Genomic DNA, 253,548 nt, shown 5'->3' on the forward strand with positions numbered 1-253,548 from the left:
CGTCACGTATTTTTGAGCTATATTGATTAGAAAGAATAATTTTCTAAATGGCAGCTGTTTTCTTTCTTATTATTTTTCAGTTTTTTGTGAACTAATTATAAAATATGTCTATCTCATTACATAGATTCCCTTAGCTTATTGCGAACTTGCATAGATGAAAGGTTTAGTAACAATTTGAAAATTTAAGCATAGACTATTAACGTTAAAACAGAGTGCATGAAACGCGAATACGTCGTGTTTCTACACTCACTCACTTACCACCAGCTGATTTGCTGTATCGCCCGTTATATGACTATCAGCATTTCTACTCAATTGGTGGAGCATTCTATTGTCGCTAGGCCTAGTCAAAAGTCCCTATAGAATATTAAAATTTGTAGCGGAATTTATAAAGTTATTTCGGAAGATGAGTGTTTGTGATCTGGGGTTATTAAAGAGACCCTGTCAAGACTTTGACTGTCCGAATGATTTTTTTTTTAAACTTAGATCGCTTTTAGATGTTCGCAGTTCATAACCAGGTAGTCTATCAGAGTTTTAAGCTTATTTCGTGGTAACTTATTCTTTTGGAGTTGTTTCAGCCATACTTGGGCATTTTCAGCTGTACACTGCCGCAAATGTAGGTCTTTGGTGATTTCAGAACATGTAGACATGTTTTGGAACATGATCAGAACATGTAGTGATCGATGGTACCTGTCGAACCGCATAATGCATGTAGTGCAATCCGAAGCGACGCTGATAGGGTCAAAAATTTACAATTCCTTTTTGTCGTGATACTCATGAAACTCTACTTCAAAAGCTAGATTAGCTGTAATCTAAATATTTGCTTGGAGCCACCTTCTCTCTAATTCTGTGAAGCCTTCATTGTTCCATTTTGGTACATTCCTTCGTGTCTTCTATTCTTGCGACGTGTGGGCGTTTCTAGAGCCAGTTGAGCAAGACTAAAGTTTTAGGAAATGTGATGTTACAGGACTGTTTTGAACAAGGGAATCTACATTGTCAGGGTTGATGCTGAATTCCTGCATGAAAGATTGGAGATTCTGAAAAAGTTACGGTATCGATAACTGACTCAGTTGCTGAAACCAACAACCAATTTATATTCAACAAGGCTGTCATGAACCACTACTGTTTTTGTTGTTGTTGTGTTTAGTTTAAAGTTATAGACATTTCCTTTCTACATTCATGAAACCACCACCTAGAACACAGGGGTACCCAGAACTTATTAGCTGGAGTGTTATCAAAGTTAAACACCCCAACACCTAGAGGCGATCCAAGGAGAATTAACCCCCGTCAACCCAGGGGGACAATTTTTGTTTCACACAGTCTGGGTTAAAAGCATGCAAATCTAAGGTAGATGGTAACGCATCCACCATAAAGAGAACATAGTAAGAAATCGACCGTCTCCCTGTGTTAGATAAGAGGAGCCCATCCTCCAAGGACATCTGACCATGGAACGTCCCCATAAACAAGGGGCAGAAATACAGTTCTACATGCTGCCTGACGGTCCTGAATCTACCATCGAATGACTGTTAATGTTTCTGCAGAAGTTGAGTCTGTCTAAATATTGACCTAGCCAGAACACCGGGATAGCTCCCAAGCGGCCTCCGGTGGAAAAGAACAAAAACAGGTGACAGGTGACTGGTGTTTAACATAGGTAAACAGGCGTGTGTCCCACGCCCTCCCCTATTTAGGAATAACAACTCCCTGGTGCCCCGTGAGGCTGCCTCGGGAGTTTATAATACAGATCTAAAGATCAATACATGGCCAAACAGGGGCTGAGGATTATTGTTTGACAATGGTTGCGTTACAATAACTTTGTGGGTGTGCATGGCTGTTGGAATAACACAAATACATAAAAATATACAAAACAAATACAAGAATAGATACATATACAGGCAAAAACAAACAAATACTAACAGATACGAACATAAGGATGCATTGATATTAAGATAAATATGAAAAGAGACACATATGTAAGATACAAGAGTAAAATCAAGAGTAATAAATACTTATAGAGTCATATGTGTATTGCTGGTATCCTTGGGGTTGCAAATGTGCTGTGAGCACTTAAACACAGAGATGAAGCTATTAGTACCGGATGTCGAGTTATGGCGCCAGGAGTTAGTGTTAGAGTTCGCTGAAAGTACAGTCTGCACTATAGTTCAAATTTGCAAGAGTTCAGGCTACACTAAAGTTTAGTGTACACTGTGGTACTAGTAGCACTAAATTTGGAGTTTGGCACAGTCACTAAGTTTTAATGCAATTGCTATAGGTTCGTACAGTCACTACAGCGCAGACACTATGTTAGGCACAGTAATTTCAGTACACAGTCACAATGGTTGCACAGTTACTATGACTGTGAACAAGTACGGTGTAGGTACTGATCTTCACTGATGTGTGCACTAGTGCTTAGGCATAGTCGGAGTTGGTGCATGATGTATACGTGCGGTGTACCATTCATTGCAATAGGTTGGAAGGTGATGTAGGCATTCGAAGGCACTTTGAGTTGACACAGTTGGTACTCTGCTAGCACACCGGTAAGGTAAGTTCTAAAGAAGATTGACGTGTGCACATAAAGTTGAAGGCTTGGTGGTGGGGAGCTTTTGTTTAACAACTTGTGGGGGTGGCCCCTGAGTGAAAAGCTTTTGAAAAGGTTGGATAGTCGGTAGGGGGGACGAAAAGATGATCGTGTTTCTGTTGATGAGATGTTGTGCCTTTGGAAGTAGCTGGGGAATGGGCCGTGTCCCGTGATATATCGTGTCAGGGGAGCGATTGCGATGTGTCGATCCGTGCTGACTTTGGGGAAGAAATCGTAGGTGCGGCGGCCAGTTGTGCTATGGTTCCATTCCTCCTGAACAAAATCAGATAATCGACAAGAATGACGGTGTTTGAAATTACGTTCGAAAAGTACACTCAACGTAGGATCTGCAGGGATGGTCTGGTACACTAGCCAATAAGATCTTCAGATCGCACTTGCATTGACTACTTCCTCCGGGCTACGTTAAGACACTGGTGTACGGAAACCCCCTTGAGAAGTCCTGAGGAAGTTACACCCTTCAAGGCCTGCTGGAGAAGTCAGAGACCAGAACATTAGATCTTCCATGTGTCGGAGATGTGAGACCTTTTCCAAGGTTCGGGATCGTAATTTTGAGCACTTGCTTTGACTATCGTTGTCTATTTTTGTACTTATTTCTTGATTTCTGCACTACCAATCATAATAAACAAGTTTCATCCGCTATTCATGTTCTTTCTTTCTTGCGTTTCGTGTTGTTGCTACCGCACCAGGAAAGACTTTTCGACCAGGCATTTCTCTTTGATTTTTCATCTTCTGTGTACACCCTATCTCTGCTGAGAGTTTGAAACCGATTTGCTGAAACACCCTGTATATCATAACGTGTTTTCGTGCTGGCGATAATGTTGTTAATCACAGTCTGGGGAATCAAGTTTACATCTCCAGGGATGCGGTCTTCGATGCATTTCTCGATATGGACGAACATTACTGTCCATAAATAAGAATTCGGATCCAATGCACCTCTGAAGCGTCTTACATAAAGTTTCAAGACCTCAAAAATATATGTCAGTCCCGATCATAGATCCGCCATTGAAAACGTGTCGATGCGTATATCTTCTGATCATTACTCCTTCCCAAATCATCACAGGTACATTGCGTTATATAATGTTCTAAAGATTTCACATTCCTTACTCCCTACAAATGCAAATACACTTAGAATCTAATTTTTTGCCCTTCCGCCGTTCTGTTGTTTTCTGAATTTTCTTGCTGAAAAGTGCAGTATAGTTTATAAGTATGGTGCATTGGAGTTAATTTGTGATTGCACGTGAGGAAGAGAACTTTATTTAACATTTTACTTCAACGGTGTAAGTTTTAGAATGAAGAAGGTAGAGTATCTAAAAAAAAAAAAAGAAAAAGAAAAAGAAAAGAAAAGAAAAAATTTGATAGGTTTCAGATTTTAAATTACGTCCAAAGGGGCATTTTTTACATTTTGTGTGTTACCTCAATTTATTAAATATCGTGTTCTTCGCACTTAAACCATAAAATACGGTTCAAGAGCAATATCGCAAAATAATTTTAAATTGAGCATATCTTTAGAATTTCCGATACACAATCTCACGCGCTGGAGATAAAAAAAAAAAAAGTTCTGTACGACGTTGCCATGGCTCGCTTTAAATCTTGGAGTTTATTAATCAAAATTTCGTTAACGTTTTACAAAATATGAAATTGATTATAAAACAAATTCCAAATTTGGGCTTCCAGATGCCCATATTCGCAGTAGGATTACGTCATTCAAAATTGGATGGATCTAGGTACCACCGTTTTATCACAATGCGAGAAATATACGTACTACATTTATGCAGATGCTTCATTATTTAATTTCTTCAAATATAATCCAGGGCAATAATATTCGGTGGCAACTGTTTGAAAAGTAAAACGGACACTCAGTGATCCGACGCAAAATCGCTAAACGAAAACGGTAGTCCCTCTGTGAAAACAATAGCCCCTCTGTAAAACTGTAAAAGCAAAAGAACATTTTCCAGAGAAATTATTTTTGGTCAAATAATTGTCAATCACTCCTGCTATTTCCAGTAGTACTTTCTGAACGGCAGACCATTTTGCTTTAACCGTATAGCGGAGCTCAGGTGTTTTATAAACAAACTCGTCTCGAAAGAACATGAGGGAAGAAAGATCTTGGCCTTCCTCCCCGACTTTAGCAAGAAAGATTGATTTTGAGGCATTTCAGATAGGGGAGACTATAAGCTGCTGCAAAATTTTTGTTCGAAAGGAGATTCGATAAGAATATATTTCGGAGAAGTCTGGTGCACACTGTATAAGACTGCGCTGATTTGTTTCGAGATCAAAAGTCCATTTTGTATGCATTTTAAACATAGGAATACCAATATACTCCATATATTATCCCTGTCAATATCTGAATTATACACCAATAGCTACGCATACAAGACGTACTCTTATTTTTTCCCAATAGAGCCATTGATTTGAAAAATATTTCCTAACAAGCAGATCCACTGGATGTGTCTCAAACTAAAGAATTTAATTCTCAATCAAATAGTTAAATAAAATGTACCCTAAAGCATCGTTAATACATAAATATGCTATTTTTGAAAGTAGAAAATTCTACGGCACAATTTAGTTCTATTTTGATACAATATAATGGCTTACTGCTGATTTAAGGCAGAAAAATGAGGAGTTATTAGCGAAAATAATTACTGAGGATAAATAATGAGGAGTTATTAGTGAAATTAATTATTTTATTATAATAACTTACTGATCATTTAAGGCAAAACAAGGCAAATTAAACAGTAATTTAAGACAAAGTAAACAGTGATTACAAAAATGTTCATATTGTTACGGATTTGGTATTTAAATAGCTAATGTGAGTTGAATTATAAATTAAATTGTTTTATTCCCCGTGCAGTGCAGCGCGTGACGAATATCAACACGTTGAGCGCGGCGCTGAATTTGTTGTCCTTTCCGTTCAGCCGGCAGCGAGCTAAGCCGTATATTTGTTTAGAATGTTTCAATACATTTCATTAAAACTAAATTTGATCACATTTCATTGAGACTATATTTATTTTTTAACTTTAATACTGTCGGTCCCGCGGACCGACACCAGCCAAACGAAACTTCCAGTGCCGGTCTCCAGGGACCGACGCCGGCCACACGGAAAGTTCACTGCCGCGCTAAATGTGTTAAATGAAAGCTAAGCCGGAAAGTTAAAAATACAAGAGCACGTGCATTTAACATTTAATAAAGAAATATCTCTTTTTAATTTCGAGAAAGTTCCAGAAAATTCTCGCTCGCGATTTAAAATCTTTTAAAAAGGAAGAAAACCTCTCAATTTAGTTAGTTTGTTTGTTGTTGTTTTTAAGAGTTTGCTTAGAAAACTGCTCTTGTTGACTGTAGCGAATTCGCGGATTAGCTTTCTCTAGCTGTTTTGAATTAAGTTCTCTTGAACGTTTGAGTAGTTAAAAGATAACTACTGTGAGATATTGTAATACTGCCCGAATATTTGAGGACATTTAAACATATTTGATGTGATAATAATAAATTTTATTCATTTTTCATCGGACTTGTGCATTCCTTTCGTAACGAACCCGTACGCACGCAACAATATTATACTCGGAAAAAAACAACTGTGCAGCCAACTCTCCACAACCGTAACACACTCCCAGCTCATCTGAATCAGACTACCACTGTTCAGCAGTTTTAAACAAAAGGTTGCTGGTGGGCTCTGATCTCATGTTTGAACGGTAATTACTATATGCAGCTGCAAGCATTCCGCTGTTAAATGGGGGCACAACCACTTAATGTATGATTTGATCGAGGTATTTAGTTTAGAGTGTCATTTTTTTTGTCGTAAGAGAAGCAAGCATTTTCTATTTGCTTCCTTGTACGAAGTAAAGCAATTATTGAAATTGCAAAAAATTTCGAGTATCGTACTTCTACATCCATTTCGACCGCGCTCGAATCCATTTAAACGATGTTTCTGCGTGACATCTATACGTATGGACAGAATATAGAATTCTTTTGTTTCCAAAACGCATTGAAAAAGGGATTTAAAATGGATTCAGAAGAGGTATTTCTCCCAACTTCTTGGCGTGCCTTCGTGGTGTAGTGGTTCTGCCCGCTGGGCCGATATTCCAGAGGTCCATGGTTCGATTCCCGGAGAAGACGTTTCTAATTATTCATCTCACCAGCTTCCAAAAAATTACCTAATGTCTCTACAGTGGCGCCCGAACTAAAAAAGGTTGTGGATGATGACTCTCCACACTCGGGATTTGGCAATTGGGTCCCCTAAAAACCCCAGTCGCCCTTTAGAAGGGGGGAGTATATAAGGTATTTCTCCCACCTTCTTGACGTGCCTTCGTAGTGTAGTGGTTCTGCACGCTGGGCTGGTATTCCAGAGGTCCGTGGTTCGATTCCCGGCGAAGGCGTTGCTAATTTTTCATCTCTCCGACTTCCAAAAATTACCGAATGTCTCTACAGTACATACGTATTGTTGCGTACGTACAGGTCTGCAATAGATTGAATGCGCAAGTCCGATTACAGGTTAATAAACGTATATGAGGACGCTTGGATTTTCCTCAAAGATATTCGTCCAAATATTCACAATATAACGGAGTATAACCAGTATTTATACTTCAGACCACTAAAAATACAACAATAGAACGCAATGCAAATCGTTATTTAGAGAAAGCTAATTCAGATATCTTGGTTCACGCGGAACTAAATAAATCGCAATTACACTAACTAGGCAACTAACGAAACAACTGACATGAGATGCTCTCTCTCTGTCTTTTTATAAATTTCAAACGATCGCGAGATATTTCTAGTAATTTCCGCTTCTCGAGATTTCTAGAAAACAATAAGAGTATGTAATTACCGTTACAGCTAACACAGTAGTCAATTACATTTATTCCATTTCAATACAAATTACCCAGATATCTTTTATTAAATGTACGTGCTCCCGTATTCTTACTTTCCGGTATAACTTTTTCTTAAAATTTGTCTCGCGCTGCATTGCACGGGGAAATACAAAAATTTTAATTAAAATTCGACTGAAATTAGCTGTCTGAACACAAAATTTGTAACACAATATTTCTCGCAAAATTCAAAAGCGAGTTCTCTCAGAACGTTGAAATTTAGTATATTGGACTGCTTAACATGTAATCGTGCACCTCGACATTTTGATTGCAACTGGCTATATCCTCCTCAGTGAAGTCAGTTTTGTTATTCTTAAATGCTGATTTTTTTTTTTTTTTTTTTTGCTTTAAAAGTAATTAAATTATGTTCCGATTAAGGTTTTCGTGCCTTTAGTTAATCTGCATGCAATAGCTGCAGAATTATCAACAGTTTAAATGCCACTAAGCCTAACGAAACCCGCACTTGTTTACATTTTAAACATTTAGTAGAGTAGTGAATTAAGTTCGTTTATGCAACTTCAGTGTCTTTTTGACGAGATGGGCCAAAAGTAAACTTCAGTTTCGTGCACCAAAACAACTGTGTTTATGCCCGCAGCCGGATTGCTGTTCTTGCGTATAAACTCTAATTTTAATTACAACAAAAAAACTTTTTTGTGTTTTTAACTGTATTTGGTGTTTTGGGGATATGGCCATGGATTGCCACTCGGCCACGGATAGTGCTGAAAGCTTATAATTAGATTTGGATTCCAATCCAGATTATCAGGTTGTTTATACAAGAGTACCTTAGAAAATATATACTTTTTCTTCGAAAATTCCACCACAAAGGAATCCCTGTTCTTATGTAAATAGGAGTAATGTATTTTGTAATTTTTAATTATCTAATAATATCTTCTAAGAATAGGCCGTAATTGGAGCTCTAATTTTAGTTTCATCAGACAGTTTAGTGCACCCAGCCCAGTATGCTAGATAGGTAATATTAAATGATTAAATATGAGAGCCGTTATGTTGAAATGTTATGCATAACGAATTATAAGAGCCACTGACAATGGCGGAAAGTCCTATTAAATCCGCAAGCAAACGTAAAATGCCGTAACACATACTAAGCAAAGCAGGTGTTTGAGTCCCCCATAATCTGTCCAAAGAGAACAAAGCTAACCGATCCATCACAAGCAAGGTATTGCTTCAACGGCACCATACAGAACCGTTTTTTGATCATTTGATTACTGGAGACCAAAAGTGTGTCCTATATGATAATTCAAAACGCAAAACACAGTTTTAATAGGGATTACAATGGGTTTACATCCCAAAAAGGCGCTTCTGTGTGTTTGGTGGAATATTCTCGGAATTGTTCATTTTGAATTGCTGAAACCTGGACAAACTGTTGATGCAGATCTTAACTGTAAACAATTGGATCGAGTGAATCGAAAAATATCCGGCGATTGTCAATAGAAAAGGCACCATTCTGTAACACGAATTTTAATTTGTAACTGATTACAAAATCGCTATTGTTCTTTCAAACCTTACCAGCGTTCCTCAAAAAATAAATGCATTTCTTTTTAGTGAATTGATTCCCGTTATTTTATCAATAACCAAAAAATAAAACTGCATACAGAGTTAAGAAATATATGCATCGGCGAGGAGGATCGTCTGTTTCCGGCAGGTCATTTATATCGCCGCATTATTTGCGGACATCGAACAATCAATACAATCCTTTCAAGAATGTATCCTTATCCAAGTACTGGAAGGTGTGTTAGGATGATATTCAAATCAAAGACCTTTTATTCTGAAAGTTAAAAGAACTTATTCTTCGCCATTTTAGAAGAATTAAAACTCGAATTAAATATATTTTCGGAAGAGAATATATTTATTTTGAGCTTAGCTGCATCAGTATCATAGAAAAGATTTAAAAAAAAGGAAAAAAATCTGAAAGGTTTCATATTTTAAATTACGTCCAAAGTGACGTTTTTGAGTCCAAAGGGGCTTTGTCCCTTTGTTTTGATATTTTGCTTTGGTTCATTATAAATTTTCGTTTGACTTTTCGAACTGTTGCCACTAAATGTTTATAAATAAATAAATGAGTCCTGCATTATATTTGAAGAAATGAAATACAGAAAAATCTGCATAAATGTATGTATATTTCTCGCATTGTCATAAAACAACGGTACATAGAGCCATCGAATTTTGAATCACGTAATCCTACTGCGAATATGTTCATGTGGATATATTCATGTTCATGTTTCATGTTCATGTTTTATGATCGATTTCATATTTTGTAAAACTTTAACGAATTTTTGATTAACAAACTCAATGACTTCAAAGCGAGCCATGGCAATGTTGTACAGAAAAAACATTTTTATTTCCAGCGCGCGAGACCGTGTATCGGAAATTCTAAGGAGAGGCTCATTTTAAAATTATTTTGCCATATTGCTCTTGAATTTTATGGTTTAAGTGCGAAGAACGTGATATTTAATAAATAAAGGTAACAGACAAAAAAACGCCTCTTTGGACGTAATTTAAATTTCAGATTTCTCTTTTTTACTTTAAATTGGTACACATTTCCAAACGGTAACTGCAGATTTTCTGATAAACCGTAGTAGAAATCCTAAATATTTAAATAAATTTTTAAGATTTAAAATAAAAAAAAATCTTAAATCAGAGAATTCAGAAATCGTCTGCTTGTGCAAATTGGGGTTCAACCATTACGCTTCTGCTATTTTTACTTTCCTCCGTACTCTGAAAGGAAGTAAAAATAAAATAAATCATTATTGTTCGTGAATCTTTTCTTGTGTCTTTGGCACCCGCAAAGCAGACTTGTCAAGATTCGTAGACGGAAGAACCTATTTGTTCTGATCCATCAAGATCAAAAGCGGGGCTCGCTGCCATAGCAGTCGGTACAACATGTTAAATATGTGACGGCATGATCCCGTTGACAGACAAGTTGCGGTTTCATCTTCTAAATGTGTCTTCTGGGAAGAATGGAACTTAATTAAAGGCCAACTTTTGTGTCACATTTGTCAAATTGAGAAAGCAAATTTACCACCGACGCATATTTCGTTCACTTCGTTTCGTCTTTCCCTTCTCACCCACTCTTCCTACTCTTGCTAATTTTGGAAATGAGTATCAGTATGAGTTTCATTCAAAAGAAGATAAGGCTGAACTTTACCTTCAATTCAGTTGTTTTGCGCTTGATTCCAGTTTCTTAACACTTACACGTCAGTTAAAATTTTCAGAACTCAAAGACACAGGAATTAAACTGGAGCATGTACGTAAACAGTTATTTAATTATTAGACAGTTATTTTTAATTTATTAATGTAACAGGAATTAAATTGGAGCATAAACGTTGACAGTTATTTATTTATTATACAAATGCCAAACATTAGCACTTAAGCCATTAGTTCACGAACTCTCCAGTACTTTTTAACAATGTCCTCATGCCGAGAAAGTGCAATACAATTATTTGAATGTTCAAAAATCACATTCTGATTAAAGTCACAGAAAATGCAGTTTTGGGAATCCACCACTCCAATTCTGTAGAGATGGCCTCGCAAAGAGTCATGTCTATACAGGCGCCTAAATAGAGCTAGAAAATTGGGGAATGGTTCTCTCTTCCTCCAGAACCCTCCATCTGTTATCCATACAGCATGTTGAATCATATCATGTTTCAACATTGAAATCCTGTATGTTGAATCATATCCTGTTTAAGAATTTTCTTAAGAGTCTTAATAGCTTTAGAATCTCCTTCTGTTATCTATACAGCACATTGAATCATATCTTATTTCAGCGTTGAATCCTGCATGTTAAATCATATCCTGTTTAGAATTTTCTTAAGAGTAAGGTTCCGGTAGGCCATAATTAAACTGACAGTGCTCACAGTGTTCTGTAGCGCGATCTATTTGCGAGAATGACGCTACATTTTGTAGGAAGATTAAACAAGACAGGGGACGAAGAATTCCTCGAAAAAACAAATTAGTTCCAAAAGTCACCGCTAGGGGGATATTTGGCGCTGTGTAATAGAAAATAGAGTGTTAACAAATGCAAATCAATACGGAAATTACCTTTTATTTTGCATTAAAATGAGGTTCAATGTGGCAGCCGTTGTTGTGGACCACATATTGCAATCTGTGCACAGTATGCGTTGAACTGGCTAAGGTAAAAGAATTTGACCAGTAACGCTCGCTCGACTAAAAAAGGAGACATTGCACATAAACTTTCAATCCGATTGATTCTAAACGTAACACATTGTCTTTTAAAACCCAAGCAACTGGCACTTTGCGAATGGATGTAACTTGAAATTTGAATAAAGAACTTCTTCTTCTGCTCAGCGTACGTGATATTGCAGATCACGAGACTTTATCGGTGTTTATGTAAATTTTACGCTTTTTTAAAAGTGTTGCCATATTGCACTTGAACTAAATCAGAAAATGTGCATAATAAAAGGTAATTTTATTCCGTATTAATTTGCATTTGTTAACACACTATTTTCTATTACACAGCGCCAAATATTCCCCTAGCGGTGACTTTTGGAACTAATTTGTTTGGAACACTGTGAGCACTATCAGTTTAATTATGTCTATCTGTTACTTTTAGAATCCAACATCTGTTAGCCATACAGCCCGTTGAATCATATCATGTTTCAACGTTGAAATCCTGCACATTGAATCATATCCTGTTTAAGAATTATATTAAAAGTCAGGTTAACAAATAGTTTTAGTCGTTTGAAAAAAGAAAGCGGTCGATCAATGCTTTGCTTTATCCAAGTTCCTTTCTTAGCCAATTAGCCAATATATCAGCTCTTACGTTGCCCATAATCCCACAGAAGGCTGGAATCCATTAGAAAGAAATTCAGTGCGCCAGTGCCTAAACCCTTTCGCGACGAGAAGAACCCAAACGCTTGCTTATCGCTGAAGGCCTGCAGTATCTTTTGCCGAGTGTCTGTACAGGGCCGGAGGGATTTCGCTATTAAGCTTAAAGCCATGAAATTACCAAAATCTCAGCGCTTTGTTTAATAATGTTCAGTAGAGTATTTAAACGGCATATATTTTATATTATATTTTTATAGATACTTTGTTTACTTATTTCTTGTTTGAATATATATTTTACACATTTTATTTTCATTAATTACTTATCACTTTTTTCCGTATGAAAAATTTGAAAACAGGGATCTACATACAGTCCTTGCACTCGTAATAACTCATTTGCCGTTCTGGAAATGTTTTTCGTTTTTTATCAGACGAATGACAAATAATCCAATTAGTGATATGAATGAGAGTGATGATTCATTTCCTAAAGCGTTAGAAAGTGGTATTTCTTGTGATTCTCATATGGGCATTTTGCCAAACACTGAGCTCACTGCCTGTCTATCTTCCAGTTCACGTGTAAGATTTTACTTTTTGTTAACAGACTTTCTTGTATTTTTTTATTGATTTAAAGGTTTATAAATGTATTTTATCAATTAAAACTTTGGAATAATTTAATTTCATATAAAGTAAAGGGAAAAGATATTTAATCGCTAATTTTATCATGTATGATATGATATCTTACAGAGCAGTCATAAAGCATTCCATTCAGAAATATTCCTTTCCCCTTATGTTTATGTAATCAAAAACCCCGTGTATGTGAGTCATGCTACTCTTATTTCGAGCAGAACGTCAAATCTACCATGTATCTGAAACCATATGGACATACAATGCCGTCTTGTGCCAAATGTTATAGTGTTTAAAACGTTCCAGGACAGTGGCACAAACGTGTGACGGCCGGGGGTGAACGAGAAAACGCTCTGGCGCGCCAGCGTGTCGGCCGGGAAATGAATGCATTTCTTCCTGGCACGTACGCATGACCGTCGGCACGAAAGGGTTAAGCGAAGGCCCACAGTGTAAGATTCTTTGGGAACTATTTTGATTATTCGGAAGGGCTTGAAACGCCCTTTTGGAAGAGAATATGACTGCCTTTACAAAGGATTCGCCACGGAATCGACAGTTGTTGAGTAGCCAAAGCAATGGCTTCAATTTCACCCATCAAAGGCAGTAGTTAAAAAGGAGACAGTAACAATTAAGAAAATAAGCTGTGATTTTCGAAACGCCCTTCGGACGTTAGCAGTTTTTGATATTGACTAATCAGAAACTGCTAACGTCCGAATGGCGGTATTTTCATATTAAAATTTCTGAAAATATGAAAATTGGTATTTTCATATTTCTCTCTCGTATTTTGCACACTTTTCTCGAACTCTTTCATGCTGTTGGAAGAAGTTGATTGCAGTGGCGTTTTATGATTACGCATATATGTGTCATAAATACTAGCCGATTTCTTCTGAAACATCCTGAAGAATGGCATTACTTTCTTTAAGAAATAAGTGGACGAGCATATTGTTGTAATATGTTAATGAAATAACTATAAAGCAGAACTATACGCATTGGCAGAGGCTTCGATTGGATTAATAAAAGATTAACAGTTCGATGTTTTATAAATATTTATACTGATGCCTTATCTGGCTTCAGGCACTCGCCCAACCAGATCATAAAAATCGACTCATTAATGAAATAAGACTTGTTTAAAAAGGCTAAAAGAAAACATATTGTTAAATTACACTGTGTAAAAGTATACAGTGGAATCGTTGGAAATGAAAGAGCGGACACCCCTGCTAAAATGGCGGCACTTGGGGATGGGACCGATAATTTTGATATCCAAGATTCAAGAAAAAAGACCATTGCTGAAATGGAAAACTGGATTTATACAGAATGGAATTTTTGCTGGGAGTCGTTTAATAAGAAAAAAGAGTTAATGAAAAATATGAAGTTAAACATGAAGATGAATATTATAAATACACATTTACATTCTGGCAGGAAAGCGGGAGTTGAAAGCAAGAGCGATGGGAAAGAGTGTTTCAAAATAAAATTAACTGTTAAGAAAATTTTAAAAAATCCACACAGTTGAAGTGAAATTGAAAGCTAACAGGAGGTGTTATGCAAATCGGACATGGATCAGCTATCTTTTTATGTAATTGCGAAAAGTCCAGCTGCGATGAGATAGCTTCCCCGCAAGTCTGTGTTAAGGTTGCCATATTTGGCATGAAATTCCCCACTTAGCTACAAAATTTGCGTTATGCCATTGACGGAGCGAGAACATTCTAGAATGCATTCTTAGTGGTTTTCTCCGGAATATTCTCGAAGGTAGGTTAAAGCTATATACATCCTGCCTGTACGTGGTGTTGTGTGTCTTGAGTTCAGAGATTAGCTTGAGAGCAATAGACCGATCGGGAGCTGTACTTTAGTGCTTTGCCGTGAAGCCGTCTTCACCGTGATAGCCTGACATGGATATCCATGATTAAACACCACTATGCACTGCATTGAAAATAATATGGCGTAAAATTACGAATCTGTGAAACCGTACACATTCTTTTCAGCTAAGGCAGAATTTTAAGATATTAATTATTGATTAAAGCACTGTTTTTTTTATGTTAGGCATGATCTCAAATGTTTTTTTGTTTTACTAAACTCGTTTATAACAGTTAAAAAGGAGAATTTTTCTCATCACTGTTAAAATTTAAATATGTTCAAGAATTTTATAATTCCTAATAGATGTTGAAAGGAATTGGGAGAAGAAACTTAAATTAAATCAGACGGTTGAATATATAAACCATGGTAGATGTAACTGTTAATGGAAGCTACGATATAATTTATCTCAAGAGAAGAGCTAAACGAAACGAAAAATGAATAAAACTAAAAACTAAAACAACGGAAATCATTCTAAAATTAATGAACAGCCAAATCCTTCTATCTGATGCTATATTTTTAAGACGTCAGACTAAAATTCTAGGAGAAAAATCATTCAATGTAAAATGTAAAAGAATATAAATCGTAAAGCACATAAATTACAAAATATGAATATGAAAATTGGAAAATTAAATTGCAGTTTATTATTTCGAGCGTTCGTCACTAATCTTCTTTGACGCAAAACGGCTCAAGTCATATTTCATTCCGAGACTCATTTATAATTTATGGCCTAGTCATTTTGGAAACTAGTCCGACATTAGATTGAAATGTAATTGTTAAACTGAGAGTTACAAACCAGATAAAGGAACCTACAGTATTGCGGAACGCCGATTGTGGGATATTGTTACGGATTTTGTATTTCGTTTGCTATTTTTAGTAGAATTGTTATTAAATTGTTTTTTTGTATTTCATTTGCTATTTTTAGTAGAATTGTTATTAAATTGTTTTATATTCCCGTGCAATGCAGCACGAGACTTATTTGAAGTGAAAGCTACTCATGAAAAGTTAAAATACAGGAGCACGCGCATTTAACGTTTAATAAATAGATATCTCGTAATTGTAGTCTTTTGCTTTCCAGAAACCTCGAGGAAATTAAAATTACCAGAATGTTCTCTTGCATGATTAAAAAGATTTCAAAAGCTGGATTAAAACATCCCAGTTCAGTTGTTTGTTGTTGACTGTAGTGAATTCGCGATGAGATAGGATTAGCTTTCTGTCCTTTAAATTGTGTTCTATTTAACGTTTTAGTAGTTTAAAATATAACTACTCTGATATATTGTGATACTGTAAGAATATCTCTGAGGAAATTTCAGCATTTTGTTTTATTTCTTGGGATATGATTAACGTTTATTAACTTTTTATCGATTTGTGAATTCAATCCATTATGAAACCCGTACGCACGCAACAATATTAAACTGGCAGTTGTAGATGACAGTGTTGCCAGATCGTGGGATTTTGCAACGTTTGACAAACTTGTGGTATTAAAATTGTAGAATTTGCGATTTTGCGAAATTTTTGTGACATCCATCCTTTAATTTGCTATTTTTTTAATATATCGTAAAATACTTTTATTTTAAAATAATTTATCAATTAAATATAATTTATATTAAAAAATAGTTAATTTAGTCTTAAATGGGAGTTGACATCTGACAATCTTATTTAGATGTGGGCTTTCCTTTTCAAGGCCGAAGGCTGAACAGCCTGACGCCGGTATAACGAGAAAAGGGTAGGGGAAGTGAAAAAAAATGCAATGCTTAGGGACCTATCATCACCCTCCCTCGTCTCCCGCGCATTTTGTTTTTCAGTCAGTCCCCTCCCCACAGTTCTATGGTGATAGTGAATCGAACCAAAGAACTTGCAGCTTGCGCGCCATATATTGGGTACCCAAACAGAGAAATTAATTAAATTCACACTCTTCATTATAATATTGCTAAGAACTAAGCAACGGAAATGACATGAAAATCAAAGCAACGGCATTTTTCTAAATAACAACAAAAATAAATTTAACAGTGAAAGAACGAGGCTTTTTTTAAGTAATCAGAATCTGAAACAGATCCACCACATAGAACGAAAAACGCACTGAAAAGCCTTCCTCAGTTCAAAAAACGATGAATTTAAAAAATGAACTGCAAACTCAAAAAATAATAATAATAATAATAATAATAATAATAATACAAAAGAGCTAAACGGTCTAAATGTGAGGAATCTATTAAGAATAGATATCCGCAAATTAATTTAAAAATTGAAACCTAAATTCAATGAGAATTAATTAAAAAAGAAATGGATATTGAAACAATTGAAAATGAGCAATGTAGTTTTAAAATTTTTCGTGAAAGCTAAGATATGTAATTAAAAAGACTTTAAGAATCGAGTACAGTCTGTAACTTACAGAACCAATAGGCGGTAAATTTGTGATGACGTCAGAGGTCATGTGAGCCTGCGTAACTATGACGTCACAAAAATCACGTGTTCTCACGTCATTTGCGACTTTTTTAATCTGCTTTTGCTACTTTAGTTCAAACTTTTCTGGCAACACTGGTAGATGAGCATAAGAACCTGTAATAATAGGCAGAACAATAATGGTTTCTAGATTATGTCTGCGAATTGTAAGAGCCTTTGATTTCATGATGTAACTTCATTTTTGTATTTAGATAAATTTTATAACGCTGTATGTACTCCAGTATAAGATAATGTTTTTTTTCCTTTTTAAATTATACTTTACAAATGCTACTACCTGTCTTAGAAGGGCATTCAGCCCCTTAAAAATTTGTATTGCTATATATTCTTTATTTAAATTTTACATTTAAAGAAAACTTACTTAATAACTAGTATTTAGATTAAATATTAAGCTCATACGCGAGATGCCGTTTTTATATGAAGTCCTTTCATTTTTTGTAAAGAAAAATTTAGTTTTAAATTAACCAGGTTTTTTTTTTTTTTTTTTTTTTTGTTTGTTTGTTACTTATCTTTTCTACAGGGTTAGGCAGGGAAACTTCCTTATTTGAAACGTGCGCCATCTAGCCACGTTTATTCCCAGAAGGGTGGGGTGGCGCTAATTGAAAAGAGCGGTGTCTTAAGTTTTTTCTCATGTAGGTTTACTACCGATCATGCTGCAGACGAGACAAGAGCGCTCTTCGACGTGGAGTCGTACTTTTCAACGTACTGCATTTTCATCCATATAAATTGGCAGTGATGCAAAAACTTAATCCACGTGATTTTCTTTCACCAAAAAAATGCATGCAAAGCCGTTCTTGACAATACGCCTCGTGATGCCCTTGTGTTCTTTAGCGATGAGGCTCATTTTCATCTTTCCGGTAGAGCAAAACATGCGATAATGGAGTGGCTCGAATCCCCGAGAATTTCATGAGCAGCCCCTCCATACAGAACGTGTGACTGTTTGGTTTGCATTGTCCAGAATAGGCATCATTGGACCCCTGTCCAATGATGCCTATTCTGGACATTGATGCCTATTCTTGACATTGATGCCTATTCTTGTCCTATTCTATTATTGCCTATTCTTGTATTCTGGACATTGATGACTATTCTTGTCCAATGATGCCTATTCTTGGGGTTTGTCCAATGATGCCTATTCTTGGGGTTTTCCTCATTTGCATTTCCTGCCTGAATGATATTTCAGTTTCGCGTGATATGCAAAGTAGGATAAAAAGACACTATTTAAGCTGGTCTGTGAGTTGCTTCAGATAGAGCGTGTTCTACCGTTGGGCCAAGCTGTTTCGCTGATTAGCAGTGTGTTTCATACAGTACAGGATGGTTACAGTTAGCTGGAAAATTACAAACTGGTCGAGAAAAAGTAATCTACTCCTAGCGGAACAATCGGCAATACGAAAGCAAATAATTGTGCTTTATAATGCATAAATGTAATGCATTCTTGCTAGATCTTACCAAAGAATCGAACATGAGAAAGATTTCTGCAAAGCCTTATATGCGCAATCACAATTCTTCTGAAGGTAACAAAACAGGGCACAACCCCTTCCACCTGGTCTATCGAACCTTATGGTCTAAAGGGCAAAACCAGTCCAACAACAAACGACGGCAGCCACCGGCCTAGCCGGGTCCCAAAATAAAAAACACAGATTCTTCTGAAGGTATTTCCTCCCTCCTTTCTAACCTGCCTTCGTGGTGCAACGGTAGCACACTCGGTGCGTACTCGAGAGCTGCAGGTTCGAATCCCGGCGAGGGCATTGCACATTTTTCAGATCTACTATGAAGTATTTCTCCCCCCTTTTTAGCATGCAATCGTGGTATAGTGGTCAGCAAAGTCGACGCGTATTCGAGAGGTCTGAATTTCGAGTTCCAGCGAGGGCATTGCACATTTTTCATGTCTTAAGCATAAAAAGAAAACCTAATGACTCTATAGCAGCGCCCATACGAAAAGGTGGTGGATGATGATTCTTCACCACCAGGATTTGGCGACTGGGTTCCCTAATCCCCAGTCGCCAGAGGGGTTGTATAAAGTATTTTCTCCCTCCTGTCTGCATGTGTTCGTGGTGTAACGGTAGCACGCTAGGCGCGTATTCGAGGGGTCCAGGTTCGAGTCTCGGCGAGGGCGATAATTTATTCCTCATTTTTCATGTACTCATATTTCAAAAAATCTAGCGACTTTACAACGTTATGGACGAAAATCGATTATCCAATTAGATCTTCTGTTTCTTCAGATGACTTAACTCCCTATTATATTTAATTCAATCTAAAATTAAAAATTACGCAAAAGAAATTAAATTTTTCAATATCAAATAGAATATCATATAGGTACCCAACAGTATTTTGGAAGATAGATTCGAAGTCTATTAAAAAAAAAAAAAAAAAAAAAAAAAAAAAAATCCATTCGTATCAGTGCATATAAATACAAGGTGAGTATTTTTAAAGCACAAATGTGCAGTTCTATCTTTTTATACACCCATGTGTTTTAAAATCGTCGTTCACGAATTCAATTCCATCTCTTATAATAAAAGCCATATATTGATTTGTTCCTTACTATTTTTATTCTTCTCTTACAATTAAATTTATAAGTAAAACAATTGGAGAAATAACTCTGAATTTTCCAGTGATTTTACGCTATTTTATACGGCATTTCTCCCACTGCCTTAGCATGCCTTCGTGGTGCAATGGTCAGCACGCTCGGTGCGTATTCGAGAGGTCCGTGGTTAGAGTTCCGGCGAGAGCGTTCTTCATTTTTCATGTGTCCTGCTTCGACAAAAAGAACCTTATATCTCTACAGTTTCACTTAAATTTTTATTCATTAACAATGATTTTAATAAACTTGACTGAAAGTGTTAGGTAACGAAGAAAACTATTAGGGTCACCATGGAGGTGAAAAAGGAGGTTGTTGAAAAGTCTAAAGATAACATGCGTTTCCAGAACTTCGTTATTGCATAGCGCATAATTAGCACGATTGTGTCGACTATTGTAAAAATTTGAATTGCTACTAAATGGGCTAACTTTGCGCAGGGGGTGAAATCAAAAGTGAGAAAGGTAAGACCTTGTTGAAAAATTGTTTTCGTAGTCGATAGCAGAATATCATTTACATAAAGATCATGTGCAGTACTTCATATAAGTACAGTATACATTTTAACCACTGTATTTGTATTTTATTATTAAACAGTGTTATAATAATAGCAATAATACTGATTATTTTCCCTTCATTTTTTATTAGGAATTTTTTGTTTGTTTTTGGAATTGGTGTGTTAGGAATATACCAACGAACCACTGTATTTATTTAAAAAGGTGTTTTTTCCTGTCAAAGATATAATGGTCTACTATGCTGATACACAGCTTTATTTCAATCACGTTCATAGAATTTCAGATGCAAAATGTTTGAAAACATCTCTGTGTTCCGCCTATCTAGCTTATCTAGATTTACGTGTTCCGCCTACCTATTTTAAAGCACTACACGTCCTGCTCCACCACTAAAATCCTCAGTATTAGGCGAGAGACAGGCAGAAATAGCCGCCAACGGGACAATATAGTATCTCGCTGTCCCACACTTACGGGCAACAGTTTCAAACTTTTGACTATCCCACACAATCCGATAGCGCTGCGGGGTCACCACTCTCGGTATCATGGAAGGGTGCAGCTCTACTTTTCGCCTGACGATCTGACTGGTCGAATAAATGCTACCTGTCAGTACTGCGCAGGATGTCCGAAGCCCACTCTGGGTCTAACACGGAACTTATTCCACCTCACCCTGTGGGCCACCCAGAAGAATCCTGAGGTAGTTTCTTGAGCTCCCCCACCAGTCACGGGGAACCGCCAAACTCGATTATTTTATACCCCCGTTTCCGAGACCACCTAGGTACAGATCCTAGTCAGTAGCTTCACAGAATTCTCTACGTCGCCCCCCGGGGGATATTTAACGTAAAAAAATATATACGTCTCATTTTATTTTCCTCATTTTAATTTGGGTACGTTCCCTCTCTATTCTAAAAATAACAATTGCTTATAACTTTTACATATTGGATAACTACTTACTTTGCTTACTTAACTACTTACCTCTTTTGGCGCTGGAACGCTGCTATCTTCTTAAGATAGAGGTTAATAAAAATGCAGTTGTTTTGAATCAGGCACGAGTGCGCAGTAAATTGTGACCATTAATGTCAATTGAAAAAAAAAAAAAAATATTTAATCTGCTTCGGCTATTGAGATAGCTCTTCATTATGGATGAACACCTCATTATCTAAGAAATCAGTATTCTTGCACTATTATATCTAAGTTTGTCTCCCTACATATATACTTCAGCCGAGGAAGACTCATTTATCGCAAGTTGCTAGAAAATTCTAATTTTGAGTTTTAAGCGGTCACAGAATTTAAAAAGACATTTTAGAAAATGAATGTGTAAAGACACTTTGTAAAAAATTTTAATGCATTTCGAAGCATCGGTAATCAGTATTGTACTTCAAAATATATTTTCTCGGTTACTTCCCCCAAGTGTATTTTTTCTTTGCATTAAACCTTTCGCGCCAACGGTCACGTATACGTGCCAGCAAGAAATGCACTCCTTTCCCGGCCGACACCCTGGCGTGCCAAAGCGTTTTCTCTTTCACCTGCGGCCGTCACACGTTTGTGCCAGTGTCCTGGAACGCTTGAAAAACTATAACTTTTGGCACACGGTGTATGGCCATATGGTTTCAGATAACTGTAGATTTGACCTTCTAGTCAAAATGACTCACATACACGTGGTAGCATGACTCACATACACGTGGTTTTCGATTAAATAAACATAACGGGAAAGGAATTTTTCGGAATGGCGTTCTTTATGACGGCTCTTTAAGCTATCATATCTGCTAAAATTAGCGTTTAAATATCTTTACTTTACATGAAAATATATTTAAAAAAATTGCTCACTTTAAGAAATAATTTTCGGAAGCACTATTCAAATTATTCCAAAAAAATTGGTAAAATAAACTTTTAAATTAATAAAAGAAAACACAAGGAAGTATGTTTACAAAAGGTAAAATCTTTCGTGTGAACTGGAAGATCCTCAGTGAGCTCAGTCTCTGACAAAATATCCATATGAGAATCGATAGAAATACGGCCTTCTAACTCTTTGGGAAATGAATCATCACTCTCATTCCTATCGCTAATTTTAAGTAACATATTTCTTTTTCTGATGCATAATGTTAAAAGTCATTAAGTGATAAGTAAATAATGAAAATAAAATGTGTAAAATATATATTTAAACAAGAAATAAGTAAATAAAGTATCTATAAAAAATAATGCGAAGCATATGCCGTTTAAATACTCTACAGCAGAGTTTCTTAAACTGGGGGTCGTCAAAAACTTTAGCAGTTTTGAGGTTTCTTTAACTTACTATACTAATTTTACCACTGCCACATATTTTTACACAATGTATCTGAAAATAGATTAAGATAAGACAATACAGACAAAGAAAAAACGAAAACGTTTCGGCGCATTCTTTTTACAATATAAGCGTTCATTTTCCTTGCTTTGCACATGACGCTGTCATTTCGTCTATTACTTATTTAAAATTCTCATATTGTTCTGTGTCTTAAAATTAGAAATTAAAGTTAATGACCTAAAACTGCAGTAGTATATTACAGTACGAGTGAAAAAAATTGACAGTTTCACTCACCCGAGGACTGGATTTGCGCAATGCTTATAGGGTCCCGCAAATTTTTTGTAAATATTATGCGGTCCGGGGGTCGCGAAAAAAATTTCAGTGATAAAAAGGGGTTGCGACTGAGAAAAGTTTAAGAAGCCCTGCTCCACAGAACATTTTTAAATAAAGCGTTGTTATTTCAGTTGTAGAGACGTTATGTTAATTGAAAGCAGGCAAGATGAAAAATTAGCACCGCCTTCGCAGGAAATCGAACCGCGGACCTCTCAATTACGCGCTGAGCGTGCAGACCACTGCACCACGAAAGCTTGTTAAGAAGGCGGGAGAGATATCTTACATACTCTCCCTTTTAAAGGGCGACTCAATCGCCAAATCCTGGATGAGAAAAATCATCATCCAACACCCTTTCAGTTCGGGCGCCACTGTAGAGACATTAGGTAATTTTTTGGAAGCAGAAGAGATGAAAAATTTGCAACGCCTTCGCCGGGAATCGAACCGCGGGCCTCTCAATTACGCGCTGAGCGTGCAGACCGCTACACTACGATAAGTGATAAGTGATAAGTGACGGTGGACGTGGGCACTGTCCCTTTGCCGTAAAGATTAATCAGTACAGCACCACGTCCACCCTTATCTATTTCTACTGTTCATAGGAGCATCTTGCTATGTCACTGCGGTATGCGCAGACTGTACTGTACATATGCTTTTGCATACATATTCTAAGATATTGTCCTTTGACTGTTCAGTACATCCGATGCGACATTTACATTTAAATACACGTATTTAAAGCAGTTAGGTTGTGCAGCCACTTATGGGGATGGGCATTGGGTAGCATTACACTTGCAATTCAGGTCTAGGCAGAGCCTGAAGTCAGCTGGGTACTTTCTTTGTCTGACACGTCATCCATATTAATATTCACTGTTAAATTAGTGGAGATGTTCGCGCATACTTGCTGATGTGCATGAACTATTTTATATAATGGTTTTTAAATTATTTACATTGCTTGAATTTTGATTAGTACTGCTGAGATGTTGCGGTACGCTTCGGATAAACAGTACATGTACACATACGCGGTATACTTAGCCTTGCGTATACGTGGTATATGTGGCCTTGCACTAATTATTCAACTGCGCAAAGGTCAGTTCCGTGTCTGGCAAGTAAATTCATAATTTTAATGATCTGTCGACAAAGGTGCTTTTGCTTAATCATGAATTTACAGAAGGCCTGCGTATTGACAGTTGGAATACGTATGTGCAGTTCGCTGGTAAGTGGGCAGGTTGTGACATAATGCTCCGGAGTACCCAGGTGGCCACAACTGCACTGATCTGTGTCAGTCACGCCATGCCTGGCAAAGTATTCCGGGAAAGGTCCATGGCCCGTGATATAGCGCACCAAGTGCGTATTAGAACATAGCCGGGCAGGGTTTACGTACATTAGATGGTAGTGTGTACGCCTGCCTGTTTGTGCAGTGTCCCATTCTTCCTGCCACTTAACGAGAGCCTGCAGATGGAGATGTCGTTTCAAAGAAGAGTGTGGCCATGGAATTTCCAATTCCTCTGCTTCTATGTTGAGGGCTGCGTCTTTCGCGAGGAGGTCGGCTGTCTCGTTACAGGTGTTTCCTGCGTGGGCTTTCGTCCATGCCAGGCGAACATGCAGATGCTCTGTCTGCCTTAGATGGTATTGAATTTCTTTGATAATTGTGGACGTGTGTGCCGGATTTTGGATGGCTTGTAGGGCTGACATGCTGTCGGAAACTATTGCTGCATTCCTGATGTTATGGTAAGCAATATGTTGTACTGCCTTTTGAATTGCCAGTGCCTCCCCTTGAAAGACGCTGTTGTTTTTGTTCAGATGGCCCTTCCATTGCGCGACCTGTTCTTGGCCTTGAAACATTACGTACGCCCATCCGACGTTGTCATCCATTTTTGACCCATCAGTAAAGATACGGGTATTGTACCTGTTCATATCTTCAGGTCGCCCTTTGAGGTTGATTCGTACTCCTACGCTCTGCTGTGCTGGGTGAAACTCAAGTGGATTGGCTGGAATTTCATAATCTCTGGGCCAGTAAGTTTCTTCGTATAAAGTGGCTGGTTGCCGCAGTTGCTTAACTTGTTGCAGGACTGCCTCCCTTTCGGCGCTGATGTGAAGTGGAACGAGACCTGCTAAAATGTTCAGTGCGCTAGTAGCTGTCGTGCGGTAGGCTCTCGTGATGTTTAACATAAATTGCCTTTGTATACTTGAAAGATGCCGCACTTTACGGCTTTGCATCGGCTGGGCCCATACAGCCGCTGCATACGTTACAATCTTTTCTGCAACTGTCTGATAGATGATCTTATGAATATGCGGATTGAGGCCCCAACTGTGACCCTGCATTAACCGCATGTTCTTAGCAATGGTCGCGGTACGTTTTTTGAGATCAATTACATGTGGGATCCAGTTCAATTTATTATCAAACAGTAGACCCAGATATTTTAATTGCTTAACTATTTTTATCCGCTGGCCATTGATGGTAATGCGAGGCTGTCTGACCAGCGTTCCTCCTTTTTTGGGGAAAAGCAGAATTTGTGACTTGCTTTCCGCTATTATTAATTTTATCTTCTGGCATCTTTCGCTGAACAGGGAGCAGGTCTGATTGCTGTTCGCTTGTAGTTCCTCTCTCGTTCGACCTTTTACTATAAAGGCCGCGTCGTCCGCGTAAGCTAAAACCTTTGTATGCTCCGGCCACTGTGCAGAAAGAATACTGTTGAAAGTTAAGTTCCAGAGTTGGGGGCCCGCGCATGAGCCTTGTGGGCATCCGCGGGATTGCCTCCTCTGGAGTATACCTCCGTTGTGGATGACTATGACGCTTCGGTCTGACAGGTAGTGCTGGATTGTTCTGTACATGTTCGATGGGCATTTGGCTTCTGCCAGCGCATTGAGTATGGCTGGCCACCACAGCGTGTCGAAGGCGCTTTTTAGATCGAGGCTGATAAACGCCGTGTGGTGACCGTTCCCTTGATTTTTATAAATTTCGTTTTTGATTTCTGCCAGTGCATGAACCGTTGATGTACCGGTTCTGAAGCCATACTGATTAGGGCTTAAGTAATTAGTGAGGTGCAAGTGATGCCTCAGCCGATTCATAATGATCTTTTCGTACACCTTCCCCAACGCAGACAAGAGGCAGATGGGTCTGTACGAGTCTGGATTGGAGGGGTCTCTATTTTTCTTTAGAAAGAACACTGCTTGCCCTACTTTGAAACACCGCGGGAATGTACCCGTGTTATAAAGCCTGCTCAGGAGTGAAGTGAAGAATTCAATGTTTGCACTTAAGACGGCCTTGACGATGTTATAATTTACTCCGTCCGGCCCCGGAGCTTTTTTCTTGGGGAGGCAGCGTAGTATTTGTATCAATTCCTGTGCTGTGATATCTTTGTCATCTGGGATGGAAGTATCTGTTGCCGTAGTCCTTTGTTTTTGTTGCTCAGCTGTATCTCCTGTCATATCATCCTGCGGGAACACTGCATCTAGTATCGCATTCAGTGTGCTGACCGTGGGGCTTTCATCTTCTGTCATTGCATGGAGGAGGTGAAACTTAGTAGGAGCATACATCTTCCCGGTCGCCAGCTTGTGATGTATGCCAAAGGGAGCTGTGTTCTCTGTGCAGAAAGCCCTCCAGGAGGTGAGTTTTGCTTGTAGGACCATCCTTTTATAATAGGCTCTTTCTCGCTGGAAAGCTATCAAGAGAGTTGAGTCAGCGGTGTCGTTCCTTTGGCGATCTCGCTTTAGCCGGCGTCGCAGTGCACGGCACTTTTTTTGCTGTACTTTAAGGTCGCTTGTCCACCAGCTCAGACTTTGCGGCTTTTTGGTGGTTCTGACCGGCAGAATTGCTTCGCAGGCTTCTTGTATGACCGTGACGACTTTTTCAGTAAGTTCTTCGAGCTCTGCTTGTGTTGCTGCTAGCTCTATCCTGGGGCGCAACTCGCCTAGATGGTGTTGACAGCGCTGGACGAATCGCTTCAGCTTCTTGGCAGGCAGATTATACCTTCTTATAATAGAAGTAGTTGTCCGGTGCGCAATTTTGAATGTCACATAATTGTGATCGGACAGACTTATTCCCTCTATTACTTCCCAGTCCTGTAACATGGGGGCAATACTAGGGGTGGATATTGTTAAGTCTGGCCAGCCTTTTGCGTGTACTCTATCAAATGTGGGTGGAGCATCTGCGGAATTATGGAGAACCAGGTTATGAGCCGAGAAGAACTCTTCCAGGTGTCTGCCCTTGGGCTCCGTATCCGCATAGCCCCAGCACACATTGTGGGCATTAAAGTCTCCTGTAAAGATGATATTGACCTTGCCATAATCTCTGAGGAGGGATGCCATGAAAGTCGTTGTTGGTTCTATTGGAGCTGTGGGTGCGGAGTAGATTGTAACGAGGACTAAATGCAGTTCTTGCGTCTCTAGAAGCACTGCGATGTGATCTCTCTCTTGGCTGATGACACTGAGTGACCACGCCGGGTTGCAGTTGATGATGGCAGTACGTGGAGGGAATTCCGTATTCTCTTTCTGAAATAAATCCCACTTGAGGGGGAACCCTACCACTTTTCCTTGTTTAGTGTACGGTTCCTGGATAAATATGATGTCTATTTTCTTCTCGATAACGTATGCTGTGGCATGGGCGCTTGCTGCGTGTGCCCGTTGCAAATTTATCTGCATACAACTGATTGGTGTGTACTCTTGTAGTCTGACTTCATTCATTATGCTTTTAGGCATCTGTGGTCTTATGTTGCTGCTTACTGGCTCCTCATGAGGTGCGGTAGTGCCCATCATGCTAATATTGGACTGAATCCCGGTATCTCTCTACTGCCAGTTTAAATTCTGGACAGTCTCTGTGGTAGGCAGGGTGCTTATGATCCCGCCTGGCACCGATGCGATGGATTGCATCACCATAGTTGATACAAGAGGGAAATTCTGCCCGGCATTCTCGAGTACCGTGTTCTTCACCACAGTAGGCGCAGTACTGCCGTTGGCTTTTGCAGCTGGCCTGTGTGTGGCCCAATCTCTGACACCTGTAGCATCTGGTGATGCCGTGATATTCGGTAATGGTGTGGGCGGCCCATCCCAAGTAGAGTCTTCGTGCCTTGATTGCTGCTGCAAATCCTGCTTGTTGGCATTCAAATACCCATTTGACTCTATCGCCTCGTCGTTCCTTGAGGCGATAGAGTGCCTTGAAGTGGTTGGCTGGAGCATTGGTGACGGCACTGATTTCACTAATGATGTCCTCTGGCTGCATGTTGGCGGGGACGTTGTGCACGACGCATCTTGGTAGTCGTTTTTCAGGTCTCTTAACCTCGGCCGGGATGGCGGCTTTTTGTAGTTCTTTTTCCAGTGTGCCGACATCTTCGTCTGTGTCGCAGAATACTTGATATCCACCCTTACGTGTGGATACAATCTTGTTGATGTGCACAGGTAGCTTTGAGATAGGAACCTTATCCTTAAGTTGCTCCTTGAGTGTTGACGAAGTTGTCTCCCCTGCTGGTTAGATTAGGAGACTTGGCTTTGGAGCCCTTCGGGTGGCTTCCGCGTACGTATGATTCTGTGGAATCCTCTGGCTCGTAACTGTAGGTTGTTGCGTGCTGCTATGATAGGCTGGGTGACTTAGACCTTCTGCTTGTTGTTGCTGTGAATGCGCTATTGCGCAGCAGAGAACGGTGGACGTGTTAACCCCGGTGTCAATTTTTGGTGGCTTAGGAACGTATGCTGGCCCTTCCAGGGCTAGTGTCTGCAACGCAGCTAGTGAGTCCAAGAGTCTGACACGTAAATCGGATGGGAGGAGATATTTAGTTCTCCTGGTTGTAGTAGCCGCTTGCTTGATTTCTTTGTAAAGGAGTGAGACCTTTTCAACGTGCGGTAGATCCGAAGTCAGAATAGCTGAGGCATTGATGGTGCTCTGTGTGTTGGAATCGTCGCCGTCAGTTGGCAAAACCGAGGGACGTGTCATGGCTTTGTGGAACTTACTCAGATTTGCTGTAAATTCCGTATGTGCTATAGATGGTGCTTGGCAATCCAAATAGGTTAACCGTGACACTGAGGTCTCTGGTTTTGAGACACTTCACTAAAATCACTTGATATCTCTGCACTATAATTTGCACTGCATTATCACTTAATATTACTGCACTATTACTAAGACACTTCACTGATATCACTTCATATCACTACACTATTATTTGAAATACTTCACTAAAATCACTTGATATTATTGCACTAGCACTTGTTATCACTGCACTTTTGTTGAAACACTTCACCAAAGTCACTTGATATCACTACACTAATATTGAAACACTTCACTAAAATCACTTGAATTCGCTGCGCTAGTATTTGCACAATTAAATTCCGTGTGTGCTATAGATGGTGCTTGGCAAACCAAATAGGTTAACCGTGACACTGAGGTTTCCGGTTTTGAGACACTTCACTAAAATCACTTGATATCTCTGCACTATAATTTGCACTGCACTATCACTTTATATTACCGAAACACTTCACTGAAATCACTTAATATCACTACAGTATTATTTGAAATACTTCACTAAAATTACTTGATATTATTGAACTATCACTTGATATCACTGCACTTTTGTTGAAACACTTCACCAAAATCACCTGATATCACTACACTAATATTGAAACACTTCACTAAAATCACTTGATTTCGCTGCGCTAATATTTGCACAATTAACAGCTAGGTGACAGGCTTACACTATGCACAAACCTACACTGTTATACCTAATACTTGGTAACATAGAACTCTGTGAAGATTGTGATATTGCAAAGATGTTGGCACAAGACCATCTGAACTTCTAACTAAATAGGATAGGAAGAAGTCCCGAACAGGGAAGAAAATGCGGAAGTCATTGAAGAATTATTAATTACTAGATCAATTAAAACAGTAATTGCGCTTCAATTATTATTGTATTTCTAAGACATAGAATCACAGAATAAAATTCTCATAGAGGGAAAAAAAAAAAAAAAAAAAAGCTCTATTGCCGTTAATGAGTGAGGCAATTAATTGGTTAATTAGTTATTGAGAATCCTACCTTGGATACATAGCTTCATCTGTTATTCATCTGTTTATAGCTAGGCAGTCCAGAATTAATCCAAGGTAATCCGTTAAATTGAAGCACAAACTGGATTGCAGTATGACACACACACAAAAATTGAAGGAAATGCTAAGTCCAAAAATTAAAACACAAATTTGTAATTCCGGTTCTAATTGTCTGATTGGCACAAAATTTCAATCCTGCACTCCTGGGATGTTTTAATGAAGAACGACGTTGGAACTAACTAAATCCCTTGGTTAGAAGCCGAGATTGATGAATAGTGTTAATTAGTCCACTACCAAATTTTTCGCCGGAAGTGAATTTCTTGGGGAAGTTGAGTCATTCAACGGTCGAATCGTCGAAGCCTGTTCTGATACACGTTTTGAAACAGTAATTAATTCATAATTAATTATGTTCTTATCGTAGTGACGTCGAACTTGTACTGGTTGAAGTGTAGATTTCAAGCTACAGGTAGATACCAGAATGAGGCTGATCCAACCCGCGACGGCTTCTGTATAAGGCCACAAAGACGGACAGAGCAACGAAAATGGCTCTTTACTGTAGTTACAATTAGTAAAAATTTGTAAATTCCATGAGTAATTTTCTAATCATCATACGAACATAATACTTATATCGACGTATTCCTTATTGCATAAGCTGTTAGTAGCAACTGCTTCTGAGAAGATCCGATGATTTTTTCCGCTGTTATTACACGAAAGCACGGAGCACAAAAAAAACACGTCCGATCGCAACGGCCTCTCCCTGGCTCCCTCGCTACACTACGATAGCAAAAATCCGTCCCGCCTTGGACAGACACTGGGCGCAACACACCGCCGGCCTCAGCAATAAACGCGCGTTTGCGATTCCAATCGCGCAAGGTTCATTATCATTATATGAATCTGTTTAATTATAAATTACATTTCTGTGTTTAGCTAAAATAGTGAAACTTATGAAGAACCTACAATTATTAATGAAAAAATGATTTTAAAGCAATAAAAAGGAATCAACCGTAGCAGTACTTAAATAATGACTGAGCTTGGGGATAATAAAATATATTATGTTTCTTTAAGCTGAGTTTCATATGTCTTCATGTACTTGACATCCTGAGACGCTTATATCTATATATACCATAAATTTCACTAATATTTATTTTTAGACCTGCAACGAAAAAATTCTATTCCCCCGTTTTAGACGCGAATAAAGTTATTTTTAGACGCACTCCAATGCTTAAGTTAAATGCATAAGGACGTGCGCGGAAAGGGTTCACTTCACAGGTTTTTAAGCTTATTCTAAAAGAGACTTCTTAGCTTTCAAGAGTATATTAAGGGTTCCAATGTTAATGACGTTTTTCAAACAAGATATCGCTTTGGTCACCGTCAATTAATGCCAATGAAAATGGGAGGATATTAGGAAAATAATATTCTGCGAGTTGAAATTGTATCTGAAATCATTTGAACATTATTTGTTTTCTGATCAATTGCAATTACTTTTTGCCTAAACGCGTGATAATATAGAAAGTTCATTTTCTACATTATCATTACAAGCCTTGCTCATGATTATCATTAGTTTTGGTCGTGATAATTCTATAACCGGTAACGAAATCTGGATTTCTTCGTCTCTGAAAACAATTCCAAGGCACTGAAACTATGCAAAGATATCATAAAGTCATTTCTCAATTCAATTCTGGTCTTAAAAATTATGCATAATTAAAAAAGTATGAGACAGCATTTCATCCATGGACACACATTTTCGCGACCAGCATAGACACTCTATATATCGAAAGTGTCACATTTATCTTCATGTGACTCTAGCCCATGTGTACATCTCGTAAAAGCTGTTCCACCAAACTGTTTGCTTGTTATGATATGCATTTTGTTCCGTAAATTCATAAAGACAATAAAAAATGCACAATTTAATAGAGCCGCCCAACCGGTATAGTGGTTAGCGTCGCTGACTGCTGTGTCGAAGCGACCGGGCTCGAATCTCAGAAAAGGCATGCATGTTTGTAAACGTATAGTGTCAGTGCGGCATGGGCGAACTCTAAATCTAAGGACAGCCGAAAGTCCTCTCGAGAGGTTGGTGGTGGGGAAGGAGGGGTGGGAGACCGTCGAACCCATCCCCTCGGGGTGCTCTTCATCAAAATTGGGGGCGGAGCTGAGCTAAATCGCACTGTCACCAATAATGTGCTCAAGACAGTTGCCTATGACAGGAGTATCTTGCGCTCCTTGCCCCGAGGAATTTTGTAGCTTGGACTGATTATAGGTCAGACAAGCGAGCAGTAGTCAACAACAACAATTAATAGATGATTAAGTGGTAGGATTATAATTGATCCTTAGTTATTCAAATGACTCTGACTGCTTGATGAGACAGCTTCCGACAAATGGCTTCCGACTGCTTGATGAGACAGCAAACATGAATCGGTTAGTTTTGTTCAGAAATTCTTGTGTAAAGTATCCCTCAGTTTCCGAGGTTTCAGTTCCGCCGAGGGTACTGTTCATTTTTCATCTCTCCTGCTTTCGAAATAACCTAATAGCTCTACAGCGGCTCCCGAAACTAAAAACGGTGGTGGATGATGATTCTCCGCCACCAGAATTTGGCAGTGGGGTCTCCTAATCACCAGTCACCCTATATGAGGTTTTCCTCCCACCTTCTTAGCAGACCTTCGTGGTGTAATAGTCAGCATACTCGGTGCGTATTGGAGAGTTCCGAGGTTCGAGTCCCGGCGAGGACATTGCACATTTTTCACGATTCCTGCTTCCAAATATCCTAATAACTCTACAGTGGCGTCCGAACTAAAAAAGGCGCTGTATGATGATTCTCCACCACCAGGATTTGGCGATTGGGTCCTCTAATGCCCAGTCGCCATTTAAAAGGGATAGTATATAAGGTATTCCCCCTCCTTAGCATGGCTTCGAGGTGTAATGGTCAGCACGTCCGTTAAGTCGCCAGAAACCCTGGAGGCTATCCGAGGGGGCATCACCTCCCCGGTCAACCCAGAGGGATTTAAATGTTTCACATAGCACAATAAAAAAAAGCGGAGAAGGAAAATCTCGGCCAGGTCTGGTACGTCACAGAGGGGGAAATTCTCGCCAACAGGTTCCGTCGCCAAATCCCTTGGCGATTTTTTTCTCTTCTTTCAAGCGGCGTAGAAAGCAAACTGGTTTACATTACGTCTATGGAGTCTTTCCTTCTTTACATAGACGTTCTTTGGTACAAGTACGGTCCCTGCCGAGCCTGGATCTACCACCGAATTTCTCCCTCCTTTTAGCATGCTTTCGTGGTGTAACGGTTAGCACACTCGGCGCGTATTCGAGAAATCCGTGGTTCGAGACTCGGCGAGGGCGTTGCACATTTTTCACATCTCCTGCTTCAAAATAACATAATGTCTCTACAGCTGTTTATAAGCGAGTTCAACTGTATATACTCAGATAGATAAACGATGTCTGAGAAAACTATCCGTAGGAGGTTCATTGAAAGGAAAAGTTTGAAATAAATTAATTTTAATCAATTAAGAGTTCTGGATCAATCAGAATAACATCATTCGCTGAACGAATACCGAACCTAATTAGATTAAACTTTCATGACAGTCAAGTAGCCCGCAAACAAGAGCAATCATAAAATATTTCCTTAACCCATCAGGTAAGTTTCTAGTTTCTTGAATGATGTCGCGATGCTTCAGGTAAATTCTGTTGCGACACATTTCCGCTGCATGTAATTACGAAATAGTGTTGTTAATTGCATCCTAAGCAAAAGTAATTAACTTAATGTCTACACGATGTTTTTGAATATTTTAAGTGCCTCGTTCTCCTCTCAATTACCCACCACTTTCCTTAATGGAGAAACAATGGATCGATTCTTATTCACTTCATCTTACTGGGAAGCAGAAATGGAGATTAATTTTCTGACTCATGCGAGCAGTTCTAATTAATATACTTTATAAAATACCACAGCTGTTGCTATGAAGAGTTGTTCTTATTGTGAATTTTTGATGTTAGACGAAACATTGCTTCCGACTGCTGGATATAAAGAGTGTTTAGAGTTTAAATAATAAATTCATGTAAAAAGAGGAAAGAATATCAGGTATCATATTTCAAAAAAAATATCCATTTTGACCACTCTCGAATCCATTTGAACGATGTTTTTATTTGATATGCGTATGTGCGAACAGAATAAAGAACACTTTTCCCCAAACGGATTATAAAATGGATTCAGAAGAGATTATTTTTGTGACGTCTGTACGTATGTATGTATCTCGCATTACACAAAAACGAGTAGCCTCAGCTGAAATTTCGTATATTTCGTATTCGACTGGTATAACATGCTGTAACATGCTTTCATATATATATATATATATATATATATATTTACATACTTTATATATATATCTATGAAATATAAATGAAATAATTATGAAATAGAAGAATATTAAATATTTTTAAAATTAATATAGAAACACCAAAGATTTAAGAATTCGATAATCGTAATAAAATATTAAAAGTAAAATCTATTAAAATTTGTTTTGATTTATGGTAAATGAATGTTATAATTATCAATGATTAATTATATGTTAAATGTAAAATATGTTGAGGGAGTATTGGTTCAGAAACAGAAGTCTATTTTAACTACATAATTGTTCCTTTCATCCGCCTCATGTAATATAAACTTTGAAGGCTCCCACTTTATTTAATTTTTTATATAGGACTTTTTTTTATATATTATTATTTATATATTTATATTTTCATATAATGGAGTGTGGTTTTTTTTACATATAAATGGAATGTATAATGCAGTTCACAAAGGCCAGTTGCTTTTAAATAAGAAACCGAGGCCTTGCCAAGTAACTGCCGAGTACAACTTAACCACTCTTGAAAATTTAATACCAAAGTTCGTTAAAGTGGTTATAACAATGTTCGTTAAAGTGGTTATAACAATGTTCGTTAAAGTGGTTATAACAGTTCTAACAGTGTGGACGAGGAGAAAGCTGTGGGGTCTTCCAGTTTGTGTAAAATAAGAAAATTGTAAAATGTAATAATAAACGTAAAAACCATAATTTCAATAATGCTATTGCAAATTATAAAGTATTACTTATAAATATGAAAGCTAGTATGGTGTAAAATTTCGAGATTTATGATTTTTCGTAATAATTAATGGGTATATAAAATTTTTATAATTGTGAAATGGTGTGCAAAAATTTTTGGAAATCAAATGGAGTATCAAAATTGTGATGAAGTATCAAAATCGTAATACTGTAAAATTGCGATACCCTGAGATTAAAGGTAAAATTGTGATACTCTGAAATTAAAGGTAAAATTGTGATACTCTGAAATTAAAGGTAAAATTGTGATACTCTGAAATTAAAGGTAAAATTGTGATAACCTGAAGTATCAATATTGTGATGTGAATAATACAGAAACAAGAACTTTTTACAGATTGAGCACCATACAGATAACAGTTCAACTTCGCACTGTCCCCCCCTTTTAAAGCACAAACCCCGGGTGGACGGATCTGGCAGTCTCCCACCTTTCTTCCTCTGCCACCAATCTCTCGAGAGAACTACCGTTTCTCCGCACATTTAAAGTGCCCTCATGCCGCACAGCCATTATACATTTACAAACATCCATATCTTCTCCAGGATTCGAACCCCAGCCCTACGTTATCGCAGTAGCATAACCGCTATTTTATCTGGGTGGCACGTAGTGATAAATATTAACCAACATTTTACATTGAAAGTCTAACATCAGGAGTTTCTCTTTACAGAAGCATTTTATTTATTTATGATTTGTACACTGCGCAAAAAAATGGGACAGTTCTATATCTCCCGTTTTACTGGGTCAATTGACGAAATTCAACTTTCGTTTTTCATGTCTCGAAAGCGCGGGCTTTGTATTAGATTTATATATAGCACCGTTCTAGTATAGGTATTTTGACACAAAATCGGACATTTCCTGAAATAACATACCATTTTTTTTCCATATTTCAATTCTACGACTCAAATTGCGCCAAACTACCAAGTTTTGTAAAAATCGTACGAGTCGTTTTTAAAAAATTAACTCTCAAAATGTTAGCTTCGAAATGTTAATTGAGTTTGTTATATATTTATTAATCCCTCTTTTTTTTAATTAAACTTATTGGATTCTTCCTTTCACATTTCGAAATTTAGTTTCATTCCAAATAAAATTCACCCATTTTTTTATGATTTATGTTTAAAATTTGTATATTTAAATACATTTTATAAATTTTTTAGAAAACTTTTTGAATTATAATCTATAAAAGTTATATATAAAAGTTATATAAAATATAATATATAACTTTACCACCATCTTAAAGTAGACGTATTTCTAAGCTTACCTGCAAACAATTATAGAAAGGAAAATTGGTTGCTACATATTAGGAAGTTCGCCAAGTGAATTATTCTTGGCGAAAACTGAAAAAATTTCTCCGTAAATTTTGCACCGAATTTTACAAAATTTAATATCTAAGTATAATTTGAGTCGTAGAATCGACATATGGAAAACAAAATTGGTATGTTATTTTAGAAAAAGTCCGATTTTGTGTGAAAATACCTATGTTAGAACAGTGCTGCATATAAATCTAATATATATCCTAAGTCGCGTTTTCGAGACACGAAAAACGCAATTTGAATTTTGTCAATCGGCCCAGTAGAATGGGAAGTATAGATTGAGAACTATAGCTCCCATTCTAGATATAGAACTGCCCCCCCTTTTTTTGTGCAGTGTAAGTTTATTATCAGGAACTCCAAGATCAATTTAAAACTAGGCAGTGAATAGTGTTATAAATTTTATACATTAGACTAAAGGCGATAATGTTAAAAGTTAAAAAAACAATATATTTTCTTCATTTTTTAAACTTCATTAATGTATTCGTAAGACGGGATTTCTTCAGATCATTCTACACTTTCAGTTGAAGTATGTAAGTACCAATTTAAAAATGAAACTCCAGGCTATTTTTTGGGGGGGGGCTTATTACGTGCTCCGCCCTTGGGCACCACACAGAAAGGTAGGGATGCCCCGTGAAGGTCTTTTTAAGGGAAACTGACTCGTATCCACGTTACACATGGAGAAAACCACGAAAACGCCCATGCACCCAGTCCGTTTGCCGAGACTCGAACCCCTGACCGAACTACCAGTGTTCAGGCCCACCAGCGGCCGAGCGGTAAAGACGCTAAACACTGGTAGTTCGGTCCGAGGTTAGAATCCCGCGAAAGGGCTGGCTGCATGGGCGTTTTCGTGGTTTTCCCCATGGGTAGCGTGTATACGAGCCAATTTCCCTCAGAAAGTCCTCCACGAAGGCATACCTCCCTTTAGGCAGATAGCCCTCGTGTGCTTTGCCATAATTGAATAATCCCTAATACCTTATCAGCGCCTTTTAACGCTTGGCCACTGGTGGGCCAAAAACTCCAGGTTCTGAGCTTCTGAGTTTAAAAAGTCCTAAAATGTTTACGCATCTAATCCTAAGCAAAAGACCATGAAGTAACTTCGTAGTCTATCATTACTTTGATTTAAACGGAAAGGTTAAATGCTGTAGTCACAGTGAAATAGTATACAAACATTTAAACACATTTGCTGATTTCGTCCAGAAAGGAAAACTGTGCAGAGGGGATCTTTTGTCGATGAAAAGCTTTACAAAGAGGCCATTTAATCACAACTGCAAATCACTTAGACGAATCTCTTAATGAAGGACGAAATGAATGGATTAGTTGCTGCTAACTTGCTTTCAACTCAGTACCCGATTAGTTAGAATGTAGAAGGCAGGAAGACTATGGAAATGCATTTGTAGCCTCGTTCTCTGTCCTCCCACGAGGAACGTCATACAGCAGTATCACCCATTCTAAGTTGTCTTCAGCGGGCCTCTTCGCTTCGCTGGCAAATATTTACCATCCATTCCCTTAAAATACGCATGGGTGGCATAATGAGATGATCCCCAACAGAGGCACTTCCATTTCTATACGCCACTGGTTGCCATGACGACCGCATCCAAGATGCAGGAGAGAGCTGTTGCTCGGGAACTGTAGGTCATTAAAGTATCTAATCAATGCTCCTTCCTCTCAGCTAATCCAGCGGAGTAATATACACTGAACCTTCCATTACTATGAATCATCATTTATTGTCGGTCAGCCTGCTATTTTGCACTCGGGCGTCAGGCTGAAGTCAGCCGGCATCGTGGCTGACTGTCCCGCTTCGAGCAGCGGGGATCCTTGCCAAAGTGCCGCTGTGAACGGAGGTCCATTCCTGCAAGACGCAATTACTTCACGTTTTGAACAGTAGTTTAAGTTTATTTACATTCAGAAATGGTTCTAATTTTTTTAATGGGACTTATATACCTTAAAACCGATAAGCTCTTTGAATACGTGACTGTTGCGAGAATTGGGATATTTTATTTATTTTAAAAGCAATTGCTTCCAGATTTTCACAGCTGACTACGTAATATAGCTGCTTTCTGAAATAGTCATCAGGAATTAAGACACAATAACACGCCGAATAAATACTAATTCAGAAGTCAAACAACAAAAATCACCGTTATACCTACAAAATTTTCACAGGACTAGTTTCGATGGTTTTACCGAACCATCATCTTCAGCTGCAAAACCGCAAATGAACAAGATAGGAAATAATGATTAGATAAGATAAGAAAGCCTGGACAAGAATAAGCAAGTGGCGCCATCTGTTGGCAAAACCAGAACTAAAACATAATTTCTCTAAAAGCCGAAGGCAAATTTGGATTGGAATTAGGATCGTTAACTAGAACAGAAAGATTTTTATGAATGTGAAATGCCTCTAGAAAATCCAGATCTCCAATGGAAGATGTTTTTTGAATAATTTTGGCAGCAGAAAAATTGAAAGAGTGATTTTCGGACCAACAATGTTGAGCAACAGAAGCCTTCTGTGTTTCCTTTTTTCTAACATATGCCTCATGTTCTTTGACGCGAAATTTTAAGGCTCTCTTAGTTTGGCCAATGTAAATTAAACCACACTGGCAAGGAATCCTATAAATACCCCATGCGGTATCCTATAAATACCAAATGCGGTTGTGCAGCTGAAGATGATGGTTCGGTAAAACCATCGAAACTAGTCCTGTGAAAATTTTGTAGGTATAACGCTGATTTTTGTTGTTTGACTTCTGAATTAGTCATCAGGAAGTTTGTGTTGCCACAAATATTTTTATAATTTAATCCGCTTTGAGACAAAAGTTTTCGTCATGTACCTCGCGTGAACATTTTAAAACATTCTGTCGCATAATCTAATTCCGTATTTAATATATAGCTTTCATAACATTTGAAAAAAACTGTGAAACTTCATGTTAAATATTTATTTTATTTGAAGTTGAGTTTATGTAATGTATTTTATTAAAAAAATCTGAAATATTTTATTATTAAAATATTCATCATATTTTTGTTTCATTGAGAAAATAGTGCCTATATAAAAAAAATCCTTCAAATTTCAAGTATGTACTATTAGCCATTTTTAAAATATCATGCGCGCACAAGGTGGAAACATGACGAAAATTTTTATCTCAAAGCGAATTAAATTACAAAATTATTTGTGGCAACTCAAACTTTCTGGTTACTATTTCAGAAAGCAGCTATATTATGTAGTGAGCTGTAAAAAGGTGGAAGTAATTGCTTTTAAAATAAATAAAATATCCCAATTCTTGCAACAGTCACATATTGGATGATCATAAGGGGTTTAAGGTGTATGACCCCCTTAAGCTGATCACTAGTTTAGTTTCTTCGATACTGTGTTTATATTGTGTTTCTCGATGTTTTACTGTCGTTAAAGGTTATTAAGAGTTCCAAATATGTTTGTCTTTTGACTTTGTTTTCATACGGAAAACTAGTAAAATAATGAAAGAAAGTTTTTTATTCTTTCTTTAGGAACTCGCATACATATATATTCCCAGTAAGATTTCCTATGAGATAATTATCCCAGAAGGGCTATTAATTTCGTTTTGGCATTTTGCGTCGAAAATTTTAAATGTCCGTTTCACTTTTAAAATTGTTTACCACCGAATATTATCGCCCTGTATTATATCTAAAGAAATTAAATAATGAAAAATCTGCATAAATGTATGTATGTTTCTCGCATTGTGATAAAACGACGATACCTAGAGCCATCCAGTTTTGAATAACTTAGTCCTCCATCGAATATGGACATCTCAAAGCCCTAACTGGAGACTTTTTATTTTGTAAATATTTTGTAACATATTTTGTAAATATTTGTAATAATTTGTAAATATTTTGTAACATTTTAATGACTTTTTGATTAACAAACTCAAGATTTCAAAGCAAGGAATAGCAACACAGGACAGGAGGAAAAAAAACAAAAAACATTTTTATCCCCAGCGCGAGAGATTGTGTCTCGGAAATTCTAAAGATAGTCTCATTTTAAAATTATTTTGCGATATTGTTGTTGAATTGAATTTTATGGTTTAAGTGCGAAGAAAATTATATTTAATAAATAAAGTTAACACACAAAACGTTAAAAAAACGCCCCTTTGTGCGTAATGTAAAATCTGAAAGGTTTCATATTTTTGTTCCTTTAATTTTATCTATTACGATAATGAATTATATATCTATCACTAATGAATATAGCCAATGAAACTTGCTAATTTGGAACTTAAAAAGCCTAAAACTTGCTCTAAATCTGCTGTAAGTAAATATGAACGTATTTATTAAGTAGGTTTTGGATTATCTCCTACGAAACAAATTGTCGAAATTAATAAAATAGTTATGTAAAATTAAGAAACGTCCATTTTTATTTAATGAATCTTTTCATAAAAATGACGTTTATAAATTTTAAATTATAACATGTATTAATTCTTGCCTTTTATCTTAAGAGAAATTTATAATAAATATATCTGGTTTGGTGTCGTAAATATTTCGGTTTACTGACTAAATAAACTTATGACAGGCGGTAATAGGGAGAATGGAATTTAGTACCGCCCAGCCGAGATAGTACTTAACGACGCTGACTGTCGTTTTGAAAGACCCAAGACCCAGTTTCGAATCTCGGAGAAGGCATGAAGACTTGTAAATGTTTAGTTTCTGTGCAGCGCGGGGCACTCTAAATATGTGTCGAGCCGAACGTCTTCTCGAAAGATTAGTGGTAGGGAAAGAGGCTCTCGAACCGTCTCTCGGGGAATTGCTCTGCATCAAAACTGAGAGCGGAACTGAGCTTGAGTCGTACTGTCACCTGTTGCCAAAGTCAAGAGCAATCTTGCACTCTTAGCCACCAGGAATTTCGTAGGCTTGTTCTGTTGTTTTTGTCTGATAAGTGATATAAGCAACAACAATAACATTTAGTTCAATTTAGAAAAATTGTTCATAATAATTTGAGACAAATTGTTCATAAATCCCGATCCTATGCAAGACACTTTAATGGAAATCAGAGTAGCGTTGGTTCCTCGAGGGAAAACTTTCGCAATGCAACAGCACTGTTTTTTATTGAAAAGATTAAAGGGTAAGGAAAAAGGTCTTCAAAACTGGAGAATCTTTATATTATATAAGCGGCTAAAGTGTGTGTCGCCGATAGCTTATTGTTGTCACTCGGAAAAATGAGCGCGGAAATTAACGTTTCCGCAGTTTTTAATTAATATTTCGGTCGATTAAAGTCGTACGAAGATGAGAACGGTATCGATGGATTCGGAGAATTTTTTTTTTTCGAATCTGAGGATACGCATCTCGAATTTCAATTCGGCGCCATTCCGTAGATATTTGAGAAAAAAAGAATTTGGCACGTAGCCAAATCTCTCTAATAGGAAAAACCCCAAAAAGAAAGTAGAGAATGTAGGGAAAACGTAGGGGGAAAATTACTTTTTAATTAATATCTCGACTAATTAAAGTCCCAAGAAGACGCGAATGGTCAAAATGGCATGCCTCAGACCTGCGGAATCCAACCGTGTACTTCGCTAAGCCCGGGAGTCAGCGATTTCGGAGGAGATGATGTTACTTCACCCCATATATGTATATGCAGCTTAGTGTCTGTTTGTCGCCGATAGTTTATTGGTTGCTTATGTAACTGTACTAGCCAATGGGGTGAAGTTGCCACGGCACAATTTCCTGTAAAACTTGCGTTTGCTATGACCATCCATAATTCTCAGGGCCAAACGCTTAAGCGTGTTGGCATTTTTTTACTTGAGCCTGCATTTGAACACGGTCAACTTTACGTTACCTGTTCAAGAGTTCATGAAAGAACGGACGTAAAATTAAAAATAATGGATGGTGGCGAGCTTAAAAATGATGGAAAGATTCACACAAGAAATGTTGTGTACAAAGAGATCCTTGACATGTGAATTAACATTTCATTATTTAAATCACCTTTACTGATTGAGCTATCGGTGGTTCTTAATGTACCGCCAGTGGTTTCTTTCATTGCACTCTAAGCAATTAAGCAAGTAGAAGGCAAAGGGCAGTAAGCAAAGGGGCGTCCTCACCGCCTGCCCTGGGTAATTCAGTTTCAATTAGCAGAAACCTTTGCACAAATCTTTTTAATTACAGTTTATAATATCTAGAACAGCGGTCATTTCGTATGACCGCCGGGCGTCCTAGTTTATCTATAAAGATTTGAGATTAGTTGTGAATGAAGTACGTATGCATTTCTCTTTCGTTTCGAGAGGCTATGAAATAAAAAGAAGGTTTATCATAATGAATAAAAAGAAAGAAATTAAAATAATAGGAGTTCTAGACGAAGTTATCGACGAATGTAAACGTGTTTTTGGAGCTCTAGTGAGCAATACTGACTAATAAATAGTGTTTTATTCTTCATCAAGTATTGTCGCCGATCTCTCCAAATCCATGAACCCGTACAAAAACGCAGTAATATGCAGCTTTCGAAAACAACATTAATAATATGCAGTAAATGTACACTCAGTCCTACTCAAATCTTCCAAAAATCCCCAAGAAAGCTATATAGCAAAACACTCGATTTATGATTCTCCTTGTAACACATCTGAAGTAAGGATTTTTCTATGTGGACACCTAATAATAAAGATTATTTATCTAAATTTAGAATACTATTTTTTATTCATAAAGTACTGTCTATAATCTACATTTTCCTTGGATATAAAATAAGCATAAGCCAGTTCTTTATAGAAAACTTTATTTGGAGAAAATCTTTTTTTTCTTGCGCAAATAAGTTGGCGCAATCTTTACACGTTTTACCAGCAACACGGCTCCAAATAATCGACACCATTCTTTTCTAAGTAACTGTTTCATTTGAATTTTTCCTATTGAAATATATAAGTAGTTTAGTTTAGTGACGGAGGACGTGGGCACCACCTCTTTATGGTTAATTGGTTTAGCGCCACGTCCACTCTTATCTAGAGCTCACCCGATATTAGGGCCACACGAGAACCACTCATAAGCCACATTGATTAGTGTTACAAGACATAGATATTTAAAATGGTAACATCTGTGTGAACATAGTACTTATGAGTTATGAACATAACTTTAGCAAGAGGCATATAAAGTTTACGATTCAATACCCTAGCAAGTAATTTTAGCAAGTTATAGTATATAAAGTTTACAATTCAATACATAAAGAAGATATACCATACATAATGATTATATTATACTATTGTAACTGATAACTGACGAAATTGTCAACATGAATTTACTAATGCAGAATTCAATATTTAAACTCAGTATTAGTGTTATAAGACAGAGATATTAAAAATGGTTACATCTGTGTGAACATAGTACTTATGAGTTATGAATATAACTTTAGCAAGTGACATATAAAGTTTACGATTCTATACCCTAGCAAGTAATTTTAGAAAATTATACATAAAGTTTACAATTCAATACATAAAGAAGATATACCATACATAATGATTATATTATACTATTGTAACTGATAATTGATGACATTGTCAATATGAATTTACTAATGCAGAATTCAATATTTAAACTCAGTATACAAAAACCGAAGAACACACCATTGCTTATATTTCATACATTGCCAATTTAAATTTATAGTGAAGAAGCATAAATATATACGCCCAGTTATCATGCAGTTCTCTCGTTATGTTGTAGTGTCATTAGGTAATTTTGTTGCTGGAGACGTGAAAAATGAGCAATGCCCTTGACGAGACTCCAACCCTGGATCTCTTGAATACGCGCCGAGTGTGCTAACCGTTACACCACGAAGGCATGCTGAAAGGAGGGAGGAAAGACCTTGTAATATTGTTTCAAAACTGAATAATTTAGAATAATTTGAAAGTGACTTTGTGATAAGAGTTGATTTAAAATACATTCGCTAATCAATATAATGCATTGTAGTTAAAACTCTTAAAATTTATGATATTATAAATGTGCTGATTTGATCGTCCAGTGATTGTAATTTTGAAATTGCGTTTGTGTTCCAGATCTGCTTTTATTTTCTGTTTTAAAAAGTTTTGACTTGCTCATCAATTGGGAATCTTTTCACGTTATCCAATAAAGAGGTTTAGCCCCAAGATATCTTTTGTTAGATTTATTACAGAACTTCGAAAGACCATTCTGTCCTTAGTTAGAATTCCGTGATCGCGTGAGTTAAATAACGTGGGGGAAAAGATTAGAAACGCCATGTTTGTTCATTTCAAAAGATACTAAGATTAAAATAATAAATATTAAATTTATTTGTTTATTATTTTACGAAAGACATCATTTGTTTCAAAATATTTATTTATGAAATCAGAGTTAAATATTGTAGGTCATTAGATTATTTTGATGCGGGAAATATGAATTTGGATGCCAATTTGTATTTATTGTTAAAAATCATATCGACAACATTTTTTATTTTAAAAAATTATATCAAATTCTATGATTTTTTCCACTATTGTATTTCCCTTGTTTCGCTAATTCTGTAATGCTTTTTTCTAAAAGGTTTTCTGTCGCCAGGCCTTTTTCTCTTTGAGGGGGGTGATATGTAAGATAAAAAATATGTAAATCAAAATTATAATTTAAACCAATGGTAAGTCTTTAATTCTCTCTCTCGGTTCTAAAAATCGTAATAACTTCTCTCGATTGCGTCATTTCCAGATCTTTCCTTTTTGCATGGCCTACGAATCTCTGATGATGTAATAATTGGAATCTCAAACTATTTAACTCAAACTAAAACCTTTCTCTTCGTGTGCTTCCATATCGGATAACTACGCACTTCGGCTTCGCTATCTACCCTGCTAGGATGCAATTTCCCCGTCCTTGCTTCCTATCGCTATAATGTAAAAAAATGTAAATATTCTTGAATAGGCACGACTAGAGTGCCAAGTGAAGTGTGGCCACAAACGTCAACTGGAAAATAAAAATGGAACTAAACTGAATTGACTGCCAAGTTTTTTTAGATGTTACGAATTCAAACTATTAGCTTACGACGCAATTAAAATGCTTCCTCTTCGATATGGATGGCCCACCAGCGGCCGAGCGGTAAAGTCGCTGAACACTGGTAGTTCGGTCCGAGGTTCGAATCCCGTGAACGGGCTGGCTGGATGGGCGTTTTCGTGGTTTTCCCCGTGTGTAACGTGTGTACGAGCCAGTTTCCCTTAGAAAGTCCTCCACGAAGGCGTCCCTCCCCTTAGCCAGATAGTCCTAGCGTGCTTTGCCATACTTAAAATAAACCAAATCGATATGGATCTACGTACGCATCAACATTGCTCCGTATTTTCCTTGCTATTATTTTGATGCCCTCGCCGGGATGCGTAATGGCAAACTGCACATTGAGTGGATCAATGTTAACGAATTTCACTTACTGCGCATGCTCAGTAGTGTACCGTTGACGTGGGAGGAAATACTGGCGGCTAAGGGGCATAGGCAACCTTACACAACTCTGTTTGTCATGTAAGTCTTATCGACTGTTTACAATTGCAATACTACCGAAATTCGTTTGTGCTTAATGCATTTGCTTCTATTTCATTTCATTTTGGTTTATTTTGTTCATAAACGTTATATTTAATATCAGTTGTTTATAATAATTTCCTTGCCTTTAATTCAGCAATTTAAACTGGATTTATTCTTTAATTTATTAAGGTATATACGAATGGAACTTATGGTAAATACTTTTATTCTTCACAAGTACAATCAATAAAGATTCATCTAATGTATCTTGTAATGTTTCCTGTTTTGCAATATTTCTTAAACGAAAATTTGCGTAGTTTACAATTGATATTTATACTCTAAGTAATGAAGCAACTTAAGTTTTAAAACCCCGAACTGTTTACTCCCAGATAACGGAATATCAATCATACGCCGTATTTGTCTACTTTTAAGACTGTAGCAAAGCTGTAATTGTGCCAAATTATCTTTTGGGCATGCGCAGTAAGCGAAATTCTTTTAACATTGATCAATTGAATGTGCACTTTGCCATTACGCCGCCGGGGACTCTAACCTGGACCTCTCGAAATACGCGAGGAGTGCTCTACCATTACACCACGAAAGCATGCTGTAAGGAGAGAGAAAATACCTTATAGACTTCTCGTTTTGAAGGCCAACTGTGGATTAGGAGATCCATTCGTCAAATCCTGGTGGTGACGAATTACTGTCCACCAACTTTTAGTTTAGGCACCACTATACGATCATTAGATTGTTTTTCATGCGGGAGACATGAAAAATGAGTAATGCCCCAGCCGCGACTCGGAATATATATTTTTGTAAACTCGGCATCTAGGAGACGAAACACATCTAGGTGACTAAATTATTTAATTTATCTATTAGTGGGGTTACATTAAATGCTATTCACAAATGAAAACGAAGAGATTGATCCAGAGGTTGCATGTTTGCGCGCTCACTCCTGTTACTTCCTATCATCCTGCGACATTGTCAGTCGTGTTGAGCTGTCGCACTCCTGATACTCACTCTCGGGCATCTTGACCCAACAGGCTCTGCTGGCGACGTTGGAGATACAGAAAATCTGAAATAAATCCATATAAAAAAAAGAAAAGAGAAAATAACATTCATAACATTTTTAACATAACAAAATTTTTAAAAAATCTGAAAGCTTTAGATTTTACATTTCTCCCAAAGGGGAATTTTTTTAACCTTTTGTGGGTTACCTTTATTTATTAAATATGATCTTGTTCGCGCTTAAACTATAAAATTCAGTTCAACAGCAATAATTGAGAAAAAAGAATTTGGCACATAGCCAAATCCCTCTGATAGGGAAAACCCATGAAAGAAAGTGGAAAATGTAGGGAAAACGTAGGGGAAAATTAGTTTTTAATTAATATCTTAGCTAATTAAAGTCCCAAGAAGATGCGAATGGTCAAAATGGCGTGCCACGGACCTGCGGAATCCAACGGTGGGCATCGCTAAGTCTTTGAGACAGCCGTTTCGGAGGAGATGATGTTACTTAATCCCATATTTATATGCGACTTAAGTGTCTGTTTGTCGCCGATAGTTTATTGGTTGCTTACGTAACTGTACTAGCCAATAGGGTGAAGTTGCCACGGCACAGGGTAGCCGTTTCAATTGAGACGTAGACAATTTTCTGTAAAACTTGCCTTTGCTATGACCATCAATAAGTCGCAGGGCCAAATGCTTATGTGAATTAACATTTCATATTTAAATCACCTTTATTGATTGAGCTAGCTGTGGGCTCTTAAGAAATCTGCCACCAATAGTTTCCTTAATTGTACTCTACTTTAAGCAATTAAGCAAGTAGAAGAGGGAAATTTATAATATTTAGAACAGTGGTCATTTCGTATGTCCGCCGGGCCTTCTAGTAAATAAATAAATAAATATATGCCCATGTTTATGCTCCAATTTAATTCCTGTTAAATTAATAAATTTAAAATAATTGTCTAATAATTAAATAACTGTTTACGTACATGCTCCAGTTTAATTCCTGTGTCTTTAAGTAATAAAAATGTTAACTGGCGTGTAAGTGTTACGAAACTGGAATCAAGCGCAAGACAACTGAATAAGGTAAAGTTCAGCCGTATCTTCTTTTGAATGAAACTCATACTGATACTCATTTCCAAAATTAGCAAGAGTAGGAAGAGTGGGTGAGAAGGGAAAGACGAAACGAAGTGAACGAAAATATGCGTCGGTGGTAAATTTGCTTTCTGTTTGACAAATGTGACACTAAAGTTGGCCTTTAATTACGTTCCATTCTTCCCAGAAGACACATTTAGAAGATGAAACCGCAGCTGTCAACAGGATCAGACCGTCACATATTTAACATGTTGTACCGACTGCTATGGCAGCGAGCCCCGCTTTTGATCTTGATGGATCAGAACAAATAGGTTCTTCCGTCTACGAATCTTGACAAGTCTGCTTTGCGGGTGCGAAAGACACAAGAAAAGATTCACGAACAATAATGATTTATTTTATTTTTACTTCCTTTCAGAGTACGGAGGAAAGTAAAAATAGCAGAAGCGTAATGGTTGAACCCCAATTTGCACAAGCAGACGATTTCTGAATTCTCTGATTTAAGATTTTTTTAAATTTTAAATCTTAAAAATTTATTTAAATATTTAGGATTTCTAGTACGGTTTATCAGAAAATCTGCAGTTACCGTTTCGAAATGTGTACCAATTTAAAGTAAAAAAGAGAAATCTGAAATGTTTCAGATTTTAAATTACGTCCAAAGAGGTGTTTTTTTGTCTGTTACCTTTATTTATTAAATATCACGCTCTTCGCACTTAAACCATAAAATTCAGTTCAAGAGCAATATCGCAAAATAATTTTAAAGTGAACCTATCTTTAGAATTTCCAATACACAGTCTCGCGAGCTAGAGATAAAAATGGTTTAATTTCGTATGGTGTTGCCATGGCTCGCTTTGAAATCGTTGAGTTTCTTAATCCAAAATTCGTTAAAGTTTACTATTACTGATCATGACTGATGGAGTTAGTTACTAGTTATCATTACTGTTCCTGTCTACCACAGAGTTGAAGACGACATCGTAGGAGCAAATACTTATAAGGTGTTTTCTCTCTCATTTCAGCATGCCTTCGTGGTGTAACGCTTAGCACACTAGGCGCGTATTTTGAAGGTCTAGGGTTCGAGTCCCAGCTAGGGCATTGCACATTTTTCAGATCTTCTATAAAGCATTTCTCCCGCCTTCTCAGCAGGAAATCGTGGTGGAATGGTCAGTACAATCGGCGCGTATTCGAGAAGGCCGAGGTTCAAGTCCCGGCGAGGGCATTGCTCATTTTTCATGTCTTCAGCACCAAAAAACCTAATGACTCTATAGCGTATGTGACTATACTATAAAATATGTGACTTCCTGCATTCCTTTCACATTCTAAAACAAAACGTGTTTGAATTCTAGTTGCAGCCACAGTTTCTTTGATAACTGAAACTTATAAATCAATTTCAAATTATAGCCTTTTCTCGATCCATCCCGCCTACCTATTTTCAAAAACAGAGAAGTGTACAGACCACCAACGGCGATCTCCTTAGCTACAGTAGAAGTCTGGATAGCATGAATTAATTTTTTCTTTTCTCTTTCGATTTCAGCAGATGTTAAAGTGTGAAACAATAATTTCCTTTACGGTTCTCATTACTTCCCGCTGTCAAACTTCTTACAATTTTAAGTTCTTAATATATATCGCGAATAGTTAAAGGAAGCCCACTTTCCGCCTTCGAGACTCTCTGGGCGTAATTATCTCAAAAAGTGTCTGGTTGATTGGCACGTCCTTCACCTCATTATAACTCGAAAAAGCGTAAATGATTTTTGCGAGACATGAAGGCAGAGCGAAACATTAAAATCAAAAATGAAACCATCGTCATTAAATATGAAGTTTTAAAACTGTCGATATATATTTATGTATTTTTCTGGTATTAACATTTTGAGAAAGTTCCGCAAGGTAAAAATTGAAATAATTTAATGGGCACATATCGGAATTGGTAATAATTTTTAGTTTATTGAAAACCTTATAAGGTATTTTCCTTATATAGTTTCCTTCCAACAGGCCTTCGTGGTATAAAGATAGCACACTCGGCGCGTGTTCGAGAGGTCATGGTTCGAATCCCGACGAGAAAATTGCACATTTTTCATGTCTGCTGCTTCATAATACCTTAGTGACTCCGTTATTTTTTTGGAACAGGAGAGATGAGAAATGAGCAACGCCTTCTCCGTCAATCAAACCACGGACCTCTGGAATACGTGCCCAGCGTAGAGACCACCACACCACGAAGGCACGCTAAGAAGGCCGGAGAAATACCTTATATACTTCCCCTTTTAAATGGGTGACTGGAGTTTATAAGGAGACCCGATCGCCAAATCCTGGTTGTGGAGAATCATCATCCAACACCCGTTTAGTTCAGGCGCCACTGTAGAGACATTACGTTATTTTTTAGGAACAGGAGAGATGAAAAATGAGCAAAGCCTTCGCCGGGAATCGAACCACGGACCTCTGGAATACGCGCCCAGTGTGCAGACCACCACACCACACTAAGAAGGCACGCTAAGAAGGCGGGAGAAATACCTTATAACTCTACAACTAAAACCAAGAAATTCCTTTTACATGCTTTTTTGCATGACAAGCTCGTTCAGGAGAGCTGTGCGAATCTTTTACTTCTATTTGATTGATTAAAAAAAAATAGACTGCCTAAAAAGTCTGTTTTTCAGTAACTTCTGGGTTTTCCCCCTCGAATAAGCTAAAATACTGACAAATTATAAAAAAGTAATGTATAGCATGTAGACTGTTCAATAAAAAATGGAAGCATTTGCGTTGAAAAGTATTTTTGGTGTTGTATAATTAAAAGCATGTTTAAGAGAAAGAGAAATTTAGAATGAAAAAAAAAAATCACGAAATACCTTAATTACATCGTATTTCTTCAAAACAGTTATAAGGTATTTCTCCCGCGTTCTTAGCGTTTTCTTTGTGATGTGGTGGTCTGCACGCTTGGCGCGTATTCCAGGTGACAGCAGGGCCGGACACCCGGACGGCTTTCAAAGACGAATCGGTTATAGTCCCGGACCCTCTCCATCTAGAGCATAACATGTTTTCAACATAAAATACCTAGTGTTGCATTACCTACACGACCGGTGGACATTGCAGGGCGACATAACATAGCTCAGCATATATATGACATGGCATTGCAATTCGACGTGACATAGTGTAGAATATAGCCATTGCATAGCTACATATTTACAACATTAAATACACAACGTAATATAACTTACACGACAGGTGGACATAGTATAGCGACATAACATAGTTAAGCATAGATAAGACATAGCGACATAACATATCGTGGTTACATATTTACAACATACAATTCGCAGTGTGGCATAACCTGTGCGACAGGTGGACATTGCATGGTGACATATCATAGTGTAGCGTAAACATAACATGACACAGCATTGCAACATGATATGTCATAGCATAGCATGAGGATTACATATTTACAGCATTAAATACATAACGTAACTCAACTACTTGAAAGGTGGATATAGCGTAGCGACATACCATAGCATCTCATAGACATAACATATTGACGTCACAGATTTACAACATTAAATACACAGCGTCATATAGCCTATACGGCATACAGAACATAGCATAGAGGCATATATATTGTCAAGACATTTTTATAACAACCAAAAATATTAATTCAGAAGTCAAACAACAAAAATCAGCGTTATATTTACAAAATTTGTTGTTTGACTTCTGAATTAGTATTTATTCGGCGTGTTATTGTGTCTTAATTAACCAAAAATATATAAAGAGAGAGGGGGCGCATATTCCAGAGGTCCGTGGTTCGATTCCCGGCGAAGGTGTAGCTCATTTTTCATCTCTCTTGTTCCAAAAAACTAACTAATGTCTCTACAGTGGCACCCGAACTAAAAGGGTGGTGCATGGTGATTCTCAACACCCAGCAATTTAGGTTATCTAGTACAGACTTGTGTTCATGCAATTTCGGGGGAGTGAAAAATGTTGAACATTTGTTGTTCTATTGTTCAAAGCTCAAGGAAGGACGAAACGAATTCATTTCTAGGTTAAAATCTGTGAATATTACATTTCCTCCCCCTCTTCACGTATTTGTCCAACATAAAATGGCTTTCTCTTTCTTCTGTAAATTTATCTCTTACGTGTCATCTGTGAATTTGTAAGTTTATTTTATTTTGTGTTGTTGCATTTGTTTGTTTTTTTTTACTTACCTCTGTAAGTCTTGTGTAGTACTGTGTTGTGCGTAAGGAATTTTAAAATTTTCAATTAAAAAAAAAAAAAAACTTTGTTTTCTGTCTACCGAACTAAAGCGATTATTGGCTTATCAAATCTTAAGGTTCCTCAACATGGCTGTAACTTAAAAGACAGGAATCTTGCAACTTTCTTCACTTAACTTTAGTTTGCGTCCTTTGGAAGAAATACAATAGGGAGTTCAGAAAAGGTAACAAAAATTAACATAATTGGTTATTTAAACTAAGAGAAACCCTACAGGTTGAACAGGGGTTAATCCTACCTTGATTGCCTCAAGGGCTTGGGGCGATTAACCGTGTAAAGCACTTAAATGGAGCCAGGTCTAGGTGCCCCTTCTTTCTAGTGTACTGTCGAACAGCACCGCTGCTTTTCAGACGTAGTGAAGAAGCTTTTTATTGCTACTAATAGCAACAGCTCGCAACAATTTGCTCTGTCTGTGGCACATAGTCAGCAATATTACATGCAAGTCCCTGCGGATCGCATATGCCTAGAATTCTGTTTGTTTGAGAAACATCCAACTGATGATAAATTTGCTGGCTAATTGCGCACGGCATTTTCGACCTTCATTGAAGAATATAATATCTAATACTACCACAAATCTTGCATCTGGAAAAAAAACACCATTCCTATTATTTCTTGCAACTTTATCTCCTGGACATGCAACGTCATCGTCTTCAGATCAGCCTCATTTACGTATGTCGAGGGAGTACACCTGCCGTACGATATGCATGTTTGTAACATGTCTTCTTCAGGATGGATAGTTTCAGGATGTGTATTTTCAGTAAATATAAATACATTTAGTTCCGAGAAAAATACATTTAGTTCCTAAACCGAGAGACGAATGTTAAACTTATTGTGTAACAAATCTATGTTTAAAAAAATCTGATTTTTATACACCAGATAACTTCCTTGTACGGAATATTAAATTATACGCGTTTTTTCTTGCATTTCATTTAAACTTATTGTATTGAATTAAATATACTTCGTCGATAGCGCATAAACTACAATAGAATAAATGTACTCTTTAAAATTCACTATATTTGTTTACCACAGCGACACTCTGGCGGTAGGTTCACTTAACTGCGTTACATTTCGTCCATATTATAACTCAGAATGCATATAAATTTATACCAGTTGAAGAGTTATCTAATCGTTGCCACATGTTCTATTCAAATGCTATAATAAATCTAAAACGACGTATAAAAGAAATTAAGAAAACAAAACACACACACACACACACAAAAAAAAAAAAAAAAAAAAAAAAAAAACATTTTTTCACAGATGATTCAGTATTTCTCATTCAATTACACTCATGTCCATAAATTAAGGATAATGCAAAATCAGGCAAAGAAAGAGTTAGAAGCAAAACAAATTTGACTTATTTGTAAAGCTTATTTATTAAACAAAAGGTAAAGAGCAAAAAATGATGCTATATGTTTGATATTATTAAAAAAATTAGCGATTTTTTCTCCCTGGAGCAAATTACAAAAAAACACCTATTTACAAAAAAAACAATATTACATGGTTGGTATGATTGTTAATACATTGTAATTCTCCCAGACGATGCAATACAGTCCGTACAACGCCTAGGCATGCTGAGTATCAAATTATCGATCTGATCTTGGGGGATATTACACCACTCAAGAAGCAATGCTCTCCGAAGTTCCGGTAGACATGTAGGAGGAGGTTGACGGGCTGCAATTCGTCGGCCAAGCATGTCCCACACGTGCTCTACTGGATTCAAGTCCGGTGAGAATGCTGGCCAGTCCATACGGGTGATATCCTCCGATTGAAGGCATTCGCTTACGATGTTTGCACGGTGAGGACGGGCGTTGTCATCCATAAACACAAATTGTGCGCCCATGGCGCCCCGAAACAAACGTACATGTTGTTCCCGAATGACGTCCCGATAGATCTGGCTTGTCATGGTTCCAATTTGAACATGCAGGTCAGTTCTGGAACTCAGAATAATTCCACCCCAAACGAGCGCTCCTGCACCACCGTAACGGTGTCGTTCAATGGTGTTTTCTTGGTGGTAACGGGTACCTGGAGCTCTTCATATGAAAGTCCAGCGAGAATCAGACTGCAAGCTATACCTGGACTCGTCGGAAAACACCACACAAGCCCACTGTTGCGGTGTTCACAATGCATACTCTCTACTCCAGGCTAACCGCAGGCGACAGTGAGTTGCATTAAGTGGAACGCATCTGACAGGTCTACGAGCATATAGACCAATCTGCCCTAAGGGTCTGTACACAGTCTGCCTTGAAACTGTCGTACCAGTGGCTCAAGAGAACTGACGAGACAGGTCTGAGGCTGTGCTCCGTCTGTTTCTTTTGGCAGTAACTGCCAAATACCGGTCCTCATTCGGCGTTGTAACTCTGGGGCGACCTGTGCTGTAACGTCTACACACATTACCATCATCTTGGAATCGTTGCCAAAACCTGGAGATGACACTCTGGGCAATTCCAAGTTCGTCTGATACTGTATGTGGTACGCCCACATTCCAGACGTCCGATAATTCTACCACGTAAAAAAACATCCAAATGCGTCCTTTGTGTCATAACTATTCGGTTATTGCACTGAAATGCTTATAAAGCGCCTGCGAACAATTTTACTTCTTTGCCTGTATTCCTTATATATCACTCTCTTACACTCTCGTCATTGTGACGTACCATCGATGTCATCTGGTTACTTCCTGAAATTTGCATATGATTCTTGAAGATGTGTGTAGTGATTTTACAGGTGATATATTTATTTTAGAGTTCGATTTCCGCGTGACTCCGAATTATCCTTAATTTATGGACATGAATGTAATTCAGTTCTCCCTTCGCGACAAGGCAGAAATACATTAAAACTCAAGATGTCTGTATTGAAAATTACGAAGTAAATCTTAAACACTTATTTCCTCAAATAAATTCCAGAATGGATTAAGCATGATTTAATTCGCAATAATAAAAGAAGGCGTTATCTTTGTTGTTGCGAAGCTTATTTTCTCTAGATTGGCAACAAATACACTATCCTGCTAAGTTTCAAATATAAACAAACATGGCCGCCATGGCAAAAATAATTAGCCTTAATCACAATTAAATAGCTCTTAAATTACCGATAATTTTACAAGTATTGCACGCAGATTTACTAAAGGCGTAAAAACCTTAACCGGAATATAAGAACAACATAATTCAATTATTTTTAAAGCAAAAAATGCACAATTTACAGACTTATAAGACTAAAGAAACTGAGATCTCTGAGCCGAGTAACAAGTGGATATATACATGTATTTATATACATTTGGTGCGACCGATTGCAACCAAAATACGAAGTGACCATTTACATGTTATACCAGACCTATATACAAAATTTCAACGTTCTGAAGCTACTCGTTTATGAGTTATGCGAGATACGTACGTACGTACAGCCGTCATGAAAAAATCTCACTTTAAATCGGTTTTATAATTTTTTGTGGCCAAAAAAAAAAAAAAAAAAGAGTCCTTTATTCTGTCCTTAAGTACAGATGTCACGCAAAAACCTCATTAAATTTCATTCGATAGCGGTCATAATGGATATTATTATTGAAAATGACACCTGAAATTTTTCGCGATTACAATACTTCCTCTTTACTTTGTACAAGGAAGTAATAATGGCAGTACTTACTTAATAACGATAAGATGAAACAAATATATGCAGCCTGCCATTTATACTTAACAAATAATCAAACTTAACCTCGATTTTAATGCAGCTTCGTTGATATCATATTTATTTAGTTATTTATTTCTCAAATTTAGCAAATATCTTAATTGCAATAAATAGTTCTGCTCATTTTTCTTTAGTAAAACACTACTTTTCATTCTTTATGAAGCGAATTATTAGTCCAAAGGAGCTTTGTCCCTGAAGGACTATTGTTTTCGTTCTGCGATTTTGCGTCGATTTACTACAAACGGCGAGTCGCTTTTCAAACTGTTGCCGCAAAGTATTATCGCCCTGTGTCATATTTAAAGAAAATAAATAATATAAAATCTCCATAAATGTATGTATATTTTTCGCATTGTGATAAAACAACAGTACATAGAGCCATCGAATTTTGAATGACGTAATCCTCTTTCGAGTATGGGCATGTGGAAGACCAAATTTGAAGTTTGTTTTATTATCGATTTCATATTTTGTAAAACTTTAACGAATTTTGGAGTAACAAACTCAAGGATTTCAAAGCGAGCCATGGCAATGTTGTACAGGAAAAGCATTGTGAACTCCACCGCGCGAGTCTCTGTATCGAAAATTCTAAAGATAGGCTCATTTTAAAACTATTTTGCGATATTGCTGTTGAACCGAATTTTTATGGTTTAAGGACGAAGAATATGATATTTAATAAATAAATGTAACACACAAAATATTAAAAAAACGCCCCTTTCGACGTAATTTAAAATCTGAAACATTTCAAAATTTATTATTATTATTATTTATTTCATCTCTATTCTCTTTATTTACAGTACTCTTATGAGGTAAAATTCGAGCATAAAATCTTAACTATCATTTTCACTTAGCTTAAAAAATTATGCATTGTTAAGACTAAAGAATGTAGGAATTTTCCGCCACCATAAAATAGGATGCTTATTCCTAGACCTATAATCAACAGCATTGACTAATTTCAATAGGTGAAGAAAATGAATGATGGGAAATTTACCAGTATCAAGAATAACAAATTGTTCCGGGAGTTAAAACACCCTTTTTTTTCATTTTCTCTCCTGATATGCAAATAACTGAAAACTGCAGCTAGTGCGAAAAAGAGAGAAAGTGTTCTTTCCCATTAATAATTAAGCTATAGCCTTCTTACCTGCAGTGACGTTCCTAAAAAAGAAGGGGTCATCAGCGCTGCAGCATCCATCGTTAACCGCTAATAAGAAAATTAAATGTTCAGCTTGAAAAGGGGGAAGAGCGGATGCCTTCCCTCCCCTCTCGGAACCTCGATTGATTAAATTTTCGTTCGAGGGGAGGGAGCTTTCTCCAAACAAAGCTGTTGCTCAAGGTCTGCTATTTATTAACCTAAGAAAATGATTTTTTAGCCTAATTTGTAAGTATAATTTATCAATTGGAGCATTAGTCCGCAAATGAAGGTAGTTTCTCATGATTTACTCTGTACTCACTTTAGGGGTAATACAAGGATTAAGAGTAGCAACAGTTAAGAACGGGAATTAAGGCAATAAAATAACTGGCTTATTTAACAGTTGATTGATGAGACGCTTACTTACATACAGATCAAGAAGGAACCATAATTCGGATCCCAGGCTGAAGCAATCCTTCGAATAATAAATAGATGAAATGCAACTTTTGGATAAATATGCTGACTGTCAAGATACTCATTAGCAAATACTGTATACACATTATCAGCGTAGGTTTTGCCCTTGTGTAGGCTGTAAGTGTGTAAGGTTTATGTCATTAATCGATTATTTTACCATTTTATCTGCCTTATCACTTCGACTTTCGTCAGCTATTATCAGAATGCAAATTAACTACGTATGTACGAGGGCATTTAGAAAAGTAAAGATACACCGTAAGCCAGAGGAAAAGAAAAGTTTTGCTGAGCAAGTTGGCAACACATGTGTTAACCTTGAACCGTTAGCTTTCTCCTCGCGGTCATTCGGCATTTCAGCGTTCATTCTGGTTGGAGTAGGTCGTGTTTAAAATGGCTGCGCCGATTCAGAATCCCGTCAAATGCGAAGTGCGCTCCGCCATACGTTTTCTTCATGCAAAAGGTCGGCGACCAGCGGATATTCACAAAGAAATTGTTTCTGTTTATGGGAACATTGTGAATCGACAAAATGTAACGAAATGGTGTCGTCCGTCATTTCTCTGAAGGTAGAGCCGATGCTTATGACGAACAAAGAACAGGTTGGCCATTTGTGATCTCTGATACCCTTCTTCAGAGAATAGAGGAAGCAATTCGTGCGAATAGACGTCTCAAATTGAAAGAATGGCATCAGATCATACCGGAAGTGTCAATGAAAACTCTTTATGAAGTGTGATTGTCAGTTAGGGTACAGGAATTTGTGTTACAAGTTAGGGTACAGGAAATCGTGTGCGCGCTGGGTTCCAACAGGCGGCAACCTTCTATGACTGGAATACAAAAGCTTGTGCAACGACTTAACAAATGTTTGGATAACGGGGGTGATAATGTCGAAAAATAATAAATAATCCAGTTAATAAGATGTAACTGACGTTTTCTAAATAATTTTTTTTTTTTAAAGGAATGCGTCCCATTTTATCTTTACTTTTCGAAATGCCCTCATATAAGAATAAAATTCTTGAACATTAGCAATAGAGCTTTGGCAGCAACTCTGACAGTTGTGAGATGTCCTCGTTCAGCTTTACGTTGGAATGGCATTAGCTTTTGCTAGCCGAGTCTGTTTGCGCAATTACACAGAAAAGCCATTACATCGTGAATTACCTTCCATCTATAAAAATGGGCTCGCCTTGGAACAAAACCACTGCGCGTGCGCTTCTGATGTTGGAGTATATAAAGTGGCTATACATTGTCTTTCCAAACATGGCGCGATTAACGAAATAATGGGTAAAGCAGCTGATTTATTAGACTTCGATAAAGGTCAAATCTTTATGGCTCAGCGACAGGGAACATCAGTATCAACGCTGATGAAACGGGACGGCTTCCGCTCTAATGCGGCCTAATAGGCCCCAATCGGAACTAATTGCCGCCCCGCCATTTGATCAATCTACAATGTTGCGACCCCATAGAGCAAGGGCAGACAAGGCAGTACCAGTAAGGTCCCTGCCGAGCCTTACTCTGTCCCGAGAACCCTCAGACCTTCTGTGAAGTCTGTTATTATGCCTCCGTGGTTGAGACTGCCTAGGTACAGATCCTAACCAATACTTCCCAGACGTTCGCCTGAGTCAACCCCCGGAGGGGGGGAGAACATCAGTATCAGAAACGGCGCATTTAGCGGGCTGTTCACGTGCAGTTGTTGTGAGCACATATCGAAAGCGATGAATGGAATGTGAAACTGATGTCGCCGGCAAGCAGTGTGTCGCCGACGGCGCATTGATTCCAGAGAAGAGCAAAGATTGCTACGTATTGTTCGCCGTGACCAAAGATCTGCAACAGCCGAAATCACCACCAGCTACAACAGCTGCGACCAATAGAGTTCTTCTCAACACACTGTCAGCGTACATTGCTGTATACGGGCCTACCCAGTCGGTGGCCGAAGCATGTCCTTGAACTGACGGCATTTCATCGCCAGTTGTGTCTGCAGTGGCCCAAGAAACATCGGAATTGGACATTAGAAGAATGATAGAAAGTTGCATGGTGCGACGAATCACGCTTTCTGGTCCATCACACTGACGGGCATGTGCTAATACGCCGATTTGCAAACGAAACCCTGGCTCCCGGATGCGCAGTTGGACGGAGATAAGCCAGTGGCGAGGGTATAATGGTGTGAGCAATGTTTTCATGGAGCACATTAGGACCCGTAATCTCCACAGAACAATGCTTGATGTCTGTTCACCACGTGAACATTGTTGCAGGCATGGTTCACCCATTTATGACAACAGTATTTCTGTCATGTGATGGTGTTTACCAACAGGATAATTCAGCATGTTATAAGGGTCGAATCGTCAGAAGCGGTTCGAGGAACATTCCAGAGACTTTCAAGTCATGTCTTGGCCTCCAAAGTTACCTAGTATCAACCCACTTGTGGTCTCACCTGGAAAACCAAATTCGTGCTGCCACACTACCCCTTCGTAATGGGCGGGAATTGCAGGACAAGTTGGTGAGCCCTTGGTACCAGATACCTCAGACTACGTATCAGCACCTTGTAGAATCAGTGTAACGCCGGCATTTTTGAGGGCTAAAGATGTTCCTACATGTTATAACAAGGTGGACATAATGTAATGGCTCTTAGGTGTAGATAATTTTGAGCCAGTATTTGAAAGGTTTTGTTAAATTCCAAATTATTTTTAGTTTTCATTCACATTTTATGATAGCTTATACCTCGCAAGTTTCGAAATGTGAATTTGTGACAGAGTGATAGAAATTAAGAAATAATATTCTTCGATAGCATAATGGGCTTAGCTCTCGAAAACAAATCTTCGGCTCCGGAGCATATAAACTTTTTATAAAGAACCTAGTTATTTTTTTCACTGAAAATAATCTAATCATGATCTAAACTTTAAAGAAATGGAAATATTTACTTTAAAACTATTGTCTTGTACTGATATTCAAATAGCTAATCATTTGAACAAGATAAGATCTTTAGCAGTCAGTAACCTATTACGATTTTACAAAGTCCCATTTTGGTAACTTTTACAGTTGCCCTAAAGGTTCGCAGTGCGAAACAGTATGGGAATATATGGTGAGCCTCTCGACCATTTCTAAAAGTAACCAGAATTTTTTAGGATATAAATAAACATCAATATTAACAATTACAATACGATTATTTATGAATACAAATTTCTAACTATATTAAAATAGAAGTAAATATTTATCCGTGACAAATTAAACATCTTAACTTCGATATAAGCATAAAGTATTTCCAAGCAATATACATACTGAGATGCACCTTCAAACAGAAAAATTCTTTTTATGGGGAACATTTTTATGAATTTCTGGAGGTAAATTTTATCCTTAGCTGGAAAAAAAAATTATTTATTTCAATGACTTAATAGGAAAGTATTTTTACTAATTTTCCAGTTTCGTTTGTATGCAACTGACAAAGTATAGCAAATCGATGTTCAACTGGCATGGGATTTCCTTTCGGTTATAAGGTATTTCTCCCGCCTTCTTAGCATGCCTTTGTAGTGTAATGGTTAGCACGCAAGGGGCGTATTCGATAGGTCCAAGGTTCGAGTCCCGGGCAGGGCACTGCACGTTTTTTACATCTTCTGCTTCCAAAAAATCTTTACTTTTCTGAACCGTTACTTTCAAGTTGTACTTGATTTATGTACGCGGTAAATTGTATAAACCTTATGTAAATAATTTCATATTAAATTAACTGTTAACCAAAAGTATTAATTTCATAAATAAATTTAAAGACGTGGTGCCCAAAAAAAGTTGGCGAAAAAGAGATTCGTAGAAAAGAAAAAATCTGAAAGGTTTCAGGTTTCAAATTACGTCCAAAGGAGCATTTTTTTTTTAAATATTTTGTGTTACCTTTATTTATTAAATATCATGTTCTTCGCTCTTAAACCATAAAATTCAGTTCAAGAGCAATATCGCAAAATAATTTTAAATTGAGCCTATCTTTAGAATTTCCGATACACAATCTCCGCGCTGGAAATTAAAAGGTGTTTTTTTTTTTTTTTTTTTTTTTTTTTTTTTTTTTTTTTTTTTTAATACAGCGCTGCGACGATGCGCTTGAAATCCTTGAGTTTGTTAATAAAAAATTCGTTAAAGTTTTACAAAATATGAAATCAATCATTAAAAAAAATTCATATTTGGACTTCCAGATGTCCATATTCACAGAAGGATTATGTCGTTTAAAATTGGATGGCTCTAGGTACCATCGTTTTATCAGAATGTGAGAAACATACATACATTTATGCAGATTCTTCATTCTTTAATTTCTTTAAATATAATACAGGGCGATAATATTTGGTGGCAACATTTTGAAAAGTCAAAAGGACATTTAGAGTGATTCGATGCAAAATCGCAAAACGAAAACAGTAGTCCCTCAGAGATAAAGCCCAATTTCAGTAAGCAGATTTAAACTGTGTGAATAAGAAATAATTTTGAAATTAATAAGCACAATTTTCGACTTCCATTTGAGAAAATTAGTAGTTAGTAAATATAAAATAAATCACTTTCTTAGACTTTCTTTTGCTGTATTACTTTTTTAGATTAATTTGTGAATTTATGCATAGAATACTATTAATAAACTGTTAAAGTCCATTTTGACTTCGGTATTTTTGTTTGATATATTCCAAAAGGGTTTTTTTTAATAGATTCCGATTGGGCAAATTCATCACAACAATTTCTGTAGATGCTGGAACTGAGCATCTTGAACAAGCCGAGTACTTTCCTGGAGCTCTGCATGCAAGAATCAAGTACAGGAAATGTCCGGAAATTTTTCAACAGCAAATTCGGATTCCGATGGCACTCGTGAAGATAAAACGCAACAAAGTAGGTGTATTATAAAATAATAACTTTGAATCCGCGCAGTTGTGTTAAAGAAGCAGCAGTAGTATTCATATATCTCAATAGGCTAACCAGCGAGCGAATGGTAAATGTCGCTGAACACTGGTGGTTCGGTCCGGGGTTCAAATCCTGGCGAATGGGCTAACTGCATGGGCGGTTTCGTGGTTTTTCCCGTTTTTAGCGTGTATACCAGCCAGTTTTCCTTAGTAACGTGTATACGAGCCAGTTTTCCTTAGTGTGTGTAACGTGTAGCCTGTGCGAGCGCACAATGGGCGGCCGAAACTAGGGAAAGCAAAATTTTTAGAATTTAGACTAAGGCGGCACAATTTTTAGGGCAGCAGAATTTAGGACGCACAGATAATGCACCGGGGAAAAAAAATACCTAACATCGGCTGAGGGCATCGGATCTAAATATTCCCTTTTCTTAAATTTCAGAATTGCCTTCTGTCATCAGAATTTTACATTGTTCTAAGGGACATAATATGCGACTTTCATCAACGGTTAAAATATAAAATATATTCCCAAGCCTCTTCCAAAAATTATTTAGTTAACTATTGTTTTATCAATATTTGTATATTCAACACGTTCCAAAATTATTCAAAACGTGTAAAGACATTACTGCGGGAGAACTGAAAAATGAGCGAAGCCCTCGTTGAGACTCGAACCGTGGACCTCTCGAATACGCGCCAAGTGTGCTGACCATTACACTACGAAGACGGTAGAAATACCTTATGTAATCCCCCTTTTAAAGGACGACTGGCGATTAGGGCACCCATTCGCCAAATCCTGGTGGTGGAGAATCATCATCCACCACCTTTTTTAGTTCGGGAGCCACTGTAGAGACATTAGGTTATTTTCCTGCGGGAGAAGTGAAAAATGAGCAATGCATTCGCTGGGACTCGGACCTCTCGAATACGCGCCGAGTGTGCTGACCATTACTCCAGGAAGGCATGCTAAGAAGGCGGGAGCAGTACCTTATTAAAGTATTTAATTTTCGAAACTGAGTGGAAATTTGTTTATGATTAGTTTTCAGAAGTAGCATCGTTGAACTGAATATCACCTGTTAGTTTATGCAGCAAAAGAAATGAACGCAGAGACTTCAAGACAAAGATTAATAAACAGTTTAGAAATTTGTCCTCAGTGCCGTTCCTTTATTTACGAATTCGTGAAGAGAGAAAAAGTAATTGTGATGACACCTTCACTTAAATTATTAAATTTCTTATCTCCAGCGTATAAATCAAACTCTAAATCCCACATTTTTTATGGGAGAATAAACATATACTTTTCCATTTCAGCTTCTGTGACCTCAAACGAAAGAAGAAAAGAAGCGTTGATTAACTCCTTATAAGGGAACTTCCGCATCAGCTTCAAATGTGTTTTTATGTTTGGATGATTTACCTTAAAACAATCATTACTGTACACAATTTCGTTTTCGAGTGTGCTTTCTAATTTCCCGTAGGATTTCATCATGCAAGCCCATGCATGCCGCACTCAGACTGTATTGGCGTATCATAATTACCGACAGATCACTGGAACCTTGACGTCCTTAAAATGTTGCATTAATTCTCGTTTCACACGTGTCTTTCAAAATCAAACAACGCAATAAGGGAGGCTCACACGCCCCTTCAGAACACCTGCTGCTTGACCCCCCTTGCCGTTTGTTCCTGAGCAAGGTTACCATCTGAGGAGATATTAATTCAGCTTTTTGATTTCCATTTCTTCATGATGATTGTGAAATAATACGGCATCTTTGTCGATTGCGATAAGGGATATATGCACGTCTCAACTTTCGTACAAAAAACAAGTAATAAATGAAATTTTTTTAAAGTCGATTCCTACTTAGGTCAACAAAGAATTTTTTTAAATACAACAAAAAAAAATTTAAACATTTTTAAAAATTTAATATGTGAAAAAATGTATTAGCATCAAGTGTCATCCACTACAAGTTAAGTTTAAAAAAATGTATTTGAACTTGTGTGGATGAATAAAAGGTATTTTATTAGCGATTGAAAATTTGAACAGGATATAGGGAAAGTGTGAGCTAATAGCAGGAATATAATAAATAGTTGAAATGTAATTAAGTATAGATATTACATTTAAAAATTAAGTTTTTCTTAACATATATTTTGACCTTCTATGAAAAATAATTAATTACGGGAAAATACAGCAATAATTAAAAAAGTCATAATATAAAACGTTGCAAAACATGAAAGCTGTAATTTAAATTATTTTACTTTCCGAAACCGTGAAAGAATTTGATAGGCAATGATGAGCGAAATGGTAAAATATAATGCAGTAATTTAAAAGAAAAAATTATTTTAAATTAGTGCATTATTATCATTTTAAATTACTTTATTTTTTATCCTTTTTCATTTCGCTTTCTATTGGTTTTTCACATTTCATTCAGTTTTTTTCTGCGATGAATAATGCTAAGTTTCTTTTCATGTCTTATTACATGTTTTACTGAAAATGCTGAATTACAATTGTTTAGGAATCTTTATTATTATGGTGTTGTTTATGCTTATGATTTTAGAATTAATGGAAAGGACAAACTTTGAAAATAATCAAAGAAGGGAAGTAAACATAACCCGTCGAATAAACAATTATTAGAAAGTTCATACTAGAGGAATCAGCGAAAATTATCGTAAATTTGCAATGCCAATTTCGAAGGTTTGACTACAGAATCTTCTCCAGCAGATAAGAGTGAAAGGACGAAAGAGAAGTCTGTGCTCAATCTACAGTAATGAAAATAAAAGACTAAAATATTCGCGAAAGTTCTATCACAATTTCTCATCTTAATAAAAAAACACTCTTCTTTAAGAATTCTGCAGTTGTTCCTTTCTTTCCACCTATTAGCTATAAAACTGCACGCATTTTACAAAAGTTTAGTGTGGTTTTTTCTTTTATCAATAAAATTCGCAGTTTCATATCTAAAGACTCTGAGTAAGAACTTCTGAGATACATGCAGTTCGTCAATATAGTAGTTTAATAATTATTAGTCAAATTAACACAGCCTTGAAGCTTCTCACTAAGAAAAATGAAGCATATATTAGGAAAAAAGCACGTAACATGACATATCTATACTTTTTTCGTGTCGCTTTGTGTTCAAGTAATCGGTTTAAGTCTTTAATTATCTAAAATTTTTATTAACTTTGTAGGATTCTCCAGTGTGTAATTCTAAGTTACCGTTGAAAATGAAGAATCGTAAGAACTGATAAACGAATAATCGCTTGAGTTCGTGTGACAGGAAACAACAAGATAGAAGGGTAAAATAACCCTTTATTATTCAAATAAAATTTAACAGATTTCCGTCATGGAGTTGTACACTAAAGCTTGACTTAAGAAACTTAGAATTAAATTAAACTAATCTTAACTAAGATATAGCCGAGGCTATCAAGGGCCTAAAGTACGGCCGAGCGTAATAATAGCGTACGAGAGAGTAGCATAAAAAGGCGGACGCGTGCTAACCAGAAAATCTGGTATGTCTCTCACTGAGACAGAAGAACTTCGGGGTTGAATACCGCTCTTTCTCATTAGCATTCAGACGTGATTCTAAAACTACGTGCTGGCCGGAAGTAGTAAGTTGAAGTTAAGAATCGATAGGAAAGGAAGTTTAACTCAAAATTTAACTGTTCATAAAATTTACATAATCCTTTAATCTGCCAATAATTAATTAAATTAATTTAATTCAATAAAGGTAAATGACACATTTTGTAATACGAAACGCCAAAGTGCAGTAGTTTTGCTTTAAGATAAGCAAATTTTTAAAATCATTTTTGAAGTATTAAATTTTTCTAGTACTAAAAAAAAAAAAAAAAATTGCTTTGCGTTTTTCGTCAAATAGTTGCATTTTAGAAAAGTTGCCACTTTTACCGTCACCGCGAATAAACCAGCGAAAACAAGAATCGGCTACAAACCTATTATTTATACTTCCTAATGGCTGCAATTAGGCCGGTCTCGCGGCCTTCGTAGAACAACTCGCAGCTGGTGTGACGCGACGGAGGTCTTAATGAGAAACGGCACGTGCCGCGCTTCGTGAACTGACTAGACAAGATATTGGGATTCCTTATTAGGTGAAAGGAATTGATAAGCTGTGTGCACAAACCTGTAGCTGTAAATGGATTCAGCTCCTTATGCAGTGTTATTAAAAAGAGTTTTGATATCTTGAGATGAAATCAAATATATGAAGGAGAAAAACGGGAGCGGGGCGTTCTTTATAATCATCCAGTTCGAATATGGAAAGTTAATAAGGTCTCCCGCCTTATTAGCATACCTTCGTGGTGTAATGTTGAGAAAACTCAGCGCGTAATTGAGAGATCAGAGGTTCGAGTCCCGGTAAAGGTATTTCCCATTTTTCAGGTATCTTCGCATCAAAAATCCTAATGTCTCTACACTGGCGCCCGAACTAAAAGGAGGTGAAAGATGATTCTTCACCATCAGGATTTGGCATTGGGTCCCTTAATCCCCAGTCCCCTTTAAAAGGCCTTTAAAAAGGGGGGGGAGTATGTAAAGTATTCCTCCCGCCTTCTTACCATGCCTTCGTGGTGTAATGCTGAACACAGCGCGTATTTGAGAGATCCGAGGTTCGAGTCCCCGTAAGGGCATTGCTCATTTCTCACGTCTCTTCGCATCAAAAATCCTAATGCCTCTACAAGTATATTTTAACTCCCTTTTAAAGGAAAGGAAGTATAGTAATCACGAAACATTCCGGGTACCATACTTCAACTAAAATATCCATTTTGACCGCTATCGAATGCAGTTTAATGATGATTTTGCATGGCATCTGTACCTAAGGACAGAATAAAGGACTGCTTTTTCCCAAATTGATTTAAAAGGTGTTCAGAAGAAATATTTTTTGTGGCGTCTGTACGTACATACGTATGTATCTCGCATAACTCAAAAACGTATACCCTCAGAAAGTTGAAATTTTGCATATGGGACTGCTAAATTTGTAGTTGTGCGCCTCCCTTTTTGGTTGCAGTGCACTGGCTCTTGTTTAGATGCACCTATGTACCAAATTTCGTAGCCGTGGGTCTATTAGCTTACGCATAGCGCGAACGAAAGACACACACAGACAAACTCTTTCTTTTATTATATGTAGAGATTATCTCCCTCCTACCTTCGTGGTGTAACGATAGCACAGTAGGCGCGTGTTCGAGAGGCCCAGGTTCGAGTCCCGGCAAAGGCATTGCTCATTTTTCTAGTCTCAAGCATAAAAAGAAACCTTGTAGAGACATAAGGTATTTTTTGAAAGAAGGGGAGATGAAAAATCAGTAATGCCTTCGCCGAGACTCGAACTTGGAATCTTTCGAATACGTGCGGAATGTGCTGACCACTATACCACGAAGGCGGGAGAAATACATTGTAACCTAATGATTCTACAACGTTAATAAGGTATTACATAAGATTATTTAGTGGATTTAAATAGGAAAAGAATTTCCGTATTGGGATAATTATTTAGATTTTATTTAAAACGCTACATGTGTAAGATTAATCATAATCTCTAATAAGATAATTGTTTCATGCCGTGAGGAAGAATATTTACCAAAAAAAAAATAAATAAATAAATAAAGAGAGAAAAGATGTGTGACACGCATAAACAAAGCATTTTTCACACTTTTTTTAATTATGTAAATCATACTCCCGTGCTGTTATTCTGATAACTTCGTTCGTTTGAAAAAGAATAGAGGAAACAGTCGTTAAAAGCGTCGAAAAACGCATCTGTGGTATGTGGCATTTACTCTGATCGTTTCCAAATCACTCAAAACAACACTTTTCACAAACTTTTCATCTCCACCTCCATTACGATGGGATTTTTCAGAAATTTCTTCTTCGCATGTGCCTACTTAGAAAGAAAGCGTCATAAAAGAAGCACTTACCTGAAGCTGTTGGAGGAAGCCATTTTCAGGCCCCACGCTGCCAGAAAGTGACTCGACGAATTTAAAAACTAAGTAGAGGGGGAAAAAAGATATGAAAGATGAAGATGAGCATTATTGGTACGGGAGCGTTTGAATATTTGATTTTACCGAACATTAAGCTGGTTGTCCATTTTCGAAATGTTACTCGGGAAACTTAACTGCAGTGTTTCAACGAAATGAAACTTTTATTGGAACTTAATGAGGATTAGCTTTCTCTATTTGGGCAGAAAAGAAGTTTCAGACGTTTGAATATTGCATGAAATTATATCCAGTAAATTGTGAAATACACTCCAGTGCTATTCGAAGCTCGATATTGTACGGGTTGGGGAGAAAATAATGAAGTCTTGAACTTTGCAGTCATTAACAATTTAAAAGATGATTGCACTATGTAAAAAAAAAATAATAATAAAGTGTTATAGTAATGCTATTATTATTTAAAAATATAATGCGTATATAAATGATTTTTGAATTTTTAAAGCGAATTTAGCATTGTTGAGAATGCTTATGTTTCTTATTTTAGATTCGTATCTTGCCTTTGTCGTCATGATTTTCTACCTGAACTTTTTAGTATGAACTCTTTTGTAACGCAACCTAATTTTGAACAATGGATATTTTCAACATATCGATGAAGTTATCATTGCTTTCATTTAGTGACGGAATGGTATCCGTTGCAGATAATGAGTAGAAACGCAGAACACGTTGTTGGCAATCGATGGGGCATAAGATTCTTTTATTTACACTTGTCTGCAAAATTAAGAGAATTTGCAAATTATGTCGAATTTCTGAAAAACAAATGAAGATATTTTAATGAAACTTGGTATGAACATTCATTTATAACAGAGAAAGAAAAGTACTGTTCGGTAGTTATTTTATGTAGGAATGATTATCAGTAAAATTCATAGGTCCACCAGCAGCCGAGCGGTAAAGTCGCTGAACACTGGTAGTTCTGTCCGAGGGTCGAATCCCGCGAACGGGATGGCTGCATGGGCGTTTTCGTGGTTTTCCCCGTGTGTAACGTGTGTACGAGCCAGTTTCCCTTAGAAAGTCCTCCACGAAGGCATCCCTTCCCTTAGGCAGATAGCCCTAGTGTGCTTTGCCATAATTAAATAAACCAACCAAACCAGTAAAATCCATAGTGCTGGTATGCCCAAAATCCACGTTATGATACGGAATACGTGACCTCTAACTGTGAGCTATGTGTGACCGTGAGCTGTATGTGAAAAACGGGAGCTATCGTGAGCTATCTACCTCTAAACGTGAGCTGTATGTGAGAAACGTGAGCTATCTTCATGTGAGGAACGTGAAGCTGTAGCAGTCCTGTATCGTCGCGCTGAAAGTGCCAAACAATGGTACTGATCGTTGTGGATCTTCATCAATCTTGTCCAAGTCTTTTCGATATAGATCCAATGCCTTGACATTGTTTTCACAAACTACTGACGATATTAACCTATGTAATCGTCAGCGCTCGTGACTGGGCTGCCTCCAATCTACAAACAATTCTGTATCTCATCCTATATCCATTCGTTCGTGGCTACTCATTTTATTTGATACTTTAGAAAATCTACCGAACTCTTACGTGAAACATGGCGAAATGTCGTGAAAGAGTAAGAGCATACGAATCGCCGAACACTCCGCGTGCGCTTATATCTCCTGCACAATCACAGCTCCGCTAATACGCACGTGTACGCATTCGTAAGACCCTAAATATTTGCATAATTCTTCGGCGGCCTAGCCTTTGGTTCAATACTTTTCGTTGAAATAGACATACTTTAATGCAAATTCTTTTAATATTGCATACGAGTGTAATTTCGACGACATAAAGTTGGGTCGCTTATCAGCTTAATGAACTGAGTCATTTAGAAATTTATTTTCTCTGCCTTTATAGTAACATTTTGCATGTGTTGTTATTTCATATTATAAATGTGATAATTAAAATGCTTTGTTGCATTATATCGATTGAAAAATTCCTAAATTTACTTTTTCCCGAGACCATCGTCTGAATCCAAAATAAAATCGAAAAGACAAAATCAACAAAGAAACAAATATACATCAAAAGAGAATATACTCTAAAATGGAACACCTAACATTTATAATAACGTTCAAATCACGGATACATAATATTGGAGAATATACCCTCACCGCAGCTGGAAGTGGACAGACTGTTAAGTTATTTTAGTTGCAATTAGATGGCATTCAATAAATTAATTTGGTTACATCCAAGTACACTCAAGTACCACTGAATTAGGGATAGCAAGTCAATAACAAGTTGAACCTCCTCTGGCCTCTCCATAACGACGGCCAGACGACAAGGCATAGATTCAACAAGTTTGCGGAAGCGTTCCACGGGAATTGCTTGCCAAACATATGCTAGAGCTGACCATAATTCAGGAAAGATCACTAGTGTTGTGTGATGTGCTTTCACATCTTTCTCCAAAACATCCAAAAGGTGTTCAATAGGATTTCAGTCTGGGCTTCTAAGTGGCCAGTTCAAGACAAAGTCAGAGGAATGCTCACTTAACCAGGCAGTAACCAGGTAACCGGGACCCGTGACAGGTGCAGATACCTTGCTGGAACAGTCCATTTTCGCTTGAGAAAACGTAAATGGATGGAACGGATCATTCTGCATTGAGTGAGATTGGTAAAAGGGCCAAAGATCGCAAACGCTGCCAAGAAAAAACACTCCAAACTATGCTTTTGCCGCCATGGCCTTGCCCAGTTCTAACCTGCCATGCAGGATCCATGGCTTAATGAGCCTACCTGGCATACAGGATCCATGGCTTAATGAGCATTTACTGACTGTATGACTCGTGTCCTGATTCAGCTGGGAGTTATTTGAGCTAATGTGTGGCTTTGCTGGCTACGTACAGTACGGCTGAGCAATCTCAGACCAGGTTTGTTGAAGGCTAAAACTGTTCTTCGCAGTTTTCTCGATCACTAGTTCCCCACCACCACCATTTGTGTATTCTCGGTATACTTTTTACAGTGTCGCCCTTAAAAATCCTAGCTTTCTGACGATTTCGGAAATTAAATAGCCCATGCGTCAAGGGTCTACTGTTTTGTTCACAATCGAAGACGTCTAACTCAGACGTTTTACCCATACTGACAATTTAAACGACTGATTCAGTGGCACTATAACATCCTCCCCCTCTGACCTCGTAGATGTCTCGGCAAGAAGTCATGAACTGATTTTTGTCTACTTTCTGCAACAGGTGGAGAACAAAATTCACTATCGAGTTTGACGAGTAGTAGATTCAGGAGCATCTTTCGAAATGGATACAGGCTCGATGGGTATTACATGTTTTGGGCCTCCCCTTTTCTTCAACGGAGGCACCGGAGTTACACGACTTGAAACTTATTTCACTCTTGGTAAGGCTAGAGAGCTGAAGCATTCCGAGAATTTTGTTTGGTTCGTTGGGATAGGCAGTACCAAGAGTGGTTGGAGATTTTGTTGTCATTATCATATAGGAACCGTCTCGCTTAGACAGAGAGACAAAATATTTGTAAAATTTTAAATAATATATTTAGGTACTATTCGGTATTGAGGGCCGTAAAAAATCGCCAAACTGTTGTTGATGCGAGTGCTGCCAAAAATAATTGCAGCAACCCTAACGCAAGAGAGGAAGTATAATAGTAAATAACTATCTAAGATTTGTGTTTTACTAAACTACACACAATAAACGAAGCAATTCAATAAAATAACAGTAAATATAAAATAACAAACTGTTAAATATCACTCTGTCTTTTTTAAGGAGTGACCAAAGAATTTTCAACAGAACCACGTTTCTGAATTACATTTAGATGATTACAAATTCTTGAAATAAATTAAAAGAAAGTTCTAAATAAAATTAACTTAATTAAAATTATTAATTAAAGTCCATTGATAGTGCCATAAAGTAAATTTTAAAAATTAATTTAATTTAATTATCAAGATAGTCTGCTCCGACATGAACCTAAATTACTCTTGGAATAAACTGTATAAAAAAGAATTCTCGAAATAAGAAATGCGCTAAATGAATATTTAAATAAATTTTGAACTAAAAAAAAAAAAAAAAACTCCTAACAAAAAAACTTTGTAAATAGAAAACAACTACAGCAAAGCAAAAGTAGACATATTTCAAGTCAATATCTTTTAAAGAAACGAATTTATTTTAGAAGAAATTTCCTAAAATGAAAACAAATGAGAATTTTTTAACAATAATTTACGTTAATAACGTTTCTAAATTGAGATAAAAAGTTAACCCCTTTTTTAAAAAAAGGGAAGGTTTAGCCTAAAATGGAAAAAACTAAACGCTAAAAAGTAGTACGATATATATATACATCAACTTTTAACTTCATTGTATGTTTAATCATAGAATAATTTAATCTGTTTAATGTTAATAGAATCAAATTGCATCCACAAATAACAGTTTCAAAATGTATAGGTACGTAGCGCCATCTGTTGTCTATTGCTTGAAATAGAAGTAACTAACTGTCCAGTAAAATTGTCGAATTGTTTTCTGTCTTATATGTCACATACCTCACGTTCTGTATTTTAACTTTATTAATCACCTACTAAAAAAAAATTATATTTAAGATATTTAAAACTTAAGTTTAACCTTAATTACTTAGGTTAAACTTTAAGTTAAATTTTAAGTTAAACTATAAGATTTTGATTTAAATTTTAAGTTTTAATTTCTTGTTGAAGTGTTATTATTTCATGCAATTTAAACTTATAAAAATAATCGATTTCGTTTTATGGAATACTTATAATTCTATACTTACTCTATTTATATTGTTATCTTCGAAGAGAATAATAAAATTTAGACGTTACTAAAAAGTTAAGAGATGCATAGTGATATAATAAATCTTTGCATTAATTTCCTCCCTATAGTGAAAGTTGTTCTTTGTTTCCAGGGTTAGCAATATCTTATTTTTATTCAAACAAAGGCACAAGATGTAAATATTTGGGCTTCTTGAAATAGTTGAATCGGAGTATCAAAATATGAAGTTAATTTTTCTCTCGTATTTAGTTTCTTCAATCACGAGTCAAAAATATTTACCTATAAAATATTTTCTTACTGCATAAAGAGAAGCAAGTAATATATTTTTTTAAACCACTTCTACGCAGGTCAAGAAAAAAATTTTTAAATACAAAAAAACTTTAAATTAAAAATTTAAAAAATTTTAATATGTAAAAAAACTGTATTAACATCAAGTGTCATCCACTACAAGTTTAAAAAAAATATATTTGAACTTGAGTGGATGAATTAAAAGTATTTTATTAACGATGGAAAATTAATTAAATAATTTTTTAATTCAATACCTACTTGGATAAAGAAAGTAGAAATTTTAAAAATGAAAAAAGAAAAAAAAAAAATTTGAAAAATACAAATGAAGAATTTTAAAATTATTTTTTTTTATTTTTAATTTTAAAATACTGTATTAACATCAAGTGGCATCCACTACAAGTTTAAAAAAATGTATTTGAACTTGAGTGGATGAATAAAAAGTATTTTATTAAGGACTGAAAATTTGAACAAGATATAGGGAAAGTGTGAGCTAATAGTAGGAATTTAAAAAGCGTTTTTGAGCATACAGAAAATATTTACTATTTCAATAAAAATATTAGTGTAATGAATACAGAAATACTAAAATTTTACGAAAATAGAAAATTCCAAGATAACTTTGTGAGGATATGCCCATTTGTATCAAAGTTATTATGTTATTTTATTGTATTTCGTTAGGTTTCTATGTCTAGCAGACAGCCGAAGTGTGTGGGGGGACTGCGCAATAGGAACAGTTATATTTATAGATAAATGTTTTTTAGTCTGATTAGATAAGGCCTATCTCGCAATGAAGAATTACTTAAGCAAGCATGAAATGAATTAATGTGGAAAGGTACAGTCCAGAAAAATTTATTATAAACAATTTAGAACAGAAAAGGGAGATGTCCAAATTAAACTAAAGAATAATTGGGCTATTACTAATCGAAGTTACAATTTGAGTTATACCGAACTTGCTGTGATACTTAATGAAGTTTGCACAATTTACACATTTGCTTAGATCAAGGTCACTCCTTGTCAACAGCAACAAAATAATTAGAAGAAAACGCACTATGATTTGAAAACTTTCCGGATGATCCAATTTTTTTTTTTCAGCAACTGTATTAAGCTAAAGATAATTTGAATCTTTGCGAATTTTAATTTTGACAAAATATTATTTAAAATAAATATACGGCGAAACATCTAACGTAATCACTTCCGAAAATAACAAGAATTTTTCACTTCTGTATTTAACGAACTTTATTTCTCTACGGCGACCACCACATCAGAAGAATAAATCTGAATCCAAAATCATCCAAAACCATAGATGATCTTCTTACGGAGGTTTCATTGCATTTAAATATACGTAGGTAATGTAGATGGGCGGCTGATTTTTCGTTTCCTAAGTTAGTCACGAATTCCTGCATCATCTTTAGCTGTATTTTTGGTAGAAATATTAAATCACGAATCACATGATGAACATGATGATTGAGTGTGAGCTAATGGAATTCAAAAACGGTCGAGATCATGTTCAACATCGAGCATTATTATTATTTGAGAAGTTTTTTGCTTTTCTCCTTGTCAAGAGCGAATGATACCTGATCTTATAGGTAAAAGCATTTTCGAATAAAGTTTCAAAATCTGAAATTAAGCTAGGAAAAATATGTCAGCTAAAAAATAAATCTTTTAACTGGCATCACTAAGCTACATTTATAATTAAAAATTTTAATGCATTATTAATGTTCCGTATGGTAATGTATAAATTAGAAAGTATTACTAACAAAAATAAAATATATTCTTAAACGGAAAATTACTTTAACAATTAATAAATTAACCAGATTTAGTTTCTCAAAAGTATTGATAGTTATTTTTAAGCATAAAAAAGAAATGTTTTTAACTATTAGTAATCACAATTATGAAACTTAAGTAAAAGTACTATCGATTTACAGTCGCAGAGTTAACACAAATTTTACGTGAGCTTGAGATCTGTATATCATTTAAAACTCGACTTTTTTATTAGATCTTTTTCCATATATATTATGTGTATCGTTAAAACTTTTGAGATGATCTGCAGATCTTGAAAGACCCTAATGGAAAAAATATCGTACTGAAGCATCTATTCATTAGAATTATTTTTGAATTATAAATTTATAGTTAAATAGCACTACAAGAAAAATTGTCAGTTATTTTATAGAGAAATGTTTTATCTGATTGTTTTGACTCACTTATCAGTTTATGCTGTTGAGTGCTTCTGCCTTCTCATAACAGCAGAGCTTCTCAAAGTGTGAGTCATGATGCTGTACTAAATTTGATGATGATATTAGAAATTTTAGCAAAACTGAAAAATTTCTGGATGCGCAACATCTGAAAATGAACTCATATCTAGCTTGGCTATGAATAATATATTATGGAAATGGAAAGAGGGTGGGAACCAATTCGCCAGTTGCACTGTATCCCCACCATAGAACATTCCCACGATGGTGTTGTCGTCATTATTTTCATGTTATTGTGGTTGTTGTCTTGTCCATATTACATGGAACAATGACTGCCAGAGCCTACTCCGAAGAGAGGTTGGAATTCTATTTTCCACCCGAATATTGACAGCAGCCTGGAGAGGGATCCGGGGGTCTCCCACCCCTCTTCACCTTCCACCAACCCACAAGAGAAAACTTCCGGCTCACCACATATTATAATGCTAGAGTGACCCCCTGCCGCACAGATACCATACATTTACAAAAATCCATGCCTTCTCCAGGATTCGAACACGTGGCCTTCGGTACGATAGTCACAGTCATTAACCACTATCCCGGTTGGGCGACAACTGTGGTTCTGAAACCAAATAATTTTTTTACATTTAACTGCAAGCACCTTTCATCTGGCTTACCACTTACGATAAGACGACCAAAATCTTGCTATAGCACTTTACAATGGTGTTTCCCTTTTAATGAGAGAAAAAGCAATGCAGTCAGGTGGCGAGTTAGGTTCAGATTTAGTCTACTCACTTCTTGTGCTACCAGAAGAAGCTGCTTTGGTGAAAATATATTTGGGTACCCCTTAGCGAAAATTGGCGATTTTTGGCGGTACATGGATACCGAGTTTTTGAAGTTCTTTTACTTGTTATTTTGGCTTTCTGTAGCCGGCAATTTTAGCGCTAAAAGCCGCCGCTACACAAAGACAAAATAACAAGTCAAAGAATTCCACAAACTCGGAATCCATGTACACATTGACCTATTTTCCCTTAAAAAAAAAATCACCAAATTGAACAAACTAGGCTTTGCGAACTCCCTTGACTTAAACCAAACAATAAAATAACATAAAAAAAAGGAAAAACCTCTTATGCATCTAAGCACTATACAAAGCAAATATCCACTTATCTTATTTAGAAATTTCTTCGTCTTCAGTCTGTGGCACACAAAATTCCTTGACAGCATCCCAAAACTTGCTAAAATTATCTGAACTCGAATCCGTATATCGGCGTCGCCACATAAATTCACAAAAATAGAAGTCAAAAATATCCTCCGTAGTTCCGGACTGTCTAGAACTACTGTCCGGAAAGTGACTACTAAGTAAACCTTCATTTACACACCAGTCAATTAATGCTCTTTTCCCCTCTCGTTCCAAATCTTACAGAAACTTCAAATTAATCTAACTACATTCAGCGATTCTACCGTCTAAACAACAAAACAAGCAATGCACTTCCTAACCAATACACAGCACAAGCCTTTACAAAACATCCCATAATTCAAAATTTACCGGAATTCTGCAACGATTACTTCATAATAGGGTTTCCGTAACATTCAACTACTCAGGTTACCATAAATGAAACAACAACTTGGCGATAAACGAAACAACTTGGCGATAAATGAAGCAACAACTTCTCGATAATACAAGGGGTACCCAGTCTACTGTAACCACTGCTTTTGTTCATCTGTTAAAACATCAACCGACATCAAACATTCCAAATTCGAAACATACATTTTGTAGCAGAATGTTTTCACAGCTTTCTCACTTACACTGATCATAACGAAACTGTGATGTGAGAATTCTTATTAAAATTCTTTTGTTTCCAAATTAGACTTTAAATCTTCAACTTTAAATTTATTATATTAATTTTCCGAGAGTTCTAATGGTAATAGCAGAAATATTTCGTGCATAATTTTCACTCTTATATCTATGAAGTTTGAGGACAATTTCTTCTTTAATTTAATCCTAATTTTTTATTGTAGTGGTTAAAAAAATGAAGAATATTGTTACGAAAAGTCCAGGCGCGGTGAAATAGCTTCCCCGCAGAGCAGGTTTAGGGTTGCTACATTTGACGAGAAATCGTCCGTTTGGCGACAAAACTGGCGATATACCATGGACGGATGGAGAACTTTCTGGAACGAATTCTTACCGGTTTAGCCCAGAATGTTCTCGAACACAAGCTAAAAACTATATAAACCCTGCTGGTACGCGAAGAGTTAGTGCCTCGTCTAGCGAGCTGATAGTCAGTCATTGAGCGAGTGTCTCGAAGTCTAGCGCCGAGTTGGTAGTCGAGTGCATCGAAGAGTCTCTTAGTGTAACGCGGTTACTGCAACGTCAAGAGAGTGGGTTAAGCTCCGGGAACGACTGAACCGAAGAGTCGGGAGCTGTGCTCTGTGTGTCGTCGAGTTCATCGCGACTCGTAGCGTGGAGAGTCTCGAGAGTACGTGGAGTTCCAAGAACGACCGAGCAGATTCGGGAGATGTACTCTGGTGCTCTGCGGTGAAGCTGTCTCCACCGTTATTGCCTGACAGTGTGAAGGTTGTGTCGCTGATTGTTCCAGCGTGTTTATTGTAGATCTTCGACAACTGTAAAAGTGTTTTGGAGCTGTTCTGATTAATATTGGCTCAATAAAGTGTGTTTCGATACTTCATCGTCGTTATTCAGTCCAAATCCACACGAACCCCGTATGAACGTGAAGGAAGAAAATAACGTAACAACTGGTTTCAGAAAAGAAAAACGCAACAATGTATATATGAAAATTTAATATTTTAGCTTCCGCTGGAAGCGCGAGTAAGAGAAACATTTATCTTAAAATTAATGCCTTTTTCATGAATGAGATTTTACAGTGACATACACACCCCATCCAGAACAGTGGTGGTGATGCTGCCAGCCGTATTGAGGGACCGGGGCTCGAATCCTGGTAAAGGCATGGATGCTTTTAAATGTATAGTGTCCATGTGGCATGGGGGCCTCTAAATATGCGGCGAGCCGAAAGTCCTCTGTTGATGATAGGGGAAGAGGGGTAGGAGACCTTAAGACCCATCCCTCCACCGGGGTGCTCTCCATCAAAATTGGGGGCGGAACTGAGAAAAGTCATACTGTCACCTGTATAGTGCTCAAGGCTCTTGCCAACGACAGGTACAATCTTGCACACATTGCCACGATGAATTTCGCGGTCTTGTTTTAATGTTACTGTCTAAAGGAAGTCACAACAATGCAATGAAGTACGGAGGGTGCATCCTTGTGGTATATACATTTTTAGATAAGCTCCGATAAAGAATTAAAAAAAGCAAACGCCTTGGAATAAAAATTTCTGGCAACAGCGTATTTGAAATTAGAAAAATAATCCGATATTGTGGAGACATGAGGTACTTTTGGAAGCAAGAGAGATTGAAAAATTAGCAACACCTTCTCCGGGAATCGAACCGAGGACCTCTCAATTACGCTCTGAGCGTGCAGACCACCACATCACTAAGGCATGCCAAGAAGGCGGGAGAAATACCTTATATACTCCCCCTTTTAAAGGGCGACTGGGGTTTCTAAGGGATCCAATCGCCAAATCCTGGGGAAGGAGAAACATCATCCAACACCCTTTTAGTTCGGGCGCCAATGTAGAGACCTTAGATAGTTTTTGGAAGCAAAAAGGATGAAAAATATGCAACACTTTCGCCAGGAATCGAACCGCGGACCTCTCAATTACGCTCTGAGCGTGCAGACCACCACACCACGAAGGCATGCCAAGAAGACGGGAGAAATACCTTATAATATTTTTTAATTTATTCTTCAAAGTATCGTACAGCTTCTTTAAGCTGTGTATTGGAGGCTAAGTTTCTGCACTTTCCGAAGAGAAACATTCCTATTCCGTAATTCAAATCAATTGTGAAATGCATCGTATTAAAATTTGTAAGTAAGCAACATTATTAATAGGAAAAAGAGAAATCGTGAAACATTATTTCTACATGAAAAGAAGACTCCAAAAGAATACTCGAATAATTTACATTGTGCAAAAAAAAGGGGGGGGTCTGTTCTATATCTCCCATTCTGCTGGGCCGATGGACAAAATTCAACTTACGTTTTTCATGTCTCGAAAGCATAACTTGGGATATGCATTAGATTTATATATAGCGTTGTTCTAATATAGGAATTTTCACACAAAAATCGAACTTTTTCTGAAAAGACATGCTGCTTTTTCCCATATTTCAATTCTACGACTCAAATTATGCCTAAATAATAAAGTTTGTAAAATTTGGTGCGAAATTTAAGGAGAAATTTAAAAATCTACCTTGGCGCATTTTTTTTCAGTTTGCGCCAAGAATAATTCACTTGGCGAACTTCTTAATTTATAGCAATCTATTTTCCTTTCCTTTTTTCATTGTACGCGAGCGGGAAAAAAAGACAGCGTTCATTACATTTAAATAATTATAACAGAGTGCGTAAACAACGTCTGGCGTTATTATCGATTATAACAAATATTCCAAATTTCAAAACGCGCCAATATGTATAACCATGTATATCTTAGAAATTTTTGCATAAAAAGAACCCTAATTTTTTTGCAGGTGTGCTTAAAAATACATCTACTTGATGATGATAAACATTTTATAGGTTATAAATACAAAAATGTTTTCGAAAAATTTATAAAAAATATTTTTAAATAAATCATAAAAAATGTGAGAACTATATTTGCATTAAGCGCAAACACAAATTACAGTTTTAGAGAATTTTAGAGTGAAGATTCCCAAAAGCATAAGAAATTTCATATCCGATACTCAAAGCATGGTAATAAAATGATTTAAAATTAACAATGTATGGTAAAATTATTATTATATTTTGAAAATTTGCCATTTAAACCAATACAGTTTTTTAATAATTAAACCAGTATTTGGAAATATTAGAAAAGCTATTAAAAATTTCTTTGTTACAGGGAAATTACACAACTAGCAAGTTGTTTTCCCTTAAAATATTTGTTCAAATGAAAAATAAATGATCTAATGCATTGCTTTTCCTTTTTTATATATTGATCCATCGATTTCATTTTTGAATAAAATTTATTCTTATCTCGCCATAACGTTCTCTGGAGACTGACATTGTAGTTTCTTTGATATTGAGCAAACCAAAGGAGCGCGCTAAATATGCATAGCAAAGGATATGAAAAATGAAGAGATGCGAAAATCGTTACAAACCCAACACTACTCATCCCAATATTCGTCTGAATGGTAACTATCATTTAGACGAATGGTATTAAAGAGGATTTTTGGGAGCAAAAATAGTTTTCTTTCAGGGATTCTTTAGAAAATAGTCTACTTTTCGGTCATTTTAGGAGTTCAAACGTTAAGGTTTGATATTCATAATGAAGCAGATACAAATGTTTCAGTATTCATTGTTAAAAAAAACTGTTACTTTTTAAAACATTTAATCAACATCAGGACAAAATCGAACATTTCGAACCTTTAATTTCACTAAACTGCACGAGAAAATGTCTTAAATAAAATTCGGCTTGAATTGAGATCCGCGCTATGCGGTGGCTGGGGAAGGTGTTGGAAGTGAGACTGATATTCAGCGAATTTCGGACACTTCTGACACGACGTGTGAATATTGACTTCTGATGACATTATCGTCCATGAAGCATCCGTCGCCATCAGGGTATAAGTGCAATATTACACGGGGCCCTTCATCTACCTGTATATCTAGGTATATCAGGGCTGTTTGTTTGCAGAGACATTAGAATTTTTGGAAGCGGACAAGATGAAAAATTACCAACGCCTTCGCCGGGAATCGAACCACGGATCTCTGAAATACCAGCTCAGTGTGCTGACCACTACACATGAAGGAACGCTAGGAAGGTTGGAGAAATACCTTATGTACTCCCCCTTTGAATGGGCGACTGGGGTTTTTAAGGGACCCAATCGCCAAATCCTGGGTATGGAGAAACATCATCTAACACCCTTTCTTTAGTTCGGGCGCCACTGTAGAGACATTAGGATATTTGAAAGCAAAGAAGATAAAAAATTAGCAACGCCTTCGGGAATCGAACCACAGACCTCTGAAATACCGGCTCAGTGTGCTGACCAGTACACCACGAAGGCACGCTAGGAAGGCGGGAGAAATACCTTATATGTTTAACCTCGAGGAACACCGGGGCACTACTTCCATGCCAGCAGAACATGCCCCATATAATGATACTCTCATCAGACCCTTGCACAATGCGAATAAAGCAAAATGGATTCATGGCTTCGTGGGGGTTCTCGCGCCAAATTCGACGTCTTCCATCAGCGCAAATAAGGTGTAGATTGATTCATCCGACCACATTACCCATTTCCAATCCTCAGATGTCCAGTATCTTCTTTCCCTGCACCACTACAAACGAATTCTTACATGTCGGGCAGAAATGAATGGTTTTCTTATAGGCATTCGACTATGCATGCCTATACTCTGCAATTCTCTGCGCAAGGTTCGAGCTGAAATTTGTTGGGAAGAGTTGTTGGTTGACGATCTGTGTCAGTCGAAGAACTGTAGAGTCCCTATTCTGCAGTACAATTCGTCGCAGACGACGCCGATCACTCTCTTAGAAAAGTGTGCTCGAACCGCAGTTACGTCTTCTAGCCCTCTGGAAGGCCAGGATTTTCGCTAAGAAAACACAAATTTCTCAAAACTACTATGAGAACAAATTACTTTCTTGATTTTAATGCAAAACCTCTCCTGGTATTTCATACCTGGATTTGTTTTCTTTTGATATATTGCCTTAATTTCGTTGACATATTTTAATATGTACTTATATATACGTTCTTACAGATATCACAAAAATATTCTAGACCTTGCCTTGAATATACGGCCTTGCCGCTTAGAGGGCTAGAGAAGAAATTTGGTTTCTGATTCCAACTTTTGAAAAGCTTTGATATGGATACTTTTGAGAACCCAGCCTAGCATGCTGTCTTCGAAATCGAGGCCCCTGCTAAACGGGCGCCAACAATAAGCCCTTTTTCAAATGGTGAAAGATCTGTCGTTTTTCCTATTTTACTCCATTCAGAGTGAAAAATCACTCTTACACCTAACTTATAGTAGCGATGCTATACCAATTGACCATCGTGGTAGAGGGATGGTGCCCACGCCCTCCGTCACTTATCACTTACTTATAGTAGCGTTCTAACCATGTGTAACCCACTTCATAAAAACATTTGTATACTTCCTCCCTAGCACGCATTCAAATGAAAATCTGAAAGGTTTCTAATTCATTGGCTAGTGTGTGTACTATTTACTGTAATGCAAGTGAATGTAAGAAGAAGATTCAGTTTTTTTAATGACTCTCATATTATACAGCTAAAAGATATTTTTTATATTCTCAAAGCAATATACAAAAGCGCTTCACACATCTTTGTCAAAAAAAATTTTAAATAGTAGATTTTTTTCTTTTCCTTTTTACTTAACACGAAAATCAGTTCTTTGTCAATTTAAATAAAGAACAGAAATCAGAAATTAAATTCAGTTTGCTCATGCTAGAATCTTAAATACGTAGTTTTACTCAATTGTTTTTCTGCATTTAATGAAGGAGACAAATAATCTTTTTGTTAATTATTGGCAATCAGTTTTTATGTATTTCAACCAAGAGCAAATTCTGTCATTTTGGCGAATCGATAGTTATAGTCGTGTTAAAAATCAGAGTATCAGAGTATGCGCAGAATAAACTCAAAATATTAATCATAATTGGCATCGGCTCACCAGCGGCCGAGCGGTAAAGTCGCTGAACACTGGTAGTTTGGTCCGAAGTTCGAATCCCGCGAACGAGCTGGCTGCATAGGCGTTTTCTTAGTTTTCCCTATGTGTAACGTGTTATACCGGTCATTTTCCCTTAAAATGGTCTCCACGAAGTCATCCTTTCCCTTAAGCAGATAGCCCTCGAGGTTTTGCCGCAATTACATAAACGAAACCAAACCATAATTGGCATCAAGATTCATTTTCTACGAAATAGCAGTTTGTAGTACAATTCAATCCATAACCATGAAGGCCAAGCCGGGGTTACAAGAAATTAATACCCACTCCGTTACGCAGCTCGATTAGCTCAGTTTTTTTTTTTTTTTTTTTTTTTTTTTTTTTTTTTTTTCCCTAACTTATTTTTATATGTTGGTAAATTATGGACATTTTTTATTTGAAAGCGGTTGAATTATGTTATTTTTCGGTTAAGATTTTTATACCTGTAGTTAATCTGCATTATAACGGAAGAAATTAAATAATGAAAAATCTCCCTAAATGTATGTATGTTTCTCGCATTGGGATAACACAACGGTACATAGAGCCATCGAATTTTGAATAACGTATTCCTTCTGTGAGCATGTAGAAGCCCAAATTTGGTATTTGTTTTATAAACGATTTCCTATTTTGTAAACTTAACGAATTTTTGATTCACAAACTCGAGGATTTCAAAGCGAGTCATGGCAACGTTGCACAGAAAAAAACATTTTTATCTCCAACGCGCGAGACTCTGTATCGGAAATTCTAAAGAAATTGTCAATTTAACATTATTTTGCGATATTGTTCTTGAACTGAATTTGATGGTTTTAATGCGAAGAACGTGATAATTAATAAATAAGGCTAACAGACAAAATGTTAAAAAAACGCCCCTTTGGACGTAATTTTAAATGTGAAACCCTTCAGGTTTGTTTTAATTTAGTTCTAAATTACCATTTTGATACAAATTCTCTATTGCTTGCTTATTCATGTTTGGCTTGTGTATGCTGTATCAATATTGGTTTATCTTCTCATTTATTGATTAATTACTACTTACGATTAAATTGTTTATTGCATTTATTCCCTGGAGGACTATTGTTTTCGTTTTGCGATTTTGCGTCAGAACCCTATAAACAGCGTATCACTTTCCAAATCGTTGCTCCCAAATACTATCGCCCTGTATTATATTTAAAGAAAATAAATAATGAAAAATCTGCATAAATGTATGTATATTCCTCACATTGTGATAAAACAACGGAAGCTAGAGCCATCCAATTTTGAACGACGTAATCCTGCTGAAATATGGACATCTGAAAGCCCAAATTTTAAATTTGTTTTATTATAGATTTCATATTAGTAGATAAAAAATACGGGTTCTGCGACACGGGGTGTGAGGTGTGGGCGTGGTCAATGACGTCACACAGAGGGCGCGGCCAAAGGCAACGTCATCACACTAGGAAGCGTGGTCACGAGTAGAGTTGAGGTGTTGGTAGACTGCTGGTTGAGTTGTAGACCTCCTGCTTTTCATTTAAAGTTAGTTTTTTTATATTGGCAACGGGAAATATTTTGTGCATCTTAATTTTGATGATATAGCGATGCTGCCCTCTATTAATGAAAAAGTGAATTTTATGTTTTAGAAATATATTTTTTAAGTCTGGTGTTAAAATTATTCAATGCGCGACTCTGAAAACAATGTAAAAGAAACAAATATAAAAAAGACTTTCCTTTAATGATAGTTCATCATGTCATGAAAATGAAACTACAAGATAATTTGTTTTTATTACTCAATTTTATTCTGATACTTTTATCCTTTCTAGTTTTAAATGAAACTTTAACTTATTTCTTAAGTTTTCTGTTCATAACATATTCATTTACTCTCATATTGTTTTAATACTTAACGTTTCTAATTTGTAATATTTTATTTAATTTCCACATACTATTTTTTTTCATACCTTTCATAAATTTCAGCATACCCTGATTTTTAACTTATATGTTATATTTCACAAACGTTCCCGCACATGCTGTTTATTTGTTACATTACTTAATTTTAGATGCAATTTCACACTTTTTTAACTTTATAATGTTCAATATATTCTGAATTTTAACTTCATTTACTTTTTTTAAACCACTCTAGTATTCTATACACACTTTAACTTAGTGGTTTGAAATTCTATTTAAAAAGAAACGTTTATTTTTCGTGATCTTAGTTCTTTTACTAAATTTTCTACAAAATTTCTAATTTCTTTCACATGTTCAACAATATCTTCCTTACAATACCGAATATTTTTTTTAAAAAACTTAAGTCTATAACTGTTAATTACTTCTCTTACGTTCATGATTTCCCTTCTGTGTTTATATTTCTTAATTCTAGTTTAACTTGTTTATTATAATGTTTTTATTTCTGTCTCATCACTCGTAATTCCAACATTTTATTCCTTTTTATTTATTTTAACGATATGGATTGTTTTCATTTACTCCATATTCAAACATTTCCTTACAATTTTTAAAATACTTGTTTTATTATCCGATCATAATAGATCATCTACAGGTTTTACTCAGAAATTTCCATTCACAACTTTACAGTTTAAAACCATTTATATCTAACTGTATTTCTTTCTCATATAGTTTTACGATCTTCAAAGTTTCTAACATCATGTTTAGTTTTAAATCCCTATTACCTTTAAGTATGTTGATAATTTTCATTTCTAATTTTACATCCACATTCAGTGTTTCATCCACACATACCAAAATATTTCTTACATCTTCTGATATTTAGTCTATGTCATATTTCAGTACTTCAAATGAATTTACACTGCTCACATTATTATTTTTTCATGTTTTAGAGACACTGACTATACTAATTTTACTATTTTTCCTACACTAATTGCATCTATGTCAGCACTCATGATAAACTAGCAATTGTTTTGCATCACATGCATAAATAAAATTCTTAAAACCAACTTTTTCAATATCGTACTCAAATTACTGTTTTCCAGATGGGAAATACCTGTATTCTTTGGTTTTATTCTGTTACATCTTTTTAAATTTTAACATCTTACTTTTAATTCTAACATACATCTTTTGAACAGTTTTTTCTTTTAATGATAGCCTTACCTTATTTGTTCAAATTAGTTCTTTCATTCACCTTCTTTACTACCTTTCAGTACCTTCATAATTCACTATGCAAACGCAATGTCTTTCACTGACATTCTGTTTAATAATACTACAAGTTTCGTTAATTGACAAAAAGCGAATTATTTCTCAGTTCAAAATAGAACTACTATATTTTTGCACAAACATTACCTTTATCCATTCAAGACACCCCTTAACTTGTAACTGACGTAGCGATAGGAAAGGAGACTCTTATCATATGCTCTTTCGACATTTGAAGTTTCTAGAACTTCTTTGACAAGTATATCAATACCATCAGAAAATATACTTAACATTTTTACCCAGTTTAAAGGCAACATACTGTTATAAGAATAGTTTTAGTTAAATTTATAAGAAAAATAAACACATTTTGTGCTAAATAGGCATAAGCATTTAGATTCAGAATATTTCTTGCAAATCCGATGTAAGACTTGAATTTCATTCATGATACGGATTGTCTCTTGATTTTCTTTTTGTTTACCTTACACTAATAGAAAATTTTTATTTTACAAGTTCAGCTTTTAACGAAATAAAAACTACGATACACCTGCTGTTTTTAAGAAAAGGAACTAAACGAAAATATATTTCTGGAAATGTAAATGCTTTTAGAGTTTTTTTTCAATAACGTTGATTTTCATTACTTTACTAACTTCAATAATTCTCTTATTAGCTCGTATGAATGAAAGGTCAAAAATGTGACACAGTATAATTCTTACGAACATACGTACCTTTACCAGCATACAGATATTACCGATTGAAATGAAGAAAGATACAGATATTTTACTTCAATCTACATTAAATTAAAAAAAATATTTAAACTTTCATACATTCCAAAGAATAAACGAAAACTCAATAGATATTGTCATGTTTGTATATATGAGATAAAAGTTTTATGAATGGTATCTAAAGTAATGCTTAGAACTTCATTAAAGCGAACATTCACTATGTTAATACACATATCATCAGTTATTTACATTAATCAATGTAATATTAATCATTACATGTACTATATGCATATATATTTAAAGTTCAATTGTCTTACAATTGAATAATTAACTATTGAGAGAAAGAGGTTCATATCTTACACTATTTAATTCACATGGAACAAATTTTTCCATCAACCACATTGAACCACGTTTATTAAATTCGCCAAAGCTATTTTATTTCTGCATTTTCACACTCACGACACATTTTAAATGTAACTATTGATTACCATTTCAAACACCCATATCATAACTCAGTGTAAAACTACATCATAACTCATTTTTTCCCTACTAACTACAATTTTATATATTCAAGAAGTACATCTAAGACATGATCATTTTCTATGTTCTAGCAAATCGATTCAATTGCGAACATACTATTAAGACTTACGATTTTAGAAGACTTGCATGTATTAACGATGTCAACGTTTCTTCGTTTTTGTAAGATTCGCATCAAACCATGTCGCATTCGAATGTGGTGTACGAGATCACTTTTTCTTTTAAACACTTGTAAACAATGGATGCAATTTATAAGAAGAGAAGTATCATGCTGTTTCAAAACATCATCATCAGCATATTTCTGTTTCTTTTGACACCAGCAAAATTAAAAAAAAAAAAGGTTCGTGAGATTTTCTTCAAATTCTGTTTTACTTGAAAAAATGTCCGAACATTCAATACGATGTAAAGATTCATATTGTTTTAAATTCTTATGCTCACTAAATATTTTTTATCATGATTTACTCTTAAAAGTAACTTTATAAGTTTTCATATCCTTTTTACAGGAAAAGAACTTGTGATTATTCACTTCAAAATTCTAAGACGAGAAGCTTCGCGACTTTTCAAACTATAAACTTAAATTTCTTAGGACATACACTACATCTGATGTTTCTTTCATGAGATTTCAAATATCTCTTCACATTATTCGTATTTAAGAAACCTTACAAATCTATCACATAAGTTCAGCGAATAATCGCTTCATAAACTCTTAAATTTTCAACACGAGTGAATCACTTGAAGCATATACTGCACTGTAAACATACAATACTTAAAAAAATTGTTATAAAAAATAAAAATACATTCATTTCACCAAGAAGCTTTTCTATTTAAATACATTTATTTATTTCCAAAGAACAAGTTTCTGTATTACACATAAAATATACTTAGAATTTTCTTACATTAATTAACATCAAATTAACAGCAATATCCATTTACTGACATTTGATATACATGTTTGCTTTAAAATTAAAAATAAAATTTCAATATATTTCTATTAAAAAAACATAAGGAAAAAAAATAGTCATAACATCAAACAAACACAGAAATTTAAATAGAATAGCTGTACTTATATTAATGCATTTTTTATAATCTTCATAACATTTCAATTCATAAAACCTATCACAAAATAAATGAAAAATTTTTTTCTGCCTTAAAGAATCTTATATTTTTAAAATTAATACATATAAATATATCTTCACCAATATATTTAATTCTATTATCAACACTTATTATAATGCAATCATGTCTTGTTTGTGAAGGATGATTTATAACTCCTGCAACATGGCAAGAATTTTCCTCAAAAATATATGAATTTAATCTTTTCTATACGAGTGCCAGCATCATTTGCAATAATGAGTTGGTAGTTTTCAACAAAGAAGGTGAGTGTATTTTTCAACAAGTTTTTAAACAAGATTAAAATTCTTTTAAACTAAAACCTACATACCTAAAAGTAAACTGTGATATTTTAAAAAAATTGAAAGAAATTATTCCTGATGATTCTAATACTTTATATAAAAGTTTTTTTGAAATTATTTTACCGTTGCAAATCAAATGTAAAAACAATTGTTCGGATATGGTAAGTGATGATGATGAACTTTTTAAAGAACTCATAAACTCTATCAAAACTGAATTAAATTCTGTGATAAAAAAGCTATATAAATGCGAAGATTGCATTGTAAATCATCCTTCACAAACAAGACATGATTGCATTATAATAAGTGTTGAGGATAGAATTAAATATATTGGTGAAGATATATTTTTATGTATTAATTTAAAAAATATAAGAGATTCTTTAAGGCAGAAAAAAATGTTTCATTTATTTTGTAATAGGTTTTTTGAATCGAAATGTTATGAAGATTATAAAAATGCACTAACATAAGTACAGCTATTCTATTTAAATTTCTGTCTTTGGTTGATGTTATGAGTATTTTTTTCCCTTATGTTTTTTTAATAGAAATATATTGAAATTTTAGTTTTAATTTTAAAGCAAACATGTATATCAAATGTCAGTAAATGGATATTGTTGTTAATTTGATATTAACTAATGAAAAAAATTCTAAGTATATTTTATGTATAATACAGAAACTTGTTCTTTGGAAATAAATAAATGTATTTAAATAGAAAAGCTTCTTGGTGAAATGAATGTATTTTTATTTTTTATAACAATTTTTTTAAGTATTGTATGTTTACAGTGCAGTATATGCTTCAAGTGATTCACTCGTGTTGAAAATTTAAGAGTTTATGAAGCGATTATTCGCTGAACTTATGTGATATATTTGCGAGGTTTCTTGAATACCAGTAATCTGAAGAGATATTTGAAATCTCATGAAAGAAACATCAGATGTAGTGTATGTCCTAAGAAATTTAAGTTTATAGTTTGAAAAGTCGCGAAGCTTCTCGTCTTAGAATTTTGTAGTGAATAATCACAAGTTCTTTTCATGTAAAAAGGATATGAAAACTAATAAAGTTACTTTTAAGAGTAAATCATGATAAAAAATATTTAGTGAGCATAAGAATTTAAAACAATATGAATCTTTACATCGTATTGAATGTTCGGACATTTTTTCAAGTAAAACAGAATTTGAAGAATATCTCAGGAAACTTTTTTTTTTAAATGTTGCCGGTGTCAAAAGAAACAGAAATATGCTGATGATGATGTTTTGAAACAGCATGATACTTCTCTTCTTATAAATTGCATCCATTGTTTACAAGTGTTTAAAAGAAAAAGTGATCTCTTACACCACATTCGAATGCGACATGATTTGATGTGAATCTTATAAAAACGAAGAAACGTTGACATCGTTAATACATGCAAGTCTTCTAAAATCGCAAGTCTTAATAGTATGTTCGCAACTGAATCGATTTGCTAGAACATAGAAAATGATCATGTCTTAGATGTACTTCTTGAATATATAAAATTGTAGTTAGTAGGGAAAAAATGAGTTATGATGTAGTTTTACACTGAGTTATGATATCCGTGTTTGAAATGGTAATCAATAGTTACATTTAAAATGTGTCGTGAGTGTGAAAATGCAGAAATAAAAAAGCTTTGGCGAATTTAATAAACGCGGTTCAATGTGGTTGATGGAAAAATTTGTTCCATGTGAATTAAATAGTGTAAGATATGAACCTCTTTCTTTCAATAGTTAATTATTCAATTGTAAGACAATTAAACTTTAAATATATATGCATATAGTACATGTAATGATTAATATTACATTGAATTATGTAAATAACTGATGATATGTGTATTAACATAGTGAATGTTTGCTTTTATGAAGTTCTAAGCGTTACTTTAAATACCATTCATAAAACTTTTATCTCATATATACAAACATGACAATATGTATTGAGTTTTCGTTTATTCTTTGGAATGTATGAAAGTTTAAATATTTTTTAATTTAATGTAGATTGAAGTAAAATATCTGTATCTTTCTTCATTTCAATCGGTAATATCTGTATGCTGGTAAAGGTACGTATGTTCGTAAGAATTATATTGTGTCACATTTTTGACAATCTTCTTTCATTCATATTGGCTAATAAGAGAATTATTGAAATTAGTAAAGTAATGAAAATCAACATTATTGAAAGAAAAAAACTCTAAAAAGCATTTACATTTCCAGAAATATATCAAAGTTCCTTTTCTTAAAAACACCAGGTGTATCGTAGTTTTTATTTCTATTTCGTTAAAAGCTGAACTTGTAAAATAAAAATTTTCTATTAGTGTAAGGTAAACAAAAAAAATCAAGAGACAATCCGTATCATGAATGAAATTCAAGTCTTACATCGGATTAAAAAGAAATATTCTGAATCTAAATGTTTATGCCTATTTAGCACAAAATGTGTTTATTTGTGTTATAAATTTAACTAAAACCATTCTTATAACAGTATGTTGCCTTTAAACTGAGTAAAAATGTCAAGTATATTTTCTGATGGTACTGATATACTTGCCAAAGAAGTTCTAAAAACCTCAAAAGTCGAAAGAGCATATGATAAGAGTCTCCTTTCCTATCGCTACATCAGTTACAGGTTAAGGGGCGTCTTGAATGGATGAAGGTAATGTTTGTGCAAAAATATAGTAGTTCTATTTTGAAATGAGAAACAATTCACTTTTTGTCAATTAAGGAAACTTGTGGTATTAACAGACAGAATGTCAGTGAAAGACATTGCGTTTGCATAGTGAATTATGAAGGTATTAAAAGATAGTAAAGAAGGTGAATTAAAGAATTAATTTGAACAAATAAGGTAAGGCTATCATTAAAAGAAAAAAACTGTTCGAAAGATGTATATTAGAATTAAAAGTTAGATGTTAAAATTTAAAAAGATGTAACAGAGTAAAACCAAAGACTACTGGTAATTCCCATCTGGAAAACAGTAATTTGACTACGATATTGAAAAAGTTGGTTTTAAAAATTTCTTTATGCATGTGATGCAAAACAATTGCTACTTTATCATGAGTGCTGACATAGATGCAATTAGTGTATGAAAAATAGTAAAATTAGTATAGTCAGTGTCTCTAAAACATGAAAAAATAATAATGTGAGCAGTGTAAATTCATTTGAAGTACTGAAATATGCCATAGACTAAATACCAGAAGATGTAAGAAATATTTTGGTATGTGTGGATGAAACACTGAACGTGGTTGTAAAATTAGAAATGAAAATTATCAACACACATAAAGGTAATAGGGATTTAAAACTAAACATGATGTTAGAAACTTTGAAGATCGTAAAGCTATATGAGAAAGAAATACATTTAGATATAAATGGTATTAAACTGTAAAGTTGTGAATGGAAATTTCTGAGTAAAACCTGTAGATGATCTATTATGATCGGATAATAAAACAAGTATTTTAAAAATTGTAAGGAAATGTTTGAATATGGAGTAAATGAAAACAATCCATATCGTTAAAATAAATAAAAAGGAATAAAATGTTGGAATTACGAGTGATGAGACAGAAATAAAAACATTATAATAAACAAGTTAAACTAGAATTAAGAAATATAAACACAGAAGGGAAATCATGAACGTAAGAGAAGTAATTAACAGTTATAGACTTAAGTTTTTTAAAAAAAATATTCGGTATTGTAAGGAAGATATTGTTGAACATGTGAAAGAAATTAGAAATTTTGTAGAAAATTTAGTAAAAGAACTAAGATCACGAAAAATAAACGTTTCTTTTTAAATAGAATTTCAAACCACTAAGTTAAAGTGTGTATAGAATACTAGAGTGGTTTAAAAAAAGTAAATGAAGTTAAAATTCAGAATATATTGAACATTATAAAGTTAAAAAAGTGTGAAATTGCATCTAAAATTAAGTAATGTAACAAATAAACAGCATGTGCGGGAACGTTTGTGAAATATAACATATAAGTTAAAAATCAGGGTATGCTGAAATTTATGAAAGGTACGAAAAAAAATAGTATGTGGAAATTAAATAAAATATTACAAATTAGAAACGTTAAGTATTAAAACAATATGAGAGTAAATGAATATGTTATGAACAGAAAACTTAAGAAATAAGTTAAAGTTTCATTTAAAACTAGAAAGGATAAAAGTATCAGAATAAAATTGAGTAATAAAAACAAATTATCTTGTAGTTTCATTTTCATGACATGATGAACTATCATTAAAGGAAAGTCTTTTTTATATTTGTTTCTTTTACATTGTTTTCAGAGTCGCGCATTGAATAATTTTAACACCAGACTTAAAAAATATATTTCTAAAACATAAAATTCACTTTTTCATTAATAGAGGGCAGCATCGCTATATCATCAAAATTAAGATGCACAAAATATTTCCCGTTGCCAATATAAAAAAACTAACTTTAAATGAAAAGCAGGAGGTCTACAACTCAACCAGCAGTCTACCAACACCTCAACTCTACTCGTGACCACGCTTCCTAGTGTGATGACGTTGCCTTTGGCCGCGCCCTCTGTGTGACGTAGTTGACCACGCCCACACCTCACACCCCGTGTCGCAGAACCCGTATTTTTTATCTACTCATATTTTGTAAAACTTTAATGAATTTTTGATTAACAAACTCAACGATTTAAAAGCGAGCAATGGCAACACTCTACGGCAGAGTTTCTCAAATTGTGGGCCGCCACAAATTTTAGCAGTTTCGATATTTCTTTAACTTATTATAATAATTTTACAATTACCAAATATTTTTACACAGTGCATCTGAAAATAGATAAAGATAAGACAATACAGACAGAGAAAAAAGCAAAATGTTTCGACGCATTCTTTTTATAATAGAAACGTTTATTTTCCTTGCTTTGCACGTGACGCACTATTACTTATGTAAAATTTTCACATTGTTCTATGTCTTAAAATTAGAAATTGAATTTAATGACCTAAAACTGCAATAGTATATTACACTGCAATAATTCAAGTGAAAAAATTGTTGGCTTCACTCAACGCGTGAGTCAGATTTGCGCAGTACTTATGGGGTCCCACAAAATTTTTGTAAATATTTTAGGGTCCTGGGGGTCGCGAAAAAATCTCAGTGATAAAAAGGGATCGCTACTGAAAAAACCTTAAGAAACCCGGGGAGGGGGACCTTTTTATCTCCAGCGCGCGGAACTGCGTATCGGAAATTCTAAAAGGTATGATCATTTTAAAATTATTTTGCGACATTGCTGTTGAAATGAATTTTTTGGTTTAAGTGCAAAGAACATGATATTTAATAAATAAAGGTAACACACAAAATGTTAAAAAAAACATCCCTTTAGACGTAATTTAAAATCTGAAGCCTTTCAGATTTTCTTTGTATTTTTTTATTTTTCTATTAAGCTACCTTAAATTTTGTTTTAACAAAATTTAACTTAAACAAGATTAACAAATGTAATCACTTTTTTAATTTCTCAAAACTTAACTCACGTTCGCAGCTACTGTCAGCGTACCTCTATTGGCTTTCAGAAAAGTGAATGGGAAAGATAATTGCCCATCGGATAACCGAGCTGTTAATATTATCTTAGCATTAGCAGCGGCTCGAGCTCCGTTCCCATTCAGATAATCAGTATCTCGCTCACAAATAGACAGCCCCCCTTTCGTGGCTGATTAATATTAGGAGCAGCGTGGGTTCGATCTCTGCCGTTTCCGAGCACAGAATATATTACTCGCGACAGACCCTTGCAGCGACCAGATAAGTGCACTGGAGAGGACTTCAAATATTTCTTCATTAAGTGCTCTGCCTCCTTTGCCAAATGAGGCAGTTTGTCGTGTCCCGCCAGCATCCTTTCCCTGCCTCGTTCCAAAGCGGAATGATCCGAAGGAATACGGGGTGAAGCAGCAGTAATGAGCAACAATCGAAAGTCACGACTGCAAGTGAAACTGAGGAAGATACGCCATTGGATGTTGATCTTGGGAGTGGATGGGTGAGGCAGAGATGATCGGCGAACGACAGACACTATTTTTTTACGCTCTCCGTGATCTGATATTATAGAAGCTCCGTGTCGAATTCTAGGTTTTCCATTATAGCCATGCAAGAGTAAATTGACTCGCTTAAGTATAAAGACAAACACATTTCTGTATAAAACGTTGGTATTTCAGTTATTAGTTCGAAAGGTTGATAGTAAACCTGCTATTAATTAAAATTAACTTAAAAATAAAAAAAAAATTTTTTTTAAGCTTTCAGATTTTACATTACGCCCGAACGTGCGTTTTTTGACGCCTTTTGTGTTACCTTTATTTATTAAATATCATGTTCTCCGCAGTTAAACCATAAAATCAGTTTAACGGCAATATCGCAAAGCAATTTTAAAATGAGCATATCTTTACATTTTCGGATACACAGTCTGGACCGCTGGAGGTAAGAATGTTTTTCCATTTACGGTGTTGCCATTGCTAACTTTTGAAACCGTTGAGTTTGTTTATCAAAAATTGTTAAAGTTTTACAAAATACGAAATAGATAATAAACCAAATTTCAAATTTGGGCTTCCAGATGCCCACATTCGGATGCCACATTCGGCCACATTATTCAAAACTGGATGGTTTTAGGTACCGTTGTTTTATCACAATGCGAGAAACATAGATACATTTATGCAGATTCTTCATTATTTAATTTCATTAAATATAATATAGAGCTCCAATATTTGGTGGCAGGAAGTTGAAAAGTGAAGCAACGCAAAATGCCAAAACGAAAATAATAGTTCTTCCTAGCAAATTGGCATTTGGACTAAAAAAATCTGAAAGCTTTCAGATTTTTGTATTACGTTCAAAGAGGCGTTTTTTAACGTTTTCTGTGTTACCTTTTTTATGAAATATCATGTTCTTCGCACTTAAACGATAAAATTCAATTCAACAGCAGTGTTAAAAAATATTTAAAAGGGGGCATATCTTTAGAATTTCCGATACAGTGTCGGGCGCCGGAGATAAAAATAAGTTTTTTTTTTTTTTTTTTTTTTTTTTTTGTCCAAAGGGATTTGAATCCCGAAGGACTATTAGTTTCGTTTTGGCATTTTGCGTCGGACTCATAAATGTCGGTTCACTTAAATGTTAGAGTCCTGCATTATATTTGAAGAAATTAAATAATGAAAAATCTGCATAAATGTATGTATATTTCTCGTATTGTGATAAAACAACGGTACATAGAGTCATCGAATTTTGAATAACGTAATCCTCCAACGAATATGAGCATATGGAAGACCAAATTTGAAATTTGAAATTTGTTTTATGATCGATTTCCTATTTTTTAAAACTTTGACGAATTTTTGATTAACAAACTCAAGGATTTCAAAGCGAGCAATGGCAACGTTGTGCAGAAAAAACATTTTTATCTCCAGCGCGTGAGTCTCTGTATCGGAAATTCTAAAGATATGCTCGTTTTAAAACTATTTTGCGATATTGCTGTTGCACTGGATCTTATGGTTTAAGTGCGAGGAACATGATATTTAATAAAGAAAGGTAACACACAAAATGTTAAAAAACGCCCCTTTGGACGTAATTTAAAATCTGAAACATTTCAGATTTTTTTTTTTTTTTTTTTTTTTTTTTCCTGTACAGTGTTACTATGGCTCGCTTTTAAATCGTTGAGTTTCTTAATCTTAAAATCATCAATGCTTTGCAAAACATGAAATCTCTACATATAATAAAAATAAAAGATTCTGTCTATGTGTCTTTCGTTCATGCTGTGCGTAATCTAATAGACACAATGCTAAGAAATTTGGTACATAACTGCATCTAGACAAAAGCCAATGAACCTCGAAGCTATTTTTCCAAAATTCAAATAGATTTTATTTTTTGCTGAAATCGCATCATTTTGAATAGTTTCATTCATTTAGAAATGTGATTTGGGCAACAGTTTTTCATTCAATAGTATACTGGACTACTGACTGTTGAAAATCAGCACTGTTGCCACTTGGGCGATCATTCTGTGCAGTTTTTAAATTTAAGGTTTTTCTTGGATACTGAGCGTTTGTTGAGAGAAGGCAACGGAAAGTTGTTTAATTTATTAGGATAATTAATATTTGTATTAAGGGATATTGCTTATTTCATTGTAATTTTTTATATATAATGCATTTTAATTGAAAATACACTTAAAATTCTAACTGTATGTTCTTTTCTTTTTTAATGGTGACGGTCTCTTATTTGAAAGTACGTGGAATTAAAATCACAGCCCCGTAGCCAAGTTGTTTTTCCCTCCTTTTCTACACGTACAGTTATAGAATGTTCTGGAGATATTTTAAAGCGAACTGGAATGGCTGACGTCATTTCTTGAAAGCTCCGCCTTTCCAGAGGCTATAAAAGGGCTCACAAAGGAATATCGGGGTCTTTTCTTTAATGTAACGATGCAGTAAACTTCATACAAAAAGTTATTAGTAGTTCTTTTTTATTTACTTCAGAGATCTGATTTTGTAACTGCTATTTCTCTTGAATAATAATAAATGGATCCTGTTTTTTAAACTTATCGTCTGATAATTTGAGCTTCGACTACGTCTATGATTCTTCACCGATCTATTTATTCCGGACAAAAGCTGGTACATCACATATATATAAAGTTGTTCTGCAGAGTGAAATTCTGTGCAGTTATTAAATTTAATGTTTGGTGTTCCCTTTAGGCAATTTCCCGGTATATTTGAAAGGCAGACGAAGGCTGGCTACGTGGCGGCTAGTAGATAGTAAGACAAATTCTAAATTCGCTCTCCCAAATGCCATATTTGGGTGGAGACGTACGTTATTCCAAAACTGGATGGCTCTAGTTACCGCTGTTTTATCACAATGCGAGAAAATACGTACGTTGATACAGATTCTTCATTATTTAATTTCTTTAAACATAATGCAGGGCTCTACTATTTGATGGCAACAATTTAAAAAGTGATTCGCTGTCCGATTCGTGAATCAACGCACAATGCCAAAACGAAATTAATATCCCTTCTGGGAATGGAAATAAAAGTATTACCATTTAAATGAGAAGAACTGATGCTGAAGACAAATTAACCGAAATTCTTCAAACAAGCAATCTTGTAGCCATTTCTTCTTAGAGTTAAACTAAAATTGTTATCTAAAGCATTTCGAAAATAAAATGAAATTTTATTGAAGGAAAAATCTGAAACGATGGCAAACTTAAAATGCTGCATAATAAATGCGTGATAAAAACTGTAGACAAAAATAGTAATATAATTGCAAAGCAATTACGAAAACTATAAAACTGAAGTATGAGATAAATAAATACGAGTTATCTAAACCTCCTCTCTATGATTTTTGTGCAACAAATGCGTAAAAGAGATTAATTAGAGTTGCTTAAAAAACTAATATTTAAACGAAATATTCAGTCTTTTTTTGCACATTCAGTTCGCACTGTTTTTAGACGATTTTCAATGTATTTACAGAAATATTTTACCTAACATTTTTGCATTTTAAACCTTCCATTCATAACTACACGATAATTTCAAAGAGAATAAATCCTTTTTTAGCATCGAAAGAGGCATTTTATTCCATTCCTCTTGAATAGCTTTCCAAAATCTAAGGAGGGTTGTAGATCGACTTTTTGGACACTTTGCTCTTTAAAGACCTCAAAGCGCACAAATCCATGGATGATAAATCAGGAGATCTACTAGGGATTTGAGTGAAGAGTAAGGCTTTGATACACGTTTCTTATTCCATTTTTTCCAGGAAATTAACAGTGTATCTTGACATGTGGCTACTTGTTTATCTTGATACAATTCTAATGACTGATGGCACTATACATAAAAAAGAAAATTTCACAGAAAATATGTTCCTGATAGTATGTGGAGTTCATCTTAATAGTTTTCTGTACTCACTTTAATTTTAATTTGTCGTTATATCAAAAACCAGTAACAATCATAAGTCCCTTTGAAAACATTTTCTTAGATTCCATAAGGTATTTCTTCCGCCTTCTTAGCATACCTTCGTGGTGTAGTGGTCAGAACACTCGGTGCGTATTCGAGAGGTCCGTAGTTCGAGTCTCGGCGAGGGCATTGCTCATTTTTCACGTATCCTGCTTCAAAAAAATCCTAATGACTCTACAATTCTTTAAACCATGTTCTAGGGTTTTTTTTTTTTTTTTTTTTTTTTTTTAGTCCAAAGGGATTTGAATCCCGAAGGACTATTAGTTTCGTTTTGCCATTTTGCGTCGGACTCATAAATGTCGGTTCACTTTTCAAACTGTTGCCACAAAATGTTAGAGTCCTGCATTATATTTGAAGAAATTAAATAATGAAAAATCTGCATAAATGTATGTATATTTCTCGTACTGTGATAAAACAACGGTACATAGAGTCATCGAATTTTGAATAACGTAATCCTCCAACAAATATGAGCATGTGGAAGACCAAATTTGAAATTTGAAATTTGTTTTATGATCGATTTCCTATTTTTTAAAACTTTGACGAATTTTTGATTAACAAACTCAAGGATTTCAAAGCGAGCAATGGCAACGTTGTGCAGAAAAAACATTTTTATCTCCAGCGCGTGAGTCTCTGTATCGGAAATTCTAAAGATATGCTCGTTTTAAAACTATTTTGCAATATTGCTGTTGCACTCGATCTTATGGTTTAAGTGTGAGGAACATGATATTTAATAAAGAAAGGTAACACACAAAATGTTAAAAAACGCCCCTTTGGACGTAATTTAAAATCTGAAACATTTCAGATTTTTTTTTTTTTTTTTATGATTACAGATACATTTTATTCTATTGCGGTCATTTAAATATACCCAAGGTTTATCTATTGTCACAACATTTTTCCATTACCCGAATAATTGTTTCTCGTAGAGAACTCTGTAGCGCCTTCTGTTTTCGGGGATATGTCGTGGAAAAAGACGATGCACATTACGTTTTTTCGCCATTTTAAGATTTAAATCGGCAGTAATCACTTTGTTTACAGTTGACACTGAGCATTTGAACGATTATGCAACCTTCCATTGACTTCGCAGATTGCCTTTTAATATTAAAGTTTTTACCTTTTCAACATTGGAAATATTCCGTTTTCCCTTTGGATATGTAATTTTAACAATTTTCTCCTTGAATTCAAACTCCTTGACGTTTTATTTTCCCTTTCTTATTGACAGTATTATCTATCGTTGCTCTAGATACCGAAAAATCATGGCTTTCCCAGCACTATTTAATAACTAAAGACGAATAACGTTCTTCGGAAAGAGTACAAACATAGCGTTCCTTTTGTTGCTTCTTTAAAAGATAAATGATAATTTACACTTTGAAAAATATAGTTGCAGTTAAAAACAATTTCCAAGTAGGCAATTTGTTTTTAGCAAAGCAAAGTCGTCGAAAAATGTGCGAACAGGCTGTGTAAAAACCTTGTGATATTTATCACAGGGATTTCGTACTTCATCGCAGATAAAGAAAACAGGAAATTAGCAACTTCAGAAACCGATAATAATTATTATTTTCTCCCAGTCACTCATGGTAGTAATACACAATATTCCCTTGTTATAAAACTGTTCAAGATATCACTTTTCTCCCTTTTGGGGGGTTGTATAATGTGTATTTTGATTAATTTCACAGATAAATAAACCCGGAATATTTTTCTCCTCACAAAGTTTCAGCAACAGCAGTATACGATCTCGAAATAATATGCTGAAACGTTTAATATTAATCTATTTTGAAACAGAGTCCCCGTTTCTGCAACCTTCAAAACTACCCACGATCAAATATTTAAATTTGTATATTACTTTATACAAATTTAAACTTTGTAATTTATAGTAATAAAAGCTATTAAAAAAATCTGAAAGGTTTCTAATTTTAAATTTGTTCTAAAGGGGGTTAACATTTTATGTGTTACCTTTACTTATTAAATATTATGTTTTTCGCACTTTAACCACAAAATTCAATTCAACAGCAATGTCACAAAGTATTTAAAAGAGCATATCTTTAGAATTGTTGATACACAGTCTCGCGTGCTAGAGATAAAAATGCTTTTTTTTTTTTTTTTTTTTTTTCCCCGTAGTGTGTTAAAAACTGAAGGATTTCAAAGCCGATTGCTGGCTTTGAAATCCTTGAGCTTGCTAACAAAAATTCGTTAAATTTCTACAAAATATGAAATAGATAATAAAACGAATTCCAAATTCCAAATTTGGGCTTCCAGATGCCCATATTCGGGTGGAAACGTACGTTATTCAAAATTGGATGGCTCTAGGTACCGTTGTTTGATCACAATGCGAGAAACATACATACATTTATGCAGATTCTTCATTATTTAATATCTTTAAATATAATACAGGATGATAATATTTGGTGGCAACAGTTTGAAAAGTGAATCGGACATTTATAGTTCTTTTCTTTATTTTTAACTAGCTGCTGAGCGGCCAGCCTCGTCTGGCTTTTAAATGTACCGAAAAAATGCCTGAATGGAACAAACACCAAACGTTAAATTTAAAAACTCTGCAAATTTTTACTCTTCAAAACAACTTCATCAAACGTCCTTCTGTCGACAAACGTCCAGTATTCAAGAAAAACATTAAATTTAAAAACTGCACAGAATGATCGGTCAAGTGGCAACAGTGCTGATTTTCAACAGTCAGCAGTCCAGTATACAATTGAATGAAAAACTGTTGCCAAAACCACATTTCTAAAAGAAAGAAACTATTCAAAATGATGCGATAAAATCGAAAAGTTAAAATTTAAAAAAAAAAAATCTGATTTGAATTTTGAAAAAATCGCTTCGAGGTGCACTGGCTCTTGCCTAGATACACCTATATACCAAATTTCGTAGCCCTGGGTCTATTAGCTTACGCGCGCAGCACGAACGAAAGACACCCAGACTCTTTCTTTTATTATATGTAGAGATTTGTCCTTATATGAGAAACCAGTAACAATTATAAATCCCTTTGAAAATTCGATTTTTGTCAGTAAGAATGTTTCTTTTAAAGAATTCTGAAGCACGTTTTGCGATAATTCGTGAAGAAAGAAAACGCACAATATGTTTTTTCGCCTTTTTAAGATTCAAATGAGCATTAAACACTTTGTTTTACAGTTGACGCTGAGCATTTTAATGATTTTGCAACTGTTCTTTGACTTGGCGGATTTTCTTATAACATTAAAGATCTTTGCAACATTCGAAACAATCCGTTTCTTCTTTGGATTCTTCTTCCCGTTTCTTCCCGTTCCTTTTGATAATATGACCTACCGTAGCTTTGGATATCGAAAGGCCGCGGCTTTCATGGCGCTTTTTAATAACTAGATACAAATGTTTCATGGCACTTACCATTTCGATCGCTACATTTAAGTTCATAACATGTCAGCTGAAATGCGTAAACGCAGTTTTGGAAGTTCATTTATTTTATTAAATTTTTCTTTCACGAATTTGAAGATATTAATTTTTTAATGCAGTGCAATTCCAATTATCCGAACTCCGACTCTCCAAATCGCTGGTTATCCGAATCGTTCTCAGAATTTCAGAAATTTTCAAAATCAGCTGAAGAAGAGAAGGAAAATGGAAAAAAGAAGCTCAGAGAAGAGGTCACTTTGTAAGATATTTCTCCCGCCTTCCTAGCGTGCCTTCGTCGTGTAGTGGTTCTGCAAGCTAGCCCGGTATTCCAGAGGTCCGTGGTTCGATTCCCGGCGAAGGCGACTGCTCATTTTTCATCTTGCCTGATTCCAAAAAATACCTAATATCTGTACAACTTGAGGAATCAAGAAACATTCTTTTCAAAATTCCTGGATGTTTACAAGTTAGTACTGAGGATCCAACAGAATGGATGGTGTGTGATTCGTCAGACCTGGGTTTTCAAATTCTAAATGATGATGAACTTATTGAAAGTGCGAGAGAAGAAAATGCCGAGGAAGAAGATAATCTTAATGTCGAAGTTGAAGAAGACACGGGACCATCAGCTTGTGAAGCGTTTGCCGGCCTTGAAACTGCATCGAAGTGGATAGAGCGTCAGCCCCAGTGTGACCACGTGCAACTTCTCAATGTCAAGCCAATGCGAGAACTTTGTTGCCCCAAAACGGATGCAGACAGACAAACAGCTAGCTTACTTTGTTCGAAATGTTCAGCAAGCAATGACGTTCAGCACTTGTAAGTAATGTACGGTACGTTATATACGGTACGCTATTATGTTTTTTTATTCTTCTGACACCAGTTGTGACGTTTTTCGTCCTTCATGTTCGTACGGGATTCGTGTGGATTTGGAGTGAATAACGACGACACTTGATGAAGTATTGAAACATACTTTCTTAGCCAGTATTGTCAGGACAGCTCCAAAACACGTTTTACAGTTGTCGATGAACTACTATAAACACGCTGACACGATCAGCGACACAGCCTTCAGGTTATCAGGCTATCACGTTGGAGACAGCTTCTTGCAAAGCACCCGACTCTGCTTTCCGGAGTACAGCTCCCGACTCTGCTTGGTCGTTCTCGGAACTCCACATACTCTCGAGACCCTCCACGCTACAACTCGCGATGCACTCGACGACACACGAGCACAGCTCCCGACTCTTCGGTTCAGTCAATCCCGAAGCTCAACACGGTCTCTCGACGATGCACTAACCGCGATACATTAAGGCCCATATCACACGGCGTTTGTTTCACACGAACAACTGTTTCGAACAATTTTTCTGCCTGCTTTACTATTGAAAGAAAGACGTGAGACTTTTTCCTTCCTTTCCAAAAAAATTGCAAGTTGTTCGTTTTAAACCAATCAGCTTCGAATGCTATCAGCTTGTTTGTAATGGGGGAACCAGTTTCCCCGGTGTTAGCCATAAAGCGATCTATGGTGATTGGCTGTTGTGACAAAGCAGAAAAATTGTTCCAAACAGTTGTTCTTCCGAAACAAACCGACGTGTGATAGCAGCCTAACCGATTCCTTTGGTGCACTCGACGACCCACTCGGCACTCGCTGCCCGGCTGTCAACTCGATTGACTCCGCAGGGATTGACTCGCTAGATGAGACACCAACTCGATATTGACTAACTCCCACTCTAGACGAAGCACACACACTCGCCCTCTTGACGAGACACACACACTAACTGACTGCGGACTAGCAGGGTTTATATAGTTTTCGGGGAAGCCATCTTACCGCGCCTGTACATTTCGTAACACTATATACGTAAAAGTGTTGCCTTTTCATGTTAATTAATTAAAACCTAATTTAATTTTAAAATAGTTTTTTTTTTCTCCCATTTTCAACATATAATATATACAGTACTTAAAGTGTATGTAGATCCTTTCTCCGGAAAAAATCCAATTATCCGAATTTTTGATTATCCGAATGGAGTTCGGTCCCAATTGATTCGGATAATTGGAATTCTACAATACTGAGAAATGTTCTATTTTCGCATATAACGCGATTTAATTCTGTTAGAAAGCCTCCTGCAAATCGTAGCGAAGAAGCGTTACTATAAATATTTTTCCCGCTAACATCATAAAACCCCTTTCATATATCCATAACCAGTTGCATGCAATTTTCCCTCAGCCCCTATTCAACACATTGAGTTCGCGAAGGAAGTGGAAGGAACTGCTTACATTGATCAGAGCTTAAGTTCACTTGGAATATGCTTTATTAAAACACCCAGACCCCCGAGTGGATGGGAAGGAAGAAAAGACTCGTTTTTCAGCCCACAGGTGTTGCGGTCGTGCAACCCTTTTTTTTTTCCTTTTCTCGCCCGAACGGACTGTCATCCGACGTGAGTTTGGACTCACCCGATGATAAATCACTTGATGGTGGGGAATTTAAATCCCCAGGAAATGTATACCTATCCCCACTCAAAGTCTCCAGAGCTGTCTGAAGTATTTTGCTTGATAGGTCCTGACTGAAAATTCCGTTTTACACCGCTCTCAAGCATTTTCTCTTTCATGAGATAGCTACTGCTAAAATTTAAAATGGCGTACCAGAGATTGAGATTTTCTTGACCTCATTGCATTTTTGGGAGAATGGTTTCATCTTATGCACGTTCGAAAGATTTGCTTCAAACGAAAGTTTTAAATCTCAAATATCTACGTACTACATTGCATTAGCTGAAGTTCTCTTAGATGGTCTTCATTGTCATTCTTAGATTCTTAGATTGTCTAGCATCTCAATTTGTTATTAATGAGTGCTCTTCTTAAAATAAATTTTAAAAAATTATCGTTAATTTGATCACTTAAAACGGTATATTTGGTGTAGCTTGATGCTAAATACCATGAAGGCTGGATGTTTTAAGACATTCTCGGAACTGGAAAATAATGGAGATGCATTGTTCTGCCCAAACGAAACAGCTTCAAATGCAGTAGATTCTCAACGTTAGAAACCTATCTTATTCTCTCCTGTCTTTCTATCACTCTTTGTCACTATTTATACACACTTACATATTGCATTACATACTTACATATACTGCCCTTCAAACGTAAAGGAACAGCACGTTTTTCAAAGCTCACCATTACAAAATTATCAGTAACATTTAAATTCGCAGTTCATATGCATGATAGTAACGAAGTTTAACGAAATACCTACCATTTTTATTTTATAGAAAGGAATACTTATATAGGAGTATTAGAAAAAGGGTAAAAATTGTAAGTTTTGTTCACGAGTGTTGATCTTCAATTGTTGTTAGAAATTTCGTGGGCAATATCCAGGGGAGTCTGTCAATGTCCAAGAGAAGTTGTTTGCCTGATTCGTTAAGGTGGCGAGCGATCGGATGAATGGAAATGGGAATGTCACAAGCTGATGCTGCTAGACCTCTCAATGTCTCTCGTAAGCGTGGTCCACCGACTATGGAATCAGTTTGAATCCGAGGATTCTGTGTCTAAAAGACATGTTCCTGGCAGACAGAGAGTTACAACACCTGCGGGAAACCGTTATTCAAATAAATAATAAAGTTAAAATTTAGTTCTTTAGACTCGAAGGAGGAGCAACATTACTGTGCCTCAGCTCATGGCACATCATTTAGTGGTAACAGGAACCAGAATATCAGCTACTGCAGTGCGCAGACGACTGCACAAACCAAGTCTGTATGCAAGAAGACCAGTTGTTTGTGTCCCCTTGAAACAAGGACACAGAGGTGCCCGTTTATGTTGTGCCCGTTAGGCAAGAGAACAGATCTCCTGGACCAGTCAACAATGGGAACCTGTTCTCATCACAGACGAGTCCAGGTTCACATTGGAGAGTGATTCAGGTCGTCAGCTTATCTGGAAATAACATCGCAGCAGATACAACCAATCCCAAACCGTGAAAAAACGCAGTTACAGAGGTGGTGGAATAATGGTTTGGGCTGGGATTTCTCTCGGTGGTCACACTGACCTGCATGTGTTCCTTGGATGAACTTTGATCGGTATGAGATATCGAGTCGAGATCCTTGAATAATATGTCCGCCCATAATACCGCTGCCTTTGGTCCTGGATTTCTTCTGATGGGCGACAATGCGCGACCGCATCGACCTCGGGGTTGATGAAGAATATCTTGAGGGTCACTGTAAAGAGTGGATGGAACGGCCTGCTCAATTCCCAGACCTGAATCCGATAGAACATCTTTGCGACTACTTTGGTAGATAGGTTGCTGATTTAAGTCCTCATCCAAGGTCGTTAGATGAACTTAAACAAGGATTACTCCGTGTCTGATCGTTGGTTCCCATTTCACTGACCTAATGAGATACATTCCGCAAGAGAAGAAGAGGAAGAATGACCTTGCTTGTTTGCATTAGCTGTACATAAGTCACGTGATCTCTGGGGTCACCTGCATTGTTTGTTTATAAAAAGTATACATTAGTCACGTGATCTCTGAGGTCACTTGCATTGTTTGTTTATAAAAGGTATACATTAGTCACGCGATCAATGAGGTCATCGGAGTGTATCTCATTGACAGCATGAGTTTTTTCACGGTCGCTGCCGCCAAAGTATTGCAGCTAGGGATGAACACATTCCTTATCAAAACCAATTTTTTAAATGTTACCACCCAATGTTTCCTCAAAAAACTGTGATATACTGTTTCTCCAAGACTGGATTTCTCTGCCAAGAGTGCAATGTTTTGTAGCAATTCGTCTTTGTGTTTAAATTATAAACATCCTATGTCGCATTCATTAAATAACTGTGTAGTGAACATATACTCTAAATTTCTGGTTACTATGTCGTTTCATTCTCAAATTATACACAAAATACATGCTGTTCCTTAACTGTAGAAACATAGGCATAATACGTAAAGTCATAAAACTCGAAAATAATATCAAACATTGGTTTCCTAAATACACTAAAATACACATTTCGGTTCGGCTGTACACTGGCATGTTGGTTTCAGTTTTACACTCAAAATAGCTCTTAAATGATTGAAGAAATCGTGATGATTCAGTCGCCTGTAGCGATAATTTAAAACATATTTTGAATAATTCTGCAATACTAAAGCCACGGAATTTCTTTTCAAAATTCCGGATATGTAATCAATATCTCTTTTTACGGCCTGCGAAAAAGCGAGAGATTTTTCGAATTACACTTCGTCTGTGTTGTTGTTGTTGTGACGTACATGTGACTATCTATCTGATATTTTGTTTTTATTAATTTTTTAAAAAACTATTTATCCTTTGTAAATTTACTTTCTTTGCATTTAGCTAATAAAAAAAGCATATAAAGAATAATTAAGTTCTGCAACATTTTGTAATTTAAAAGTTAGATTTTTCATGAGAGACATAAATAAATTTAATTCAGTTTTATTTTAAAAAGTATATGCAAGTAACTTTCTATTAATTTATTGTTGTTGTTGTGACTTATCTCACTTGTCTGACAGGAACATCAGAACAAACCCACAAATTCATCGTGGCAAGGAGCGTAAGATTGCGCCTGTCGTTGGCAAGAGCCTTGACAATAGGTGACAGTACGACTTTGCTCAGTCCCTCCCCCCCCCCCAAGTTTTGATTAAAAGCACCCCGGGGGGATAGGTCCGAGGGTCTATCACCCCTCTTCCCCTTCCAACCTCTCGACAGGACTTTCGGCTCTCCGCATCTTTAGACTGCCTCCATGCCACACAGACACTATACATTTACAAAAATCCATGCCTTCTCCTGGATTGGAACCGTAGCCCTTCGGCACGGCAGTCAATGTCAATACCCGCTATCCCTGTTGAGTGGCCATTTCATCTGTTCCGTCTGGCAATACAGTGCAAGAAAAAGTAATGATGCAGGGCATCTTCTTCTTTTTACTTCCTTGTACGAAGTAAAAAGGAAGTACGGTAATCGCGAAAAATTTCAGACAGCATATTTCAACGAAAATATCCATTTTGACCGCTATCGAATGCAATTGAACGATGTTTTTGCGTGCAATTTCTACGTAAGGACAGAAAAAAAAAACTTTTCCTCCAAAAAAATTATAAAACTGCTTTAAAATGAATTCTGAAAAGAATGTTTCGTGGCGTCTGTACGTACGTATGTATCTCGCGTAACTCAAAAACGAGTAGTCCCAGAACGTTGAAATTTTGTATATAGGACAGCTAGAACATGTAGATGTGCACCTCATATTTTAGTATTTTACCTCGTATTTTGGTTGCAATCGGCCGCACCAAACGTATAATATATATATATATATCTACAGTGCTCCGTCTTTTCCTTGTGCTTTCATTATTAGAAGTGCTTTCATTATTCATTCAGAATTATCAACAATTTAAAAGCTGTTTAAATGTGGTTAACCCTAATTTTTAAATAACATGGCGAACATATTTGTTTACATTTGAAACAGCATAATAGCAGATTAGTTGCCAATCTAGAGAGACTAAGGAGACTAAGCTTCGCAACAACAAAGATAACGCCTTCATTCATTATTGCGAATTAAATCATGCTTAATCAATCATTTCTGGATTTTTTTCGAGGAAATAAGTGTTTCAGATTTACTTCGTAATTTTTAATATAGATATTTTGAGTTTTTATGTATTTTTACCTCGCCGCGAAGTAAGAACTGAATTAATTGAATGAGAAATACTAAATCGTCTGTGAAAAACTGTTTCTTTTTTGCTTTGTTTGCGTAGTTTCTTTTATACATCGTTCTAGATTTATTATAGAATTTGAATAGAACATGTGGAAACGATTCGACAATTCTTCAAATGATATAAATTTTGTGCATTCTGAGTTATAATGTGAACGAAATATAACGCTGTTAAGGGAACCTAGCGCCAGAGTGTCGCTGTGGTAAACAAATATAGTAAATTTTAAAGAATGCATTTATTCTATTGTGGTTAATGCGCTGTCGGCGAAGTAGATTTAATTCAATCCTATAAGTTTAAATTAAATGCAAGAAAAAATGCGTATAATTTAATACTCCGTACAAGGAAGTCGTGTGGTGTACACATCAGATTTTTTGAATTTGAGAAAGATTTTTTGAATGCGAAACGTTTCTAGAAAATCTAGAAACACAGAAGTCCTCTGTTCGCAGCACTGTTGGTCCGAAAATCCCACTCTCCATTTTTCTGCAGCCAAATTAATCAAAAAATATCTTCCATTGGTGAATTAGATTTTCTAGAGGCGTTTCATATTCAAAAAAAGTCTTTCTGTTCTAGTTAAAGGTCGTAATTCCAATCCATCTTTACCTTCAGCCTTTAAGGAAATTATATTTTAGTTTTCTTGTTTCGTCAATAGATGGCGCCAGTAGCTTAACTCCTGTCCAGTTATTCTTATCTCATCTCGTTTATTTGCACGTATAACAAATGGAATAAAACACACATTAGTTCTCTTACTGATGGTTAATGTTTCAGAATCGCATATGATCAGTATCACTTTATTTGAAACCCTTTAAGATTCATTTAGGAACATTATATTTATTTATGATAATAAATTAATACGTTTGATGGGAAAGTTTATTTTAGAATTCATAAGATGGTAATGTATATAATTGTGAACAATTACCTACAGCACAGGTATTTCACCTCGGAATAGTCTTTGGTAATATGTTGTCAATCCCGGAACGATCTGAGAAAATCAGGGATACGGAACCCATTTTAACACTAACTTCTCCTCTTCCGTATCGTTTCCGCGCCATCGGTTGCTATGACAACATTAGGACCAATCACAGCCCCCCGCGGTGCATGGACGTCTTAACATTGGAAGGAAAGGAAAAGTGACGCCAAGGTTATGATTGAGAAACGCATTAAAGTTCCGAGGTTTTTTCGCCAGATATTTGAGTTTAGTGGAACTTTATTAAGTGCTTTTTGTCCGAAATATGTTACTCCTTTCTCTAATAACTTCCCGAATCATTTTCAAAATGTAGTTTTCTGCCGAACTTTTCGGTGGGATAGTTTGGGACGACGAAATGATATTTTTCACACACTTAGATATATATCACAAAATTTTATTTGAAAACGAGATTATCCCTAGTTATTTCGGGGCAATATTCTGCTGAAAACGAATCAGCATAGATAAAAAGGTAAGAAATTTCGGACCAGTTTCACAGACCCAAAAGAAGTTAAATTGAATATCAGTAAATTTCAAAATGTCTTGTAAATATGCAAAATAAACCAAAAAAAATACAAAAATCACAAAAAAGTACACAGGAAGAGGAATGCGATCAAATCTGATATAACGTTATCAAGAGGTACATCAGATTCTTTTCAATCCCCCTACCATCAAAAAACAACAGCCTTTCTGTTATCCTAAATTAGCTAATGAACCATTCTAAATCAGATAATTATAACAGTTCACCCGAAAATTTTGAAATTCTCACAGGCACAGCTCTGAGTTTTCAGAGAAAAGTCTAAAGACATATCCACAAAAATATTCCAGTGTGCAAAAAAAAAAAATAAATAAATAAAATAAATAAAATAAAATAAATAAATAAATAAATAAATAAATAAATAAATAAATAAAAATCTGAAATGTTTCAGATTTTAAATTACGTCCAAAGGGGCGTTTTTTAACATTTTGTGTGTTACCTTTCTTTATCAAATATCATGTTCCTCGCACTTAAACCATAAGATCCAGTGCAACAGCAATATCGCAAAATAGTTTTAAAACGAGCATATCTTTAGAATTTCCGATACAGAGACTCACGCGCTGGAGATAAAAATGTTTTTTCTGCACAACGTTGCCATTGCTCGCTTTGAAATCCTTGAGTTTGTTAATCAAAAATTCGTCAAAGTTTTAAAAAATAGGAAATCGATCATAAAACAAATTTCAAATTTCAAATTTGGTCTTCCACATGCTCATATTCGTTGGAGGATTACGTTATTCAAAATTCGATGACTCTATGTACCGTTATTTTATGACAATGTGAGAAATATACATACATTTACGCAGATTTTCATTATTTAATTTCTTCAAATATAATGCAGGACTCTAACATTTTATGGCAACAGTTTGAAAACTGAACCGACATTTATCCGTCTTACGCAAAATGCCAAAACGAAACTAATAGTCCTTCGGGATTCAAATCCCTTTGGACTAAAAAAAAAAAAAAAAAAAAAAAAAAAACTGAAAGGTTTTGAATTTTAAATTACGTCTCGAAGGGGCGTTTTCTTAACATTTTGTCTGTTACCTTTATTTATTAAATATCACGTTTTTCGCACTTAAGCCATAAAATTCAGTTCAAGAGCAATATCGCAAAATAATTTAAAATTGAGCCTATCTTTGGAATTTCCGATACAGAGTCTCACGCACTGGAGATAAAAAATGTTTTTTTCTGTACAACGTTGCCATTGCTCGCTTTGAAATCCTTGAGTTTGTTAATCAAAAATTCATTAAAGTATTACAAAATATAAAATCGATCATAAGGCCAATTCCAAATTTTAAATTTGTGCTTCCACATGCTCATATTCGGAGTAGAATTACGTCATTTAAAACTCGATGGCTCTATGTACTTTTGTTTTGTATCACAATCCAAGAAATATACTTACATTTATGCAGATTTTTTATTATTTAATTTCTTCAAATATAATGCAGGACTCTAAGATTTGGCGGCAATAGTTTGAAAAGTGAACCGGACATTTATAGTCAACCAACGCAAAAACGCAAACAATAGGCCTATTGTTTGACTATTGACCCTTTAGCTGTATGAGTAAGGAAGAAAAGTGGAATATAGTAATCATCAGTTTTAAGAAAATTTATGTAAGTAAATATTCACCTTAGGCTAAAGATGTAAATACTGTTACATAATAACATACTTCCAGCTCTGTAATTACGTAAGAAAAATGATAGTTTAATAATAAAAAAATAAAGCTTAAAACTAATTAAAAATTAAAACTTAAAAATTATTTAATTAAGCATAATAAATTAAGTACTACCGACTGGAACTTGGGACCAACTCTATTGGTCCCAAGTTCCAGTCGGTCTTAAATTTCTTACTTTTTGTGTATATATATATATTTGCAAGATAAAAAATATGTAAATCAGCTTTATTATTGAATTTAGCGATAGACTTTTAATTTGGGTATTTCGTCTCTCTATTCTAAAAAAAATCTGATGTGTACACCACATGACTTCCTTGTACGGAATATTAAATTATATGCATTTTTTCTTGCATTTCATTTAAACTTATTGGATTTAATTAAATCTACTTCGTCGACAGCGCATAAACCCCAATAGAATAAATGCATTCTTTAAAGTTCACTCTATTTGTTTACCATAGCGACACTCTGGCGCTAGATTCACTTAACAGTATTATATTTCGTTCATATTATAACTCATAATGCACAAAATTTATATCATTTAAAGAATAGAATTATCTAATAGTTGCCACATGTTCTATTCAAATACTATAATATAGCTAGAATGATGTATAAAAGAAATTAAGCAAACAAAACAAAAAAGAAACAGTTTTTCACAGACGATTGAGTATTTCTCATTCAATTAATTCAGTTCTCACATCGCGAGAAGGCAAAAATACATAAAAACTCAAAATATCTATATTAAAAATTACGAAGTAAATCTTAAACGCCTATTTCCTCGAAAAAATTCCAGAAAGGATTAAGCAGGATTTAATTGGCAATAATAAATGAAGGCGTTATCTTTGTTGTTGCGAAGTTAAGTTTCTCTAGATTGGCAACAAATCCACTAGTCTGCTGTTTCAAATGTAAAAAAAATCAATGGCCGCCATAAAAAAAAGGCTTAGCGGCACTTAAACAACTTTAAAATTGTTGATAATTCTAAAAATATTGCATACGGATTTACTAAAGGCATAAAAACCTTAACCGGAAGATAAAAACAACATAATTCAATTATTTTTAAAGCAAAAAATGTACAATTTACAATTATATACGAGTAAAGAAACTGAGATCACTGAGCCGGGTAACAGAGTGGATATATATATATAAATATATTTATATACGTTTGGTGCGGCCGATTGCAACCAAAATACGAGGTGCACATCTACATGTTATAGCAGTCCCTATATACAAAATTTCAACGTTCTGAGGCTAATCTTTTTTATTTTTATTAGCTTTTATGCGAGATAACTCAAAAAAGATTAGCGTACGTGTAAGATTTTTGAGTTATGCGTACGTGCGTACGTACATACGTTCGTAGAGAACCGACGAAAAATCCTCTTCAGAATTAATTAATTTTAAAGCAGTTTTATAAATTTTTTGGAGGAAACGAGTCTTTCATTCTGTCCTTACGTACAGATATAGCGGTCAAAGTGGATATTTTCGTTGAAATATGCTGCCTGAAACTTTTCGCGATTACAATACTTCCTTTTTACTTCGTATAAGGAAGTAGTAACAGCAACATTTCTAGATTGCGCTGTTGTTGAAGACTAATCTATGTGACCGAGAATCGTACCACTTAAGAGGTCGCTCAAGGACGAGAGAGACTATCATAATTCGGGGCTGACTTTCTTTGTTTGAACAGAAATCCTGCTTATTTTATCATTATTCAAGTTTTAAAAATCTCACGACCTATGAATGGTTTAATTGAAATTATTATAAATAAGAAAGTTTTAAGAAATAATGCAAGCAAACGTCTAAGAGCTTAGCTAAATTAGAATCCTGAAGCTGTTCAATTAATATTGAAAAGGAGAAATATGTTTCTGAAATAATTACTGCAAAAGAAAATTCTGAAATCACTTAAATTGTGTATTTGAAGATTTCAGTAGCAACTTTTAATCATTTAAATTATTTCTGGATTCAAGCACAGTTCAATCAGTTTTGAATATCAAATGAAGATTATTTGAACTTTGTGTGAATGCGACTCTATGTAAAAGAACCGTCGCGTCAACTTCAATAAGTATTATCAGACAGAAGTAGCGAATTTCTTAGTTGGATGGCATGTAACCTCGAATGGCTGTTTGCTTATGAAATTCTCGCCGTATTTTTAAAAATTCGCAAATCCGCCATCCTTCTTCATCTTTCTTCCACGTAACTTTCTTACACTGCATGTCGCCTTTATCTTTTTTCTCCCCCTCTTCATCATCATCTTTTTCCTTTTTCTTCTAAAATGTTCCTACACATTTAATTTAGAATTAATGAATATCGGTAGTGGGAACTAAAGGAAGACAACGTCAATATGAATTTTAAAATTTAACTGAGTGAATTAAAACATTTTTCTCTCAAATTTAAACTATGCAACTTCTTTCCGATTATATCTCTTAAGTTAGGAAATCATTTAAGTTTAGGTACTATGCGTAATATCGCAACTTAGTAAATTTGTTTATATAAAATATGTTAGAAAACATTTAAGTGTATAGTATTTTCTGGAGGCTTCTAGAGATGATGTAAGGATTATGTTAATTTTATTAACAGTTAAATTAAAGTTCCTTTCCTGTCGATTCTTAACTTCAACTTACCACTTCCGGCCAGAACGTAGTTTTAGAATCACGTCTGAATACATAATGAGGAAGAGCGGTATTTAACCACGAAGTTTTTTGGTCTTAGAGAGATACCAGGTATTCTGTCTGCACGCTTCCGCCTTTTTTAGGCTACCCTCTTTTTTAGGCTACCCTCTCGTAAGCTATTATCACGTTCGACCGTACTTTAGGCCCTTGATAGCTTCGCAGGCTATTAATGTTAAGGGGCCACCTCTGTTAGAATTTTGATAGTTTCGGCTATACCTCCTTAGTTTAGGTTAATTCTTAGTATCTTAAGTTCAAACCGAAGTGTCGGCTTTATTGTACACTCCAAGATGGAGTTTTGTTAGACTTTAATTGGAATAATAAAGGGTTAGTTTACCCTTCTGTCTTGTTGTTACCTGTCACACGAACTCAAGCGATTATTCGCTTATCAGTTCTTAAGATTCTTCACTTCCAACAGTAACTTAGAATTACAAAGTGAGGAACTCTACAATGATGTGAGAAGCATCCTATATTTTCTGAGTTTAAACTAGTGTGTAAAGCATAAACATCTTTTCTGATTTGATTCCGAAAAAAATCAATTGGGAGACTTAGAATTCTCACTACAAAGGCACAAGGTAGTGGTTAAGGGAGGAAGAACGTATTATAGCAAAACAACAAATAGGAATCATACAGTACGGAACGAATAGAAGAAGGTGTTATGGATAGAATGGCGTTAATGTAAAAAAACTGCGTTTTGTTAAGAGCAGAAAAACAAATCAAAGAGAGTTAGGGGATATGAGCTGACTTAACTACTACAATAGTTGCGATGCATCGTCTGTCGGTAGTCAACTCCAGATTACCTAACCTTTCTTGAGGTAAGAGTTTCCATTCTTCAAGGAGCGTCTGTTTCAGTTTTCTGGTGATCTCCGGAGAGTAACATCGTGCCACCAGGCCATCGTCTCCTTACTGTATCCCATACAGTTTTAAGAGGATTTAAATCAAAGAATCACGCAGTGCATTCTGAGAATATCATCGTTTTCAGGAGCTTCTCAACATCAGGATTCCTACGTAGTCGTGCATTCCCATCCATAAGTCGGAGCCAATGGTGTCCCGGAAAAGACGTACGTGGTGGAGTACGAGGCACCAAAAAAAAAAAAAAAAAAAAAAAAAAAAAAAGAGGCTAGTCCACTAAATCAATGTACTTGCAGAATCAGTTCTCCGTGACATTATCACCTTCAAAGTAATCCCCTTCAGCATTCGGTGCTGCCATTGCTGGTAACAGTTCTGGAACGAGGTTTCGGGAAGGCCCTTCAGAAGATTCTCCGTTTTGAGCTGAGTCTCTTAGGTAAAATCACTTCCCTTTAAACAACATTTAACTTAAGGAAATAAAAAATGTCGCATGGAGTCGAATCAGGCGAATAAGGAGAATGCCCGATCACACTAATATTTCTGCTGGTCAGAAACTGCTTCACAGATAGGGTCGTGTGAGCTCGTGCATTGTCCTCGTGCAAAAGCCATCCCTCACTCTACAACTGTGGCCTTTTTTCCTTATTTTTTCATGAAGTCTTTTTAGTACTTCAATATAGTAGGTGTGTGGAGGTGTGTAGGATGACGTCACCGAAACAGTTGTTGCCATCTCCATTCTTTTTTTCAAGCTACACAGCCTCCTTTTTTTGTGTGTCACACCTCGTATAACTTCATCACAGTAACAATCTCGTGTAAGTGAATTCCTTCAGAAAAGTTTGAAGCTTCATCTAACCGCTCATCATACTGTCTCCCCATACAAGCATTCCAGGACCACCCCAACGGTCTCTTCTCCTGATGTTAGTGGGATGAAAGCGTGTCCATACCTCCCTCCACAAGAATCGTTTGTCAGACTGAAACTGCTCTCATCGGTGTAGAGAATGTGACTGTCCGGTTTCCTGATGTTTTCTTGTAGCCATTCTGCATATACAGTTTCACTTTCCGCCTTGCCGAATAATTCCTTCTGTTCTTTCTAAGTTGTGTTGCACTGCGCGCGCTGTCACCTCGCGTTTTGCTCTTTTCCTCTGGTGCTCTGATATTTGAATAAGGTATCATCTTTCTACTGATTTTCCTTTTCATTGTACTAATCTCAAAATGTTCTTTTTAACAGTTTCACAGTGACATGTTGAAAAAGGAATTCGTTGCTTAAGTTTTGCACGCTAATGCCTTTTTCATTCATAATATGCGCAGGCAATATTTCAAATTTATAAAATGGTAATAATCCTCTAAATGCAGAACGATGTTTGGATAACACTTTTTACAGAGATTCGTTGTAAAAATTTTATGAATTTTGAATCGAATATTTAATGATTTAAATACTTATGTGCTATCAGCATAATACGATGATAGCTTTATAACTAAGATCATATCTCTTTATTAAGAACTTGTAGAGACATTCGGTTATTTTAAAGCAGGAGACATGAGAAAGTGAGCAATATCCTCGCCGGGATTCGAACCGCGGACCTCTCGAATACTCGCCGAGTGTGCTGGCCACTACACCAAAAAGGCATGCTAAGAGGGCGGAAGAAATACCTTATAAACTTATAAGGTACTTCTTCCGCCTTCTTGGCATGACTTCGTGGTGTAGTTGTCTGCATGCTCAGCGCGTATTCCAGAGGTCCTCGGTTCGATTTCCGTCAAAGGCTTTTGCTTATTTATCATGTTTCCTGTTTCCAAAATACTTAATGTCTCTACAGTGGCGCCCGAACTAAAAAGGGTGTGGATGATGACTTTTTCACATCCACGATTTGGTGATTGGTTCTCCTAAAAACCTCAGTCGTCTTTTAAAAGAGGGATTATGTAAGGTATTTCTCCCGCCTTCTTGGGATGCCTTCGGGGTGTAGTGGTCTGCACACTCAGCGCGTATTAAAGAGGTCCGCGGTTTGATTCCCGAAGAAGGCGTTTGCTTATTTTTTATCTGTCTTGCTTCCAAAGATATGCCTAATGTCTCTACAAACGTATTAGCTGGATATTTTACGTTAGTGAACTAACTGACTGATTTACTGTTATAACGATCTTAGGTCTTGTTCCGATAATAAATTTCGTATTTAGATGTAACTCTCTAGTTAATAACAGAAAACTAAGCGCTATGATTCTGTCTCAAGCAAAAATATATATCCATCAAACTGTTTCGTAGGGAAAATGTTTACTAATTGGGAAAAGCGAAGATAATGGAAGTAATTCTTCTTTCGGAAGTCATTATTAGCTTAAAGTTCGTTATCCCAGAACGGCTGTTTTGGCATTTTGCGTTGAAAACTTTAAATGTCCGTTTCACTTTTTAGATTGCTGCAACCAAGTATTATCGCTCTGTGTTATATCTAAAGAAGTTTAAAAAAAATGAAGAAGAATCTATATAAATGTATGTATGTTTCTAGCATTGTGATAAAACAACGGTACCTAGAGCCGTCCAGGTGAATAACAACGTAACCTAACCCTTCACCGAATATGGGCATCTGAAAGCCGGAATTTTTTTATTGTCGATTTCATATTTTGCAACGCTTTAACGAATTTTTAATTAACAAACTCGACGATTCCAATGCGAGCAATAGTAAAATTTTACCGGAAAAAAAAAAAAAAAAAAAAAATTATTTCCAGCCTGTCTGTGTCTTCGAAATTCTAAAGATATGCTATTTTAAAATTACTGTGCTATATTGCTGTTGAATTGAATTTTATGGTTTAAGTGCGAATAACATTAAAGGTAACACACAAAACTTTAAAAAAAAGGTCTCTTTGGGCGTAATGCAAAATCTGAAAGCTTTCAGATTTTTTTTTTTCTTTAATTATTATTTTTATTAGTTCAAAGGGGCTTTGTCCCTGAAGGACTATTGTTTTCGTTTTGCGATTTTGCATTGAATCACGATAAATGTCCGTTTCACTTTTCAAACTGTTGCCACCAAATGTTAGAGTCTTGCATTATATTTGAAAAAATTCAATAATGAAAAATCGTCTTAAATGAATGTATATTTCTCGAATTGTGATAAAACAACGTTACCTAGAGCCATCGAATTTTGAATGACATAATCCTCCTACGAATATGGGCATGTGGAAGACCAAATTTTAATTTTGGAATTTGTTTTATAATCGACTTCATATTTTGTAAAACTTTAACGAATTTCTGAGTAACAAACTAAACGATTTAAAAGCGAGCAATGGCAACGCTCTGCGGCGAGGGGGGGGGAACCTATTTATCTCCAGCGGAACTGTGTATCGGAAACTCTAAAGATAGGCTCATTTTATTATTATTTATCGACATTGCTACTGAACTGAATTTTATGGTTTAAGTGCAAAGAACATGATATTTAATAAATAAAGGTAACACACAATACGTTAAAAAAACGCCCCTTTGGACGTAATTTAAAATCTGAAACCTTTCAGATTTTTTGGGGGGGGGGCTTGTTAAATGGTGATTCATTTTCGAATAAAAGGGACATTTTTTGGAAACCGAATTAGTAGTTAAATAACTCGCATGTTACCTGTAGACTAAAAGAAAAGTGAAGTAAACGTGTAGAAGTATTTTACTGATTCTCTTTTAATTTATTTATGGACCAAGATTCAAATATTTTGAAGCTTCCTTTCTCTGCTCTTTGACTTTTAGTCGACATATCTTAGGACGTGCGGAAAGTCTCTTCTTACGCCCACGCATTCCCACCATTATATTTCTGAGTTGGTATTTTTTCTTTTTCCTTTTGAAAAGATTTAAAAGAAGGAAAATATAAAAAAGAAATAATAAACAAGGGGAGCAGTTGGTAGAATGTTGGCCTTGTATATTTAGTGGCTATGTTACGCACACCGTTTATATCTGTAACATCATCTTCATTTTTACGTGGTTATTTTCTTATCCATTTCTCCGTTTCCTTTTGCGTTTCCTCTTAACTCGCTCTCATTTTCTATCCACCTCAAGAGATTCAACCAAGAATAATATGCTTTTGTGTACAACAAAGGGGTCGTCAATAAAATAATATTTGAAAAATTATACGCATTATCTAAATCACCACTAACATACACACATATCGATGTATCGTCAGTTCGCCGAAATGTATTGTAATCATGTGCACATGTTTACTAATAATCATGCATACATAAAATGACTTTTGATTGGTACACTGTATTCTGGTCTCTTTTTGTTTCAAAAGCTAACGTAGTTAGTTGAAATAACAGCGACGATGATGACTTAAAAGATGCTGTTCAGGAGTATATGACAGGCCTTGAACAAAACAATTTTTGGTGCAAAAGGGGAAGTTTGAATTTCGTTTTGGCATTTTACGTTGATTCACTTTTTAAATTGTTGCCCCAAAATATTAGAGCCTGTGTAATATTTAAATAATAAAGAATTGGCATAAATATACGTATGTTTCTGCATTGTGATAAAACAACAGTACCTAGAACCATCCAGTTCTGATTAATGTGTCCACCTGAATATGGACATCTGGAAGGCCTAATTTGGTATTTGTTTTATTATCTATTTCATATTTTGTAAAGCATTTATGAGTTTTTTATTAACAAGCTCAACGATTTCCAAACGAGCAGTGGCGATACTATACAAGGGGGAAAAAATTCTCCAGCGCGCGAGACTGTGTATCGGAAATTCTAAAGATATGCTTTATGAAATATTTCGCAATATTGCTGTAGAATTGAATTTTATGGTTTAAGTACGAAAAACATGATATTTAATTTTTTTTTTTAAATCTGAAAGGTTTCAGATTTTAAATTACGTCCAAAAGGGGCGTTTTTTAACGTTTTGTGTGTTACCTTTATTTATTAAATATCATGTTCTTTGCAGTTAAACCATAAAATTAAGTTCAATAGCTATGTCGCAAAATAATTTTAAAATGAAGCTATCTTTAGAATTTCCGATACACAGTTCCGCGCGCTAGAGATGAAAAGTTTTTCCCGTAGAGTGTTGCCATTGCTCGCTTTGAAATCCTTGAGCTTGTTAATCAAAAATTCGTAAAAGTTTTACAAAATATGAAATCGATAACTAAACAAATTCCAAATTTCAAATTTTTCCTCATCATGCCCATATTCGCAGTTGCCGTATTACGTCATGCAAAATTCGATGGCTCTATGTACCATTGGTTTATCACAATGCGAGAAATATACGTACATATATGCAGATTTTTTATTATTTAATTTCTTCAAATATAATGCAGGATTCTAACATTTGGTGGCAATAGTTTGAAAAGTGAAACGAACATTTATAGTCATTCAATGCAAAATCGCAAAACGGAAACCTTAGTCCTTCAGGGACAAAGCCCCTTTGGACAAATAAAGGTGACACATAAAACGTTAAAAGGGCGCCCCTTTGGGCGTAACATAAAATCTGAAAGCTACAGATTTTTTTTTTTCTTTTCCCCTATTAGAATCGGACGCATTAAAGTCAAGAGAAACTAAGGAGAAAACTGCTTTTTAAGTAAGGAGAATGCCTCCTAAATAAGAATCTAAAATAATAAGAATTTAAACAACAGTATATTCCTAAATTGCTTTTGTCTTTTATTTGATACATCGCAAAACTACAGATTATTTCTTAAAGTCAGACAGCTTCGATAGCTATTGACGATTATTCTTTACTATCCAGGTTTCATTCACTGACTACCCACTCCCTTCATTCGTTATTTAAGTTAGAGGGAGTGTAAGGAACGATGGCATTTACCCCGTGTGTACTCTTGTGGTGTAAATGATTAATACCTTCAGCTACGAAATGGAAGTTTATAAGGTATTTCTTCCACCTTCTTAGCATGCCTTAGTGGTATTATGGTCAGCACACTCGTCGCGCATTCGAGAGATCGGTGGTTGGAGTCCCGGCAAGGGCATTAAAATAACCTAATGTCTCTTCAGTGGAGCCCGAACTAAAAAAAAGGTGGTGGATGATGATTTTTCACCAGGATTTGGCGACTGGGTCCCGTAATCCCCAGTTGCCCTTTAAAAGGGGGGCTGGAGAGTATAGCTTATATACTGTATATAATATACTGTATAAGGTATTTCTCCCGCCGTCATAGCACGCCTTCGTGGTGTAGTAGTCAGCACATTCGACGGGTATTCGAGAGGTCCGTGGTTCGAGTCCCGGCGGCGTAATGGCAAACCGCACATTGAGTTGATGAATGTTAACGAATTTCACTTAATGCGCATGCTCAGTAGTATACTATAAGCTCAGTAGTATATTGCGCATGCTCAGTAGTGTACCGTTAGCGTGGGAGGAAATACTGGCGACTAAGGCATAAGCAACCCTACACATCTCTGTTTGTCATATAAGGCTTATCGACTGTTACAATTGCAATACTACCGCAATTCGTTTGTGCTTAATGCATTTGCTTCTGTTTCATTTCATTTTTCTTTATTTTGTTCATAAACGTTATATTTAATATCAGTTATTTATAATAATTTCCTTGCCTTTAATTCAGCAATTTAAACTGGATTTATTCTTTGATTTGTTAAGGTATATACGAATGGAACTTATGGTAAACACTTTTATTCTTCACAAGTATAATCAAGAAAGATTCAGCTAATGTATCTTGTAATGTTTCCTGTTTTGTAATCATTCTTATACGAAAATTTGCGAAGTTTACAGTCGATATTTATACTCTAAGTAATGGAGCAACTTACAACTTAACAAGTTTTAAAACCACGAACTGTTTTACTCCCAGATAACAGAATACCAATCATACGCCGTATTTGTCTACTTTTAAGACTGTACCAAAGTCGTAATTGGGCCGAATTCTCTTCTGGGCTTGCGCAGTATGCGAAATTCGTTTAACATTGATCAACTGAATGTGCAGTTTGCCATTACGCGTCCCGGCGACGTCATTGCTCATTTTTTCACGTCTCCCACATCAAAATAACCTAATGTCTCTGCAAGCTTTATGGTTCGAATCCCAGCAAGGATTCGATCAAGTTTAACTTTTTTCTCCGAAAATTCTAATTACATACACAATTAGCACGAAACGAAAAAGTCCGGCTCCCTTTCTGATACGTGTTTGTTTCTGAAATCTGTATTTCATTCAGAATCAAAACACTGGACACTCACTTTTGGAACGCTGGACACATTTTAAGACAACCGACACGTTTTCGTCTTTAGCTTAGCCTTTTTCTACTTAATCTCTCGAACAGATATGACAGCAGAAGTTAGGATAGTTACTTGTTTACAACTCTGCGAGTTTGTTGTAAAATGTGCAGCTAATAAATAACATGCCTTCTATTCTTACTTTTACTTTCTTATTTTGAAATTTATATTTTCCTTTAACAGTTATTCACCATTGTAATTTGGTGTTTTCGGGATAACCGATTTGGCAGCTTTTGCAAATTAACTTTTATGTGTCTGCTTTCAGCACTTCGGACAAATTTTGATTATACTTTTGAGTACATGAAATATTTGTTATTGATAAATTTTTTGTTAATTTTTCACAGACAGTTTTTATTTTGCTACATAATCAATTTTTTCTGCAATTTCATGATGTTAATTTCGTAATATTCCACTTTCATTTATTATTTTATTTTATAGTCCTACTCCACTTTATAGTTCGAAACTTTCCTCTTCCAGGTTTTCAGTGCAGTATGAATTCCACGAATCCGAATATATTATAGTTCCTTTTTCGATATTTTTCTTAATTGCTTCTAATATAATGCTCATGGATCGGCTTGGCAGCTTCACGAGTACATTCGTTTGTTTCACCGCAAGCTCCACCAAAGATCCACTGTTGTGGTAGAATCCGTCCCGCATTGTTTTTACGCTTTGTGAATATACTTCCATCCACTTGGACCATCATACCACATCCTCCTGTTTTCCGTTGCTGGTTTTTAGGCAAAGAACCTCGCACATGTATTTATTGCACTCCACAACTGTTCCGTGACTGATTTTCACACCATTTAACTGAAGTTAATTCTTCGCTCCAACCATAAATAAACCTCCGAGTTTGTGCAGTTCTTTGACTTGTTATTTTGGCTTTGTGTATCGCCGCTACACAAAGCCAAAATAACAAGTCAAAGAATTGCACAAACTCGGTATCCATGTACACATTGACCTATTTTCACTTAAAAAAAAATCACAGAATTGCACAAACTAGGCATTGCGCACTCCCTTGACTTTAGCCATGTACACGTCGACCTATTTTTACTTAAAAAAACATAAGAGAATTGCACAAACTTGGCATAGCGCACTCCCTTTGTCCATGTACACGTCGATATATTTTCACTTAAAAAGTCAAAAGAGCACCCAATTCTAGGTAAAAGTATATTTATGGAGCATTCAACTACTCAGGTTACCGTAAATGAAACAACAACTTATCGATAAATGAAACAAAAAACAACTGAAGTTAATACAAAACACGGATAAACGTAGAGGAAGCTAATTCGATCTCGCCGCGAATTCGCTACAGTAAACATTAGGTATTTTTTTTGGAAGCAGAAAGATTTTTGAAAGTTGAAAATTTAGCAATCGCCTTCGCCGGGAATCGAACCACGGACCTCTGGAATACCGGCGCAATGTGTAGAACCACTACACCACGAAGGCACGCTGAGAGAGTGGGAGAAATACCTTATATACTCCACCTGTTAAAGGGCAACTGGGATTTTTAGGGGACCCAATCGCCAAATCCTATGTGTGGAGAGTCATCATCCATCACCCTTTTAGTTCGGGCGCCACTGTACAGACATTAGGACTTTTATGGAAGCAGGCAAGATGAAAAATAGCAAACGCCTTCGCCGGGAATCGAACCACGGACCTTCATTTTTCCGGCGTAGCTTTCTCTTCGAATTTGTCGCGCGCAGCATTACACAAGGAAATGAAACAATTTAATAACACTTCTATTTAAAAAGAGCTAATTCAGTACGAAAACTGTAACAATAGTTTCTCCAATCGGAAAGAAATTCTCATAGAAATCAAACTTCATCTTCAATATCCGCAAATCAAATTACCAAAATTTCGAAGTATGAGGATTACAGAAGTTCCAAACGTCTTTCTTAATTTCCATTAGCCTGAAACAATGGCTGCATTCACGGACGTTTAAAACATTTGCCTAATTCCCAGTCCTTGCATCAACAAGAAAATATTTCTTTAGCTATAAATCTGTTTGTTCACTTCCTTAATTTACACTAAAAAGCTTTTTCGCCTATTTAATTTATTCCGAAATGATTAAATGTCATAACCTATTTTTCAGAAAATAAATTTTCGTACCATTCCTTTCGAAGACGACGTCAGAGGGCGCTGCATCTTTTAATGAAGAGTAACCGTGCTACCCAAGATGCAAATCGCATAATTAGGATGTAATTAACACGGACCATATATTGGAACTCAGTGTGAACAGTCTGAGGAACCCCGTAGAGCCGACCATGGAGAGAGCATTCTTGGGATCGCTACACATTATTGTCCCTCCCACGTCGGCCGAGAAAACGGTTTTTGAGGAGTAAGAGTTGGAATTACTTTCTCCTGATTAGGACTAAGCAAGGTGATAAAACTTGACGCCTTTTATTTATAGCATCTTTTCGCTGAAGCTCGCCAAATTTAGAAGGGGTCCTCACCTAATTGAATCGATTATTGTTGAAAGGGCACATGTCCATTTTTGCAAATTTCACACCAGGCAATAAAAACTTTCTAACACTTTACAAATTAAAGTTATCGCATATTTCGATTCCCAAATAAAAAGTGGTAGTCAAAACAAAATTGTGCATTTACAAATTACAACATTTACACAACTTACATTATTTCAACAGAAAAGGCATTTTGAAGCAATCGAAACACGTCACAAAATAAATGAAATGGCTTATACGCCTGTTGTCCCATTAAAAATGACATTCACTCACCCAGAAATGTATTATTTTTGTCAAAAATTTTTAATACTAAACATAATATTGAAACAATATTTAAAACTTAAATACAGTCAAACAATTTTAACTAACAAATTAAACGTAAGAGTTGTCCTCGCTCTCGGAAGGTGCAATTGCTGTAGAGGTTGGACATAACTGATGGTGTTGTAAAAATTTCGAAACCATGGACCTCTGTAATACCGACCCAACGTGCAGAACCACTACACCACGAAAACACGCTACGAAGGCGGGTGGTGGTGGTGGATTTAATTATGGCAAAGCACACTAGGGCTATCTGCCTAAGGGGAGGGATGCCTTCGTGGAGGACTTTCTAAGGGAAACTGGCTCATATACACGTTACATATGGGGAAAACCATGAAAACAACCATGCAGCCAGCCCGTTCGCAGGATTCGAACCTCGGACCGAACTACCAGTGTTCAGCAACTTTACCGCTTGGCCGCTGGTGGGCCCTACGAAGGCGGGAGAAATAACCTTATATACTCCTCCTTTTAAAGAGTGACTGGGGTTTTTAGGGAACCCAAAATCGCCAAATCTTGGGTAAGGAGAATCATCATCCAACACCCTTTTAGTTCGGGCGCCACTTGTAGAGACATTAGGTTAATTGGAAAATCCGGAGAGATGAAAAACGAGCAATCGCCTTCACCGGGAATCGAACCACGGACTTCTGGAAGACAGGCCCAGCGTGCAGAACCACTACACTAGGAAGGCGTGAGAAATACCTTATATAAAGTGAAGAACTTTTTTGATATCGTCTGTTTTCTTTATGTTAATGACATTCTTCCCAGAATAGGCTGGTGCAGAGGGGAGAAATATTTCTACCTCCGGGTCTCTTCAGTTTTGGAGTTTTTTCAGTCAAACGATTCAACGCGTTATAGACAAATAAAAACCCCGTCTTTTATCTCGAAACAGTAATAATCGAGTATTTTAAAAGAATGGTTTGCTCTACTAGATCTTTGTGCAATATCCTCCAAAGGCACAACTTGTTTTTTTTTTTTTTTTTTTTTTTAAGTATCTTGACCACTAACTGTTGAAGTCTAGGATGTTGTTTTCCAGCAATATAGCTATAATTGTACCATCAGAACTGCTTTCAGAGATACTGGGCTGGTGTGTATACTCGATCCGTTTTTCTAATGTGACGTTTAATAACACCAAAAGTCTTATCACAAGACCGGAAGCTATGTCCCCTTACAGGAAATTATTCCTGGACAATCAAATTTTCTCTGATCACAGAAAGAGCTAAGAGGAACCTTATTAAAACGGTATGATTTTGGTTTTGACCCGTGCAACAATCCGAAAAAATATGAATTTCTTTTGCTGAAGCAAGAATATGTTGTCTTGCATAAATACATAAGTGATAACATATTACATAAATACATAATTACATAAGTGAGAAACTACGAGAAGCACTCATGTAGCCTACTAGTTCAAATAGGTTCGCAACTTTAATCGAACTACCGATATTAAGTGGTCACTGGTAGGGTGTGGGAAAAACTAAGAAAAAGATTGAATTTAAAAAAAAAAAAAAAAATCACTTATTTGTTTAACGAAGGTTAAATTGTAGAGACATTGGGTATTTTTTAGTAGCAGGAGAGATTGAAAAATCAGCAACACCTTCCCCGGGAATCGAACTGCGGACCTCTGGATACGCGCCCAGAGTGCAGACTACCACACCACGAAGGCACGCCAAGAAGGCGAGAGAAATACCTTATAAAATTAAATGCGTTTCTTGTTTTCAAAGCAACTGAAACTTTTTAAAGCGTCTCATTCTTACTTCGTTACTTCTTTAATGAAACAGCTAGCTAAAGATAGGGATGTGTTTCTTTATTTAGAAAAATTTAACCTCAGTCGAAACTTAGTCTTCCGAAGAAAATTGTTTGACGCGTTTTCGCTTGTCTCTGTCTTTGGATATGACACTGATTTTTTCCCCCTCCCCAAAAGGCTATTAAGTCTCGAAACACGATTTTTCGTTGTTTTACTTTTCATTCGAGTCTGTTGCCTTTCGGAAAAACGTAAGATATAATGCTTTCATTTGTCCGGTATTTAATTAATAAGCTAAGCTATTTAAAAGAAATAGACGCAGTTCTTAAGAATATTATCTTTTTGCATTTTAATATGTTTGATTTAAGTAAAAATGCATTTAATTCATGATATATCTAATTACATAGAATTGCATTTGCTATGTTTTCTCTTTTTAAATATACAAAACGTTCCAGTTTTAGTCTAAATGCATATTCATATGTAATAGCCTTTAAAATATTCCACTATTCCACCTGGGATATCTCTGCCTATGATCTCTACTTTAAATTAAGCCCTTCTAGACGATCGGTAAAATCGTCCCTTTCAGATTTTTTCATTATTATTTTTATCATTATTTAATACTGGCGACATAAACAATTTCGAAAAAAATTATAAACTGAAGCACATTTTGACACTAGGAAGTCGTAAATTCTAATAAAGACTAGCTTTCCTAGTTTCCTAGTCGTAAATAGCTTCTAGACTAGCTTTCCTAGTCGTAAATTCTAAAGATTAGCCTCCTAAAATAAAGTTTAGCTTTCCTAATTCACCCCCCTTAAAGCACTAGCCTAGAAGGGCTGTTAATCTCGAAAAGGCATTTTGTGTCGGTCCCGTATAAACCACGTATCACTTTTTAAATTGTTGCCGCCAAATATTATTACACTGCATTATACTTAAAGAAATTAAATAATGAAGAATCTGCATGAATGTATGTACGTTTCTCGCATCGTGAAAAAACGATGGTATCTAGAGTCATGAAATTTTGAATATTGTAGTCCTCTACCCGAATATGGACACCTGGAAACCCGAATTAGAATTTGTTTCAGATTGTGTAATTCTGCATATTTTGTAAATCATATTTTGTCATGTCTTCATATTTTGCCTACTTCATATTTTGTAAATTTTAAAGGAATTTTTGATTAGCAAACATGTCTATATCAATGCAAGCAACGGCAACACTGTACGGGAAAAAACAATTTATTTCTAGTGCGCAAGACTGTCTATCGGAAATTCTAAAGATATGCTGTTTTTAAATATTTTTACCCCAAAGGGACATTAGCCCAAATGTTTTAGAAACGTGTATGTGTCGAAACGTGAATGTTTTCAAAACGTCGTTTTATGTGATTGCGATTAATATCATCATTTGGATACTTTAATCGGTATGTCGCCCGTTTGTATACGTAAACATGGAAGATGAATTGTTTACTGGGATCAACGGTTTGGTTAGTATTAGTATGAAATGTGCGGTAAGATAGCTTCCCAGTAAAGTGGGTTTAGTGTTGCCAGAAAATATCATGGTTGAAAGGTAGGGAACGTACGGTTGCCATATTTGGTGCGAAATCGCCCATTTGGTTACGAAATCGGCAATATGCCATAGACGGATGGAGAATATTCTTGAACGAATTCCCTAGAAATTTACCCTTGAATATTCTCGAAGGCAGGTCAAAAGCTACATAAACCCTGCCTATACGCGAGTTACGACATCGTAGGTGGGCATCGTTGAGACTATCGTCGAGTTTATCGTGAGTGTATCGTCGAGTTTTATCTTGTGTTGAGCTCCGAGAACGATCGACCGAGTCGAGAGCTATATTTTAGTGCTTCGCCGTGAAGCTGTCTCTCCCGTTATAGCCTGAAAACTGTGTTGCAGATTCGTTTCATATTTTGAATTGTATAATTTCTGCATTCCATCTTACCAGATTTAAATATGATCTATAATCCAGAAAAACCCTCAATCCGGAATCGCCGAAATCCCAACGAGTCCGACTTTATACTGTATTTTATTACACTTCCTTATAGGTAGATTCAGAATACAAAAATAGTGCCAGATAGCGGAATCCAGGGCAAGGTTGCAGTGCTTATTACAATATAATGCTCACAAGGGAAGCATGAAAAATTAAATATTGTTATAAATTTTGTATCTTTATATATAATTTTAGAGAAATTATATGTAAAAGTGTAGTACCTCATGTATAATGTAACATGAAAGGCTTCAAGACAGTGAAGCTTCGCCGGAAAAATAAGGGTACAGGGGGCAAATCCATTTTCACTGAGGTAATGACAAGTTTGGCGATGGTTTTAGCAACTAATATTTTCGCCAAACTTGGCGACATTTTGGTCCGATTCCAGTAGAACTGGTCCTTCTGTATGCAAATGTAACTGTATGTGGCCCTATGTAACTGTAATTGTGTATGCCTTCCAAGCAATTTGCAGAAATAGAAGGTACTAGAAATTTCTCAGTGGATGGGGAAAAATCTCCTGCATTGTGGCTTTTTACATTATTTTGTATTTAACTGAAATGATATTTACTGATTGTGCTCTGTCATACTGAGAGGAGTTCTACCAGTACTTTTGTGAAAAGTTCTGTTGTTATTGTTGTTGCTACTAATCTCACTGTCTGATGTAATTAGAACAAGCCAACGAAATATTATCGTGGCAAGCAGTACTAGACTGCATCTGTCATTGGCCAGAGCCTTGAGCAATATACAGGTAACAATCTGACTTTATGGTCAGTTCCGCCACAGTTTTGAAGGACAGCACCCCAGCTTATTTATATTGTTTCGTGTTTAACGTTTTTAATGTCTTGAAGTGGTAATTACTGATTAGATTATGTTCTGTCTCTAACAGTACTTTTGTGAAACATTCTAGAACTGTAAACTTTTTTTGGGGGTGGGATAATTTTTATCAAGCTATTAACGGTTCTGTGCATTATTCAAACATAAGATAAAATTTTAAGACTGGCTGTTTAAATTAAATAAATTTAAAATTTAAATATTTAATTTTATATAAGATCTTAGCTTTTATTTAATTAAATTATCAAATACTGATTATGCATCAACTCATCCAAAAATACTTTAAAAATATATTATGAATACTGTAGAGACACAAAAAATAAAGAGGTTTAGAAAAAAACAAAATGGGCCAAAATTTCTCTTTACAAGAAGCTAACTTTTTTTTTAATGTATTGTGATATAAAAATGATATTTTTTTAAAAAATCCAGCTATTTTCCTATATAACAGCAAAACATACTTACAATATTAAATAATTTTTAAGTTTTAAAATTAAATTTCATGATAATTCTTTTACCTCATAAAGGAACTTCTTATATGCCCTTGTTAGTACTCAATTATTTGTTCATTAGTATAGTTACCCGAATATTTTATCCTAGCAGCAAGCCTATTTTGATATTGTGATTTAACTGCTGTCTAAAACCTACTTTACCAAGACTCAATATATAGAGCACATAATTATGAGTAATAGCTTTATTATTTTTAAATGTACAACTTTTCTAATAGCAAAGCTTTACCTTTTCCAAAAAATTATGTTAGGTATATAGAAATACAGATGTTATACATATTTAGAGATCATTTGAAATATAACAAGTATATAGAAATCGGAGAGAGGAAACCACTGTATTATATCTAACAAATAATCTAAAAATTATACATAATATCTCACTATTCTACTCTCTCTTGGATTATATATTATAAATACTCTAGAAATGACAACATGATTCTAGATCATCATATTCTAACAAATGTAAAATAAGTAATGCACTTCTTTCTCTCAATTCATTCAGAAACATGAGAATGAATTGCTACAATGTTTAACATTAATAAAAAATCATTCTCTTTTATCTTCAGGGATATTGCACTTAAGCAGTTAACAAAGCATATAAAATCTATATATATTAAAGAGCAGTTATAACAACAACACATAAAATTTAAACAAAAACTTAAACATCAATTAAAATCACCAAAAAAATACATTGCACAATTTCAAACTAAAATATAACCTTAAATTAAAAACATAAAAAAATATAACTAGCCCAACATCTTGCATATTAATTAAAAATATATAACATGTAACACATTAAAATATTCAAAATAAGCTCCGATAATTCTTTTACATAATTAAGTTATATGTTAAAACTTTATAACAAAAATATTGCAACTAAAAAACTTGCAACATTGTGCATAATACTAAATATAAATGTATCAACACAGAGGAAATATTTGGCAAAACATTTGTTCTACAGACTTCTACAAAATACAGTAAGAAATTGCATTTTCACAACAAGTATAATGTAATAAATCTAAATTTAAAAACAATAAATAAATAAATAAATAATAAAAAGAAAAAGCAACAGAATAGATGCACCTGATAAAAAGAGTTCTTAAATAACTACATAATATTAAAAAATTCTCTTAAAGTAAAATATCAGAAAATAATAGCAAAGAAAGAACACTGATATTGCCATTATGCAATGTAAAAGCACCATCTTACTCTGAAAGACAGTTGTGCAAATATTAGAAAGTTATAACATCTTAGAAAATTGCAGCTTTACCAGCAAGGCATCAATAGTGATGTAATACACTTTTTTTATACCATACTTGCATCCGTCTACACAGACAAAAATGACATAAACTACTTAGCATATGTGGACTCAAGATGTTCTTTTATATTCATATTTGCAATCTTTTGTGAAAAACATGCCTGTTAAGAAACATATAAAATATGTTGAAAAGGAAATATTGAATTATTACCCCTGAATTATTTGCTAGGGAATAAGAAGTCCAATCTAATTCATAAAAATTTAAAGAAATTCATATATATTATAGGTATTATGAATTTGATTATATTGATACCAGCTTTATAAGGAACTGATTTATCAAAAGGCTAAAACAGTTTTATTTACGGTATTTAAAAGAATGCATTTAAACTATTGTTCATAATGTTAACAAAATTTTACTTTGAAATTATCACACCTTTTTTTTTTAGAACTGTCTGTTTATACATAAAAAAAATTACATAAGAATTCTATAGAATTTATTAGTTGAACATAACTAAAAGGTTAGAAGCTTGTACAGTACTAAGTCCGAGATTCGGATGTCCAATATCCGGAATGGTCTAAAATCCGAATCTCAAAGCCACCATTTTTTTTTTACGAATTTTTTTTTTTGGGGGGGGGGGAGTATATGCTTTACGCATGCGCATTTGATTTTTTTCCCCTCATAATAAAACATGGAGTGAGTCCTGATTCTTCATCTCATTTCGGCGCTAAATAAAATACATCATTATTGAAGAAATAATCATTTTAGCATGCGATCAATAATTTGACTCCGTAGCTGCGTATTTGCTTAGCATACATCTCACACCGAAACATTCTACATAGAAACATTGTTCATTTTACACCAACTAATATTTTATATCATTGACGCCAAGCTAGCAAATCATTATTTATTATATTTTTCTTTCATCACCCCATGTGTATCAGCACATGATAATTTGAGTAATGACTCCTGCAACAATGCCCAAACAATTTTTTTTTTATATATTAGTAACTGAATAGCTAAGAGTATGGAAATCTTTTCTGTTGACATTACGCTTGGCGTCGATTAAGATTTAAGTTAAATGCCCCAAGAATAATGACGAGGAAAGATTTAACAAAAATTTCATATGCTAAAAAAGATTTCGTTAATGATACTCATAGGCTAAAAGATTACACTTAGTGCAATTTGAATTAAGAATAACTGATTTGTTATTCACATAAAGCCAGAACCGGAGCCAGAGCTCTCATGGCCACACCGAGTGGAAGAATTTAGGGAAGAAGAGTAGTTAACATAAGTTTTTCATTGCGATGACAATGCCCCAAATCAGCAATCAATTAACAGACGGCGAAATCTGTAGTATGATTCTAAGTCCAGAAAATACAGCTACCTATAGTGAAGAAAATGACAGAAAGGTTATTGAAAATGAAAAAAATTCGATTGGCAAGTTAGTCGGAATTCTCAACCCAGCAGTTACAGGGCTGAAATTGAAAGAAATGTTTAACACGTTGAGCGCGGCGGCGAATTTGCTGTCCTTTCCGTTCAGCCGGCAGCGCTAAGTCGTATTTTTGTTTAGAATGTTTCAATACATTTTATTAAAACTAAATTTTATCACATTTCATTGAGACTATATTTATTTTTTAACTTTAATACTGTCAGGCTGGCGGACTGACCCCAGCCAAATGAAAATTCCAGTGCCGGTCCCCAGTGACCGACGCCAGCCACACGGAAAGTTTGGGACCGGCGACGCGCTCAACGTGTTAATAAGGTAAACATGTAAATATTAAGTTTTTTTCTGCAAATTTTTATACCCTTTAGATCATAAATATTTCATTTTTTCATAAATCATGATTTCATATTTTTAATTTTATAATTTCTACATGCCATCATACTAGATTTAAACTGATGATCTAATATCCAGAAAAATCCCAAATCCGGGATCGCCGAAGTCCCGATGAGTCTGTATCTCGGACTTTGTACTGTATATTATTTTTGATTTCAATATGACAGCTTAAGAGGTAAAACTACAGCACTATTGACCATGAAGATTTTTTTAGTTTTATTTAATAATTAATAATTTGTAACATCATACTCAATGCATGAATCGAATCACATCCTCTGATAATAAATAAATCAGCTAAACTGTGTAAAGAATTAGTAAAACAATTAAATCTCTTTCAAGGTTTAACAAGAGCACAATACACATCTTTAAATTGTTAATATGTTATTCAACAAGTTCATTTTATATTTGTCAAAAAGATTATAAAGTTAGGACAAAAACGTGCTGGATTTAATAACTGAAGTTTGCAAATATCATTTAAATGCAGTTTTGGTGAAACTCAATATCTATGGAAACAGCAAACTGAAAATTCAAAATGTATTAGGTCTGTTTTGTACACTTCAAATGAATGAGAAGTTAATTTCCAATCAATTGCAAAAGTTTAAGAATAACATATTAAATTATTTTTAAAAATCTAAAAAGCAAATTACAATGGTTTGAATCAGAATTAAATACATTATATAATATACAGTAACTGTTATATAACGTATTTAATTCTGATGCATTTAAAGTTTGAGCATAAATTATTACACATAATATAACAATGAAGTATCAAATATCTTCATTTTATTTGGTCACTGATAACAATAATTTAGTTCTAAAGTAAAAATAATTTACAAAATAGTCCCCCCCCCTAAATTGTTGTTCACAATTACTTGTTATAAAGTTTTCTGTGTCAGCTGTCAACTTTTGTATAAAACATTTTCCAGTAAATATTGATATGAAATATGATATTTCAAACTGAGTCTTAAGACAAACTCAGTTATACAATAAGCACTAGCCTTTCCCGGAAATCAAATTAAATCGAGAACGTTTTATTATAAATGGTTGTTTTTCCTTTTAAAATTAATTCATAGATTTATTATCTTCAATTCTCAGAATCTTCTTCCCCCCTCTATTATATTTTTGTTTTAGTAATTATATGTTATTATTGCTAGAAGGTAACATTTTCTGATAATTTAAACTGTAAGTCTTAAAGTGAAATTTATATCAACAAAGTATAATAAAAACTATAAAATATTACAATGCAAAATAGCTACTATATACATAATCAATTCTAATAATTCATTTTGAAAAAAAAAAATTATTTCCATGTAAAATTATTAATGAAAATTCACATTTTTGGAAATATGTTACTAAGAGGTTAACAATTTGTATTACAATATTAATATAGGTTCAACATATATTAATAATAAACAAATAAAGTATTTCTCAGTTGTTTTTGTTTCAACTATTGAGATATAATTTATTTAGATATTGTGGTTATAAATAAAACTGTAAGCTATTTAAATATTACCATTTATATAATGATTTTCAACTTCACGAATTCAAAGACATTTAGAAGCACTCTACGGTTTTCATCAACATTTTATAAAAATATTCAGATAAAATAATGTAACCTTTATCACCATAAAATTTTCTTGACAAGAAATGAAGAGAAAGAATATAACCTGAAAACTGCTATTCTGTAAAGTAAATTTATCATGAACATTAAAAAATTAGCATTAAAATGCCTAGAAAAAGCCGTAAGAATACTTGAATGCAACTATCCCTTTTTTCGAAAACACACTTCAAAAAGAAAAAAAAAATTTAATAAACAATATTTGAACAGAAAATGCATTTGGTTTTATCTAAAATTTTTGAGCAAATTTGCTCTTTCCTGTTTTTACTTTAACAGGTTTCTAACTTTTTAAAACAAAAGTTTATTAATTCACGCATTCGAACCAGGCCTTTTTTTGTCTTTAGAAAGGACAATCAAATTAATTTTCATGTATGAAAATAGTTTGAGCTTTCTATGTGTTTATTTTTTATTATAAAGATTTCTTTCACATTTAAATTATATTTGATCTTTTGCCTTGATAGGCAAATTTCTATTTCCATTAGTCTCTATATTTTCATTTTACTTGTCTTTTACTTGTATATTATCCGTTTCAATTTTTAGTCTCTAATTTGTAATACTTATTTCAAAATTTAATACTTTTGTGGATTGGACAACTGAAACAAGTTGGGAAAAGACAAGAATTCAATGAGACAGTTCATTTGTTTTGGCACCTTTAAAAAATTTAAGTTCGATTTGCCATTCGAAGTCTCACTAGATTTGTTGGAACGAAACTAGTTTTAGTTGGTCTAGCTAATCAAATTGGTTTGAAGCTTCAAAACACTTTTCTCTTGACAAGTTCTGTTTGAAGCTTTGAACAAAAGAGATTAACAAAGTTTTTTGGTACTCGTATGATTCCATTTTTCATGTTTTATATGCATTTTCAGTTCAAATATTATTAATTAAAATTTTTTCTTTTTGCAACATGTTTCAGAAATAAGGAATAGGTTGCATTCAAGTATTCTTATGGCTTTTTCTAGGTATTTTAATTCTAATTTTTTAAAATTGATTTATAAAACTCAGCAGCACTAAACCCTAATTTTAAACTTGTTAGTTCTTTCGTAATTTTTTTAAAATGCACTTTTGTCTACTTTACTAATATCATGAACATTATATATACTTCCACAAACTTTCTTAGAAATCAATATCATGCATATACCACTATTCTTTAAATACTGAAATTCAACAGAAATGTAACAAAATAACAAGAATTATAATAAAAGGAAATTATATGAATTTTAAACAATAATTTTAATCCATAAAATTCATTATTGAACAGATTTGATGCTGGACTATAAAGGCAAAAATTATGAGCATGAGAGGACAAGAGCTAAGCTGTCCAACTAGTAGGTCAAGCCATACTTTTGAGTTGACTGTGATCTCTTCATCTTTTAAATAGTATTATTTTAATTCTAATACAAAACATGGTTAAGCAAATTGGGTAAGCTAGTATGATGAGAATGACATTAAAGGTATTGGTGTCATGTTAAATGCCATCACTAATGTAATTTTTCAGACTGCATATTCAGTATACCTTTCAAAACTGAAAAGGATTTTTAGAAAAGATTTTAAACTTAAATGAGACTGAAAATATAGTTTTATTTAATTTTTTTTCCCAAAAACCTATTAAAAGAACCCTTAGTATGAAAAATATTTCATCTCACTCAGCATACGGTGGAAATCATAAAAACTAGAGGTGGAAGTAATTAAAACTTCAAAATACCACAGAAATACATACAAGAAAAATACTTAACTCTAAAAAATACAATGTAAATAAATGCTATGTTTTTCTGTATGCATTTGAGATAATTCATGATTTTTCATTTAAATATTTGAAAGTAAACTGGACTTTAATTCTAAGAAACTAGAAATTCTTAGCTAATGAACATTTTAAGAGTTTAGGATTATTCCTGTTTTTATTAATTATTTAAGATCATTTCTTATAATCCCAAGATTCATATGTTCACTTCAGTTTTGGGGACACAATTAACAAAAGGGACTTATTATAGTATTAAATTGCAAAATGCAGATAAAAAGAAGCAAATAATTAAGACCTTTTTCAATTATTTACTAGAATTTAATCATTAAATGCTATAAAAACAAACAAATAATAACATTTTATAATAAAAAACTTTAACAACTATTTTATGAACCAAGAACTCATGTAATGAAATTTATGAGCATGGCTAAGATTTTCACTTTGTTTTCGACAGATAGGTTATTTGAGTATTTCAATGGATAACGAAGAGAATAAAGTATATTTCAGAATTTTTCAATAGATAAATTTTTATTTAAAATTAAAAATCTCTTCCTCTATATAAAATAAATCATCCTCTTATGAAAATATGTTCAATGCGTTTTTTTTCTTCAAACTTCTGCAATTCAAACAAAAATTTCTTGACTATGTATTTTACATTCTTGTCAATAAAATAAAAAATATATTTTAAAAATAAATTATAGATCAGCACATTTTATAAATAAAATTTATGAAAAACATACGATATAGAATTCATAAATATATATGTTTAATAGACTACATTTCTCATCTTTATAACCTATAAATATATCAACTTTTATTTTTAAACTAAATTACACTAAGGATAGTATAAGATAAAAAATGCTTTTTACTGAAACAGTATAAAAATTAATCAACCAACTGCAAAAATTTATAAAAAACTAAATAAATAAACAATATTTTCAATAATAAAAATCATCATATTAAAAGATTTTAAATCTAATTTTCTCTTATAAATATGAATTAATAACAGAAAAATAACTCTTTAAATTTTTGCAATTCATAAATCTACACAAATATCGTACAAATGGTATGCATTATAACATAGTGATAATTTAAATTACATGAGATTACAAGCCTCATTTCATATGATATTGGTCATGGCAGAGTTGTATTTTTTGTATCATTAAGATTAATAAATCTACCATTTCATTGTGAATATTGCTGAAAAGTGTATAAGAAAAAAGTTTCATTTCTAATCACAGGTATTTCACAGAAAAATATCATGAGCTTTGGTTAAAGATTCTTCATCTTGTTGCTCATGGCGACCCTCTTCAATGGAGTCAAAGTTAGGAAGGCCCAATGGCAAATGTAATAAATGCTCCTCAAACTGCAAGATGTTTTCAGCTTCACCTAAACCAACAAACAGCACATTAAAAATTTGTTTAATTATAATACAGTACAAAGTCCATAATCCAGACGTCCATTACCTGGAATGATCTATAATCCGGACCTCAAACCCACAAACTTAAGCATGCGCGTTTGATGCGTGCATCCGCTATGCATGCGCGTAAAGCGTTTACCCATGCGTGCTCCGATAGTGAAGAAAGTATCAGAGAATGCTATTGAAAACGAAAACATTTCGATTGACAAATTAGTCGGTACTTTCGACACAGCAATTACAGGACTTGAACAGTGGAACTTTGTAACTGAACAAGAAATTATGTCTGTTTATAGAATTAAAGAGAAAGTATTAGCACAAAAAACGAAGCAACATAAACAACTTACACTGAAAGAAATGTTTACTAAACTAAATATTAATCTTTTTTTTTTTTTTTTTTTTGTAAATTTTGATATCCTTTAGATCATAATTGCTCTTTATTTCATAAATTACGGTTTCATATTTTTAATTGTATAATTTCTGCATGCCATCTTACCAAATTTAAATTGAAGATCTATAATCCGGAATCGCCGAAGTCCCGACAAGTCCAGATTACGGACTTTGTACTGTATTAAAAAATAATAATAATAAAAGATCAAAATAGCTTGCTTGTTAAGCTACAGGTGTAATATAAACAAAAATATAATACACCTTTAAAAAATCATTAGCCTTTAATGTATTCAATTTTAATTGGTTTAAGTATATTAAAGCTGAATTAAATGACAGCCAGAAAAAAAGATTTCGAAAGACAGTATGTTTTTTAGAATTTACACAATTTTTATAAGCAGAATTTGTGCATAAAGAGTTAATATACATATTTTTCTTTGAAAATATTTATAAATTAGTTTATATATATTACATAATATAAACAAAAAATAACATTATATATTATAAATAACACTGTAATTCATATAACAGCAGAATTGTAATTTTTTCAAGAAACTTATGAACTGTGAATGCCACTGAATTTTACTTTAACTTCCATAATAATCAGTCAGCATATTTTTAACTGACATGACACACTAGGTACACTGCACAAAAAAAAAAAAAAAAAAAAAAAAGGGAAAGTTCTACATCTCTCGCTCTACTGGGCCGATTGACAAAATTCAAACTGCATTTTTCATGTCTCGAAAACGCGACTTAGGATATATATTAGATTTATATATAGCACTATTCTAACATAGTATTTTGACCCAAAAACGGAATTTTTCTGAAATAACACACCAATGTTTTTCCATATTTCGATTCTACGACTTAAATTATGGCAGACTGCCACGTTTTGTAAAAATCGTATGAGTAGTTTTCAAAAAATTAGCTCTCAAAATTTTAGCTCCTCAATGTTAATTGAATTTGGCATATATTTATTAATATCTCTTTTTTGATTAAACTTTATTTTTCCTTTCACATTTTGAAATTTAGGTTCATTCCAAATAGAATTCACCCATTTTTTGTGTTTTATTTTTTAAATAATTTTTATAAATTTTTCGAAAAAATTTTTAATTATAATCTATAAAATTTTTACCATCATCTTAAAGTAGGTGTTATTCTAAGCACCTACTTTATTGCCACAGCTATTTTTAACATTAAATTTCAAATAAACTTTTACGGAGAATTAATTATATGAAATTTTTTCCCTCAATGATGCATAATAAATATTTATTAATCCTATATTAAAAGTTTTTTTTAATTATAGATGATATTATTCAAATTTTAAACTTTTTTTTTAAATTTCTTTCTTTCTTTTTTACTTCCTTGTACGAAGTAAAAAGGAAGTATTGTAATCGCGAAACGTTTCAAGCAGCATATTTCAACGAAAATATTCATTTTGAATGCAATCGAATGCAATTTAACGATGTCTTTGCGTGATATCTGTACGTAAGGACAGAATAAAATATTCTTTTCCTTCAAAAAAATTATAAAACTGCTTTAAAATTAATTCTGAAGAGAATTTTTTGTGGCGTCTGTACGAACGTATGTACGTGCGTACGTACGTATCTCGCATAACTCAAAAACGAGTAGCCTCAGAACGTTGAAATTTTGTATATAGGACTGCTATAACATGTAGATGTGCACCTCGTATTTTGGTTGCAATTGGCCGCACCAAACATATGTAAATATATTTATATATATATCGTCTCTGATACCCGGCTCAGTTTCTTTACTCTTATATGTTTGTAAGGTGTACATTTCTTGCTTTAAAAATGATTGAATTATGTTGTTCTTATCTTCCGGTTAATGTTTTTGAGCCTTAGTAAATCTGTATGCAATATTTTTAGAATTATAAACAATTTTAAAGTTGTCTAAGTGCCACTAAGCCTTTTTTTAATGGTGGCCATTGATGTTTACATTTGGAACAGGAGACTAGTGGATTTGTTGCCAATCTCGAGAAACTTAGCTTCGCAACAACAAAGATAACGCATTCATTTATTATTGCCAATTAAATCATGCTTAATTCTTTCTGGAATTTTTCGAGGAAATAAGTATTTAAAATTTACTTTGTAATTCTTAATATAGATATTTTGAGTTTTTATGTATTTTTGCCTTCTCGCGAAGTGAGAACTGAATTAATTGAATGAGAAATACTCAATCATCTGTGAAAAACTGTTTCTTTTTTGTTTTGTTTGCTTAATTTCTTTTATACATCATTCTAGCTTTATTACAGTATTTGAATAGAACATGTGGCAACGATTAGATAATTCTATTCTTTAAATGATATAAATTTTGTGCATTATGAGTTATAATATGAAAGAAATATATAAGTTAACTCTTAAATAATTATTGGATTATATAACAGTTAACTTAGTTTCCGTTATATAATTATTATATAATTTAACTGTTATATAATTATTAATACTGTTAAGTGAATCTAGCGCCAGAGTGTCACTATGGTAAACAAATACTAGAGTGAATTTTAAAGAATGCATTTATTCTATTGTGGTTTATGCGCTGTCAGTAAAGTAGATTTAATTCAATCCAATAAATTTAAATGAAATGCAAGAAAAAATGCATATAATTTAATATTCCAATACAAGGAAGTCATGTGGTGTACACATCAGATTTTTTTTAAAAATATTTCTGAGAGCAAATTTTTACCTTTGCCGTGTTATCATCTGCTACTTTACTTTGACTGCATTTAACTTGAATTATCTAAAACTGAGAAAGTTCGTTTGATATTTCTTTTCATAATGTTTTTAAGCAAACAGGACGTTGAATGTTTGGGGGTCATATCCCAGCTTTAAAAATAATATATACAAGTATAAATTTTTCCATTAACCCTCTTCGAAAGAATGATTTAAATAGCTAATTTTCTCTCATGTTATAGATTGCATAAAAAACATGATCTTTAATATGATTTAGATTGTTTGTAGTCGATATAATAATCGGGTCACTCAATGGTTCAGATTAAACACTGCTGGACTGTTTCATTTCTTTGTCATTTAGCAAAAAATCTTTTAACTAAAATATTTATCCTTTGGATTTTGCTTTAAACTTTGTTTATAGTTAAAATGGCTAGAAAATGAAAAGCTATCTTCAACTGAAACGCAGTTGATGTAATTGATATTTTTAAAAAATTGGCAAGAATGCAAAATTTATGGAAGTGTAACAATTGAAAAATTGTTAATTTTTTTGTGGTGAGCACTGAAACTAAATGTATAAGGAAAGAAGAAAAGTAAGCAAAAATTTGAAGAGGAATTTGGCTGTTAAAAACTTCAAGGTGTTTCGAAAAGTTGGATGCTTTTGAATATACTTTCAGAATACTTCACAGAATTTGGGTGTTCAAAGAGAAAGCACTTGGACGTGTACACCAGCAAATACCATCAACTGAGCTTGTGCTAACAGAAAAGACAAAAATGATATCATTGCAAATTCAAATTGAAGAGTGACTATATGTTTGTATAAATTTTAATTACATTACAGAATATCATAAACAGAGAATCCCATGATTTCTTAGTCAAATTATTTGAATATTTACGAATTTATCCAGTGATGTATATGGATGTCACCTAAAGACGTTTTCCCTCTTCATGAAACCAGTCTTTCTTTTCATCTCATGCCTTCAAAATGCTTAGCCTTTAGACTAATAGAGGCTCTGACCAAATACTGATGAAATGGATTGAATTAAATTATTAAGCTACAGCAAAGTAGGGCTATCTGCTTAAAAGGAGGGATGCCTTCGTGAAGAACTTTCTAAGGGAAACCAGCCAGAATACACGTTACAATGAGAAAAACCACGAAAACGCCCATGCAACCAGCCCGAGATTCTAACCCCGTAGCAAACTACCAATATCAGCGACTTTACCGCTCAGCCGTTTGTGAGCCTTTATAAAATGGAAGGCAATAATTTTATTTAAAATTAATGTCAGAAATACCAAGATGTTTCGAAAAGTTGGATGCTTTTTAATATACTTGCAGAATGCCTGAAGAGCAAGCCATTAAGAAGGAAAAAAAAAAAAAAAAATTTTGCATAAAATTTAGTATTTTTTTTTAATTTGAAACTTTTTAAGGGGAGTTGGTTAAAGTTTTGATTTGTTTTGATGTTTTGATTTGTCATCTACTGCTTTGCCAAAATGTTTTGATTTGTCATCTACTGCTTTGATCCTTTGATCAATGAGGATTTTTACATAAAAACACATTTTTCTCCAAATGTGATTTTTTTTATACTCGATGTACTTTTTCTCAGGAACTACTGCTCTAGGTATCTAAACTTTTTATGGCTTATTTATTAGGTTTCCTAATATTTACTGAAAAGAGCTTTTTGTAATAAACGTAGGAAAAAAATTTTTGTGTGAGAAAAGTGCTAAATTTTACTATGCCTAACAAAATATCCTGTAATTTACTCTAAAATTCAAAATGTTTCAAAAGCTAATTTCAGTATAATCAGATATAGGTATACTTTAATTACAGAAAAAATTTCAAGCTTGTATCTACAGTAGATTTTGAGAAAAGGTACATCGAAAATGGCCAATTTAACATTGTCGGTATAGGGGTTTCTTATACCCCTTAATCTTATGATGTTTGATTCTTGCAATTTCAAAAATAAAACATTTGACTAAAATATGAATAACATTTTAAGAAACTAATCATAAAATGATAAAATTGTGTAAAGCAAGGAGCACAATGTTAAAGTTATTTAAAGCAATATATGCAAGTCATCCTAAGTTAAAACGTCGGTTATATATCTTTCCCATTCACATACCTTTTCTGAACGGAACATTGAAAGGTGTGTTAACAGTGCTTTACTGTATTTTCTCTTTTAATATATTCAGTTTTCAGATGCATCGTAGTCTGGGACATTGAATATTCTTCCGAAAGAAACACAATTCAAATAAATAAAATAAAATCCTGGAAAATTTTTATTAATAAATATATTTTAAATGTTCAGTTTGAATGAATAAATAGAAAATTTTAAAACAATTATCTGAAGAGACAATGCAACACGAAGCACGAAGTTGTTCATAATATGCTTCTTAAAATAAATCCCAGAAGCTTATATGCAACACTCAAGATGGAAATTACCATCAACAATTTTACAGTAGAATTTTATTGCTAAGCTTATTTACAAAGAACAATCTAAAATCCTACACAAACTTTAAGGATAAAGGATTGAGTCGCTGATATCGCAAATATCGATAACTGCACCAAGTGTTCAACTTTTATTTGACTCCAAGATGAATTAAAACTGAATAATATAATTTATTTACTGATTATATTTGGAAATACAGTGCAAATACAATTTAATCTGGACTCGTCGGGACTTCGGAGATTCCGGATTAGGGATTTTTCCGGATTATAGATCATCAATTTAAATTTGGTAAGATGGCATGCAGAAATTATAAAATTAAAAATATGAAACCGTAATTTATGAAATAAAGAGCAATTATGATCTAAAGGGTATCAAAATTAACAGAAAAAAAAGCTTAATATTTATTTGTTTACTTTGTTAAACATTTCTTCCAATGTAAGTTGTTTAAGTTACTTCGTTTTTTGTGCTAATACTTTCTCTTTAATTCTATAAACAGACATAATTTCTTGTTCAGTTCCACTGTTCAAGTCCTGTAATTGCTGTGTCGAGAATACCGATTAACTTGTCAATCAAATTTTTTTTTGTTTTCAATAACCTCTCTGTCACTTTCTTCTTCACTATCGGAAGCGGTACATCGAAACATGCTTTCGCTATGTAGATCTTTTGGCAGCTCCAGAATCAGAAACTGTTTTTAACATAATCCAAAGTTCAAGAAAGAAACATAAAAAATAATTAGATAATTTTAGCCTAGCTTATACCGTCCGTTATACATTAAATGTGCATGCGTAAACGTATTATGCGCATGCGTAAATGCATATGCGCATGCGTAAAGGTATTATGTGCATGCATCAACGCATAATGCATTGATGCATGCGCATAAAGTTCGTAGTTTTGAGGTCCGGATTATAGATCATTCCGGATTAAAGACTTTGTATATTATAGTGCTAACAGCAAAAACAAACAAAACTGAATTATGACCTTAAATTTGGTGAATATGTACATTTCATTATTTTACATGTAATGCAATATATAACAATATATTTAGATGCATATACTATAGCCAACTTTCGAGTATATGTAATTCTCACTTCCACTCATTAATATATTTTTTTAAAAATTTGGTGTTCAGCAACATGCTCTTCATGAAAATTCAGGATACACCTTATTCATGAGACTATTGATTTTGTAATTGTGACTGTGACTGTGTATCATCCTCTTTGAACTGAACAATGGCATAATCAATCCTGACAAAGTTCTACCAGTAATATACCACAGCAAAAATCCAGACGCCTGGGAATAGAAATAAAGAAACATGCTAATTTTTTCTGGAATTTTTAGCAGCATTTTTTCATTACTACAACAAGCCCCATACTTTTATGTTTTATTTTGTTGCAAACATGTACTTTTCTGTTAAAGCTTCACAAATCCTCTGCACGAAGTTCATCAAGCAGAAAACATGATGTACAAAAGTACAAATATAAAGAGCAGAAGTATAAAATACAAGACCTATGACCAAACTAATTACACCTTGCTCAATTTCTGGCCACAACTGAGAATAAGTTACATTGAGTGTTTGCAGTACAGCTAAGTTCTTAGTTTTCTCCAGATGACACACTTTGCAAAACATGAAACAAGATGCTCCATTCAAAGGCATCAAGAATAGAAAGGATGCAGTGAGTATAAAAAAATGGGGTATTTCTGTATCTACCATTCTAATCGGCTGATTAATGCCAATTCAACTTAAGTTTTTAATTTTTTGAAAGTATGACTTCAGATATATATTAGATTTATATACAGCATTATTATAACATACATATTATCACACAAACAGTGGTGTAGCTAGGAGGAGGCAAGGGGAGACATCTGTTCTCAGGTGCAGCATCCATGGGATGACAAATCAATATTAAGAAATTTTAGAATGAAATGTTTTCCACTCTTAAATGCAATAAAAAAAATTGCATATTCAGTCTATCATCTGATCATTATTAGGGTATCTTCTTCCAATGTTTTTGTTGTGTGATAGCAAAGATTGAACAGAAATGCTACAATTTTCTATTTAGAAGTAAGATAAAGGAAAGTCATCCTTCTCCACCAAAATCCCACCAGCGGCCGACCAGTAAAGTCGCTGAACACTGGTAGTTCGGTCCGAGATTCAAATCCTGCGAATGGGCGGCTGGCTGCATGGGCGTTTTCGTAGTTTCCCCATGTGTAACGTGTATACGAGCCAGTTTCCCTTAGAAAGTCCTCCACGATGGCATCCCTCTCCTTAGGCAGATAGCCCTCGTGTGCTTTGCCATAATTAAGTACACCAAAACCACCTTCTCCACCAAAACAAGCAGCAAGAAAACATTGAAGGTTATATCACACTTTCTAGTCATAAAGCTTTTGCCTTCTTACAGCTCCGAATAGTCCTCCATATGCAGTTCTATTTTCTCTCTAGCTATCAAGCATAATGTTGCAAATATTTGAATGTTGAGACACAAAAGAAACAAAAGCCATTTCATTTTGGACCAAGAATCTTAAAGCACAATGATAAAAATAATTTTTATTCTATTAGTCATCTAGTAATTTAAAATTTAATTTTAAAATGATTTAATGGAGCAGTTGTTAAATACGCAGACGATTTCATTCACTGCCAAATATTTTATTAAGTTTGGGATACATTATCAGATAATTAAACGAATGGATTAAAAGAAAGTACAAAACTTAAGAAATCAGTAGAATGTACTTTTATGGTTTTCCTTTATGTGTATGTAAATATAAACCAGTTCCCCTTAGAAAGTCTACTATAAAGCCATCCCTTTCCATAGACAAATAACCTTCATTAGCTTTGTTGTACTCAATTAAGCAAACAATAGCAAGCATATATGAAAAGCTAATTATAATGATATAAAATTGATATATTTTAATATTATGCACATCACTGTCATCCAGCCAAAATCACTTTTTCAAGGGAAATAATTTTTTCGGTATAGGCTTAATTTTGCAAAAATCAATGTTCTACACCAGGCATTACCAAACCTTTTCTTCCATCAACCCTTTTTTAAAGAATGGATTTCCCCATTCCTCTTTTTAAAAGAATGGCCACCATATATAATATTTGCACATAAATGACTGATAATTAGACTATGAGCATAAAAGAAAAATTTTGAAAAAAATGAATTATTAAATTTTTATTATTTTTAATATTTGATTATTTTTCATATTAAGTTTAGAAATGAAAACAAGTTTTTAAAAGTAAAATTACAGATTCTAATTACATAAAAGTTTTAATCAATGTGATGACTGCACTTCATGTACTGATGTAAGTTTTTCAATATTTAGCATAAAATTGCTTATGCCTTATTCTTTCTTGTTTTTTATAATATATTACTGACTTGATTGAAACCTATTTCTACTAGATAAGATGAGGGAAAAGTCAATAATGCTGGTTGGATAACAACTTTTATTTGGTGATACTTCTCTCAGATGACTGTTATTCTATAACTTAGTGCTTTTATACTTATACTTCAAAACTTAGTCTACCCATCTGTTTTGAATAAGACTTTTTAAAATATAGCTTTATATGAATAAGCAATTAATTATAAATTTTATCAAGAAATTTAAATTTTATCAAGCAATTAATTATAAATTTTATCAAGAAATTTTTTGTAATCAATGTGATCTTTACTGTGCTAATCAATTGCCGCTGCACATTTAGCTATCGACCCCCATTTGACCCTGTGATTATCACTGACCTCCTTTAAAAATTTATCGACTCCCAGGAGGTCAATACCAACTGATTGGAAGTTCCTGTTCTATACTATAGTTCTAATATGTTTATCAAGAACAAATGCATTATACTTTTGATCATAACGCAAAACAGAAAAATACAATATTAATATTAAAGGGTATACCAATGTCCTCAGGTAGAAACGCGAAAATGTTCTTCATTTTTTCCTGGATTTCTTTATATCATATAATTTATATCCAGGGCCTAAAATTTTAAAATGACAATTACACATTTTTATATTCTAGATCATAGTTATTCCTAATATGCCTTTTTTTCTTCCTTTATTCTTTTTTGCAAAAACTAACATCTAAAAGTAACACAAAAGCCTTCTTCTGCTTAAGAACAAAGGTGTATCAATGAATAGAACTGATGTATTGTACTAAATTACAGAATTTACCAGAGAAGACCCAATAAGCATTTAGGGATAAACTATGAGGGCTCCAACCAACTTGACCAAAGCATTAGAAAAGCAGTTGTATCAGATACACTTGGCATGGAAATAAATGAAAAAGGGTCAATTAATTTTGAAAATAATGCTGGGCCCTTTTGTACAAAAAAAAAAAAAAAATATATACACTGACGAATTGAGCATGGCTAACCAAGCAATTAGGAAAAGGAGGTACAGTAAATCAATCTTGGTTGGTGTGCTCTCTGTTTTTTGTGTATGCCTTTTTTAATCGAAAGATGCAACCAGTAGCTGTTCTTCTTTGAAAACTGAAAGTTCTGTGCCCAGTGAGCCCACCGGCAGTGTCACAAAGTGCCATTTGACTAACTAAAAGATCATGCTTTGTATCTGGTGAGATTGCTATGGTATTATCCACAAACAGGACCTGGAAAAGGGTAAAACCCTCAGCTGTAAGGTGTAGCGTCAGATGCTAATCCAAGTTGATGCTGCTGTCAAGGAAAAATATCAAATTGAGTTCTGGCACAAATTGGTAATGTTCCATCAAGATAATGCAAGACCACATGTGTCTGCATGCACCAGCTAAACTCTGTACGGACTCGAACAGAATCTTTTGCCACACCCACCATATAGACCCCGACATGGATCCTTCAGACTTCTACCTTTTTCATGCCTGCAGCTACATTGTACTGGTGCCACCTTTCATTCTGCACAGGACGTCTGAAATGAGATTTATATGTTTTTGAACTCACGGCTACCAAGTTTCTGGGCTGAAGGCTTTTAAAAACTAGAAAAACGGACTAAGATGTCATATATGGCCTGGAATACACGTGGTCACCAAATTTGGCAATATTTTGTGTTGAATGGTTTAGTTGAGATTTGGGCAAGATTTTACTTGTATGATTCCCCTTTTTACATGGAAATTTTTTTGAGGAATGTGGTTGTATCATGGTGGTGGTTCTTTGGTTAACGTGATGAATAATGCCGCATAGTTCCATGAAGGAAGTTGTGGAGAGATATCAGTTACCTGTTTTAGAGTGTATTTAAGCTAGATTTAATTCAAGAAGATATGTTGTTGGAGTTATTAAAGAAGCATTTGTTCATGGTTGTCTTTATGCTGACAGAAGTGTATTTTTGCAGGTTTTATGAGATACAGGATTTTTGAAGCCGAACTTGACATGTGAGAAGTGCGAGTGTGATATGAAGATTTGGAAGAAAAATTATGTTTAAGATGGATTTGTGTGGATTTGAAGAAAAATTGTTGAAGGTAAGGATTGTGGTTCTCAACAAAGTTTGAGGTTTGGATTCTTGTTTTACTGCAGTAAGTTCCTGCAGTTGTTTGTTTGAAATTAATATTTTGCTTTTTTGGGTATTGTTTTAATTTTATAGAGAATTATTTTAATTGTTCCATTGCTTTAGTTTTGTGTTTTTATTTTGTCTCTAGTGTAGAATTGAGTGCTCATTTGATTGAGGACAAATTTTGTTCAATTTTGGCAATGAGTAACTTTGTTTTAACCTTACATAACATCATCATTCTCTAGATTTTTTTTTCCTAAGTGAAAATAGATTGATGTGTACATGGACACCGAGTTTTGTGCAATTCTTTGACATCTTATTTTGATTTTATGTAATGGCCGTCTTGAAATTGTGCTTTCTTGGTGCCAATTTGGGTGTCAAAAAAGAGTCGTGAAAAAAAAAACAAGGATCGCCCAATTGTAAACTTTTACTGTTCTTTTTTTTTTTTAATTTTTAAATTTATTTACGTTGAAATTGTTTGGAATTTATTGTTGTTATTTTAGTTTAAATTTTTCGTCAAACATTTCTGGCGAGAAACTTCAAGCATCAACAAGCATTTTTTGTTTTTATTTCGGGCTTTTAGCATAAATCATGTGCAAAAACGGCCTTTTTTCAGATATTTTAGGCTTTAAGTTTGAAATGTGAACAAAAAAATTTAGATAAGTAAAATTATGGAGTTTAGTGAGAAATTGTTTGCCAACCCGGTCCGTATATGACAGCTGCTCCACAATGTTGGCAGAAAATTATAGATTTGGGTGGTGATTACTAATCGCACTAAAGTTCCTGCTTTCAAGTTTTTTCCCTAACTTTGTTAAGAACATATTTTTGGTGAAAAACTTCCATAATAACCATATATAAGTAAGCTTCCATTTTCATCTTAAAAACATCTGTTCTCGTTTTTAATAAAAAAAAATCCCCCCCCTTTTTTTGAAGGTCAAGAAATGGAAAAATATATTAATTCTGCTGCAGTTGATAAACAGTGACATATGTTATTCAAATATAAACATTTTACTAGAAAACACAAATATATATCCATTATTCTACAGGATACAAATTTTTGACTGCATATATACAACTTGCTTATAATTATGTTAGATATGGATCAACTATCCATAAAAGATTTTAAAAATATTTTGCATTTTATTTTACATAATTAATAGAATCATTATAATAATACACAGTATAAAAATATTTTTTTTCTAAAAGAATAAGTGCACTGTTAATTTTACAATCATTATAATAATACACAGTATAAATTTTTTTTTTTTTTTTTTTTCCTAAAAGAATAAGTGCACTGTTAATTTTTTGTTCAAAATTGTGTAAACTTACTAGTTATCCTTTGCAGTTTATTTCCATATGCAAGATCTCCTTGATATAAAACAATAAAAGTTAAAGGCAGCAGTGCAGACAGCATGATAGGTTTTTTAGTTCTTTGGAATCTAAATTTTCAGAGAAGAATGTGAGTTTTCTAAAAAACATTTTCTTTTTCCACATTTCAGTGAAAACTATTAAAATAATAATTAAGTAATAACATATTTTAATGGATGAAAAACTAATACTTTTAATTAAATCAATTAGTGAAAAACGAATGTGATAAAGAATACTGACAAAATGATTCATCTATTTATTTTTTAAAAGTGTAACTATAAAATGTCCTTCATGAGTAAGCAAAGCTTTGTAAAGCAGCTTAAAAAAATGCAATTACATATATAAAATTCACTGATGTTCATTATAATTCAGATCTTATTCTTAATTATTATTATTAGAATGTAATGATATTCACCTATTCACCCTTACTCATATTAAAATCTAGAACTATAAAAAATTCAATTTGATGTTGATTTAGAATAATTAATGAATTTTTGATTACTAAAGAATTTTGAAGTTCATTATACACCATTTCCATGAAAATCTCTTCCTGCCCTTTATTTTTGCAACTGTCTGTTGTAGACACAAACATCTAATTACAAAAGTATTTCAAATGATGCAAAGTAACCCCATTTCTGATTATTTCAGTCTTGAGACCTTTTTCATTTAATCTGTTCAGTGTCGTGTTTTAACTCGGTAAGCCCGAGTTAACTCTGGAGCGGCACTGAATGGGTTAAATTAATTTTCTAAAGATTCTGAAATCTAACTTTTTACATTGGTATTACTTATGTATTATCACAACCACCTTAGCAGAAGTGGTCATACTTTGGCAACCATACACATAACAGTTTTTTAGGTAACCATACCCACTGTAAGCTGCAATCTGAAAATTTACCGAATCAACTTTTTTTCAAACTGTGCCAAGGTGGTTGCACTAATTCGTAAGTTCCTTTATATAGTTCTCCAGTTCCCATACTTATATTTAAAAAATTTTGTACTTGTTAATAATAATAAACTAAACTAAACTCAGTGGCGTAACAGCCCTAATGGGCTAAGCCCTGCAGTGCCCGAAAATCTGCTTTCTTGACCGTGGGCCCCGGGGTGTGTAAACATATGCCCTGAGCAAGTGGTCAGATTGTCACAGGACCACCCAGTGTTTAGTCCCCAAGCGAACTTGATACTCAATTTATCAACCCAAGTGATGGAAATCAAAGGATGAAAGGCTGAGCCAACTTTGCCCAGCCTGGGAATCGAACCCTGGAACTGTGGTGCTACTGCACGATGCGCTAGCCACTGCGCCACTGGGTCTCAATAATAATAATAAGCAATGCAAAAAGTTTGACTTCAGTATGGGAAAAACTAACCGAGATGTTTGATATTAAATTTGGCAATCGTACTCCAGGTCTGTACACACATGCGTAAATTCTTTTGGTATATCAATTTTAACAAAATTATACATTAAAGACACTAGAAAATCACAAAAGAATGACATTTAAAGAACAACATTCTTAAATTATTCTAATTTATTTATTAATTGACACCTCAATGCAAATTCAAAATGACACCATATAATCGCAAAATTTTATATGAAATATCTTGCTCAATCTTCTGTCATATGGGAGTCACATAGTCTCCATTTTATTTTTTATAATAAGCACAAAAGTTCCAAAATATAAGTAGTATAGGCAGTGCTCGATTTACGTATAAGCTGCAGAAGCTATAGCTTAGGGCCCCCATTTTCTTGTGGCCACCCCCCAAAAACTGTCCCATATCCCATATAAAAGAAAAACTGACTCATATTCCTCAAAAAGGGCTCCACAGCTCAAACAGCTTAGAGTCTATTCAAATCTAAATCTGGTCCTGAGTATAGGGACCAGTGGAGCATGTTAAAAAGTCAGATTTCATAACTTTTATGAAATTGATTTCTTATTTTAAAAATGCCATAAAATGAACCTCTGCATCACGTAAAACATTTTTATGACTGGAAATATATGTCTACAACAGTTACAAAAATAAAGACTAGGTAAGGACTCTTATGGACGAAGTGTTTATTACTCAGAACATAATTACATAGTACTTTTTAAATTTAATAAATTCATCATTTAAGTCCAGAAATCATACAAATTAATTCCATCTTACAAACATTTTGAAAATTTTTTTATCCTATATATAAACAGAAATGTTTACATTAATGATATGTATAACCAGGGCTGGGGTGTCAGTAGAGAAAATGACCAACTCTGACTCCCTCATATATACGAGGGCTATCCAGAAAGTAGATTACGTTTTGGAATAAAAAAATAAACAAAGTATAGGAAACAAATTTTATTATATACAGATGAAAGCCACACTCAAATACTACTTTTCTACATAGTCACCATACAAATTAAGGCATTTATCGTAGCGATGTACGAGCTTGGAAATTCCTTCGTCGAAAAATTCGGCCGCCTGCGCCTTCAACCACTTCGTTACCTCTTCTTGCCTTCCATCTTGCACAAAACTTGTGGTAACCAAGCTTTTCGCTGATGATTTCGTGCAACAAACTTCGCGAAATTTGTGGAAAACTCAAAGAAAGTTCCGTTATTGTGAAATTTCGATTTTCACGGACTTTAGCATCGACTTTTTCGAGAAGTTCGGCGGTCACTATGCTGGGTCTCCCACTTCGATCTTCGTCGTGAACATTGGTTCGGCCATTTTGAAATCTTATGACCCACTGACGCACTCCACCTTCAGTGATAATGTTGTCCCCATACACTTCACGAAGCTGCCGATAGATTTCTATCGGTTTACAGTTTTTTGCAGTCAGAAACCTTATTACTGAGCGCACCTCGCAGCTCGCGGGATTTTCAATTAACGCAGACATTTCAAACCGTCACAGTATCTGAACGGAGCACAGCACGAACCTCTCACTAGCACGGCTAGATGCAGACTGAGCTGCGCAACGCTCTGACCCCAAGATGGCCGCGCTAGCCCCGCCCCTAGCGGACACAGACGGAAACGTAATCTACTTCCTGGATGGCCCTCGTATATACACTGGTGTGCAAAAATTAAGACAAAGTCGAAAAATTAGCATATCAGCTGAACGAAGAGGCAGAGCGGACAGAAAGACCAATCAGGAGATTAAGTAAGGTGATGTACGGTAGCACATGCGCAGATATGCAGGTAGACGTAATGGGGTAGTGTCTGAGTAGTATAAAGCATGTTGTCGGCGTAAGATCAGTATTTCTGGCAAAGAGATTGCAAGCCGTATAGCAGTTAAAATCACACCGAGTTGCTGCCTCAGCAAGAAATGGCGAATAATCAATCTGTTACACGACATCTGGATGCTTTTACCCGAGGTCGAATCATTGGGAAGTTGGAGGAAGGCCGCAGTGTGACAAGTGTGGCTGCAGAGTTCGGAATTGCCCACAACATCCTTTCACGACTTTGGAGACAATTTCAAACTACAGGAACAGCTATCCGGAGGTTTAGTAGTGGTCGTCCACGAGGAACCACACCCGCAGATGACCGGTATATTGCCTTACAGGCCAGAAGAAACAGGCGGCAGACAGCGGGAGAAATCGCTAGACACACGACACAGGCGACTGGACGACCGATATCGCGTTTTACCTTGGCCAGAAGACTGCACGGTGGTGGTCTGTTTGCACGATGCCCTGTATGGTGTGTACCTCTAATGCCTGCCCATCGGAGAAGGCGATCTCTGTGGTGCCGGGAACACCGGAATTGGAGAGACAATGAATGGGGACGAGTACTCTTTACAGATGAGAGCAGATTCAGTCTGAGTAGCGATTCTCATCGCATACTCATCTGGAGAGAGCGGGGAAGCCGCAATCATCCCTCGAACATCATTGAAAGGGACAGGTATGGAGGTGGCGATGTTCTCGTTTGGGGAGGCATCATGCTTGGTAGTCGTACAGACCTTCACATCTTCGACGCAGGTTCAGTCAACGGGACCCGTTATTGTAACGAGATTCTTCTTCCATATGTGCGTCTTTTTAGAGGCGCTATGGGTCCGCAGTTCCTTTTCATGGACGACAATGCATCGCACAGTAGCTGCCGAACAGCTCTTAGAGAGTGAGGATATTGAACGTATGGATTGGCCGGCACGATCTCCAGATCTCAATCCCATCGAGCATGTATGGGATTTTCTAGGCAGACGCTTGGCAGCTCGACATTACCACCAATAACGATTCCGGAGCTTCGATTGGCGCTGCAAGACGAATGGGCAGCAATGCCTCAACAACTCATTGACACCCTCATTCTCAGCATGGGCAGACACTGTGAAACCTGCCTAGCAGTCAGGGAAGATTATATCCCCTATTAAAGACCGGATGTTTCTTGCTGGACACCCATCACAGGGATGTTTCGGCCTTCAGTCGCATTGCGCTCCATGCTACTTTTTCAATAAAGCTTCTTTTTGTCCCTCTGATTTCTCTTTTAGTAAGTGTTGCTTACATTACTCATGTCCTTTCGTATTGGTGATCTTACGGTATTAAATGTGTTGATTTGGAAAGCTTTTGTACAAAGTTATATTGAAAAAACCGTCTCGTCCTTAATTTTTGCACACCAGTGTATATATGTGTGTAAACATATACACATGGGTTACAGCTTATTTTTTTAATATAAAAGAAGTAATAGTATAGCTACGGCAAGATCTTCATTGTTGGAGGACCATAGATCTGATTTGATAAACTTCAGAAATGAGAAGAGTCTTTCTACACTGACTTGAGTAGGAGGAAGAACTGTTACTGTTAGGGCTTGCTTCTTTTAATGTTTCAGGATAGATTTTTATAAGTTCTAAAATCGGTGTCTTGTAAAAGCAATCATATTTCTCTATTTGTTCAAAAGCTGTGTAGAAATCTTGTTTGTATTTTTCCATTTTTATATCTAAAGGCTTTTGTTTCTTTATTTTCATTCACTTTGCCTTAGCTTTTTCAATAATATCCAAAAATATTTCTCAAAATCTAATTCATCACTGAAAGAGGATGATAGACACTCAGTTGCAATGTCTGCAGTTTGACTGTTCTGATTCCAATTGTTCTGAAAATAATTTCATTCTTATTGAAAATTCACAGATGGCTTTCCTTGCCTTCTTAATTTGTTCGTCATGCAACAAAATTCGGTGTTTTGGATCTACATATATTGAACCCAGCAAGATCTCATTCTCTAGCAAACTAGTTTTTCTTATTTTCATTGAAGAAATGATTCCTTCTGCAAAAAACCCTCCATTTCAGAAAGAACAAGCATCACATTCTTCCATTTTTGCCTCCTGTTAATTCTTCAGATTGTAGCTTTTGTTGTGGCTATATACGGTATAGAAAAAAAAGTTTCCATTTCTGGAAAGATCATTCCACAGTCTTTCTGTTAGTGAAATATTAGGATTATCTACATCTTCTAAAAACGTTTTTTAATTCTAACAGCCTCTATATCATCAAATATGTACTTCCTCATTGCGTTGCTTGATCAATAATTGCTATTTTCCTGCTCACTTCCTAAGAATGGCATCAGTTTTGGAAGTTCTTGCTGCTATTGCTGCTTACCTAAATTTGCCAGCGAGATTTGTAACTAAATGAAGTAACTAAACGAATCAGTTTAATCACTAATGGAAAATATCACATCCATCCTCCTCCCTTATATTTATTTATTAATATGCCAATAAAATAGAAAATAACTATTTATTAATGTATATAGTCCATAAATAAAAATAATAACACAGTTTGTCATTAAAGTTTTTTTTTTTTTTTTTTTTCAATTCACTTTAATTTTATTTCAAATTCAAACTGTCCAACAAAAACTGGAGTTAGAGTCGGAGTCAACCTGTTTTTAGCGACTCCAGCTCTGACTCCTTTTACCTCAAAATCTGCCCAACTCCGATTCCGAATCCATGACTCCACAGCCCTGTGTATAACGCAGAAGCATTAAATGAATGGGTACTCTTCTGTTACAAGGACTGTTACAAGGATACACATGTGTAATACATACATACATTTCTGAATCCGGTCCCAATAACAGAAGAGCACCAATATATGTCCAACAGAGATTTCCACTTTAATCTGAATAGTACAGTAGGAACTTGATTACAACTAAGAGTTCTAATTAATCTTTTAACCCTCATTTCCTATTAACTTACTTATTCAGTCAAACCGGCAAAATGCATCTACCAAAAAACAAAAAAAGTAATAATAATAATAATAATAATAATAATAAAAGACCACCCAAAGATATCATATTCCAAAAGAGGCCTTAACCTTACATATAATTGTTCTGCCACCACACTAAAAATTGAAGGCAAAGTACTTTTTTTAAAAAATACAATATTGCTAGGAACAAAGATGATTAATGCCTTGTGGAATTAAATGATGATTCATTTATCTAAAATATAGTGACAGTGGAATATTGCACACATGAATACGAAGAAGTTGGCATTGTTAAATTAAAAAAAAATTAGCTACTGTTAAACAGAAATAATGCTTCCTAAGGTCATTAAATGATTTGAGTATGAAAATACGACAGATACTTCTATATAAAATTCATAACATAACAGCAAGAAGGGCTAAGTGCCCTTCTTGCTGTTATGTTATGAATTTTATAAGCAAGAAGAAAAACACTCTTATTCAGTTATTAAAAAAAGAAATATTTATAAGCAAGAAAAGAATTTTATAAGCATTTTATAGCAAGAAGGGCTAAGTGCCCTTCTTGCTGTTAAAAAAGGGAAGGGTCAAACAGACCTTTTTTAAAACGGCAAATGCAGAATAAAAAATACTTTTAAAAAGTGAGGGGATTTTTATGCCATATTCTGAATATTATGAAATATGCTCCTCTTTAAATTTTTCAAACCTAAAATTTCATAGATGATAAACTTAAATATATGTATTATTTGCAGAGAACTATGGATATGGCAAAAATACAGGTATTGTAATTAAAGATAGACAATCTGGCTCTGGAATTGACTCAAAGATCGATTCCCTTCACTGAACGAGTAATCAGTATTCCGGAAAAAACTGAACAGCAGTTCTTTCAATTCATCGAGAACTGTTCTCGATGAATTGAAAGAACTGCCAGAAAGCATGCCAAAATTTTATTCCTTTTAACATAAACGCCAGCAGTCTTTCCTTTATTATTTACTGGAAACATCTCTGACCTATTTTTTATGTGTGTATGTGAATTATGTATGTATATATGTGTGCTTTTGGCTTGCTTGTGTTACATCTAGTATTTAAAAAACAAAACATTAAATAAACCAACACATGTCCGTGAAACTGATTACCCCTGTTTGCAAATGGGTGGAGTCCCCCCCCCCAATCTGGCAGTGTGAGGCTCTGTTTAAAGTACATAGATTACAGGAAACTAGTTCCTCGAATTCCCAGCTCTCAGTCCTCTAAAACTATTTGGAGTCATGATTGGATCTGGTTTAAACGAGTCTCCATTATTCGCTCTTTCAAATCTAGCTAGTTCTTTGGATTCCCAGCTCTCGGTGCTCCTGTATTCTGACACTATTTGGAGTTGTGATTGGATCTGGTTTCAATAAGTCTTCATATCGCTGTTTCAAATCTACAGAGGTGTTCAGACATTTTTGTAACGATTTTAATTTCCTCCATGAATTTAAATATTAATATTAAAATATAAATGTGACTGGCATCCAATTGGAATAAGGTTTAGTTATCGTCATTAAAAATATTCATTTCTTTAAAATGTTGCTGTAAAATAAACAAAACGGATCGAAAGCAATATTTCTGTGCTGTCCAAAGAGAAACACTCTTATTCAGTTATTAAAAAAAGATGTCAAAAGCATCATTTTACTATTTCTACACATAAAATAAATGATGTAATTAATATGAAAGGAAAGAAATGTCAAAGTTTACATCTGACTGGGAATAAGGCAAAAGATGTATACCCAGCAAAGGTATATACAGGTCTTATTAAAGTCACATCTCACATTTTAGAGGAAAATCTAGCCCCCCAAAGAGCTATAGCAAAATCTTTCAATATCTCTGTAGGAACTGTGAACAAAATTATAAAATCTGATTTAAAGCTAATCAAAACAAAACATGATGTTCATCGCTTAACGCCAAAACATGTTTATCAGCATAAGACTATGCACAGATTGCTGTATGAAAATTATTTGGCAGGTGAAAAATGGAAATACACAGTTACAGTTCACGAGGCTTCGATATACTTATCTGGCTGCAATAGAAAAAGATTAATTTACTACCAAAAAAGAGGAGGAAAAGACTTATATTATTGGTTCAGAGAAAACAAAAGTTTTTCTTAAAGTTTTATGGTTATTACTGGTTCTCTTACAATGGAAAACTTGAAATAAGGAAAATAGAAAAAAAAGTCAAAATTAATTTGGGTTACTATCAGAAATATGTTTTAACACCTATTTTTAAAGAAGAAATTCCCTCTCTTTATCCAAACAATCATCACTGTGTTAAGTTCCATCAGGATAAGGCTCCTAGCCAAATCTTTAAATCTGCTGCTCTATTAAAAAAAAAAAAAAAAAAAAACGAGAAATGAAGCTGGAATTGAATTTATTTTCTTTAAATGTACTGTGAAGGAGCAGTGGGATAAAATGAGCCTTGATGTTTTAAGAAAAGGATTTTTATCTTGGAAATCGAGATGTAATATGACAGTTCAACAAAAGGGCTATCAAACTGAACATATTAGAAAATAAAATTCTAATCTTATATATAAATCTTTGCAAAACCATTACAAAAATGTGTGAACACCCCCCTGTAGCTCCTGTGGAGTCTTGATTACTTGCTCTTTTAATTTCCTCAGAGCTGTTCCTTCGAGTTCCATTTTGATTCTTTGAATATTATGTCATAGTATAGCTATGTATATCAGGTATTAGCTTTTTTACACAATATTACTGTAACATTTATGTAAAATAATAAATTATATTTTTATTTATTTATTTTAATAAAGTCTTGAAATCAATAGCTGTAAATTTCTCTGGATCCTGACGAATAGAAGAACCTCGAGCGATATTTGGTATCATTTCGTCAAATTAGATTAAAAAAGGAAAATGCCAGTATTGTCAGAAGACAATTTCCTGTTCGTCAGAATCTGGCTCCAATCTAAAAATTAATTTTTACACTGTACTTTGTAGTAACAACAAAATATCAATTACAGTACAGTACAAAGTCTTTAATCTGGACTCATCGAGACTTCGGCGGCTCCAGATTAGGGGATTTTCCGGCTTATAGATCATTAATTTAAATCTGGTAAGATGGCATGCAGAAATTATAAAATTAAAAATATGAAACCGTAATTTATGAAATAAAGAGCAATTATGATCTAAAGGGTATCAAAATTTGCAAAAAAAAAAAAAAAAAAAAAAGCTTAATATTTATTTGTTTACTTTATTAAACATTTCTTTCAATGTAAGTTGTTTAAGTTGCTTCGTTTTTTGTGCTAATACTTTCTCTTTAATTCTCTCTTCTATAAACAGACATAATTATTTCTTGTTCAGTTATAAAGTTCCACTGTTCAAATCCTGTAATTGCTGTGTCGAGAATACAGACTAACTTGTCAATTGAAATTTTTTCGTTTTCAATAACCTCTCTGTCACTTTCTTCACTATCGGAAGCAGTACATCGAAACATACTTTCGCTTTGTAGATCCTTTGGCAGCTCCAGAATTGGAAACTCTTTTTTGACATAATCGAAAGTTCAAGTTTACTTTGTATAAAATTGCTCTAACAGTCTACAAAAAATAATAAGCCGGATCCAATTAGAAGATTAAGGAAACAACGCAATCTGCAACATTAACTGAAATAGATAATTAGATAATTTTAGCCTAGCTTATACCGTCCGTTATACATTAAACGCGCATGCGTGAATGCATTATGCGTTGATGCATGTGCAGATAGTTTGTAGCTTTGAGGTCCGGATTATGGACGTCCGGATTATAGACTTTGTACTGCAATAAAAGAAATAATCTTAAATGAAAGAGAGTTTAGTTTTCATTATTTTTTAACTTTTAACATACTTTTTATTCCAAAATTTTATTGTTGTACAATTGTTATTGAGCGGTGTATCGTTAAAAAGAACTGATTCACTTCAGTGAGTGAATGATTCTGATCTGATCCCTTAAAGGAGCAATTTTGCCCATCTCTAATAGTATTATTACAAAGACTTAAATATAATGTAAAAAATGAAAACAAAGATATTAAGAAAGATCATATTGATCAAATTCATACGCAAAAATCATTGAGCCTGAAGCCAAGACATAAAATGCACCAAACCAGTAGAAGGACTCTCTGTATTTTGCTATTTGTAGAGCCAATTTCCTTTCTCGAATTTGGTTTCTCATATGTATCTGTCTTTCCAACTGTAATAAAAAAGTAAACAAGATTTATAAAATAGGAAACTACTTTGCCCCCCCCCCAAATAACAATACAAAATTGTTGCAAATATATTACTATAAAAATCTAATCCCTTAAAGAATGCTACAGTATAAAATTTCAAAGCAATCACTTTATTTAAAATTAAGAGGATAAAATTATGTGAAAATGCAGACAGTTTTCATAAATGGATGTCCAAAACCATTTTAAATCAAATATTTCATATATTTTCACACACAAATATTGTTTTATGAAAGAATTATTTAGATGACAATTAAAAAAATTAATATTTTCAAGTCAATCATAAAGATGAATAGGAGAAAGAATCAGATTCTAATATTAAGATATAAAGAAAATCTGATTTTAATTTTTACATACATAATACATAAATGTAGTAAACTAAATCCATTAATACATTAATTAATAAGATACATCATATACTTGTAACTGGTAAAGGAATTTTAAAAATTCTGAGAAGGATTCATCAAACTGATTATCGACAGGTGTTACTTTTATTAATTAGTTGTAAAAAAATTGTCTTTTAATAAATATTTGCATGTACATAGATATTTGACTTGTATTATAAAAATTCTAAATTAAATTTAGCAACAATCATATAACATTATTCTCTCAACCTTTTTACAGTTAACATTCATTAAGAAATTAAGCATAGTTAATTAGATTTTGAACTGGAAAAATTAACAGTCAATAACAATAGATACTTGAAAAATTAAATAAATACACACAGTGTTCCTGAAAGATGCCTACAGATTTTATTTCCTTAAATACTGATCCCACACATTTTCAAGTTTTTTAAACCAAGCTAAGATGTAAAACTTTCTACAATCAGTCATCATTGTGGGTTAGGAAGATTTCATTAAAAGAGAAAAAAAAAACCTTTTATGTATAATAAAACTTCCAGTTATCCAAACACAATGCTTTATTAGTCCCGAATAAAATTTAACACGCATATAAAAATACAGGAAGCAGTAGCAGTTATGAAGATTTTTGTTTTAAACAATAGAAAATTTCAAAACTGCAATTAATTCCTGTCTTAGAAAGGTAAAAAAAAAACAAGCTATTTGACATCTTTCTGAAATGGAGCTACAAGTCAGAAACCACTATAGGAACTTAAATAAAAAAGAAAAACATGTTTTACATGAGATGGAACTATTAATCACCAAAAGGAACAGTATATTTTTTGTAGCTGCTTTCTAAATTTGTTCTCTGAAATCTTGAATTTAAATCAAAACCCACTATGGGAGAATGACTTAAATCAGTATGTTCATCATCAAAAATATGCAATACGTATTTTGATCAATATTAATCACTTTTTTACTTATTAACTACACTTAACTAACAAATAAATTATAGAACTTAACTAAATTTAACTGATAAAACAAAAAAATTTTCATTAATAAATTAAACATTCATCAGTAACATAAACCTTCACTAATAATTAACTAGGCTTTAATTAAAATCAGTAACATTACAACCTTTCTAAAATGATTGTATGTTCAAAGCCAAATTTTAGCGAATATTTTAAAGCACTATGCTTTAAATATAACAAAATATGTGTTAAATATATTTTAAACGTCTGAGTAGCATGATCCTCTTCAATCTGCTTATAAGATTTTTTGGTACTTTTCTGTTTTGCCGGCGCAACCAATAAAGTCGCCAATAATGGTACAACTGATGCCAAACGGAATATCCTAGCTGGTAACCTTTTAAACCTCATTTTCAAACCAATTCGCAGCCATTTCTTATCAGATTGTTTGTTTCTTTCAATACTGGCATACAATTACACAGAATTTTTACCAGATAGTTCAATTTTATACCCTAAGGCCATTCGTGGTAATTAGGTCAATTAGAATGCAATCACACTGCTCACCCGAAGGCAAAAATATAGAAAAATGCAAAATCAAGAGTTAAATTCATCAATTCTAATTAAACTGCACTAGCAAAATAAAGCACTGCAGAATTACATAATTTCTGAGTAAGCTACTTGTACGAATTGAAATAATTCTTGCATTTAAACTTGTATTCCAAATTAAGATTCAACTGAAATTAATGTAGATAATTACTGAAAGAGATTTTTGTAGTTTACGTGAGACTTGGGGTCATGTGTTATGAAAAGGCGAATCAGGATGTTGAACCATGAAAGCATAGTATATTCTTAAATTAATCTTTTTTACAAATTTATTGTCTTTATTTATTGGCTTTTTTACAATAATTTTAAACGATATTAAAATGTTTATGTTTTCAAAATAAAAAATTCTTAGAACTAACATTTGTTATTTGTATACTGTATGTTGTCACCAATAAGGTCTGCTTGGCAAGATTTTCGCCTGCGAAACGGAAAAGTACCAATTTTTTTTTTCTCTTGGTATATATAAGGTTATATTTTTAAGTATTTTGCTTTCTTACTTTCTTTAATGATGTAAATATCATCTTCATGAATGGAAGTTTAGAAAAACAGAGACTAAATAAGCAATTATAAAAATTTAGCCAATAAATGCTGTTTAAATATCGATCTTTACGAGCAGATCCAAGATGCTTTGCCACTCAGAAGGTTAAATATAACATAAAAATAATATTTTTAGCACACAAAATATATATTTACAGAAGTCGATTATATGTTCTGACACAGCAGTCTAAAAAACTCATTTGTGCTACTTTTTAAGACATATTTTAGGATTGTAAAATTGATCTTCATGACTGCAATTCTCTAACTGTTCTAAAGACACTATCGCACTTCACAATTGTTGGAAGAATACAACATTAGAAGAAATATTTTCACTTCAAGTTCATAAAAGTTTATACCTAATAATTGAGCTGCATGTAGCTCTAATATTTCAAACTGAAAGAATAGATCACAAAAACATAAGATACTTCTTAATTGTATGGAATAGGGCTTTGTGACTGAATCTGATACTCAAATTATTTGCATGTTTGTAACATGCAAATGATTTGATTGCAATTAAGTTTGTCAATTCTGGAGACAAAAAATAGCAGTGCTTTAATAAAGAAATATTGACTTTAACATCTAAGTCATCTTACTGAATGATGACAAGTAACCCAACATTGTGTAAAGCGAGATGAATGACTGCTCGTTGTACAGGATTCTCAGAAATCTACTAAGTTTCATAAGGTCTTAAGATCCCAAAAGTGTTTTTGGTACTTTACTATTATCCAGATTAAATTCAGAAATGTATGTGCATGTATACATGCATGTGTATGTATATACACACATACATGCATGTGTATGTATATACACATGTATGTATTCATATGTGTATACACACATGCATGCACACATATATTTCTGAATCCAGTCCTAATAACATAAAAATGTCATATTTTCACATAATTTGCAGAGGAAAAAATGTGCTGTTTGGCATGAGAATATAATTTCATGAAGAAATAATTAAGAAATTTTAAAATATGGTAATAATTGACTTTGATACAGGATTAACTTTTGATTTTCATTAATAATGATTTTTTTATCATTATAAGCTACACATGTTACTATAGTTCGACCACCTTAGCTATGACCATGAGTGCAAACATGCATGTGCCATTTGGACCAATTTATTCTCTAAATAGGGTAGATGAAAATAGGATAGATGGAATCATGTCATAGTGACTTTTTTTTTTTTTTTTTTTTTTTTTTCCCTGTTTACTTTAATGGCATTCAGAGAGCACAGACATAAGAGAAAATTACTTTTAAGTAATCTAAAATGATATGCTAGAAACCTATTGACCAGTTTCCTTTATTTACTGCAAAAAGAATACTTCCATTAAAGAATATAGTTCGATGATTTTTTAGTGATCTTATCTTCAAAAATACGTGATTAAATATGGACTGTTCATATCAAAATCATAAGTTATAAAAAAAAATTCAACATTCTTGGTTTCCAGGATGCAAACCAATGCGTATCTTAGCATTTATTTCTGTAAATATTAAAAAAAAAAGAAGGCATGAAAGACAATTGATGACAGCATCATTGGATAACTTTCCTTCACTAACTCATATAAATTCATTCTCCTGCGAAGAGAGAACTTTTACATGACCTATCACCTCATAACACATAACTAAGACCCCTTTTGGATGATTCTATGTGTTTTGGCAGAATGCCAGCCGAGGTTGTGTTAAAATCATAGAACTATAACTACATATTAGAACTCATTGCTTGTATGGTTATACAACCCTTCTTTAAAGATATAATTATAACATGTTTATTTACGTTATATCACAGAGAAAATAATTAAGAAGTATTATTATACATTCTTTCATAATTAACAAAGCTGTTATACTTTTAAAAATTAATTTCAATACAGTACAGCTTCAATTATCTGAACTCCAACTATCCAAATCAGTGATTATCAGAACCGCTTTCAGAATATTTCAGAATCGCTGAAGAAAAGAAGGAAAAAGAAGCTGAAGAAAAAGAAAGGGAAGAGACAGGAGAAGATGATGATGACGTGTCACTTGAGGAATTAAGAAGCATTCTTTTGAAAATTCCTGAATATTCAGAAGTTGGTGCTGAGGATACAGCAGAATGGATGGTGTGTGATTCAGCAGGTTCTGGGTTTCAAATTCTAAATGATGATGAACTTATTGAAAGTGTGAGAGAAGAATGTATCCAGGAAGAAAATGACCTTAATGTTGAAAGTGAAGCAGACACGGGACTGGTTTTGAAACTGCTTTCAAGTGGATGGAGCATCAGCCTGAGTGTGACCACATGCAACTTCTCATTGTCAAGTGGATGGGCGACTTGGCTGCCTGAAAACGGATGAAGTAAAAGTGCTGCCTTTTTGCTTTAATTAATTAAATCCTCTTTTTCTGTAAAAAGATTTTTTTCTCCTATTTTCAACATACAGTAATTAACTACAGTGTACGTAGACCCTTTCTTCAGAAAAAAATTAATTATCTGAATTTTTGTTTATCCAAATGGGGTCCAGTCCCAGTTGATTCGGATAATTGGAGTTCTACTGTATTTATAAAACTTTACACTTTTAATGACCAGGTTACAAACAAACTTAAACAAGATCTTCTCATATCTATCTGAGAAAAATCCTATACAATTCTAAAATTTAATAACATGTTCCACACAATCCTTTAAACAAACTGCAAAAATGACAGACTTAAGATCTGCAAAAACAAAATATACGTTAACATTAGCAAAATTCAGCATGAGATTGGTAATGATTTCAGAAAAGCTCTAGGTATCATGAGAAATTAATACTGATATAAGTCATCCTTCCAGTACTGTTCCTTGATGACAAACTTGGATCAAACCATATTTAAGGGTGATTGCGACCTCATTTCAAAATTTTTGAAAACTACCTTGAAGTAAAAAACCTGACATAATTTCAAATAATTCAGAATATTAATGTGATTCACACAAATACATGCATAAATAAATAAATTCTTAAATGTTCCTTCATGTTCCACGACATCCTTTTATAAAGTTACTTACCATTATGATTTCTCGACACTTTGTAAAAATAATTACCATATTTAGTTAGCCAATTCTGAGGGACAAGATTCAAAACTGCAGCATGTACACTTTTCTTTGCTAACAACTGAAAGTTCAATGAGCCGCTCAACTAACAATAACTTTAAAAACTACTAGTGCAATTTTTACAAAACTTGGCATTTTTGCATAACTTGAGTCATAGAATTGAAAATATGGATAAAAATTGTCTAAATGGTATTTCAGAGAAAGTCAGATTTTGTGTAAAAATATCTATGTTAGAAAAATGATATATATAAATCTAATATATGTCTTAAATCGCATTTTCAAGATATGGGAAATGTAAATTAAATTTCAGCAATCGGCCCAGTGGAACGAGAGATTACAGAACTGTCCCCTTTTTTTTATGCACAGTGTACATAATGAAGAATGCAATTTCTGAAATTCAGAATTTTCGGATCTGAGAAAGTAAAAAATATGAAATTCTGGCTATATTTGTATCACAATCACACCTACATATTTTAAACCCAGCTCTTTAAAATCAAAGCTAATCTACAGGTAAACATTCTGTTAGTTAACAATTTGAACTGTTGTACTATAAAGTTCATTTATTGTTTTGCTTTTTATCTACTTGCCCATCTAAAGTATAACATAAGTTACACTTCTTACAATTGACTTATGACAAATGAAATGAATAATTTTAACATTAAATGTTTTTTTTATAAATATTATAATACAAAAATACAACATGCAACCTATTTCAAAAAAAGCCCACAATTATGCTTTTTAGTGGCTAATATTTTTCTTCTAATCATATATAGAAATAATTTCCCCTCCTCCTTCTTCTTCCAAGATATAATTTTGGCATAAGATATCATTACAAATAAAAGATTATAACAGTTTATGATAAAATACAATGCATATCAATATTTAATTTTTTTTACGAGTTTTTTGCTTTTTTACGAGAATTTATTACACAAGCAACTGAAGAAAACATAGTATTACACTGTCTTTTTTTTACTGTTGTAAAAATTAAAAATACATTTCAGACACACAAAACACATAATTTTATTAATTAAACACCACACCTTTTTTTTTCTCTCTTAGGGCATAGTGGTAAATAATTTCTGAGCATTTAATCTCATATAAGTATATAATAAGATTTATATACATTAAAATCTATAAAACAGTGAATAATATTAAACATTTTATGCTTTATACGTGTTCCCGTTAATTTGGTCTTATGAGAATTATTACATCAAATGATGGAAGAAAATTTGCGTGTACGAAATTCATGTTAAACTTCATTTTTTTTATTTTTTTTTTATTTTATTTTATTTTATTTTATTTTTTTTTTTTTTTTTTTTTTTTTTTTTTATTTTAGTAACATACCTGCAATCTCTGTAGCTGCATCATAAATTCTTGATTTCTTTTGAAGTTCTCTTCGACCGATTTACCAAGGTAAGAACCCATCTAGTAATTTAACTTGTCAAATAAAATTTAATGCACGACAGAAGCCTAATTATTATTACATATACATAAAAGTATACGCTATCTCAAAGTATTACATTTATTATTGAAACGACTTCTAATATTTCTGTTAAGATACAAAAATATTTTTTCAGAAAATATAAAAATTCAACAAACGAAAAAAACCGGATTGTATCAAGAATTCAGTTAATTATATAATTGCATACAAACGTTTTCTTGTTTAATTTCTACATGTGCACAGATATATTATTAATAGATCTTAAAACTATTTCTGTAGTATTAAAATAGAGACCAAAACAAACAACCTAAATTGCCATTCCGAAGAGTAAAAAATTAAATTTGGTCGCTGTTATGATGGACGAGCGGAAAGGCATTTTATCAAAAAATGTATGTATAATATAATTATTCTTCTTAATTTAATAATCAAAAAATTATTGACAATATTAATATTATAGAACTAATCTAAAAATATTTTCAATTTAAAGGAATATTTAACAAATGTTGTATAGCAAGAGTTTTCTTCTGCTATGTGTTCGGCATATCTGGTTTCTGGTATTTATGTGTATGATAAAGCGAAAATTTTGCTGAAATTAAAAAAAGAACTTTTGTGACACATCAAATTCTGTGATAATTGAGAAACTGAGACAGTTTCTTCTTGGTATATATAGTTAGTAAAATGCACTATTTTTCTTTTTAATCAGTATAACATTGATTTATACTTGGTTTCATTTTCTGTCTGTTCATCTGTTAAAAACGTTTGGGCATCATATCTTGATTTCTTTTTAATATTACTTTGATGAATTAGGAGATAAATATTAACGGATGTTAAGCGTTTTAACATGAGTGACTGACACAGGTGCGTTTCTTGCTGATATATTTACGATTTAAAGTTAATTTTTGATCAAATTTTTTATTTAAAAAAACGTGCCAAATCAATACTTTTTCTAAGTATTTTAATAAGAAATAAAAAATTAAACTTAAATTACGATTATTTTTAAAACTTAATTTTCTATTATTCTGCAAATTAATATTTAAAAATTCTTAAATGCTACTTGGAAAATATATATATATATATAATTTTTTATTAAAATCTTGTTAGTTCTTAGGTAAAAGTCCTGAAAATTTCTTCCATCCTTCTAAAAATTAGGTTCATGCCTAATTGGGACATAAGATTGGTTTGAATTAAATATATCGTCAAAATCACCTAAGTGTTAAATAAATAATGTATGTTACAGTGGTACCTTATGAACTCAGAAATCATATATTTTAGTAAAGTTACTAATAAAATAGTACTCATTGTATAGATTAAAGCAATATGTGAAACTTGTATTAAAGTTCGAGAGTATGATGTAATTAAAATTGGTATGTATATGAAATTAATTCTAATTCATACCTCTTGTAATAAAAACTGATATTACTGTTAAGATATAGAAATAATAGTAAGGAAAGATAGCTAGATGTTTTTTATTAGTTCCTTAAAAATTTAGCTGATATAACTCAGGGAATAAGAGAAGATTCTGTTTTTAAAAAAAACATTTATGAAACATATTTAATTATCTGATTTTGATGTGGAAAACAAATATGTGTTCTTTTATTCTGCCACATCCGTAATTATGTATGTGTACACATGCACATGATTATGTGTAATGTATATATTATATGCAGTTATACATATTTATACTTGTATTTATAATGTAATATACATAGATTTTATGCTTACTTTTAAAAGCAGAAGAAATGTATTTGATAATGTGAATTTCTCATAGACAATTCATAAAATGTTATAGATACCAAAATAAAAATACTATTATGAAAATAAAAATATATGTAAAACTTTCATAAGGAAGTTTTAAAAGTTGAAGTTGCACATTGTAACTACCTTTTCATGAGATTTATACATTTTTATAAATTACTAGTTGTCTTTGGGCGATAGAAATTCATATTATTGAGTACTTCTTTTCTGCTTTTAAAAGCAAACTTAAGTCTGCATGTGGCCCATTTTCAAATATTGCTTACATATGCTGTCCCAGAAGAAAAGAAAAAAAATTCAAGATAAATTAAAGTTTAATTTGAGGAATGCATTGCATAAGGATGACTGTAAATATATTTGTACAATTTAAAATGTCAAAAAGTCAATTGAAATTTTTTAAATATAAATTTAGCAAATAAATAGAAATAATTTGTCTTCATGTCAAGTCCATTACCTTGAGATTATTTTACCCACTATTAGCTTGTAAATCTGCCTAAAGGGAGCAGTACATATTCAAAGTGGGGTTTTCATCTGCAGAGAACCCGTTGGCGCTTTGGGAAAGAACCTGTTGGCCGTTGCATTTTTACTCGCCAAGGTCGCGTTTCATCGGCAATGAGCCGAGCCACAAACGTGATTTTTAGTGCATGTAAATTCAAGTTAGCAGACAAAACAATATATTAAGCATATGGTAGTAAAAATTCACAGATAATAAGCATGTAGATGTAAAACTAACTGGTCAAACGTGATATACTAAATAAATTTGTATTAAATTCAAGTTAGCACAGAAAAGAATATATTAAGTGTAAGACAATATATAAGCATTTATAACAGAAATAAAAATTCATTTGAAAAATATAAATTAGTATTAATGTACTGAAAATAACCGGTTAAACGTGATAAACGGAAAAAATTTGTCTTAATTCCAGTTAATACAGAAAACAATATATTCCTTACATCAGCAGTGGTTTGCTAATTTTGATGACCATGGTGAGGCATCAAACTATTCTGTCATCTTAGATAATCAATAATATTTTTTATTTCAATTTAATCATCTGTTTATGTCACACCAGCCATCCTCTGAAAGGTTACTGTTAGAAAAGCATTAACAATATATTGTTAAAATTTAAGCCAGAAAATTTATTTATTCTCATTTTAGATGACAATAACCAATAATAAAAATAAAAGCATTACTTAGTTATTTAAATTGCTGGTTCTTAGAGCTGTTAATAATTAAGAACACAATGTGAACAGCCGTGTTACAAATTAGCATTCACCCTTCCCACCGTATTTTCTTCCTTTCATCCCGAACCGAGAACCGGCATCTATCTATGAAAATATTTCTATCCATTCATTGTTAAAAAATTCAGAAAAAATAATAATAAATAAGAGAAGAATAATATAAATCTCCAAATGCAAACAACGACAGTGATAATTCAACAAAATGAACCCAAGAGGAATGGTTGCAAACTTCGAACAAGCGAATAGGATAACCGCTGAGTTACCAGGTTTGAACTATTATCGCCAAACTTGGCGATGTTTACATTTACCGGGTTCTCTGCGGAAGTGCTTCCTCAAAGTGGTCAACCTTAGCTTGACTAGTTTATTTATGTCACTTAATGTATGTGTTTATCTCCAGCATGTGAAACTGTGTATCAGAAATTCTAAAGTTATGCTCTTTTTAAATTGTTTTGTTATATTGCTCTTGAATTTAATTTTATGGTTTAAGTGTGAAGAACATGATATTTAATAAATAAAGATAACACACAAAATGTTAAAAAAAAAAAAAAAAAACTTTGGGTGTAAATATAAAATCTGAAAGCTTTCAGTTTTCTCGTTTTTTTTTTTTTTTTTTTTTTTTGTGGGGGGGGGTGTTCTTGCTTTTCCCTTGTTCCCACTCGTTTTTTTTTTTGTGGGGGGGTGTTCTTGCTTTTCCCTTGTTCCCAGTGATTTATTTTTGCTTAAAAAACACCAGAGAATTGCACAAAGTCAGCATTGTGCATTGGTTAAAACGTGTGCTGCATACATACTGCCAAAAAGTATAATGTTGTCACATAAATACTTTTTAGCAACATCGGGGGTTGCCTCATACTATTTTAAGGGCATACTGTTTTGCATAATAAATATTTTTTGCAACTCTTCGGTAAGAATAGGGTTAATAAAAAATAATGTTTATTTTTATTTACTGGTACTTATAACATATATTGTTTACAAATGACAATTTTTACCAAAAATTTATAAACTGTTACTGGATTTGGTACCCATGCCTTCTAACTACTTTTCTGAGGTTAAAGCTATAAATACTACTCAATAAATAATTAAAAATACCGGAACAAATAAATAATTCATTTTAAATATTAAATGCAGTACATTATAAATACAAATTTATAAGTGAATAAAGAATTTTGTAATAGAATATAATATATAAATACATAACATAATAATAAAATAAGTAACATAATAATATCATAAGACTATAATATGTAACTTTAACTTTTATTGTTGTCTTTGAGCTATGTGAGCGTGGGATGAGGGGCTAATCTTTGGAATATGGTAACAGGTAGTTTGGCAACATTTTGGTAAGGCGATAAAGGTTACTAGCTAGGACATTAGCAGTGTACATAGATATAGTCAAGAATGTGCGCAATGCCATTTTTGTGCAATTCTGGGATTTTTTTTTAAGTGAAAATAGGTCGACGTGTACATGGATGATACCGTGTATGTGCAATTCATAAAAACACGGCAAGCAGTGGGCGATTCTGCACTTTGTCCCAATTTCGCACCTAATCTTCGTCATGATTAAGCACTTTTGTTCCGTAAAAGTTCTAGCTTAAGCGTAATTCAGCTAGCAGATTGTTGGAAAAAATTTTGGAAATGCTGAGTTAAAAAAAAAAAAAAATGCATTTACTTTGTGAAAACAAAATGGCACCCAAACAAAAACTAGCAGGTTGCTGTAGCAGGGTTGGTCGCCAAATTTTTGCCAAAAAATCGTCAAGTTACCATAATTCAAAGATTAACCGTATGAGGCTTATAGATCTTTACATGAGTGGGGTCAAGTCAGTATCCAACTTGCTTTCTGAAAGTAAGGGATATTTATGATGAGCAGGCTGTATGAGAGGTAGAAGGAGTTGGCATGATAAGTGCATCAGCTACACTGAGTTCTGAAGTGCCTTTCTTAATAAAACAAGTATGTAAACGTGTTTAGACATGTTTTTTTTTTCCTTTCATTGCAAGATATATGGCATAAAGCAGAGCCATGAATGGCAACTCTATGGCATAATGCACAGTCATTTGTTTATTTTATTTTCAACTCCAAACAAATTTCATCCTTTGAAAACAAGTGTTTGTTCTGTGGAAATTTGTAAACTGTGGAGCGTCTGTACATACAGTACAAAATCCAACACCTGGACATCCAATAACTGAATGATCTGTTATCTAGAACTTTAATTAAACTTTTTTTTAATGAAAATTTTCCATTTTTCTCGCATGTTGTATGAACGAATAGTAGGATGTGAATGAGTAATTTACTGTGAGCAAAAGTAAGTGTGGCACAAATTGATTTTTATTCCAATTAGCTGGTCCCTCTTTCCCCCAAAAAATCATTATCTACAACAGTATTGAATCATCCTGCATGTTGTTTTGGCTGAAAACACTTGCTGGCTAGTGAACTACATTTTCATTTTTCACTCGCAAGTGGTTTTTAGAGGCAGCATTTTTCTATCATATTTAGCTTTATATGTAATAGGTGGATCAATAATAAGTGTTGCTTGAAGTGGAATATTGCACATACTTGCTTCCTTGGCATAACGGAAGAAGTAGAAAGCATTTGGTTCCCATTAACTTTAGCTAAGCTCAAGTAGTATTACAAATATTGTTTTTCATAAACTTTCTAGTTAATCCTACTTATTACTCTGTTCAGACTGTTATTATTCCTTGTTAATTGCTTAATAATGTTAATCATGTTAATTGTTTCCTTGTTAAAGTTTTAATAAAATATAACATCTCCATTTTACTCTTTCCACAGAATTTTATTTTCATGCATTGAAATACACATCAAATTCTGTGATAATATAAATATATGGTAGCCTTTTTAAAATCAAAACAGCAGTACAGCTTTGCTAGAATTCTTGAAATATTTTAATATATGTCTGTTGTGGGGGAACATTGCAAGGTCATGGGAGGACAGGTTTGCATATATTTAAAAAGTGCTTGCATAGATGTAGGTGACACAAGCAGAAACCTATGGCACTAATTTTTTAAGACTAATAGTTAAGTCATTCTCACAAATATCAATTAAATAAAGATATGTTTTCAATTATGAATATGTTTCATTTATATGGGGTAACTGCGACTAATCACAAAGTATCCCAAAAAATTATAATCAACCAGTAAACATGGATGTATTCGGAAAGAAGAAAAACTAATGTTGCTGTGTAAAAGCTGTTTCATTATAATAATTAGTTAATATTTAAACAGGTGATGCCTGATGAGGAGAAGCTATGGCAAACAAAAATATTGCCAAGTAGCAAATGACCAACAGAATGTTTCAATTAATGTAATATGTGAAGAAATGCTAAATGAAGATGAGTGTGTGAGTGATACGAAAGGCTGCTAATCTAAGCGAGTTTGATAGAGGGCAGATTGTAATGGGTCAAAGACTCGGAATGAGTATTTCCAGAACTGCATGACCAGTAGATTGTTCACAATCTGCCATTGTTAGTACTTATGCAAGGTGGATAAATGACGATGAAACCAGTAGTAGATGCCAAAGTTTTGAACATCCATGTGTCATCAAAGAAAAAGACGTTTTAGACCGTCCCACTTGGAACAGCAAAATCAGCATCAGACAGTGGATCAACTGACAACCCAATACAACTCAGATCCAAGTACAAGTGTTTTGGAACACACAGTTCAGTGGACACTCATTCTTACACTTACTTTTGCGAGTCATGTGAAAGGCTGCTGATCTAAGAGAGCAGATTGTAGTGGCTCGAAGACTCGGAATATCGTATTTCCAAAACTGCATGACCAGTAGGTTGTTCACAATTTGCCATTGTTAAAATTTATGTGAAGTGGATAAATGATGAGGAAACCAGTAGTAAATGCCAAAGTTTTGGACATCCATGTGTCATCAAAGAAAAAGACGTTTTGGACCGTCCCACTTGGAACAGCAAAATCGGCATCAGGCAGTGGTTCAGCTTACAGCCCAGCCCAAGGCAGGTCCAAGTGGCAAGTGTTTTTGAACACAGAGTTTAGTGGACACAGTTGAATATGGGACTGCACAGCAGATGTCCCACTCATGTGTATCTATTGACCCAGCATCACTGTCAACTATGCTTGCGGTGAGCCTAGGAACATCGAGACTGGACCATGGATAAGATAGTTGGCTGGTTGCATGAATCATGATTTCTCATTCATTGCATCCATGGTCGTGTCAGGCTATGCCATCTTCTGGTGAACAGTTGCTCCTTCTCCTTCCGTACAGCAGATCATACACAGGCTGGTGGTGGCGGTATTATGCTTTGTGAGATGTTCTCTTAGTTGTTGTAGAGGAGACTATGAAAGCTGCTGACTGTCTGAGCATAACTGTGAATAGCTGTATCCTTACATGGCATCTGTCTTCCTAACTGGAAGTGGAATCTTCCAGCAGGACAAAGCCTCATGTCACAATGCTCGAATTATGTTGGTGTGGTTCAGGGAGTATAAGGACAAATTCCAATAAATATCCGGGCCACCTAACTTACCACATCTGAACCTGATCAAGCACATTTGGGATATCACGGAGCAGCAGCTCAGAATTGAAACACCACCATGTTGGAATATCTTGACTTCATGCGAACCCTGCGTAGACATTTGGAACAACCTGTCTTCAGTCATATACCAAGAACTTGTGGCATCTATTCCAAGGCGAGTTGCAGTTTTTTGCAGGCCAAGGGTCGTGCAATGCTTTATTGAGTAGGTGGTCATAATGTTTGGCTCTTTAGTGAATATTGGGAATATAAGTGAAGGAAGTTATAGAGAAAATATTGAAATATCGAAAATGAAAATATTTCACTTGACTACTTAATGGAAATTTTTGACATAACAATTATAGGACTTAAACAGTGAAACCTTGTTAGTGAACAAGAAATAATGTCTCTATATAAAATTAAATTGTTTTAAAAACATAATTAATAACATAATATTCTGTCTTTGAAAGAATGATTCTAAGAAGTATTTTTGGTGGCATAAAATGTAACAGTATCTGGAGAAGAAGAATTAACTCTATAAATCTTTTAAAGAACTAATTGATAAAGATTCAGAGAATTAAATAGGCAGGACACCTGTGCAGAATGAATGGAAATCGTGTAACTAAAAAGATCTTCTCGGCTAGACCATTCACCACCCGAAAAAGAGGGAGACCTAAATTTAGGTGGCTTGACTGTTTCGAAACAGACTCAAGAATTTAAAAAATAACTAATTGGATGTCCAAGGCCAAGGATACAAGAGCTTGGAATTCGATTCTGAGGAAGGCGAATGCCCATCCTGCATTGTCTTTCTATTGAAGAAGAAGAAGAATGAAACACTGAAAAATATATAAAACGGCAACAATTGACTAAATTTAAAAATGCAATGAAACATTCGTAATAAAACACTTAATTTTTTCCTCGGTCTTCTGCTTATGCATGTAACGATCTGCTAATGCTTAAAAAAATCAGAAAATTGCAGAATTCTCTGGATTGCAGAGCAACTTGACACTGCTCTCCATGTACACATCGATCTATTTCAACTTTAAAAAAAATTGAATCGACAGATTCAGAGGAATTGTGCAAATTAACTTCATGGAATGCACATTCCTACTCACTGTACTGCTAGGCAAAATATCGTATTTCTGAAGAAATGTAGCACTTTCTTTTTCATCAGCAGAGAAACTCCGCAGGGGCATTTCTATTTGTTGTAAGAAAAACACTGCACACACTAATCACAACAACCACAAACATGACCCTTGAGTGCATAATGTGCATGCAGCCATAAATGGATTGCCAGATAAATACATTTTTGTGAAATTCTGGGTTTCCTACTTTGACACCATAGTTCTTTACCTTCTGATTTTTGTTAGGATTTGGTGGATAATCAGAGTTCCAAAATTTTTAATGAAGCAAAACAAATATTAACGTTAAGCATTTTTGCGAGGTAAAATTTAGTTTCCTTAAGACAAAAAATGCTTCATTATTTCACAATCTTTCACATTTCTTGTAATCTTATTAGATTTAAATTTGTGATCTAAAATCCAGAATCACTGAATTCCTGACAACTCTAGATTTTGGACTTTGTTTGTATATGCATGAATTATGCAGAAAATGGCATGGAACTTCATGAATTAAGTTATTAAGTTAACATTTACAGTATTAAATAGAACTTTTAATTACACACAAAAAAAGATTTTGTATATTTTGTATGTAGTTAATATTTTATTATTTGTAATCTGTTCAATTGTATATGCTTGTAAAATTACAAGTTGTCGTATTACTTTGTGATATTTTTTAATTACCCTATATGTTCTTTTGAATTTCAGGTTTCTAACTACAATGCCGATTAAAATTCCTACATCATACCGTATTGTGTGCAAAAAACACCTTGCTTATAAAAATTGCAGTGTTATACCTTATTTTATATTACTAATTAATCCTCTTAGTGAAGATCCTTTGTTCTCAAGTCAATAAATGGCAAAGAAAAAAGAACAAATGCCAAATCGGCCACAATGTTTTAGATCTCGATCAATGGAGGAAGACCGAGAAGACTTGTGTTCTGATGGAGCTATGCGATTTACTGTTGCATCTTATCCTAAGGAAGCTTTCGAAGTCATGTGTATGATGAGACAGCATCAGAAACTCTGTGATATTGAAATAAGAGTTAGCAATGAAATCTTCCATGCTCATAAAATAGTATTAGCTTCGGCAAGTCCATATTTTAAAGTAAGTTTTGCATTTACAAAAAACAATAAATAAATGCGAATTTTAAAGTTTAGTTTATGTATGTTATTTTTTATATTCTTTAGGTTTTATTTCGTCTTACTTTACTAAAACAAATCTTCCTTTATATACACTCATATCAAATTATGTATCAGTTATAATATTTTGGTAATATAGCTTATACAGTCAAAAGTCTTTAATCCAGACTCGTCAGGCCTTTGGCGTTTCCGGATTATAGATCATCAGTTTAAATCTGGTAAGATGGCATGCAGAAATTATAAAATTAAAAATATGAAACCGTAATTTATGAAATAAAGAATTATGATCTAAAAGGTATCAAAATTTACAAAAAAAAGCTTAATATTTATTTATTTATTTACTTCATAAAACATTTCTTTCAGTGCGCGCATGCGTAAAGCATATATTACGCATACTGCCCTGAAGATAAGGATAGTGCTGACAAATCAATTTTCAGTTCATTGCGCACCGCTACGCCCCCCCCCTCCGCAGAGCAGCTTGAAATTGATAAACAGATTTCGGAATGGTTAGAGAAACAAAGGATATGCCTTTATCCATTTTTTGCAGCAATTCCACTTTTTGTTTAATGGACATCGAAACATACTTTCGCTATGTAGATCCTTTACATATTTGTAAATATATATCGGAAATTCTATTTGACATAATCGAAAGTTCAAGCTTACTTTTATAAAATTGCTCTAACAGTCTGCAAAAAATAATAAGCCGGATCCAATTCGAAGATTAAGGAACAACGCAATCTGCAACATTAACTGAAATAGATAATTTTAGCTTATACCGTCCGTTATGCATTAAACGCGCATGCGCACACGCATATGTGCAGTCGTAAAGCTGTGCATGCGCAGAAATTTTGTAGCTTTGAGGTCCGGATTATGAGTGTTCGAATTAACGACTTTTGACTGTAATTCTATACTTTTTTTTTTTTTTTTTTTTTTTTTTTTGTCGATTGTATAGAAATTCAAGATTTAGCTGTGTTTTACAGTTTCATCTGAAAAACTAATATCTCTTATCTAGTTAGGGAGTGGCAATTCCATATGATAATAAAGATAAAATGAAGACTGTTTTTCTTTAAATATACTTTTATTTCAGTTTTAAATTGACCTGATTTCTTAATTTCAGTGAAAAAATTCATTCAGAGTCATGGTAAAAGTAGATGGCTGCTACACAAAACCAAAATAAGAAGTCAAAAAATTGCACAAACTCTGTGTCCTTGTACACATCGATCTGTTTTCACTTAAAAAAACATCCTAGAACTAGGTATTGTGCACTGCTTTAAATTATTCCATGTACACATCAATCTATTTTCATTTAAATAAAATCAGGAAGCTAAAACAAAGTTAAAACTATCATGGTAACCAAAAGTGAAGTTTCATCGCCAAAATTTTAAAAAAATTGTCACTAATCGAAGGGGCACCCAGTTCTACACTAGAACCAGATTCATTTAAATTAACTTTTTTTTCCACGCATTTAATCTTTTGCATTTATAAAATTAAAAATATAAGTCTTTATTTGTGTAGCTTATTTTAATAATGGCCTTTTAGCTGTTGGAACTGCTGCTACTTAGCACTTGATCCTAACAGCATTGCAAATTTATGGTTAGGATATACATGGCCATTAGGATCAAAAGAGTGAAATAATGCTGATCATCGTGTATAATTCACAGGATAGTATGAGGCTAAAAACCTCTTGCATGTAAATTACCTGATATTTAAAAAATTAAGTCTGGAAAATTAGTAGCCAGTTTTAAAAAAAAGATTTTGATTGGTTTGTTTTTCGGCTGCACCTGTTACCATTAATAGTTATGCTGTATCTGCCTGCAAATTGCAAAAATTGGAATGCAGAAATTGGAATTTTTTAACAGTTTTTCACATTTGGGTTAGATATCCTCATAATATAATCATTGTTAACTAAGTTATATTTAGATAATTTAATAAATATTTTTTTCTCTTTCATCCAAATGCAACCAATCGTCCTCAGAATATAAACTATTTTGTTTTCTTTGAGAACTATACAAATTTACTCGATTGATTTACTGCATGTTTTTGACTAACAGATTATTAGTGCTGTATGTGATGGCATACACAACATAATTTTCACAGCATTTTTATGTAATGAACTAGGTAGGCAATTTTATGAACAAAATAGTTTTTCAAATTTGATGTAGACTCATTATTATAATTAATTATTTATGAAATGGAAGTATGGTTAAATATGTGTATAACCTTTTGATGTTGAAAAGGTAGCTTACAATGATCATCAGAGTTTACTGAGTAAAATGCGGTTTAATAATTTGTAGCTAAATAGCATGGTTACTTGGATTCTCACTATAAAATGATATTGAATTTTTATTAAAACCTCTTTTGTAACATGGGAAATTGTAGCTGGCTGTCGATTTGAAGACTTCTTCAAAATTTCTTGGGCTGAAAATAAGATGATTTTCCCCTCTCCGTCATCCCAAACCGTGTTATCACATTCGCCATCCCACCGACACTGGAATAGAATTTAGAAGATTCATTATTAAGCACCGTAAAGTTTTCCAAAACATCAAAAATATTATTGATTTCTTACACCACCAAGGACTGGACCTGTGTCATCCATAGCTTACAACCCCAAATAATCCTCCAAGTTCATGAAACGCAACAATAAGAATATCCACTCTCACCCTCATACTATACAGGAGTGCCTTTAGAAAACACACTTAAATATATCCATTTATTGAGACAACCGTAACTTTTCTCATACTACAAACTATGAACTATTCATACTGGGCAATGTGTGACAGAGGCACCAATACTACGTACTCAACACTATGTACCATGAAATGAATTCATAAACTGTATGCTGTATTACGTACTCAACACTATGTACCATGAAATGAATTCATAAACTGTATGCTGTATTAAGAACTGCACTATGAATGATAACTTATAAACTGTGGATTGTGTAACAAAAAAACCAAACAAGCAACAAAACACATACCATAACTAATTCCTGAGCATGGTGTTAGCATGCCCGGTCAGGGTATCTTCTATAGATGGTTAGTGCAGTAGGGCAATACCAGGTTTGCCCATGGCGATGTTTTGGTGCCTCCTGTACTTCTTTCTTTCTGTCTGTCTGTCTGTCTACTTATAAGTCTGTAGCTTCAGAAAAGAAAAAGAAATTTCTGAAGTAATTTTTTTAGTATTAACACTTAGTGTTTTAAAAATATATGTTAACATAGTCCTATTTCATTGTTTATTATCTTAGATTTAACCTACAATCATTTCTGCATATATTGGTTATATTTTCAGGCTATGTTCACAAGTGGGTTAAAGGAATCAGAAATGTCTATTATTAATATTCAAGGTGTATGCCCTATGAGCATGGCTGTTATCATTCATTTTGCATATACTGGGCAAGTGAAGATTGAAGAAAATAATGTGTGCAATCTGCTTCCTGCTGCTACTATGTTCCAAGTATATTTTTATTTTCTTTAATAATCTTCCTAAGTCTCTAAAAAGATAGTTCTATAATCAGTTTTTGCTTATATTGTTATTGAAAGAAAGCTTGAAAATAAGCTTCTGAAATTCAGTTACTTGAAATTCAAGTTGAATCAAATGTTAGAATATTGAATTTAAGAGTAAAGCTAACTCTAATGGATGAATGGAATTTTTGATTAATTGGTCAATTTTTTGAGGTCATAGTTTCTGCGTATCAAAATGTGACTGTATACATAAAAGAAAATTGAGAATTTTAGTATGGCTGTAGTTGTAAGGAAAGGATGTGTTCATGAATAAAACCTAAATCAGAATATTCAGATTTGTTTTTATAAGTACTTAATTATTTTTATCTATTTAATATAAAAGACTTAATATTATGCTTTTATGAATATAAAGTTCTGTTTGATAGTGATTCTTATATGATCATATCAAATAGTCTCCAACATGAAAATAATATTTAAAACTTGTAAGCTGCAGCTGGCTCATCTGACTTGTTTTTCAATCTGCGCATAGTCTATAAGAATTATTTGTCTCAGTTAAACTCTGCTGTTACTTTTAAATTTTTAAGTAATTGGATTTTTAATTTGCTAAATATTGTACTATAAGAAAAGTGGATGATCTTGTGGAGAATTGTTAAATTAATTGATGAATATTAAAAGAATTGATTAGTGTTAGAATTGATTCTAAGAGATGCAAATGATAATCCTAGTAAACAAATTCTATTAGGTATAAATTGCAATAATTATTAATTATTAAATGGTTCACTTATTAAGTTCACTTCAGAATGTTGGATGAAGAAGTCTAGAAATCAGTATTCTGTCTTATATTTTCTGTCATAATGTCAGTACACTTGGTTCTTCACATATATATATCAATATTGTTATATCATGCTTGGAAGAGCTCCATGTCACTTTCACAAAATGTTTACATATCTTTTTTCCCTAGCTGTTCCATCTCTACATATAATAAAACAAAGAGTCTGTCTGTGTGTGTCTGTCTTTCGTTCGCGCTGTGCGTAAGCTAATAGACCCACGGCTACGAAATTTTGTACATAGGTGCATCTAGACAAGAGCCAGTGCACGTCGAAGCATTTTTTTTTTTTTTTTTTTTTTTTTTTTTTTTTTTTTTTTTCGAAATTCGAATTAGAATTTTTTTTTATTTTATGTTTTGTGACGAAATCGCGTCATTTTGAGACATAATGGGCTGTAGGAAAGCGAGATTTTACTCTACACACTCCATTTTCACATCGTCATGAAACGTAGGCACTTAGCTATTTTACGAACTTAAAATAAATTTTGTGTTTCAATAAATCTATTAAATACGAATTTATTTAACAAAGTGAGCTTAACACCTTTTCAACAGGAATTTTTCTAAAAATGTTTATGTTTAAAAATGTACAGTTTATTTTTCATTGATTTTTGGACACGTTAAACTTTCATCTTTGTGACTGCTTTTACAAAAAGATTTTTGGGAAAATGATTTTTTTTTTTTTTTTTTTTTTTTTTAATTTTAAATAAAGCTTCCGAGTACACTTCTCACATCTTTAAAAATGTGATTTTGGGGACAATTTTCCTGTCTTATTGTTGTTGATAGATTATTGTTGAAATCCCATCATTTTGAATAGTTTCATTCTTTTAGAAATATGGGTTTGGCAACAATTTTTTATGGTATTTCTTATGTCACTGTTTTTAACAGATTGGCATATTACATTGTCATTTTTTTATATATATAATACTTTTTTTTTTTTTTTTTTTTTTGATAAAGTTGTTCTGCAGAGTAAAATTCTGCATGGAATTTTATGTTTTTTGGGTTGCTTTCATGTTATTTTTTGCTTATTTCACTGTTTGTAAGATATTGAAAAGTTTTACCTGATTTTTTTTTTTTTTTTTTCCAACAGAAAGTTGGTTAAGATTTTTATTAGGATAATTAATGTTTGTATTAAGGGATATAGTTTATTTCATTGATTTTTTTCTCTTGAAAATATAAGATAAAATATCAATAATTATGCTTTGCTTTTCAGTTTTTTTTTAATATTTATTTATTTATTTATTTTTTATTATTATTATGTTATTTCACTGTTTTTAAGATATTGAAAAGTTTTGTGTGATTTTTTTTTAGGAAACAAAGTTCTTAACCTCCTTTATACCGTTTGAGTTCTTAAGATTTTGCAAAGGAAAGTTGGTTAATTTATTTATTAGGATAATTAACAGTGTTCCCTTCAGCCATTTTTCCGGTACATTTAAAAGCCAGACAAAGGCTGTCAGCGAAGCTGCTAGTGGTTGATAAATTCTTGTTGTATCATTTTCCTCTTTAACACTTTGTGCTAAGTCTTTGGGCTGAAGGTAGTTTAAATGGTAGGGTCTGAAACAAATTGCAGACATTTTTCTAACATTAGTAGATATCAAGCAGAAAACATTACAACTCTATCTTTCTTATGTCCTTCCAAAATAGGTGAAATAAGCATCTTTAATGATACTTCAAGCTTCAGCTCACATCTTGGTCCACAGGCTGGGTGACAGAGATGGAAAATAATTTAACTTCATCTGTAATTTTTTAGACATATGTGTCTTCCTTACAGTAGGTATCAATCATTAGTGGAATCCTTTGCTTTTTAGTCAAAAGTTCTTCATCTCATTTCCTTAGTAATTCTTCTTCAGGTAGTTCCGTCTATAGTCTTGCAGTTGCCTTTGTGGGAACCATGAAGGCTTTTTTCATTTTTTTAAATTCCTCACCAATGCATATTTTACTTCTATATTTTAGCATTTGGTTTAGAATCATGTTGTTAAAAAAGTCTAGTTTCATCTACATTTTTCATTGTGGTGAATAGAGGCATCACTTGAAGTAATTTTCCAACTTTCATTTAAGAATCAGAAATGAGACTATGTTGCACTTCTCATGGCATCCTTCCCTGAAAAAGAAGTTACAAGATACGTAACATCATACTTTGTTTGCTTTTTATATTCTTTTTTTCTGTTTGTGCTGAGTATTATATTTGAATTTTATTGTTTATATTGTTTTTTATTTGTGTTTTTATTTTATTAATTTTAAAAATAAATGCAAGTAATTAAGAACAATCTGCAATATTATTACTTTCTGTTTCAAAAAGACTATGGATTGAGAGATTGAATTTTCATCAAAGTTGCCTCTCTTTCTGTATATACTTTCCTAACACATATGCCTTCCTAATCATCTGCAAAATGTTTTTTGCTTATTTTGATATAATTTTCTAAAATATGACATGAAAAAAAAAATTTTTCAAAAAATTTCTTTTTCAGAATAAATTATACTAGATAAAATGAGAATATTGTTGCTCACTTCCAGTGGAAATAATTGGTTCACAAAAAACATTTCCCAATTTATATATATTGATGTTACTGTTTGAACTTTTAACTTTTTATTCTTTTAGATTAGCATTTTCTCTTGTTGTATGTATTAAATCCAGTTACTGATATTTATGATAATGATGTATCCAAACAGCAAATTCATAACAGTTTTTCTTAATAGGTGAACCATATTATTGATGCATGCTGCTCATTTTTAGAGAATCAGCTGGACCCTAGTAATTGCATTGGAATTGCTGATTTTGCTTTGCAGCATGGCTGTTCTAACCTATCTAGCATAGCTAATCAATTTATTGACCAACACTTCTCACAGGTATTAAGCAGAATTTTTTTCGTCAACTGATTTATTTTTCTGCATACTTAATGAATGTACATCAGGCAACCAAATCATTAAAATCACTTACTTTCTTTGAGACAAGTACTGATCTTATTGCCATAAAAGCCCTGCAATTCTTATTGATGAGACTTAGTTTCAGCTAGTGTCTGTTGATGTTTGGTACCATGACTGCAAAAGCAAAGTTTTTTTATTCTGAAAACCAGGTATTCTTATGCTGCCATACTAATTCTTTTAAGTCTAACTACAAATGCTTGATTAGATTAATGTCTAGCAAATTTGAGGAATATAGCAATGGAGAGTCTTCTTGTTGTTTTTAAACCATTTCTTAAACTTTGCAATATAATGAAGCATCGTTATGTTGAAATTTGTTATTTTCATTAGGAATTGTATTTGTCATAAATGGTTTCAGTTATGGTATTCAGGTTGCTGTTAGAGTTTGTTCTGCAAGAATAATGGATCTAGAATATGATTACTTTCCAAAAGTACATTGCCCATACCATCTTAGTTTAGAGATTAAATAAGTTATGTAAATTAAATAAGTCATTTGCTTTTCATTGTTGAGGTGAGTTGAAATTCTGATTATGAGATTGTTTATCCAAATATTTATATATATCATTTGTAATATTGGCATATGGCATCTGCAAGTGCATAAATTTAAATAATACAGGGGTCATTTAACTTAGCCTCTATATACAGAGGCTAAGTTTTGGATGATAAAAGTATTTTAGAGCAAAAAAAGGAGAAGTCTGGGAGAGAAAATGAGGTAATGATCTAGTATGCAGTCTACTGCTTTTAGTTATTTAATTATTTTTTAGGTGGCACCACTAAAATGAGATTTTTAGAAAAGTAATTAAGTATGCATAAATCAAAATGATTCCATTAATTAATTTTATAATGTATTAAACTTTAATTCCATTAAATTTAAATTCCTAAGTTTACAAAACAAAAGTAGAAATAGTGCTTAAAAGAGCTGTTTTTATGAGTCGTTCAGACATGTACATTACGAATGTCTAGCAACTTGGCTAAAAAATAATCATAACTTTTATTACTGAATCTCCACCATGCTTTTGTGAAATAAGTGGAAGCAGTAATCTAACTAAAAGCAGTAGATTGCATACATTCATTAGAATTAAGGGCCAACTACAGAAAATGAACATGAATTAATTTACACTAATATCTTTATTACAGCTCAACTTTGCTGAAAATTTATTTATCTCATGTTTTACTTTTTTAATCATTAATATCAGTATATGTTAAAAATTTTCTTAAGTAATGAAAATTTTTTTATGTATTAATTGACAGAAATTTTTTTATAATATACAAAAGTTATGTTTCAATCTACTTTTACAGTTCTTTATGTAGGCTTAAACAGAGGGATTGAGAAGTATTGAAAACATTATTGCCACTTTTAATGATAATTTTTGTTTTAAAAGAAACTGTTTTCCAAATACTGTATTTAAATTTGGAGAAAATGCAAATTTGAGAAGATTTGGCATATCAGTTGCAGAAAATTAAGTGATACAACTTGGCTTTATACTTTATTCAATTACAAGTTTTTTGCATATAAAATATATATAAGCTGCTCTTAATGGATTTTGCACTAATCTTTGAAAATTGCAATATAACTTTTTTTTTATTTCATTTAAATTTCATCTCAAAGCAAGATTTTTGGGGGAGTTTCTACATATGAATTAATTTGTTACACTTTAATATATTACTCTTTTACTGAGATAAAATCTTTCACAAAATGGTTTCAAAATAATCAGGCTTTTCAGGTTTCAAAACAATCAGGCTTTCGGGGTTGGTCTGCCAAACTTTTCAGTTAAAACTTATACAGTGCATTGTTCCATCCTTCCTTTCTATCTTCTTGTTTCTACTCTAAAGACATACTTAAAATAAATTTACCGTTGATGAAACCCAGCAGTGGTAATAACTGCTTTATAATCACAAACAAAATTAACATACAAAGCTGAATGAAAAGAAATGAGGGGAGAGAATGAGTGAAACAAGGATACTATTTATTTAATTCATTATTCATTAATGTTGAAATATATCTTGAATTAAAAATTGTTTGACTGTTGATTCTTTTAACATTCTTATATTTTTATATAGATTTCATCATTTTTCTTTTCTTTTCTTCCCCCCCCCCATATTGTAATGAAATGTTCCTTATTTCATACTAAGATGCAAAACATTTAACTTTTAGTAATGCATTTTTTAAAACCACAAAATTACTCTTAATTAAAATAAGTGATACTCAGGATTAAAAACATGATCTTATACACTGAGTTGGCATATCTAAGTACAAAACCCAATTTATGTATCATTGGCACTGTATCAAAATCGTGAATGTGCATATTTTGCTTTTTACCTTATAAGGTATATTTTAATTTTATAACAGTTATTTTAATTTTAAAGTCCCTTTCCTATCAATTCTTGTTTCCACTTACAACTCCTTACAAGAATGAGTTTTTAGAATCATTTTGAATGCAAATGAGTTTGAAGAAGTATTTAAGGAAGGTTTAACTTACTTCGTGAGAGACAGCTAGGAATCCAGAGTAGCGCATGTTTGCCTTCAGGCTAAGTCTGACTTGAAGCTGTTACGCTCGGGCGTATATTACGTGCCTTTTGATATTCGCCGGCTAGTTTAAATTAAGGGCCAACTACGTTAGATACTTGTGTTTAGCTTTGGCTAAGTCTTCTTTAGTTAGTTACAGTTTAGTTCTTATTTCTTATTCTGAGTTTAAGCCTGAGAAAGGGGCCGACTGTTATTTTTTTTGTGAAATAAAGGGTAGTCCTTGAATCTATATCTTTAGTTATTTGAACTCGGCAATAAGTCACTAAACAGTTCACTAGGTTTCTCAACATTCATTTTAGAAAAAAAAGAGTGCACAACCCTACAACCTGAATGCATTTTTAGTTTATTTTTCAGTGTTTTTACCATTCTAAAATAGAAACGTACCTGTTCTCTAAGGTTCACAAACACACACACACACACACAAAAAAAAAAAAAAAAAAAAAATCATGTTGTTTTAGTTCTTGCTTACTAGATTAGGTAATTTGTCACAAGATCAGCTTCCCATGCCTGAAAAGATTACCCTTTTGGATTTTTCTGTTTTCCTCCATATGTAATTTGAGCTTAGGCCATTTTCCTTTAAAAAGGCTTCATAGAGGCATCTCTCATGAAGTAGGTTATTTGCCATAATGACTAACCCTATTATTCTTTTATGACGCTATAGACTCTGTTACAAAGTATTTAGTTCATCTTTCAAAAGTCAGAAAAGAACAGCAAGCACATGCTTGATCATCTGAAAAATGTAACTTCATATATTTTATTTATGTTTTCCTATATATATATACTGAAAAAAGGAATGGGTGATATAATGTGACTTCCTCCCCTATTTATCTCTAATTTTGTCACCTTTGGCTGAGAGCACAATTTATTTCTCAGTTTTTCTAAATCTTGGTTTGTGTACTAATCTCTGAATTTGAGATTTTATTCTTTAAGTTATCGATATTCTGGTTATGAAATGCACTGACTATGCACTTGCAGAAAAGAGATGCTGATTTATATTTACATTTTGTAGAGAAGAATCTGAGTTTAGTAATGATGTAGTATGTGATCTGCCCTTTTAGTTCGTTAGTTATTTCCTAGATAGTGCCTCTAAAATTCCATTAAATTTAAATTCTTATCATTTTGACAAAAAAGGAAGGGGTGGGGGAATGCTTTTAGATAGACCATTTTTATGAGTCATTCAACCATATACATGATGAAGGTCATGCAGCATGGCCATTATTTTTATTAATGAATCTCCATCATGCTTCTGTGAGATAAAATAGAAGCATATGTGGTATAGTACTGAGCTTTTTGTGCAAAATCTTTAGCTTCAAATTCTCCCAGTACAATTCATTTGTTTGAATATTAGTACTCTCTACAAATGGAACGGGAAAAAATTTAAAATAACTAATTTTAGTGGCTTCATCTAAAAGTGAATAAGTAAAAGTGGTAAATTACATACTACATCATTATCTTGAATTTTCATTTAATCTGTTTTGCCTCCTTTTTCTCAAAAGGAGAATTTGAGCTGAAACTATAAGTCCCAGTGTTTAATATGTAGTTCCCAGATTGTTGGTTCCGTGTAGTTTTTATAGTTTTCTGCATGTAGAGTAGGAATTAATTCTTCAAAGGAAATCTTTCAAAAAGCTGATAATTTGAGTACATAAACAATAGCAATCAAATATATATTAGCCACATGCTGTAATTTTATTCAGTAATATAAAAGTGGTTTCACTTCCCCTTAAAGGAATTCTATCTGGAGCAAGGTATGCTATCTTATCTTACTTATGCAAGGTTGCTATTGTGCTGGGAGAATTTGAATTCATGTGTAAATGTATCTTCAGTAGAAAGAAAATAAATATGTTCATTCTATGTGTTTGAATTAGAGTATTGTGTATGTAAAGTAAATATGAAACTTTTGAAAATGAACTCAAAAATACATTATAGCTCAAGATTTAAATGATGATGTGCAATTGATCTCTAATATTCCTCATTGTATAATAGATATAATTATCACAATATGCATTTAATATTGAATCCCAAAAAACATTTATGCTTTTAATTGAAAAAATTGCAGTTAACTCTTTGATTTAAAAATTCATGGCTCTAAGCATGAATAAAATTATTAATCACATGTTTTACCATTCAGTAAGCTTTCAAAAAGCAAACTGGGAGTTCAAGAAATGTGTCTCTTTTTATATTTATCCTAGGTATGTATTCTAAATTATAATTAAGGAACAACGCAATGTGCAACATTAACTGAAATAGATAATTAGATAATTTTAGCTTAGCTTATGCCATCCGTTATACAGTAAATGCGCATGCGCAGAAAGTTTGTAGCTTTGAAGTCCAGATTATAGATCATTCCGGATTAAAGACTTTTGACTGTATATGTTTTGTAACTTTTGTTTGGTTTATAAGGGCATCCAATCATGTTTAAATTCAGGTTTTCTTGATTCTTCTAGTCATTCCAATCATGATACAATTATTAAATCTAAATATAATTCAGGATCTGATCAATTACCTAAAGATGTATTTTCTAGTTATGGTTTTTCAAATGATGATCGTGAAGATTTTTTAAGAACTCCATGGCAGCTCAGGAATGACGATATTTATTTCTTAAATTATGTTGCAAAGTATTGAATAGAATACAGTATTACCTCTTATTAAGGAACACCCAATGTACCAGACATTTTCTTCTTTAGATAAAGTGTCCCTTCTTCAAAGGTTCATACAAAAAAATGTTATTTAATTAGAAATTGAGGTTGTATCAAGCGTTAAGTAAATGATATATAAATAAGTAACACTGTCACAGGTATTAAATTAAAAAAGTTTAATTATTGCAAAAATATATGAAATGAACAGTAGAGTGTTGTACTTACAGAAATATATTGATATAGAGTAGAAAGTCTGAAATCCAGACTCGTCGAGACTTCGGCGATTCCGAATTTAGAATCTTTCCGGATAATAGATCATCATTTTAAATCTGGTAAGATGGCATGCAGAAATTATACAATTAAAAATATGAAATCGTAATTTATGAAATAAAGAACAATTATGATCTAAAGGGTATCAAAACTTACAAAAAAAAAAAAAAAAGCTTATTTGTTTGCTAATTACATTTCTTTCAAGGTAAGTTGTTTAAGTTGCTTCCATAAAAAAAAGTTCTTTTTTCTTATGTCACATACAGTTGACTTTCCAATGCTATACTCCTCATGTAATTTGAAAGGGATATGCCTTTATCCATTTTTTGCAGCAATTCCACTTTTTGTTTATGGACATCGAAACGTGGTTTTGTTTTGTAGATCCTTTGGCAGCTCCAGAACTGGAAACTCTTTTCAATATAATTGAAAGTTCAAGCTAAGATTTTATAAAATTGCTGTAATATTAACAGTGCCAAAAATATTAAACTGGATCAAATTAGAACATTAAGGAGCAGCGCAGTCTGCTACATTAACTGAAATGCCTTAGAATCAGTTAAGATAATTTTAGCCTAGCTTAATAGCTTCCGTTATATATTGTTGGCTGTGTATGACAAGATTGGCAACTAATGGTTCTCCTATTGCATACTGAATTAAGCCTGAATTGTATTTGTTATTTACTATACCCACGTTTATTTCTTGCACAAGCTTAAAACTAATCTGAGTCCTGAATAAATAAACTCCCACATATACTTAAGGCTTTATCTACGGCCGGCGCTAGATACTGCCTGGTGCAGTCTCTAAATTCTGCTACAAAGCCCCTTCTTAAGTTCTAAATTTTTGCCGCACCTTAACTTTGGATCCCAGTGCTTCCCCTCCCCTTCAAAATTATAAAAACTTCGTATCCCTTAATTTTGCCGCTTGGTGCTTCGCCAAATTCCAAAAATTGTGTCTTCCCTAAATTCTGCCGCTGCTTCTGGGTTTATGGTGAATAACATATCAGTTATTCTTAATTAAAATAGCACTAAATATAATCTTTTGGCCTATGAGTTTCATTAACAAAATCTATTTTTAGCATATGAAAAGAAATTTTTGTTGGAAAGCAAAATATAATAAATAATGATTCGTCAGGTCGGCGTCAAGGATATAAAATAGATGAATGTTTTTGTTTAATACGGTACAAAGTTCGTAATGCGGACTCGTCGAGACTTCGGTGATTCCGGGTTAGGTGTTTTTCCGGATTATAGAACATCAATTTAAATCTGGTAAGATGGCATGCAGAAATTATACAATTAAAAATATGAAACTGTAATTTATGAAATAAAGAGCAATTATGATCCAAAGGGTATCAAAATTTACAAAAAGCTTAATATTTATTTATTTGTTTACTTTATTAAACATTTCTTTCAATGTAAATTGTTTAAGTTGCTTCGTTTTTTGTGCTAATACTTTCTCTTTAATTCTATAAACAGACATAATTTCTTCTTCAGTTACAAAGTTCCACTGTTCAAGTCCTGTAATTGCTGTGTCGAGAATACTGACTAACTTGTCAATCAAAATTTGTTCGTTTTCAGTAACCTCTCTGTCACTTTCTTCACTATCGGAAGCGGTATTTTCTGGATTTAGAACCATACTACAGATTTCGCCGGCTGTTAATTGATTGATGATTGGGGCATTGCTGACACAATGAAAAACTTCTGTAATGTTATCTTCATTTATTACTGCTTCTCCACATTTCTTTACAAAATCCAATAACTGGAAAATTTCACCTTTAGTTTGCGATGTCCGAAAACCTTCATATTCACTTCTATCATCTTCATCGTCATTGTGAAATATGGTAGCTGGCCATAAATTATGCCAAGCCTTTTTTAACATATCTGGAGACACATCCTCCCAACGCGCATGCATAAAGCATACAAAAAAAAAAAAAAAGTTTGTGGCTTTGAGGTCCGGATTTAGATCATTCCAGATAATGGACGTCCGGATTAGACTTTGTACTGTATTAATAAAGAAACTGTTTATACAATTGAAAAATATCTCATTTCTCAAAATATATGTAACATTAATATAATCAATAAATAAAATATTAATTGAATGTGATATAAAATAATATAAAGGGATGCGATAACAGGTAGATACTTTGATTAGAGAAAAGAGAAATCTGTGGATTTAGAATTCTCAAATAAGCATTTTTCGTGAAGTGTGATATTTTGATTAGATAACTTGTCCCATCATAGAGTAGCATGTAGGTCTGATGTATCTTTAAGCAAGTGCTGAAACACACTGTGAGCAATCATTTAAAAGTTTGATGAAATGTCAGAATTTTAGTATCAATATAATAAATTAAAATTTCTTGCTTTTCTAGGTGTCACAAGGAGAAGAATTTCTGGCATTATCAGTTTGCCAGATGATCATGTTAATAAAGAGAGATGAACTGAATGTTCGAAGTGAAATGGAAGTGTTTAATGCAGTGCTACGTTGGGTTAAGCATGACAAACCTAGACGCTGTCCAAAATTACCTGATATTTTAAATGCTGTGAGATGTCATTTCTTAACTCCCCGCTTTTTAAAAGAACAAATTCAAAAATGTGAAGTTCTCAAGAATGAACCACAATGTTGTGATTATTTAAGTCGTATCATCCAGGTAAGTAGTCAGCTTAAAAGTATTATTTGTAATAAACTCTATGTTTTATCTATTGTAATAATTTAAATTATGTACAATATGAAGAAATTTTCTGAATTGCGAAATTTTATAAAATTTAAAACTATTAAACAGTAATATATTGCCATTTTGCTCAAATATTGATTAAAGCATTGAGTGAAGTAATTGGTATAAAGTAATACATGAAGAAACTACTCTAAAGAGCTGTAGGATAAAATAATGCATGAAATTTTGCTGTAGTTAAGAAAGTCAATCAGTATTTGACAGAAGACATTATTCAATTACTTTTGCATTAATGATTTTTCAGTTTGGATCCAACTATGAATAAACAGAAGTAGTATCATATCTATGTTACTGTGAAAGACCGAAAGTGGAGAATGTTGACATTTGCCGTTGAATCACATACCAAATACGTCGGTAATTATTAAGACCGAATATTTCATTATATTCTTGTACATTTGGACCATCACTGGTGTATGTTGACAATCACATATATTCTGTGGAGGTCGAAAAGAGAAGTCAAGGTCAACAGAGTGGCGACAGTCTGTTGCCAAATCTGTTGTTCTGCTGTGGTTGAAGTTATGTGGCATGTATTTGTTATACTCTGGAACACTGTTTGTCAGTCTTATACAAGGTTTGATGGTACCCACAACATTTTCTTAAATTTTGTTTTTTTATCCGATACCATAATTTATATTGAATTAGTGAATCATGAACTTTTCTTTGAAAAGTTAAATGCATTAATTGCGAGTAAACAAGAAAACAATTGTTTTTATTTTTCACAAGAAAAGTACTCTAAAATATTTTCTGAAGTGATTTCTGCAAAAACTAAGTGCTGTAACCTTCGGATTACAAATGATTAAAATATTTTGATGTTTTAAATATTAATGATGAAGAAAAATTCATTTTAACCTTAAAACCAGGAGAAATGAATATCCAGTATAATGTTACTAATGATGATTTATTCAGCATTCTATTTGAAACTCCCACTAGAATGGGCCATGGAGGAAGAACAGGTATGCTTAAAGATTTGCAAGGTAAATACAAAAATATTACATATGAAGTTGTAATGTTGTATTTGCATTTGTGTAAACAATGTCAAAGGAAGCATAGTGCACCCCTAAGAAAAGTATTGTTGTGAAACTAATGGTCAGTTCTGAGTTAAACTTAAGATGTCAAGTTGATCTGATAGACCTGCACACCTGATCTGATAGTCACACAGGGCTTTTGTTACATATCTTAAAATTAGGTGTCTTATACCTTTTTAAAACTTTAACTTTGATTCATGGTGCCGGACACACTAACTCAAAAATATAATATAAAACATTCAAAACACATTCATACATCATATCGACATTCTTATAAACATTCGTATAGTGGTAGTACAATTTAACTTTTATGTTCGCGTTGTGAGTAACCTATGCAAAAGGAAATATCAATAACCCCAATTCAATTAATTACTCCATGTTTCTTAAAAGCCTCCCGGCTCAAACAAATGGAGGGACATAACAGACCACAGTAAATTATACACTAAATTAAACAAATGAAACATAAAATATATATCAAACACATTTATTAATTCCTAGAATATTCAAACATATGATAACTAGGTAAACTGATCAGTCCCCTACAAATTAACCTTAAGATGTAAAGTAACATATTCATTTTACATCTTACACTCATGTTAGGTGTACTAATTTTTTTTTTTACATTAAACTCACAATTTAGTTGGATGAACCAATTTTCTAATTATTCCATTTACAGGTATATTTAAATAACTTTTCATTACTTAAATCTTCAAATCATTTCATTTACAAGTACATTAATATAACTACTCATTATTTAATTCTTCTAACTTCAAGTATTTATTTCCTGTAAGAACACTGATAATTTCCACATCGATTAATTAATTTAAGTAATTGCTCAAATTTCAACAAACATTAAAATGACGACTCTTGCTTTGAGTATTAAGATAATTATTAAAGTAAAAAAAAAAAAAAAAATTCACTCACAGGGTGAAGTCCATACCGCACACTCCCTTAACTCGGGAATACCTTTGTAAACTGATTAATAAGGTGATTTGACAGCTCCACAGATCGTCCAGCGTCTAAAGTTTACTCGAGCACCACATTATTCCTGCTGTCCTTTATTTACAAAATCATCGTTAATGGAAACAGACAGATCGTGCGAATTTTAAAGATGTCTTGGTTGAAACACCACTGAAGCTGTCCTTACAATTAATAAATTCCAGAGCATGGAAGAATGGAAAAAAATCAACGCATCTGACACAGGCAGAATAACCAGCATCGCACACCTTAGACGGATCCGAGTCTCTTTCATTCTGGAAGCCTCGAAACCCACCAAAAACGTAGAGCACCTTAGGAACAAAATCTAATTAGGAAGTCAAAGTCGGTAAAAACAGGAATACCGCATCAGGATATCAGGATCACCAAGATAATCTGCTGTACAATTCTTGGAACCAGAGAATCGAAATTCTCTGCTGAGCTCTACGCCTTATGAGAACGCAAATTCTTGCTAGCTAAACGCCTAGAAAAAATCCTGCCCGCTGGTTCACGCGGCTCGCAAGACCCGAAGGGTCAAGCTTAAGAGCTTAAGAATACTTTTTTCTAGATTAAAATACACATGAATGTAAATAAAAATGTTAGAATAATAACTTAAAACACATATTAATAATTAAAATACGCGACATAACACTTTTGAATTAAGTTCATAATATCAAGATCATTTAAGGTGTTACATGGGTTTCATCCGAGTAAAAACGGCGTATTTTCAAGATTTTTTTCATACAATAAATGAAATATTTAATTCAATTTTTTTATTATCTTAAAGGTACATACTTAATAAACAATTTCTGAAATTTTTGAAAAAATAAATATTAAAAACTCCGCCATTGTGGCATCATTCCCGGTGAGCCCTCGGAAAAAAGGTGCATTCGCGTTGACAGCAGAACTCCTAGCAGGATCATCTGAAGTGAAAAAAAAAAAAATCCGTGTTTTAGTTAAGGCTTCAAACTAGAAATTGGACGAAGGGAAAAAAATGAAAATTAAATGTTTGACAGCAATTTTTACATAAAAATCCAAAATTCGATAAAAATTTCATGGCATTTTGAAAAAAAAATAGTTTTAATTGAAAAAAAAAAAAATCCTTCGTCCAAGTCCTTGTAAATTGTATTTTGAAGACCTATTTAAAATTTCATCGAGATCAGTAGAGTAGTCTTCGAGAAATCTTGACAACCGACTTTAAAAACATAGTTTTGAGAAAAACGCGTTTAAAGTTTTGAGTGACCATAAAACAGGGAAAAAAAATTTTTTTTTTTTTTACTTACATTGAAACGTTGATTCCTGGGCCGTAACGCAATGAACCTGCTGCAGCTGCAATGTCCTCAGCTTCCTTTTTTTTCCTGTCTATGACGAATCCTGGCTTCACGAGTCTCGTTTGCAGATTTTTTTTCTCGGCGCAGATACAGTTTTCGTCAGCATTTCGGGCATATTCGTTGGAATTTGGGTTAAGTTTTAAATCCATACAGTGCATAATTAATAATAATGATGATGTTCCTTCATTAAAATTGCAAGCAGCAGTCAATGCATCAATATCAACGATCTTGTAACCAGCTAGAAGTATTTTTGGAGTAATTTTCCAGGTCAACTGGTTGTAACTTTCGTTGCTATTTTGTGTAAAACCACCAACACATCGCTCCAAAAGGTCATCCTTACTCAGATCTTCGTAAGTAGGTTTCATTGCAATCAAAACATCATCTGGTAATGGTGTATAATCGTGTTTGAACGATGAAAGAGTGTTTGTTGCCGATGCTCGTTGCCAGGCACACCAGGAGTCTGAACCTTTCAGACAATTTTTCAGACAATTTTCGTGCTGAGGTGTTTTACCTGTTGAGCTGTAGTGATAAAACGTAGCCCAAATAGCATCTTTCATTTTTTCTACCGAGTCACAGTTTCTTCTGATTGCTAAACCATAATAAATAGTTAGTTTATCAATCAATTTACTTGTCAGTTCACCTTTGCCAGAAAGAGTTTTTTTACCATTCCCGTAAATTTTTTTACCAAGTCCCGTAAATGGGTGCCCATCCTCTTCTGTATATGTCCAACACATTCTTTCTTCTTGATGACAAAATCTTCACCGTAAGGTGAGGCTCTGAGAATACCAGAGTATGTTTTGGAATCCTCATCTAGTATATAGTTAACATACCTCAGGCCATGTTTAACAGTAGAACGTTGAAACATTTCAATAACAGAAGATGGTTCCATGTTCCCAGATGCTCCAATGTGATAGGCGTTACATTCATTTGATTCAATGTGTTGTTCTTTCCACTCTTCATACTCTGCAGTATCTATTTTTTTTTTCCACGACTCGCATAATTTACGGTAAGAACTTTTAATACTTACAGTATGATACAATACAAACACTCTTTCATCGTTCAAACACGATTATACAATGTGAGCCGAAATATATTTTATGTTGTCAAAAAACTGGCAGAATGTATGAACTAAATAGGCGGTTTATTTTTGTCATGAGATTATTGGGTTTAGGGCTTGTCGGATGCAAGAAATTTTGCAGTTTGATGGATTTAAGCTGCTCCTTTTTGAATTAATCAACATACGATTTTTATATAGATAAAATACAAAACTGCATCAAGATAATTACTGAGACACTACTCTCCACTGCTGCAAAAGAAGAAAAACAATTAACGAGTGATGAAAATGACGGTGAAGATACGACAGATGTGAGTGTTTCTGGTGATGGAACGTGGAAGAAGCGTGGCTTCGCATCACTATATGGTGCGAGTTTATTAATCAGATTTTGTTCACATGCTAACCTCAATTTTAAATCCCAGACCGAATTTCAAGCATTGTTTAAAGTTTACTTTTCCATTACACAATTTTTCTTCACCTTCACTTTCAATGACGTTTGAACACCACGTAAAACACGACAGCGATGAAAAAACAAGATAAAAATCGATGATGGAATATTGGAGTGGGGCTTCCTCTGGCACGTGCTCTTTATTTTCATCTTTCAATTTTTTTGCTGATGTGCTTATGAAAGAATCATCATGCTGCTCAGGATTTTTAGGATTGAATGACTGTCTCCATTTCTTGGGTCGATCTTTTCTACGAGCACCGTCCACTAATTGAGATCTTGAAACTTTGAGCATTTTTAAATATAATTTACTTTGGGCACTTATAACCTCAAAATAAACCTCATGGTTCAACAAGTGATCACCAAATGAAGTATTTCAACTAGTTGCCCTTAGAAAAGGAGAAAAGTAGCCATAAAAAATAAATGAACAATAGGCGAGCAGCTGTTTTTTTATACCTGCAGAAAGCGGAGCCCAGGTAACCTTGAGCGCTCCACTTCAAAAGGCTGTATCTCCGAAACTATTACTCAGATCAACTTGAAATTTTCGGACAGTATTCGAGAGATGTTGTAGATTTTAATAAGCCAAAAAAAAAAAAAATCGATTTTTTGAACCCGTGAAACCCATGTAACCCCTTAACTAAGTTTGCCCAGCTACGACAATTGAAAATTAAGACAGCTGAAGAAGTAGCATATCATCTTCTTCAAATATTTTTAACATTTGATGCTCCAGCTATATTGCATTCAGATAACAGTAGGGAATTCAGTAATCAACTCATATCCAAACTATGCGCTATATGGAAAGATGTTAAGGGTAGTTCATGGAAAGCCTCTTCATAGTCAAACACAAGACTCAGTTGAAAGGGCTAATCAGGATATACAGAATATGTTAACTGCATGGATGAATGATAATGATACAAATAAATGATCAGATCGTTTGTCCTCTGTTCAATTTTCTAAGAACACTACATTTCATGAAGGCAGGGCTTAATTTCTGAAATTAGAAGGGCCGGAGCCCTATTAAAGAAATATATTAAAATTTATTTCTTTAGTGATTTTAAATATAATTTAATCTAATAAATATATTGTATATTAGATTATTAGTCCAAAGGGGCTTTGTCCCTGAGGGACAATTGTTTTCGTTTTGGGATTTTGTGTCGAATCATTCTGAATCTCCGTTTCACTTTTCAAACTGTTGCCACAAAGTATTATCGCCCTGTATAATATTTGATGAAATTAAATAATGAAGAATCTGTATAAATGTATGTATGTTTTTCGCATTGTGATAAAACAACGGTACCTATCCAATTTTGAATTACATAATCCTACTGTGCATATGGCATCTGAAAGCCCAAATTTGAAATTTGTTTCATTATCGATTTCATATTTTGTAAAACTTTAACGAATTTTTGATTAACAAACTCTAGGATTTCAAAGCGAGCAATGGCAATGTTGTACAGAAAAAACATTTTTATCTCCAGCGTATAAGGTATTTCTCCCACTTTCCTAGCGTCCTTTGTGTGTAGTGCTTCTGCATGCTGGGCCGGTATTCCAGAGGTCCGTGGTTCGATTCCCGGCAAAGGCAGTTGCATATTTTTCATCTTTTCTGCTTCCAATTAACCTAATGATTCTACAAGCGCGAGATTGTGTATCGGAAATACTAAAGATATGCTCAATTTAAAATTATTTTGCGGTATTGATATTGAACTGAATTTTATGGTTAAGTGCAAAGAACAGTATATTTAATAATTAAAGGTAACACACAAAATGCTAAAAAAATGCCCCTTTGCATGTAATTTAAAATCTGAAACCTATCAGATTTTCTTTTTTGTCTTTTTTTAAAATTTATCTCTCATTTTAATAAATCTAATTAGTAATTTTTAATATAATTTATTGCTAAAATAAAATTTTCGAGATCAAATATACTGAAATTGTTGTTCATTTCCATAAAAGAAGTACCGGAGCCTTCTTATTTAGTGCTCCGGTGCGCTCCGGCTAGAATTATAATTTATCCTAAAAACTAAGAAGTACCGGAGTGCGGCTTCAGTGGGCTTCTGCGAAATTTAATCTCTGCATGAAGGAATACGCCAAAGTCCTTATGAAGCCATGTTTGTTATTAAACCAAAAAGAGGCTTAGCATCATCTTTTTTGCTTGGCGAACAAATCGCAAATATTGAAACCAAAGAACAACTCAAAAAAGTTGCTAATAGTTTTTAAACCGAAGAACAACTTGAAGAAACTGTTAATACTTTTGAAGAAAATTTAAGCAGTGGCCATGCTGAAAACCATATTCGAAAGAAAAATATTGAAGAGGACCTGCAATCTTCTACCATATCTTCATATCAAGCGCTGACTGAATTAAATCCTATAAAACTTGAATCAAATCCTATAAAAAGATGGCCGAGAAAGAGAATCTTCTACTGCAATAAAAATGTCATGAACCTTAAAAAAAAAAAAAAAAAAAAAAATTCCTCATGCTGAAATTGGTGATACCTTATGACAGTGGTCGACCTTAACATCAACCGTGATAGTACAGATGGCCAAAATGTGTTGGCAGTTGTTGTTGGAATAGAAAACTCCGACTTTTATAAACTAGCAAATAAAAATGCCACCTTTTATAAACTAGCAAATAAAAATGGCACCTTCAAGCAGCTTTATACCCATAATCAGTTCATAATTTGTAAAGAAAAGTTACTTTCCATAGATGAGATTTCTTCTCAAGAAATGTTGCTGAGAGAAGCAGCTGCAGCTAATTCGAGAAGTGGAGGGCAAGGCTATACATGCTGTCACTACAAAAGGAAGTGTTCCACAACTAAATGCAGTTGTAAAAGCAAGGGACTCTTGTGCAATTCAAAATGTCATAAAAGTTTAAGTTGTTGCAATAAATAAGATTTCAATCACATAATTAAGTTTTTTGCGGGAAGGGGATTTTCTTTTCTCATTTAGAATGTACTGTTTTAAGTTTTAAAATGTATTTACGTGTGCTGTTACTTAAGCTTTTTCTATTTTGACATATACAGCAAAAGTAAAAAAAAAAAAAAAAAAAAATCTTTATTGGCTAAATTTAAAACTAAATCTTAACATTTATCCAAGCACAACTGCTGTCATTATTAAGAAGGCAAGCAATATCGAGTAGCCTTCTCATGTTAGAATCTAAAGCACAATAACATATATATATATATATGAATTTCAGAATTTTATTTTATTGTAAGAATTGCAAAGGTGAATATTTCATTTTGTTTTAAGTTTTCCTGCCTGTTAGAGATTTCTGCCATTCATTAGTAAATGTGGTAAGAAATGAAATGACAGAGATGCAGAAAATGTTAGCAAGTAATTAAAAAATGGTAATAAAAATCCAGATGAGTATGTGGAGTGACTAAGTTATAATGTAATTGAAAATTCTAAAACTAGGTATTTTAGACCATTGGTCTCAAATTGGTGGCTCTCAAAGCAATTTAACATGACCTACAAATACATTTAACTTATATATTTGTTGTTAGTGTGTTCCATATAGCTTTAGAGACATAGTTGTATGGACTGAGCTTATGTGTGTCTGCCGTTACAAGAGAAAGAGATATTTTTTTCTATTGAGTTAGTATTACTTTGTTTCAGTCACTAGTTGTTTAACACACCGGATGCACAGTGTTTAACATGCTGTTACTGTATAGATGGTGATAAACTAATGTATATCTTAATGGAACCAGTTTATTTATACTTGTTATATATACATCATAATAAAATTTATTGTTTAGAGTTGGTCATACCTTTTAAGTATTGCTTTAATATGGAAATTCATCTTGAAGAATTCAAGTTGTAAATTAGTTATAATAATAATTTTATTTAAGAGATTAAACTGCAAATCATGTCTTTAAAACAGGGTAGTAGAAAAGTAGATAAGAGGACCTGTTTTTCAAGATTGGAAATTATGTACTTTTTTGGTTTGTGCTCAATAAAATTCTAGTTTTATTTGTAATAAGGGAATGTCAGTTACAAAAGAATACAATTTACATCATCCCAATTAAATAAAGAGTTCAACTGACCACTAAGCATCTACAGTCCATAATGAAGACATTTTCCGGTAATTTCTTTCCTTAGGCTATAAACTTTATTAAAATTGAAACACCCTAAGTAGTAGTCAAAACTGAAGAAATTTATAATTATTTACTTAAAACAATGGAAAGTTTTCTGTGAAGACCTGGAAAGCTTATTTATTAATTTTTTATTTAAAACAAGCTATTTAGTGGTTATTTCAAAGTATTAGAATTATTTGAAATAAATGTTGAATCTGAATTGCAAAATGAAACTTACAGAAATTTTCTGCAGTTACCAACTTTTAATTTGGTAAATATAAATTTGAATATTTCCCATTTTTTTAATAAAAATATATTCTCATGGCATTATTATTATTATGATTGTTTCAGAGTTTACAAAATATGAAATTGCCTATACAACCTGAAAGAATCATTAACAAGTTTTAACAAAATGTTTCAGAAAACATTCATTGTATCTCCTTGTCTATTTTTTCTTTTTTATTAATTTTTATCATTTAAAAATCGAAAGGGGAAGATTTTGCAAAAATGAAAAATAGTCATGAATAAACTACCGGTAATTATCACAATATTATTTCTTGAAAGGAAACCTAATTCCAATAAGAATACATAATGATATTAACATTACAATGTCTAATTATTTCTATTTCCCTGTAACTTGATTCTCATCTGTTCTTATTGTCTTTTTTCCTTGGTCCTCAATCACCAATAAATAATTGGAGAGGGTGAATTTGCAGTTGAAATTGTAGACTGTGTGTCAGTTCATGTTTGATTTGCTGTGACTCGTTAGTTCTTGTATTAGGCTGCCATAAAGTTCATCAGTTAGAAGGGAAAAGGGCTGATCTTTGGAATATGGTAACAGGTAGTTTGGCGACATTTTGGAGGCGATAAAGGTTACTACCTAGGACTTTGGTAATAATGTGAGAAGTACTCAGTTCCAATTATGCATTATTTTCTGTGAGGGAAATGAGAGATCATGAGATATGTCATGTGACATTAATGGACAAATTACAGTTCTTTAATCGGAAAAGGGGGTAAATTTGGAAAAATATCTGTAGTACTATATTATTTTGTATTCAGCTTCATTGTGTGTTGTGTGAAATAGTGTTGAACAATTTTTGGATTGCATGGCGCTATCTAAAGTGAATTGTAAATTTTTAATGCATTTATCTGATAATTCAAAAGAATTGGTTGAATGGTGTATGAGTGTAGGTTTAATTGCGGATAAGTATGAATGTCCAAATATGGGAATGAAATGAGATTGTGTGAAAGGAAGGATATTACAGATAAGTTTGAATGGCGGTGCAAGAAATCTGGTGAAAATGGACATTTTGTGAAACAGATTGTAAGGAAGGGTACGTGGTTTGCTGAAAGTAGTTTGAGTATGGGTGAAATTTTATTAATTTCTTATTACTGGGTGAATAGACTGCCAGTTGACTACTGGATTTCGGATTTAGAAATTAGCAGTAGTACTGCAGCCGATTGGAACTCTTTGTGTATGGAAGTGTGCATGCACGTAATGAAGATTCTGAAGATTACGTAAGTTAGTATTTTTAATCATTTGAGGATATTATTTTTATGCATTGTTCTAAATGTAAGGAGTAAATAAATTAATATGGTAGTATTGGAAAATTGTTATTAGCAATGATTTAGTTTAAAGTAATTAAGATTGAAATCTAATTTTTATTAATTTAATGTATGTGCTTATTTATATGTTAGGTAGTGTTTTTTAATTTAATTATATTTTAATTTAATGATCGTGATTTTGTGAGTTATGTGTTTGTAGTATTTTGGAATACGTTTGAGTAGTATACGATGAGTATTTTCATGCATTTTTGTGAAATTTTTCTAATTTATGAGAAAAAAGCAGTGTACATGGATATACTGAAGAGTGTGCGCAATGCCATTTTTGTGCAATTCTGGGATGTTTTTTTAAGTAAAAATAAGTCAACATGTACATGGTTTAGTGATATTTTAATTAAATGATAGTTATTTTGTGAATTTTATGTTTGTAGCAATTTGGTATATGTTTCAGTTGAAATAAACATGTATGGAAATAATTTAAATATTTGACACTAAGTATTTGTAACTATTTTTAATGTTTGCGATATAAATTCATTGGTGACGTTTATAATATAATAGATAATTTAGAGGTAAAAGTTTTTGGATATTTTATTTATTTTATAAGTGGAAATGTTCATCCTTGGAAAGGGTATATACTTTTTTGCGATCAGGTAATTTCATGTATGTGCTTTTTACCGAGTTTAAAGATTCACAAAATTTTCCTGCATTTTCGTGCAAATTTTTGTAATTTATGAGAAAATAGCAGTGTAGATGGATAAAGTTAAGAGTGTGTGCAATGCCATTTTTGTGCAATTCTGGGATGTTTTTTTAAGTAAAAATTAGTCGACGTGTAAATGGTTTATGTGTATGTGCTATTCTGAAAAACGCGCAAGGAGTTTGCGATTGTGCACTTTTTCCCAATTTTGCAGTTAATATTTGTCATGATTAAGCAGTTTTGTTACATAAAATTTCTAGCATAAGTGTAATTCGGCTAGTAGATTGTTGGAAAAAGTGTTGAGTAAATAAAAAGAAAATAAACATATCTTTACTTCGTGAAGACAAAATGGCAGCGAAAAAAAATAGAGGGTTGCTGTAGCAGAGTTGGTCGCCAAATTTTCGCCAAAAAATCGTTAAGTTACCATAATCCAAAGATCAACCGGAAAAAGTTTTGTGTGACCTTCGCAGATAGTTTACAAGGATTTGTATTTATTAGTACGATGAAAACAATCACTATGTGAATGAATCCATTTTAAAATTTGGGAGAGCTGGTTCTCTTTTTGCATTGAAAGGAAAAATAACATGAATATCTTTTAAATTTTCAGAACCTAGTGTGAAAAGTTAGGTAAAAAATACACAAGGAAATAGGCTATATATATATATATGCATAATTAAATCAATTTTTTTTAATGTAATCTAACTTAAAGATGTGCTTTTTTTACAGGACTTGACTGTGCGAAGAAAGTACAGCTGCAATCAACGAACACCTAAAGTTCCATACGTTATATACACCACTGGAGGGTACCTGCAACATTCTCTTAGTAATATGGAATGTTATAATGCTCAAGAAAAGCAATGGTTTGCCTTGGCAGATCTTCCTACTCCTCGAAGTGGACTGGGAGGGGCCTTTATCGAAGGCAAATTTTATGCTGTTGGTGGCCGAAATAACTGTCTTGATGGCAACCAAGACTCAGACGGAGTGGACTGTTATGATCCTATAACTAATAAATGGAAATCCTGTTGTAAAATGACAATTTCTAGAAACAGAGTTGGCGTAGGTGTTTTAGATGGACTATTATATGCTGTCGGAGGATCTAAAGCAACAGTTCATCACAATACAGTGGAAAGGTATTGAAATTTTTCGTTCTCAATTGTATATAAAGTAAAAAAGTATTTGGATTATTAAAATCCAATTTTTAAATATAGAACTATAATTGTGAATCTCTTTGATAGCTGTGTAGCAAGCATGTTTAATATAATTTATTGTTCAAATTAGAATTATTACATAAGTAATGAAAATTCTAAAACTTGTAGCTGAATATTAATCAATGAAATTTATATTATATAAATATTATTATTTATATTATATATACAGTTCCTGCCACTTATTAAGATCAATTCCATTCCAAACATATTTGAATTTTTTAAGTGGCTGAGTTTAATAGATGGCTATTTATGTATTGCAAACACTAATACAGTCAAAAGTCGTTAATCCGGACTCGTCGGGACTTCGGCGATTCCGGATTATCGGTTTTTCCGGATTATAGATCATCAGTTTAAATCTCGTAAGATGGCATGCAGAAATTCTAAAATTAAAAATATGAAAAATTAATTTATGAAATAAAGAACAATTATGATCTAAAGGGTATCAAAATTTACAAAAAAAAAAGCTTAATATTTATTTGTTTACTTTATTAAACATTTCTTTCAAAGTGAGTTGTTTGATTTGTTTTCTCTGCTAATACTTTAGACTAATACTACAGACATATAATTTCTTGTTCAGTTATTAAGTTCCATTGTTCAAGTCCTGTAATTGCTGTGTCGAGAATTCCGAATAACTTGTCAATCAAAATTTTTTCTCGTTCAGTAACCTCTCTGTTACTTTCTTCACTATCGGTAGCTGTATTTTCTGGATTTAGAACCATACTACAGATTTCGCCCTCCGTTAATTGATTGATGATTGGGCATTGTCATCGCAATGAAAAACTTCTGTTTAACTTCACTAAATTCTGCCGCCTGGTGCGGCCATGCGAGCTCTGGCGCTGGTTCTGGCTTTATATGAATAACAAATCAGTTATTCTTAATTCAAATAGCACTAAATATAATCGTTTGTCCTATGAGTATCATTAACAAAATCTATTTTTAGCATAAGGAAAGAAATTTCTGCTAAATCTCCCCTTGTCAACATTTTAGCACATTAAACTTAAATCTGTAATCGGATAATACTCTGTTATTTGGTGTCGCTGCATGATTCATCACTCAAGTTGTCATTCGTTGATAAACATGCGGTGATGAAAGCAAAATACAATAAATAATGATTCGCAATTTCGGCATCAAGGATATAAAATATTAGTTGGTGTAAAATTAACAAATGTTTCGGTTTGAGATTATGCCAAGAAGATACGCAGCTATGGAGTCAAGTTACTAATCACACAAATTTATGCTAAAATAATTATTTCTTCAATAATGAGATATTTTATTTAGCGCCAAACTGAGATTAAGAATCGGGATTTCCGGCATGTTTTTTTATGATGAGGAAAAAAATCTAATGCACGTGCGTAAAGCATACCCCTTCCCTTCAAAAAAGCCCTAAAAAATTGGTTGGTGGTGGCTTTGAGGTCCGGATTTTAGATCATTCCAAATATTGGATGTCCGAATCTCGGACTTTGTACTGTATATATATATACATCTTTTAAAATATAACTTACCAGTATGGATTCTCTCTTTTAAAATAATTCTACTTTAATTAAACTTAGGATATAATATAATCAATTAATCAATATTGTTTAGGAAATAAATTATATATATATATATACATACATATATATATATATAGTAAAAAATGTATATTTTCACTATTCAAGTATTCTTATCTTGTCACATGAACTCTGTGGAAAGGGGCTTCTCTGTAAATAAAGCAATTGAAATTGAAAATTTAAGTGACTCATCATACATTTTTCAACGCATAGTATTTGATTACATAAAATTTTCTGGAGGTGTTCTTAATATCGAAATTAATAAAGAAAAAGAGATCAGCAGCAGCTTCTGCAAGAAGTGGAGTTCGTTATTTAGAAGTTCAGTATTTAGAAGAACAAAAATCTTTAACTAAATCTGAAAATTCAAAGAGGAAAAGAAATATTATTGAGGAAGAAATTGATTATATGATGCAGAAGAAAAAATTTCTTCAAAGGGACATTAAAGATATTAATGAAGAAGTAGATGCTTTAGCAGATGAAGCTGAGACCAGCAGGAACATTGATTTGTTTATCAAAGCAAATGAACTTAGAAGAATAGTTAAAGAAAAGGAAATAGACATAAATAAATTAGATGTTAAAATAGCTGAAAAGATTTCAGATTTAAAAAAAAAGCACAAATGTTTTGTATCTTTTATTGTACAGTTTATAAATCTAGTATCTTTCAAAAAACCAAGGAAATAAATTGTATGTTTACAAATCAGTTATTTTAATCTGCAAAATATTCTTGCATTGTGATTATAATAGTAGTTGACTGTGTTTAAATAAATATCAAATAAGTTAAATAATAATCATGTAAATCTCTAAAATAGTGACTGTTATTAGTGTAAAATATGCTTATACATGTTTTTCAAGAAATTATGCTCCTAATTTAATGTTATCTACTTCATAACTTGTAGGGAGTTAGTTTAATTTTCAAAATTGTTTTATGGTAAGTATTAAATTGAATTTAATAATAGTGCATAATACACACTTCTGTTAGTTTCTTAAAGTGAAATTACAAGCATGAAGTCGGTTGTATGGATAATTACTTTATTCTATTTATTTTTTTGTTTGCTGATAGGTCCTTAATTTTTTCTTTGATGGTCCTTAAAAGTCCTTAATTTTCATGTAAGGAAATGTATACGAACCCTGCTCACATCAACTTTATATATATTTTTTAAAGAATTTTTTTCATATTGTAAAGAATATTTTGCATGTCATAAATCTAATCTGGAGAAAGATATTAAATAATTGCTGGGTAAATATTTTGAATTTTCAATTTGTTTATAATATTTGTCTGCAAGATTTACAGTAAATAATAAATAGTAAATTTTCTTTAAAATAGATAATTTAAAAATTAGTTCCTTGAAAATAATAGCTGAAATAAATGAGTTATTATGTAATATATGAAAATTATTTAATATAGTGATTATTGTTTAGTATAATGATTGATCTGTAGGTATATCAAATTTTTGGATTTTACATTATAACTCAGTAACCAACCATTGATAGTTTAAAGCCTAGCTTATGCTAGTTGTTATAAAATATATAATAATTAATATAAGTTATTTTTATGTTTCATAAGTGAAAAAATTTGTGTGCAAACAATTAATCTGATTGTTAGTATATAGCCAGGAAGTTTTGATCTAATCAGTAATTTCCTTTTCGTTTCACATCTATTTTTCTGTTAAAAAACTTACTAATAAAATTTGTTCTGTTTCGTAATGTAATACTAAACAGTTGGATTTTATGCAGTCATTTTTTCAACTTTTAAGTTTAAATATCTTTGCTAGGTGTGAGTTGATAGAAAGTATAGTTTTCTTTTGATAAGCATAATGTATTTACATTAAAAAAGGGGGAAGAAACTCTCTGAAATGTTAAGGTTTAATTTTTCCTTATTTTATAATGGCCTTGCCTGAAATATATTTTTAAAAAAATGTTAAATCATACCTGTTTCAGCGATGTATTTTCTTGACTTAATAATAACATTTCATGAAAAGGAGTATATTTTAAAGCTGTATGAAACTAACAGATCATGCTTAAGCACATAATATTTTCTTCAAATTTTGTTTTCTATTTTCATGCTTTCCTTATAAGGTTATTTCTCCCACCTTCTTGGCATGCCTTCATGGTGTAGTGGTTCTGCACGCTGGGCCGGTATCCAGAGGTCCGTGGTTCAATTCCCGGCGAAGGAGGTTGCTCAATTTTCTTCTTGCCTGCTTCCAAATTAACCTAATGTCTCTACATCCTTAGTAAAAGAAGTTTCCATAAAGGAAACGTAAAAATTTACATTTCATCGACCATTGCTATGCTTATGTAAATCTTATCTATCTGGAAAATGTAAATGGCTGTATGAAAATAATACAAATGAAATTCTGAATGCAAAATGTTTTAGTAATATGATTATCTGGAAGTGTTCCTGCTGAGCTATATTATTAGTAGATCAAAAGTTAAATGCTATTTTTCGACAGTTGGAATTTACTGTTTTAAATGAAGAACAAGATTATATAGATGCAAATGATACGTTGGTGATGGAAAGTTGCTAAACAAGACTGAAATCCTATTAGACAGGAGAATCTTAGAGGTAATGAGTAAATACTAGGTTTAAAAATTTCCTGAAAACATTCCAGAAGCTTTCTGAAACATTTTCAACCACAGCATTTTACTTGAAAATCCAAAATAGCACTTCTATCATAATGTTGCAGGTAATATTGTCAACCAAAACAAGGTAAAATTAGCTGGAAATTTTCTTTCACCAATGAGGGTGATAGAGGACTTCTACTTGATACTCAGCTTGAACCACCAGCATTCAAAGTTGATGGGAACAATTAAAAAAAAAACATGACTGACTTAGCATTTCAGGAATTTCTTCATGTATTTAACAGCACCCTTAGATTACTCAAACTTTGATTCACAAGTTCAAATTTATGAGTCTAAAAGTGTTGAAAAAAATTATGTTGTTACGAAAAATGGATGCTGAATTATCCAATTATGAAAATGAAGACAAAATTGCTGAAATGGGTTATAAAAACCACTTCTGCTGAAGCAAATTACTTTGCAATGTGTTAAATGTACTTGGTGGTGGATGAGGCTGTTTTGAGTATTGTTGTTATTGTTGATAAGGTTTACTTGAAAATGTAGAACAGGACCAATTGTGGTTGAGAATTCATTCTGTCATAAGATTGTCAAGATTTGTTAACAGATTTTAGATCCCAACTCTTGAGCATTTGTGTTTTTTTTTTTTTTTTTTTTAATTTCTAATTCTTGAGGAAAATTCTTTAAAATTTGGGTAAAAAAGTATGTAAAAATTAATTTTTTTCTTCTCATTTAAAAAACTGTAATTTTCCAAATCTGAAGTTCATTTTTCTTCGTAAAATGTGGAAAAGATTTTTTTTTTGTAATGTCTTGATATGTGATCTTTGCCTTTTAATGTGTGAAAAATTTGATCAGTGAAATAGAAGTATAATATTTAAGCTACTTGTTTCTAATGCAAGAATTTTGACCAAGATGGATAAAATGAAATAATATCAAGCGTGATCAGTAATAGTTTTCACAAAGCAGAAAATTTATTAATAGAGCTAACCAAGTGTTGTCTTATCTACCTGCTATCATGCAGATCTATGTAGGACATGCTTTTGAAGGGTGGATTAAATTTCAGATATTTCATTTTCTGAAAATGAATTCGGTTTATCTCAGCATCTGAATAAATCATTTCAATAAAGCACATCAAATTGATAGAGAAAAACACCTTATGACATTTCATTTAAGTTTAACTAGCAGTGGAAATTTATTTTCGAGTCTTTCTTTTAGCCTTGTTTCGTCATGTACTAATTCATTCCAGAGGTTTATACAGGTTTTATGTCAAACACATAATTTAAATTGAGAAGAAGAATCCTAAATGGCATGACTTGCAATAAATACCTTGATTCTGCTTTTCTGAAGTCATTGTTAGATGAGAAGTGAATGCTGGTTGTTCAGCATGGTTTTGGTAAGTGAGAAAGTTAGTAAAGTAGGTTGTTTGACCCTGTTAATAATTTTAGCTTCAACTGGGAACTCTTAATGTTGTGGTCAGTTGCATTGTTTTATGTTCCAGCAAATAGCTATAAGGAGACTTGAATATTGTATTTACATTAACTCACCAGTGGTGAGAAAATCGAGATAATATTTTGCATTTTGGATGCCTGTTGCTTCCACCAGTACGAAAGCAGATTCCCCCCCCCGGCCCCTAAAGAATCTTGAGAATTTCTTAAAAGCAATTTCAAATCTTTAAAAATAAACTAATCAAGGAAATCCTGAATTGCACAAAAACAAAAAATTTAAAAACATGTTTGTTTTATAAATAATAATGCATACTACAAGGTAGCCCATTATGTGAAAGATAATATTACCTCAGATACATTGTTTTATCCTAATCTCTCTTGATATTCAATAATTGGATCATATTTATGGTAAATTTCTATTCTCTTTTATAGGTATGATCCTGCAGAGGATAAATGGTACAAAGTTCAGAATATGTTAACTGCACGAATAGGTGTAGGTGTGGCTGTTGTAAAACGATTGTTATATGCTGTTGGTGGTTATGATGGAAATAGTCGTTTAAATACAGTCGAATGTTACAATCCGGAGAAGGATTCATGGACTTTAGTTGCCAGCATGAATATTAATAGGAGTGGTGCAGGTATTATAATTTTCATGTTCATGATGTTAATATTTTAATTTTAAAAGTATGATTTGCAAATATGTTATAAACTTAATATACCACACACATACTTGTCATGAGTAACATCACATTATGTCAGAATATATGTTTGTAGCATCATGTTATGGCAGAATATATGTTTATTTATGCATGTATATTTCACACTTATCCTGTTAAAAGAATAATATGGCCCATCAACTGCCTTTAAGTCATACATTTTTCCCATATGCAATTGTATTTGGCATCATTGATTTACAGGTCACCAAAGAAGATTTGTTTAAATTTTAGTTTACTGATGAAGTTTTTAATACATTTAGCATTTTAAAAGTTTTACTGGATTTTAAATTTTCAGAATAATGTTACATATTTTTGCATGAAGTAACATATTTTGGTGTACTATTGAAATAATAGAATGCACATTTATTCTTAAATATGATTGTAATATCATTTGTAGAGAAGTTGATGAAACCGCAGGTATAGTTATGTAGTGTGAAAACAGAATTAATAAACTTTGTTATTACTATTACGAGGGAAGAAATCTTTCACTAGTCTGATTTGTTAGTATATTAATTAAGGCAATGGTATTCAAATTATATGTTTTTATTACTCTGTATAAAAGCAAGTGACCTCCAAAAATTATTTTGAGACCTCAATCAGAGTATTAACCCTTAGTTATACGAGGGCCATCCAGGAAGTAGATTACGTTTCCGTCTGTGTCCGCTAGGGGCGGGGCTAGCGCGGCCATCTTGGGGTCAGAGCGTTGCGCAGCTCAGTCTGCATCTAGCCGTGCTAGTGAGAGGTTCGTGCTGTGCTCCGTTCAGATACTGTGACGGTTTGAAATGTCTGCGTTAATTGAAAATCCCGCGAGGTGCGCTCAGTAATAAGGTTTCTGACTGCAAAAAACTGTAAATCGATAGAAATCTATCGGCAGCTTCGTGAAGTGTATGGGGACAACATTATCACTGAAGGTGGAGTGCGTCAGTGGGTCATAAGATTTCAAAATGGCCGAACCAATGTTCACGACGAAGATCGAAGTGGGAGACCCAGCATAGTGACCGCCGAACTTCTCGGAAAAGTCGATGCTAAAGTCCGTGAAAATCGAAATTTCACAATAACGGAACTTTCTTTGAGTTTTCCACAAATTTCGCGAAGTTTGTTGCACGAAATCATCAGCGAAAAGCTTGGTTACCACAAGTTTTGTGCAAGATGAAAGGCAAGAAGAGGTAACGAAGTGGTTGAAGGCGCAGGCGGCCGAATTTTTCGACGAAGGAATTTCCAAGCTCGTACATCGCTACGATAAATGCCTTAATTTGTATGGTGACTATGTAGAAAAGTAGTATTTGAGTGTGGCTTTCATCTGTATATAATAAAATTTGTTTCCTATACTTTGTTTATTTTTTTATTCCAAAACGTAATCTACTTTCTGGATAGCCCTCGTATATCATTGAATCAGCTTTTTTAGGATTTTTATCCACCTTGTAGCTCCGCTCTAAATTTTTTTAACCCCAAATGGGATCATGACCCATAGTTTCGATACCATGGCATTAAGGTATTCGATATGAACCCTCCAAATAGGAAAATGGGTAGTGACTCTGACTGCCATAACGAAGGCCCTGGGTTCCAATCCCAGAGAAGATATAGATGAAGATTGCTTATTCGAGCATCGGAGGCAACGATTGCCACCTATTAGTTGCCTCCGTAATAACATGACCACCACTTCCAGCCTTAATAGTGACCAACACTTATAATGGCTAGTACCCACCATTGAAGGAAAGGAGCTGAGGGGAAAAAAAGTAATTTGGTGTTCCTGGTTATAAATTCTTTAAAAAAAAAAATCTGGTAAACCTAAGCTATTTTATAAATGCTGATGTGATAAACATTTTACTTCAGCAGCAACCTATGAGAAATATTTATAATTTATTTCTTTTTTTTAAAGCATAAATGTTTAAGTATTATATTTATTAACCAATAAACTATGTATGAGATGTATGAACAAACTTTGTCATTACTTTCTGTTAATATTTTATTAAACCACAGGCAAATAGAAATAAATTTTGAAACTAAATAAACTGCTAGAATTTATCATTTTTGTGAATTAAAATAAAAGTAAAATGATAAATCTAACTTGAAATTAAAATGTGTACAGAATGTCAATTCAAATTATAAAAATTGCTTAGCAATAAATTTAAAAGTACATATTAGGTCAGAAAATGCATCACAATATTGCATTAGAAAATAAAAGAGGGAACTAAGAAATCAAACTTGTAAGACAATTGAAGACATGAATTTTTCTATTAGTTTAAATGTTAATACATACTTATTTTCATAAAGAACACTAGATAAAAAGAATGTTGTTCTTTGTAGCTCTATATCTGCAAATGGAAATAGTTGAAGTTCTTCTTTGTCTGCAAAAGATAAATTGTTTAAGAAGTTTGAGAGGAAATGAAACATCTCTTGAATTCTGTGTATAAATCTTCAGAACTTATCCTAAAACATTTATGTTAATTTTAAGCTTATAAAAATTGATTTGATGCTGATCTGTGTAAATTTAATATAAATCACTGTAGTGAAAACTGATTATTCATGAAAAACTGTTTTTCTTGTCATCATTATATGAATTATTAAGTATTTATAATGCAAATTAATTTCAATAGAAATGATTGTAATTACATTGAGAAGTATTTCTGATGTCTTATGATGAAGTTTATATTAATATGCTGTTCTGTTTATGGCTATAAAATTTAAAAATGTTAATTATTTTAAATGAAGTTGTGTTTTCTTTTCTTGAAAGGTGTAGTAGCTTTAGATCATTATATCTATGCCGTTGGTGGCTATGATGGAGCTCTGCAATTGAAATCTGTTGAAAAGTATGATACAGAAACAAATGAATGGGTCTTTGTCTCTCCTATGTCTTCTCGTAGAAGTGCCCTAAGTGTTGCAGTTTTGGATGGTAAAATTTATGCTTTAGGTAAAATTTATGTTTTAATTTATAAATTTTAATAATTACAGTCAAAGGTCGTTAATTCGGACACCCATAATCCAGAATGATCTATAATCCGGACATCAAAGCTACAAACTTTCTGCGCATGCATCGCGTTGACGCATGCACGCAAGACCATTACGGCTGTGAATATGCGTGTGCACATGCGCAAAATACGTTTAAGAATGCGCGTTTAATGTATAACGGACAGTATAAGCTAAGCTAAAACTATCTAATTCAGTTAATGTTGCAGATTGCGTTGTTCCTTAATCTTCGAATTGGATCCGGCTTATTATTTTTTGCAGACTGTTAGAGCAATTTTATAAAAGTAAGCTTGAACTTTCGATTATGTCAAATAGAATTACTGATATATAGTTACTAATATGTAAAGGAGCTACAAAGCGAAAGTATGGTTCGAAGTCCATTACACAAAAAGTGGAATTGCTGCAAAAAATGAATAAAGGCATATCCTTTGTTTATCTAACCATTCCGAAATCTGTTTATCAATTTCACGCTGCTCTGCGTTTGGGGGGGGGGACTGTTGAAAGTGGTGATGAAGGCAAAGCATATTTTGCTTCCCTTAAATAAAGCTAAGACTAATCTAAATAAAATTCATGCTTTATTCCATAAATTAAAATAAAAGAGCTAACACTGTAGCCTTTACATTTAAAATCATTTCATTGAAAGCAAACTAGCACTATGCTAACTCATAGTAACACAAGAGAACAAGACATTCACCGATACCGGCGTACATATATATAATACTCGGCCAACCCGTCGATTTTGATGTCATCGGCCAATCAGCGGCAATCACGTTAGCTTACCGCCGATTGACCTCCGATCAAAATTCGCATGTGGAAAACTAAAGACAACAAACGGCCCTCTTTTCCTAATGCAAAGGCAAAAACAAAACTTATGCAGAAATTCATTGTTCAATTCTGTTATACGAAAACACTTATTGTCTTTAAACACTGAAAACATCTAAACAAAACTTTCTTAAATTAACAGCAGTCACTGCTTTTGTAAATAAATCGGCAGTATTTAATTTACTGGTGATAAATTAAAGGTCAAACACTCCATCATTTACTAGTCTTCTAACAAAGTGATATTTTATGTCTATGTGCTTAGTTCGGCGATTTTCTATTCCCGATCTAAAAAAATCAATGGCAGACTTGTTATCACAAAATAGTTTACACTCTCTTAAATTAAACTTTAAAATTTCATCTTGTAAGACATTTTCGTCCACATTAATTCCTTCGCTGCTTCAAATAAGGCGATTTACTCCGCTTCCATGGTTGATAAACTTACACATTTTTCTCTAACAGTTTTCCAGATTACCGGTACTTCATCTAAATATATTATAAATCCTCCCATGGACACACAGTCATCTCTATTACTTGCATAATCAGCATCTGAATAACAATATAAATTTAGATGTTTAATTTTCGATAAGTTTAACTTATATAATTTAGTACTATTTAGATAACCAAGCAATTTCAACAATGCTTCCCAATGCCTAATTCCAGGATTCTCCTGAAATTGTGATAAGATATTCACTGCATATGTCTAATAATTTTGTGCATCTCCAAATCAGATGATGGTGGTTCAGTGGGTTTACTAATTTGAACACTTTTACGTTTTTAACAATATTTTAATTACTATATACAGAGCGTATTCTTAGGCCGCCGCCTTCAACATGAACAAACTTTATTCTCTTACAACTAAGCGAGCAACAGCGCCCTCTAGCCTTTTTCTTCAAATTACACAACACTCCCCACCTGAACTCGGTGGAGAGTTCATCTTTCAATAATATATTCTAGAATATACAATTAATATTTCGACAATAAATCCTGGAGAAATGGTTAAATATAACAAACATGCATACATAATTATAAGCACATAAAATTTTACAAAACATTAAATAATACCTATCAGCAGGGTCAGGAGAATCAAACCTAAAAATACAAATACAAACATTAGTTAAGTTCCATATTATATAACAATTGTATAGGCCTTTTTAAGGTACCAGTAGGTGTTTTAATTATGCAAGATCTTATTTTACCATCTCTGCCTGGCATTAATTCCAAAATTTTACCTATTGTCCAAAGATTTCTGGGATGTTTGTCGTCATGAATCAAGACAATATCGTTGATTTTAAACTGAGATGCGTTAGAGTGTGGAGGACAAATATTGGCAGATCTCAGATTAAAAAGATACTCTGATCTCCAACGCTTCCAAAAATGATTTAAAATATCTTGATGGTATTTATATCGTTTAATAATTGAATTTCTTGACCCAGTCAAATTATTTGATGTTATTTTATTAGCAGGCAGAGATAGCAATCGTCTACCAACCAGAAAATGAGAGGATGCTAGTGGAGAAGGTTCATTGGGATCGGTAAACACGTAGGTAATTGGTCTACAATTAATCATTGCCTCGATTTCAATGAGCACTGTTTCAAGCTCTTTCACAGTAAGGGATGATCGACCAATAATTTTTCGCAAGCTGGATTTTATGGTTCGTACCATACGCTCCCAAAACCCTCCCCACCATGGACCCCTCTCAATAATAAATTTCCAATTTATGCCTCTAGCAGAAAATAATTCTTTCACAGATGAATCACTCAAAGTTTTAAAAATATGTTTTAGTTCTTTATCAGCTCTTTTAAAAGTCTTGGCATTATCGGAGTACACGGTAGTACACAGTCCTCGGCGAGCTAAAAATCTTCGGAAAGCTAGCAAAAAACTTTCAGTGCTGAGATCAGTTACTATCTCTATATGTAAGGCACGAGTGACCGCACACGTTAACAACAGCATGTAAACTTTACCTTGCCTGTCTTTCGTAAAAAATGGACCAGCGAAGTCCAACCCGGTCACAGCAAATGGAGGCGCTTCTTGGATTCTGTCTGGAGGAAGTGGAGCGATATCCTGTACCCCAGGACGAGCACTATATCGTTTGCATATCACACATTTGCTGATGATAGTCTTAACACGCTGTCTTCCCTTAATGATCCAATATTTGTCTCTGATCTGAGTTAGTGTCGAATTAACTCCAGCATGGAATACCCTTTCATGCGAGTCAGTGATGATCAACTCGGTAAACTTGCATTTTGAGGGTAATAGAATAGGATGTTTTAAATTCTCGTGACAGTCTGCAAATTGAATGCGACCTTTCAACCGAAGAATTCCCTCCTCATCAAGCCTTGGATTAAGGGAGTAGATGGAAGAATCGAGAATTGATTTTTTATTTGATAACTTAATTATTTCCGCTTGATACGATTCTCGTTGCGTAATTTTTACCCAATAATGTTCAGCTGCTTTAATCTCAAAAGCACTTAAAGGTCCATTCTCTGTAGACCTTTTCCGAAGCCTCCCAATAAATCTAAATACATAGGCAGTAATTCGAAGTAATTTTCCTAAAGAACTGAATTTTTCTATATGCAAAATTGGGGATTCATTGTTAATTACAGGTGCAGTCAAAATAATACTTTTTCTTAACTCCAACGATTCTGAATTTGGTTTTAATTTCTTTTGTTTTGGAAAGTTTTCAATAGGAAAACGTAACCAGGGTGGCCCATGCCACCACAGATCATTCTTAACTAGTGACTGAGCACTAATTCCTCGAGTTAGTAAATCGGAAGGATTTTGTTTTCCTTCGCAGTGGTTCCACAAATTTTTGTTGCATATACTCTGTATTTCTGTAACACGATTGGCGATAAATGGTTTCCAATTATTTGGCGAACCTTTAATCCAAGTAATGGCGATTTCGGAATCACTCCAAAAATAAACATCCTCAATTAAATCACCAAACAATTTTTTCAAATATTTATACATTCGAGCAGCCACGAGTGCTCCCATTAACTCTAAACGAGGAAGCGTGATTGCTCTTAAAGGTGCAACTCTGCATTTCGACATGATAAAGGAAGTTTTAATTTTAGAATCACTCGTACAATATCTGAAATATGAGATGGCCCCATATGCTTTAGGACTAGCGTCCGAAAATAGGTGAAGGCTTATATTCATTGGATCGTCATCAAAGAAATTTCTCTGTATCGATATTTCAGTTAAATCATTAAGTTCCTCCCGCCAAATGTTGAATTTGTCCTTAACCTCTGCAGGAAGGACCTCATCCCAGCCAGAACCGGAACACCAGATTTCTTGCATAATAATTTTTGCCCGAATAACAAAGGGTGCAATAAATCCAAATGGATCGTATATTTGGGCGATGCTTTGAAAAAGTTTCCTTTTTGTAGCAAAATCGTTTCCAGTAGAAAAGTCAATTAAATTTTTTAAATTTAACTTTATATCGTCTTCAATGGAATTCCAAATCATGCCTAAGAAATTCGATTCACTAGTTAATTTGTTGTCTGATTCCTTAATCCCATCTGAGACCCATAAATCGTTTAATGCTTTAGAATTAGTTCTTAATTTTCTGAAATTCATCCCAGCATCCTTAAATATATTAACCGCATCTACAGATAACCGATATGCATCTTCAACCGTTCCTGCTCCAAAATATAGGTCATCGACATAGACAGAAGAATTTAACATTTGGAAACTGTCCGGCATTTTATCGTTATATTTTCGAATGTGATATTTTATAGTGGCGGCCAAAATGAAAGGAGATATAGTCAAACCGAAAGCTACGTGACACATTTGCATAATCTTAAAGGAGTCATTATTTTCATTAAACCAAAGAAATTTTAGAAATTTTCTATCACCTTCAGCAATTCCTATCATCAAAAAGGCTTTTTCAACGTCTCCACAAAACGCTATCTTAAACTTACGAAAATTTAACATAATGTCTAGTATATTTAGATTTAGATTAGGTCCCGATTCAAGGCAGTCATTTAACGAATTCGTGTCCTCTGTCCTTGAGCTAGCATCGTACACAATTCTTACCTTAGTAGTTTCACTAGGTCGTATCACTGCTCGGTGCGGCATAAAATATCCCAAATTTGTATCATTATTTGGACATTCCTCCACAATTCCTTCTAATATCTGGTTCTCAATTATATTTTTATATTCCTGAAAAATCTGCGGAGTTTTACTTAGTTTATTGTGAAGGTTTGCGAATCGTTTCTTAGCTACCTCAAAATTATTTCCTAAATTATTTGGACTGTATTTCCAGATTAAATTTGCCTCATATCTTCCGTTTTTAAACTGCAAATTTCTTTCAAACTGGTCTACTATTTCGCAGTCAATATCGGAATAATCATCAGAATCATTAATTCCCATATGTTCTAATTCCCAAAAACCTTTTAAATCTTTCAACACAACAGTGTTTGTCATTACCGCTAAATTTTCAGAACAATTTTTGTTTGTTTTATTTTTCTCGATTCCTGCGGCAACCCAACCAAACACAGAACTGACTACGTACAACCCTTCAGATATTTTAATTCTTTCAGAATAAACTACATTCCAGAATTCATCCCCCCCAATTAATATCTCAACAGCTATGTTATTTTTTCTTGCGCAATCGGCGATCTGCAACCCCACATGCTCCATGAAGTCTGCAATTTGTTTACTAGGCACACTGATGGACGCCGAGGAAATAACATCCGAGATCAAACATTCAATTTTTATTTTATTATTTTGTTTCCAATTCTGAATTTCGATTTCAACGACCAGATAGGAATGATTCATTGCCTTCGTCGCACCAAATGAATAAATAGAAAGTCTTTCATAACGGATTGGAGTAAGTTTTAAATGGTCGGCCAATTTTTTCGTTATAAAGGATCTGTGACTGCCTTGATCAAGAATTAATCTAGTTAATTTTGATTTATACTTAGAACAAGCATAAACTGTACAAGTTTGTAATAATATTTCCCTGGCATTACAGTCATTATTATTATCACCTTGAGGAACAGAAGCAATTAATTTTAAGTTTTGAACTTTATTTCTTTCCTCAGAATTCAAAGTCAGAGATTCAGTTTCATTTTTGGAATAACCTTGTTCCAACTTTTTGTTTACAAGGGATTTATTAGTACAAATCGATTCATTGTGATACATACCGCCACATTTATTACATTTAGTTTTATTTCTGCACCTTTCTGATGTATGGAATTTTTTAAAACAAGAAAAGCAGCGGTTTTCGGATCTTAGTTTCTTTAATTTATCAGAAACATTCACTTCGCATTTAAATGACTCGTGCAAATTATCACAAAAGATGCATTTTCGGTTAACTGCAGTATAAAATGCAGCCGTGGGTGTATTTTTTACATATTTTCTAGTTTCATATTTTGATTGATCGACTCGCGGAGGCACAGGATTTTTCCTTTCGCTTAATACTAGATTTGAAACTTCCCTGCATTCTATTTCCGTTTTAATAAATTGTGTTAATTCCGAAACTTCAACTTTTATCTTTCGATCCTCTTTGCCGATTAAATTCCAAAACTAAATCGTCCAGAATTAATTTTAATAATATTGGAATTAATAAATGTCCATATGAGCCAGAAGTTACTTCTAAAGTTTCCAAATTACGAATCAAAACATCTAATTCGTCATATAATTTACGTAAAGCCTTTACGTTACCAGAATTTTTAACGGCTTCTAAATTGAGAATTTTATTCATGAATGAATTAATGATCAGGTCTTTTCGACCATATCTGTCCTTTAGTAATGCTACACAACTATCATAATTACTTTCTGTTAACTCAAAGCCTGACACAACATTCGAAGCTTGTCCCGTTAAGAATGTTTTTAAGTATACAAATTTTTGTATTTTTGAAAGCGTTTCGTTTTTATGTATCGAATTTTCGAAACTATTCCAAAATTCATTCCATTGTTTGGGGTCTCCCCAAAATTTATCAATCATTAATTTTGGTAATTTCAGCGTACTACTCCCACTAGAACTGGAACTTACATGCAAAATTCCATTACCACTAGACTGGTTTAAATCAGTACTTTGGGGATTCCTCGCTGGTGGTACTGCGGTAACCGTACCTAGAAACTGCTTAATTTGACTACAAGCAATTATACATTTGTCATTGTATTCTTCGCTTATACTACAATCTTCTTCAATTAAGTTAACATCAATTAACTCTTGTATTTCATCATCAAGCGTTCTTAAATTATTTTTCTTTTCGGTTAATAATTCAAACAATTCTCGTAATTCTTTAATCAAATTTTCCTCCCCTTCAACTTTTAATTTATCTTCAATCACTTTAATTAACCTAGTAACAGACGATCTCAATGTGGAACGTTTACGTTTCAATCTATCTAACTTCTCTTCCATTTTATTTAATTTAAATACACCCACGACAGCAATAATAAATACTTACTAATGTACTACAAATAATCACTAAATAATTAATTTAAGATTTCCCTACCTTTATTTGGAATTCCATTGTCACTTGAATATGAAATATCCATTGAAATCGAAACACTTGGATCGAACACCTAAAATCTTCACAAAGCCTTAATTCCTTACGCCGATGCACCATCTAATAATTTTGTGCATCTCCAAATCAGATGATGGTGGTTCAGTGGGTTTACTAATTTGAACACTTTTACGTTTTTAACAATATTTTAATTACTATATACAGAGCGTATTCTTAGGCCGCCGCCTTCAACATGAACAAACTTTATTCTCTTACAACTAAGCGAGCAACAGCGCCCTCTAGCCTTTTTCTTCAAATTACACAACAATATGTAATATCAGGCCTTTTCCTGTTAGCTACAAAAACTAAACATCCTAACAGATTTCTAAAGGGTAATGTATGCATTTCCGCAATTTCTGCACTTGTAGATGGACAATCTAATTTTGTAAGAATAGTGCCTTTAGCTATGGGAAATAAAGTTATTGATATCTGGAAATGTTTAAATTTTTCAAAAATTTCTTTGATATATTTTTGCTGATGTATAAAAACCCCATTCTCTTTCTCTAAGAATTCAATTCCAAGTAACGTTTTAGTTTTGCCTAATACTTTAAGATCAAAAAACTTACTCAGCTGTGAAATTACTTTATCTATACTATATTGATCTTTACTAAAAATCACAATATCATCTACATATAACAAGAGAATTACATTTGAACTCTTATAAACACAATTACACCATTGTATTTTCTTAAAATGTAGATTTTCTGAAGTACTTTCAAATTCACAAAACCATTCACGGCCACTTTGATGTAGACCGAAAATGCCTTGTGTAATAAACACACTTTATTTTCCTCTTTGATAAATCCCTCTGGTTGGGTCATATATATTTTTTCATTTAGGTTTGCATATAAATATGCATTCTTTACATCTAACTGACAATTAGTCTATCCATATAAACATACCAGGATAGTGAAAAATATTCTTATGATTGAAAAATTTACTACAGGACTGTAAACGTCATCAAAATCTTCACCTCTTTTCTGCCTGAATCCTTGTGCTACTAAACGTGCTTTGTATCTAACCACTTGATTCTTTTTATTTCTTTTTAGCGTATAGACCCATTTGTTTCCTATCATAGTTTTATTTTCTGGCTTTTTGACTAATTCCCAAACCTTTCTTTTCTTCATTGTGTCAATTTCTTCTTTCATTGCCTTATCCCATTCTTCGGCATTTACTGATTTTCGTGCTTCTTTAAAATTTTGTGTGATTAATTATTTTTACGGAATTTGCCTCTTCAGACACGGAGCTAGTCTCCTGTTCTACAAAATTAACTTTCCCCGAGTATTCGTTTTTTTCACTAAAATCGAACTTATCTTTTTCAAATTTAATATTTCTTGCCTCACAATACTTTTCAATATCATTATAAGATCTAAAACAGGTGTCTGTTCCCTCTACATAATAATATATGTCTGTACGTGTTCCATCTGGCCTTTTAACTGCTTTTCTTTGCCAGTTTAAGTCTGATACTTCTTTCGGAGTAGATTTGTCATCTGACAACTTTATTTCTTCTCTAGAAATTTCCTGTTCTTCATCTGATTCTGCTAATAGCTCAGATTACTCTAGTCTTTTAAATTTAGGTTTTGATTTCTGTTCCAGAATGCCATTTGCTGCATACAGTTTTTCATCAAACTTCACATTACAGGTTTCTATTAATCTGCGTTCTTCTGGCAGCCATATCCTATAACCCCTAGTTTCCTTCTCATATCCTACTGTACGTATCCAAATGATCAGAAGGTTGTTGATGCTTGCTGCTTGATCTATTGCACCAAGATATTTTACTGTACATTTATTTACAATTTATTTACAAGTCGTATGCCACCTGGCATGTTTACAAGCGTTATGCCTCCTGGCATGTACATGATAGACATATTCTGCCACCTGGCATGTGAATTGATACATCATACTAGTTTTCTGCCACCTGACAGATACGATGCAATTACCCCAATTATCCGTAATACACCCGACATTTTGGCGTGTCCGCTTCCCTTACGTTCTGTAACGTAACTAACTTTTTGTGCGGTGCGCCCTCTGGGCACAAATCACCGAGGAGGCCAAAACATCCTCCCCCCCCCCGATGAATTACATTCATCTTAATACAATCTTCAATATATGCAAACAAGTAAATGAAAAATATAGAAACTGAAAACATACAAAAACCTTCAAAAAGTATAAAATTACATATCACACTTACCAATCTTCTAGCAAAACATCTTATATCTTACTATATTGAAACGTTAACTATGAGGGTTAAACTAGAACAAACAAATAAAATTATTAGTACAATAAGAAATAAAAAAAATAATAAAACATATTCAATATGAAACAAATACTTAAGTTAATGTTCTTCAACTGGTAAAAGACACAGTTTGGTAATAGGACGTTTAATGTCCCCGTGCACAGTTTTTAGTCTAACCACTCGGACATTATTGTCTCTTCCAGGAAACACCTCTATTACTCGCCCGAGTTTCCAACGTAATGAAGGCATATTATCTTCTTTAATGAGAACCAAGTCATTTAGACGAATATTTTTGCTAGGCTGTCTCCATTTGCTACGCTGCTGTAGTTGGCACAGGTACTCTTTAGACCACCGCTTCCAAAACCCTTGGAACATCTGCTGTGTTAGTTGCCATCTTTGCAATGGAGATACTCGTACTTCGGTTAAATCTTGTTCCGGAACAGCTGTTAAAGAATTCCCTATAATAAAGTGTCCAGGAGTCAAAGCTGTCAAATCATTGGGATCACTGGAGACCGGTGTTATTGGCCTCGAATTTAAGCATGCTTCAATTTGTGCAATTAGAGTTAGAAACTGTTCATAAGTCAAAATTTGAGTTCCAACACATTTCTTTGGATGCAGCTTCATAGATCTAACAGCTGCCTCCCATATACCACCATGATGTGGAGCAGTTGGCGGGTTGAATATCCACCTTATGTTTTCATTTGCTAACCACCTTTGAAATTCTGAGGTTGACTGGACAGATGAAACTGCTTCCTTGAGGATTTTATTTGAACCTATAGTTCCACAATCACTTCTTATTTCTTGAGGTTTTCCTCTCCTCGAAGCAAATCGTTTTAGAGCAGCTAGGAATGCTTCACTGGATAAGTCGCTAGCAAACTCTAAATGGATAGCCTTTGTAGCTAAACAAACGCAAATACAGATATAACATTTAATTGGTCTTATACCTCTTCTCCTTTTCATTTTCACAGAAAATGGGCCGGCATAATCAACGCCAACCTTTGAAAAGGTTCTACTTGAAATCACTCTACTTGCAGGTAGTTCTCCCATTAATTGAATAGATGTTACTGCTCGTACTCTGCAACATTTTATGCATTTCCAAATGCATTTTTTAATTTCATTCTTTGCACTTATTATCCAGTATTTCTGTCTTATTGCGGATAACATTAAATGCAACCCTCCATGTAAATGTTTTTTGTGATAATGCTGTATCATTAATTTTGTGAAGTGATTATTATTTGGCAATATAATGGGATGTTTACTTTCTCTGGTAATTTTTGCGTTTCTTAATCTACCTCCTACTCTTAAAATTTCGTTTTCATCTAGAAATGGATTAAGTGAAATGATTTTGCTTTTAGTTTTAATCGGTTGTTCTGTCTTTAAAGCCTTAATTTCTTCTGAAAATTCATTAAGTTGAACATTTCTTATAATAAATTCTGAAGCCTTCCGTAACTCATAGGCGGTAAGCACACCAGATTGCTTTTCACGAGCGGATTTACAGTTGTTCACAAAGCGCAGAACATAAGCCAATATTCCCAGTACTTTGGTTAAATTTCCGTACAGTTCAAGATTTAGTAACGGTTCTGTAGATTCCACAAGTGTTTTCAAAGTAACACATTTACGTTCTTCACTAACGTTTTGCAAGTCAGCTTCGGTATTCATTTCGTTTATGTGATGTCGAATATCTACTTCTGAAAGCCAGGGTGGCCCAGAAAACCAATCACTATCATTAATTAGAGCTTCAGCATCCATCCCCTCATAAGTTTATCAGCAGGGTTTGTCTTCCCACTGCAAAAGTACCAGTTGTTTAAAATTGTTTTCTCCTTGATTTCTACCACACGATTTCTAACAAATTGTTTCCACTCGTTGGCAGATCCCTTGATCCAGTGAATGCAAATTTGGGAATCAGTCCAGTAAAATATATTTCCCTTATCCAACTGCGGAAATATCGATTGAAAATACGAACCTAATCTTGCAGAAATTAATGTTCCCAAAAGTTCAAGCCTAGGGAGTGTTACCCTTTTTAATGGAGCCAAACGGGATTTCGACATTATGAAACTTGTTTTACATTTATTTTTCTTCTTAAATCTAAAATATGCTACGGCACCATAACACTTGGGACTGGCATCAGAAAATATTTGAACTTCTATAAACTTCCAACACATATCACTGAAGTACTGTCTGGGAATTTCGAAAAACTTTATTTTTTCAACTTCCTTTAACCATTCCTGAAATATGAATTCTGTATCAAGGGGAACATTTTCGTCCCATTGAATACCCTTTTCCCACATAGTTTGCATTAAGAGTTTAATTCGAACAGTAAATGGATTCATAATTCCTAAGGGATCAAAGAGCATACCACATGCTGCTAAAATGATGCGTTTAGTTACTTTGAGATTTTGTAACTTCTCAAACTGAGATACATCTATTTTCAAATTATCATTGACATTGTCCCAGATAAGACCTAAAACTTTCAACGGCACCAAAGAGTCTTCAGATGTTTCACGAGAGTCAATTCCATTAAGTTTCCATAGTTCATTCAGCTCAGGTGAGTTTGAAACCCATCTACGTAAATTCATACTGGCCTCGCTAAGAATGAAAATGATGTCCTTGCTTAAATGTAAGGCCTTTGCTACATTAACTGTCCCAGAAATTAAATCATCTACGTAAAGCTCTTTTAACATACTGCATGCCTCTTAGTAGGCATCTTCATACTTTTTTAAATGCAGTCTTACTGTAGCTGTTAATAAATAAGGTGAGCACTTGACCCCGAAAGGAACTCGATTGTGTTGAAGAACTTGTAAGTTGGAATTACTGTGATCGAAATTTGACCCTTCCTCATTTATCCACAAAAACTTTAAAAAATCCCTATCTTCTTTAGCTAAGCCTACCTCTAAAAATGCACGCTGAATGTCGGCACAAAACGCAATTGAATGTACCCTGAATTTAATGATAATCTTTAGCAAATCAGGATTTAAATTAGGTCCGCTTTCCAAACAATCATTAAGTGATAAATTTCCCTTACTTTTAGAAGAAGCGTCAAAAACTATTCGAACCTTTGTAGAATCCTTCTGCTCGCGCACTACCGCATGATGAGGCATGTAATACCCCGTTTTCAAACTACTATTTAAATATGTATCTACCCGTTCCACTATACCATCTCTCAAGTGTTCATTAATTATCTCATTATATTTTAAATATAGCTCGCTATTTTTCTGAAACTTATTATTTAAAAATTGTAAACGCTGTTTTGCGATTTCATAATTGTTATTTAAACCTTCAACACCCTCTTTCCACAATAATCGAGTTTCATACCTTTTATTCTTGTAAGTTGTATTTCGTTCAAATGACTCTAAAATTTCTTTATCTGATAGAAATATTTCTTTATCCGAACTTATCCCAATTGCTTCTAATTCCCATAATTTTTTATCCTCCTCATTTATCCTCAAATCCTCATTTACAACGGTTATATGATTAACTCTTGCGTCCTTACACTTTGATCCTTCGTCTTTGCCTTGAATCACAAAACCGAAAGTGTTTTCTGTTGCAACTAATTTTTTACAAATCTTCACGTTTCGTTCTCCTAAAATTTCCCAAATATAATCCGAACCTATTAATACTTGAATTTCGTCACTCGTACCAGCATCTGCTAATTCTATTCCCTTCTCAAGCGCCATCTTTCGTATCCACCGAGAAGGAACTTTTACTTGCCCTAGTGTTATAGAATCAATGACTATTGTGTTAATTTTTATCTTTTTATTGGGATGGCTTACATTTTGCAATACGATTTCTACGATATCATACAAGCGCTCTTTTGCATCTTTGCATCCAAATGTGAAAATAATAAGCACTTCTTTATTAATAATTTTCAACCCCAGTGAATCAACCACTTCTCGTAAGATGAATGACTTTGTTGACCCTGAATCTAGCATACAACGTAATACCTTTTCATTCCCCCCTTTACACCTAACTGCTGCCGAAAACGTCTGTAAAAGAACTGAAGTCGGTGGTTTAATTTTGTTATTATTTTCATTACATAAGAGCGAAAGAGAAGCTTCAGGGATTGGCGTTTGTTTTGTCTGATTGGAAGTATCCGTCTCTAAACCTTTCGATGCGGCGTCACATATTAACGAATTATGTAAACCTTGGACATTGCACAGTCTGCATTTTTCATCTTTATGAGCACAGAAACGCCTTGGATGCCCTTTTGAAAAGCAAATAAAACATAAACCTCAATCCATTAATGCCTTTCGGCGAGCCTTTAAATCAACTGCGCAATCATGATTCATATGACAAGCAGATAAACAAAATATGCAGACATTTTGATTCTCTTTCTTAGGCGGGGTAGAGAACTTTCGATTTCGATTAAAATGTGATTTTTGAAAGTATTTAGAGGGAGTTTTGCTTTGACTACTTAATACTGAAGCACCTTGCTTATTCGTACTGTAAATATTTCTTTTAGAATGCATGTAAGATTTATTTTGATAACCTTGATGGGAACTTTTGTTTCGTATTGATGTTTCATTTACATCAAAATTCTTAGAACGCGCTAACATCATTGATGTTTCCCTACATTCCACTTCCGTTTTCAAGAACGTTAGTAGTTCATTAACATCGAAATTTTGTTTATCACTTCTTTTCCTAGTGAATTCTAGAGTTAAATTCTCGGGTATTAACTTTAACAAAATAGGGGATAATAAATGTCCATAAGAACCACTAGTAACATTTAAAGAATTCTTTTAATTTCTCATCCGCGGTTTCACCCTCTTCTAACAATGCAGAATCTATTTTACTCATCAACTTAGTAGTTAAGCTACGCGTCACCGTACGCAACTTCTTTACCTTATTCATAGCCTCCATTTTTTCCCATTAGATTCTATCAACTATAATAATCACCAAGATTTTTATTCAACAATTCTATTCAAAACTGGAAAAATGAAAAAGGGCCTACCTCGAATTTCTTCGCGTTAAATCCTGGCTTTTCAGTCATGAACTCACTAATTTTCTTCGTCCATTCTTCATCTTCACAAATCAAGTCCGGTGTCACCAAAAAAAAAATGTATGTATCCAAATGATCAGAAGGTTGTTGATGCTTGCTGCTTGATCTATTGCACCAAGATATTTTACTGTACATTTATTTACAATTTATTTACAAGTCGTATGCCACCTGGCATGTTTACAAGCGTTATGCCTCCTGGCATGTACATGATAGACATATTCTGCCACCTGGCATGTGAATTGATACATCATACTAGTTTTCTGCCACCTGACAGATACGATGCATTTACCTCAATTATCCGTAATGCGCCCGACATTTTGGCGTGTCCGCTTCCCTTACGTTCTGTAACGCAACTAACTTTTTGTGCGGTGCGGCCTCTGGGCACAAATCACCGCAATCACCGAGGAGGCCAAAACACCTACCATGATTCCTTCTTTGTACCTCATTTGTATTTATTTCTAATCTGTTTTGGCACACCAACATAGGCTTTACAACCAAATATTTTAAAATAAACAACACTGGGTTTTCTATTTAGGAACATTTCATAAGGGGTTCGGTTGCTTTTATGACATACTCTGTTCCACATATGTACGAAACAGCCAAGAGCTTCTGCCCACCATTCTTTTCCCATTTTACCATCACTGAGCATAGCTTTAATTGCGTCTAATGCCGTTCGGTTAAAAAGGCTGGGGTGTATGCGTTTGTGCGTTCAACTCTAATTCCATTTTTGGCTAAGTACTCTTCGAATTGCCTGTTACAGAATTCCCCACTGTTATCGGTGCGTATACTTATTAATTTTCTATTCGTCAGTCTTTCCATTTGCCTATGATAATTCTTAAAGTTGTAGAACGATTCATTTTTATTTTTCATACAATACACTGTTACTATTCTACTATAGTCATCTACAATAGCAAGGAAATATTTACGGAACTGGTTAGTGGGCCACAAACGTCTAAATAAACCAACTGCAATGGTTTATCCGATCTCTTCGAAACAGTTTTAAAAGTTTTTCTACTAGATTTAGGAATAATACATGATTCACACCTCTCTATTGGTTTTCCAATTTCTGGTAACCCTTTCACACTTTGATTCTTACTAGTTTTCTTAATATAATCAAAATTTACGTGGTTAAATCTCCGATGCCATAGCATTGCATCGTCTACTTTATTTAACTTTCCAATTTCTGTACCGTAACCAGCTTCCCTTTTACCTGTTGCATATCTAAATGGTTTTACATGATAAAATCTGTCATATCATTTAGCATAGCATAATCTATCCCAATTATTAAAGTATATCCACATCTTCCCTTTTGAAATCACAAAATGAGCACCTGCCTTTTCTAACCTTGCTCCCGATAATAAATTTCTTCTTAGATTTGGATTATATAACACTTTATCTAACTCAATCCAATTTATTCGATTGCCTACTTTTACTGCAAATTTGATGGTACTTTTCCCTAGAACTTTACTTTCACAATTTCCTACAGCTAAAGACATACGTATATCATTTATTTCTTCAAAATTTGTCATTAAATTTCTATTATTACAGAAATGAGTTGTAGCTGCAGTATCTACGACCCAATTAAATTTATCTGCGTTATCTTTATCTGTAGTTGTTACATAATTTTCTACTAACATTAATTCTTTATCTTTAAACTGTCCATTTTTATCGTCTATTTTAAACTTCTGATTTTTACTTACATTTTCTTTACATTGAGCGATTAAGTGCCCAAATTTATGACATCTGAAACAAGGTCCTTTTCTCATATTCCCCATCTTTTTCGTAGATTTAGTTTTATTTTCAACATTATCTTTCCCTGCGTTTGAATCAATAGTATTAAACAGGCTTACCTTGCTGTCTTCTAAATCGGCATTTACCTGGTGAAGTCGGCTTTCTTCCCTTACCAGCTCTTCAGCAATTCTTTCCAGTGTAAAATCTTCGTCCTTCCACCTATAGATCAACTGTACAATGCCGGAGTATTCCTGGGGTAATCTCCTTATTGCCTGAAATCCTTTAAAAAGATCTGCCAAGTTGTGACCAGCTTCAGCCAACTTCTTCGCAGTCATTCTTATCTTCGCGATGAATAATCCTATTTCTTCATTTAGTGTATATCTAATACTAAAAAACTCATCCAGTAACTCCTTGCTCTTGTTTTGGGTTTGAATTGTTTCTGTAGAACTTCCCATGCTTCTTTACCACTTGAACATTCTTGTATCAGCTGCCTGAACTCAGTTTTAATTCCGTAATATAATGTAGTGAAGGCTCTGTTCTCTCTCAGTGTGAACTGCTTTTCACACCTTGTTGCACTTTTATCTAATTCTTGTTCTTTGTCCTCTATGAAGCTCCAACAATTTCTATCCAGTAACAGCATTTTCATGTCGACTTTCCATCGATCCCAGTTGTCATGGTTTAACAGCTCAAAACCTTCAGGTAGTAATGACATCTTCAATTAAGTGTGAGCACAACAACTTGAACAAACTTCTAAGACAGGTCAGCTTCTTTTCGTGGATAACGGCCCTCTTCACATACATTCCCTCAATGCTGAGTTGAACTGGATGACTGATTAGCTGTTGGCGCTAGGCCCATAACCCTGTTGGCAGTGGTGATGAAGGCAAAGCATATTTTGCTTCCCTTAAATAAAGCTAAGACTAATCTAAATAAAATTCATGCTTTATTCCGTAAATTAAAATAAAAGAGCTAACACTGTAGCCTTTACATTTAAAATCATTTCATTGAAAGCAAACTAGCATTATGCTAACTCATAGTAACACAAGAGAACAAGACATTCGCCGATACCGGCGTACATATATATAATACTCGGCCAACCTGCCAGTCTTGATGTCATCGGCCAATCAGCGGCAATCATGTTAGCTTACCGCCGATTGACCTCCGATCAAAATTTGCATGTGGAAAACTAAAGCCAACAGGAACGTCGCGGTGCGCAATGAACTGGAAGTTGATCTGTCAGCACTATCCTTATCTTCAGGGCAGATGTTTTTATTTTATTTGGCTTATAATTCCTTACTAAATAAAGTATTTCATCTCGATGTACTCCATCTTTGATATAATTTTAATCAAATTCCTCGTCATTATAATTCGCTTCCGATAGCGAAGAAAGTGACACAGAGGTTATTGAAAACGAAAAAATTTCGATTGATAAATTAGTCGGTATTCTCGACGCAGCAATTATAGGACTTGAACAGTGGAACTTTGTAACTGAACAAGAAATTATGTCTGTTTATAGAATTAAAGAGAAAGTATTATCACATAAAAAATGAAGCAACTTAACAACTTACATTGAAAGAAATGTTTAATAAAGTAAACAAATAAATATTAAGCTTTTTTTTTTTTTTTTTTTTTTTTTTTTTTTTTTTTTGTAAATTTTGATACTCTTTAGATCATAATTGCTCTTTATTTCATAAATTACGGTTTCATATTTTTGATTTTATGACTTCTGCATGCCATCTTACCAGATTTAAATTGAAGATCTATAATCTGGAAAAATCGATAATCCGAAATTGCCGACGAGTCCGGATTAACGACTTTTGACTGTATAATCTCAGGTGAAAGTAGAAATTGTGTGTATACAAATAGGTGGGTGATTAATTCACTTTCAATAACACTTTATTATATTTTAGATTACATTAAAGTGTTTCTCATATTCCGTGAAAATTATTTTCATTAATTAACATTAGAAGTAAATAGTTGTAGTAATAATAAACAAAAATGTGTATTACATTAAAATTATATGAGTATTATATAAAATTATATGATTAAAATTAGCTGTTTCATTTAAAGTTATTCTTTTATAGCAGCGCTTTTTAGTAGCTTAGCCATGCCACACTTTTATGAGCATTATATCAGCTTGTGTAGATTCATCTCCTCCTTCAGAGAGATATAAAGCAGTCTAAGACAACAAAACAGACAACATTATTTTCATTGTTGTATACACAATACAGTGCTCTAGTAAAATTCCTACTATAAAGCAACTTGGGTGCTTTTATGTTAATGGGGCACCAGTCACCAAATGTGCATCAAAGCACCAAAAGTGATAGCCTGTTTATATTGGACCAGGACTTAATATCATTGCAAACAAGTGGGAAGAATGAACATCAATTCATTAAATTTTCATCCTAGATTTCCTATTGCCTTTTTGCTGAAGTGCAGATGGTCATTCTTTGCCAAATTTATGTAATTCTCTGATGCTTTTTTAAGCAAAAACAGATCACTGTGTACTTGGAAAATAATTTTGTTCACCGGTATGCGCACATCAATCTGTTTTCACTTAAAATAAATCAGAGAATTACACAATTTGGCATCTCGCACAGCCTTGGCACCTTGCACGTTAAGTATTATGTATTATATTAATTGCATGTAAAACATTAGGGTTGCTGAGATCTAATTAGATTTTGCACCAAGGTTTATCTTTGGCAGTATCTGGTGCAGTAAACAGAAAATAACCTCTACTTGAAACAATAAAACACTTCATTTTGTTACTTTAGCCAAAATACTGGAATAAAATATAGCCTGTTTAATATAAGAAATTAGAATATACTTTTCTAGCTTAAAATATCTAGGGGTTATTGTCAATATCTGTTATTGGCCACAGACAAATTTCCATACCATATGGTGACATCATCCCAAGGAAAATCTGCTTGGATGTTCTGTAATTTTTTTTTTAATAATTTATTAGAATTTTCACTGCTTCCATTTTTATAATTTGGTAACCTCCAGGCATCTGCTTTTGTGCAATGTGAATTTGTATTGGTGTCGTTTTTCAGTGAATGTATTTAAAAAATTATGTCATGGATAAAGATTTATTTTGCAGTTCATCTTTTTTGTATATGAAATATATATAGTACAAATTCCAGAATCTAAAGCTTTGGACTTGGACTACCAGCTGAAAAATAAATAAATATGATGAAATATGGGAGAAAGTGCTCTCCCTCCTATAAAATCTATGAATGGAGGATTCAACGAAGAGAAGCAAGTAATTGCAGTTTTTCTCCCATTTAACCAAGATTCCTGCATATCACTTTCAAACACTTGCTGGCCAGAGGGTGGCAGCGTATCCAGCAATAATGTATTGATTAACGCTGTTTTTTTATCTTGGCCATGATTACACTTTTGGCCTTTGAGTGATTAGCATTCTTCTGTCTTATCGAAGCAATAAGCAAAACTTCAATATTGCCATGTCTGCATGTCCATCTTACTAGATTTAAACTGATGATCTAATATGCAGAAATTTCCAAACTCTAGAATTGACCAAGTCTTGTGTATTTATGTCTTAATTAAACTAGAAAAAAAAATCAGTTTAAAAAAGATTAGAAATGGCTGACTTTTGAACTCAGCAATTCAGTGTTATTTTTCAGTATCAGTATGATGATATTCTTGCTCGTAAGCAATCATCAAAATGTCCATCTTTAAGTCGAGATCTGTTCTTTGATTTTATGATAGTTATTGTTCAAAACAATCAGTTTTGACATTTTTAAAGAAGTAACTAGATCAAAAGGACAAACTGGCCAGAATCCTGGAACCATACCTTCAAATTGGGTAATACCCAATCAAACTGAGATGTCTGTCCATTTAAAATTATAACTAGCAATTATAAATAAATAATTTTAAAACAAATATGCTAATTAAATCCTTCTAATTAATTACTAACTATAAAAAATTACATTTTATTGAAAACTTATTTAATTTTATTGAATTGTATTGAAGATTTTTATATTGCTGATACATGTAAAACCATTGGCTGGCACAGCAGTGACAGGGCTGAGAATCCATGCTTAAGATGGTTATCATTTTTTCTAGATGGTTTTGATCTTCTCTTCAATCGGCCTAGAAAATAAGATTATCAGTAATGATTGGTATCTTTTTTTAACTAGACATAGTTCTCACAAATTTTGTTCATTTTCAGAGATCAGAGGTAGTTGGATCTTCGTGATAAGAATGCGTTATGTACTATTTTCTCAAAAAGTATTAAAAATGGCAGCTGTAAATAACCTATTTACTTGCTTAATATGACTTTTGTACATCTTGCAGGTGGATATGATGGTACTAATTTTCTAAATACTGTGGAAGTATATGATCCAGAAAAGGATACGTGGGAAGCTGCACCAAAAATGTCATGTGCACGCAGTGGACAAGCTTCAGCTGTATGGAGAGCTCCATGTTTAGCTCATGGAATTTCTTAATTGGTGTTTGCATCTTCATATAAGTTCTAATTCTTGTATGGTGCTCCTGCTTTAGAAATATTTATCTCTTCTCTAGGAAAATAAAAAACCTTAAATGAATGATATTATGGCCAAATACTTTTATTTTGATTTGTGTGTGAAGTTATGTAAGTGTGATTCTAAAATACTTTCCAGCTGAATTAAAGTGTGTGCTTGCTAACTGAATATTACTTTTTTTAATTACATTCACTGCTTTTAAATTTGTATACTGCATTTGAAGTTTTATGTGTAAAAGTGCCAGAAGTGCTGTTATTCATTCCATGTCGAAAATAATGTAAAAGAGCTGATCATAATTTATATGTTTTAAATTCAAAAAGCAGATTGCAAAATGGCAGTCTTATGGAGTTGAATGTATTATAGTTATATGTTTCATATAAGCTTGAACTGAATGGCAGTTAACATGTATTTGCCAAAGAAAATTTAATTGTTATATAAATGACTGTATAGTGATCTGTTTCTGTCTGTTCACTTAGCTGCACTTTGAAGAAACATTCTGATAATAATTAATCATCTAGTTTGTCAGAATTTGCACACTTATAAATAGTTACACATGTGGAAACCAAGCAGTGTTATTTTTAATATATGTGTGAAACTTCATGTCAGTCAAGTGACACATGTATTCTGTTTTCATGTAAATATAAATTATTATAAACTTGGACTCACATTTCTGCTGGAAATAGCAGTTCTTTTCAAGAAAAGAATAAACTGTAGCAAAGCTCTAAATTCTGTATATTTTTTTTTCGATGCTACATAAGCATATTACAATAATATGTTAAAGTTTTTTTTTATTAAACTATATTATACCTTAATTAAGACACAATAACACGCCGAATAAATACTAATTCAGAAGTCAAACAACAAAAATCAGCGTTAATTTACAAAATTTTCACAGGACTAGTTTCAATGGTTTTACCGAACCATCATCTTCAGCTGCAAAACCGCAAATGAACAAGATGGGAAATAATGTTTAGATAAGATAAGAAAGCCTGGACAAGAATAAGCAAGTGGCGCCATCTGTTGGCGAAACCAGAACTAAAACATAATTTCTCTAAAAGCCGAAGGCAAATTTGGATTGGAATTAGGATCGTTAACTAGAACAGAAAGATTTTTATGAATGTGAAATGCCTCTAGAAAATCCAGTTCTCCAATGGAAGATGTTTTTTGAATAATTTTGGCAGCAGAAAAATCACACTTTTAATTTTTCTGCTGCCAAAATTATTCAAAAAACATCTTCCATTGGAGAACTGGATTTTCTAGAGGCATTTCACATTCATAAAAATCTTTCTGTTCTAGTTAACGATCCTAATTCCAATCCAAATTTGCCTTCGGCTTTTAGAGAAATTATGTTTTAGTTCTGGTTTCGCCAACAGATGGCGCCACTTGCTTATTCTTGTCCAGGCTTTCTTATCTTATCTAAACATTATTTCCCATCTTGTTCATTTGCGGTTTTGCAGCTGAAGATGATGGTTCGGTAAAACCATTGAAACTAGTCCTGTGAAAATTTTGTAAATTAACGCTGATTTTTGTTGTTTGACTTCTGAATTAGTATATTATACCTTGTTTTTCATAACAGGAGTTTTCTTCTGTCATTTATCAACTTCTTTGTATGTTATTTTATTAGCTATTCTCTTGTTTTTAAATAATAATTTTGTAAAATTTTTGCTCATTAGTAAATGTAATTTTATTAAATGTTACATAACATTATTTAAAATGTGTGCATTTTTTATATGTGGTGCTTAGTGGTTCATTCTCTTATTTACATATTTATTTAACCTGTATGTCTTTAGACTTGTTGATTATGTTGAAAGAGGAAATGCCAAAGTACTTTTTGCAAAAACTTTTCATAACATATATTATATAAATGTAATCATTAGTTATTGATAGTTAGCATAAAATTAGTATTTTAGAAAGTGATATGAAATATTGATGAAAATGTTAAATTTTTGTTAACATTAGAAAACATTTTTATAATTTATAAGCAGCTGCACTATTACAAAGAACTGTAATTTTTAAGGCAAAAAGGAACGGTTATTTTCGCTTTCATTATTTATCTGTATATGTGCAATACAGGAAAATTAAATATTTTTCTGCTTTTATGTTTTTAAGTTTTATAAAAGATTTAACTAATTACTTGAAGTGTTTAATACATCAAATGTTTATCATCTAGCATGCTTGATCATATATTTAAATCATTTTTGAATTTTAAAATGAGCTCAGAAGAATGATTATAATAGTCAATTTGAGAGCTGTAATATACAATAAAGGTCTTTATGAATTTTTGCTTTACTGTGACAAATATTCATTTTATCAAAGAAAAACTCCTTGATATAACGAGAACACTTTTATAATTTTAAATTCTATATGAAATCTAGGCTTTATATTGACCTAAATTTGAGCTATAAGTTCTAGATAATCAAAATTTATATACTAATCTTTTTATATACCATGATAATGTTTGATTTCATTTTTTATTTTTGTGTCATATTTATTTTCATTTTAGATATAATCAATTTTCTTACTTTTGAGTACTCGGAATACATTTACACCAAACTGAACATTAGTATATAGGGTAGAAAGATAAATATTTGAGGAAATTTATTCTTTTGAGTTCTACATTAACCAAAACGTAGCTTATGCATTCCAGATTATTTAATGAATGCCTGCCAAAACATTCAGGTTCTTGAACTTGAGTTTGAGGAAACGTATCTTTGAGTTAAATTAAGATTCTGCTGTAAACTTGAGTTTTTCAGTATCTTACTTCAAATAATGTTTGGTGCATTGAAAATCATGAAATATGAAGCACAGTCATCTTCAATTCTAATGAATTGAATCTTTCTAAAGTGGCTTTGGCAGTGGAGATTTGCAGTAGTTTTCTTGTATTTAGACTTAATTTGTCCTTTAAATCTGTATGCTATTAATATTCAACCCAAACGGTTAGTATTTTTACTAGATACCATGCATTACAAACATGCCTATCATCTGTAAATTCAGCTTATGTTAATGTTTTTTTTTTTTTTTTTTTTTTTTTTTTTTTTAAATGAGAAGAGGATGTATTTAAAATATGTTTCAAATGGCTGAATGTCATGGGCTTGAATTGCATATTTCATTCTGAATAAATTTCAGATGTGCTAAATAAAGAATTTTTTTTAAACTGATGGTGGAAGTTAAACAAACCTGATTAAAAAACTTTCAGACAACAATTTATCTTAATTTATGTTACTTTTGTATACATTGCGAGCAGTTTTTATTATGCTTTTCTTAATTTTTCAATAACATATGTTAGCATTCATTTGCAGTGCATTAAACATCAATCTGTGACCGGCATTTTTAATAAGTGTATATTTTTCTGGAGAAGACTTATCAACAGTATGAAAAATAATGTAATAAATAGCTATATTACATATAGCTATAAAACAAAACTTTGGGCTCTTAAAAAAGCACCGACAGTTTCATGAAAAATTCAATATAATTATGTGTAATCTAATATATCAACTTAATGTTCTGAATGTTAATGTTCTGAAGAAATCTCTTTTTTTTTTTTTTTTTTTTTTTTTGTATGATGGGAAACCATGAAAATTCATTTGCATGCAGTCTGTTAATGGAGATTCAAATTTGGTATGAAACCATAAACAAATTTTCTTATGTCAGTTTGTCATTTGTATGCAGTTTATATATAAATCTGTCTTAATAATATTTCAGTTATTTTCCAAAGTTAAATTCAGTTATTATTTTGGAGAAATATAGTAGTAAAATTAATAATGAAGTTTATATCAGGTGCTTTTTCCTAATTTTTAAATATCATTAATTTCTGTCATTTTGCACAATACTGTAAAAATAATTATATTTATATGATTAAAAATTATAGTTATATGAATAATGTCATTATTCTTTTTGTTACAAATTATATTTTGTTAGAAGTATTGTAGGTATGTTCTAGACTTGTCTGTATAAAGGGAAACTTTTAACAGTATATTAGTTTGAGGTTCAGAAAATGTGGGATGTGTAAATATTATGTGCATGTACATTAAGTGACTATTTCCTATATGTGATGTGTTTATGACTGCAAATAAACTATTTTATTACAAGGTTTATCCTTGTAAGTTTATTTACTATCATAAACCTTGTTAGGAAACCATTTAAAAGAAATTATTTTAAACGCAGATGATAGTATAATTTACATAATAAAACATCTTTTAACTAAATGTCACTTATACTAAAGTAACGTATTTTCTAGTAGACTTGAATTTTCATTGTTTTGTATAAAAGTTTCCCTAAAGTAGTAATAATATTTGTATATGGGCTAATTTTTCAATTATAGTTCTATTATTCGGCCTTCTTTTCAACTCTCCTGAAATCTGCGTTTTATTTTTTTATTTCTGATTTTAAGATAATTTGCAGGAAGGTGGAAATGGTGTTAGAAGTGAAGGCTAGGAATCATGAGACAATGTATTGTGTATTTTTCCATTTTTTTAATACTAATAGTATATTTTTTTAAAGCAGAAGTTGTTTGTGCTTTGTAGCTTTTTGAAATGAAAATGCTAAAAATGTTTTTAAAAATGCACAAGAAAACGTTTCTACAACAAATAGTGCATTTATTTCACCTCTTTAAATATATCTTTCCCATACCTGTACAAAATTAAATATAAAATATTATTTTATTTTCTAATGCTTATATTTATGAAAAAGCTAAAAGTCATTATTTTTAAGTGCATAATTGTGAAATTTGTGTGCAGTGTTGATAAAAAATTATAGCTCTGTACATTTTGAAATTCTCAATATGGTGTTCTTATAATGTATGTTTGTAGTATTGTGTCTTAATTAAACAGAGAGAAATGAGAAAGTGAAGAAGAGAAAAAATTTAAAACTAAGTTTCAGATTATAGGTTTTCAATTTCATCTCAGTATTCATAATTATGAGAAACGAACAGGTTTTTCATTTGAAGAACTTACCTAATAACGTTTCAGTAGTATAATTAGTTGTGCAAAATGCGCTGTTATTAAAAAATATGTATTTTTTATGTGTATTCCCACAATAGCAAACTATTTCTTTTATAATTGCTGTTATAAAAGATTTATTTTATAAATTTAATTGTCTAAATCAATAAATATAATGGAATATTTGTATCTCAAAGGGCTTCAGAGCAAAAACTGGAGGGAGAATTAGGAAGATATTATCCTAAAAATAAAATGAAGGATATTATTTAAATAGTCATGATATATTGCTGCTATTTTCCTCCGTTTTTTAGAAATTACCAAAAATTTTAATTAAGTTATTTAATTAAATATTCATTGAGTTATCTTAAGAGACTAAAACTTAACATTACTATACTGAGCACTGATGATTTCACCTTAAAATTATATTTTTGTTTGAAAAGGTATAAATTTTAATTTTATTGTGTAATTTGTCCATTCAACTGGATTAACTTTTAAGTAGCAATATTTAAATAACAAGTAATTTAAAAATCCGTAGAATTTAATGAATGTATATTTTTAGTAGCATTTAAAAGTGTCTGTTAATTACTGCTAGAACAGAAGATATTTTATTATTTATTTATTGTATGAAACATGGTGATTTTGTAAAATATTCTGTTAACCTCCTTCCCCCCCCTTAGTCATTTTACATTTTACATATGTTATTACTTAAATGTGATGGTATAAACTCTATATGTGCATGAATTGTGCCAAATTGCAACAATGCCATGTATGCTAGAATTTATTATTATTTAGGAAATTATCCTTTATTTGAGAAAACATTAAAAATACTATTAATTATTGAAAATAATACATTTGCATTGCTATATGTATCTTGCAAACAATGTCATGGAATTTTAAAAAGTTGCACTACTATTAATCTGTTACAAAATCCTGTATTAATTTTACATGCAATAAGGAACTGAAATGTGAAGGCATTCTTGACTAGAATAATGCTCTTAATTTTTAATCTTTAATGAAAGTGTTTTTGATTTTGTAACAACTGTTATGATTTAGGCGTTTTCATATATTTTATAATACTTACATGTACTTAAAACATTTTTTCTTTGCAAGAAACGATTTAAGAAAATATTATGTAACTTCTGAGGAAATTAGAATTAAAAAAGTATTGATAACATTTGTTATAATATAGATATTTTTGTATATTTTGCAATATTTACATATGCTTGGATTTTTTTTAATTGAGAAACATTTTAACAAAATATGTTATGTAACTTCAATGATGAAATTAGAATTTTAAAAAAAAAATGTTACTAGTTGGAACAGGAATGATTATTCTGCAGCTGAGGTATATGTATTTTATTAATTACATTAAGTAAATCTATAAAGTGTAATTTAAGATGAATAGTTAAAGTAAACTAAATTATTAAGCAATATATTATTTTTAATTGCAGAATCTATGATACTGATAAATGCTGTTATAATTTGAAAAGTAAAGATTTTATATGACATGACTTGGCAATAGCTGTCAGAATTAGCCATTTCCAAAGCCATATGATGGCTACATTGGTAGCATAAAGTAAGATCATAATACCAAAAATATAGAAAATGTAGTCTGTAGGCGTTTGTTGAGACAACAATAATAAGAGTTCATTATTTAGAGTATGCATAATATAACTGTATGAACCTTGCTAGTTATTGATTTTCACATGATGCTAATGTTAGGTAGATATGTTTTTTGCATTATATTTCCCCATGCTTTTTCTTTCTTGGCTAATGTAATATTACTCTTCCCCCCTTTTTAATATTGTAAATTTTTATATTTTTAACAAGTTCATCTTCTTTAGCTTTTTTATCATATCCCATTTTGAAGCTAAAGTTCATGCATTCATAATTTTCTTCTGTAAATATACTGCTGGTAATTAAAATTGTTGCATTATTAAAATTAAAAGAATCATATTTATTTTACAAATACATTATAATAGAAGGATTAAATGATTAAAATTTCAGGTATTTTGAGGTACAGAACATGTGAAAATCAGTATTCTGAGCCTCTGCTTTTGACAATAATGGCAGCTTTAATGGCTGAGCATGGATTGAACTGAATTTTTCCGATAGGTATAGGTATTGCAGCTCATTGGAGTATGGATATTGCTCTAATTGTGTGATGAGTTCATCTCTCATGCTGGTTGGCAGGTGTTGGTCCCTCTGCAACCATTGACTATATGTTTTCATCTACACAGATCTAGCGAATCTATGTATTTATAATCTATCTATTTAGCGAATTTCATCTTGCTCAAGCAGGAGTTAAACACCTTGTATACTGAGGAAAAGAAGGGCAGTATTGGCCACACATGGTCTCTCATTATCCAGTTGAAAAGTAGGCGATGTAGTCCCCAAAGACATGGCATTGTCATGAGCATTAAAACCTCAGTAATGTAATGGTGACTGGTCAAAATTCTGATGTGTCGACTCAAAATGAATGAATATCAGTTTCAGGTACTGAGCCAGTATGATAATGAAGAATGCAGCCTCCAACGTTCGTTGCCTTCAGTATTTCCATGAGCAAGATTCATCAGATCGCGCAATTGATGTGTTCATGTGAATCATTGTAACTAGTAGTGATTCCTCTGCTGTAGAGGGAAGACAAGCTGAATCACTAGTCGCTTTGCTTACAATCCATGGCGTTGCAGACGGCTTTGCATCGCTTCATACATATGAATATTTAATGCTATGGAATGTACCCAATTTCCTTGGCTAAAGTGATGTGGCTGTGCAATTCCTAACAGTAGTGCAGACGAGATATTTGTCACTTCTAGCATTGGTGAATAGGGGCTCTTGAGATTTTGCACGATGTGTGTAACTCTTTTGTTTAACTCTATAATTGCTAATTCCCATACTGGTCGTTGAGTCTTGACTGATATGAACAGCATCAGCGCGGTATGATGATCCACAATCCTGGTAGGCTACGATTCTTCATGACTGAATTCTAAAAACGCTAGAATACGTTTTTTTCTTACATAAAATATAACACAACCTCCAAACAAAAAAAGCAATGAATTAACTTGATTTTCAAATAAAAGAATCGACATTTCAGTCTGCCTTTTCGTACTGCATTTAAATTTTATTACTCTTGGTAATGTGCGTGTGCCATAAAATGTTAATCATTTCCATATTTCAGCATGTTCTATCTTTCATACAAATTTTTAATTTGTTGTGCGGTTCCGTTATGGTATAGCAATCTCACTGTCCAGCAGTATAACATGAGGTGGGAAAAATGTCTACTGAAGTTTTCAGTTTTAAGCAATTTATAAAAAATTTATAGAACACCTTATTCTTATATTGTCTACTAGCAGAAACTTTTGTTAGAACAAGATTAACTTTGGTGATAATTCGGTTACCGGAATTTCAGTTGGTGGCTTGGGTATGGGGATTTTAGTTATAATTTGTTAGTGATGTACAGTATTATTAACCTTTTCGGTAAAATTTTAGGAGCAACCTCCTTCTGCTTCCTCCCCCCAAAAAATATTTGCTCTTTTTTTTATCTCAGAGACCCATGAAAAAAACAGCTACATCAAATAATGGAAGCTAATAGAAATATGGAACATATATATTTAATTCCTCACAGCTTACCCTAATCAGTACGATGAGCTAAGGTATCATCACTTTCCATTTTTGTATACATTGTATTACTGAATAAAATGTTAGAGAAATTATGTACTAAGTATTTATTATGAACTCAATTTACTTAGAATGGCAGATAAATGCTTCTGATGCATTAAATCTTGTTACGAAATTAGAATAAACACTAATTTGTTGCATATTTTTAGAAGTTTAATTATTATTAAATTTCTTTGAAGAATGTGGAAAAAGGAAGACAAGAGTTGTCAATATATTGCCATTTCATGGGCCAGATGAAATTTTTGGTAGCAGATAACACTCAAGTACTTAATGCCTACAGTGCAAGATTCACGTATTATAAGCTGCACAAGCTATAGTTTAGGACCCCCATTTTCTTGGGCGCCCCCCCCAAATATTAAAATATAGTATAACAGACTTATAAATATTACTCATATCTGAAATAGCTTAGGGCCTTATCAAGTCTGAATGCGGCTCTGTATGCCTATGTAAGAAGTTTGTCCAGATTTCGGAAATTCTGAACGATATGGCCTAATAAAAATGCACAAAAGGGCCTCATGCATATTGTAATGTGTATTAGCGCCCTCTATGTAACCTATATTATTATTTCGTTCGATAGAATTTTACATGCTTTTCAGTGCAAAAGGTATTGCAGGAAAAAAGTACATATTTAAATATATAATTTTTAATAAAAATATTGAGACTATTTTTTAATACTAGCATAATGCATCTCCACTTAATCGGATAGCCACTGTAACGATAGTGAAATGTATATTTAGGATATTTCGTATGATTTTTTCCTCCACATTTCGCTTTTCTGTGCTTCGGCTGAGGAAGGGGATTATTGCCTTCTGTTATACGTGTTACTTCCAAAAAGCTACGTCGTCAACAGAGGAAAGCACTCCGAATTTTCTATCGATAGGTGTAACTTTTATAAATGCGCTTAAGTAATTTTTGTTTTCCATTGCTTAATTATGCAATTCTGTTCATTGCATATGCAAGTTTGCTGTCAAGTGAAAAATAGAGTAGGGGAATATACTGAAACGCGATGAATGCTTTGTGGAGTTCTCAATGTCTTCTGTTAGCAAACAATGGTTCACATGCCTTGTAGTTGTTGATATAATTTTCTCTTGAGAGAGTTCCATAATGATTTGAGTTGTTTCTTTTAAAGTGAAATCCTTACAATTTTAATCAAGTTCGTATGTTTTCATTCTTTTAGAGATAATTTAATACTTACTTCTGGTCTCCAATACTCATGTTTAATTCCTCTGAAGTAAAAGTAATATTCGTTTGCCAATTCCAAGCCAATTTTTTATTTTAAAATTCAGCATTGTTTGTGCTTACCCTTTCATTAGTTTTCTGTTATAAGACTCGAGCCACATCTTTGACTATGAAGGACAAGTGCTGTCTGTGTTGTGGATATCCTTATTTACATTTTTTCCCCTTTTTCTCGTGCATAAAAATCATGGAATCCCTGTGATAAAACTACTTCTAGAAATTAAATTATTTTGAAAATATAAAGTGTTCCTTAAAAAATAGTGTAAAACGTAAATTATATAGCTTTCTCAATTTTTATCAATACCAAATCATTCTCTAAAAGGAAAGTCTCTTTTGCTATTTCTGTACGTGAAAACTAAATGTCTGTATTTGGTAGCAAGTGAATTCGTTTAATGTTTATCGGTATTTAATGATTAAGAATCGAACATCCAGTATTCCCCAAGTAATTATATTCAAATTACAGTTTTCTTTTATTCTTTATTATATACCAATTGATTATATGCCCAGCAAAACATTGTAAATTGGATAATATTGTTTATCTATACATAGGGTAAATAAGTCGTATTTTTTTTTAATCTATATTAGTTTCATGTTTGTGATGTATAACTTCTTTGCTACTCTAAACATGCATATAAATGTTGTCTTTTGCTTGTCAAGTAGCATTTTCTTGTGATTGTAATTTTAGGTGTAAATATGTTTTCTGTATATTTGCATTGCATGTAAATATTACGTTTGCAGTTGTAAGTCAGATGTTATTTGTGTATTCTTATGTAAATTATTGGGACCAAATTTATTTAGCGTTTACAAGCTATGCATTTTAAAAAAAAGTTGCCTAAATTTTTATTTCTCTGATTTTCCATTTAATAATTTTATTTTGTAATTAAAAAATGGATTTGAAGTCTTATTTTGCATTGTCAGCTACGGTCAGTTATATTTATGCATTGTCAGCTTCTCAATCATAAATTCAAAAAGTAAAACTGCAAATATTTTTATTGTAAATAAAAATCCTTCTGAGAGCAGTTATAAATGTTGAACATGTGAAAGATGGAAATAAGAATTAAAAATGTATTTATTCAACTAAAATAGTCATTAATTTTTTGTTTTTTACACATCTTATTAAGTTACCATTCGAGAACACCATATTCTGTATTTGAGGGAACGAATATATCTGTAATCGAACTGCAGTATATTTTCCTATAGAAAGTGTAATAACAGATACAGATGAAGGACAAAATAATACGAACACCTGTGAAATAATAGAAAATCTTTATTAATATAGGGTTGGACCACCCTTTGAATGAAGTACAGGTTAAATGCGACGTGGGATAGATGCATAAAGGTCATGGACAATATTTAAAGGAATATTTAGCCATTCCTCTTGCAGAGCGGTCTCTTAATTCCTAAAGTCCGGATGGAGGTGGAAATCGGGAACGAAGTTTGGACTCCAAATATGCCCATAAATGTTAATAATATTCAAGTCCAGTTTTCCAGTTTAAATCCACTATGTCGATTTCTTCCACCTATGGTGGATCATTTTTCGAACTTTGGCATATTGATAAGTGAATGAAGATGTAAGCAATTGTGAGTCGATCTCTTTGATAGCAGTAAAGAATATTTAACTGAAGCTTTAACGATTATGAATTTCATAGAACCTGTCATGCTATTCGCTTTTGACCGCGAATCAATCCCACTAGTGTCAGTGTAGTTGACTGCTGAATACTGGGATTCTGACTTGTGTTCGATCCCTGGCGAACATGCTTAGTGCATGGTTGATGTTCGTGAGTTCCCCTATGTGTAACATGAATACAAGCCGGTTTTCTTTCGAAAGTTCCCCAGGAAAGCATCCCTTCCCTTAAGCAGAGAGCCCTTGCGTGCATTGGCAAGATTCAAATAACCTAATTTTGAACACGAATCGTCCATGTCCCTTTCCTGGCAATTTTTGTTGCTCGCAATAAGTCTTAATTTTTCTACCGTTATGTAAGAGATGCCTTCCTGAGTTTTATCTTCCTCCTGAGCCATATCGTCGTGCTGATAAAAGAAAGCTGACTTCCGTTTTCTTTACATTTAATCTCCACCAGTGGGCCAGTGCTTAAACACTGCTGAATACTTGATGGTTCGTCCAGGTAAACGAGCTGACTTGATGGTTGGTTTTCGTACTTTTACCTAGGCAGATATCCGTGATGGGCTTACAGTCTTCAGATTATAATGTCCCTCACTTCTTTGTCTATGATACAAATGTCGAGGAACCTAGTGCAACGAATCATCCCTGAGTTCACTACCAATGTAAACTCGAGAAAAGTTAAACTACCCTTTTATTCACTCCCAGAAATGATAACAGTTGGCTGCTTCTGGAGCTTACAGAAAAGCCTTCACAGGAAGCTTTTAAATCAGGATAAGAAACTAATCTAATACTAACTAAAATAGATTTAGCCGAAGCTAGACACAAATATCTAACGTAGTTTTGTTTTTTTATTATTAATAATATTATTAAAGTTTTTTATATTAATAATAATTATTAAAGAAACACAATAAGATCCCCATGTACCACATAGTATCACATGGGGCTTACAGAAGTAAGTATGAAACACAATACAGTCAAAAGTCGTTAATCCGGACTCGCCGGGACTTCGGCGATTCCGGATTATAGATCATCAGTTTAAATCTGGTAAGATGGCATGCAGAAATTACAAAATTAAAAATATGAAACCGTAATTTATGAAATAAAGAACAGTTATGATCTAAAGGGTATCAAAATTTACAAAAAGAAAAAGCTTAATATTTATTTGTTTACTTTATTAAACATTTCTTTTAATGTAAGTTGCTTCGTTTCATGTGATAATACTTTCTCTTTAATTCTATTAAACAGACATAATTTCTTGTTTAGTTGCAAAGTTCCGCTGTTCAAGTCCTGTAATTGCTGTGTTGAAAATACCGACTTAATTTGTCAATCGAAATTTTTTCATTTTCAATAACCTCTGGGTCACTTTCTTCACTATCGGAAGCGAATTATAATGACGAGGAACTTGATTCAAATCATATCAAAGACGGAGTACATCGAGATGAAATACTACACTTAGTAAAGAATTATAAGCCAAATAAAATAAAAACATCTGCCCTGAAGATAAGGATAGTGCTGACAGATCAACTTCCAATTCATTGCGCGCCGCGGCGTGAAATTGATAAACAGATTTCGGATTTCGAAACATACTTTCGCTTTGTAAATCCTTTACATATTAGTAAATATATATCGGAAATTCTATTTGACATAATCGAAAGTTCAAGCTTACTTTTATAAAATTGCTCTAACAGTCTGCAAAAAATAATAAGCCGGATCCAATTCGAAGATTAAGGAACAATGCAATCTGCAACATTAACTGAATTAGATAATTTTAACTTAGCTTATACCGTCCGTTATACATTAAACGCGCATGCGCACACACATATTCGCAGCCGTAAAGGTCTTACGCCCTCTCGTAAACGCCTGTGCGCATGCTCAGAAAGTCTGTAGCTTTGAGGTCCGGATTATGGGTGTCCGAATTAACGACTTTTGACTGTATAAAACAAACAGAAGAAAAAACTGAAAATTAAGGATGATTACAAAGTTTTACAATGAATTTACAAAAAGTATAAAAAGCACCTTTCTCGGAGATAAACTGGTAAAATTCTGGAGGCCAGTTAATATTAAAATTTTTCAGTCCCAGTTTCAAGGACTTCTTTCGCTCTTATATTTAGGGCATAGAAGAAGCACATGTTCAACATTCTCCTCGCCACCGAGGCTACAATCACAGACAGACTCGGGGCTCAAATCTGTTCAAATAACTTTTGAAATTTCTGTGGCCAGTAAGAAATTGGGTTAATTTATAGTTTGTGAAGAAGTGATGACATGACAATCTCATTTTGATAAAAGGGGAAAATCTCTTAGTTATGCTCTCTTTATTTGAATTAATAAATTCGTGGTTCCACGACTCCACAATACTTTCATGCATGACCTTCTTATAAAAGGAATTAGGGATATTGACAAAAGGGACAATTTCCCGCTTAGTCGCAGTCTTAGCAAGGAAATCGGCTCTTTCGTTTCCAACAACACCTGTATGACCACGAACAAATGAAAATGCAACCGAAATATTTTTATCTTTCAGATTTTTCATTTCTTAATCTCGATAATGATATTATTCGAAGAAGAAATATATTTTAAGATCTCCAATAATGAAAGGCAATCAGTACAAATGAGATTGTCTGAAACAGCACTATTTTGTTCAGAAACCCATTTGATGGCGAAGTCTAAGCACAAAAGTTCAGCTATAAAAACGGTACCTTCATTTCTAATTCTAAATTGAAAGTACTCAAATTCAAGACCATTTTTCAAGACAACAAATGCGAGACCAACCCTGCCATCAGTATAACAAGTAAAGGCGAATCATCTACGATTTTATTGCTAAACTGAATAAAATTAGCAGCATTTCTTTCTGAAGGATGAGGGAGATCAGATAGAGGTAAAATACAATCATACTGAGAGACACCAGAAGCAGAAATATTTTCCTTATAAGCTATAGAATGAAGAATGGCAATCTCAATGGGAGGAAAGCCAGAAATTGCATAAACAGACTCATAGCTAACGGTACGATATCCACATATGACCCGAAGAAGTATCCGCCTTTGAACGCGTCGTAAATATCTATAATTTATCTTCTTCTTGAGCGATATGATATACCTCAGACTTTAGAGCCATACATAATGAAGGATGCAATTCCTTGTTTATAGATGAGCGAATGAACGTTGTAATTAATACCGTATGTGTTGCGTGCAATACGGCTTAATCCACGCTGTAATTTATCACATTTCTTTGATACATAAGTTAGGTGTTGCTTCCAAGAAAATTTACAGTCAAGAAAAACCCCAAGATATTTCATTTGCTTTACCACAGTCAAAGGGGTGCCGTCGAAAGATAACTGAAATGCATCATAACACATGTTTCGCTTTTCAATAATTATAACCCTGGTTTTATCAGGATTAAAGTCTAATTTAAAACCTTTTGACCAGTCGGAGGCGAGATTTAAAGTCTCCTGTGCCTGTAAAAAAGCAGCAGAAAGGTCCCTACTCTGGAAGCAAAACAAGACATCATCCGCAAAGGCTATATTATTACAACAAGCAAGATTTTCCAGTTTTGATAGGAGATCATTAATAATAATATTCCAAAATGTAGGTCTTGAAACTGAACCCCTTTTAAGGGGACGGATTGCAGAAGCCGAGCCCAATTTCAGTTTGGTCGTCCGATCATTTAAAAAGTCAGCAGCAAGTGAAAAAATATTCATTGGAAATTCCACTTTTTTGAGAAGATTGAGAATACAAGGCCACCACGCATAGTCGAAGGCGCCCTTAATATCCAAAAAAAAAAAAAAAAGTGTGCAAGTTTTTCTTTTTACCTTTCTGAACAATTTCATTCAAGCGTGAAAGAGCGTCTTCAGGACTTCTTTGAGGTGTAAAACCAAACTGATTACCAGAAAGAAGGTCTCCATGGCGGAAATACCAGCAAATTCTGTTAATAAAAAGTTTTTCCAACCACTTACCTAAAGCAGAAAGTAAACTTATACATCTAAGGTAATCTAGGTGAGACTTCTAAGCACATTAAAAATGTGTTTAGAAGTCTGTCTGACAAAAAACTGCTGTCAAAGTGCTTACACGGACGAACTCAAAACCCCAATGAAAGTTTTAATAATTGCATCTGGATACGCATACCAAAAACTGTTTTTGTGAGTATTATCACCTTAAAATTGGGTTTGTTCGATGCCGTAATATGTTTTAATGATGGTGTACAAAGCCGGAGTAAAGTAATGGAATTATTAGGAATGCAACCAGGGTTTTATATGGTAAAGAGTCTGAGAAAAATAGATTGTCTTAGAATTCGTGAGGCCCAGCTCGCTTACCAAAAGCTTTCTAAAATGGCCAGAAAGAAAAATAATTTATAAAACAAAAACAGTTTGATGTAGAAATGTCAATTCAAGATGATTATGGTGCAAGAAAATATTAAAATGATATTCTTTATAAATTATTAGTGTTTAAATGGTTTTTTTCGTTTTTCTCAAAATGTGTTTTTCTTAACTTTCGGTACATTTTTCTTGAAAACTATTCGACCTGGAAGGTTCCAATTTCCTATAGTTGTTTATCATTACTATTTCTTTGAAACTATGCAGGATATAAAATTTACGAGCATTAGTATTGGATATATTACTAATTTAATACTAATTTTTTTGTGATTTTTCAAAGCATTTTACTAATTTATTTTTAATATTTTTTCTTTTTAAGTAAAATGTAAAATACTGCTTATTATTCTTAAATGATATGTTTTTAACTACCATGCACGATTTGAGGACGATTGGTGCAGTACTTTTTAAGAAAACTGTACCGAACTAGCACATTGTCAGAAGAGATTCGTCAAAGGTAAGTGAAATTAAACAACTGTTTTTTAAAAATATTAGGCATTTAATACATATTTTATGTGTTTTCTGTAATCTATAATCTATGCATTTTAAATGAAAAAAAGAACCAAGTGTATTTTGCCAGTCGACATGTCGCATGTCCCCTTTTAGACAAATACGAATTTCTAGAGTATGAGCATTCCCTACCAGTGTGGTTTTTCATGCATTAGTGAAAGAAGAAAAGCTTTAAAATTTAGATTAAGGAACATGAAAAATGAAAGAAACATCTAAACTCGTCTACTGCACAACATTAGTCTTGGAATCATATTTTTCAAAGTAATTTTATTGAAATCATCTTGAAACCTTCAGAATTTACCCAGTTAGATATCCTTATCTCACTTTCTTTTCATTTCTTTTTATTAATATAAATTGTCAGAAAATTGCATACGGAAACTGATGTATGGATAAATTGAAAACATACTCAGTTTGTCCTTTAACCGACTGAAAATGTAGATGGAATTAGACTAAGCTTTGAACGTGCTACTGAGATTTTGAAAATGCAGATACAACTTAGGGAAGAATTTTCAAACAAGTATTATCTACGCGAGTTAAAGCACTCGAAATGGAGAAAAATTTGAAGCTAATCGGGCTGTTCAAAACGCGTAAAGAAATGCTGTAGAAGACCACGGACATCAACGCGCCTCACAGGCAAGAAACGCTGATGGAAATGTATAGCCAGAACTGAAGAAAATTTGTGAGGTAGGAATTTCAAAATAGCGTGACTATAACATTTTCAAGCGCCTGTCATTGAAAAGTTATATTCAAGAACTTTTCAATTTCTACATGATTGACTCACAGACACTATACATTTACAAACATCCATGGATTCGAACCCGGGCCCTTCGGTACTACAGTCAGAGTCACTAAGCACTATCCCAGTTGGGTGGCATTCAGAGCTGGATTGACGATTAAGTAAAATAAGCAGGTGCTTAGGACATCAAGAGGCACCACAAAAATTTCCCATTGTCTGTTCTACCATGGAATATGGGATGCAGCTAAACCGAGAGAGAAGAAATGAGGAAAAAAAAAACCTTTGAAATGCTTAGAGCTTCTAAAAAGTCTTCATCCGGCCGTGGGGCTGTTTATTTTTTAGACAAATGTACATGAGGGATATTTTACAGAAATAAGGAGAAAATAACAAAAGCTATATTAATGGAAGAATATTCCTGAAAATGAAAAAGATGCTATTTAAAAAGAAATTTTACAAATATCGAATAACGTTTCTAATTTAGATATGTTCGCAGAGTTTTTATTAGGTGTTTTAATACTTGTTTGTACCCGACTAAGAAGCTTTTCAGCAAGTTTCCTTTCAAACGCGAAGCAACAGAATCGCAAGTAAAAAAAAAAAAAAAAAAACAACTATCTAGAAGCGCTGTGAGTTCATTCTGAAAATAGAATGAACTACAAGTGAAAAAGAAATCTTCCGCCTTCACATATAAAACTCACAAGGTTAGCGAAGCCTCGACCCGCGTAGGTTGAGCGACTGGGACCAACCGGTAGGACCGGAGCTGCGAGTAGCCAACGCAAAAAAGGTGAACGTGCCCCAGCCTCAATTTTCCAAGCTTTAAATAATAATCAAGTTAATCTGGCAACACCCTTTCTCTTTCCCATTTCGAAAGGTG

General features: G+C 33.6%; 2 protein-coding genes across 6 annotated transcripts; one reads left to right on the top strand and one right to left on the bottom strand.

Moving 5' to 3' along the window:
- Positions 1-46,573: 46,573 nt before the first annotated feature.
- On the bottom strand, positions 46,574-168,592 carry LOC118201907 (plasminogen receptor (KT)). Of its 2 annotated transcripts, none has more exons than XM_085814466.1 (4): positions 167,990-168,592; positions 160,974-161,104; positions 150,731-150,840; positions 46,574-46,787 (listed from the first exon to the last, which is right to left on the bottom strand). In XM_085814466.1, exons 1-4 carry the CDS (start codon positions 168,068-168,070, stop codon positions 46,729-46,731), a joined length of 381 nt encoding a protein of 126 aa, XP_085670592.1. In that variant the 5' UTR covers positions 168,071-168,592; the 3' UTR covers positions 46,574-46,728. The 2 variants fall into 2 exon arrangements, with proteins under 2 accessions (XP_085670592.1, XP_035229959.2); XM_035374068.2 differs by lacking the exon at positions 46,574-46,787 and adding an exon at positions 130,711-138,378 and having other exon boundaries at positions 167,990-168,568.
- A 17-nt stretch (positions 168,593-168,609) lies between these two features.
- Keap1 (kelch like ECH associated protein 1) lies at positions 168,610-235,667 on the top strand. Of its 4 annotated transcripts, none has more exons than XM_085814462.1 (9): positions 168,610-168,755; positions 177,391-177,790; positions 181,114-181,278; positions 184,807-184,956; positions 192,824-193,102; positions 205,064-205,467; positions 211,547-211,752; positions 214,565-214,741; positions 235,412-235,667. In XM_085814462.1, the coding sequence occupies exons 2-9, from the start codon at positions 177,539-177,541 to the stop codon at positions 235,561-235,563; spliced, it is 1,785 nt and encodes a 594-aa protein (XP_085670588.1). In that variant the 5' UTR covers positions 168,610-168,755; positions 177,391-177,538; the 3' UTR covers positions 235,564-235,667. The 4 variants fall into 4 exon arrangements, with proteins under 4 accessions (XP_085670588.1, XP_085670591.1, XP_085670590.1 ...); XM_085814464.1 differs by having other exon boundaries at positions 168,623-168,746; XM_085814463.1 differs by lacking the exon at positions 168,610-168,755 and adding an exon at positions 168,780-168,944.
- The last annotated feature ends 17,881 nt before the right edge of the window (positions 235,668-253,548 follow it).

This window comes from Stegodyphus dumicola, chromosome 4 (assembly GCF_044657685.1).
Source record: "Stegodyphus dumicola isolate Sdum_Otavi_A_Nest chromosome 4, ASM4465768v1".
Lineage (NCBI taxonomy): Eukaryota > Metazoa > Arthropoda > Arachnida > Araneae > Eresidae > Stegodyphus > Stegodyphus dumicola.

What these genes read in the sequence shown, in the direction of transcription:
- LOC118201907 (XM_035374068.2), bottom strand. Translation starts at nt 168,070, where the DNA reads ATGGGTTCTTACCTTGGTAAATCGGTCGAAGAGAACTTCAAAAGAAAT. An exon ending in TCAGGCTCAATGATTTTTGC is followed by an intron (nt 150,841 to 160,973) that starts GTATGAATTTGA and finishes CTGAAAATTTAG; the next exon opens with ATTCCAAAGAACTAAAAAAC. An exon ending in TAAACTGCAAAGGATAACTA is followed by an intron (nt 138,379 to 150,730) that starts GTAAGTTTACAC and finishes TTGTTGGTTTAG; the next exon opens with GTGAAGCTGAAAACATCTTG.
- Keap1 (XM_085814462.1), top strand. Translation starts at nt 177,539, where the DNA reads ATGGCAAAGAAAAAAGAACAAATGCCAAATCGGCCACAATGTTTTAGA. An exon ending in CGGCAAGTCCATATTTTAAA is followed by an intron (nt 177,791 to 181,113) that starts GTAAGTTTTGCA and finishes TTATATTTTCAG; the next exon opens with GCTATGTTCACAAGTGGGTT. An exon ending in ATTTAAGTCGTATCATCCAG is followed by an intron (nt 193,103 to 205,063) that starts GTAAGTAGTCAG and finishes CTTTTTTTACAG; the next exon opens with GACTTGACTGTGCGAAGAAA.